This window comes from Coenobita brevimanus, chromosome 74 (genome assembly GCF_032717465.1).
Source record: "Coenobita brevimanus isolate Jiangsu-jjx chromosome 74, ASM3271746v2, whole genome shotgun sequence".
Taxonomy (NCBI): domain Eukaryota; kingdom Metazoa; phylum Arthropoda; class Malacostraca; order Decapoda; family Coenobitidae; genus Coenobita; species Coenobita brevimanus.
In genome coordinates this window covers 16,541,496-16,829,853 of record NC_137027.1, presented here as the reverse complement: position 1 = coordinate 16,829,853, position 288,358 = coordinate 16,541,496, and the positions used below count along the sequence as shown (strand labels likewise).

At 46.0% G+C, this 288,358-nt stretch overlaps 2 protein-coding genes, 1 long non-coding RNA gene and 3 other non-coding genes across 6 annotated transcripts; 3 read left to right on the top strand and 3 right to left on the bottom strand.

Moving 5' to 3' along the window:
• The first annotated feature begins 111,477 nt into the window (after nt 1-111,477).
• Nucleotides 111,478-235,271, top strand: LOC145407757 (uncharacterized). Its single transcript, XR_013898789.1, has 3 exons — nt 111,478-111,602; nt 233,480-233,585; nt 233,706-235,271. It is a non-coding gene; the product is annotated as an uncharacterized LOC145407757 (long non-coding RNA).
• On the bottom strand, nt 147,898-148,527 carry LOC145407649 (uncharacterized). The gene has a single exon (XM_080278521.1). It carries the CDS (start codon nt 148,525-148,527, stop codon nt 147,898-147,900), a length of 630 nt encoding a protein of 209 aa, XP_080134647.1.
• On the top strand, nt 155,797-155,915 carry LOC145407929 (5S ribosomal RNA). Its single transcript, XR_013898834.1, has one exon. It is a non-coding gene; the product is annotated as a 5S ribosomal RNA (ribosomal RNA).
• Nucleotides 157,850-157,968, top strand: LOC145407925 (5S ribosomal RNA). Its single transcript, XR_013898830.1, has one exon. It is a non-coding gene; the product is annotated as a 5S ribosomal RNA (ribosomal RNA).
• Nucleotides 161,118-161,236, bottom strand: LOC145407949 (5S ribosomal RNA). Its single transcript, XR_013898843.1, has one exon. It is a non-coding gene; the product is annotated as a 5S ribosomal RNA (ribosomal RNA).
• LOC145407648 (uncharacterized) lies at nt 203,694-205,951 on the bottom strand. Its single transcript, XM_080278520.1, has 2 exons — nt 205,363-205,951; nt 203,694-203,773 (listed from the first exon to the last, which is right to left on the bottom strand). Exons 1-2 carry the CDS (start codon nt 205,949-205,951, stop codon nt 203,694-203,696), a joined length of 669 nt encoding a protein of 222 aa, XP_080134646.1.
• Nucleotides 235,272-288,358: the final 53,087 nt, after the last annotated feature.

The following is a 288,358-nucleotide window of genomic DNA, read 5'->3' as shown; positions in this document are numbered from 1 at the left end:
CTCATAGTATTCATACATGCTAGAGTGAAACTTTCACTTTCATTACTCCTAGTATATATACTCGTATTCTTATAATACTACTCATTTACATTTCTTTTTCCGTTCTCTATTTTATTTACATTATTTACATTTCTATTTTACTTACACTGTGTTAGGCACTATCACTTGCAGTAACTTATAAAACTATTTTCCAATGTTCATTTATATTTACATTCAATGTTTTCAGTTGCTGTTTACACATTATTTACAATTCAACTTGCACTGTTTTACTCACCAGAAAGATCGTAGTCACCCTCTATCATTTGTCAGCCCTTTACCTCTTTCCACACGAGGTTTGGTAGGGGGTAGAGGTCACAGGGCCCTTTGCATGGGGCTAAAAAGCAGCGAAATTTAGCAGGCGCGAAACCGACGTACTTTCACCCTGAATGACGACTGTAAACTGATACTGGTGGGCAGGGGTGGCCTATCTAGGGAGAGTGCATTAATGCCAACGTCAGCCTCGTGACAGCTGCTAATATATAGCTATGAAATGATTGGCAGGAAATCTAGACAACACATTATAAATTAGGTAGTTCCAGGTGAATGTAAATATCACTTAGGCTTCTCCCTTCCCTCTTTATATGTATATTAATCACGAAAATAGATTATACGGCATATTTCAAGGGGAAATAAACAGTGAAAATTAGTGAATGAGTGCACGTGAGGTGTTGTCTGGTGATAATTAGCCAATTCCAGGTGTATGGCACTATCACTTATTTCTTTTTGGTATATATTATTTCGTATAAGAATAGGGCATAGGCCTTATTTCAATGGATGAAATCAGTGGAAAATTCCAGGGAAGATTTACTTAGCACAGAATACAGTGTGGTGGCCTACAATAATTAGGTAGTTCCAAGTGAATGTAAATATCACTTAGGCTTCTCCCTTCCTTTCTTATATATATCTTTATTACGAGAATAGATTATACAGCATATTTCAAGGGGAAATAAACAGCGAAAATTAGCGAACAAGTGCACGTGAGGTGTTGTCAGGAGATAATTAGCCAATTCCTGGTGTATGGCACTCTCACTTACCTTATTTCTTTTTTGTATATATTATTTGATATAAGAATAGGGCATAGGGCTTATTTCAATGGATGAAATCAGTGGAAAATTCCAGGGAAGATTTACTTAGCGTAGCACGGCCGGGCAGGTGAGAGGAGAGGGTAATGGAGGGGAGGTAGGGAGGGGAGTCAAGAACGGGGAGAAATGGCAAAATTGTCAACAATGGATGGGAGTACAGATGAGATTAGGAGTGCTGACTAGTGTTGGACATTGGCAGTACTGATAGATGATACAAGCCACCAGTTGAAAGCCCGGGCGAATTCAAAATAACACAGACTCACAAAAGTGACGCCCTGCGGTATGATCCCTTGCTCCCAAGCGTCACAAAAGTGATGCCCCGCGGTTAAGTGGTTAAATATACGAGTTTTAAAAGTTGTGGTGGTTTATTGTTTTTATAATAAATGTAGTGACATCTGTTGAGGCTCAGCCATATCTTTCCCCACGGTTTGCGTCCACTATGGCCGATCAGAATATCACGTTGGATATTGTCATTTGAGATGAATATATACTTGTACCTCTTCAGAGTCGTTTTAAAATATACCCAGGATGTTGTAGTACCAATGAAAATTAATGAAGACAGCTACGGGTGACGCTAGAATATAATTCAAAGTCGACTACAGCGAAGTAGAAACACGTTAATTATTGGCTAAAAGTGCAACTTATAAATGATATCCAATGCCTACGCTATTGAATGAACATAGACTTTGATAGATCCCCCTGAAAATTAGTTATTAAAGTATTAATTATTCAAAAATAAGTATATTTATAGAATGACAGGAAATCGTCCAGGGTGCGAATTGTCCTGACGGGGAATCGTCCATGTTTTGACGGCGAATTGTCCGACAACGAATTGACGATGACGAATTATCTCGGAACCTGAGAATGAGAGAGCCTGCCGCGAGAGATTCAAAACAATGCAGGGGTGGCGCGGGTGGCGCTGCAGGCGGTATGCAGCGTGTGGCGCGCAATTTGAATGTGTTTCCATTTTTCTCTGGACTTCCAAAAAAGTGATTTGGTTTCCCTGGTGACAAACCGCAAACAATCGAAACCGCAAACAGAGGAACTGCGAGGACAGAGGGTCGACTGTACCATCATGCAGTGACTTCTTAACTTCCATACTCACCTCCCTATTTCTCATCAATGCTTTAAGTGAACCAACAACCTTCCTTCCCTGGTGTACCCTTTCAAGCACTTCATCCCCCAAAGTTCCATCCTTACTCATCATACTACCCAAGTACTTGAATGCACTCACATTCTCCATATCCTCACCATCCAACCTCACTGTAGATTCTGTGACTTCATTCCTCTCAAACACCATAACTTTACTCCTGTTTACATTAACCCGCCCCATCCTGACCACTTTTCCACCACTGACTCCCCAAATCCCGACCATTTTTGGAAAAAAAAATTTTTGGCTCAAACCTCCGCTTTTGGTGAGAAACATTGAAAAATCATAGAGAAATCGCTTATCTGAGGTTTAAAATACTCGATACAGGTAGCAATACCTCCTCACCTTACTGTGTTTTCCATCAGGCTGGCTCCAAAGAAAACGAGTTCTACGGGAGTGTAACCATTCCACACCACTCATAAAAGGTATTTATTTATTCATTTGGTACGAATTTATATGCAGTATGAGTGAATATTGGTTTCCACACAGTAATATGGGCAATATAAGCATTGTTTCACTCATGAAACACATCAACATACCTGACCTTTTTTGGTGACATTACCTGATCATCATTTCTGACTGTTTCTTCCTCTAATGCTATGTAAAGTTGGACCTCCACATTGTCATCGATTAGGGAATCACTCTGGCCCTGAATTTCGTACTGTGGCATGACATGGCTTTACTGGCCAGGTCACTGGTAACAGGTGAATTGCTGTGACAATGGCGTGCAGGGGGGGGGGAGGTCATGCTGGGTAAGGCATTGTCCATGCCTGGCATTTTGTAGAGGAAGGTGTCCCGTGTATACGTACCAAAAATCCCTGGCGAAAATTGAATTGAAAATTGTGCAAAATAGGGACCTTGCAATTGATTCGCATTTATGTACGTCAACGGGATTGGCAGTGACAAAACGTGTGGATGTTAATTCACGTCGATGGGACGCCGCGGGTTAACTTTCAGGTTCCTCTTCCTACACACTGTCCCAAATTCATTCACCAAACCTTGCAACTCCCATTCATCATCACTCAACAATACTGTATCATCAGCAAACAGCAACACCGGCATCTTCCAAACCTCACCCTCATTCATCGCAGCCACCCCCATATCCACTGCCCTACCTTGCACCTCCTTTACAACCCCATCCATGTATATATCAAACAGCCATGGAGACATCACACAACAATGTTTCAGTCCCACACTGAGATAAAAGAACTCACTCAGCTCACTATCCACTCGCACCGTAGCCCTAGCTCCTTTGTATTTCTCTTCACAGCACTCGGCAATTTCCCCTCCACTCCATAATTCTTAATACCTTCCACATACCTTGCCTACCTATTCTGACGTAAGCTTTCTCCAAGTCCATGAAGGCAGCATACACTTTCTTTCCCTTCTTTAGATACTTCTCCACCAAACATCTTAAAACAAATATCTGATCTACACACCCTTTTCCCTTCCTAAATTCCCCTTGTTCTTCTCCAACTAGCTCCTCTGTCATATGCCTAACCCTATTAATGAGTATTCTACCATATATTTTTCCAGTCACACTAAGAAGGCAAATACCCCTATGGTTACCACATACTTCTCTCTCCTCTTTTCCTTTGTATAATGGAACAGTTATACACGATTTCCAGTCCTCTGGAACCCTTCCCTCCTCCCAAGCCAAGCTACACAGCTTCAATATCCACTCCACAACAATCTCATCCTCATACCTCAGCATTTCACCACACACTCCATCGATTCCTGGGGCCTTTCCCCTCTTGATTTTCTTCATTGCATCCACTACTTCTGCCCTACTGATCTCTTCCTCCCTCCTCTCATCTCTTCTTCTCCCAGCCATTCCCCAACCACTTATATTTGCACTGCTCTCACTCTCTACATTCAGCAAATCCTCAAAGTGCTCCTTCCATCTCCTCAATTTCTCTCTTTTCTCCACCAACAATCTATTATTCCTATCTTTCACTCCCCTACTATTTCCCCTTTCATACTGCCTTACTTTCTTTACTTCCTTCCAAAATTTCTTACTCTCCCTCCATTTCACACTCAGATTCCTCCCAAACTCTTCATCCACTTTCTTACTCTCCTTCACCAGTCTCTTCACCTCCCTTCTCCTGCTCACATACAACTCTCTCTTCTCTCTCTCATCTCCTCCCCTACCACTTCTAGCTAGCCATTCACTACATGCCTTCTTTTGTTTCACAGCTTGTTTCACCTCATCATTCCACCATACTGTCCATTCCACACCCCGGCATCTCCTCCTCACTCCACAAACCACCTCACACGCTGCACCTATCTCTTCTGTGAATATCTTACATGCGTCTTCCACCCCTTCCATCTGCTCTAACTCATACCTTCCCAATCTTTCTTCCACTATACTCTTATAGTCTGCCATTTTCTCACTATCTTGCAATTTCTCCAATCTTCTCACAGGAGGTGTTTCCTCCTGTCTTCCCCTCCATCTCTTCAACTATTTTCTTTGCAGCTTTACCTTGGCCATCACTAAGTGATAGTCTGAGATTCCATTCCCCCACCCTCTCACTCTTGCATCCAACACTTGTCTTCTCATTCACTCATCCACACATACGTAGTCTATTATTGTCTTTCGTTCAACAAGTTCACCATCCATCCTCCTCATTACTCTCCATGTATACCTGTGGATCATCTTATACCGAAAGTAGATGTTAGCTACTGGCAACACCTTATCAGCACAGATGTCCATCAAAGCACTACCATTTCCATCTACTTCAGCTGGCACACCCCAATGACCAACCACTCCATCCACTCATACATTCCCAACTTTGCCTTTCATGTCTCCAATCAAAAACACACTGTCGCTCCTCTCAAATTTGTCCACACATGCTTCTTCACTTGCCCAAAACTCATCTTTCACTCTTGCCACTCAGTCCTCTGTCGGCATATATGCACATACAATCGCCCACGCTTGTATACCTAGTTTCATCCTCACCCATACAATCCTTGCACCCACTGTTCCATACTCTCTTATATTCTCCTTCTACTGCTTGCTTATCATCAGACATACTCCCTCTCTTGCCCTCTCATTCTAATTAACTCCCCCACATATTCCTAAACTGTATTCCCATTCTCTCACCCCTTCACCTCCCATTTAGCTTCAGTCAATCAACATATATCCACTCTTGCATCCTCAAGCACCTGAACAATCTCTCTGTCTTTCACTGCATCATTCACTCCTCTCACATTCCATGTCCCCACCCTCAGAATGTCCTCTGTCCATTCCTTAGTCGTCAACATATGGTCCATCCTGGTCCGAGGCACTTTATTCGCTTGTTTAGTTAGTTCTTTTTACGGGGTGGGGCACCAACCCACCACCAACCCTTTTAGTTGCCTCATTCGACAAGCAGGGATTCTGGGGGAGTATTCTTGAAACCCCTCTACCCCCAGGGGGATCATCTAGTCACACTGGAGAATATATGGCATCAGAAATGAAAGCTGTAACTGAAGAAGTTTGACCACACAAAGTACTAGCTGTGTGCACTGCTAATGCTGCCAAAATGAAAAAAACTTGGGAAATGCTTCAGCTTGATTAAAAACACCTTTTCTTCTATGGGTGCATAGCACATGGCATGACCCTCATATTTTCTGATGTAAACAAAAGCATATCTGTACCAAATCTAGTGACTGAATGTGTTACTGTTGTCAAGCACATAAGTAACTCTCAAAAGTTGTCTGTCATATTTAAAAGCATGCAAAATGCATGTGAAGGCAATGCTAAGACCACTCTTGAACTCCCTGCTAAAACATGATGGGGTTAAACTGTACAATGCATTGGCAGTCTCCTTGTTAATAAGCATTCCCTACAGGCTATGGCATTTGATGAAATGGTCAAAGAGCATTTGAACAGCATTGTAAAGCAAACACTTCCGTCAGAAGTCTTCTGGGACAACGTGTCTGGATTTTTTTACTCTGCTAAGGCCCATGGCAAATGCCATATCTGAGGCAGAAAGTGACATTAGTAAAATATCAGCAGTAATGAATATATTTAAAGATCTAGAGAAAGGAATAGATGAATACATACCAAAAAGTCCTCTGTTGAAGAATGAAGAAAAGGAAGTGAATGCAATATTCATGGAAAGGAAAGAGTTCTGCATCAAAAAAATTCACTGTGCAGCAAACCTTCTTGATCCCAATTACAAAGGTATGCATCTCAATGAAAATGAAATCAAAGGCTAGATGTTTTTGAAATAAATCATGATGTAGCTGAATATATGCTAAATGTTGATGCGTCTGCAGTCTTGGGCGAATTGGCAGATTATTGATCGAACCATAAGATCTTCAGCAAATCCTACATTTGGAGTGCAGTAAATCACACATCCCTAACCACTTGGTGAAGTGGCCTGTGTGGTTCTAATCAACTATTAATAACAGCAAGAAGTGTCTTAAATCTCCCTCCAACAAGTGCTGCAGTAGAGAGAACTTTAGTCAGCATCCAAATACACATTCAATGAAGAGAAATAAACTTTCTACTGACAGAATTGCCAAGCTTATTGATATAGTTCATAACTTAAAGTTTACAAGAAATGTACCCCGATGTATCTAAGTCATACGCCTACAACTAGTGGTAGACAGGAAAGCATTCTTTCAGCGTGTGAGGAATCTGGCAAACGTTCGATTGCTGCTGTAAGTGAAAGCAGTTATAAGGGCAGCTGTGAAATTGACTGCAGTGATGGAGGAGAAAGTGACAATACCTCCATACCGGTAATGAAAAAGAGGAATGATTAGATAATATGGAAGAAATTTTGAACTATGACTAGGCCTAGCAGACCATACAGAATGAAAAAGGAGTAAAAACATTAGCTATAACTGTGGTTATACTTTTTTCTACTAAGAACACATTAATTACAGATTAAAGAAAGAAAGCTCACTGAGGTCAAATTTTTCTAGCCTTTAAATAAGTTAAAGCACCATGTCATTTATGACAGAGGTAGCTATTATCAACATAAATGTTTCCTTATGGATGAGTGAAACTAAAAAGAATGTTATTTTTTTTTCTACTTGGCAAAAGCTGTTCAGCAAAAAATAGAATACATCTAATTTTACATTTTCTTGTCAGTAAGCAGTGCATCACTGTATTTAAGTTCAATTATGTTTATTAGGTGCAAGCCAAAGTTAAAAGTAAGAAAACCCAAAGACAGTTACTTTCTTTTCAGTTTTTGCAGATAGTGTAGTTTTCTCTATTGGCTGCTACTTTCCTGATTTTTCCCAAGGAGGTCTACATGAAAATGTAAGGAGCTTTTACAAGACATCTGGCATCATAGTACTTAACAAGATGTGTATTTTCATTTTCCAAAGTAAATCCCGGAGCATTGGAAGTCAGGTATAATTATTCCCTTGTACAAAGGAAAAGGGGAAAAAGAAGTGTGTGGTCATCATAGGGGCATTTGTCTTCTTACTGTAATAGGAAAGTGTATGGTTGGATACTTATGGACAGAGTTAGAGAAAGAACAGAGGAATTAGTTGGAGAACAACAGGGAGGCTTTAGGAAGGGGAGAGGTTGTGTAGATCAGATATTCATTCTTCGATCTTTAGTGGAAAAGTTTCTAGAAAAGGGAAAGAAGTTGTATGCAGCTTTCATGGATTTGGAGAAAGCATATGACAGGGTGGATACACAAAGATTGTGGAAAGTATTAAGAATATATGGAGTAGATGGCAAGTTGCTGAATGCTGTGAAGAGTATGTATGATGGTGCTAAGGCTGCAGTGCATGTGGATGGTGAACTGAGTGAATTTTTCTCTTTGAAGGTTGGGTTGAAACACGGATGTGTCATGTCTCCATGGTTGTTCAATCTGTACATGGATGGGGTAATAAAAGAGGTACAAGCTGGGGCAGTGGATGTTGGAGTGGCCCTGGTGAGAGAGGATAGTGTTTGGAAACTCCCTGTACTGTTGTTTGCAGATGACGTTGTGTTCTTGAGTGAAGACAAAGGGGAGCGGCAAGGCTTGGTGGATGAGTTTGGGAGAGTGTGTGAGAAACAGAATCTAAAGGTGAATGCAAGGAAGAGTAAAGTGATGGTCTTTGAGAGAGGTGAAGTCATTGAATGTACAGTGAGGTTGGATGGTGAGGAAATGGAAAATGTGAGTACGTTTAAGTACATGGGTAGTGTGATGAGTAAGGATGGAAGTTTGGAGGGTGAAATGCTTGAAAGGGTACAACAAGGAAGAAAGGTTGCTGGTTCCTTGAAAGCAGTGATAAGAAACAAGGAAGATAGCATGGAAGTGAAAAAGTTACTACATGACAGTATTGTGATACCAACTCTAATGTATGGATGTGAAGCTTGCATGTTGTTGGAAGGACACAAGTCAAGAGTGAGAGCAGTGGAAATGAGTTATTTAAGAGGAGCCTGTGGAGTCACATGGAGAGACAGACTGACAAATGAGGATATAATGGAGTGTTGTGGTGTGGATGTGGATGTGATAGGAAGCATTAGGAGGAACACACTGAGGTGGTTTGGCCATGTGGACAGGATGGTGAGAGACTGACTAGGAGAGTGTATTTGAGTGAGGTGGAGGGGGGGGAGAGGGAGGGGGAGGCCAAGAATGAGATGGAAGGATGGGGTGAAGAGGTATATGAGAGAGGGGGTGTGGGGTTGGAGCAGGGCAGTGAAATGGCGGGGGACAGGGCGACGTGGAGGTGATTTGTTTGTGGCCACTCCGTATGGGATTGAGGCATCTGACAATAGACAGAGATAGAAAGAAATTGTCAGCTTGTTTCTTAAACTGCCCCATGCCAACAACATACATGTACGTTGGCCCCTATATGCACGGACAGTGCCATAGATATACACGTGCGTCAGCATCTGATATATTAGCCAAAATTCGAAAATTCAAATAAGGTCCCCAAAAATCAGCTGGGATATTCCTGCGCCTCTCTAGGCTTTCCTATATCATCTATATACCCAACAGGAGTGTTTTTGGCTCCAGTAGCATAGTTACCGATGAAGAAAACAAAGATCTCCTACCTCAACTCAATGGGTATCAGAGGCGACCGATAAAGTCTATGGGCGTTACTCCGAAGTTTTCAGCTGCCTGATTACGGAGAATTGACCTCAAAACGACCTAAACGGCTTCTGTGAGTACTTTTATGGTTGTTCACCATGTTTTCTCATCATTTCTAACCTATCTAGCAAAAAAAAGAATGGTCAAAAATTGGCTTGCACCATGGCCCTATGAGGGTCCAAAGTCTGCTGGCACTCGGCAGATTAATGCACTTTTTATGAATATTAAATATGTACTGTCTGTCTTGTTTTTTTGTTTGGTGAAAAGTGGCAGTACTGTACTGGATATCACTAACTACTACAGTATGCTGAAATGCAATAAATATAATACACTATAACAGTATTTTACTGTATTGACAATGTTACCGGTATATCTACTTAACCTGTAATTTGCAATGACTAGCCAAAGAACATAACATTAAAGCAAATAAAAAGGGAATATTAGACATCCCTTACTTGAATAAAAGCAATATAAAAAATAATAATAATAAATAAAACGTTTTCTTAAAAAAAAAAAAAAAAAAAAAAAAAGGTAATTTTTGCATCACTAAGCCTACCCCACTCCAAAATTAAACTAAACCAACCCAACCAAAACCTACGCAAACTTGCCCCCTTAAACTAACCCAATCATACATAAACAAACCTGACCTAATCTTAAACTAACCTAACCTATCGTGAGATATTAATATTTTAAATGTTTCATTCAAGAGGTTTTCTGTTCTCCTACTGGCCTCTTTGTCCTGACAATTTACATCACCGGAACAACACTATACTACTGAACAGCACTACACCTTACACTTTCTTACCAACATTGCACTAATGTGCAACACTAAGGCACATTATACAGCAATTCTGTAGACCATTAAAGCACAATTTAATACTGTAAATATGACTTGGCGCATACGGCGGAACTGGACGATGTGTGCAAGATATTCACAGAAGAAATCTGTGCAGCATGTGAGGTGGTACGCGGGGTGAAGAGATGACGAAAGGAACAGCGTGGTGGAATGAAAAGGTAACACAGGCTGTGGCACAGAAGCATTAGTCATATAGTGGGTGGATGAGAAACACGGGTGTGGAGGAACTTCTATCTAGGCCTATCTATCTCTCTATAGCCCGATGCCCTAATCCCACAAAGGGTGGCCGCAGACAAAACGCCTCCAAGTCACTCTGTCACCCACCATTTCAGTGCCCTCCCCCCAACTCACTCCCCCCTCCCTCATATACCTCTCAACTACATCCCTCTACCTCATCCTCGATCTTCTCCTTCCTCTCCCTCCCTCCACGTCACCCACATACACCCTTTTAGTCTTTCATTCTCCATTATCTCCACATGTCCAAACCACCTCAGTGTATTTCTCCTAATTTTTCAACCACATCAATCCACCCCACAACATTCCTTCACTTCTTCATTTGTCGACCTCTCCTTCCATATCACTCCACAAGCTCATCTCAAGTAACTCATTTCCACTGCTCTCAGTCTTGACTTGTTCCCCTCTAGCAAGGTCCATGCCTCGCTTCCATACATCAGGGTAGGGATCAAAATACTATCATGCAGTGACTTCTTAACCCCTAAAACGCGGCTGTGTACAGCCGACCCCCCCGCTGTGGCGGGGTTGTAGTGGGGTCTGAGTACCTGTGGGAAAATATTTGCCAAAAATCAGAGATTAACCCTAGAGCATTAAAATTTTTATGGCACATAGTACTTACATTCAGCTTTCTCCTGAGACACATGTTGAGCCTTCGTGGACTACCAAAGGACTTGTGAAGACTTGCAAAGTTGGGTAACAAAGTCTTCGCTTTCACACCTCCAGAAACCCGGTTTTCTTTCTACCACAGCCTCAATCTGTCACAGTACACTGTATACAACAACGTACAGGTTGTTTGGAATCCGTATTTGTACAATAAGCACTGAAAATAAGGCTAAAATGAACGGAGCGCACGGCCAACATGCAGCGCGGCGGCGATCTTCCCGTCACTATTGTCACATTTGCCTTTTCACGGCAAAAAACACGTATACTACATTATTTTCCATCATAGTACTTCGCAAACGTTCGCTTGTCACTATTACGGCCATAAAAATCACTGTCACTGCCAGTATTGTGGATCGGGACTGAGGAAGACCACCGTGGCGCGAGTTTATTCAGCCTTACGGCAGGCACTTTATTCTCGCTCCGGTCGGCCACTTGCACTTCATTTCTATCGCTCACTTTCACTGTAGCTGTCCGTTTTTTGCTTTATTCATCAGTGTCACTGTCCATTGTTATAAAAATAATCTTTTCTACACAACAAACTGTCACTGTCAGAACATAGAATAGGAACATATGCTTTCATCTTCTTACACTGGAGTGACTGTCACTCGCAATACTTATATTATTACTATGTACAATTATTTACACCAAAAAACACTGTCACTGTCAGTGCTTTTACAAGTACATACACTAATTTACACTCATCAAGCTGTCACTGTCAATACGTAAAAGAAAACTAAACACTCGTATCACTGTCACTCTCAGTATTATTTCAAAGAATCTTACCCTTATTTTCAAAATCTAGTCAGGCTGTGGTAGTCAAAGAAACACGGGTAAGCACAGAGGGGAACTTTGCACTCTTTGCACTGCAAGGAGGTGCGCCTAAAGGTTCTGTCCTGCCTGGTAGTGTGGCTGCACACATGACACCTCCTCAGTGCTTTTCCCCCCTTGGCAGTGGCAGGCAGTGGCTCCAGGCGGTGTCACTGAAGGTAGGCCTGACACTGTAGGCGGTCTGGAGGTGTCTGAGGGTGGCATTTGGGACCTGTGGAAAGTACCTGGCCATAACGCTGAAGCAGCTGGTAGACACAAGTCTTAGAAAATCTTCGGAGAGAGAAGTTTGCTGCCTTCCTGTTCTTGATTTTATACAGGATGAAGGCGTTCAGCATGCACATATCAATCAAGTGCAAGAACACCTTCCTGTACCAACGACGATTTTTCCTCAGGCAGTCAATCTCTCCGGTCATCATATCAGACTTGTCCACCAGCCGCATATTGACGTTGTAGTCAATGACAGCATCAGGCTTCATCACAGGCTCGCCAGTCCTTCTGTCGACCTTCCCTGTTGCCAGCATTTCCCCCTTGTGTACTGTGGTGAGCATATTCACGACTCTCTTATCATGCCACCTGATCGCAAGCATCTTGTCAGATTTCTTCAGGTGCACGTCTCCCTGCTTTGACTTTTCAGCCTCGGGGAAGGCAGGGTAGTGTGCCCTATTGCTTCTGACAGTGCCACAGGATCCGACGCCGTGTTCAGAAAGGTACTTGGTGAGTTTAGGAGCTGTATAGTAATTGTCCGTATACAGGACATGATTCTCGCCAAAGTACTTTTCCAAAAGCACTTTCACCACAGAACCAGAGAATCCAAGGGGGTCAGTCTTGTCCAAATCGACATTGCTGGCGGTGTAAATGACGAAGTCTAAGACGAACCCCGTCTTGCAGTCGCACAGCACGAAAAACTTGATTCCAAAGCGGTGCCGTTTGCTTGGAATGTACTGCACAAACCGAAGACGGCCCCTGAACAAAACCAAGGACTCGTCAATCACCACTTTCTTGAAAGGGCGCAGGAACCTCGTAAACTTATCCTTGATCAAGTTCAGGATTCCCCTCACTTTCCATAATGGGTCAGTTTGGGAAGGCTCATCATTGTTCGCGAAGTGAAGGTAAGTCATGAGCTGCCTAAAACGATCGCGGCTCATGTATTTATTGAAAATTGGTGTTGGGCAAAGATCGTCGGAACTCCAGTATTCCTCCAGCTTATGTTTCCAATTGTGGGGCATCAATAACATCAACCCAATAAATACAAAAAGTTCCCTGATCGTTAGAGGCATCCATGCTGCCATCCACGACGTGGATGGCGTGGCCGCCTCACCTTCTCCTTCGCGAACTGCAGCAGATTGCCCCTCGTACCTGTTTGTCTCGGTTCAAATCTGCTCCATTACCTCGTTGTCAAGGAAGGCCAACAGGTAGTCCAAGCATTCACCATCCTCGTCGATAGGGAAGTCAGCCTGAACTCCACACCCACTGTCATCAAAGGGCAGATCCTCCGGCACAAAATCTGAGCCCTCTGACCACACGAAGGCATCAAGAGTGCCCTGCCTAGGCTGGGAGGTGCTGGGGGCGGCGGGGGGTGAGGCAGGTCGTGTGGCAGTGGGTGAGGCAGGCGGTGAGACAGTACGTGAGGCAGAGGCTATCCTAGGTCGTGTTGGTGTAGTGGTGGTGGTGGTGGTGGGGACATTATCTGAGGGTTCAAGGTCACCCGCGGTGGCGTGACTGCCGCGTTGCCTAGTGCGAGTTTCCTTACGAACTAGCCTTACACTAGGGGACAATGTTCTAGCTCTACCAACACGAACACTTGGCCTACGAAAACCTCTAGAACGTAAAGTAGAACGTCTACTTCCCTTTCGAGGTGGTGAAGGCGACTCAGACGACTCAGGAGACAGGGCAGCAGAAGAGGAGGACGAGAGAATGGGGCTGGGAGTACGTGGCGGGCTGGCGGTGGCGTGACGTGGCGTAGGGGACAATGGCAGTGAGCTTGGGTCACCACTCCTTTTTCTCTTTGCCCCCTTCCCATATTCAAAGTCCCCTTTTCACAGGAGCCTTCCCTGTTGAGGTGCTAGGCACTGACACACTCACTTCTGGCACAGAAACAGTCACTTCTGGCACAGACTCTGCACTTGATTGCGTGTCAGACTCTGCCAGGCTTGACCACACACCGACGTCACTCCCATAGTCCATCGAGGCTTTCAATAGTTCACTGGCTATTGCAGAGTCACTCAGGCCCTTAGTAGTTCCTGGTAAGGTTTTGAAGGGGGTTGAGGTCACAAAACCCTTTTTCGGAGGGCTGGAAGGCACAGACTCGGCAGAGCTTGAATTGGACATGGTGTCACCGTGGAAGATTTGCGTGGACTGACGCTAATCAGGGGCAAACCGCGCGAAAAAATCATAGTGTGACAACTGGGGAAACAAGCGTTTCCCAATAGCAGAAAGTGCTTGCGAGATGACGGCGCAGATTGACACGTATGAGCCGTCCGCGCGTTGCCATATCGCACGACGAGGGAGGGCCGCGCATCGGTGCGTGGGTGGGTAAAAAAAATGATACTTGGCAACAACCGAGGTCAGTAGTACAAAGGTCAAGTGTGCTAAACGTAGCTCACGGGTGGCGGTACTGATAGACAATACCAGCTGGAGCCTGCTTGCCCGCGGTTATTCAAAATTAACTCAAATCGCAAACGCGACGATCCGCCGTTCTGTCCTTTGGGCCGACCGTCGCAAATGCGACGATCCGCATTTTAGGGGTTAACTTCCATACTCACCTCCCTATTTCTCATCACTGCTTTCAGTGAACCAACAACCTTCCTTCCCTGCTGTACCCTTTCAAGCACTTCATCTCCAAAAGTTCCATCCTTACTCAACACACTACCCAAGTACTTGAATGCACTCACATTCTTCATATGCTCACCATCCAACCTCACTGTGCATTCTGTGACTTCATTCCTCTCAAACACTATCGCCCGTAGTCTTGAAACTGAGGGCAGGGGTTCCCCTTCCCCCACCCCCCCGCTCGAGGTCGAAGCTCACACCTTCAACGTAAGTGGTAATCTTGAAAGTGGGAGAGCGCACCCCTTCGTGTGGGTTGGCGCGGCAATCAGTTGGTAACACTGATTAATTTTAACATTCAAAACCTTAAAAGAAAAACAATACACATGACAGTTTCTAAGATTCACACACAATATACTCTATTGATGTTTGCAATTCTTACCTCTTCTATTATTAACGACAGTAATCCCTTCACTATCCGACGTAACAGAGCCAAAGGCATGTCCGAAAAGTGGTCCTGTCCGGATAGTGGGCCCCAGTCTCCTGGACTAACTTAAGGACCCTAACCCAGCCTAACTTTGAAAGCCACCTAAATAACTCCCTCCCAGACACGCATAGCACCTATTTAAACCTATTTAAGACCGTATTCACACCAATAATGGACATAGCGAATGAAATAAATGAAAAGGAACCAGAGAATGAGGAATTAGAAGTGGTTATGGAAAACAGCAGTGTACAGGGTACTTACAGCACGTCTGTGGCCGCCTTCTCTAAGACTTTGGCAGTGGTGAAAATGCTCTTGAAGCACATACAGTAATCCAGTGTTGTGCTGCACTTGAGTTATAATTGTTTAACACTGCACATTCTGCTCTTAATTGCACCACGCCAGTTTCAACCGCCAGTTTGCGCTCCACAATTAATCCTTTGTACTCTAAAATCTAATTTTTTAACACCGCACAATACTGTAAATTCCCATGTGGTCTAGTGGTGAGATATTGCAGTTTATTCACTGTTTATTCACAAAAACGAGCATGTGCAGCATCCACTGAGATAAGCATCCACTCGTGGTGACAGGCGGTAACTGGTGGTGAGGGAGGAGCAGGGTTGCCAGATCGAAACTCGGCCACATTACCAAACTCCTCAATTTTCATTATCAAATTTAACTTTTCATTACCAAATTCATAAAGAAAGCATTTATTCTTCACTAATTATATATACAAGTGGAATATGAATCACTTTCCTTATAATTAACAGCATGTTGATTATTTTCACGCTATGTAGGCTTGCAGATTAATCAGAGAGAGCAGACAATCCACCACCTCCATCTTGTGTATCCTCATACATGTGAAAAATCTATCTGGTAATGCATTATTCTGATTCATTACCAAACGAATTTTTCATTACCAAATTGGCCCACATTTGGTAATGAAAACTACCAAATGGCAACCGTGGCAGGGGAGGGGGGAGGAAGGAAGAGGTGAAGGGACCGGGGTATAAACAGTTGTTCGGCGCCGTGCAGCAATTTCGAATTACGGGTGAGAAAAAATTCGGATTTGGGGGGGATTTTTTCTTTTTTTCGGCCATTTTGGGTTCCGAAGGTCCAGGCCCACAATGTTCGGTAAGTGGGGTGTCCGGAAAGTGGGCGTCCTGATCGTACAGGGATTACTGTGCTCTGTATAAGAGTTTGCATACAGGATTTGGAGAATCTGTACCACAGGAAAAATTCAGTGTCAGACATAACTTCAAAAGGGTTCATGTGGTCAGTAATAACTGTACGAATACGATTTGGCTGGTCATACCAATTTTGACTATACAGTACTTCTGCCCCAAATGCTTGTTTCTGCCATTTTTCCCACCCTGAACCCCAAAATTCCACCCCCCAGAGACAAGGGGGGCAGGTTAATTTGAAAACCAATCATGAACACCGAAAATAAAAGCTAAATTCATTCAAATCACACCAGAAAAATATACTGCCAAGCCAAAACAAATGAGTGTGGACTTGCAAAAGCTCACCGAACGCAAACATGAGACTTCGTAATTCAAACTAACCGGCTGTGCACCAATCATCTGTTTAGGTAGTATAGTCAATCAGGGTAAATAAAAACATAGGGCAAGTTGCAGTAAAAAGTAACACAGCCTCGCCAATCTTTATTTGTTGCCTAATTTTTCTAGTTTTTGATGTGGTGATAGACCTACCTATACTCCATATTAGGCTATGTGTATGCAGATTTGCCCAACAATGATTTGGTGCCAGGTTATGGTCGAACGAAGAATTTTTATTTTATTTTTTGCTCATTTAACTTTTTTGACATATTTTCTTTAAGTTATGCCAGTGCAGGTGCTTTGAATGCCCTGCATTCATTCTGCTGTCAGGTGGTCAGTGACAGTTCCCCTTAAGTGCCAAACCAAGAGACAGGACCTGCCGCTTTTGTAACTCCAGTATAGATATGTCATTTTTTACCCCGGGTACGGACAACCCTAAAGGGGTATGGTAATAAAAAAACCTATTTCTCATTCCATCTACAAAACAACAAAGCAAAAATACAACAAAACAGCAGTGTGAGGTGAAACAAAGCTTCACATTGAAGATAAACTTCATGGAAAGCAAAACCATTATTTTTCTGAAGACACAGACGTTCATGAATGCTTCAAAAATGTTGTTAAGTTTGGATTTCCTTCTCCTAAAATGGCAAAACATTAGAAGAATGTGAAGTTTGCATGGATCAGCCCAAACAGGTATGATACCAGTATATATAAAGGACAAGAAGGCGCTCAGAGAGAGCATACCTCTGTCAATGCAACTGCGGGAACCTGATCCTGATCCGGATCTGCCCCCAAATTTAATCAATTCTTTTTTGGCCCATGCCCTGCCCTTCCACAAAATTTTATTGAAATTCATTGAGAACTTTTGGAGACACTGTGTGGACAAACAAACAAGAAACACACAAACACAGGTGAATACATAACCTCCAACTTCATTGACAGAGGTAAAGCCTTGGTTCATAACTGAAATCATGTATCTACTGTATATTCAGAATGTATGCTGTAATTTTTTTTATCTAATAACAGGTTATGTGTAAATGTGTTGTACACATAAACAAGGAAAATTCATGAGTTTTTGGAAGCTGTATTTCCATTAGTTTCAGAGTTTTTTTTTATATTTTTTTTACTCTGAGAGCGGTTATCATTTTCCCCATTCATTGGGGAGAAAAAAAAAAATCCACCTATTCCTTAAAATCTCACACTGACTGATTATGGAATTTTCATTCATGTGTCATGTTTTAGGTTGTTATGTACCCATTACCATGTGATATCCAGTCTGCCCATTTGCTTTGAAACAGGATCAGTGAAGCAAAGTTAAGGCAAATTAGTTTTATTTACCCCGATTGACTACACCTGGCCATTCTTTACAGTAGGAATTATTTCACGTACTAATCAAACTACTTATACAAGCATCATGCATCACATCAGATAAATAGTTTGGTAGAAATAATGAAAAATAAAATGGAAGTGGATAGTACTTCAACTATGTTTTCGTCTCGTAAATTAACCATCTCCAGAGAAGCGGTGAAGTCTTTTAAAATGATAAAAATATTAAATGCTTATTTTTTTTTTCTTACACGATGTTTTCTCATCATATTAAAATTCCCATCACACACACCTTAAGGTCCTTCAAATTCTAGAGTTTTCCTTGCACATGGCTGCTATAATGTGACAAAGGGGCATGCGACGGGGTGCTATGAGACTCCCCGCAGATTCCAGTACTACGCTGTAGTAATACTCTCCTGTTCATCAGGGAACACTCTCCCTTTCGTGCACTATAACTAACAAAAGATATGGATAAGGCAAAGTGAAGACTACGGCCGTATAACTTTACTCCTGCTTACATTCACTTTCAGATTCCTCTTCCTACACAATGTCCCAAATTCATGCACCAAACTTTGCAACTCCCATTCATTTTCATTCAACAATACTGTATCATCACCAAACAGTAACACCGGAATCTTCCACATCTCACCCTCATTCATTAGAAGAACCCCCACATCGATTGCCCTACCTTGCACCTCCTTTACAACCCCCATGTATATATTAAACAGCCATGGAGAAATCACACATCCCTGTTTCAGTTCCACATTTAGATCAAAGAACTCACTCAGCTCACCATCCACTCGCATCATAGCCCTAGCTCCCTCGTACGTACTCTTCACAGCACTCAACAATTTCCCGCCCACTCCATATATTCTTAATACTTTCCACATACCTTGCCTATCTATTCTGTCATAAGCTTTCTCCAAGTCCATGAAGGCAGCATACACTTTCTTTCCCTTCTCTAGATACTTCTCCACTAAACATCTTAGAACAAATATCCGATCTACACACCCTTTTCCCTTCCTAAATCCCCCTTGTTCTTCTCCAACTAGCTCCTCTGTCATATGCCTAACCCTATCAATGAGTATTCTACCATATATTTTTCCAGTCACACTAAGAAGGCAAATACCCCTAGGGTTACCACATACTTCTCCCTCCCTTTTCCTTTGTATAAAGGAATAATTATACCTGATTTGACAGACAGAAAAGAGACTTACATGTAGAGAGGAAAAAAGAAGTGAAAAGATTAGTAACAGAGAGTAAGATGAGAGAGAATGAGGAATTTGGAAGGAATTTGAGTGTAAAGCAGAGGGAATATAAGAATGAGGTAGAGAGAGTTAGGCAGGGTGTTAAAGAAGTTAGTCAGGAAGTGAAAGATAAAAACGGTGGACTACTAGTGAAGAATGGAAAAAAAAGTAAGCAGATGGAAAGAACACTTTAAGTTGTTGAACATAACGCATGAAAGTAATGTGAGTATAAGTGGTTAGGGAATGGCTGGGAGGAGGAGGGATGTGAGAAGAGAGGAAGAAATCAATAGGATGGAAGTCGTGGAAGCAATGAAGAAAGTTATAATGGGGAAAGCCCAAGGAACTGATGGAGTGTGTCGCGAAATGCTGAAGCATGGAGGAGAGATTGTACTAGAACAGATGTGGAAGACATGCAGATTGGACTGGGAAGAAGGTAGAGTCCCAGAAGATTGGAAGTCAGGTATAATTATCCCCCTGTCCGAAGGAAAAGGGGAAAAAGAAGTGTGGTAATCATAGTGACATTTGTCTTCGTAATGTAATATGAAAAGTATTGGTAGGATACTTCCTGACAGAGCTTGGGAAATAACAGAGGAATTAGCTGGAGAATAACAGGGAGGTTTTAGGAAGGGAAGGGAAGGGGCTGTGTAGATCAGATATTTATTCTTAGGTCTTTGGTGGAAAAGTTTCTAGAGAAGAGAAAGAAGTTATATGCGGTCTTCAAGGATTTGGAGAGAGCATTTGACAGGGTGGATAGGCGAGGATTGTGGAAAATATTAAGAATACATGGAGTAAAAGGGAAGTTGTTCAAAGCTGTGAAGAGTATGTATGACGGTTCTAAGACTGCAGTGCATGTGGAGCGCGAACTGAGTGAATTTTTCTATCTGAAGGTTGGATTGAAACAGGGATGTGTCATGTCTCCATGGTTGTTCAATCTGTATATCGATGGGGTTATAAAAGAGATACAAAGTAGGGCAGTGGATGCTGGACCAGCCCTACTGAGAGATGGGAATGTGTGGAAACTCGCTGTACTGCTGTTTGCAGATGATACTGTGTTGTTAAGTGAAGACGAAGAGGAGCTGCAAGGCTTGGTGAATGAGTCTGGGAGAGTGTTTAAGTAACAGAATCTAAAGGTGAACTGAGGGAAGAGTAAAGTTATGGTCTTCAATAGAAATGAAGTCACTGAATGTCCAGTGAGGCTGGATGAGGAGGAAATGGAAAATGTGAGTGCATTTAAGTACTTGGTAGTGTGATGAGTAAGGATGGAAGTTTAGAGGGTGAAATGTTTCAGAGGGTACAACAAGGAACAAGGGTTGCTAGTTCCTTGACAGTGATATGACACAGGGAAGTGAGCATGGAAGTGAAAAACTTACTGCATGACAGTATCGTGATATGTATGGAAGAGAAGCTTGGACCTTGTTGGAGGGACAGAAGTCAAGAGTGAGAGCAGCGGAAATGAGTTATTTGAGAGGAGCATGTGGAGTCACATGGAGAGAGAGACTGACAAATGAGGAAGTGAAGGAGCATTGTGGTGTGGACATGGATGTGATAGGAAACATTAAGAGAAACACACTGAGGTGATTTGGCCACGCGGAGAGGATGGAGAGCAAGAGATAGATAAGGAGAGTGTATGTGAATGAGTTGGAGGGGTAGGCCAAGGATGAAATTGAGGGATGGAGTGGAAAGGTATATGAGAGAGGGAAGTGTGAGCTGGGAGCAGGGAAATGAAATGATGGGGGACAGTGAGACATGGAGGCGATTAGTTTGTGGCCACCCCTTACGGGATTCAGGCGTCTGGCAATAGACAATACAAATGTACACTATAGTGCTGTACAACACTAATACACACTGTAAAACACTAATCTACCCTTCTGTACAGTACACTGCTGTGTAGTGCCCCAATAAACTAACTCATATAATGAGACAATTCAGTTTACACAAGGGAGAATGCTTCATTCGGTAACTATACCTGTACTGTATTTCCAGATAGGCTAACTGAAAGATACAGGAGCCGCTAAGGTCGGTTGGGCCCTCCCTCAGCAGAAAAATGAAACTCCACCTCCTGTAGCTAAGGTCTCAAAGTTCAGGTCTGCTGATGCACAAGTCCACAGGGAGGTGGAGGAAGTCATGACATCACAATTGGCACTAGCCTGGCTGAGTGTATCCCAGAACCAGTACTGCAGTATCCAGGAACAGAACTAAGAGGCTACTCTGTTATTCTTTGTCTATGTGTCACATACTCATGCAAATCATAAAAATGCCAAGTACGGTAACTGTTTGGTAATGTATATGGTTGTTTTAGCAACAAGGCAAAAACATTCTATCTATCTAATGCCAGACGCCTTAACCCCGTATGGGGTAGCCACAAACAAATAGCCTCCACGTCGCCCTGTCCCCTGCCATTTCACTGCCCTGCTCCCAACTCACACACCCCTTTCTCATAGACCTCTCCACTCCATCCCTCCATTTCATCCTTGGCCTCCCCCTCCCTCTCCCCCCCTCCACCTCACTCACATACACTCTCCTTGTCAGTCTCTCATCCTCCATCCTCTCCACGTGGCTGTGTGTTCCTCCTAACACTTCCTAACGCATCCTCATCCACACTACAACGCTCCACAGCACAGAAATTCATTATAATAGCTTTTCAAGATAGAGAGCAAACGAAAGAGAAGCGGATAATTACGGTAATGTTTGTCATCATGCATATAAAGTGCACTCATCTATCTGCTCTAAGCTCATCACAGAAAATGACTTCATTGATTACTGTACAGTACTTGGTACTGATAGACTGAGAAAACAACAAGCATTCATAAAGATGGTAGCTGTTCCCCCTCCCTCACTCCTTTTTTGTTAAATGGTGAGATCCATTAACATACCAGTATGGCCAGATTACAGTACATAGTGACACTGCCTAAGTGTTCTGGTAGAAAACTCTGTGTACAGGTATATGAGTGTAGAGCAGTGCTGTGTGTAGTGGGAGTGTCAGGACACTAAAATTTCATAATACACACATAACAGCTAGTGACATAGGCCTATATGCTGTTAACATGTAATAATGTATAGAGGTTTGAAGAACGTCATGCCAAAGCTTGAGAGAGCAGGAGGAAACAGCAGTGCAGATTCTAGTTAGGAATTTCACACAGCATAGTATGACACCGGATGGAAAACTCCACAAGTGTGGAAAGTTCCTCACACATTCGTGTCCACACACGACCCAACCAGTCATATACAAGCACAGGGGAAACTGGGGAGCCAGGGCAGAAGGGGTTAGGACATGATAGGAGAGAGAAGAGGCACGGTGGAAAAGGCGGAAATAAAGGGTACGGAGGTACCTAGCTTAAACTGCTCTCGCCTTGGTACTGATCTTGTCAAGATAACGTCCTCTTGAAAATAAAACTTCAATCTTTCTCCTGCCATCCATGACAAGACTTACTTGAACATTCCCTCCTCTTAAAATCCCTACAATCTAACATTTTTGGAAATGCCTCGGTGATGGCTACGATAGAAGCAGAGTTGCGTGTGAGGGTGCAGCATTATTTATGAAGCTACAGCGTTTTGTAGCACGTATGACATTGATTGTGGGTACAGCATTATGTGTGTGGGTAAAATATTACTTGTGTTGGTACAGAATTATTTTTTGTGGACACAGCATTCATTTTTCATTAAGTGCAGCATTATTTGACTGTTAAGTTTATTATAGAGATCAACGAATTTTATGAAAAGGCTTAGTAAGTGGTGTAATATCACTGTTTCAGCTACCAGGGTACCAGAGGAGTGAATGGGAGACCTGAGAGTGAATTGGTCAATTTCTGGCAGTTCACTCGATTTTGAAATAAATATATTTTCTGGTCAATTTTAATGTGATTGAAAGCATGAAGCGAGAAGAGGCATGGTGGAAAAGGCAGGGATGATGGGCATGGAGTTAGCTCATATCTTAATACTGCTCATCAAGATAACTTCCTTGAGAATAAAACTCTTCAGGCCCACAGTGGGGGTGGAGGGACATTGTTTACAAGATTGTGACACTGTGAGATAACTCTGACCTTGTCATGGCGTAATGGTATGCTGCCTGGCTCTCACCTGAGAGTCCCAGATTTGATTCCCGACATAGTAGTATTATATTAGATGATTTAAAGGATTTTGAGCTTCATTTTTGCCGGAAATCACTTGTTTTGGAGATTAGGTCTACACAAGGTAAAATATACCTATTTTTGGGTGGTTCAGGAAGCAGCCAGGTCGCCCGCAGCAGCTTACCAACAGTCTCACTGACTGGCTGCATTGTTTACCAATCACTGCTTTGACTGAACATGCCAGTGTATCTCATGTCAAAACAATGGGAAACAATGATTTAAACAAACCTAACCTAATCCAGCCTTACCTAACTTGCATCTAACAGCCTGTTGTCAAATATAAAGAAAATGCTCATTACGAACATTAAATACGGCTAGCTACTAGCAGACGTTGGCGGAAATCCGAGGTAATTAAATATACAATTTTCACTTTGTATATATAAATCTCCAAAAACAAATAAATAGTGGAAGATTCAAAATAACGTGGTCTATAACATAGTTGTACCAGATTTCCTGGGTCGAGTGATGTGAACTACCTAATATTTACCAATAAAAATGTCAGTTTGGGTAAATTTTTAGAAGTAACCAAAGTTTTCTTTCATTATTATTTTTATGGTTTCCAATGCAAAATACTGTGCTTTAACCCGCCCCGTCCCGACGACGTATGGGTACGTTGCAACGAATTGCTTTTGCCAGTCCCGGCGACGTACCAGTACGTCGTGCAATTGCAATGTGCATAATTTCGACAATTTTCAAATTTCGCGCTTGATTTGCGGTACGTACCCTCGCCTGACCTTCCCCTACCTGCCACCAGGCGGGGACACTCGGCGACCCCCCACGACCCGCGCTAGCCCGCCACTCGTCCACTCACCTGGTAGCCACGGTCCTGCTCAGACATGGCTAAGAGAGGTCTCTCAGAGAGCGAAATTCAAGTCGCCCTGGACACCTTTACCAGCGACAGTGATTCCCCACTGGATGACGAGGAGATGGACAAGGATTATGTGCAGCCAGAGGAGGAAGAAACCACCAGCAGTGACGAGGAAGTTCCGTCACCCAGGAAGCGGCAGTACGTGACTTACCGTGCTGCTAGAGAGGGGCAGGAGGCAAAGAAGGCACGTGGTATATCATATCCCTATCCCCAGCGTGCCTTGGAAGCAGAATTCGAGGTCGAGGACGAGGACGGAGCCATGGGACGTGCTGCCACGTGGTATGGACGGGAGGTGATTACCCATCGTGGCCCAGAGCGCACACCACGTCATCTAAGCAGGCATGGGCCTAGGATTCTGTTTGGGGAGGTAGGAAGTGAAGTGGAGGGAGTGGGGAGTGAAATGGACATTCCTGGGATTAGGGAAAGTGAGAGTAAGGTGGGTGAGTCATTGCTCTCCCTACGCAGTGTGAGGCGGCAGAGTGGATCACATGGGCCAGTGCGGGTGCGTTCATTATCACGCGGGGTTGTGAGGGAGGGGGAAGGTGGGGAGGAACCACTCCAAAGCACGTCTTATGCTCCCCAATATCCCCTAACACGTGGTCGAGCAAGGTTGCGTGAAAGAGCACGTGGTGTGGTAATGGAGGGGAAGGTGGGGAGGAACCATTCCCCAGCACGTCTTCTGCTCCCCAATATTCAACCATTTCATCCCCACAGCCCCTAATGTTCCTCAAGGCCGTAAGGGTAAGGGGAAAGGGAAAGGGTAAAGGCAGAGGGAGAGGAGTGACAGTGGGGATGCCCTCCGTACTCCTTCTCCCCAACCTCCCCAACCAGGATCTCCTCCCCACCCAGACAAAGGCGGTGATGGGGACGAGGGATTTGTTTCGTGGGATTGGGAGGATGGGAGTGATTTTTCTCCCCTCATTCACCCCTTCACTGAGCAAGGGCGATCTGGCTGCATTGCACCAGGTATTCACTGTAGTTCAAGCAGGTTGGATTTTTTCCACCTGTTTTTCAGTGAGGCCTTCGTAGATCAGATCGTTTTCAAACAAACCTGTTTGCAAGCGCCCGGCGCCTAGAAAGTGAAAGATTGGGAACAAGGAGTAGGCATTCTATGATTTATGATTACCCTGTCTCCATTCCAGAAATGTTCTTATTTTTTGCCCTTGTCCTTTTGATGGGTATAATAAGAAAAAATAGAATTCCTGCTTACTGGACTAGGGACCCTGTTATGTTTACCCCCATATTTGGTCAAGTGATGAGCCGTAATCGGTTTCAACAAATTCTAAGTCGCCTCCATTTTATGATGCTAATGACCCTGCAAATGCAAACAACACTGACAAAATGAGGCGAATTAGGCTGGTCTTTGATCACCTCAGGCAAACCTTTCGATTCTCATTCTATCCCTATAGAGATCTCGTCATAGACGAGTCTCGTGTTGTGGAAGACAATATTTCATTCAGACAGTATATACCCAGCAAAAGGCACCGTTTTGGGTTCAAGATCTTTGTTATGTGTGACTGTAGGACTGGATACGTGCAAGACATAGTCTTGTACACCGGTGCACAGACAGACATAATAGAAGATCAAGTATAGGACTTTCGGGAGCAGTGGTAAAGACGATGATACAAGACTACCTTCATCGATGTCACGTTCTCTACCTCGACAACTGGTACACTAGCCCTCTTCTCGCTCGTTATCTTCACAGACATGAAACAGGAGTCTGTGGAACCGTAAAGGTGAACCGGCGTCACATGGTCAAGGTAGGGCGGAAACTTGCAAGGAGTGAGGTTGTCTTCTTCAAAGCAAACAACATCCTTGCAACAATGTGGAACCACAACAGAGAAGTAAGCCTCTTGTCCACGGTTCACCGCCCCTTGATGCACCGTACTGATTCTGTTGATTACCATAGCGAGAGCAGGCGTCGTGTTTGGAAACCTGAGTGTGTAATGGATTACAATATAAACATGCGCCTCGTGGACCAGTCTGACTCCATGATATCGACGGTAGAGTGTGCCAGGACAACGATGAAGTGGTATAAAAAACTGTTCTTTCACTTGCTAGATATCACTGCTCTGAATTGCCACCACCTTCACGCCATGACCACAGGAGTTCAGGAAACCTTTGAAGGGTTTGTGAGGGAGCTCACACGAGAAATCTTTGCTAAGTATGCTGTTGAAAGGCCCCAACAGCGCCCCCGCACTGCCCCTATTACCCAGACTCCCCAGAGAATATCCGGCCACCATTTCCCCACTCCTATCCCTCCCCAGCCCAACAGACCTAGGCCCCAGCGCAGGTGTCACGTGTGCAGTAATTCCCAGGTGAGACTCACGACACAGAGGAAGGACACCCGCTATGAGTGCGTGCAGTGTGACGTGGGTCTGTGTATTCACCCATGTTTTAGTGAATATCACACGTTGCTGCACTTTTAGCATGGTGTGAATGCGAAAGGACGCTGAAATTATGAGGTAAATGCGACAGACAGACGCTCTGTGAAAATATCAGTCATGTGGATCGCCAAATATTAGTATAAAGTGCCTACAGGTAGAACATAAGTGAAAACATTGGGTGTAAGTATATAAATCTGCCCTAAGTTGAAACTTACATAGAGAGGGTTGTTTGATGCGATATTCTGTCGCTCAGTGCAATAAATACGGCCGCTTATTATATATTTCTTATTATGTGACATTCTTACGGGTATAATATAAGTTCAAATTATTGTATATGATGATGTATATTCTAAGTCAAATATTCATAGCGTGTCTATAAAGATAAGATTTCCTGACGCTTAGTCGAATGAATAAGGCACGTATTAGTCAAAATAAAAGTCAGCAAGTGATAAAGTGAATAATTAGTATATAAGTGTGTGAGTATTATGTATGACGAAATATTCCTTGCGAGGGTATTTTCAGGCGATATTCTCACGCTCACTTGAATAAATAATGGCAGTAAGTATGTACAGTGCATTCTAGGGGTGTAAATGTGTGTAATGTAAGTGGGAAAATATAATTTGAGTGAATAAATAAAGTAGATGATGAAACACGATTGTTCGAGATCGTGGTTGCTACGTGAATAGGCGCTAGCATATCGCTAAATGCCCTCGTAATGAATGAAAATAATTGAAAACCTTCACAGTGGTGGAGGAAAGGTTCTATGTAAATGGGAAAATAATTGGAAAGTGATAAAACAATTTGGTATGTTGAAATACGAGTCATAGCGAGTGCGCTTACTAAGCTGATGTGCACTAAACTTATGCTGCATGTCATCATAATGAATGAAAACATCTGAAAACACTTACAAACAGTTGTAATTGGTAAATTGTCATTGAAACAGAAGTATACAAGTAGAAAAAATGATAGGTTGACTCATACCAGAAACTTAGCATATAGCATGTTACGGCTCGGACCTAACTCGCTATGCTTGCGCGATGGTACAATGCTTATTTTTCCTATATATGTGTCTGAAATCCATTTTATTGTTACTGTTATTGTTTATTAGTTCAAATTCAATAAATGTAGAGGTGTTGTGTGTTGTTTGCCCCATTATTCCTTACCATAGAAAACGTAAACGCATATCCAGCCCATTACAGAATACGATACCTGCGGGGGGAAACCGCACCTGTACAGACCACTTATAGACCGCAGAGACCACTTTCTTCATGATTTTCCATCGTTTCTCGACCTAAGCGGAAGTTTTAGAAGAAAAAAATTTTTTCCAAAAAGGCTCGGGACTGGGGTATGTCATAGGTGCGGAAAGGCTCGGGACGTGACGGGTTAATTAGATTTGACCCTCATTTTTGGGGGAAAATCCCCCTTATGGAATTTTGAATAAGATTTCCAAAAGTGGGTTTATCCCCCAAAATCAAGATCAAGATTAATTAAAAACACACTATTTTGTATTAAACTAACCTAAACTAACCAAACCTAACCTAGGCCTACAGTAATCTACAGCCTGACATAGACCAAATGCACATGCCTGCACCAGCCAATATGGCGCAACATTCATCCGTTACTCAGCGACAGCCTAACCTATGTCACTACATGACTACCCCTACAAAATTTGCTCCCCCAACTCAAACTAGGCTTAAAAGGTAAGTCTTAGAATAGTTCAGGGATGTGATATAATGAAAACTGGTAACGTTGGTTACTTCTAAAGTTATACCTGTTTGTAATGAAGTAAGTGATAGTACTTGTAAAACAAAGAGAAATGAACAGTTCCAATAAACCAGAAGTTGACAGAAGCTGCACTTACAGGGGAGACTGATGGGTTAGGAGCAGCATTTCACAATATACAGGAAGAACTAAAAAGTAATGAGACTTGGAATGTCATCATAGGGAAGAAAATCTTTCACTGGGTACTAATCATATCGACCTTAGAATATGTAACTAGGGAGTAAAAAACATATGCACAAACATTTGTGGAAATGTTGCGTGAGTTGCCGGCCCCCCTTGTCTAATGGCTAGTGGCGTCATGCGCGGTGGAGACTTATTTAAGCCGTTCATCTGACTGACCTGCTTTATTGGGCTGAGTACACCCGATGCCGCTCAAAACCCCGCCCGCAACGGCGGGTATAATTCGTCAGTAATGGTAAACGACAGGGATGTCAAACTAATCTTAATCAGTATATATGTTCCCATTCATTTCTTCCTGCCGCATCAGAAACAGAGGGCATGCTTCAAAAACATAGTTACATAACAGTGGTGAATACCCTTGATTAATAGTAAAGCAGCTAGACTCACCGCACGTTACGTTGCGCAGGTATTTGGTGATCGGTCACAGATCAGCTGACTGTGATACAATAACAAAGCACCATTGATGCTAGATTTCGCCATCTTTACGCACGAAACAACATTGCGCTTTAGCAATATGACTGACTTTAAAGTTTGATATTTTTCTCATTGTCTTACAATACTCCAGAGAAAGTATTTTTCGTATATGTAATATATTAATTTAGTGCTTTTTCTTTTTTTTTTTTTTCCCAAAGTTCGTGAATGTATATTGATGCAGAAAGATGGCGACTCTATGTCTCCAACTTATCTAGACTCGCCACAAAATCAATAATGCATGGCGCCAACCGCGAAGGTTGCAGACCGATCTGCATGAAAATAACAAGGAAAATAACGTCTCTAGCGATGACAGTGGTGATAGTCTGGTAGAGAAGAAGCAATTCTCATCGGAGTCGAAAATACAGTTGTTGCTTGTTTTACAGGAAGCTATCTTTCTATGCTTAAGCCTTGATACGAAGACATGTCATCTGACCTCGGGATAGGAAGACCTGTGCCACTTGGATACACTGAAGAAAAATGTTATGCAGTGTAATGTTAGGCGTTTTTAGGCCAGCTTCCCGCCTAGAGTGCAGCTGAGTTCCCTCTTCAGACCGCAGCTTAGACACAGTGTGAGAGGTACAGGGCATAAAAACACAGGGCCAGGGCAACAACCTTACACGCCTATTACCAAATTCTCCGCTACAGAACGGGACAGACACTTCACACGATGTGCTAAACAAAGTTAATACACAGGCTGGGGAATGGGTTTCGTGTATCACGCAGGATACAGGATAGGCAATTGGCTCAGTCTGGGTAAATAGGTAATACACAGTTTCACCGTCCTTGCACGTGAGGCTCGTTTCACAATGAGAGGGTAAAATATAGGTTTTACTGTGCACGGGATAGTTCAAGAGTCCTTATTCTGACGCCGTCTCTGTTTCCTGATTCACGATAGTTACATAATATTGTCGCTGGATTCCATTTCTTGGCTTACAAAGGATGGATATGCGCTGTCACAGAGTTATGATAACGACACCGAGTTTTGCCTCTCGTCTTGCACAGGATGGACATGCACTGTCTCTAGTGTCTTTCCTCACTTCACTGAATTTCACTATTCACTTGCACAGTACGGACTTTGCCTCTCACTCACAGTCAGTGGGAACCATGTATTACGGTCACTGTTATATATAATGTCACTGACCGGGCTAAGGGGAAGGGGGAAGGCCTGGGATAGGCGGAGGCCTTTCAGGAGTCCTTTTGTCCTGCGGCCACGGGACTAGCCTACTCGCAGGGGCGTCGTCTCTCGTCAAGGGCTTGGGCTGGGAACTAGGATCTGGCCTTCAGGGCTCGGGCCAAATAGGTTCTGGAGGCGCTCCCTCAGGCGCCTGGTGGTGGAAGGGCGTCGCCTTCGTCGGGGAGGGGAGAGGTCTTGCCCCAGAGTCCTGGCGGCGCCCTTGGGGGTCTGTCAGCTGCGGCCTCCTTCTTACAGTGTCGCCGTCAGGGTGGGGCTGTGACGTCGCTCCTGGCAGGAGCCCGTCAGGTGGGGGTCCTCCTCAGGGGCCGACTGGATGGAGAATAACCCTGGGGATAACACCAGGCTTCTCCAACAGTCCTCAGGGCAGAAGTCCTCCTCCTGGATGTTGCCTTGGTCTGGGTGGACAGAGGACTGGCCTGTGCTCCCGCCGGTAGGCAGGGCTGATCGCAGGTTGCCCTTATGCTGCGGAGTTGCAAGGGGCAAGGGACTTTGGTGTCCCTCCCCGGCATGGCTACCGGTCATTGCCGAGTTCCCTTGGGCAACAGACGGAGGGTGGCTACAGGCCGTCCCTTCGCTGTCAGTGCAGCTTCCAGCCGTCACCGAGGCCCGACTCCCTGACAGGAACGCAGATGAAGCGCGGCTGCAGGCTGTCGCCAAGGTCCCGAATGGAGGACGCTGTGTCGACGAGGAGTGGCTACAGGCCGTCTTCTGCCTACTGGCGCAGCTACAGGCTGTTGCTGGTGTGGTGCCCTCCAAGGCAACTGCAGAAGGAGAGGGGGCATACCTTTCTCTCCCCTCGTGTGGCTTCAGGCTGTCACGGGCTCTGCTGGGCATGTAAGCAGAACCTGACAGAGTGGCTACAGGCCGTCTCCTATTTTGGGGCCCGGCTACAGTCCGTGGCCTTTTTAGTGTGAGGCTACCAGCCATCACAAGGCCCCGACTACTGGCTGTGGCCCTTTGGTCGGAGTGGCTACAGGCCGTCTCCTTGTTTTCAGAGTGGCTACAGGCCGTCTCTTGTTTTGCGTGGCTTCTGGCCATTGCTGGGGTGCTGCTTGGAGGTGAAGGTTCAGCTCCACCCTGATCCCGGCGAGGGCTAGCTCGCCCGAAAGGTAGTACACTCAGACTAGGGTGGTCTCACCAGGTGCATTCCAGAGAATAGGGGCACGCAGACCAGGAGGATTATGTCTGTATTGACTGGACATGTCGCACGCACCATCTACCCCTCCGTAGTCTCCTTCCGGGGGTGTGGTGGCACCCTGAGTTGCCACGGCGGGAATTTCATGCAGTGTAGTCTGAGTCCCGACTTCTCGAGTTCAGGTACGGTGCAACCTTGGGTTCTTTGTTCTTGACCCGGTCTGTCACAGGCAAGGAAGGAAAGTCCAAACACGACTGGTTAAAGATGCACTTATACTGTATATTGACAATAACCAATTACACACCACAATCCAGGATCAAAACCTATGTGATACAAAGCAAGATGGCTCAGAAGACTATTCCTTATACTAAATATCTCGACCTAGTTCAGAGAGTTTGACCAACACACAGTACTCTACCTCTTCTTGTACAGGACAAGTCCCACACAGTGATACATATATCTCATACACCAGGTGTGCTCTGTTCTCGGGTATATAGCAGGTACAATCCCATCTATTTCAGTATATCCAAACTCATGACATAGACGGCAGTATATTCAAGTCCTCATACACGCTCGCGTGACATGAACATCATCCTATGCTAGTTATCCGCGTGACATAGACGATATCCTAGCTACCTTTATGCTACATGCGCATGACATGGAACGGAGGAATATAGCACTTATTGTTTATTCGCATTACAGGGCCAGAAAGGGGGGGTGGTATAGTACTCTCACACGGGCCGATTACAGGAAGCATACCTTACATACACACATTTGGCATCCATTGACATAAACTGGTCCGAAGGGGGGGAAGAGAGAGGGGGAACATACAGTACAACAACTATGGGAACAAGAGGGGGGGAAAGGCACGACACTGGTACTAGGGCGGAGAGTCCGTCGTGTATAGCACTGGGGAGGGGGAGGTCACACTTGGGGACATACTCCACATGTGAGTTTCTCTGTGGTGGTAAGTTCACTGTTTCCACATGGGGGGGAGATAAGGGGGGAGGCAAGGGAGAACACTGGGGGCACTGGCAGAGGGGGGGGGCTGGTTCATTGGGGATCGTGTCTTTTGGTCACTAAAGGACAAGCAACAACTCAGAGTCTTTTTACTCATGGGGCAGGCGGAGAGGGGCACTCGGGCACATCAGGCAGGAGGCCCTTACACCAGTAGCTGCAGGTGGTAGCCAGGTATCGGGGGCAGGCCGTCCAGGGTGTAGTCCGGGGGTAGGTCGTATGTGAGGTCACCATGGGTCCTATGGGAGCTGGTGGGTGGCATAGTAGGTGGCCCTCTTTCTGCAGGGGCCCTGGGTGAGGCGAGACCCTCTGGACTAGGGTTGAATAGGGCCAGGAGGTGCGCAGGACAGCACTGGCCCTTCGTCATAATCAGAGTCCTAGGGGCGGACCTGGTTAGGCCCGGGAGGAGGGTCGGCTGCAGAGAGTGCGGCGCCCTGGCTGGGCTGCGGTTTCATCTGGCAGGGGTGGCCGTCAGGGGAGGGCTGCGGCCACCTACGCCAGGGGAGGTCTTGCGGCTGCAGCAGGCATCGGAAGTGTCCCTTCGGCTCCGGGGGCTGTGGCCTTGCCCGTGGGAGGAGGCCATCAGGAGTGGACTGCAGCCTCTTGCTCTAGAGGAGTCCGGCAGCGCCCAGGGGTGGTGAAGGAAGGGCTGCAGCGACAGAACACCTGGCCTCGGGGACGTCTTGCCCTGGCTGGTCTCTGGTGGGGTACTGTGGAGGAGCAGATCCCACCCTCTGGAGGAGAGGGGCGGGGGAGGAGGGGCGCCTTACTTTGCCACAAGAAGGTAGGGCTAAGCAAGAGGTGCTGCCCTCGGTGGGAACTCTGGGAGTCACGGAGGGGGAGCTCCCCAGCTTGGTAGGCCTGATGGACACTGCCAAAACTCCAGCCCAGGGTGCAAGAGGGAGACCCGATGGGCACTTCTTCAGCCAGGCAGTCCCAGTGGGCACTGCCTGAGCTCCTACTCAGGACAGAGGCAGAGGGAGAGCCCAAGGCAACTCCTCCAGGTGCCACAGAACCTGGCAATGGCGGGAAGAGGAGGCCTGGTGGGCTCTCCTGGCATAAGCTGCAGCTCTGGTGGAGTCTGCTCTTCTGCTGTTGGGACTTGGGCACTTGTCCTGGGGATGACTGGAGGGAGGGGCCTGGAATGCTCTGCTGGCTTGGGCCGCAGCTCCGGTGGAGTCTGTCCTCCAGCCATCGTGGCTGGGGAAGCTTTAGGGGATGACCGGTGGCCTGTCCTGCATGGTAGCTCCGGTGGAGTCTACCCCTGACCCAGCCTCCCTCTCGGGAAGTCCCGGCATAGGTTGTCCGTAGGACGTGCCAATGTGCCGGCTCCCAAAGGTGAGTGGCAGAGAATGGAGAACCAGTGGTCACTCCACCCACAGTAGACCAAGTGAGCACTGCTGTGCCACTGCTCCCCTGGGGTGTCACAAGACTAAAGACTCCTGAGCCCTCCCCTTTTATGGAGGCCAATCCACTGGAAACAGCATCCGAGGGCTTGCTTGGGACTTTGTGTATACAAGTCCCATCCCGATTCTGGCAAGTGTTTCCTCCGCTGAAATGTAGTGTACTCACACTGCACACTGCCCAGTGGTCTGGCTGCAGGGAAGAGGGGCGTCAGGTCACAGGAGAGATACTGTTCCTACCTGGATGGCTCATTAGGAAAAACATTCTCTCCATCATCTCCTCGTGGGGTGGGGGTCACCCCCCTGTACTCTCCTCCTGGGGTGGTGGTGTCCAGCTCACCCTGCCACACAGGTATTTCACCGCCATCGCGGGGATGGAAGTCACGTCCCCGTGACTGGAGTTGGTAAAAGACAATGGTGGGGGTGTGGTGCAAGGGCGTGAGATGGTATAGGTCGTCCAGTGGAGTGTTTGCTGGTTGGGCTGCTGGTACGGAGAGTAGACAACGGTGAGGGTGGATGGTACGGGTGTGTGTCACAAACGATGGAGAAGCTGCGCGGTGCTCTTGATTCAGCGCTTGCACCCTAGGTTTGGGGTCCAGAGAATATGTTTGATTCTCGTCTCAGGTGGCAGGGGTAGAGGGGCGCAATGGATGGTGTCCAGTTGGAGATTGGAGAGGGATGAGGCTGCCATGCTTTTAAGAGGCATCTCCAGTTAATCAGCTTAGTGGGGCAGGCAACTGGGATATTCCATGGAGAATGGCATGGTTCGAGGATGAAGGGAGAGTTGTTAGGGGTAGGGGTTGATGGTGGGGAGGGGGTGTGGGTGTACTGGGTTGGGGGGGCAGGGTAATCGGCCTAATCTGGTGCAGGTGGTGGTGAGTACAGGTGTGGGTGGGGAAGAGGAGGTTGCGGGTGGTTGAGTGGGTGGGATGAGGTGGTGGGGGGTGTGATTGTGATGGAGGGGTGCTGCTGGGCTGGGGGTGGGCGCTGGGGGCTGGGACAGGTATGGGGGTGGATGCTGGTGGAGGGTGGATGGTGGTGGATGTAGAAGAGGGCGGTGGGGAGGCGGTGGAAGGGGTGTGTGGAGGCGGGGGAGTTGGGTGTCTACGGGGTGCAGGGCTCGAGGGTGGAGGTGGAGTGGGGGTTAAGCGTGGGGAGGGGGAGGATGTCGGCGGCTGAGGTGTGAGCGAGAAGGGGGTGGTGGATGTGGCAGGGGTGCTGGGGGAGGAGAAGGAAGGGGAAAGGTAGCAGGAGTAGGAATTGTCCGGCGGGTAGGTGGGGGACGAAGTCGGCAGGCGGTGCGGTGGGGGTGGTGGTGTGTTTGGTGCTGGGAAGCGACACACGTGGTGGTTTCGACAGGTGCAGGTGGTGTTGTGGTAATTGACCATGACTTGGTATGGGCTGGGGATGTTTATGGTCTCATAGGGGCCCGTGTAGCGGGGCTAGCTTGTGTGGAGTTGGTAGTGTGGCAATCATGATGAAGTCACCCGGTTTGTCGAGGTTGGTAGGTGCAGTGTTGGGGGCTAGGTGTTGTGGGTCTGCAGGTGGTGGAGCTTTTGTTTGAGGTGACAAAAGGGGTCAGATGAGGTGGGGTTGGCGGGGGCTTGTAAGTGGTGTTGGAGGGGTAGAAGCAGGGGCGCCTCACCAAATACCCTCTCATGGGGTGTGATTCCAGCCTCACGTAGGCAGGTGTTCATACCCCATTGTATTATTTTGATGTGCGTTGGCCAGTCGTCACTTTGCGTGGCTTGGATCCTGGTCCGCACTTGGTTGAGTAAGGTGCAGTGACTCCATTCACAGATGCCGTTTCCTCGGGGCCAGTATGGCGAGGAGTGGGAGATGTTGTACCCGAAGACAGAAAATAACTCCGCCCAGATTTTGCCTGTGAACTCCGGAGCTTTGTCTGAGTGGAGGGCCTGGGGGATACCAAAATACAGGAACACATGGCAGGTTAGGACGTCGGCGATGGCAATGGCATGATGTTCTTCTGCTGGGCACGTGATCAGGCATTTGGAGTACGTGTCCACGAATGTAATTATGTACCTGTAGCCTGATTTAGATGGGAGGAGGTCAGCAACATCTATGGATTGTAGTTGCCAGGGCTTGTTGGCTAAGAGGTGGCCAGATGGGCCTGGCGTTCTAGCGGTATCTTCTCCCAGGCACAAGCTCGACAGGCTTGCACGACTTGTTGCACGAGTTTGGAGGGGTTAGGTGACCAAAAGGTGTCACTGAAGACTTGGAGTAATTTCTTTGCGCTGAGGTGGATCCCGTTATTGCCGTGGAGGTGCGTAAGAGTGTTCAGGGCGACATTGGGGCCGAGGGCGATGTGGCCAGAGTGGGTGTACAGGAAATCACCATGTCATTGTAGTCTGGAGAAGATGTGGGCTGGCATCCAACTGGGGCAATCCCGGGCTTGCCAGCGTTGCATGAGAGTGAGTGTGGCCTGGATGGTGTTGACAGGGAGTTAGGAGAGAGCATCGGCATTAGTGTGGAGTTTGCCGGGTTGGTAGGCGATATCGAAATTAAATTCCTCCAGGGTCTCCCTCCAGCAGATCATCTATGCATTTTTTGTGTAGGATTAAGTTAACCACTGTAGGGATTGGTGATCCGTGACGATGGTAACGTGGGTCCCTGCCACATAAGGACAGAAATATTCAAGTGCCCATGTAATGCCCAGGCATTCTCGCTTTGTAGTCACATAGTTGTGCTCTGCCTGATTGAGGGTGCGGCTGGCACAGGCGATAATGTGTTCCTTGCCGTCTTGTACTTGGGCTAAAACGGCACCGATGGCCACTAGTGACACATTGGTGTACAAGCGGAAGGGGAAAGTATAGTTGGGAAACGCCACCATAGGGGCTGTGATTAATTTGTCCTTGAGAGCCCAGAAGGCCTGGAGATGATCTTCTGTCCATGTGAAAAGCTCCCCTTTTTTGGTGAGGTCGTGTAGTGGCTTGGTGATGGTCGTGAATCCTTTCACAAAGTGTCAGTAGTATGACGCGAGGCCTATGAACGAGCGGACCTCATGTTCATTTCTAGGCAGGGGGAGTTTGGCTATGGCCCTGAGTTTCTTGGGGTCGGGGGCTATGCGTTCCCTAGATATGACATGCCCCAGGAAAGAGATTGAGCATTGGGCCAAAACGCACTTGGATGGGCGGAGATTAAGCTCCGCCTGGCGTATCCTGGAAAATACTCGGTGTAGGCAGTGGAGGTGGTCAGCCCAGGTCTTGCTAAAGATGATAACGTCATCTAGGTAGGCAAGGCATATCTCCCAAGCGAGGCCACTGAGTATGGACTCCATCAATCGGGAGAATGTGGCGAGGGCATTACAGAGGCCGAAGGGGAGCACATTGAATTCATAGTACTTCCTGTTGCTGGTGGAGAAAGCCGTTTTTCCTTGGTCCTCAGGGTAGACGGGGACCTGCCAGTATCCTGACTGGAGATCTAGGGTAGAGAACCAAGACGCCCCATAGAGGGATTCTAAAGAGTCATTGATTCTAGGCAAGGGGATGGCGTCTTTGATTGTGACATCATTGAGGCAATGGTAATCTACGCGAAAGTGGAGCATCCCATCCTTTTTCTTTTACAAGGACGACGGGGGAGGACCATGGGATGGTTGAAGGTGATATCACACCAACATCTAACATGTCCTGGACCTGCTGGTCTTCCTCGGCCCATTGGGTTGGATTTTTCTTGCGTGAGGGTTGCTGGATAGGGGGTCCCGTTGTGTGTATCTCATGGGATAGGAAGGTGGTGTGGACAATGTATGTGGGCCCCGACAAGAAGATGTCCTGAAAGTCCAGGAGGAGGTGTCTAAGGTCGTCCGATTGTTGAGGCGAGAGGTGGTCGGGGAGGGAAGGTAAGGATGGGTGGTGGAGGGGGCTGCACAGGGCTCGGCCTCTTCCGTTTCCCCCACCACCAGTCCCTTGGGAGGGTGAGGGGTGAAGTGGAATGGTTAGCCGCATGGACTGCAGAGAAGTGGGGGGGGAAGAAGGTGGGGGACAGAAGGCAGGAGGCGGTGGCGCCCACCAGGGGAGTCAAGGAGCATACTACGTAGTTTCCAGCGAGTCAGTGCAAGGGGAGCCAGGCCTCGTGGTGTGGGGGGACGGTAACGGTGGAGGCGACGGTAGTGGGGAAGGTGGGGAATGAGATGGAAAGATAGAGGGTTGTGTCAAGTGGGGAAGGGGGGAAGAGGGGGAAGGGGAGGGATGGGTACGTGGTGTCTGGTGAGGGTGGTGGCGTCGTGGTTTTGCACATGCAGAGGGGTTTTTGGGGTGAATTTGGCAGTTTGTTGAAGTGCAGCCGCCGTCCATGGCAATCGATGTTGGCCCAGAGTTTCTGTAGCAAATCCAACCCCAGGTTACCATCATATGCACGGCAGGTAGAGTCGAATATAATTAACTGATGTTGGGAGGTTGCTTTTTGGTGTGTCTGGACATGGAGGGCCCGTGTCTCCCCACGGATAGGCAGGGGGGCCATCCCCTGCATCTACGTGGTGGGGAGGAGAGGGCTGAAGGCTTTGGAGTGATGGGAGTAGAAGTGGTGGTACAAGCTTGATCTGGCTGCTCCCGTATCAACTAGCAGTCGAGCTTTCACCCTATTCAGCCTGACCTTACTGTAGACTGGGTGACGATATTTGTGCAAGGTGACCCCTGCCACTGTGGGGAGGTGCAGAGGCGATCCTAAAAATCCAACTGGGGTGAGGCACCCTCCCCCTCGTTGCCTAGTTCTGCCTCTTCAGTGTCGGGGACATCGATGGGGGGAGTTGGTTCGTCTGGTTGGTTGTCCTCGATAGCCGACATTTTGCGGCGTCCCTGGTTTGTTGCCTTGTGTCTGGCAGCCTTCAGCTGCTCCCAGATGTCGTGTATGGGGCAGCAGTGGCTGCACGCGGCGAACTCCCATGGGTTAATGGAGATAATGTTGGACGTCTCCCTGGGACCGGGGTGTTTTTTGGTGGGAATGGCTCTTGGTAAAACGGGAGGCTCCAGGGGTGGCAGGTTTCCGGGGGGCGTCCATGGTTTGGTGGGGGGTGGTTTGCAGGTGGGGATTCTGCTTACCGCCCTTATTTGCTGAGGGGTGGTGCAGGCGGCGAGTAGGCGCCTCACCAGCTGGATGTCTCTATCGATATCCCCAGTTGGGTCATATATGGCGAAGTGTTCCCTAACGACGCTGGGGAGTATCCTCATAAGGGTGTTGAACACATGTTGTCCCGGGTTTGTATATCCGCCTCTGGGAAGGTGATTGCAACGAGATGTCAGGTTTGGATGAGGGTGTTGTCTAAATTCTCATTATACGTCAGTGCATCCGTTTGGGAGAGCGACTACTTTCCCTAGTGAGGGTGTGACAGCCTGTGTCAAAATTTTTTAAAATTGGTCCCACTTCAACTCCGGGACTATTTTCGTGGCTATACTTGAAACAATTTTTGCAAGGTGGGGAAGTGTAACGGCTATCTTCTCGCAGTCGTTTTCAAAGCTTATATCTAGTACAGCTTTGATCATGGACATGTACGTGTGTATGGCGTAGAGTTCGGAATCGAACTAGGGGAGTTGTACATGTGGCTTGGCAGCAATATTTGCGAGTTTCTCCCTCCTTGCTGTTCTACTGCCGGATCAAGAATCACCGCTAGCCACCAGTGTTATGCAGCATAGTCTGAGTCCCGACTTCTCGGGCTCAGGTACGGTGCAACCTTGGGTTCGTTATTCTCGACCGGGTCAGTTACAGGCAAGGAAGGAAAGTTCAAACACGACTAGTTAAAGACACACTTATATACAGTGTATATATATATATATATATATATATATATATATATATATATATATATATATATATATATATATATATATATATATATATATATATATATATATATATAATGTAGCTGTAGCCGTGTCTGTGTGTGTGTGTTCTTACCTAATTGTATTGTTATGCTGAGTGTTTTTAGGTCGACTTCTCGTCCTAAGAACACCAGCGACTGAGCGGGGTCCTCTTTTCGGACCGGAAGTAAAGCACCCACAAAGGAACAGGACATAAAAAAAACAGGCAGTATACCTTAACACATCTATTGCCTTAATTCTACACCGTTACAATATAACACAGAGTGATATTTGATATACAGGAGACAGGGACACAGAGTTAGCCTTTGACACCACAATGCACAGTTACACTTAACGCACAGTATAATGCATGTACACTTATGTTATTAATTATATGTAGCGATACCCGTATTTCATCTTTAGGCAGAATATATATTTAATTGGATGCAAGGGGAATGAACAAGATTAAGAGTCCTTGGGGTGAATACTATTATAATTGGACAGGGTGCGGATCGCGACACTTGATGTAGTCACTTAGTCGCGGCGGCACTCATACACAGACTTTTGATTCACCCGCGCACCCTAGTCTCCGTTCACAGTTAATGAGAGTTCTTTCATTTGGGACTCACACAATCACTATAAGTTCTCTTACTTAGGGTTTAAGTTATTTTCTGTTCTGCCGGGTATCAGGTTCTTATAGACTAATAGTAACTGTCACTGGCTTTACACTGGACATTACATGGTCACTGTTCACTGTTATTTCCCCTGGTTTGTTCTCGGTACAAGGGGCGTCACTATTTACCTGTGTATCCTGAGTAGAGATCACTCTAAAGTACGGGCTTGAGGAGAAGGCCCTAGGGGGAGCCTGCCTGCAAGGGGCAATACATTGCCCGCAGGGGAGTCACTGCCCGGGTCCTGGTCGTCGGTGAGGTGCAGGGAGGCCCTCCTGTCTGGGGGTCTCGACCTGAGAGGCGGCCCTCGTACTGGAGCCTCGTTGGTGGGGTGCAGGGAGGCCCTCCGATCTGGGGGCTTCGACCTGAGAGGCGTCCCTCGGGACTGGGGCCAAACAGCTGGAGGAGGCAGGCCTGTCGCCTCTGGCTCTGTGGGGTGAGTGTGCCTGGGTTGCCCTCGTCTGGAGGCTGCTGGTCGGGCCTGGGAGTCCTAGGACTGCGGTCGACTGTAGGGAAAGGCGCCGACAGGGTTGGGCTGCGGCACCGTCCCCGTCTGGTGTCCGAAAGTAACAGAGATTTCCCTGGGGTAGGAGGTAGGGCCGGTATTGGGCCTTGCCACCACTCTGGCGATACCTCAGGGGCAACCCTCCCGGATGGTGACAAAGGGCTCCCACAGAAGGAAAAGGCAGGAGAAAGGTACACGGAGTCCGTGTCCTCTCCGGTACGTACTAAAGCCCTAGCCTCGGGTCGCCTTACCCTGGTACATACTGCGGCTGTAGCCATTACCCTACCCGTCTTACGAGAAGCAACTGAAGGGCATACAGTGGCCGCTCCTTCCCCATCACGTACAGTGGCCGTAGATGGGGTGTTGCTCCCGTAGTAGAGAAAAGCAGGAGAGGGGTGCACAGAGGCCGAGCCCTCTCCGGTACGTACTGAGGCCGTAGCCAAGGACCTATCTACCCTGGTACGTACTTTGGCCGTAGCCAGGAGCTGATCTTCCCTTAGAGAAGCAACTGAAGGGCGTACAGTGGCCGCTCCTTCCCCGTCACGTACAGTGGCCGTAGACGCGGTGTTGCTCCCATAGGAGAGAACAGCAGGAGAAGGATGCACAGAGGCAGCGCCCTCCCCGGTGTACACTAAAGCCGTAGCCGAGGGTCCCCTTACCCTGGTGTACACTTCTGGCCGTAGCCTTGGGCCTCCTGCCCTTGAGGTGGTAACAATGGCCGTCTACACGGTGTTACCTGGGACTGAATCCTGTTCAGTCCCACCCTGATTCTGGTGACGGCTGTCCCGCCAGCAAGATCGTTGCCTTTTTCCGGTCACCTGGTGTTGGGGTAGTTGCGGGGAAAAAGGACTCAGGACAGTAGTGTCCTGGTGACCCTCTTGACCTGGGTCACTAGCCCCACTGTTGTGTCCTCCAGGGGTGGTGGTGTGGTAGCGGCTCGGTGGTGGGGTGGGGGGTGGCGGGGTGGGTGGTCTGGCGGCAGGTATTTTACCACCCTCCGTGGTAGAGAAGTCACGACCCCGTGACTGGAGGTGGTATGTTGTGGTGGTGGATGTCTGGTGGGCCAGGGTGAGGTGTTGTAGGAGGCTGGTCCAGTGCTAGGTGACGGAGTTCAGTTCTCGATGAGGGTTGAGAGTGAGCCGGAGGAAGGATGGGTGGCCGGTCCAGCGTAGGAGGCGGAGAAGGTGGTGCGTCTCCCGAATCCTGACATGTGGGCGGTCGTGGGGTAGCCAGTGCACTCCAGTGATCTTCATCTCGGGGAATGGTGCCTGGTGAGGAGATGGAAGCTGAATGCTGGAGAGTGACGGGAGATTGGTGCTTTTATGGGGGATGAGTCGGTGGGAGGAGCGTTGTACTTTGGGTAATTGGGATTTGGGAGGATTCCATCGTGCTTGATGGAGAGGGAGGGTTATGGGGGAGGTGTTTGGGGTATGGGTGATTTGTGGTGGTGGGTGGCGGTGTGTGTGTGAGGTGGGAGGTGGTGTTGGGGTGTATCTGGAGGGAGGGCGTGAAAGGCGTCCTGACCTGGTGATGGTGTAGTGAGTGTGGGTGTGGGTGGTGAGGGTGGTTGTGCACGTGGTGGTGGTGAGGGCTGGCGGCCGTTAGGGGGAAGGCGGGTGGGGACGCGGTGTGGCACGTATAATGAGAATGGTCATGGGGGAGGGGGGGTGAGGTTGGGCGGGTGATGTTTGTGCGTTGTGGGCTGGAGCGTGGTGTGGTGTGGGAGGTGGTGGGTGGACAGGTGGTACGGAGGTGAGTGGTAGGCTGTGAGGAGGTGGTGGCGTTGGGCGGTGGCGGTGATGTAGGCGGTGGAGGTGGTGTGGTGTGGGAGGTGGTGGGTGGACAGGTGGTAGGGAGGTGAGTGGTGGGCTATGAGAAGGTGGTGGCGTTGGGTGGTGGTGGTGATGTAGGCGGTGGAGGTGGTGTGTCGGGATCGGGCGTGTTGGGAGGCGGCGTGGTCGTCGGTGAGGTGGAGGGTGGGGGTGAGAAGGAGTAAGAGTAGGAGTCTGGGGGGTAATTCTCGGAAGGCTCGGTGTGAAAAGGTGTGCGGGAAGAGGTGCGGGGCGTGCGGGTGTGGGGGTGGTCATTGTTGGGTGGGTGAAAGGGTCGCACGTGGCAATTTCGATATGTGCGTTGCTGTACTTGGTCAATGATCACTTGGTAGGGGTTAGGGACTCGGACTATTCTGAAGAGACCATTGAACCGGGGGGAGGTCTTGGTGGGGGCGGGAAGGTGTGCCACGAGGATGAACTGGCCAGGTTTGTATGGGTTGGAGTGGTTGGTGTCGGGCGTCAGGTCCTGTTGGGTTTGTAGGTGGTGGAGGTGGCGTTTGAGGTGGTGGAGGGGGTCAGTAATGGAGGGCAGGGTGGGTGGGTGGAGATGGTGGCGGAGGGGTAGGAGGAGCGGGGTTTCCCCCGAAAACTCACTCGTGGGGGTTATACCGTCTTCTCATGGGCATGTGTTGAGGCCCCATTGAACAATCTTGACATGGACAGGCCAATCATCGTTTCCTGTTTGCCTGATGCGTGTCCAGACCTGGTTCATGAGAGAGCGATGGCTCCTCTCGCAGATGCTGTTACCTTGGGGCCAGTAGGGGGATGAGTGGGAGATGTGATACTCGAAGATATCCGCCAGTTCTTCCCAGACTTTGCCAGTGAATTCTGGGGCATTATCCGAGTGTAGTGCTTGGGTAATCCCAAAATACGGGAAGACGTGGCGAGTTAGGGCGTCGGCAACAGATACAGCGTTGTGATTTTTGGCGGGGCATGCGATGATGAACTTTGAATACACATCCACGAATGTGATAATGTATTTGTACCCTGCTTTGGGTGTGAGGGAGCCGACGACGTCCAGGGAAAGTAATTGCCAAGGTTTCTGTGCTGTTAGTTTTCCTGAAGGGCCGGGTGTGCAAGTGATGTCCTTCCCCAAAGCACAGGCGCGGCAGGATTGTATGATGTTTTTGGCAATGGTGGATGGGTTAGGTGTCCAGTACATATCACTGAAGACTTATAAGAGTTTCTTAGTTCCCAGGTGGATGCCACTGTTGGCGTCAAGGTGCAGCATAGTGTCGTGGGCGGTGGTAGGGCTTAGGACGATGTGGCCGTTGGGATTGAACAGGTGATCGCCGTGAAGGTGGAGCTTGGCGAATGTGCTCGGCGGGATCCAGGTAGGGCGTTGTTTATTGTGTCACATTTGAATAAGGTCTGGTTCCGTGGAAATGGCATTGATGGGTAGACGGGAAAGGGCGTCGGCGTTCGTGTGAAGCTTGCCTGATCGGTATATCTCAAAATCATACTCTTCGAGTGCTTCTCGCCATCGTATGAGTTGTGACTTGGTGGTATTGGACTGGCATAACCACTGTAGGGATTAGTGGTCAGTATTGACAATTACGTGGGTGCCTGAGATATATGAACGGAAGTAATCGAGGGACCAGATGATTCCAAGGCACTCGCGTTTGGTGGCCGCGTGATTTCTTTCAGCAGGATTTAGGGTGCAGCTGGCACAGTCGATTATATGCTCGCAGCCGTCTTGCACTTGGGCAAGGACAGCCCCTATGGCGATGAGTGAGACGTCGGTATATAGATGGAAAGGGAGGTTGAAATCTGGGAATGCGACGACGGGGACAGAGATCAACTTGGACTTGAGGCTGTTGAATGCGGTTTTTCTTGGTTCAGTCCATATGAATAGTTCGCCTTTTTTTTGTCAGGTCGTGGAGAGGTTTGGCGATGTCTGCAAATCTTTTTACAAAACGCCTGTAATATGAGGTTAGGCGTAGGAAGGCTCTGGTTTCGTGTACGTCACGAGGTAGGAAGATGTCGGCGATCGCACGTAGCTTGTCGGGGTCAGGGGAGATGCCCTCGGCATTGATCACGTGTCCAAGGAAGGAGACTGATCGTTCGGCCAAGACACACTTTGTGGGTTTGAGTTTGAGCAAAGCCTGGCATATCCATTGGAACACCTGTTTGAGTCTGTGTAGGTGGTCGGCCCAGGTGTGACTGAAGACGATGATGTCATCCAGGTAGGCCAAGCAGGTCTCCCAGGTCAGACTGCTCAGGACAGATTCCATGAGGCGGGAAAATGTGGTAGGGGTGTTGCAGAGTCCGAAGGGAAGGACGTTAAATTCATAATGCTTCCAGTTCGATGTTGACAAGGCGGTCTTGTGTTTGTCATCTGGGTGGACGGGGACCTGCCAATAACCTGATTGCAGGTCTAGGGTAGAGAACCATGTTGATCTGTGCAGGGAGTCAAGAGAGTCATCGTTCCTGGGGTAGGGGTGTATCGTCTTTGATGGTAACGTCATTCACTCTGTGGTAATCAACGCAGAAGCACATGGTTCCATCTTTTTTACGCACGAGTACGACAGGTGAGGACTACGGGCTAGTGGAGCTCGAGATGACACCGGCATCAAGCATATCCTGGACCTGCCGGTCTTCCTCTGCCCATTGCTTAGGATTTTTCCGGCGTGATGGTTGGCGAATGGGAGGTCCGGTCGTATGTATCTCGTGACTGAGATAAGAAGTGTGGCCAAGGTCTGTTGGGCCGGAGGAGAAAAGGTCCTGCAAGTCCAGGAGTAGTTGTCAGAGGCTGTTGGTTTGGGAAGGGGATGGATGTGATGGTAGGTCGGGGAGAGTGGGGTGGTGGTTAGGGGGTGGTGTTTGGCATGGTTCGGCTTCCTCCGTTTCGCCAATGATGAGTCCTCGCGGTAGAGTTAGTGGTGTTGTGGCGAGGTTTGCGATACGGATCTCCTGGGCATAGGGGGGAAGGAAGGTGGGGGACACTAAATAGGTTGAGAGGGGTCTGGTGGGTAAGGACAGTGAGAAAAGGATGGAGGTACCCGAGGGTCTGTTTAGTTTCACCCAAGCTTCGTGGTGGGGTGGAATGGTGACTGTGGAAACGATAGTGGCGGGAAAAGATGGAGAGGGGGCCAGTAGAAGTGGAGTGGGGGATGGGGATGGAGGGGGATGGAGTGAGGCGTTGAGTGAGGTCGGGGTGGGGTTACATGTACAGGTGGGTTGGGGCAGGTGAGTGTCGGGGGGGGTGTTGTTTTTCTTTTTTCTTCTAGGTTTTTTTTTTCCCCTTGGTGATTGATGCTTGGTTGGGGCAGGCTGGACTGAAGTGGAGGAGACGCTGACGACAATCAATGGTCGCGTGGAGTTTTTGGAGGAGGTCCAGCCCAAGGTATCCATCATATTGATTGCATGTGGAATCAAATATGATGAAGGGGTAGTTGGTGGACACTCGTTGGTGAGTGCTGGTTTGAAGGGCCCGGGTTTCCCCACGGATGGGTAGGGGGCCATCCCCCGCATCTACGAGGTTGGCTGAGGTGGGGAGAAGAAGGCCGAAAGCAGAGGTGTGGCGGGAGTAGAAGTGGGAGTAGAGGCATGACCTGGCTGCTCCCGTGTCTACCAGAAGTCTCTCTTTGACCCCGTTCACCCAAATCTTGTCACCGCGTGGAGAGGTTGTGGCATGGGACGGGCGGCGAGGAGACGTCAGACGAGTTGCAGATCCTGATACATATTCCCTGAGTGATCATAGATGGAGAAATGCTCCTTGACTGTGCTAGGGAGAATCCTCAACAGGGCATTGAATGTGTGTGTATCCCGAGTATTTGTGGCTGCCTCGGGATAAGCGGCGCTCAGCCTGGATGAAGGTGTCGTCTAGGTTACCGTCGTAGGTGAGGGCGTCGAGTTGAGAGAGAGCGATAACTTTGCCCATGGAAGGCATGAAAGCCTGTCTCACAATTTGTGAGAATTGGTCCCATGTCGGTTCTGAGACGATTTTTGGTGCGACAGTGGCTATTATTTTACCCAGGTTAGGTAATGTGACTGCTATCTTTTCTTTGTCCGAGTCGAACCCTATGTCTAAGATGGGTTTAACCATATCCAAATACACATCAATGTCACATTGGTCCAGGTTGAATTTCGGCAACTGAATGTGAGGTTTGGCTGCCATTGTGCAAGTTTTCCTTTATCGTTCCTCCGTGCTTTATTCGGATCCAGAACCACCGCTGGCCACCAGTGTTATGCTGAGTGTTTTTAGGTCGACTTCTTGTCCTAAGAACACCAGTGACTGAGCGGGGTCCTCTTTCCGGACCGGAAGTAAAGCACCCACAAAGGAACAGGACATAAAAAAAACAGGCAGTATACCTTAACACATCTATTGCCTTAATTCTACACCGTTACAATATAACACAGTTATATTTGATATACAGGAGACAGGGACACAGAGTTTGCCTTTGACACCACAATGCACAGTTACACTTAACACACAGTATAATGCATGTACACTTATGTTATTAGTTATATGTAGCGATACCCATATTTCATCTTTAGGCAGAATATATATTTAATTGGATGCAAGGGGAATGAACAAGATTAAGAGTCTGTGGGGTGAATACTACTATAATTGGACAGGGTGCGGATCGTGACACTTGATGTAGTCACTTAGTCGCGGCGGCACTCATACACAGACTTTTGATTCACCCGCGCACCCTAGTCTCCATTCACAGTTACTGAAAGTTCTTTCATTTGGGACTCACACAATCACTATAAGTTCTCTTACTTAGGGTTTAAGTTATTTTCTGTTCTGCCGGGTATTGTGTTCTTATAGACTAATAGTAACTCACTGGCTTTACGCTGGACTTTATTTGGTCACTGTTCACTGTTATTTCCCCTGGTTTGTTCTCGGTACAAGGGGCGTCACTATTTACCCGTGTATCCTGGGTAGAGATCACTCTAAAGTACGGGCTTGAGGAGAAGGCCCTAGGGGGAGCCTGCCGGCAAGGGACAATACATTGCCCGCAGGGGAGTCACTGCCCGGGTCCTGGTCGTCGGTGAGGTGCAGGGAGGCCCTCCTGTCCTGGGGCCTCGACCTGAGAGGAGGCCCTCGTACTGGAGCCTCGTTGGTGGGGTGCAGGGAGGCCCTCCGATCTGGGGGCCTCGACCTGAGAGGTGGCCCTCGGGACTGGGGCCAAACAGCTGGAGGAGGCGGGCCTGTCGCCTCTGGCTCTGTGGGGTGAGTGAGCCTGGGTTGCCCTCGTCTGGAGGCTGCTTGTCGGGCCTGAGAGTCCTGGGCCTGCGGTCGCCTGTAGGGAAAGGTGCCGACAGGGTTGGGCTGCGGCACCGTCTCCGTCTGGTGTCCGACAGAAACAGAGATTTCCCAGGAGTAGGAGGTAGGGCCGGTATCGGGCCTTGCCACCACTCTGGCGACATCTCCGGCGCAACACTCCAGGGCTCCCACAGGAGGAAAAGGCAGGAGAAAGGTACACGGAGTCCGTGTCCTCTCTGGTACGTACTAAAGCCGTAGCCTCAGGTCGCCTTACCCTGGTAAGTATTGCAGCCATTGCCGTAAGCCTACCCATCTTACGAGAAGCAACTGAAGGGCGTACAGTGGCCGCTCCTTCCCCGTCACGTACAGTGGCCGTCGATGCGGTGTTGCTCCCGTAGGAGAGAACAGCAAAAGAGGGATGCACAGAGCCAGCGCCCTCCCCGGTGCACACTAAAGCCGTAGCCGAGGGTCCCCTTACCCTGGTGTACACTTCTGGCCGTAGCCTTCGGCCTCCTGCCCTTGAGGTGGTAACAATGGGCGTCGACACGGTGTTACATGGGACTGAATCCTGTTCAGTCCCACCCCGATTCTGGTGACGGCTTTTCCGCCCGCAAGGTCGTTGCCTTTTTCCGGTCACCTGGTGTTGGGGTAGTTGCGGGGAAAAAGGACTCAGGACAGTAGTGTCCCGGTGACCCTCTTGACCTGGGTCACTAGCCCCTCCGTTGTGTCCTCCTGGGGTGGTGGTGTGGTAGCGGCTCGGTGGTGGGGTTGGGGGTGGCGGGGTGGGTGGTCCGGCGGCGGGTATTTTATGTATCTTTACAGGAATGAGTCAAGCTCGTACTGTCCCGTGTCTATTTATCGTACATATCCTTAAATTTGTGAATTGTTTTGGCACACACTATTTCATTCGGTAGTGCATTCCACTGATCAATTGCTCTATTTGGGAAACTAAATTTCCTTACGTCTTTATCACCTCTCTTTTTACGCAGTTTTTTGCAGTATCCTCTTGCTGATGGTTCCCCATACGTTAAGCAATCATTTATGTCAATTTTCTCCTTCCCTGATATGCATTTATATAGCATAATCATGTCACCTGTTTTCCTTCTCTCCTGTAGTGTTGGTAGATTCAGTTTATTTAGTCTTTCTTCGTAGCTAAGATCCCTTAAGCTTCGTACCCATCTTGTAGCAGCCCTTTGAACTTTTTCAATCATATCTATGTGTTTTTTGAGATGAGGACTCCAGACTACTGATGCATACTCCAGGGTTGGTCTGATGAATGATGTTCTTATCTTTCTTAGCATGTCTTCATTTATGTATGTTAACGCCATTCTCATATTGGCAAGCACTGTATACATGTTCCGTACCTTCTCACTGATGTGGTCAGCCGGAAATAGTCTGTTATTGACAGTCACATCTAGGTCCTTCTCTCTTTCTGATGTGTGTAGGGTTTTATTTCCTAATGTATAATCCCAACCAGGTCTTTTTCCTCTTTTACCAAACTTGATTACATGACACTTGTCCACATTGAATTCCATTTGCCATATATTACTCCATTCATGAAGTTTATTTAATTCTTCTTGTAGCTCTTTACAAGAGTCTGTGTTAGTAATTCTCCTTTGTATTTTTGCATCATCTGCAAACATATTTAGATAGCTTTCATTTCCAGTGTTACTGTCTATATCATTTATATACACTAAAAACATGATTGGTGCCAGCACTGAGCCCTGTGGTACTCCACTAGTCACTTCTTTCCATGATGAGTAATTTCCCCTTAGTACTGTTCTCATTTTCCTTTTCATGAGAAAATCTTGCATCCAACAATACAGATTGCCTCGAATTCCTCCATAATGGTACAGTTTCCATAAAAGTCTTTAGTGTGGTAATGTGTCAAAAGCTTTCTTGAAATGTAGATAAATACTGTCCACCCATCCTTCTCTTTCCTGTAATGTGTATGTTACTCTGTCATTGTAGCTCAACAGATTAGTAACATGATTTTCCTTTTCTGAAACCAAACTGTCTTTCTGTTATCGTACTGTGTTCTTCTAAGTGATTTACCCAAGCTTTTCTTATAAGCTTTTCTAATACCCTGTTTACAACACTTGTTAGTGATATTGGTCGGTAGTTATGTGGATTTTGTTTATTCGCTTTCTTGAATAAGGGAACAATGTTTGCTTTCTTCCAAATATCAGGTAGTTTACCTTGACTCAAGGATTTCTTGAGAATCAAAAATAATGGTTTACTTAACTCCTTTGCACATTCACGTAGCACCCAACATGAAATTTCATCAGGACCATTTGCTTTTCCTTTGTCTAATTTACTTAGCTCCTCCTTTATTTCCTTTTCTGATGTTTGTATACCTGGTAGTATGTGTGGACATGCATGTTCCACATAATCTCTCTCAAATTTTTTTCCTCTGTAAAAACTGATTGGAAATTCTTGTTTAGTGCTTCACAAAAATGCTTCTCTTGTGTATAGGTGATTCCATCGTCCGTAATGGATTGTATTTTATCTTTTACTTAATTGGTTTTGTTTTTGATGTAGTTGTAAAATAGCTTTGGTTGATCACTACTTTTATTCATGATATCCTCCTCAAACCGTTTTTGGGCTTCCCTCCTTTTTCTTGTATAATCGTTTCTTGTCTGTTTGTAATTATTATATGCCCTTTCACTATTGTGTCTTCTGTATATATTCCACAACAAATCTCTTTTTTCTTTTGATTTTTTACATTCTGTATTACTGTTGCAGCTTTACTACTTCCTGATAGTACAAGGGTTTTGGCGATTGACTATATTTCTTATTCAAGTTATTATATTCACTGGGGCGGTGATGTGGCAATGTGCTGTGAGATGTACTTCTGGACTCCTATTTCATACAGTTCACAGAATTTTTCATATATAGCATTTAAATCTTGTCCTCTAAGCTCCTTTTCCCAAGCAATTTCTAAGAAGTACTTCTTTAGGTCATGATTCCCTTTTTGTAGTTTAGGCTCTTTTTGTAACTTTCATTGCTGTTATCTGTAATGCTAGGTAAAAAAGGCCCGACTTCTCGGTCCTAAAACACCTAACGTGTAGCGCGGTTCCCTTTCAAGACCGGGGCGTGGTGCAATAAAGAGAGGTACGGTACAAAAACTCCAGGCAATAACCTTTACCCGTATATTACCACAATCAGACACAGGACAAATTCAGCAGATAATACAACACAGTATGTGACAGAATAATACCTTAAATAGGATATTAGTATCTCGCAGGATACTGGCTTAAAAATATCAATGCCAACACAATACGTAACGATCCTGATGTACAATGGAATACAGGACTGGGGCACGCGGAGGAGGTGAGTATTGCGGGGGAGAAAGCGGGGGGGGGGGGCAAGGAAGGACGTGCTAGGGCTAGAATGTATTTATGGTAATATCGAGAATGGGAGGGTATTACTGTTGCAGCTTTACTACTTCCTGATAGTACAAGGGTTTTGGCGATTGACTATATTTCTTATTCAAGTTATTATATTCACACAGGCTGTCGGGGAGGAGATTCCTGAAGGGAGGTCCGGACAAGGAAGGGGGGGGGGAATTTACACTCGTTATAGTAATATTTGTACAGGAGTATTCTAAACACTTCCTCTTCACTGTTCCCTCACAATAAATGATATTTACCAGTTTCTCAGTGGGACGATTTGTAGGGTAACACTCTGGCTGTTTTCTATAAGGGCGTCACTCGTGATTTTACTTAGTCTCTGTATCCGCCTGTAAGGATTTGCCCGTGATCTCACTCGTCCGACATCACTTACTCTCAATCACTATATCACTTGTTTGAGGGCACTGTCTACTTAACATAAATCATATCACTTATACAGAGGGCAACACATTATACAGTTCACTTATCTGTGGTGGGTGACAGGGTGGTACGCCGGCGTGAATTAGGCCAGGGAGAGGGCACCGTCAAGAGAGGGCGTGCCGAGAGGGCACGGAACTGTGAGCCGGGGTGTCCTCTCATATCTAGGGCTGCATGGGGCGGAAGAGCCGGCGGTCTCCGGACTGGGCCCAGGAGTATGGCCTTCAGGACTGGGGCCGAATAACTCCCAGAACCGCTGGTGTAGGTCCCGGCCTGAGGTGGAGGCCTTAGACCGTCTAGGGGGTGTGGAGAGGTCGCGCCCGGGCGTCCTGGGGAGGGCCTGGAGGGACAGCGGGCTGCGGTCCCTAGCGTCAAAGGGCGCCGTCAGGGGAGGGCTGCGGCACCGGTCCGGACTAGGGTCCGTCAAGTGCGTCTGCTCCAGGGCAAGGCGCAGGGAAAGGAGACCAGGGGAGGGTGTGGGGCCTGACGGGGGTTCTCGGGGGCTGGAGGGCCCAACTATCGCCTCACACTGGGGCGGTGATGTGGTTGACACCTCCTGCAGGTCGTGGGGCCCGGCAATCGGCTGTGGCTGCCCAAGGGCGCGACTAGTCTCCGTCAAGGCCCGGCAACTGACCGTGGCCTGCCCAAGGGGGTCAGGACGCCTCTGGTCACTTCCTGAGCAGCAGTGAAACGTCTTCTGCAGGAGGTAGGAGCGGCAGTAGGCCGTTTCAGGGGCAGCACCTCTAGAGCGGCAGTAGGCTGTCTCCTTTGGCAGGAGGGCAGAGCGGCAGTAGGCCGTCCCTGGGGCGGCGCCTCTAGATCGGCAGTAGGCTGTCTCCTTCGGCAGGAGGGAGGATCGGCAACCGGCCGTCTCGCGGCATTGCCTCTAGAGCTGCAGTAGGGTGTCTCCTTCAGCAGGAGGGGAGAGCGGCAGTAGGCTGTCTCTGGGGCAGCGCCTTCAGAGCGGCAGTAGGCCCTCTCCTTCAGCAGGAGGAGGGAGCGGCAGTACGCCGTCTCAGGGGCAGCGCCTTCAGAGTGGCAGTAGGTCATCTAAGGGGCAGCACCTTCAGAGCGGCAGTCGGCCGTCTCCTTCGGCAGGGGGGAGGAGTGGCAGTGGACCATCTCCTGCAGAAGAGTAGAGCGGCAGTAGGCCGTCTCAGAAGAAACACCTTCAGTACAACACTGGGCCGACTGACGAAGGCGGGAGCGTCAATCGGCCGTCTCCAGAGGGGCGCTGTCAGGAGCTGAAATCTCAGCTCAATCCCGGGCTGACTTGGCGACCCCACTCCTCGAAGGTCGTGTCTTTTTCCTGCTGGGATGGCGGTGGGGCGGCTGGGTGTTATAGGGGCACACGGCCTGGGCTGACTTGTGTTGTTGTTGCCTGGACGTTTGGTGTTCGGCTGCAGCTACTCCGTGGGGTCCGTGTGGGGGTGTCGGTGGTTTCTTGGGGGCACTAAACTCTAAGGGTGTTGGTGGTTTCTCGGGAGCACTAAACTCTAACTCACGCATTTCACCACCCTCGTCTTGGAAAAATTCACGTCCCCGTGGCTGGAGGTGGTATATGTGGGTGTCATGCGTGGCATATACCAGCTGGAGGTGTTTCAGTAGGGCCTGCCATGCAGTGGTGTATCGGTCCTCTTCTTGCTCTGCATCGCAGGTCAGGAAGAGCATGGAGGTGGCGGGGCAGGGCCGGAGGAGGGTTAGCAGGTGGTGTGGCCCTCGGAGTCGGCGGTTCTTGCCGAGGGTGGGCGTGAGTACAGCTCGTCGGACCTTCATGCTGGCTGGTGTTGTTGCTGGTGTGGTAGGGTGCTGTATGCTGGAGACTGAGGGTCGGGGTCGGGTTTTGTGCCGTGGTAATGTGGCGTTGAATCTCTGGGGAATGTGGGTGGAGGGGATTTCGGCCTGATGGAACCTGATAGTGTGAAGTTGCAGGGAGGCGGGTGGTGTAGGAGAATGGGTGTATCAGGTAGGTGGGCGTGAGAGGTGGCCTGAGCGGGTGGTGGTGGTTTTGAGGGTGGGGGTGGGTGGGGAAGTGGGTGGGTGGGGTCTGGCAGTGCGGGCTGTCGTGCGAGTGGGGTGTGTGGTTGGGGGCAAGGTTGTTGGAGTGGGCGTATGCAAGGTCGGTGGGCAGTGGAAGTGGGTCGGGGTGAGGGTGGGGCAGCGTGGGTGGGACATGTAGGGTTGGGTGGCGAGGGCAGGGTGGCAGAGGGAGTGGGGGAGGGTGAGTGGGGGGAGCTTGGTGTGGCGGGTGAGGATGGGGCAGCGTGGGTGGGACGTGGGGTTGGGTGGCGAGGGCGGGGTGGCAGAGGGGGTGGGGGAGGGTGAGCGGGGGGAGCTTGGTGTGGCGGGTGAGGTGTCAGGTGTGGTGTAGGGGGTGATGGCGGCCGGGGAGGTGGAGGCAGTAGGTGGGGTAGAAGGGGAGGGCGAGGAGGAAATGTAACACTCGTATGTGGAAGTGGAAGGCAGTGCTGGAGCAGAGGGGGTTTGGGGGTGGGATGGCCGGGGCGGGCACGCGGAAAGGGCGCTCGTGGCGGTTTCTGAGGGTGTGGGGGGTGCAGTGGTAATCCACAGTGACCTGGTTCGGATTGGAGATGTGGGTGATAGTGTGGGGCCCCGTGAAGCAGGAGGCTAGTTTGTGAGGTGTAGGGAGTTGGTGGCTGTGTCGGGGCCAAGGTCTAAGGTTTTTTGTAGGTGGTGTAATCGGCCTTTCAATAGGTGCAGCGGGTCCGTAGTGGGAGCCGGGGTGGGTGGCTGCAGGTGTTGGCATAGTGGCAGCAAAAGGGAGGTTTCACCGAATACCCTTTCGTGTGGAGAAACTCCGTCTTCTCGGGGGCAAGAATTCATGCCCCACTGGACGATCTTCACGTGAGCAGGCCAGTCATCATTTTTCGTAGCCTCGATGCGTGTATGTAGCTGGTTCATGAGAGTATGATGGCTACGTTCACACATTGCGTTTCCCTGTGGCCAGTACGGAGAGGAGTGGGAGATCTTAAACCCAAAAATTCTGGCTAGCTCCTCCCAGACTTTTCCAGAGAATTCTGGGGCATTATCAGAATGGATGGCTTGAGGGATGCCAAAGTACGGGAATACGCGATGGAGGAGGGCATCAGCGACGGCGACGGCATGATGCTCTTTAGCTGGCCAGGCTACTACAAATTTTGAATAGGTGTCTACAAAAGTGATCACATATTTGTATCCAGATCTGGGAGGGAGGGGGCCTACTACATCTATCACCAGGAGCTGCCAGGGCTTGTGGGCGGTGATGTGGCCAGAGGGTCCGGCGGTCCAGGTGACATCTTTCCCCAGGGCGCAGGCACGGCAAGCTTGAATGATTTCCTTGGCAAGGGTGGAGGGGTTGGGCGCCTAGTAGGTGTCATTAAGCACCTGTAATAATTTCTTGGTGCCCAGGTGGATGCCGTTATGGGCATGAAGGTGGTGCAGGGTGTCACACGCCGTGTCGGGGGTCAGGAGGATATGCCCAGACGGGGTTAGAAGGCGATCACCTTGCCGGCAGAGTTTAGGGAAGAGGTGGGCGGGAATCCAGGGGGGTCGTTCCTTCAGGTGCCAGAGTCATAGGAGGTCGGGGTCTGGCTGTACCGCATGGATGGGGAGGCGGGAGAGGGCATTGGCATTAGCGTGGAGTTTCCTGGGCCTGTAGGAGATTTCATATTGAAACTCTTCCAGGGTCTCGCGCCACCTGACGAGTTGTGCGTTGTGTGAGTCAGATTGGCGTAACCATTGAAGTGATTGATAATCAGTGATAATTGAGACCTGGGTCCCGGAAAGGTAAGCCCTATAATGCTGGAGGGCCCATATTATGCCGAGGCATTCTCGCTTAGTTGTGGCATAATTTTTCTCAGCTGGATTTAGAGTGCGACTGGAGCAGGCGATGTGTTCCTGACCGGCTTGTACCTGGGCTAGCACGGCGCCAATAGCAGTGAGGGAAACATCGGTGTAGAGGTGAAAGGGGAGGGCATAATCAGGAAATGCCACTATGGGAGCTGAAACGAGCTTGTCTTTCAGCTGTTGGGAGGCAGCTCGCCTTTCTTCAGTCCAGACAAACGGCTCCCCTTTCCGGGTCAGATCGTGAAGAGGCTTTGCAATTTGGGCGAACCCTTTTATGAAGCGACGATAGTAGGACGTGAGCCCTAGGAAAGCACGGATGCCGTGGACGTCCTGTGGTGGCGGTATGTCTGCTATGGTGCGGAGTTTGTCAGGATCCGGGGAGATCCCTGCTTGGGATATCACATGCCCCAGGAACACGACAGTCCTGACAGCCAGGACGCATTTAGAGGGATGGAGCTTGAGGTCTGCCTGGCGAATCCTAGTGAAGACTCAGCGGAGGCGCTGCAAGTGATCAGCCCAGGTCTGGCTGAAAACGATGACGTCATCCAGATAGGCCAAACATATTTCCCAAGTGAGGCTGCTCAGAACAGATTCCATTAGCCTGGAGAAAGTGGCAGGGGTGTTGCAGAGGCTGAATGGCAGAACATTAAATTCGTAATGCTTGCCATTACTGGTGGAAAAGGCTGTCTTCCCTCGGTGTTCTGGATGGACGGGGACCTGCCAGTATCCAGACTGGAGGTCGAGGGTAGAAAACCAAGACGCCCCGTGGAGGTAGTCTAAGGAATCGTCAATTCGTGGGAGGGGGGTGGCATCCTTGAGGGTGACGTCGTTCAGTCGGCGGTAGTCGATGCAAAATCGCATTGTACCGTCCTTCTTTTTTGCGAGAACGACGGGGGAGGACCAAGGGATGGTAGAAGGGGAAATAACGTCAGCCTCTATCATTTCGTGTACCTGGCGGTCCTCTTCCTCCCTTTGTCGGGGGTTCTTCCGTTGGGAAGGTTGTCTGATAGGTGGGCCTGTCGTATGAATTTCATGGGGCAGGTAGGTGGTATGCCCTATGTCTGCTGGTCCAGTGGCAAACAGGTCCTGGAAATCTAGAAGGCGACGTAGGGTGTATGACTGTTGGGCAGAGAGATGGTCGGGAATGGGAGATAGGGGGCAGGGAAGTGGGAGGAGGATGGGAAACAGGGCTCAGCTTCTTCCATCTCTTCAATAATGAGCCCTTTGTGGAGGGTCAGGGGGGAAGGGGCGAGGTTGGCTATGCGGACGGCAGTGTGGTGCGGAAGGAGGAAAGTGGGAGATAAGAGGCAGGCAGAAAGGAACCCAGGTGGGAGGAGGGGGGAGAACAAGACAGAGGGGCCGGAGGGCCGGTTAAGAGGCACCCAGGCCTCTTGGTAAGAGGGAATGGTAACAGCAGTGGAGACAGTAGCGGGGAAGGGGGAGGGGTGGCACAGGGGAGGGGCACTGGGAGGAAAAGGGGGAGACGGCGGAGGAGGGGGAGGAGGGGAATTAGGGTCGGGGGAAGGGGGCGAATCTTCCAGCCGTGGCCGTGGAGTGCAAGTGCAGACAGCCTGAGTGGGGCGAGATGGAGGGCGGAACTGGAGCTGCCGGTAGCAACAGACGATCGTAGCTCCGAGTTTTTGGAGCAAATCTAGTCCCAAGTACCCGTTGTAGCTCCGGCAGGAGGAGTCGAAAATAATAAATTTGTGTTGGGTTGACACTGGCTGGTGAGTGTCGACCCGTAGGGCCCGAGTTTCCCCACGGATGGGCAGGGGGCCATCCTCTGCGTCGACAAGGTGAGTGGCAGTGGGGTGTAGTGGGCCAAAGGTCGATTTGTGACGGGAGAAATAGTGGCTGTAAAGGCAGGATCTGGCGGCTCCCATATCGACTAGCAGTCTGGCCTTCACGCCATTTAATTTCATCTTGTGGTACACTGGGGGGCGATACTGAGGGGTAATATCCCCCGCCACCGTGGGTTGGTGCTGGGGCAGGCCTAAAAATCCAGCTGTCTAGGGCTTTCATTCTCCTTTTCCTGCTCCTGTTCTCCCGGTGGGGGCTCGTCCGGGGGTGCCAGTTCGTCCTCGGGGGCTTTGCCTTCTAAGGAGGATACCTTGCGTGAACTCGGGGCCATGGTTCTGCGGCGGGCAGCTTTAAGCTGATCCCATAAGTCATGTAGGGGACAGCGGGGGCTGCAGGCAGTGAATTCCCACGGATTCACCAAGATTAGGTTCGGGTTTTCTCGCGGGGCGGGGCGCCGGCGGGAGGGGTGTTCCCTGGGTGAGCTGGGTGCCGGAGTACGGCTGGTGTGAGACAGAGGCAGACGTGGTATGGTTGGGGGAGCCAGGGGGTTGAGTGGGAAATTTTCTTTACCACGTTTATTTATTGGGGAGTAGGGCAGGTGGTCAGGAGGCGCCGTATGAGCTGGACATCACTATCCATGTCCCCAGTTGGGTCATGGATAGTGAGGTGTTGTTTGACAACACTCGGAAGCACTCTGAGCAGACTGTTAAATGTATGCTGATCCCGGGTTTCTTCGTCTACCTCCGGGTATGCAGCAGTAACTAGGTGTCTAGCCTGTATCAGGGTATTATCCAAATCCCCGTCGAATGAGAAGCTATCCAATTGGGATAGAGCCACCATTCTCCCTAATGATGGGGTAATGGCTTGAATCACGAACTTTGTGAAGTTCAGCCAGGTGAGCTCCAGGGTGATTTTTGGTGCTATGCTCACCGCTGCTTTGCCCAATAGTGGAAGTGTGACGGCAATTCTTTGTTGGTCATTTTCAAAGCCAATATTCAGTAAGGGCTTGATTATTGCCAGATACGTGTGTATATCGTACTGGTCGGGGTCAAACTTGGGTAATTGTACGTGTGGTTTAGTTGTCATCTTGTCAAATATTTCCCTGCTACCTCTTCTACGCTCGGGTCAAGAACCACCGCTGGCCACCAGTGTAACGCTAGGTGAAAAAGGCCCGACTTCTCGGTCCTAAAACACCTAACGTGTAGCGGGGTTCCCTTTCAAGACCGGGGCGTGGTGCAATAAAGAGAGATAGGGCACAAAAATTCCAGGCAATAACCTTTACATGTATATTACCACAGTCAGACACAGGACAAATTCAGCAGATAGTACAACACAGTATGTGACAGAATAATACCTTAACTAGGATCTTAGTATCTCGCAGGATACTGGCTTAACAATATCAATGCCAACACAATACGTAATGATCCCGATGTACAGTACAAGGGAATACAGGACTGGGGCGCATGGAGGAGGTGAGTATTGCGGGGGAGAGAGAGAGCGGGGGGGGGGCAAGGAATGACGCACGTAGGGCTAAATGTATTTATGGTAATATCCAGAGGGGGAGGTTATTTCTGTTGCAGATACTACTTTCTGATAGTACAAGGGTTTTGGTGATTGACTATATTTCTTATTCAAGTTATTATATTCACACAGGCTGTCGGGAAGGAGATTCCTGAAGGGAGGCTTAGACATGGAAGGGGGGGAGACACAAAAGGAATTTACACTCGTTATAGTAATATTTGTACAAGAGTATTCTAAACACTTCCTCTTCACTGTTCCCTCACAGTAAACGATATTTCCCAGTTTCTCAATGGGACGATTTGTAGGGTAACACTCTGGCTGTTTTCTATAAGGGCTTCACTCATGATTTTACTTAGTCTCTGTATCCGCCCGTAAGGATTTGCCCATGATCTCACTCGTCCGACATCACTTATTCCCAATAATTATATCACTTGTCTGAGGGCACTGTCTGCTTAACCCAAGTCACTTCACTTATACAGAGGGCAACACATTACACAGTTCACTTATCTGTGGTGGGTGACAGGTCAGTACGCCGGTGTGAATTAGGCCAGGGAGAGGGCACTGTCAAGAAAGGGCGTGCCGAGAGGGCACGGGACTGTGCGCAGGGGTGTCCTCTCACATCCAGGGCTGCAGTGGGCGGAACAGCCGGCGGTCTCCAGACTGGGCCCAGGAGTATGGCCCTCAGGACTGGGGCCTAATAACTCCTGGAACCGCTGGTGTAGGTCTCGGCCTGAAGTGGAGGCCTTAGACCGTCTAGGGGGCATGGATAGGTCACGCCCAGGCGTCCTGGGGAGGGCCTGGAGGGACAGTGGGCTGCGGTCCCTAGCGTCAAAGGGCGCCGTCAGGGGAGGGCTGCAGCACCGGTCCGGACTAGGGTCCGTCAGGTGCGTCTGCTCCAGGGCCAGGCGGAGGGAAAGGAGACCAGGGGAGGCTGTGGGGCCTGACAGGGGTTCTCGGGGACTGGAGGGCCCAACCCTTACCTCACACTGGGGCGGTGATGTGGGTGACACCTCCTGAAGGTCGTGGGGCCCGGCAATCGGCCGTGGCTGCCCAAGGGCGCGACTGGTCTGCGTCAAGGCCCGGCAACTGGCCGTGGCCTGCACAAGGGGGTCAGGACGCCCCTGGTCACTTCCTGAGCGGCAGTGAACCGTCTTCTGCAGGAGGGAGGAGCGGCAGTAGGCCATTTCAGGGGCAGCACCTCTAGAGCAGCAATAAGCCGTCTCCTTCGGCAGGAGGGCAGAGCGGCAGTAGGCTGTCTCTGGGGCAGTGCCTCTAGAGCGGCAGTAGGCCATCTCCTTCGGCAGGAGGGAGGAGCAGCAATCGGCCGTCTCAGGGGCAGCGCTTTCAGAGCAGCAGTAGGCCATCTCCTTCGGCAGGAGGGAGGAGCGGCAGTAGGCCGTCTCAGAGGTAGCGCCTTCAGAGCGGCAGTAGGCCGTCTCCTTCAGTAGGAGGAGAGAGTGACAGTAGGCCATCTCAGGGGTAGTGCCTTCAGCCCGGCAGTAGGCCGTCTCCTGCAGAAGAGTAGAGTGGTAGTAGGCCGGCTCAGAAGAAACACCTTCAGTATGACGCTGGGCTGACTGACGAAGGCGGGAGCGGCAATCGGCCGTCTCCAGAGGGGCACTATCAGGAGCTGAGATCTCAGCTCAACCCCGGGCTGACTTGGCGACCCCACTGCTCGAAGGTCGTGTCTTTTTCCTGCTGGGATGGTGGTGGGGCATCTGGGTGTTATAGGGGCCCATGGCCCGGGCTGACTTGTGTCATTATTGCCTGGATGTTCTGTGTTCGGCTGCAGCTACTCCGTGGGGTCCGTGTGGGGGTGTCGGTGATTTCTCGGGGGCACTAAACTCTAAGGGTGTCGGTGGTTTCTCGGGGGCACTAAACTCTAACTCACGCATTTCATTATCTATGTCATATTCAATCCTGAAATTGCAATTTAGTACTGCATGGTCACTTTTGCCGAATGGAGGGTGATATATTAAATTGTCAATATCGTTTTCTTGCCAAGTAAATATGAGATCTAGCATTGAGGGCACATCGAGTCCTCTTTTTCTGGTGCTTTCCCTTACATGTTGCGTTAGGAAAAACTCTTGCACAAGATCCAGGAGCTTCTGGTCCCAGCAGCTTTCTGGGCTTATTATATCTAGAGTATGCTAATTTATATTTGTATTAAAATCTCCAGTTAATATAATTCTTTTCGATTTCTCTTCCATTTTAAGCAGTAATGCTCTTAAACTCTGAATTGTACTCTCCGCCAGTTCCTCATATTCGTCTCTTTCCCATGTGTTTGATCTGGATGGCATGTACAAATTGGCTACAATTACTTTCCCTTCAGATGTATTTATCTCTACTGCAATCAGTTCTACTTGTGATGATATATCTAATTCTATTTCTTTGACTTTTAGATTTTTCTTAGTTAATATTATAATTCCTCCTCCTTTTTTTAAGTTCCTATCTCTTCTCCATATATTATATTCCTCTAAGTTTAGGATGTCATTTGATATCCTTGGTAGTACCCATTGGGCGCCTATTCCCCACCATCAGGGTCTGTAGTATCCATAGGGTCGGCCCCCAGTCGTTCTCCCTCAGCCCATATCCAGGCTCCTTTAGCGGAAGGCGCCTCCTGCCCCGACTACCACTCTGGGGGTGAAGGGAGGTGCCCCTCTCCCAGCCCCTCAAAACGAGCGGGTGACTCCTGCTCCTTTTCAGGGACCCCACCAGAGACCAGAGCGGGTGTGACGTCCCTGAGGGCCGGTGTCCTGTCCTTGCAGCCCACGGCATTGCTGGACTCCCCCCAGGCGAGAGGCCACAGCTTGCCCCTGGCAGCCACCTCCTGATGGCGAGACCACAGCCTCTGGACCTGGAAGGCCTCTCCCAGTGCCTGTTGTAGCAGCCCAGCTTCGCCCCATGACGGCGGCCGCAGTCCCTCCCTGACAGCTAGCTCCCCAGGACGCAGCAGTGGCTCACCCAGGGCACCGCCCTCCTCACGCCCAACCCCAGCCCTGGGCCTCCCTCGATCCTCTTCTAGAACCCCGATGATGACTAAGGGCCAGTGTCACACAGTACGCCTCCTGGCCCTCTTCGGACCTAGCCCAGAAAGCCCGACCTCCTGCCGGGCCACAGCGGCTAGGGAGCCACCCAGTACACCACCTGCCCATTCCTCGAGGACACTGGTGACTTCACGGACCACCCTCCCCTGTACTACTTGCTGGGCGGCCCACCTCCCATGCCCGGCCGACATTTGAAACTCCCGGCATAGTCTCTGACATCCCATGGGCTCTGTCCTCTCCTCTCAGAGTCATGAGTAATAGACTTTCTGTTTATGTACTTCCCTAGTGCGACCAGACCCCTTCCCCAGTGTCACTCCCTCCCCCTTGAGTCAGTGTGGCCGTTTCCACAGTACTGACCAACCTCCCCCCCCCCAGTGTGATCCCCTCCCCCTTGTGTACCATAGTGAACTCTATTACTTCTAATACTACCTGGCGGAGTGCTCGACACCCCCTTGTATGGGCTAATTTCCCTACAGTGATGAACCCTCCCCAGTGTCACCCCTACAGAGCAACAGACGTCAGTGTTATCCTCACCTGTGTGTCCTCTCTTCCCTCCCTGGGCCCCCAACCCCGATCCCCATTTGAACATACTCTCCCTAGACTCATTGTCCCCCCCCCTTGTTGGTGATCCGAATAAGACACTATATACCTGTCCTGTGTAGAGTGTGTATGTCCTAAGGTTAGCTAGGGCTTCGTCCAAGTCACGCGGATATTATTAGCTAGGGCCTCGTACATGTCCTGTGCATACCTAAGCTAAAGGGTCAGGATATATATCTTCATACATGTCACGCACCCCTCCCCCTACCTCCATCCCCACGGGGCCTACCCTTCCTAGACTCATTAACCCCCCCCCCTGGTGACTGGCGTAGTATATCCTTGACCCGTATAACATGAATGTAGACTGAGGCTAGCTAGGGCATCATCCATGTCTCGTGGATATATTATATTAACTAGGACCTCGTACATGTCACGCAGATACCTAGAGTTAAGGAACTGGATATAAATATTGTCATACGTGGCACACTGGATATACTGAACTGTGTTGTCTGTGTATATTGCACATCACTGGCCTGACATAGCTGTGGAACACTACCTGTGACATTGTGTGAATATAACCTCATATCAGAAAGGTGTAACTGTAATGCTAGGTGTTTTAGGTTCGGCTTCCCTTTCCTTAAGCACCTAACGTGTAGTGTGGCTCTCTTTCAAGACCGGGGCTTAAACAAATAAAAGAGAGGCAGGACACAAAAACTCCAGGCAATAACCTTACACTTGTATTACTCAGACAGGAGAATCAGCAGATGTTACAGACACAATATTCTGAGTGATCATAAACTCTTATAGCTTGATAGGGTTAATAGTATTTTGCAGGATACTGTTTGGGAATGTAGTGAAAACAACACTCGAGGCGGAATATTCTAAATTAGTGCAGTCTGGGGTCTCTACACGAGTGGAGAGGCTAGAACTATTTCTCACAAAAAAGGGGGGGGGTGTAAGGCACTGGGATCTAATGATTATAATAGTATGAGCTAGAGTTCAATGGCAGCATGTTTACTTTAATATGTTCCACTCGTAAAATGCTTTTACTCAATTATTATTACTTCTCCACTGCTTTGGGGCTTATCTTATTACTTTGGGGTAGTTCAATGTATCTACTCATCTTTTCTAACACTTAGGTCTATCACTGTTAATTCACTGCTCCGCCTCGTCACTGCTCGGTCACTATCATTTCACAGTCACAGTCATTATGGTTCATCTGGTGCCCAGGGTGCGGCTGAGGGGCAGCACTGCGCCACTACTGATGGGGCACCACCAGGGGTCTCCGTGCTCAGGGGGCACAGAATCATGCGCAGAGGCGTCTGCTCTTGTCTGAGGCTGTGGGCAGCGAAAGGGCCCGTACTCTCAGGGCTGGGGACAGGAGTGCGGCCCTCTGGACTGGGGCCGAATAATTGCCTGAATCGGTAGTTCAGGCTTCTGATGTAGGGGGAGGTCCTCCGCCGTCATGGTGTAAGGAGTTCCCGCCTGGGCATTCTGGGGAGGGTCTGGGGTTCCTGAGGACTGCGGTCCCCAGGGCTGGGCGGCAAGGACAGGAGGGGGCTGCGGCACTGACCTGCATCAGGGTCCATCAGGTGAGTCTCCTCCAGAGCCAGTCGTAGGGAGCAGAGACTGGGGGAGACTACAGGGCCTCTCCTATACTCCTCTACACCATCTGTGCTGGGGGTCGGGGAACAGGCATCAAGCTTAGGTGGTGGGGTGGCTCTTGGCCACTTCCTGCTGTAGGGCCCGGCTACTGGCCGTGGCTTCCTAGGGGCGCGGCTACAAACCATCAAGGCCCAGCTACTGGCCATGGCCTGAGATGGTGAGTAACTGCCAGCAAACCCAGGGACACCTTCGGAGCGGCTACAGGCCATCTGACGAACGTGGGAGCGGCTACAGGCCGTCTCCTGCAGGAGGGGGGTAGAGTGGTTACAGGCTGACTCGGGGAACACCTTCGGAGCGACTACTGGTCATCTGACGAAGGCGGGAGCGGCTATGGGCCGCCTCCTCATTACCCTCAGGGTGGCTACAGACCCTCTCCTTAGTGAGGGACGAGCGGCTACAGGCCGTCTCTGGGGAAATGCCTTCAGAGCGGCTACAGGCCATCTGATGAAGGTGGGAGCGGCTACAGGTCGACTCCTTCAGGAGGAGTTTGGAGCGGCTACTGGCCATCTCAAGGGGAACAACTTTGGAGCGGCTACCAGCTGTCTCAAGGGGAACATCTTTGGAGCAGCTACAGGCCATCTGACGAAGGCGGGAGCGGCTACAGGCCATCTCCTCATTACCCTCAGAGCGGTTACCGGCCGTCTCCTTAGCGAGGGGCGAGCGGCTACAGGCCATCTCCTTAGCGAGGGGCGAGCGGCTACAGGCCGTCTCCTTAGCGAGGGGCGAGCGGCTACAGGCCGTCTCCTTAGCGAGGGGCGAGCGGCTACAGGCCGTCTCTGGGGGAATGCCTTCGGAGCAGCTACAGGCCATCTGACGAACATGGGAGCGGCTACAGGCCGTCTGACGAACGTGGGAGCGGCTACAGGCCAACTCCTGCAGGAGGGGGGTAGAGTGGTTACAGGCTGACTCTGGGAACACCTTTGGAGCGACTACTGGTCATCTGACGAAGGCGGGAGCGGCTATGGGCCATCTCCTCATTACCCTCAGAGTGGTTACAGACCCTCTCCTTAGTAAGGGGCGAGCGGCTACAGGCCGTCTCTGGGGAAATGCCTTCAGAGCGGCTACAGGCCATCTGATGAAGGTGGGAGCGGCTACAGGTCGACTCCTTCAGGAGGAGTTTGGAGCGGCTACTGGCCATCTCAAGGGGAACAACTTTGGAGCGGCTACCAGCCGTCTCAAGGGGAACACCTTTGGAGCAGCTACAGGCCGTCTGACGAAGGCGGGAGCGGCTACAGGCCGTCTGACGAAGGCGGGAGCGGCTACAGGCCGTCTGACGAAGGCGGGAGCGGCTACAGGCCATCTCCTCATTACCCTCAGAGCGGTTACCGGCCGTCTCCTTAGCGAGGGGCGAGCGGCTACAGGCCGTCTCTGGGGGAATGCCTTCGGAGCAGCTACAGGCCATCTGACGAACATGGGAGCGGCTACAGGCCGTCTGACGAACGTGGGAGCGGCTACAGGCCGACTCCTGCAGGAGGGGTTTGGAGCGGCTACCGGCCCTCTCCGGAAGAACACCCTCTTGGTGAAGGCGGGAGCGGCCACCGGCCATCTCCTGGTTACCCTCAGGTTGGCTACTGGCCGATTCCTTAGAGAGGGGTGAGCAGCTACTGGCCATCTCAAGAAAGAAGACACCTTCTTGGCAAAGGCGGGAGCGGCTACTGGCCGTCTCCTTGGGGGTGCTGGCAGGAGCTGGACAGACAGCTCCACCCCTTAGCTGGTTGGTGAAGGCTCGCCCGGAAGGTAGTGCAGTATTCCTGCTATGGCGACGGCGGACGGGCTCCGGGTCATAGGGGCGTGCGGTCTGGGCTGACTTAGGCTGTTGTCGCAACGAGTCCCAGCGCGCTGCTGCTAATCCTCCGTGGGCTCCTTGTTGGGGTGTCTGGGAGTTCATGGGGGCACTATGCTGAATTCCTTGTGGGGGTGGCTGGGTGTTCCAGGGGGCACTATGCTGCATTTTAGTAACTCCCTGGAAAGGTCAGACTTACTGAGCTAGGTAGAGAGCCATTGTTGTAAATGCTTTTTTCGGTCATTGTAACTCCTCTGTTTTGGTCATAGAATGGTGTGTGTATTTGTTTCTTGATAATACATAAGTGTGCCTTTGACCAATGGTGTTTGTATTTTCCTTCCTTGCTGATACTGACCCGGTCGGGAATAAAGAACCCAGAACCGCACCATGCCTGGAACCGAGAAGTCGGGACCCAGAACATGCTGCATAACACAACAAAAGGGGGATTGTTATATTTCATACAAAAAGGATTTTACTTACAGCATGATTGAAATGCAACCTCCCGCTGCCAGACTCCCCATCCCACTACGGAGCAACAGCCCCACCCCCACCCCGGGAAGACACCACAGTGGGCCAGGTGGACATGATGCCAGCCCAGAGCAAGACGGGCTCAGGTGAACCCCAACCTTGTGTCCCTCTTCCCTTCAACCTGCGCAACCATGACGTTGCAGTGATGGGAGACTACTTTTCGGCCAGACCAGCCTTCGCCGGGATCGGGGTGGGACTGCTCCAGATACAGTCCCAGGTAGCACCGTGATAGCCACTGTACGTACCGGGGAGGAAACGGCCACTGTACGTCCCTCAGCTGTTTCTCCCTGCAGCACCGCGGTAATGTCCACTGTATGTACCAGGGAAGGGACGGCCACTGTACGTCCTTCTGCTGCAGCCACATCTGGAGCCGGCCTCAGTGTGATGGCCACTGTATGCACACCGACAGGCAAAGGCAGGAGAGGTTGAACCGCGACAACAGCCACTGTACGTGTCAGGGAGGGAATGGCCACTGTACGTCCCTCAGCTACATCCCGTCGGGCAGGCAGACCCACGGTGATGGCCACTGTACATGCCGGGGAGGGAACGGCCACTGTACGTCCCTCATCTGGCTCTTCCTCCTTCAGGAGCAGCACCACAGTAACGGCCACTGTATATAATGGAGGAGGAACGGCCACTGTACGTCCTTCCGCTGCTATCCCAAGGGCCTGTGGAACCGTGGCAACGGCCACTGTACGTGTCAGGGAAGGGACGGCCACTGTACGCCCTACATCCACAGCCCAGAAGGTTCTCCCGGAGAAGGTCCCTTGCACAGCCCACTCTCCACCCAGCGGCCACGTGGGATGCCTTCCTGTTTCTCCCTTCAGGTGTGGTTCCCCGGAGGTGCTGCCATTCTAGGAATGGTGGCGAGGCCTGATAGCTGAAGGCAGAATCCATGCTCTCCAGCCTGCCCTTGGACGATGCCTGATCCTGATGGACTCCCCACAGACGAGGTGCTGCAGCCAACCCCTGACGGCGCCCCAGCCTAGAGGCGACCGCAGTCCCAGGCCTCCCAGGGACACCCCTCGGACCCCAGGGCAGGACTGCCCTAGCCCCACTAACTGTCTGCCCTCCGCAGAGAGTAAGAAGCAGCAGGTCTGACTCCTGATGCTGTTTGGCCCCAGCCCCAAGGGCCCCTCACCATGTCGAGGCCCTGACAAGAGAGGGCCTCCCTGCATCCTGGACCAGAAGCGCACCCAGGCTGTGACGCCCCCAGTAGCAGTCCCGTGCCTACTGCGGGAGAGCTTACCTGTAGGACTCCCTCCGACTCCCGGGCGCCACCTTGACTAAGCCCAGACATCAGCAGCCCAGTGACGACACAGTGAGATCTCAGTGTTGTACCAAAGACTTGAAAGTGACAGTGCCGTATATTCCAAAGACAGTGAGACAGGAACACCACCAGTGAAAGTGTCTCTAACTTAATGTAGGCTACCCAGTACACTGCGTCAGTGCCTAAGTTTCCTGGACTAGAATAATATACAAGTGTCATGGCGATACCTAAGTTCAGCAGACCAGTACACTATACAAAGACTGAGGAGATAGGACTGTATGAACTGTGTCTTCCTCTGTATTATTCTCCTGTACAATATCTCGGGTGTTAACACAGTGTATGTGTGACGTGATGTACTATTGTTAACTAGCCTGTCACTATACCCGTTCCACATCTTGTATATCATTGTATGTATATTGTAAGGAAAATTGGATTAAGGCAATATATGTGTCAAGGTGTCCTGCAGAATTTTTATGCCCTGTTCTTTTGTAAGTGTTCTAGTTCCGGTTTAGAGAGAGACCCCCTCTCAGTCGCTGGTGTCTTTAGGACGAGATGTCGCCCTAAAAACATCCAGCATAAAAATGAAGGTAACCATAACGTCTCCGAACATAGAAATATGCCTCTTCAGTGATGGAACTTTGCTTTTCCGTAAGAACTAAAGGGTACAATTAAAAAAAAAAAAAAACGCATTGTAAGTGCCGTCTCTATGCACCTTATAATATATATATATATATATATATATATATATATATATATATATATATATATATATATATATATATATATATATGTATGTATGTACGTACATTCGGCTAACGGCATTGGAAAATCCACAATGGTTATGGACACTGTAAATATAAATAGATTAATGAAGCACATCGGAAGAAGACTGATGCATGGTCGTGAAGGGACTGAATGTATGCTCGTTGGCTCTCTTCTCTAGCTTTCTAGGGCTACCTCACTGGCATTAGTTCTTTTTTTTTTTCACCCTTCTGGTGGCGACTAGGTTAGCTAGTTACTCATATTCCTCCCCTCCCTGTAGCTAGGTACAGTAGGTGTCTGTGCCATTACACTGAGTTTAACCACGGAGGGTCCCTCCCACTGATCGCTCTGGGGCGTGAATAGACACGGTCGGGCCTCCCTGGAGTGGTTTGAGAGGGCAACCTCAGACATAGTGGTCTACCTCAGGTTATTTGTCCTTTGGTTGCTTTCTCACCTCCTTCCCACTTCCCCCGTTAGGAGGGAGTGGATTCTATGGCGGACGCCACTACTGCCTGCCCCCCCGTCAGGAGGGAAGGTAGTCCTGACCGATCCCCAACTACTACATGGACTAACAGCCCCCAGACAGAATGGCCCCAGACGTGTTTGCCCCGTGACATCCCTATAAATAATGCCGAGTATGTAATCATCACTGCTCTAGGTTCCACTCGCTTGAGCAGTCTCAATCCCTTCATGATCAAGAAGGTCATTGATGGCTGTGCTGGGGAGGTGGAACAAGTAAAAAAACTTGGGAACGGAGACCTCCTCATTAAGACTTGTACCTCATCTCAAGTAAAATACTTGTTGAAGTTGTGCAAGTTTCACTGCTATGATGTCAAAGCCAAGATCCCAACTTCCATGAATTCCTGCAAGGTTTGTTATCACTTCCAGAGATCTCATGGTGATGAGTGAGGAAGAGATCATAAAGGAACTCGCTCAACAAGATGTCATTGATGCTAAATTCATAACAAGATTTTCGGAAGGTGTCAGGACAAAGACTGCGACTATCGTTTTGACTTTTGGTAAAGTGTCACTGCCTAGCCAAGTAAAAATCGGTTATGAAATTGTTCATGTGCGGCCATATATTCCCAACCCTTTCCGTTGCTTGAAATGCCAATTGTATGGGCATGGTTCCAAGACTTGTCGGGATTCCCAGCCAGTGTGTGGTAAGTGTGCAAGCCAAGGTCATGATGCGGAACATTGCACATCTGAGACTGTCTGTTGCTTTCGCTGCAAGGGTGCTCACTCCACTTCCTCTAGGGATTGTCCCAAGTGAAAGGAGGAGAAGGAGGTCTGCACAGTGAAGGGAACTGAGAGCATTTCCTACTATGAAGCTAGGAAAATGGTGAAGGAGTTGCATGCAACTCCCACGCCGAATAGGTCCTATGCTTCGGCGGTAATGTCCCGTCCTGTGATGTGCTCTGTCGAGACACAGACTGATCTTGTCCTTCTCCCTCCTGCCACTCACAGTACCTCTCCATCTCGGCCTCCCGTCCACTCCAACTCTCTCACTGATATCCCAAAGGTTTCAACCTATTCTCAGGCTGCTGCTGCCTCTCCATCAGTACGGCCTAAAGTGAAGTCTGACAAGTCTAGTAAAAGTAACATGACCACCGTCACAAAACAGTCTCGTCCTCATGTTCTTCCAGTTCCCACTCCAGCGAGGGAGAGGAAGGTTAGCTCTTCCTCGGGGGAGTCAGGGAACCTAGTAATTGATGAACATATGGAGGTTTCCGTAAACAAGCACCAGGATAGGTCCCCGGGTAGTCGGTCGCCTGCCGGTGGGCAACAAAAAAAGACAAAGCCCACTGGCCCCCAACGAAAATCTTAAACCGTCGCTTTCACTGCATTACGATGGAATTGCAGAGGTACTGGGAATAAGTTACACAATATAGCAATTTTGCTTTCAATACACAGGCCATTGTTTGTTTACAGGAGACGCGCCTGGAGGATCACCCTGATCCTCCACAGTTCAAACACTATCACTCGCATAGAAGATATGAAGGTCACGGAGTTGCCATTTACACCCACAAATGGAAGAGATTCTAAATTCTGCTCTGGAAGCTGTCGCGTGCAGAGTAAAATTTAATAACACATATCTGTCTATTTGCTCTCTGTACTGTCATCCACATGGCCTCATTCATAGTGATGCTTTAAATTCACTATTTGAACATCTCCCTGGAAATAAGTTAGTGATGTGCAATTTTAATGCCCATCACTATCAATGGGGTAGCTTGAGGATTGATGGTCGTGGGGAGCAAGTACCCGACCTAATACTACAGTCTATCCTCTGTCTTCTGAACGATGGTAGACCGACTCGTGTAGATGATCGTACTGGTAACTTTTTGGCCATTGACTTATCTTTGGCCTCCCTTGGTATACATCAAGATTTCTCATGGGACCCTTATGACGACTCCTTGGGAAGTGATCATTTACCCATCTGAGTTTCTTATACACGCGACATTGTTTCAGATCCTCCACCTCCAAAATTTAACTATAAGAAAGCAGATTGGGGATCCTTCTCAAGGATCGCCAATGTAGATATATCTGGGGAGACCATAGATGTTAAGGTCGAAAATATAACTACTTCCATATTACACGCAGCTGAGGCTGCTATTCCCAAGACTTCTACAGTTCATGCGAAACATAGAGCACATTAGTGAACGCCGGATTGCCGACAAGCATTAAGAAAACGCAATAGGAGATACAGGATTTTTTATTGTCAGCCCACTGAGGAAAATTTTATTGCATACAAACAGGCACGGGCTGAGGCAAGGAGAATAATAAGAAGGGCCAAACGTGACTCCTGGCGGTCCTTTGTTTCCACGGTGACTCGTACAACACCATTAAGTAAAGTCTGGTCCACCATAAGAATATTAAATAATAAAGGCCCATACTTCCCAATTACCACCCTGCAAACAAATAATAACATCTATGACGAGCCCGTGGACATTGCTAACATCCTCGCCAGGAGTTTTTCTCATGTAAGTAGCTCAGCCAATTATGATCCGCGTTTCCAACATCATAAACACACGGCTGAGCTACAGATTACTGACTTGCCACAGAAGACGTAGAGTCCCCGTACAACCAAGAGTTTACGCTAGATGATCTGCTCCTTGCCCTTAAATCCTGTAAAGACACCAGCCCTGGACCAGACACCATCACGTACGGTATGATCCAGCATCTTAATCAGGACAACCTGATGTTAGCATTGTACAATGAGATTTGGCCGTCTCGAACGTTCCCAAACTCATGGCACTTTGCGCACGTCATACCGATACCCAAAGAGGCTGGTCGTCTTATGAATCCCGCTTCATTTCGTCCTATTGTGTTGACTTCTTGTCTATGTAAGGTCATAGAACGAATGGTAAACAACAGGGTTCTTTTTGTTTTAGAGTCGAAGAATTTGTTAAATGATCAACAATGTGGCTTCCGTAAATACGAAAGTTCACTAGATCATTTTATGAATTTGGAGCATTGTATTACAGAGGCATTTGCCAATAAAGAATTCATGATAGGGGTGTTCTTGGACATCCATAAAGCCTATGACATGACATGACGACACGCTATACTAATGAAGCTCTATACTTATGGTTTAAGAGGAAATCAGACTATTTTTATTTCCAGTTTCTTAAGGGACAGGACTTTCTCTGTCAAATTGCCCCGTAACGTAACATCGGATATATTTATCCAGGAAAACGGAGTGCCGCAGGGAAGTGTGCTTAGTCCTACTTTATTTAGCATTATGATCAATGATATTCTGTCATCAGCTCCCATCCCAAGGAATCTTAAATACTCGCTCTACGCTGATGACTGTGCAATATGGCACTCTTCCCGTAATGCACAATTTTCGGCTGGGTGGATTCAAGCAGCCCTTGATTCCGTCCACCAATGGGCCTTGCAGTGGGGATATAAGTTTTCCGTCCGTAAGTGTGCCGCTGTAGTTTTTACGAATCGTAACGTACCTAATTTGTGCTTAACTTTGGATAATCAGGCGGTACCTTTTCAAAATTCTGTAAAGTTTTTGGGAATACATTTTGATCGTCGTTTGAACTTCAAAATTCATGTTAATAATTTGATTGCTCGTTGTGATAAACCAGTAAATGTTCTCAAGTACCTAGCGGGTACTACATGGGGTGCCGACAGAAAATCTGTATTAATGGTGTATAAGTCCCTTATTCGATCGAAGCTAAACTATGGCGCACAGGTGTATGGCTCGGCATCCGATGCCACACTGAAAGGATTGGATGTGTTGCAGAATAAATGTTTGCGAATGTGTCTTGGAGCCGTCCGTGTACTCGTGTAGCTCGTATGGAAGTGAAGGCGAATGTGCCTCCCCTCTGTATTCGCCGTGACCACCTGGCATTATCGTACGGGTTATGAACATTAAGGAAAAGTAATATCGGCAATGTGGCCTGTATCCCCCTGCATCAATACCACCACCTTCTGTGGGAGGTGCGTCGGCCACTTGCCGTTCGCCTCCACTTACTGACTCAGGAGCTTGGTGTAGACCCCAGTGACTGTGCACAAATTGGTGTTGAAAAATATAGCGCCTTGGGAGCCACCTGGGTTTACTGTTGATGTTACATGGCTCCCAGCACCTAAGACCAAGGCGCCGGAGGAGGAGGTCCACCACTTGTTTCGTAATATCATCATTCGTCACTTGGGGTCCCACCACTTGTACACCGATGGCTCCAAGTCGAGTGAATGTGTGGGTGCAAGTGTGTGGTCGACTGAATGTGCCCTCAGGTATCGGTTGCCGACTCATACATCTGTGTTTACCTCCGAACTTTTAGCTGTTGACAAAGCCATAGACTATGCTCTCATTTCTAGGCATGACTCATTTGTGATATTTTCAGTAAAATACACACTTCCACCACCGCCGGACCAACCACCCCACCACCTCCCACCCCACTCCCAACTCGCAGCCCCACCACCACCCCAGGAGGACACCACGGCAGGCCAGGTCAAGGAAAGCCTGAACCGGAGCAAGAAGGGCGCTGGGGCACGCCCACCTTGAGTCCCTCTTCCGCGGAACTGACCCAAAGGTGACCACGCAGGAAGAAGGAACGACCCTGCAAGTGGGGCAGCCTTCACCAGGTTCGGGGCGGGACTGCTCCAGAAGCAGTCCCAAGCAACATCGCGGATACGGCCATCGTAAGTACCGAGGACGGAGCAGCCATCGTGTGCCCCTCAGTTGTTTCCCCCTGTAATACCGCCAACACGGCCATCATACATGTGGCAAAGGAGCGGCCATCGTACGCCCTTCGGTTACAGACCTATCTGGAGATGGCCTTGGTGGAGTAGCTATTGAGTGCACACCGACAGGCAAAGGAAGGAGAAGTGGAACTGTGAACACAGCCATCGTACATGTCGGGGAGGGAGCGGCCATCGTACGCCCCTCATCCACTTTCTCCTCCTCCTACGGGAGTAACACTGCCAACACGGCCATCGTATGTGTGGGGGAAGGAGCAGCCATCATATGCCCTTCAGTTACTTCCCGTCAGGCAGGCAGAACCGCGGACATGGCCATCGTACATGCCGGGCAGGGAGCGGCCATCATACGCCCTTCATCTGCCCCTTACTCCTTCAGGAGCAGCACCGCCAACACGGCCATCGTACGTGTGGGGGAAGGAGCAGCCATCGTACGCCCTTCAACTGCTGCCCTCAGGAGCTGTGGAACCGCCAACACGGCCATCGTACGTGTGGGGGAAGGAGCGGCCATCGTACGCCCTTCATCTACAGTTCCTAGGGTTCTCCCGGAGGGGAAGGTCCCTTGCGCGGCTGGCCCCCTACCTCTCGGCTGCGTAGGATGCCCCTCTCTCTCTCCCTCCAGGTGTGGTTCCCCGGAGGTGCTGCCATTCCTCGAGTGGTGGAGCAGTCCTGTTCTAGTCCTGCAGCCAACCCCTGGAAAACCCCAGCCCCTGACAGACGCCCCAGGGAAGAGGTGCTGCAGTTCCCTCCTGACGGCGCCTTGCCCAATAGGCGACCGCAGCACCCGGACCTCCAGGGCCGGTCAGCGGGCCCCTGAGCAGGGCTGTCTGGGCCCCACTCCCTCACGGCCCTCCGCCAGGAGTAACAGGCAACAGGCCCGGCTCATGGAGTTGTTTGGCCCCAGCCCTGAGGGCCACCTACCAGGTCGAGGCCCACAGACTGGCGGGCCTCCCTGCACCCCACTGACGAGGCACCTACACGAGGGCCTCTCACTAGGTCGAGGCCCCCAGAGTGAAGGGCCTCCCTGCACCCCCTGGACGAAGGAAGTCGGGGAGACGATGCCCCTACGGGCGATCCCCTATCTCCTGCAGGAGAGTTCCCCTCCCACGCCCAGGAGCCACCTCTGCTAACCCAGGTACCGGGTATTCGTGGCGACCTCAATGCGTCTCGCCCATAAGGTATAAGTGTAACCCTCAGAGACAGTGACAGTGAAACAGTGCGGAAGTTAATGTGAAGTAATGCACTATAGTGACAAACTTCAAGGCAGTATATCAGGGTCAGAGAACATATATATAAAGTGACTAAATTTGGAGAAACTAACTCAGTGGTAAGAAGACCAGAAAACCAGTACAACAGTGTTGCTGCGGCAAAGTGACAATCCCTGATGACGTGCCATAATGCTAGAACAAATATATGCAAATATAAGCCAACCAGACCAGTGGTTCCAACTGTATACTGTGCATCTTGTCTAGAACATCAAATGACAATTATTCACTTTTCATAATACCGATGCCATGTTCTAATTATTGTCAACCTGTAAGATATGTATGAATTCTGCCTTTGATATTCTTGTGTGTATAGTGTGTGTAAGTAAACCCACTCTGTCTTCCTGTTCATACCATATCCAGTGTCTCTCTGTTTCTATATTGTAAGGTGTATTGAATTAGTGCAATAGATGTGTTAAGGTGTACTGTCGAGTTTTTATGCCCTGTTCCTTTGTTGGTGCTTTATTTCCGGTCCGGAAAGAGGACCCCGCTCAGTCGCGGGCGTTTTTAGGACGAGAGGTCGGACTAAAAACACCCCACATAACACTGGTGGCCAGCGGTGGTTCTGGATCTGATTAAAGCACGGAGGAACACAATAAGCGAAACTTGCACAATGGTAGCCAAACCTCACATGCAATTGCCAAGGTTCAACCCTGAACAATATGACATTGACGTCTACTTGGATATGGTAAAACCTCTCTTAGATATTGGGTTTGACACTGACAGAGAGAAAATAGCAGTCACACTACCTAACCTGGGCAAAATTATTGCTACTGATGCCTCAAAAATCGTCCCGGAATTGACATGGGACCAATTCTCACACATTGTGAAACAGGCTGTCACGCCTTCACTGAGCAGAGTTGTCGCCCTTTCACAACTCGACGCCCTGACCTACGACGGCAGCCTGGAAGACACTTTCGTCCAGGCTAGGCGGCTCGTCACCGCTGCATACCCGGATACAGACGCAGAAACCTGGGAACAACTTATATTCCACAAACTCCTCAGGATCCTCCCCGGTTTCATTAAAGAACATTTTATAATACATGAACTGACGGGAGACCTGGATAAACAAATCAATTTAACCCATCACGTCCCGAGCTATTTCGCACCTCTGACATCCCCCAATCCCGAGGTATTTTCGAAAATTTTTTTGGCTAAAACCTCTGCTTTTGTTGAGAAACATCGAAAATTCATAAAGAAATCGCTCACCTGAGGTTTAAAATACTCGATCCAGGTACCAGTACCTCCTTACCTGACTGGGTTTTCTAACAGGCTGGCCAAGGTAGGGGGGGTTTTCAAGAATACTCCCCGAGTATCCCTGCTTGTCGTAAAAGGCAACTAAAAGGGTTGGCGGAGGGTTAGTGCCCCTCCCCAGAAAACAACTAACTAAAAAAACAAACAATAAGCCTCAGACAAAGACTGACCAAACGATGACGACCCAGGACCGGACAAAGGACTTGGTAATGGCAACTTGGAATGTAAGAGGAGCGAATGATGAGGTGAAAGAGAGAGAGATTGTCCAGGTGCTTGAGGGTGTGAAAGTGGATGTATGTGGAATAACTGAAACAAAATGGAGAGGAGAAAGTGTGAGAGAATGGGAGTATGGATGGGGTATATGTGCAGGAGTAGGTGAGAATGAGAAGGCAAAGGAAGGAGTATGTATAGTTGTGAGTAAAAGATGGAAGAAGAGCATAAGACAGTATGGATCAGTTGGATCAAGGATTGTGTGGGTAAAGTTGAAAGTTGGAATACAAATGTGGGCGATTGTGTGTGTGTATGCGCCAACGCAAGATCGTGCTAGAAGAGTGAGAGAAGAGTTCTGGACAAATGTAGAAGTGTGCGTGGAAAAGTTTGGAAGGAATGAGAGAGTGTTTTTGATTGGTGATATGAATGGTAAAGTTGGGAATGTGAAGGTGGATGGAATAGTTGGTGAGTGGGGTGTGCCTGCTGAGATAGATGAGAATGGGAGTGCGTTAGTGGACATTTGTGCTGGGAGGGGGTTGGTAATAGCCAATACCCTCTTCAGGCATAAAATGATCCACAGGTATACATGGCGAGTGATGAGAAGGGTGGGTGGTAAACTGAATGAAAGGAAGGCAATGATTGATTATGTGTGTGTGGATGAAAGGATGCAAAGATGTATAATGGATGCAAGAGCTCATAGAGGTTGGGGGAGTGGACTTTCTGACCACTACTTGGTGGTGGCCAGAATTAGAATTCAAGTAAGATGGAGGAATAGAAGAAGGGAAAGATGAGAGGAAGGAGTAGTTGCAAGGAGAGTGGAAAGGTTACAAGAGGATGAGAAAAAGGCAAAGTATAAGAGAGAAGTGGAGGAACGATTGGGCAAATATGAATTGGAGCAGATGGGAGACGTGGAAGGTGTGTGTAGGATTTTTACAGAAGAAATATTCGCAGCATGTGATGTGGTGTGTGGAAGGAAGAGAAGGTGGAGGGGGGTGCAAGGAACACGTGGTGGACTTATGAGGCGAGACAGGCTGTGGCACAAAAGAAGAAACCATACAATGAATGGATGAGAAATAGGGGCGTGGAAGAAGTTGAGAGGCAGAAGAGAGAGTTATATGTAGAAAAAGAGAGGTGAAAAGATTAGTAAGAAGAGAGTGGATGAGGAATTTGGAAGGAATTTGAGTGTAAAGTGGAGGGATTGTAAGAAAATGTTCTGGAAAGAGGTGAAAAGAGTAAGACAGGGTGGAAGTGAAGTTAGCAGAGGAGTGAAAGATAAAAATGGTAGATTACTGGTGGAGAAGGGAGAAAAAGTGAGCAGATGGAGAGAGCACTTTAAGGAATTGTTGAACATAGAGGATGGAAGTAATGCGAGTATAAGTGGCTGGGGAATGGCTGGGAGAAGGAGGGAGGTGAGAAGACAGGAAGAAATCAGTAGGACAGAAGTTGTGGAAGCAATGAAGAAAGTTAAATCAGGGAAAGCCCCAGGAATTGATGGAGTGTGTGGTGAAATGCTGAAGCATGGGGGAGAGATAGTAGTAGAATGGATGTGGAAGATGTGCAGATTGGCCTGGGAGGAAGGTAGAGTCCCGGAGGATTGGAAGTCAGGTATAATTATTCCCTTGTACAAAGGAAAAGGGGAAAAAGAAGTGTGTGGTAATCATAGGGGCATTTGTCTTCTTAGTATAATAGGAAAGGTGTATGGTAGGATACTTATTGACAGAGTTAGAGAAAGAACAGAGAAATTAGTTGGAGAAGAACAGGGAGGCTTTAGGAAGGGAAGAGGTTGTGTAGATCAGATATTCATTCTTCGATCTTTAGTGGAAAAGTTTCTAGAAAAGGGAAAGAAGCTGTATGCAGCTTTCATGGATTTGGAGAAAGCATATGACAGGGTGGATAGACAAGGATTGTGGAAAGTGTTAAGAATATATGGAGTAGATGGGAAGTTGTTGAATGCTGTGAAGAGTATGTACGATGGTGCGAAGGCTGCAGTGCACGTGGATGGTGAACTAAGTGAATTTTTCTCTTTGATAATTGGGTTGAAGCAGGGATGTGTCATGTCTCCATGGTTGTACAATCTGTACATGGATGGAGTAATAAAAGAGGTACAAGGTAGGGTAGTGGATGTTGGAGTGGCCCTGGTGAGAGAGGATAGTGTTTGGAAACTCCCAGTACTGTTGTTTGCAAATGATACTGTGTTGTTGAGTGAAGACGAAGGGTAGCTGCAAGGCTTGGTGGATGAGTTTGGGAGAGTGTGTAAGAAACGGAATCTAAAGGTGAATGTAGGGAAGAGTAATGTGATGGTCTTTGAGAGAGGTGAAGTCAGTGAATTTACAGCGAGGTTGGATGGTGAAATATTGGAAAATGTGAGTACGTTTAAGTACTTGAGTAGTGTGATGAGTAAGGATGGAGGTTTGGAGGGTGAAGTGCTTGAAAGGGTACAGCAGGGAAGAAAGGTTGCTGGTTCTTTGAAAGCAGTGATAAGAAACAGGGAAGTGAGCATGGAAGTGAAAAAGTTACTACATGACAGTATTGTGATACGAACTCTAACGTACGGAAGTGAAGCTTGGACGTTGTTGGAAGGACACAAGTCAAGAGTGAGAGCAGTGGAAATGAGTTATTTAAGAGGAGCCTGTGGAGTCACATGGAGAGACAGGCTGACGAATTAGGATATAAAGGAGTGTTGTGGTGTGGATGTGGATGTGATAGGAAGCGTTATGAGGAACACACTGAGGTGGTTTGGCCATGTGGAGAGGATGGAGGGTGAAAGACTGATGAAGAGAGTGTATGTGAGTGAGGTGGTGGGGGGAAGAGGGAGGGGGAGGCCGAGGATGAGATGGAGGGATGGGGTGGAGAGGTATATGAGAGAGTGGGGTGTGAGTTGGGAGCAGGGCAGTGAGATGGCGGGGGACAGGGCGACTTGGAGGCGATTTGTTTGTAGCCACCCCAAACGGGATTGAGGCGTCTGGCAATAGATAGATAGATAGACCAAAGAAAACGAGTTCTATGGGAGGGTAACTATTTCACACCACTCATAAACGGTATTTATTTATTTACTTGGTACGAATTTACATGTAGTACAAGAGTATATTGGTTTTCAAACAGTAATATAGGCATTATAAGCATTGTTTCACTCACTAACTCATCACCATACCTGACCTTCTTTTGCCACATTACCTGATCATTATTTGTGACTGTTTCTTCCTATAATGCTATGTAAACTTTGTCCTCCACATTGTCATCGACTGGGGAATCACTCTGGCCCTGAATGTCTTTACTGGCTAGGTCACTGATAACAAGTGAATTGCCAAGACAATGGCATGAGGGGGGGAGGGGGGAGGTTATGCGGTGTAAAGCATTGTCCCTGCTTGGCATCTTGAAGAGGAATAGAGGAAGGTGTCCTGTGTATATATACGAAAAATCACGCGCGAAAATTGAAAATTGTGCAAATTAGGGACCTTGCAATTGCACGACATACCAGTACGTCGCTGGGACTGGCAAATGCAAAATGTTGCAACGTACCCATACGTTGATGGTATGGGGCGGGTTAATAAGGCCCCTTCTAGCCATCCACTCCACCCCTCAACGCATCGGCAAAATCATTCATTTCCCCACGGATCTCATCGCTGTAAACCTGTGGGAATTTTCTCCTTGCTGCAACGGATGTCCAATGCACGACATCCGTGAGCAGCTAAAAGCTGCCTGGCGCAGCACAACGACACAAGGGCGAGTAGAAGCCTCCCCACCATATGCCGATTGCCCCGAGCCTAAGGGAAGGAAAATGCCACGGAAAAGGCACAGAAGGCGCCCCCTCCACTTCCCCCCGCATCCCACCGTAATGACAGGGGCCACCACACATCTCCCCCAGTCTATGACAGGGTGAAACATCATGTTTCCTTGTCCTCTCCTCTCACTATCTCTTCTATTCTACCTTCCCCTATTCCTCACCTTCCCACCTCACACACCACTTTCTCCATTACTGTCGCCTCCCCCCTTCCTATTCCCCACCAACACAAAGCTTGCCTCCCCCTTAACAGGCCTCCTAAAACCCTTACCTCATCTTCCCCTAACCTACTTCCTAAAACCACCTCCTCCTGTCTACTGCCTTCCACCTACCACCACGCACCACCCACCACCATCACTTCCCCACCACTCATCTTCCCCGCCAACTCATTCGCCTTCTATATACTTTGATCACACCCTCATCACCCTCACCCACCTCTCCTCGCTCACTCCCCCCACCCCACCCTCAACCTCACCATACCCATGGACCCCCTACCCCACCTCACCCTCACCTGACCCACCACCACCTTCCTCCGATTCTGATCCTGGACCAACCTCACCTCCGCCTGCATCTCCTATGCCCACCCCACCTCCTCCAACCCACCACTCTCAATCAACGCCCGCTACGCCCACCACCAACACCGCACCACACCACCCAGCACCAACTCCCACCTTCACTGCCGCGGAAACAACCACCACCACCATCCCGCCACAACTCACCCCACATCCCACCTGCACCCCACCACACACCGCCCCACGCAACACATCACCCATGAACCCCCCACGTGCACCAACCTCACCCACCTATCACTCCACCCATTCATCCACTCCTGGCCACCCATTACCCACTGACCATGCCCATTACACACGACACCCCACACCACCACCAACGACCGTCCACAACCATGACAGGACGCCCACGCCACCAAGTGCCTCCCCACCTTCCCCACCAACACCAACTCTCACTACCACTACCACAAGATCAGGACGCCTCTCCTGCCCACCATCTAGATATACCCCCACACATACCGCCCATACCCCCAACACCAACCCCATCACCCTCCCCCTCCATCATGCAACATGGAAAATTCCCAAATCCCAATTCCCTACAGGATGACGCCCCTCCCACCAGGTCCTCCCCCATAAAGCCCAGGGCCTCATCCCTCGCCAATATACAACCTCTACTTCCACACCAAACACCACCTCCAGAGATGCGAATTGACTGCATACAATGGCGTCCACACGACTGCCCACCTGTCAGACTACGGGAGACCCAGCAACTCCTCCGTATCCTACGCCACACCATGCAGCCGTCATCGCTCAGGCTCACCCTCAACCCCCACCAGAAGCCAAACACCACAACTTACCACTGGACCACCCTCCTCCGGCACATCCAGCCGGCTCACCAGACGCCCACCACCACCACCTACCACCTCCAGTCACGGGGCCTTGACTTCTTGACTGCGGAAGGTGGTAAAATACACACCTCCGCTGCCACTGGACCAACCACCCCACCACCCCCCACCCCACTCCCGACTCGCAGCCCCACCACCACCACCTACCACCTCCAGTCACGGGGCCGTGACTTCTTGACCACGGAAGGTGGTAAAATACACACCTCTGTGCCGCCAGACCAACCACCCCACCACCCCCTACCCCACTCCCAACTCGCAGCCCCACCACCACCCCAGGAGGACACAACGGTAGGCCAGGGCAAGGAAAGCCTGAACCAGAGCAAGAAGGGCACTGGGGTACCCCCACCTTGAGTCCCTCTTCCGCGGAACCGACCCAACAGCGACCACGCAGGAAGAAGGAACGACCCTGCAAGTCGGGCAGCCTTCACCAGGTTCGGGGTGGGACTGCTCCAGAAACAGTCCCAAGCAACACCACGGATACAGCCATCATACATACCCGGGAGGGAGCGGCCATCGCTCGCCCATCTGTTGTTTCCCCCTGTAACACCGCCAACACAGCCATCGTATGTGTGGGGAGGGAGCGGCCATTGTACGCCCTTTGTTTACAGACCTATCTGGAGACGGCCTCGGTGGAGTAGCTAATGAGCGCACACCGACAGGCAAAGGAAGGATATGTGGAACCGTGAACACGGCCATCGTACGTGTCGGGGAGGGAGCAGCCATCGTACGCCCCTCATCCACTTCCTCCTCCTCCTACGGGAGTAACACCGCCAACACAGCCATCATACGTGTGGGGGAAGGAGCAGCCATTGTATGCCCTTCAGTTACTTCCTGTCGGGCAGGCAGAACCACGGACATGGCCATCGTAGGTGCTGGGGAGGGAGCAGCCATCGTACACCCCTCATCTGCCTCTTACTCCTTCAGGAGCAGCACCGCCAACACGGCCATCGTACGTGTGGGGGAAGGAATGGCCATCATACGCCCTTCATCTACAGTTCCTAGGGTTCTCCCGGAGGGGAGAGTCCCTTGCGTGGCCGGCCCCCTACCTCTCGGCTGCGTGGGACGTCCCTCTCTCTCTCCCTCCAGGTGTGGTTCCCCAGAGGTGCTGCCGTTCCTAGAGTGGTGGAGCGGTCCTGTTCCGGTCCTGCAGCCAACCCCTGGACGACCCCGGCCCCTGACGGACACCCCACGGAAGAGGTGACGTAATTCCTTCCTGACGGCGCCTTGCCCTATAGGCGACCGCAGCACCCGGACCTCCAGGGCCGGTCACCAGGCCCCTGAGCAGGGCTGTCTGGGCCCCACTTCCCCACGGCCCTCCGCCAGGAGTAATAGGCAACAGGCCCGGCTCCTGGAGTTCTTTGGCCCAGCCCTGGGGGCCACCTACCAGGTTGAAGCCCCCAGACCGGCGGGCCTCCCTGCACCCCACCGACGAGGCTCCTACACGAGGGCCTCTCACCAGGCTGAGGCCCCCAGAGTGAAGGGTCTCCCTGCACTCCCTGGATAAAGGAAGTCGGGGAGACGACGCCCCTATGGGCAATCCCCTGTCTCCTGTAGGAGGGTTCCCCTGGAGGGGCCCCCCTCCCACACCCGGGTGCCACCTCTGCTAACCCAGGTACCGGGTATTCGTGGCGACCTCAACGCGTCTTGCCCGTAAGATATAAGTGTAACCCTCAGAGACAGTGAGAGTGAAACAGTGCGGAAGTTAATGTGACATTATAGTGACAAACCTCAAGGCAGTAAATCAGGGTCAGAGAACATATATGTAAAGTGACTAAATGTGGAGAAACTAACTCAGAGGTAAGAAGACCAGAAACCCAGTACAACAGTGTCGTCACGGCAAAGTGACAATTCCTGATGACGTGCCATATGCTAGAACAAATATATGCAAGTATAAGCCAACCAGACCTGTCGTTCCAACTATATACTGTGCATCTTGTCTAGAACATCAAATGACAATTATTCACTATTCATAATACCGATGCCATGTTCTAATGATTGTCAACCTGTAAGATATGTATGAATTCTGCCTTTGACATTCTTGTGAGTATAGTGTGTGTAAGTAAGCCCGCTCTGTCTTCCTGTTCATACTATATCCAGTGTCTCTCTGTTTCTATATTGTAAGGTGTATTGAATTAGTGAAATAGATGTGTTAAGGTATACTGCTGAGTTTTTATGCCCTGTTCCTTTGTTGGTGCTTTATTTCCAGTCCGGAAAGAGGACCCCGCTCAGTTGCGGGCATTTTTAGGATGAGAGGTCGGACTAAAAACACCCCGCATAACATTCAGACTCAAAATCAGCCCTTCAGGCAATTGCTTCCTGTACTACGAACTCTAATGAGATCCAGGGCCGCATTATTAATAAATTGAATTCGTGCGACAATTCATTCATGCTGATCTGGGTACCTGGTCATTGTTGTATCTACGGCAACGAGCAGGCTGACTTACTTGCAAAGTAGGCTGCACAGTAGAGCTCGAGGAGACTTGGGACGGTCCTCGTGATTTACGGTCGAGTCTCTCTCTCGGAAAGAAATCAGTATATCTTCTGTGGCAAGGTCAGTGGACCAGACTAAATATTCCAACTTATAAGCCATACCCAGGCGACTGGGACACTGCCAACCGCCCCAATTGCCTTCAATAAAAAGTATTAGTGAGAATACGGCTCAATGCCACCATTTTAAGTCACATGAAACCATATAAGGAAAGACGCTTCCCACGGCACTGTGACATCTGTAATGCGGTGTTAGCTATCAGTCATATCATCCTGCGCTGTCGGCGATTTATTCGTGAACATGCTTCACTTATAAATTACTGCGGCGCAGTAGACGTCCCCTTCACCCATTCCACCATCCTGGGTGATGGGGACATAGTTATGACTGATAAATTGATGGCTTTCTTGAGAGAGACTGGGCTGATCAGAGTGATGTGACTTTTTTACAGTATGGTTATGGTTTTTAAAATACCCGCTGCTGGACCCCCCATCCCGCCACCCCCCACCCCACCACCGAGCCGCTACCACACCACCACCCCAGGAGGACACAACAGTGGGGCTAGTGACCCAGGTCAAGAGGGTCACCGGGACACTACTGTCCTGAGTCCTTTTTCCCCGCAACTACCCCAATACCAGGTGACCAGAAAAAGGCAACGACCTTGCGGTCGGGACAGCCGTCACCAGAATCGGAGTGGGACTGAACAGGATTCAGTCCCAGGTAACACCGTGTTGATGGCCATTGTTACCACCTCAAGGGCAGGAGGCCCAAGGCTACGGCCAGAAGTGTACACCAGGGTAAGGGGACCCTCGGCTATGGCTTTAGTGTGCACTGGGGAGGGCGCTGCCTCTGTGCATCCCTCTCCTGCTGTTCTCTCCTACGGGAGCAACACCACGTCGACGGCCACTGTATGTGACGGGGAAGGAGCAGCCACTGTACGCCCTTTAGTTGCTTCTCTAAGGGAAGATCAGCTCCTGGCTACGGCCAAAGTACATACCAGGGTAGACAGGCCCTTGGCTACAGCCTCAGTACGTACCAGAAAGGGCATGGCCTCTGTGCACCCCTCTCATGCTTTTCCCTACTACAGGAGCAACACCGCATCGACGGCCACTGTACGTGATGGGGAAGGAGCGGTCACTGTACACCCTTCTGTTGCTTCTCGTAAGACGGGTAGGCTTACGGCTACAGCTGCAGTACGTACCAGGGTAAGGTGACCCGAGGCTACGGCTTTAGCACGTACCGGAGAGGACACGGACTCCGTGTACCTTTCTCCTGCCTTTTCCTCCTGTGGGAGCCCTTTGTCACCGTCCGGGAGTGTTGCCTCAGAGGTGTCGCCAGAGTGGTGGCAAGGCCCGATATCGGGCCTACCCCCTACCCCTGGGAAATCTCTGTTCCTGTCAGACACCAGACGGAGATGGTGCTGCAGCCCAACCCTGTCAGCGCTTTTCCCTACAGGCGACCGCAGTCCCAAGACCCCCAGACCCGACCAGCAGCCTCCAGACGAGGGCAACCCAGGCTCACTCACCCCACGGAGCCAGAGGCGACTGGCCCGTCTCCTCCAGCTGTTTGGCCCCAGTCCCGAGGACCACCTCTCAGGTTGAGGCCCCCAGACCGGAGGGCCTCCCTGCACCCCACCAACGAGGCTCCAGTACGAGGGCCTCCTCCGAGGTCGAGGCCCCCAGACAGGAGGGCCTCCCTGCACCTCACCGACGACCAGGACCTGGGCAGTGACTCCCCTGCGGGCAGTGTATTGCCCCTTGCAGGCAGGCTACCCCTAGGGCCTTCTCTTCATGCCTGTACTTCAGAGTGATCTCTACCCAGGATACATGGGTAAATAGTGACGCCCCTTGTACCGAGAACAAACCAGGGGAAATAACAGTGAACAGTGACCAAGTAAAGTCCAGTGTGAAGCCAGTGACAGTTACTATTAATCTATAAGAACCCGATACCCAGCAGAACAGAAAATAACTTAAACCCTAAGTAAGAGAACTTATAGTGATTGTGTGAGTCCCAAATGAAAGAACTTTCAGTAACTGTGAACGGAGACTAGGATGCGCAGGCGAATCAAAAGTCTGTGTATAAGTGCCGCCGCGACTAAGTGACTACATCAAGTGTCGCTATCCGCACCCTGTCCAATAATAGTAGTATTCACCCCACGGACTCTTAATCTTGTTCATTCCCCTTGCATCTAATTAAATATATATTCTGCCTAAAGATGAAATACGGGTATCGCTACATATAACTAATAACATAAGTGTACATGCATTATACTGTGTGTTAAGTGTAACTGTGCATTGTGGTGTCAAAGGCTAACTCTGTGTCCCTGTCTCCTGTATATCAAATATCACTCTGTGTTATACTGTAACGGTGTAGAATTAAGGCAATAGATGTGTTAAGGTATACTGCCTGTTTTTTTTATGTCCTGTTCCTTTGTGGGTGCTTTACTTCCGGTCCGGAAAGAGGACCCCGCTCAGTCGCTGGTGTTCTTAGGACGAGAAGTCAACCTAAAAACACTCAGCATAACACTGGTGGCCAGCGGTGGTTCTGGATCCGAATAAAGCACGAAGGAACGATAAAGGAAAACTTGCATGATGGCAGCCAAACCTCACATTCAGTTACCGAAATTCAACCTGGACCAATGTGACATTGATGTGTATTTGGATATGGTTAAACCTATCTTATACATAGGGTTCGACTCGGACAAAGAAAAGATAGCAGTCACATTACCTAACCTGGGTAAAATAATCGCCGCTGTCGCACCAAAAATCGTCCTAGAACTGATGTGGGACCAATTCTCACAAATGGTGAGACAGGCTTTCATGCCTTCCATGGGCAAAGTTGTCGCCCTCTCTCAACGCGACTCCCTCACCTACGACGGTAACCTAGACGACACCTTCATCCAGGCTCGGCGCCTTGTCAGCGCCGGTTATCCTGAGGCAGCCACAAATACTCGGGATATACACACATTCAATGCCCTGCTGAGGATTCTCCCTAGCACAGTCAGGGAGCATTTCTCCATCTATGATCCCTCAGGGAACATGGATCAGGACCTGCAACTCGTCTGACGTCTCCTCGCCGCCCGTCCCATGCCACAACCTCTCCACGCGGTGACAAGATTTGGCTGAACGGGGTCAAGACGAGACTTCTGGTAGACACGGGAGCAGCCAGGTCATGCCTCTACTCCCACTTCTACTCCCGTCACACCTCTGCTTTCGGCCCTCTTCTCCCCACCTTAGCCAACCTCGTAGACGCGGGGGATGGCCCTCTACCCATCCGTGGGGAAACCCGGGCCCTTCAAACCAGCAGTCACCAACGAGTATCCACCAACCACCCCTTCATCATTTTTTATTCCACATGCAATCAATACGATGGATACCTTGGGCTGGACCTCCACCAAAAACTCCACGCAACCATCGATTGTCATCAGCGTCGCCACCACTTCAGTCCAGCCTTCCCCAACCAAGCATCAATCAACAAAGGAAGAAAAAAAACTAGAAGAAAAAAGAAAAACAACACCCCCCCCGACACTCACCTGCCCCAACTCACCTGTACATGTAACCCCACCCCGACCTCACTCAACGCCTCACTCCATCCCCCTCCATCCCCATCCCCCACTCCACTTCTACTGGCCCCCTCTCCATCTTTTCCCGCCACTATCGTTTTCACAGTCACCATTCCACCCCACCATGAAGCTTGGGTGAAACTAAACAGACCCTCGGGCACCTCCATCCTTTTCTCACCATCCTTACCCACCAGACCCCTCTCATCCTGTTTAGTGTTCCCCACCTTCCTTTCCCCCTATGCCCAAGAGATCCGTATCGCAAACCTCGCCACAACACTACTAACTCTACCACAAGGACTCATCATTGGCGACACGGAGGAAGCCGAACCATGCCAAACACCACCCCCTAACCACCACCCCACTCTCCCCGACCTACCATAACATCTATCCCCTTCCCAAACCAACAGCCTCCGACAACTACTGGACTTTCAGGACCTTTTCTCCTCCGGCCCAACAGACCTTGGCCACACTACTTATCTCAGTCACGAGATACATATGACCGGACCTCCCATTTGCCAACCATCACGCCAGAAAAATCCTAAGCAACGGGCAGAGGAAGACCTGCAGGTCCAGGATATGCTTGATGCCGGTGTCATCTCCAACTCCACTAGCCCGTGGTCCTCACCTGCTGTACTCGTGCGTAAAAAAGACGGAACTATGCGCTTTTGCGTTGATTACCTCAGTGTGAACGACGTTACCATCAAAGACGCTACGTCCCTACCCAGGATCGACGACTGTCTTGACTCCCTGCACGGATCAACATGGTTCTCTACCCTAGACCTGCAATCAGGTTATTGGCAGGTCCCGTCCACCCAGACGACAAACACAAGACCGCCTTCTCAACATCGAACGGGAAGCATTACGAATTTAACGTCCTTCCCTTCGGACTCTGCAACACCCCTGCCACATTTTCCCGCCTCATGGAATCTGTCCTGAGCGGTCTGACCTGAGAGACCTGCTTGGCCTACCTGGATGACATCATCATCTTCAGTCACACCTGGGCCGACCACCTACACCGCCTCAAACAGGTGTTCCAACGCATATGCCAGGCTGGGCTCAAACTCAAACCCACAAAGTGTGTCTTTGCCGAACGATCAGTCTCCTTCCTTGGACACGTGATCAATGCTGAGGACATCTCCCCTGACCCCGACAAGCTACGTGCGATCGCCGACATCCCCGTACCTCGTGACGTGTATGAAACCAGAGCCTTCCTAGGCCTAACCTCATATTACAGGCGTTTTGTAAAAGGATTTGCAGACATCCCCAAACCTCTCCACGACCTGACAAAAAAAGGTGAACCATTCATATGGACAGAACCAAGAAAAACCGCATTCAACACCCTCAAGTCCAAGTTGATCTCTGCCCCCATCATCGCATTCCCAGATTACAACCTCCCTTTCCATCTATATACCGACGTCTCACTCATCGCCATAGGGGCTGTCCTTGCCCAAGTGCAAGACGGCCGCGAGCATATAATCGCCTGTGCCAGCCGCACCCTAAATCCTGCTGAAAGAAATTACATGGCCACGAAATGCGAGTGCCTTGGAATCATCTGGTCCCTCGATTACTTCCGTTCATATATCTCAAGTACCCACGTAATTGTCATTACTGACCACCAATCCCTACAGTGGTTACGCCAGTCCAACACCACCAACGCACAACTCATACGATGGCGAGAAGCACTCGAAGCGTATGATTTTGAGATATCATACCGACCAGGCAAGCTCCACATGAACGCCGACGCCCTTTCCCATCTACCCATCAATGCCATTTCCACGGAACCAGACCTTATCCAAATGTGGCACAATAAGCAACGCCCTACCTGGATCCCGCCGAGCACATTCGCCAAGCTCCACCTTCACGGCGATCACCTGTTCGATCCCAATGGCCACATCGTCCTAAGCCCTACCACCGCCCACGACAATATGCTGCATCTTCACGCCAACAATGGCATCCACCTGGGGACTAAGAAACTCTTACAAGTCTTCAGTGATATGTGCTGGACACCTAACCCATCCACCATTGCCAAAAACATCATACAATCCTGCCGCACCTGTGCTTTGGGGAAGGACATCACTTGCACACCCGGCCCTTCAGGGAAACTAACAGCACAGAAACCTTGGCAATTACTTTCCCTGGACGTCGTCGGCCCCCTCACACCCAAAGCAGGGTACAAATACATTATCACATTCGTGGATGTGTATTCAAAGTTCATCATCGCATGCCCCGCCAAAGATCACAATGCTGTATCTGTTGCTGATGCCCTAACTCACCACGTCTTCCGGTATTGTGGCATTCCCCAAGCACTACACTCGGATAATGCCCCAGAATTCACTGGCAAAGTCTGGGAAGAACTGGCGGATATCTTCGGGTATCACATCTCCCACTCATCCCCCTACTGGCCCCAAGGTAACAGCATCTGCGAGAGGAGCCATCGCTCCCTCATGAACCAGGTCCGGACACGCATCATGCAAACAGGGAACGATGATTGGCCTGTCCATGTCAAGATTGTTCAATGGGGCCTCAACACATGCCCACGAGACGGTATAACCCCCTACGAGCGAGTTTTCAGGGAAACCCCGCTCCTCCTACCCCTCCACCACCACCTCCACCCACCCACCCCGCCCTCCACTACTGACCCCCTCCACCACCTACAAACCCAACAAGACCTGACGCCTGACACCAACCACTCCAACCCATACAAACCTGGCCAGTTCGTCGTCGTGGCACACTTTCCCGCCCCCACCAAGACCTCCCCCCGGTTCAATGGTCCCTTCAAAATAGTCCGAGTCCCTAACCCCTACCAAGTGATCATTGACCAACAAGGACAGCAACGCACATACCAAAATCGCTACTTGCGACCCTTTCACCCACCCAACAATGACCACCCCCACACCCGTACGCCCCGCACCTCTTTCCGCACACGTGTCCACACCGAGCCTTCCGAGAATTACCCCCCCGACTCCTACTCTTACTCCTTCTCACCCCCACCCTCCACCTGACTGACGACCACGCCACCTCCCAACACGCCCGATCCCGACACACCACCTCCACCGCCTACATCACTGCCACCGCCCAACACCACCACCTCCTCACAGCCCACCACTCACCTCCCTACCACCTGTCCACCCGCCACCTCCCACACCACACCACCTCCACCGCCTACATCACCGCCACCGCCCAACGCCACCACCTCCTCACAGCCCACCACTCACTTCCCTACCACCTGTCCACCCACCACCTACCACACCACACCACACTCCAGCCCACCACGCACAAACACCACCCGCCCAACCTCACCCCCCCTCCCTCATGACCATTCTCATTATACGCGCCACACCGCGTCCCCACGCGCCTTCTCCCCTAACGGCCACATGCCCTCACCACCACCACGTGCATAACCACCCACACCCACACTCACTGCCACCACCACAAGGTCAGGACGCCTTTCACGCCCACCCTCCAGATACACCCCAACACCACCTCCCACCACACACATACCCCGCCACCCACCACCACAAACCACCCATACCCCAAACACCTCCCTCATAACCCTCCCTCTCCACCAAGCAAGATGGAATCCTCCCAAATCCCAATTCCCCAAAGTACAACGCTCCTCCCACCGACCCATCCCCCATAAAAGCACCAATCTCCCGTCACTCTCCAGCATTCAGCTTCCATCTCCTCACCAGGCACCATTCCCCAAGATGAAGATCACCAGAGTGCACTGGCTACCCCACAGACCGCCCACATGTCAGGATTCGGGAGATGCACCACCTTCTCCGCCTCCTACACTGGACCAACCAACCGTCCTTCCTCTGGCTCACTCTCAACCCTCATCGAGAACTGAACTCCGTCACCTAGCACTGGACGAGCCTCCTACAACACCTCACCCCGGCCCACCAGACATCCACCACCACAACATACCACCTCCAGTCACGGGGTCGTGACTTCTCTACCATGGAGGGTGGTAAAATACCCACCGCAGGACCACCCACCCTGCCACCCCCCACCCCACCACCGAGCCGCTACCACACCACCACCCCAGGAGGACACAACAGTGGGGCTAGTGACCCAGGTCAAGAGGGTCACCGGGACACTACTGTCCTGAGTCCTTTTTCCCCGCAACTACCCCAACACCAGGTGACCGAAAAAAGGCAACGACCTTGTGGGCGGGACAGCCATCACCAGAATCGGGGTGGGACTGAATAGGATTCAGTCCCAGATAACACTGTGTCAACGGCCATTGTTACCTCCTCAAGGGCAGGAGGCCCAAAGGCAGAAGGCCCAAGGGCAGAAGGCCCAAGGCTACGGCCAGAAGTGTACACCAGGGTAAGGGGACCCTCGGCTATGGCTTTAGTGTGCACTGGGGAGGGCGCTGCCTCTGTGCATCCCTCACCTGCTGTTCTCTCCTACGGGAGCAACACCGCTTCGAAGGCCACTGTACGTGACGGGGAAGGAGTGGCCACTGTACGCCCTTCAGTTGCTTCTCTAAGGGAAGATCAGCTCCCGGTTACGGCTAAAGTACGTACCAGGGTAGACAGGCCCTTGGCTACAGCCTCAGTACATACCAGAGAGGGCGCGGCCTCTGTGCACCCCTCTCCTGCTTTTCCCTACTACAGGAGCAACAACGCATCGACGGCCACTGTACGTGACGGGGAAGGAGCGGCCACAGTACACCCTTCTGTTGCTTCTCGTAAGACGGGTAGGCTTACGGCTACAGCTGCAGTACGTACCAGGGTAAGGCGACCTGAGGCTACAGCTTTAGTACGTACCGGAGAGGACACGGACTCTGTGTACCTTTCTCCTGCCTTTTCCTCCTGTGGGAGCCCTTTGTCACCATCCAGGAGTGTTGCCTCGGAGGTGTCGCCAGAGTGGTGGCAAGGCCCGATCCTGGCCCTACCTCCTACCCCTGGGAAATCTCTGTTCCTGTCGGACACCAGACGGAGACGGTGCCGCAGCCCAACCTTGTTGGCGCTTTTCCCTACAGGTGACTACAGTCCCAGGACTCCCAGGCCTGACCAGCAGCCTCCAGACGAGGGCAACCCAGGCTCACTAACCCTACGGAGCCAGAGGTGACAGGACCGCCTAATCCAGCTGTTTGGCCCCAGTCCTGAGGGCCACCTCTCAGGTCGAGGCCCCAGACCGGAGGGCCTCCCTGCACCCCACCGAGGCTCCAGTACGAGGGCCTCCTCTCAGGTCGAGGCCCTCAGACAGGAGGGCCTCCCTGCACCTCACCAATGACCAGGACCCGGGCAGTGACTCCCCTGCGGGCAGTGTATTGTCCCTTGCAGGCAGGCTCCCCCTAGGGCCTTCTCCTCACGCCCGTACTTCGGAGTGATCTCTACCCAGGATACATGGGTAAATAGTGACGCCCCTTGTACCGAGAACAAACCAGGGGAAATAACAGTGAATAGTGACCAAGTAAAGTCCAGTGTAAAGCCAGTGACAGTTACGATTAGTCTATAAGAACTCGATACCCAGCAGAACAGAAAATAACTTAAACCCTAAGTAAGAGAACTTATAGTGATTGTGTGAATCCCAAATGAAAGAACTTTCAGTAACTGTGAATGGAGACTAGGGTGCGCGGGTGACTCAAAAGTCTGTGTATAAGTGCAGCCACGACTAAGTGACTACATCAAGTGTCGCGATCCGCACCCTGTACAATTATAGTAGTATTCACCCCACGGACTCTTAATCTTGTTCATTCCTCTTGCATCCAATTAAATATATATTCTGCCTAAAGATGAAATACGGGTATCGCTACATATAACTAATAACATAAGTGTACATGCATTATACTGTGTGTTAAGTGTAACTGTGCATTGTGGTGTCAAAGGTTAACTCTGTGTCCCTGTCTCCTGTATATCAAATATCACTCTGTGTTATATTGTAACGGTGTAGAATTAAGGCAATAGATGTGTTAAGGTATACTGCCTGTTTTTTTTTTATGTCCTTTTTCTTTGTGGGTGCTTTACTTCCGGTCAGGAAAGAGGACCCATCTCAGTCGCTGGTGTTCTTAGGACGGGAAGTCGACCTAAAAACACTCAGCATAACAGTTTTTATCAACTATAAATATGTATATATTATACTATTAATAAGGGTTGACAATTGACGTATTTGAAATAGTTCCTCTTCCCACTGACCTGTTTCTAATATTGATGTCCTCTACATTAAACCCCGTTCCTCGACTGACAATCACCAGCTGATGAGTGCAAGTGTGCAATGTAGAAAGGTATTGGGCACTTGCAGTCGATGGTGGTCTGTTGGGCGAGGTTCTTCACTTTTTGTACAATTATGTAAATACATTATGCCATGTTCCTGAAGTTACTAATTAGGGCCGACAGCTGACGTATATGGAAATGTTCCTGACTTGTCTGGTTCTCTTTCATATATTGATGTCCCCTACATTAGGTTGTGCCTCGACTGACAGTCACCAGGTGATGAGTGCAGGTATGTAATGTAGAAAGGCATTACATATCTGCAGTCGATGGTGTTCTGTTAGTCGAGGTATTTTTACCATTAGCGTAGGTCTAGCTATTTGTCTATCTATCTATTGCCAGACGCCATAATCCTGTACGGGGTGGCCATTTGACTCTGAGTTATTTGTTTTACAGGGAGGGACACTAACCCTCCACCAACCCACTTGACACGTAGGGAGCACGTATGGTTTGGTTATATGTAAAATGCCTGCCGCCGGACCATCCACCCCGCCACCCACCACCCCGCCACCCACCACCCCGCCACCGGGCCACCACCACCCCACCATCGGGCCACCACCACCCCACCACCCCAGGAAGGGACAACGGGGGGGCTAATGACCCAGGGCAAGAGGGTCACCCAACCACCACTGACCTGTGCCCCTTTTCCCCGCAACTGCCCCAACACCAGGTGAGCCAAGATCGGAGACAACCTGACAGGCGGGCTAACCATCGACAGCAGTGGGGTGGGACTGAGCAAGAATCGGTCCCTATTAACCTTTTGGCGACGGCCATAGTTACACCCCTCAAGGGCAGGAGGCCCTTCAGTGAGCCACGAGGTGTCCCCACCTCTGCCACGTCCAGGGTAAGAGGCCCTATAGTGAGCCACAAGGGAGCAATACCCTCTGCCACATACCCAGTGAGCCACGAGGGAGCAATACTCTCTGCCACATACAGGGCAGGAGGCCCTTTGGTGAGCCACGAGGGGCCAGTACCCTCTGCCACATCCACAGTGAGCCACGAGGGAACAACACCCTCTGCCACGTCCACAGTGAGCCACGAGGGAGAAATACCCTCTGCCACATATAGGGCAGGAGGCCCTTTGGTGAGCCACGAGGGGCCAGTACCCTCTGCCACATCCACAGTGAGCCACGAGGGAGAAATACCCTCTGCCACGTCCAGGGCAGGAGGCCCTATAGTGAGCCACGAGGGGCCAGTACCCTCTGCCACCCCAAGGGTAAGAGGCCCTATTAGAAAGTGAAAAGTGGGTCCCAGGGTAAAGCAACCTGGAGCCACGGCTGTGACAGAGACAGGAGAGAGAGTTGCCTCCGTGCTGCCCCCCCTGTATGTAGCAGAGGACACGGTCTCCGTGTGCACTCCACCTTCAGCGTTCCTCTGTGGGAATAGCTGGACACCACCCGGGAGAGTTGCCCCGAAGGTGTCACCGGAGTGGAGGCAAAGTCCGAGTCCGGACCTGCCTCCCACTCCTCGGAGATTCTTGTCTTCTCCAGGCACCAGCAGGAGACGAGGCCGCAGCCCAACCCTGACGGCGCGGCCCCTGGCAGACTACTGCAGCCCCAGGACCCCCAGGCGAGCCCAGCAGCCTACAGGTGAGAGTAACGCTGGCCCCCTCACCCCGCGGAGCCAGCGACGCCAGACCCGCCTCCTCCAACTGTTTGGCCCCAGCCCCGAGGGCCACCTCCCAGGTCGAGGCCCCCAGACAGGCGGGCCTCCTTGCACCCCACCGACGAGACCCTGAGATAAGGGTCTACCTTCAGGTCGAGGCCCCCAGATAGGAGGGCCTCCCTGCAACTCACCGACGGACCGGACCCGGGTAGTGTGTTGCCCGCCACGGGTAGAGTCCCCCTGAGGTCCTCCCCCTCGAACAGAGTGACAGAGTGAATTAACCCAGGAAAAACGGGTAGATCAGTGACGCCCCTTAGACCTAAGTAAACCCAAGAAAGAGGAACAGTGAACAGTGACAGAGTGACATAGTGTGATCCATAATAATTATGAAATCAACAGTTAGTGTTATTGATCCCAATAAACTCACATGTCCCTTAAAGGAAAGTAATTCAACAACAGTAAGTAAAGGATTATCGCTCTCCTAGAATAAAGGAGTTTCTCGTAACTGTGAAAGACAATCAAGTGTGCGGGAAACCCAAAACCGAGTCGAGTGTCATGATCCGCACCCTGCCTTTCGTATAGTAATATTCCTCCCCCAGACTCTTAACCTTGTGTATTCCTTTTGCTACTGTGAGTATAAATATTTTGGGTTTTAAAGAAAGACGATCACCCCCACTTATAGAACCACGAGCCATTGTTATATGTGATCATATTGTGTGTTGAGTACAGTGGTATCTCGTGTCATCCCAACCTAACTCTGTCTCTGTATCCTATATCCTAAATATCACTGTATCATATTGTAACGGTTTTAGAATTAAGGTAATAGATGTGTTAAGGTATACTGCCTAGTTTTTATGTCCTGTTCCTTTGTTGGTGCTTTACTTCCGGTCCGGAAAGAGGACCCCGCTCAGTCGCTAGTGTTTTTAGGGCGAGGAGTCGACCTAAAAACACTCAGCATAACAATATGGTTACCACCCAGCGTTGTAAATGGTTTCTTGGCTTACAGAAAACTATTTGGCTTGTTACTCAATGTAAAGCCACCTGTAACGGAAAGAAAAGCATTAAGTAGTGACAGGAAAGATGGGAGAAATAGGAAGAGAGGAGGGCAGGCACAGAAAAAGAATGATAAAAGCTAAGGAAGAAGTAGGTAGCACTACATCAAGTGAGTGGATGATGGTCGCCACCAGCTATTTGTCTCTGTAGGATTTAATATAGGATAGTGATTTGTCTGTTAGGTGATTAGTTTTAGTTTTAGGATCTTTAGATTAGGTTTTTATAATACAAGGTATAAAAAATATAAAACCAAGAAGAAATTTAAAGAAAAATACAAAAAAAAATTATATATATATATGTGTGTGTGTGTGTGTGTGTGTACGTGTGCATGAAAGTGTGTCTGTATATATGCATGTAAGCGTAAGTGTGTATATATATATATATATATATATATATATATATATATATATATATATATATATATATGTTTGTATATATATATATATATATATATACATATGTTTGTATATATATATATATATATATATATATATATATATATATATGACCTTAATGACCAGGGGCTTTGGCCCCAATGGTCGATAGGCCCCCCCCAAAAAAAAAAAAAAAAAAAAAATCGAATGATAAGGGAATTAATGAGACACAGGGATTACAGTTGAACTGCTTAAGTTTGAGTGTAAAGGTGGCGGTTGACAGCATCACTTGTGTGTTTCTGTGGCTTCAGGTTGTACAGGTATCTGGCCTTTTCTCGACTGGGATTGTGTGAGAAGAGGCGCTGTAAGATCATCATTCAACGATAGTTGCTACTAGTAAGTTACAGTATTACTAAAGCTATGTTTCCTTGCATTAATTACGAATAAGAAATGAAGAGGAACATCCATATTCAGAATATTTGCTAAATATTAAATAGCCATTTAAGTAAACCGTAAGTCTAGGTTACTCGAAACATTGATAATGAAAGCTCAGGTCGTTACAGGGAGTCAGTGAGCGGTAAGATGGGGAAATTGTTGCATCAGATACAAGCATTTGTGTTGTCAGCAGATGGGAGTTTTGTTGAGGCAGGCGTACAACACTGTTGGCTAATCAAAGAGGGTTTCATCGGTAAATTTTTGCAAGTTGCCAATACACCCCCCAGGCTGTGCAGTATGTTTTTCTGGTAGTTTTTTTTTATGAGATCTGAGTGATTTTGACCATCATCTTTGTCGGAAATGCTTCATTTTGCCTCTTTTCCAATCATGAACTTGACTGGATGAGGAGGTGAAATGAAGCATTTTCGACATAAAACGAGGTAAAAAATCACTGAAATCACATCAAAAACCACCAGAAAAATATACTGCACAACCAGTTAACCTAACCAAATAGACCTAACCTAACCTAACCTAACCTAACTGACAGAAAACAAAGTTAAAAATCACTCAAATTGCATCTAAAACCACCAGAAAAATATACTGCACAACCGGTTAACCTGATCTAACTGACATAAAACAAAGTCAATAATCACTCAAAAAGCATAAAAAACCACCAGAAAAGTATACTGCACAATTGGTTAACTAACCCAAACAGACCTAAACTAACCAAACTTAACCTAACCTAACCTAACTTGCTGCAGCGGAATGCTTACCTTAGAGAGATGATGGTCCAGGTTGTGCAGTATATTTTTCAGGTGTTTTTTTTATGCGAATTGAGTGATTTTTGCCTTTGTTTTCTATTGAAAATGCTTCATTTCACCTCCTCATCCAAAGTTCATGATTGGAAAAGGGGCAAAATGAAGCACTTCTGAAAAAAAGAAGGTCCAAATCACTGAAATCTCATCAAAAGCTAGTAGGAAAAAATACATTGTGTTGTCTCAGTAACCCAGCGGCTTCCTCTGGTTCCGAGTGGAAACACTTAACCTGTTGACTGCTCTATACAGCCTGGGCTGTTTCAAGTGCGACTGCTCAATACAGCCCTGGCTGTGCGGGTGTATTTCGAATATAGCGCTACGGTGACCAAGGCCGATGCATGCAAGCATGTTGGAGCCTTCAAAACCACAAACAAAAATGAAAACCATACATTCCGATAGGGTATCGGACACTTCGATGTTCTTCCACGGCTTTACCAAGGTAAATATTGAGCTAATATTTCGTTACTATATACTTTGGCATGTATTCTTTTAATTCCTAAGACAAAATTTGGCCTTTGGGAAATTTCAGTCTTACCCCTATGTCCGAGTACCACGGACACCTCCAAAAAACTGCCATGAGCAGTTAACGGGTTTTATCTATCTATTTATTGCCAGATGCCATAATCCCGTAAAGGGTGGCCATTTGACTTTGAGTTACAGCGGAACCTCGGTCCTCGAACGTCTCATGTCGAACAAATTGGACCTCGACCAAAAAATTCAAGAAATTTTTGCTCCAGAGGTTGACCAAAATATCGGACCTCGACCAACCTGAACGTAGCCAAACGAAGGGAAGCTGGCCGACCGACAGTCACGCGTTCACCTTTGTTGTTCATCAACGTGGTTGTCCTGCTGTGCTTCACATTTTTCTTGATTCAGTGCAGTATTAGCCCCTAATAATGGCTCCAAAGATAACAAGTTCATCCAGTACGGCTACCGGCAGTGAAAAGAGGAAAGTAGTGCGGAAAATAATTGAAGAAGTGGAAAAATTATTGCTTATCTTCATTAATGAGAAATAGTTAGCAGGAGACAGTGTTAGTGAGTATATAATTTGTGAAAAGGCAAGAGAAATATGCAGTCACCTCGTAAAGGAAAGCACTGGTACCAGTGCTGAAACTAAAATAGGTAAGCATCAGGGGTCTTGGAACGGATTAAAATGATTTACATTATTTCTTATGGGGAAAATTAGTTCAGTCCTCAACCAATTTGGTCCTGGAACAGCCTTCCAGAACGGATTGTGTTCGAGGACCGAGGTTCTACTGTATTTGTTTTACAGGGAGGGGCACTAACCCTCCACCTACCCACTTGCTGACACGTAGGGGGCATGTATGGTTTGGTTATATGGTTACCACCCAGCATTTTAAATGGTTCCTTGGCTTATAGGAAACCAATTGGCTTGTCTCTCAATGTAAAGCCACCTGTAAGGAAAGAAAAGCAATAAGAAGTGACAGGAAAGATGAGAGAAATAGGAAGAGAGGAGGGCAGGCACAGAAAAAGAATGATAAAGGCTAAGGAAGAAGTAGGCAGCACTACATCAAGTGAGTGGTTGATGGTCGCCACCGCCTTAACGGGTTAATAACGCATAAATAATCAATATTACACTCGGTGCTCAGATCACGTCCTTCTTCGTCGGAAGCCACAGCAGGAAGGATTTGAATTTTCCACCCAGAAGGAATCAAAGACTGCGCTTCAGATTGATCGATAAAATACCATCACATGACAAAAAGTATGCCTATGAGTGGGTGAAACAGACCTAGCAGACCCATGTGCAGTTAGCGGAAGGAGAAACACACATGAACGCACGCATTTTTTACACAGAGTGGCAGTCAAGATCTAAGGTATGGTTTTTAGGGGAATTTTAATTATATTCATTATCTGTGTACATATCTGTTTTCGAATGGGGTTATGGGAGTTCATTAGTATTCTTAGGTATTACACTGAGTTTATGGTGGTAATATCCCTGAACTACATATTGGTAACTTGTAACATAATACCATTTTATCATCACCTGTAAGTTGCCAATGCATAGCATCATACTGTTCTACCATGCCCTTGTTATGACAGCTAAAAGACGGATGTGTGGTGTACCTGAATGGGAGGCCTTGGGGGCATTAAGATTGTGATTGAAGAGTTGATAGGAAAAAATAGACTTGAATGTACAGGAATTGTGATGAGGGGGGGGTAGATTGTTATAGTTTTGGCTGTTAAGAGGGTGGAGGACAACAGTAGGGTGCAGAAGGTGAGAAGTGTGAACATCTGGGGTAGGGTCACAAGAGGCAGACCTGTGACCTGGTTAAGGGACTGAATAGGGAGGCCACCAGAGATCGAGCAGCATGGAGAGCTGCCATTAGACAGCCAAGGCTGACATACGGTATATAAACATTTTGGAGTCTTTATAAATGATATGATCATTACTTATTGCAATCCCCATTACCTTTACATCTGGGGTAAATTCTCCCTGTACTGTTGTTTGCAGATGATACTGTGTTGTTGAGTGAAGACGAAGGGGAGCTGCAAGGCTTGGTGGATGAGTTTGGGAGAGTGTGTAAGAAACGGAATCTAAAGGTGAATGTAGGGAAGAGTAAAGTAATGGTCTTTGAGAGAGTGAAGTCAGTGAATTTACAGCGAGGTTGGATGGTGAGGAATTGGAAAATGTGAGTACGTTTAAGTACTTGGGTAGTGTGATGAGTAAGGATGGAGGTTTGGAGGGTAAAGTGCTTGAAAGGGTACAGCAGGGAAGAAAGGTTGCTGGTTCTTTGAAAGCAGTGATAAGAAACAGGGAAGTGAGCATGGAAGTGAAAAAGTTACTACATGACAGTATTGTGATACCAACTCTAACGTATGGAAGTGAAGCTTGGACGTTGTTGGAAGGACACAAGTCAAGAGTGAGAGCAGTGGAAATGAGTTATTTAAGAGGAGCCTGTGGAGTCACATGGAGAGACAAGCTGACGAATGAGGATATAAAGGAGCGTTGTGGTGTTGATGTGGATGTGATAGGAAGCGTCATGAGGAACACACTGAGGTGGTTTGGCCATGTGGAGAGGATGGAGGGTGAAAGACTGACGAAGAGAGTGTATGTGAGTGAGGTGGAGGGGGGAAGAGGGAGGGGGAGGCCGAGGATGAGATGGAGGGATGGGGTGGAGAGGTATATGAGAGAGTGGGGTGTGAGTTGGGAGCAGGGCAGTGAAATGGCGGGGGACAGGGCGACTTGGAGGCGATTTGTTTGTGGCCACCCCAAACGGGATTGAGGCGTCTGGCAATAGATAGATAGATAGATAATATTTCTGAAGCCTTTTGTATTTTTGCAGGTAAATTTTCAGTTTCAGATAGTCAAGGTTATTTGGATGCTTTTCTTCTAACCTAATCTAATCAAGCCTTCCATAACTAGGCTGATAGGTAAATTTTTAGTTTTGGACGTCTCCGGATTTCGACATGCATAAAATGTTTTTCTGGTGTTTTTTTATGCGTTTTGAACAATTTTCACCCTCATTTCTATCACTGATTACTAGTTTTTGAGATTTTCCCTCATCTCCACCTGAGGGTTTTCCTTGGGGAAAATCACAAAAAGTAGCATTTATCAGTTGAAATGGTGGCCAAAATTGTTCAAAACATCAAAAACCATCAGAAAATATAGTTTGCATGTCTAGCCTAAATCCCTGACAACATAACCTAACCCAAATGAACCTAACCTTACCCAGCCAGACCTAACCTAACCTATCCTATCCTATCCTCGTCAAGGAAAGTACAGTACATCCCCCTAGTATGCGCCTATATGGGCGGCAGAGGATGTCGTGTACTCCGAACACATAAACTATCTATCTATCTATTGCCAGACGCCTCAATCCTGTACAGGGTGGCCACAAACAAATTGCCTCCATGTCGCTCTCTCCCCTGCCATTTCACTGCCCTGCTCTCAACTCACACCCCCCTCTCTCATATACCTCTCCATTCCAACCCTCCATCTCGTCCTCGGCCTCCCCCTCCCTCTTCCCCCCTCCACCTCACTCACATAAACTCTCCTTATCAGTCTCTCACTCTCCATCCTCTCCACATGGCCAAACCATCTCAGTGTGTTCCTCCTAAAGCTCCCTGTCACATTCACATCTACACCACAACGCTCCTTTATATCCTCATTTGTCAGCCTGTCTCTCCATGTGACTCCACAGGCTCCTCTTAAATAACTCATATCCATTGCTCTCACTCTTGACTTGTGTCCTTCCAACAACGTCCAAGTTTCACTTCCATATGTTAGAGTTGGTATCGCAATACTGTCATGTAATAACTCTTTCACTTCCATGCTCACTTCCCTGTTTCTTATCACTGATTTCAAGGAACCAGCAACCTTTCTTCCTTGTTGTACTCTTTCAAGGACTTCACTCTCCAAACTTCCATCCTTACTCATCACTTTCCCCAAGTACTTAAACGTACTCACATTTTCCACCTCCTCACCATCCAACCTCACTGTACATTCACTGACTTCGCCTCTTTCAAAGACCATAACTTTACTCTTCCCTAGTTAGTTAGTTTATTGACAAAAAATTCTTCACATGGTTACATTTCGTAAGCTGATAACTATCGATAAGAATACAATTTTTGCCCAAGCAAAGAACATATTTACATTATAAGTAGAGAGGTACCAACAAACATTTGTCTTGTACTCCATTCCTTTGAAAAACATAGTTTCCAATTAGTTCCTTAAACTACAGTAGTACAGTGTATACCAGTCATTTATGCATCTAGATTAACCTCCACTATGTACCCATTATCACAATATTACCCAGAACATTATTTAATCATATACCCTCAATACATCATCAATATACTTACATAGCTCTTTACAGTTTTCTGCTTCATTAAATAAATCATTAAGTGATGAGAAATTTAACATTGTAAACCTACGGCGAAAATCAGCAGACAAAGGACATTCTAACAAAACATGAGTTTCATCTTTGACCTTACCCTCTTCACATTCACACAACCTCGACTCACGAGGTGTTCTACTCCACCTTTTGGTCTCAATCCTCAAATTATGTGACATAAGTCATAACCTTGTAAATGACCTACGTGTATGGTCAGGTATATAGAGTTTACTTTTATATATAGGATGAACTGTTAGGCCAGGGCTCATTATTGATTTATATGTCACATAATTTGTTGCTGAATCTGCTTTATCACCAATTATCCCCAAAATATATTCCATTGGGTTAGAGGTAGTATCACAACTAAGAGACTTTATTATGAATCTATATCCTACTGTATTGTATTGTCTGCATAGGTCATATACCTAACAAAGTGGCGCATCTGTATCACTAGACATGATTCTTTCAGCATTAAACGTCTTCCTCTTCTTTGCAATAACAAACTTTATTGGAAAAATTCCCGACTCGGCCAGAGTTAGGTCTTTACTTGTATTAATTCTTACTTCCAATAGGCATTTTACGAGCTGATTGTACTGTCGGATTATTCCTTTTGGGTTATCTGTCAACCAAGTCTCTCCGCTATATACTGTATAAGTGCCGAAGTTACTGCTGCAACAAATACTTTACATTTGTATATAAATGGCATGTCAGTATTCATTCCGCAAAAAATGGAAAACTTATTAACAAGAGCTGAATTGCCTGATGCATGACATGAAAGTACAGCATTAGTCTTTCCATTGTCTGTGAACCAGGCTCCGAGGTACAAGTATTTTGAGCTATATTTTATTTTTTAAAGTATCGGCATAAAAAGAAGCCTTATCCCTTTTAATCATTATTAATCACAAAAAAATTAGATTTCTTTTCATTCTCTTAGATTTCTTTTCATTCTCTTTGAAAGTTGGGTTGAAACAGGGATGTGTCATGTCTCCATGGTTGTTCAATCTGTACATGGATGGGGTAATAAAAGAGGTACAAGGTAGGGTAGTGGATGTTGGAGTGGCCCTGGTGAGAGAGGATAGTGTTTGGAAACTCCCTGTACTGTTGTTTGCAGATGATGCTGTGTTGTTGAGTGAAGACGAAGGGGAGCTGCAAGGCTTGGTGGATGAGTTTGGGAGAGTGTGTAAGAAACGGAATCTAAAGGTGAATGTAGAGAAGAGTAAAGTGATGGTCTTTGAGAGAGGTGAAGTCAGTGAATGTACAGCGAGGTTGGATGGTGAGGAATTGGAAAATGTGAGTATGTTTAAGTACTTGGTTAGTGTGATGAGTAAGGATGGAGGTTTGGAGGGTGAAGTGCTTGAAAGGGTACAGCAGGGAAGAAAGGTTGCTGGTTCTTTGAAAGCAGTGATAAGAAACAGGGAAGTGAGCATGGAAGTGAAAAAGTTACTATATGACAGTATTGTGATACCAACTCTAACGTACGGAAGTGAAGCTTGGACGTTGTTGGAAGGACACAAGTCAAGAGTGAGAGCAGTGGAAATGAGTTATTGAAGAGGAGCCTGTGGAGTCACATGGAGAGACAGGCTGATGAATGAGGATATGAAGGAGCATTGTGGTGTTGATGTGGATGTGATAGGAAGCGTTATGAGGAACACACTGAGGTGGTTTGGCCATGTGGAGAGGATGGAGGGTGAAAGACTGACGAAGAGAGTGTATGTGAGTGAGGTGGAGGGGGGAAGAGGGAGGGGGAGGCTGAGGATGAGATGGAGGGATGGGGTGGAGAGGTATATGAGAGAGGGGGGTGTGAGCTGGGAGCAGGGCAGTGAAATGGAGGGGGACAGGGCGACTTGGAGGCGATTTGTTTGTGGCCACGCCAAACGGGATTGAGGCGTCTGGCAATATAGATAGATAGAATTTACTAGTATATCAAGTTTTCTCTGACACATCTCTCTAGAGGTGGCAAGAATGACGGTGTCGTCCATTAGCAGTAAACAATGTAAATTACCTAAATGTCCATCAGCTTGAATAGTTTCTTTTAGCATCTTCACCAACTTGTCTAAGTAAATTACAAACAACAAGCAACTGGTCGTGGCACCCTGTCGTACCCCTATAGTGGCAGAAATTATAGCTGATGTCAGAACATTCTGTGTACACTTATACATAGACTTTATTGCATCAAGCATCCTTCTCCCACAACCTAGCGATTTCAAGTGACTTACCAGTTTTCCTCTAGGTACCCTGTCATATGCTTTACTATAATCCACAAACATAATGTATAGTTTCTTTCTTGTACATATAGCAAAGTCAGTTAGCAATCTTAATGTCATTACTTGCTCTGTACATCCTCTACCCTTCTGCCCACCTGCCTGACATGTATCTATCGAACACCATAACCTTAGTCTGTTGAGTAATAAGGTACCATAAATTTTGGCCATTGCTTCCATAATACTAATTCCTCTATAATTTCCACAATCAAACTTATTGCCAGACTTGAATATTGTCACTAGCCTATTGTAACACCAAGTTATGGGGGTAACAGATACCCAAAAACACAACATTGAATAAATGCAAGAGAAACAACAGCTATGTGCCTGGTAGCCTAGATATCAATCCTGGACACACTCCACTAAAGCTCTTATTTTTACAAATACTCTTCATCACGTCGTCTATTTCAACAGGAGTAAATGGGTCGTCTAACACCGGAATATAGGGGGCATCTTCTAACACATTTTCTATCCCTGTTTCTGCTCTAGTATCAGGGTTCAATAACTTTTCAAAATGAACTTTAAACTGTGCATCATCAGGTTGGTCTGTATCTACTTTCGAAACTTCCCCTTTCCAGCTTATTGCCTTCCATATTGTTTTCGCGTCATCAGTCACTAACAGTCGTTTCCAGTGAGGGTGTGAAGCGTCCCAAACATTGCTATCATCATCCATTGGTCTCATGCATCTTTCTGCTACCCTATCTATCGTATTACATCCTTCCGACGCAACATCTGCTATACTTGTACGCTCTGTTTCCCCTATATTTCGGGGTGGGTATTCTTCCATTAAGGATATAAATCTGTCCGTATCCACCTGTCTGTGTGAAACACTCTTTTTGATCAAGTGACAGGCAGATGGCCTTGCATAAGACTGTCCTAAATTTGAAGCTCTTTCAAGTAATAAATGAGCTGATATCACATTATAACTAGAAAAATTAAGTTTCACACAGATTGGTGCATGATCTGAACCTTTTACACTCTGATTTATCTCCAACTCTTCTATTACATTAACAAATTCATCCAATACTAAACACAAATCTATCTCAGATATCCATCTATCCTTCTTCTTGTATGATAGGTTACCACCAAGTATCTTCTCTACGCAGACTAAGTGATTTGCTACTACCATTGACTCATTTCTGCATAAATTCATCAGTGTTTGGCCATGACTGATTACAGTAATGTCTTTTATCCCTCTGTAAATGCATGGTTTACCATACATGTCTAATGTGCTTGGCTCACTCACCCGGGCGGTAAAGTCTCCCATAACTATAACCCGTTTTCTGTTTATTAGTTTGGCACTTGATTTACCAAAGTGAGACACACCGAAATATATATACTATCCTCAGGGAGTACATAAACTCCTCCAAATAACACCTCTGGATAACAAGATAGTTCAAGCCAAACTTGGCCCTCACAACTTATATCAACCTGTGTTATGAGCTTCACTAATGAACATTTAAGCAGCATAATAATACCACCACGATTCTGATTATCTCTAGAAGGGTTAGAATACACATAAAATCCTGGAACATTAATATAAGAACTGGTTTTTGTTTCCAGTAACCATACAATGTGAAAATTTAACAAAAAATGAAGAATTTCAGGGTTTTGTAGCTTGTCTCTGACACCAGCCATGTTCCATGCACACATATTGAGTTCACTGAAGTTATTGCTGTTAATGTTGCCTAGAAAAAAGATGGAGCATACCTGTCTATAATCTCACCATCCTGGAGCAGAACACTGTTCCTGAAGTCATATTTGATATTTACTCCGGCATTTTCAGTCTTTTCTTGCTCCTCTTTTTCTCGTTCTCGTAACCGTGGTAGCTCCTTTCTCACAGCTGGATGTACATCCTTCTTAATACCGTATATGCAGATGTAAATGATGCATCCGTCTCCTTTAAGTTCTTAGCAACATCTAAAATTCTATCCTTCATTTTCTGGTCGTTCACTGTTATACGTACTGGTCTCTTCTGTCGCTGATCCAGCTGCCCCAGTCTCGTTATCTCCCAGGTTGATGGTTTGATGTTTTCCCGTAGCCCAGCCGCCTCCAGCACTGAGCGCACCTTTGTAGCGTCTCCCATCCCGATGTCATTATCTTCTTCTTCTAATCCCATTATAATTAAATTTTTCCGTCGTTCACGAACATCAATTACCTCTAAGAACTTCTGCTGCTGGTGAATGATTTTGTATGCTTCATTTAACTTTGTAGACAATCATTCCACATCATCCTTAATTTTCCTTATTTCAGCAGTCTCTTTCTTCAGGCTCCTGATTTCATCTAGAAGTAACGAATTTGATGGTTCTTTTGATGTGTCATTAATAAGGGTTGCCAGAGCTTCTTTCAACTGTGGATTTGTTAGCATACTGATTTGGGTCTGGGTAAGTGACTTCACTGTCTCAGCGCAGTCGAATCCCGGCATGACGTCAGGGCAGATATCCAAACAGATCTAGTATACTGGCGTCCTGGTTGTTCTGGTAATAGGATACACTTCTATGCATGCGCTGACTGAACTGGCAAGCTCAGTTCGACTTTTATGTCCATATATAAGCTAATACTGTACATGTAGGTTAAGCCACTGCTTCACTTGGATCCACTGTACCTTTATAGTTCCTTTGTAGTTGATCTACTGGTCCAAAGTTGTCTCTAAACTTCGAATTTTTGGTTATTTCTCTGGAGCCACTTCTGTTGTGTTTTGCTCAAAACGCCCTCTACCACATTCACCTTTAGATTCCATTTCTCACACATTCTCCCAAACTCATCCACCATGCTTTGCAGCTCCTCTTTGTCTTCACTTAACAACACAGTGTCATCTGCAAACAACAGTACAGGGAGTTTCCAAACACTACCTTCTCTCACCAGGGCCACTCCAACATCCATTGCCCTACCTGGTATCTCTTTTATTACCCCATCCATGAACAGTTTGAACAACCATGGAGACATGACACATCCCTGTTTCAACCCAACCTTCAAAGAGAAAAATTCACTCAGTTCACCACCCACACGCACTGCAGCCTTCGCACCATCATACATACTCTTCACAGCATTCGGTAACTTCCCATCTACTCCATATATTCTTCCCACAATCCTTGTCTATTCACCCTGTCATATGCTTACTCCAAATCCATGAAGGCCGCAAACAGCATCTTTCCCTTCTCTAGAAACTTTTCCACTAAAGATCTAGGAGTGAATATCTGATCTACACAACCTCTTCCCTTCCTAAAGCCTCCCTGTGCTTCTCCAACTAATTCCTCTGTTATTTCCCTAACTCTGTCACTGAGTATCCTACCATACACTTTTCCTATTACACTAAGAAGTCAAACGCCCCTATGATTACCACACACTTCTTTTTCCCCTTTTCCTTTGTACAAGGGAGGGAGGTGAGAAGACAGGAAGAAATCAGTAGGGTAGAAGTTGTGGAAGCAATGAAGAAAGTTAAATCGGGGAAAGCCTCAGGAATTGATGGAGTGTGTGGTGAAATGCTGAAGCATGGGGGAGAGATGGTAGTAGAATGGGTGTGGAAGATGTGCAGATTGGCCTGGGAGGAAGGTAGAGTCCCGGAGGATTGGAAGTCAGGTATGATTATTCCCTTGTACAAAGGGAAAGGGGAAAAAGAAGTGTGTGGTAATCATAGGGGCATTTGTCATCTTAGTATAATAGGAAAAGTGTATGGTAGGATACTTATTGACAGAGTTAGAGAAAGAACAGAGAAATTAGTTGGAGAACAACAGGAAGGCTTTAGGAAGGGAAGAGGTTGTGTAGATCAGATATTCATTCTTAGATCTTTAGTGGAAAAGTTTCTAGAGAAGGGAAAGAAGTTGTATGCAGCTTTCATGGATTTGGAGAAAGCATATGACAGGGTGGATAGACAAAGGATTGTGGAAAGTATTAAGAATATATGGAGTAGATGGGAAGTTGTTGAATGCTGTGAAGAGTATGTACGATGGTGCGAAGGCTTCAGTGCATGTGGATGGTGAACTAAGTGAATTTTTCTCTTTGAAAGTTGGGCTGAAACATGGATGTGTCATGTCTCCATGGTTGTTCAATCTGTACATGGATGGGGTAATAAAAGAGGTACAAGGTAGGGTAGTGGATGTTGGAGTAGCCCTGGTGAGAGAGGATAGTGTTTGGAAACTCCCTGTACTGTTGTTTGCAGATGATACTGTGTTGTTGAGTGAAGACAAAGGGGAGCTGCAAGGCTTGGTGGATGAGTTTGAGAGAGTGTGTAAAAAACGGAATCTAAAGGTGAATGTAGGGAAGAGTAAAGTGGTGGTCTTTGAGAGAGGTGAAGTCAGTGAATGTACAGCGAGGTTGGATCGTGAGGAATTGGAAAATGTGAGTACGTTTAAGTACTTGGGTAGTGTGATGAGTAAGGATGGAGGTTTGGAGGGTGAAGTGCTTGAAAGGGTACAGCAGGGAAGAAAGGTTGCCAGTTCTTTGAAAGCAGTGATAAGAAACAGGGAAGTGAGCATGGAAGTGAAAAAGTTACCGGTACTACATGACAGTATTGTGATACCAACTCTAACATATGGAAGTGAAGCTTGGACGTTGTTGGAAGGACACGAGTCAAGAGTGAGAGCAGTGGAAATGAGTTATTTAAGAGGAGCCTGTGGAGTCACATGGAGAGACAGGCTGACGAATGAGGATATAAAGGAGCGTTGTGGTGTTGATGTGGATGTGATAGGAAGCGTTATGAGGAACACACTGAGGTGGTTTGGCCATGTGCAGAGGATGGAGGGTGAAAGACTGATGAAGAGAGTGTATGTGAGTGAGGTGGAGGGGGGAAGAGGGAGGGGGATGCCGAGGATGAGATGGAGGGATGGGGTGGAGAGGTATATGAGAGAGGGGGGTGTGAGTTGGGGGCAGGGGAGTGAAATGGAGGGGGACAGGGCGACTTGGAGGGAATTTGTTTGTGGCCACCCCAAACGGGATTGAGGCGTCTGGCAATAGATAGATAGATAGACAAGGGAATAATTATACTTGACTTTCAATTCTCCGGGACTCTGCCTTCCTCCCAGGCCAATCTGCACATTTTCCACATCCACTCTACTACTACCTCTCCCCAATGCTTCAGCATTCCACCACACACACTATCAGTTCCTGGGGCTTTCCCCAATTTGACTTTCTTCATTGCTTCCACAACTTCTATCCTACTGATTTCTTCTTGTCTTCTTACCTCTCTTCTTCTCCCAGCCATTCCCCAGCCACTTATACTCACATTACTTCCACTCTCTGTGTTCAGCATTTCTTTAAAGGGTTCTCTCCATCTGCTCACTTTTTCTCCCTTCTTCTCTAGTAATCTACCATTTTTATCTTTCCTTCCCTACTAACTTCGCTACCACCCTGTCTTACTCTCTTCACCCCTTTCCAGAACATTTTCTTACAGTCCCTCCACTTTACACTCAAATTCCTTCCAAATTTCTCATCCACCCTCTTCGTACTCTCTCTTACTAATCTTTTCACCTCTCTCTTCCTTTCTACATATAACTCTCTCTTCCGCCTCTCAACTTCTTCCACGCCCCTTTTTCTCATCCATTCATTGTATGGTTTCTTCTTTTGTGCCACAGCCTGTCTCACCTCTGCATTCCACCATGCTTTTCCTTGCACCCCCTTCCGTCTTCTCTTCACCCCACACACCACATCACATGCTGCACATATTTCTTCTGTGAATATCTTGCTCATACCTTCCACGTCCCCCATCTGCTCCAAGTCATCTTTACCCAATTGTTCCTCCACTTCTGTCTTATATTCTGCCTTTTTCTCATCCTCTTATAACCTTTCCACTCTCCTTGCAACTACTTCCTTCCATCCTTCCCTTCATCTATTTCTCCATCTTGGATCTTGATTCTGACCACCACCAAGTAGTGGTCAGAAAGTCCACTCCCCCAACCTCTACAAGCTCTTGCCTCCATTACACATCTTCGCATCCTTTCATCGAAGACATATTACCTAAGATAAAGTAAACTAACAAAATTATGGCTTTACTGAGTCAAGACAGATGTGGGTTAACTAAAACCAACAAGAATATGGCTGCTCACCTTAACCCAAGAGGACAACAGGTGAACAGACATATTGCCGATTCTGGGTAAACATGGCCAGTGCACTCTGCCATGTACCTAAAAACTTACGGTATATGTATCTTTTAATTTAATTTATCATTTGCACTGAACAAGACTTGATAACTTTAATTCTTTGCAGATGGAGGGAAGCAGCCGCCATGTTGGCGATGACGTCAGCATTCATACTGCAGACGACGCTCCAATCCATCACACAATACTTTACCAGTAACAGAGATAAAAATTGTACCTACTGTACTTGGCCACTGTAGATACAAACTACCCCCTTCAGGTATGTTGTGAAGGAATTTCATGGTGTAAGTGGATGGTACCTGTTAGGTAAGTAAATTGTGGTGAAATCGACCTGAAGTAGCTTACAGCTACACCATTCCCAAGTGGTGCTCGTACCTCATGAGGTGGAAAGTGTTAAATGTATTCCGTACAGTATCAGTTGTTTGAGTTTATAATGGTATTATGCTCATCAATATTTAATAGTTGACCTCTTCGTTATTGGTTTTCCGAAAAAAAAAAAAAAAAACAGTTTCAGTGACTCTGAACTTGATTGTAAATACTGTACACCCACCAAAAAGATTATCGTTACCTCTGGGTGCGATGAACTCTGAAATGATTTGTAAAAGTGAAACTGTGTTCATCTGGTACTGGTAGTAGTTCAGAACCCTTGGTCCTTATATCATATCGTATCACACCACAAGGGTAACAAATATTTTTTTTGTGGATGTACCTTCAGGGGAGTGTGATGAAATACTAAATCGGCGGTCATTTACCGAATCAACACCGAAATGGGACTTTTTAATTGGTATGCGTTATAGATTTTATCACCATAGAGGTTCATACTCATCTACTTATCCGAAATCTGGTCAAATTTTTGTATTTAATTTTACCTTTAAAAAAAATCCGGATTCACAGCGAAAACGTGCTGAAATTAGCTGAAGTGTTTCTCCTTTAGCTTAACAGCTTGCCTTGGCAGACTTCTGCTTTGTATAAATATTAACTTAACATTTGTCTATCTATCTATCTATTGCCAGACGCCATAATCCCGTACGGGGTGGCCATGTGACTCTGAGTTATTTGTTTTACAGGGAGGGACACTAACCCTCCACCATCCCACTTGACACGTAGGGAGCTCGTATGGTTTGGTTATATGGTTACCACCCAGCGTTGTAAATGGTTTCTTGGCTTACAGGAAACCATTTGGCTTGGTACTCAATGTAAAGCCACCTGTAATGGAAAGAAAAGCAATAAGTAGTGACAGGAAGATGGGAGAAATAGGAAGAGGAGGGCAGGCACAGAAAAAGAATGATAAAGGCTAAGGAAGAAGCAGGCAGCTCTACATCAAGTGAGTGGATGATGGTCGCCACCAACATACAAATGCATTTATTTGCACTTTAAATCAGTATTTGTGCAAAATAGAAGTCTGTCAAGGCGTGTTGGCGATCTAAAGAAGAAATACCCGCTAACCTTAGCACGTTTCCGCTCTGACTTCTAATATTCTATTAATACTTAAATTAAGCATAGTTTTTTTTTTTTACCGAATTTCAGATAATTAGCTGTGTATGAACCTATATGGTGAAGAATATAATATTTTCACAACAGTAAAGACTGCATTCCAGCTCTGGGAACTTCTGACGAGCAGCCAGACACCGCTGCTTTTGTTACTATTATTGGCTGGTATACAGAGGAATAATTTCCCTACTGTGCTTTTGTCAGTGCACCTACACATTGGAACGAAACATTAGCAATTATTCCTCTTGTCACTGGACATTCTTAGTGGTCAGAAATAAGCACAATGTATCCTGGCTAAATGTAAACAAGGCAGACTATGCTGCCTCAGTGTGAGTAGTGACGTCATGACCAATCAGACGCCTTTTCAGTGTCATGTGATTTTTCGGCTACTTTATTAATTTTTCATGTTTCTGCACATTTTTTTTGGAAATAATGGTTGACATAGTTATTTTCTGCATATTTTTTACCCGTGCAAGTAACTAACTTAAAAAAAATTTTGACCGGAAACTCGTCTATTGTCTCCTGCACGACTCGGTTCGGCATCAAAGTCAATTCACTGTCACAACAAGACAGTTTGCCGTCATGAACGAAGACAGCTATGGGTGACGCAAGAATAATTCAAAGGTGACCACAACGATGAAGAAACAAGTTAATTAAACCACAAGTGATTGAGAGTGGAGAGCCATTTCCTGGGGAGGATCAAGAGGATGATGCAATGTCTGAGGTGTCAGAAATAGACTTTGAAGGGTTTATGAACAAAGTGAGTGCATTAGCTAGTGAAAATGTCAAAAGTGCTGATGACGAGATTGGTGAGGTAGGTTGTGTGTCGAGTGGTGCAGGAGAGAATTTGCTGTCAAGTCAATTCGCTGTCAGACAATTCTCCGTCAAAACACGGATGATTCCCCATCAAGACAATTCGCACCCTGGACAATTCCCGTCATTCTATAAATATATTATACTTATTATTAATTAATCAGTACTTTAATAACCATCAAAGTCTATGTTCAATAGCATAGGCTTTGGATATTATTTATTAGTTGCACCTTTAGTCAGTATTGACCAAAAAATAGGTCCTCGCGTACAGTGAGGAGTGCGTACTCTGAACTCGTGTTCTATGGGTCCCTACTGTTCCCTGAAAATCAGACGGTTGGTAATTGCATTTTTTTCTTCTTTTTGTGTTTGGAATGGGGTTGCTATGGCCACAAAACCAGATATGTTTATTGTCTCTGAAGGAAAAGATTTTTAAAGTTTTTACAGATCACCTGAGCTACCAGAACACCATGATGTCTTAAAAACTTAATACTGTTGCTTCAGACTTGTCTGCATCATCCCTGTGAAATTTCACAATTACTGAAATGTAATCACTCTCACAGCCGGAGCACAGAGACGTCATCCTGATACTGAAATTCAAAATCAGGCGCAAAGCGACTGCCAGTTATGCTGACCTGTGATTGATGGAAAGGAAAGCAAGAGCACCAATCAACTAAAAAAAAAAAAAAAAAAAAAAAAAAAAAAGTGGTTAGGCATTGCACATGTCAGGCACTTGCACATGCCTACTGGCAACTAGTGGTGGATATACGAATGCACAGGACTTGACACCACCTGTAAAATCTCCTGACAAAGACTAATTTCTGAAACGTGGAAAAAATTTGTAACATCATTTACAATGCTATTATTCATTTCTAGTGTAGGGCTAGAAGAGAGGTATAGAGAGTGAAGTCTGAGTCACAGAGACATTTACTTGATAACCTAAATCATGTGAAATGGAAGAATATGATATTTAAGGTGGCATATCGGGTGAAGAGAAATAATCGCGATATTATAGGTCAGCAGTGTGTGAAGAATGTTGAAAGAAGGGTAGTGGTGAACAGTGGGGATATTAATGATGCATGGAGAGAGCATTATACACAGTTGTTGAATGAAGAGTTTGATTGGGACAGGGAAGGTTTGGAGCCAGCAGATCCAGTGTTTGGCCCTTAGCCTTTGATTGATGCTGCTGTGTGAATGAGGCTATAGGCAGGATGCAGGTGGGGAAGGCAGCTGGTGTGTCTGGGTTGACTGCCAAAATGTTGAAGGCCTCAGGAGATATATGAGTGAGGTTAGTCACTGACCTGATAAATATGATTTATATGAGTGTGTTGTCCCAGATGATTGGCTGAAGAGTGTAAATATGTACAAAGGGAAGGGTGATGCTCTGGAAAGAGGAAACTATAGAGGTATAAAGCTTTTAGATCAGATAATGAAGGTAATGGAGAGAGTTCTAGAAGGTATGATTAGAGAGAGTGTGAATATTGATGAGGTGCAGTTTGGGTTTATGCCAGGCAGGGGGGCCACTGATGCCATAGTTATTGTTCAACAGCTTCAGGAAAAATATATACCTTAGGAAAGAAAAGGGAACTGTACTTTGTTTTTGTTGATTTGGAGAAGGCCTTTGACAGAGTCCCTAGAGAGTTGGTGAAGTTGGCAGTGAGAAAGCTTGGGATCAATGAGTGGTGGTTAGGGTGGTTATGGCCATGTATGTGGGTGCTCACACCCTGGTATAAGTGAATGGAGATTTGAGTGATGAGTTTCCTGTGAATGTGGGTGTGCATCAGGTTTCAGTTTTTAGTCTCTTGTTGTTTATTGTTGTCTTAAAGCCTCCTCACGTGACTTAAGAAATGGACTCCCATGGGTGATGTTTTATGTTACTGATTTGGTGTTGATTGCAGAAAATGAAAAGGAGGTGGAGGAAAGATTTAGGAAATGGAGGGATGGTATGGGATACAAGGGCTTAAGAATAAATGCAAATAAAACAAAAGTGGTAATATTTAGGGTTGGTGGCATTACTGTCAGAGAAGAGAGAGAGTGGCAATGTGCAATTTGCCACAAGGACGGGGGAAGTAACTCCATCTTGTGCAGCGTTTGTGATAAGTGGGTGCATAAGAAGTGTAGTGCTATTAGAGGTAGACTACGAGATAATGCTGTGTGTGGATGAGCGAATGAGAAGACAAGTGTTGGATGCAAGGGTGTGGAGAGGGTGGGGGAATGGAGTCTCGGACCATCACTTAGTGATGGCCAAGGTAGAGCTGCAAAGAAAGTGGTTGAGGAGGCGAAGGGGAAGACAGGAGGAAACAGCTCCTGTGAGAAGAGTGGAGAAATTGCAAGATAGTGAGAAGAGGACAGAGTATAAGAGCATAGTGGAAGAAAGATTGGGAAGGTATGAGCTAGAGCAGATGGAAGGGGTGGAAGACGTATGTAAGATATTCACGGAAGAGATAAGCGCAGCGTGTGAGGTGGTTTGTGGAGTGAGGAGGAGATGCAAGGGTGTGCAAGGGACAGCATGGTGGAATGATGAGGTGAAACGAGCTGTGGAACAAAAGAATAAGGCATATGGTGAATGGTTGGCGAAGTAGAGGTAGGGAGGAAGATGAGAGAGAGAGAGAAAAAGAGAGGTATATGTGAGCAGGAGAAGGGAGGTTAAGAGACTGGTGAAGGAGAGTAAGAAGAAAGTGGATGAAGAGTTTGGGAGGAATCTGAGTGTGAAATGGAGGGAGAGTAAGAAATTGTTTTGGAAGGAGGTAAAGAAAGTAAGGATGTGTGAAAGGGGAAATAGTAGGGAGTGAAAGATAGGAATAATAGATTGTTGGTAGAGAGAGAGAGAGAAATTGAGGAGATGGAAGGAGCACTTTGAGGATTTGTTGAATGTAGAGAGTGAGAGCAGTGTGAGTATAAGTGGTTGGGGAATGGCTGGGAGAAGAAGAGATGAGAGGAGGGAGGAAGAGATCAGTAGGTCGGAAGTAGTGGAAGCGATGAAGAAGATTAAGCTGGGAAAGGCCCCAGGAATTGATGGAGTATGTGGTGAAATGCTTAGGTATGGGGGTGAGATTGTTGTGGAGTGGATATGGAAGTTGTGTAGATTGGCTTGGGAAGAGGGAAGGGTTCCAGAGGACTGGAAATCAGGTATAATTGTTCCTCTGTACAAAGGAAAAGGGGAGAGAGAAGTATGTGGTAACCATAGGGGTATTTGCCTTCTTAGTGTGACTGGTAAAATATATGGTAGAATACTCATTGATAGGGTTAGGCATATGACAGAGGAGCTAGTTGGAGAAGAACAAGGGGGATTTAGGAAGGGAAAAGGGTGTGTAGATCAGATATTTGTTCTAAGATGTTTAGTGGAGAAGTATCTAGAGAAGGGAAGGAAAGTGTACGCTGCCTTCATGGACTTGGAGAAAGCTTATGACAGAATAGATAGGAAAGGTATGTGGAAGGTATTAAGAATATATGGAGTGGAGGGGAAATTGTTGAGTGCTGTGAAGAGTATGTACGAGGGAGCTAGGGCTACGGTGCGAGTGGATGGTGAGCTGAGTGAGTTCTTTGATCTCAATGTGGGACTGAAACAGGGGTGTGTAATGTCTCCATGGCTGTTTAATATATATATGGATGGGGTCGTAAAGGAGGTACAAGGTAGGGCAGTGGATGTGGGGGTGGCCCTAACGAATGAGGGTGAGATTTGGAAGCTTCCGGTGTTGCTGTTTGCTGATGATACAGTATTGTTGAGTGAAGATGAATGGGAGTTGCAAGGATTGGTGAATGAATTTGGGACAGTGTGTAGGAGGAGGAAGCTGAAAGTTAATGTAAACAAAAGTAAAGTTATGGTGTTTGAGAGGAATGAAGTCACAGAGTGTGCAGTGAGGTTGGATGGTGAGGATATGGAGAATGTGAGTGCATTCAAGTACTTGGGTAGTGTGATGAGTAAGGATGGAACTTTGGGGGATGAAGTGCGTGAAAGGGTACAGCAGGGAAGGAAGGTTGTAGGCATGCTGAAAGCAGTGATGAGAAATAGGGAAGTGAGTATGGAAGTTAAGAAGTCTCTGCATGATGGTATTGTGATCCCTACCCTGACGTATGGAAGCGAGGCGTGGACCTTGCAAGAGGGGAACAAGTCAAGAGTGAGAGCAGTGGAAATGAGTTACTTGAGAGGAGCATGTGGAGTGACATGGAGGGACAGGTTGACGAATGAAGAAGTGAAGGAACGTTGTGGGGTAGATGTGGATGTGGTTGAAAAGATTAGGAGAAATACACTGAGGTGGTTTGGACATGTGGAGAGGATGGAGAGTGAAAGACTGACTAAGAGGGTGTATGTGGGTGAGGTGGAGGGAGGGAGAGGGAGGGGTAGACCGAGGATGAGGTGGAGGGAGGGAGTTGAGAGGTATATGAGGGAGGGGGGGGTGAGTTGGGGGGAGGGGAGTCAAATGGTGGGTGACAGAGTGACTTGGAGGCGTTTTGTCTGCGGCCACCCTTTGCGGGATTAGGGCGTCGGGCTATAGATAGATAGATAGATAGTGTTGGGGAGAGCAGGTTGAGGTTGTCAGGTGTGAGGGGATTGAACTTGCTGGTGAGTCTGTTGAGTGTGAGGAAGAGTTTTGTTATTTGGGAGACATGTTATGTGCTGGAGGTGGGGCTGGAACTAGCTGTGTGGTTAGGGTGAGAAGTGGTTGGAAGAAGTTCAGGGAGCTGATGTCTCTCCTGACATTGAGAGGGCTTCCCCTACATGCTAAGGGATCTTTGTATGTAGCATGTGTTAGGAGTGCAATACTGTGTAGTAGTGAGATCTGGGCAGTAAAGGAAGAGGATATTTGCAGGCTCAGACATACAGAAATGACAATGATTAGGTGGATGTGCAGCGCATCCCTGAGTGCAAGGCCTGGGGGGCTAGGTTTACGATGGCAGAGTTGAGAGGTAAGATGGGACTTGAGTGTTTTGATGTTGTGATGAGGAGAGGTAGACTTAGGTGGTTTGGGCATGTGGAGAGGATGGGGGATGATAATTGGGTGCAGAATGTGCGATGCATTAATACTGAGGGTGGGGTTGCGAGGGGTAGACTAAAAAAGACATGGGACAAAGTCATTAACCCACCCAGTCCCGGAGACGTGAATTCACGTCCTCACATGATGTGCACTCATATCCCGGTGACGTAAATTAACGGGGCAACATTGCAAGGTCCCTAATTTGCACAATTTTCAATTTTTGCGAGTGATTTTTGGCACGTATACACGGGACATCTTCCTCTACAACAGGGGTGGCCAGACTTTTAGAATCCGAGATCTACTCTAAAGACTGAAACTCTTTTACGATCTACCATATTACATAATCACATAATATTATTACGTCAACTGGGGAAAAACATTTCAAATAGCATAGTACTAAAAAAAAATAATCAGTTCAAACTAAATTAAGAAAAAAAAAATCAGTTGATACTAAATTTTACCAAAGTTTTTACCTCATCCTACCTATGAAAGGACTCTTTCACCAACCTTATTGCGAAGTTGATGCATGACACTGCATATCTTGTGATAATTTACTGAAGGAGGGTTCATAACTACTGAGGCACAAGTGGAGGCAGTATTTCAAATGTTCATCGGTTAGGCGGCTTCGGTATCTTGATTTAATTATCTTCATTTGGGAGAAGGCTTCTTCGCAGAGATAAGTTGACCCAAAAAATGCAGTCAACCGAAGAGCTATAGATCTCAATCCTGGGTACTGTTCTTCATGGAGTAGATTCCAGAAGTTTTTCTCTGAAGCTCTTGATTTCAAGGGAATATCAGATTGAAGCTTCAATATTTCTTCCTCCAAATCTGATGCATTCATGTTGAACAAAGAGGAGATAATTGCAGAAATTCATTCAATATCAACTGCAGCAAATGGATGTGACATAAAAACCAGGATAGGTTCAAGCTGCTTAATATCCTGGAATCTTCTTTCTAGTTCTCCCCAAAGATTCTGTATTTCAGTACAAAATGTATCGTATGTGCAGTTGCTTTCATCATGGCTTTCTACAGCTTTTTGTAAATTAGGGAAGTTCTTCAAATTTCCTCTTCCTAGCTGAGATTTTAGAAATTTTAGCTTTGATTTGAAAGCATTTACGGAACTAACTAACTGAGTAATGGTTTTATCCTTGCCTTGAAGCTGAAGGTTGAATGCATTACAATGAGCTGTTAAATCTGTCAAGAAAGCTAATTTTAACAACCATAGTGCTTCATGCAGCGGATATGTACTTTCTCCAATTGATTCCAGGAACTGAATCACTTCAGGGAACAAGGACTGGAATCTTTCTAAGAACTGTCCCCGACTAAGCCACCTGACATCAGTGTACAATAGCAGGTCTTCATACTCAGCCTCATTTTCCTCCAGCTGAGTTCGGAAGAGTCGTCTCCTTAAGCTCCTTGCTCGAACGGAATTAACAATCTTGGTGGCAATGTTCATGACATCTGCCATGTTCAAAACTTTAGCACACAGTGCATTCTGATGTATGACACAATGGATTGTTGAAAAATCAGGAAAATCTTCATTTTTTTGGCAGAGTGCTAGAAACCCATTGTTCTTACCGACCATGGATGGGGCGCCGTCGGTTGCAATGGATACTAGTTTCTGTAGCGGGAGGCTTGTTTTCTTGGCAAAATGAAAAAAATGTTGGTAAATGTCCTCACCTCTAGTTGTCCCTTTCACAGGAATCACAGTTAAAAACTCCTCCTTGTGACTCATATCAGAGAAAACCATTCTTATGAACACAATTAGCTGAGAAGTATCCACTATATCAGTCGACTCATCGAATTGCAAGGAAAAAAAACAACAGTTGTCTATGTCCATTTTCAGTTTGTTTTCCAAGTCTTCACCCATTCCCTCCACTCGTCTTGTCACAGATTGTCGAGATAGAGGCATGTCCTTAATTGCTTGCATGATTTCACTTTTATTCTTTAATTTGTCAAATAAAACATTTCCAGCTTCAAGAAAAGCTTGCTTCACCATTTCCCCATCTTGAAAAGGTTTCTTGTGTTTCACTAACACATTTGCAATACGAAAGGATGCTTCAGTTCCTGCTTGGGACTGTAAAAGAGGTTTAGCAATCAAATGTTGTTGTGCTCCTAATTGAGCTTTCAATTCTCTCACTTTAATTTTCCTTATCTCAGTTTTAGGAGGAAAATCAACATCATATTTCTTGTGTAGGCTTGAAAAATGTCTCTCTAAATTTCCTTTCTTCGGCAGAGCAATGCTAGCACGGCATATCAAACAGATGCATTTGTCTTTATACATTGTAAAAAAGAAATCATGCTCCCACTCTTCATGAAAGTGGTAGGTTTTTGGTCTTTTTGCTCCACTCATGTTCAATTAATTCAGTTTATTATAATCACAGTAATTAATACACCACACTCGTGCAACTGTGTAACGTCCCGTTTGTATGTATGCTCCAACACTACTGACACCGCGCGTTTATGACTGATGCGAGGGAAGAGTCAAGAGACAGGAATGTGTCACATACAACTTGCGCACTGTTGCCATGTTGGCGAGCTGAGCAGCTGATGCCAAGTCTTATGGGGGAACGGCGATCGACCAAACAAGTGGCCGCGATCGACTGGTAGATCGCGATTGACTGTTTGGCCACCTCTGCTCTACAAGATGCTAGGCAGGGACAATGCCTTACCAGCATGACCTCCCCCCCCCCACATGCCCTTTTCTCAGCAATTCACCTGTTATCAGTGACCTGGCCAGTAAAGCCATGTCATATCACGGTACGAAATTCAGGGCCAGAGTGATTCCCCAATCGATGACAATGTGGAGGACAAACATTAGAGGAAGAAACAGTCAGAAATGATGATCAGGTAATGTGGCAAAAAAAGGTCAGGAATGGTGATGAGTTAGTGAGTGAAACAATGCTTATAATGCCTATATTACCGTTTGAAAACCAATATACTCTCGTACTACATATAAATTCGTACCAAATAAATAAATAAATACCGTTTATGAGTGGTGTGGAATAGTTATCCTCCCGTAGAACTCGTTTTCTTTGCAGCCAGCCTGATAGAAAACCCTGTAAGGTAAGGAGGTACTCCTACCTGGATCGAGTATTTTAAATCTCAGGTGAGCGATTTCTCTATGAATTTTCGATGTTTCTCACCAAAAGCGGATGTTTGAGCGAAAAAAAAAAAAAGGTCCAAAAATGTCGGGATTGGGGTGTACCACTGCCCAGAAAACGTCGGGATGGGGGGGGGTTAAGTGTGACCTCAGGGTTAAGGGACTGAGCAGGAAGGCTGCCATAGATCGAGCAGCATGGAGAGCCGCCCTTGGGTGACCAAGGCCGACGCATGCAAGCATGTTGGAGCCTTCAAATATGAAAACAAATGATAACATTCAGTGATTCAAAATACTCCAGATAAGGAGATCTAAAGATTGGGGAGGGTTAATATTTGAAATTCCCAAGATGTCCGAATCGAAAATAATTCCGGCTAAGGTATTGTAAGCTTAACTAGGCTAATACAGTGGAATCTCCTAAATCACACATTCCTAAACAGTGAATTCATAATGCATGGCAACATTGTGCAACAGTTTGGAAGATCAGTAATTTGCGGAATTTATACTTAATTTGTGATTACAATCATGAAAGTGAAGGTTTCTCAATGTGTTTTTGAACATCTGTTAGCTGTGCTATGTTTGCCAGAATAGTGTGTGTGTGAGTGTGTGTGTGTGTGTCTCTCTCTCTCTCTCTCTCTTTCTGTGGGAAGGTGAGGGTAAGAAGGAGTGGATTGTGAGCGAGGAATTCCTTAAGGGGGAATCAGTTTGGGAAGTGACATTTCCACCAGTGACCTCACCATAGGGTCTTGCATGCATATGCCTTCAATAAGGTTGAGATTCTCGTATGAGAATTTTTATCATGGCCGATCATAACCCTTCTAAGCCTACAGCTTCTTCGAGGAAGGTGAAGAAGAAGAAGAAAAGGCCAACTTTAACTTACATCCAGAAGTTAGATGTAATAAGGAGGAACCCATTCCCCCTCCCCTCTCCATTCCTGCAATGTTGTCATAGTCAGGTAAGAATCTTAAAATATTGCTTATTTCCATTAAATCTATCTATCTATTGCCAGACACCTCAATCCCATAAGAAGTGGCCACAAACAAATCGCCTCCTGTTGCCCTGTCCCCTGCCATTTCTTTGCCCTGCTCCCAGCTAACAACCCCCTCTCCCATATACCTCTCCACTCCATCCCTCCATCTCATCCTTGGCCTCCACCTCACTCACATACACTCTCTTCATCAGTCTCTCGCTCTCCTTCCTCTCCACATGTCCAAACCACCTCAGTGTGATTCTCCTAATGCTTCCTAATACATCCACATCCACACCACAATGCACCTTCACTTCCTCATTTGTCAGTCTCCATGTGACACCACATGTTCCTCACAAATAACTCATTTCCACTGCTTTCACTCCTGACTTCTGTCCCTCTAACAAGGTCTAAGCTTCACTTCCATACATTACGGTTGGTATCACAATACTGTCATGTAGTAGCTTTTTCACTTCCATGTCACTTCCCTGTTTCCTATCACTGCTTTCAAAGAACCAGCAACCTTTCTTCCCAGTTGCACCATTTCAAGCATTTCACCCTTTAAACTTCCATCCTTACTCATTTACCCAAGTACTTAAACACGCTCACATTTTCCATTTCCTCCTCATCCAGCCTCACTGTACAGTCACTGACTTCACTTCTCTCGAAGACCATAACTTTACTCTTCCCTGGCTTTACCGTTAGATTCCATTTCTTACACACATTCCCAAACTCATTCACCAAGCCTTGCAGCTCCCCTTCTTCTTCACTTAACAACACAGTATTATCTGCAAACAACAGTACAGGTAGTTTCCAAACACTGCCCTCTCTCACTAGGGCAGTTTGCTGGTTACCAGTTTGATGTGGTTTGTGGGTAAGGGAGGCAACTTTTCCAAAATGACAGATTCATAAATAATTTTTCCCGTAAGATTAGTTATTTATAAATCGCAAAATTCTCAAATTGCAGCATGTGCCCAGTCTCACAGGGCTGCGATTTAGGAGGTTCCACTGTATATCCTAAGCTAACCCAGCAAATAAACCTAACCAACTGGATTTTTTGTTTTTTACATTATAACTTTTTTTTTCTGTTTTTGGCTTTAATTAAAGATTTCCATGTGTTTCCAAATTTTTATGGTACAGTAATTTCTATTGGAACTGCCTGATTTTGCTGTTTTCCACCTCACACCCCTCGCACAGAAAATAAAAAAAGCTTTTCTGACAAAAATGATGATTAGAAAAAAGCTGATAGAAGCTTATGAAAATCTAATTTAAAAAAAATGTATATATAATATATATATATATATATATATATATATATATATATATATATATATATATATATAAATTTAAAAAGAACAGCCATACCAACACCAGGTACCTAACTGAGGGTGCAAAGCCCCACCAGACTCCCGCTTCCCCCTGGCATTAACCATCTTGACTGCCACTGAGCCTAACCTTGAAAGCCACTCAAACAAGGCCAGCCACCTACCTTAGAAATAATAAAGGAAGTATTCATATTGATGAATGAAGAAATGAAGGAACATTGTGCGGTGGATATGGATGTGGTTGAGAAGAGTAGGAGAAATACACTGAGGTGGTTTGGACATGCGGAGAGAATGGAGAATGAAAGACTGACTAAGAGGGTGTATGTAGGTGAGGTGGAGGGAGGGAGAGGGAGGGGTAGACTGAGGATGAGGTGGAGGGATGGAGTTGAGAGGTATATGAGGGAGGGGGGGTGAGCTGGGGGGAGGGTAGTCAAATGGTGGGTGACAGAGAGACTTGGAGGAGTTTTGTCTGCAGCCACCCTTTGCAAGATTAGGGCGTCAAGCTATAGATAGATTCATATTTTGCCCTCGCTTGCTGTTCCAGCTTAGATAAAAATGACCCAACCCTGTCCACTCCAGTAAAAGGTTTGGGATAAGTCTTATCAGTGACTTCCATTTCATTTTTCATTTCTTTGTTGGTGCATCAGTTTAGATTTTTTTTTTTCTTATTACGAATACAGTGAACCCCTCGATATACCGAAACCTCTTTTAACGAATTTTGGATTTAACTACCACCTTGAGCTGGCCAAATGTTATGTTCTTTTAGAAAATTATGTTTGGTAAAAGAATGGATGTGTGGGAAACGGCGATCAGTGTGGCATGCCTCCACACACACACACACACACACACACACACACACACACACACACACACACACACAGGGATTCAATCTAGGCGGACGTGTGACACCGGCGCTCCGTACCAAATCATCACGGCCAGTGGCATTACCTAAATAGTATCTTTGTATGAGTCAAGCTCAGTACCAGGTTAGACTAAATGATTGTTCATTATAAAAAGGAAAAAAATAATAAGTTTCAACAAGACTTGTAAAAACAGGAAATAGAACCAAGACGAAAGCATACGCTGAGTCATCTCTGAGGTTTGTTTTGACTACAACAAGACGGAGATTGTAAGTATATGCTTTGCACTTTAAGTATTTCAAAATGGATACATACTTCAGTAAAACAAATTTGGAAAAGAAAAGGAATAAAGGTGGGTCTGGTTAGTACTTGGATGGGTGACCACCTGGGAACAACAGATGCTGTTGGCATCCGTACGTGTCAAGTGGGGTTGGTGGAGGATTAGTGCCCCTCCCTGTAAAACAATTAACTCTAAGCCCTTGGCCACCCCGATTGGGATACATGGCGTCTGGCAATGATGATGATGATTTCTACCAAGAACTGGTTGAAGTAGAGACCCACAATAGACTGGTTGAACGTGTAAACAAACTAGAAATGGCTTTCAGAAATGAAATTGATGAAATAAAGAAGCAGATGCACTTGCAAAAGGAAGAAATAGAAAAACTAGGAAGGGAGGCCAATAAGAAAGACACAACCATCAGTGAACTAACCGTGGAATTGAGTACACTTAGGAAGAAAATGAGTGAAATGGCAAGTACAGTAGTCAATCACGAGAGTGTTATGGAAGAGTTCAAAAATGACACAGAGACAATTAGGCAAGTTAGCAGTCTTATTGACCAGAGCAGTGATATTGAGGAGAAGATAACACAAGTAAATGAAGCTGTGCAAAGCTACAAAAATGATGTAGAAACCACGTATGCTGAAGTGGTGAAAGTAAAGAAAGACTTAGAAACAAGGGTGGAGGAAAAAAGCATTAAAAAGGAGGTGAAAAGAATAATCCAAAACAATCCAAAGTTAGTCAGAGATTCAGTAGAGATAAACAAATCAATAGTAATCACTGGTATAGAAGAGGATGAAGTTAAAAACAAGATCACAAGAGACAAAAAGGAGATGGCAAATGTAATGAGCTTACTGAAAGAAGTATCAGAGGAAATCTGTAGTAAAGACATAGAGGAACACAAAAGGTTAGGGAAATACGAGAATAGCAAGACAAGACCTCTAAAGGTGACTTTCCAGAGTGTAAACACTGTGGAAGAGATACTAAAAAATGCAAAGAATCTTAAGGAAAAAGAGGAGTTCAAAAATGTATGGATAAAAAGATGCCTAACACAAGAGGAACTGGAATTACTGAAAGAGAAAAGGGAGGAAGCAAAAACAAAAAATGAGGGAAGATCAGAAGAGGAGAAGAAGAAATTTTTTTACAAAGTAATAGGATTGCAGGTACGAAAGTGTTACACAAACAAGATGGAAGAAAAAGGAGGAAGGTAGTAGAACCATGTCATGACAAGTATATAAACAAGATGATAAAGTTGATGTACTCAAATGTGGATGGAATGGTATCTAAATTACTAGAGATGAATGATTATGTCAGAGAAAATGAACCACAAATAATATGCTTAACTGAAACAAAATTAATACCAAGGATATCCAATGACATACTAAACTTAGAGGAATACAATATATGGAGAAGAGACAGATATTTAAAAAAAGGAGGAGGAATTATAATATTAACTAAGAAAAATCTATAAGTCAAGGAAATAAAACTAGATATACCATCACAAGTAGAACTGATTGCAGTAGAGATCGACACATCTGAAGGTAAAGTAATTGTAGCCAATTTGTACATGCCACCCAGATCAAACACATGGGAAAGAGACGAATATGAGGACCTGGCAGAGAGTACAATTCAGAGTGTAAGATCATTGCTACATAAAATGGAAGAGAAATCGGAAAGAATTATACTAACTGGGGACTTCAATACAAATATAAATTGGAATACTCTAGATATAAATAGCCAAGAAAGCTGTTGGGACCATAAGCTCCTGGATCTCGTACAAGCGTTTTTCTTAACGCAACATGTGAGGGAAACTACCAGAAAAAGAGGACTTGATGTACCTTCAGTGCTAGATCTAATATTTACAAGGCAAGAAAATGATATTGACAGTTTAATATATCACCCTCCACTCGGCAAAAGCGATCATGCAGTACTAAATTATAACTTCAGGATAGCATATGACATAGTAAACAGCAATGATAGTTACAAAAAGAGCCTAAACTATAAAAAGGGAAATTATCAAGACCTAAAGAAGTATTTCTTTGAAGTTGATTGGGAAAATGAGCTTAGAGGACAAGATTTAAATGCTGTATATAAAAAATTTTGTGAATTTTATGAAATAGGAGTCCAGAAGTACATCCCACAGCACAAAGAAGCAGATAAGAAAATACAGAAATGGTTCAATACAGAATGTAAAAAATCAAAAGAAAGAAGAGATTTGTTGTGGAATAGATACAGAAGACACAATAGTGAAAGGGCGTATAATAATTACAAACAGGCAAGAAACAACTATACAAGAATAAGGAGGGAAGCCCAAAAACAATTTGAGGAGGATATAATAAATAAAAGTAGTGATCAACCAAAGCTGTTTTACAGCTATATCAGAAGCAAAACCAAAGTAAAAGATATAATACAATCCATTACGGACGAGGGAATCACTTATACACAAGAGAAAGATATTTGTGAAGCACTAAATAAGAATTTCCAATTAGTTTTTACAGAAGAAAAATTTTGAGAGGGACTATGTGGAACACGCATGTCCACACATACTACCAGATATACAAATAGCAGAAAAAGTAATACAGGAGGAGTTAAGTAGATTAGACAGAGGAAAAGCAAGTGGTCCTGATGAAATTTCATGTTGGGTATTACGAGAATGTGCAAAGGAGTTATGTAAACCATTATTTTTAATTTTCAAGAAATCCTTGAGTCAAGGTAAACTACCTGATATTTGGAAAAAAGCAAATATTGTCCCCTTATTCAAGAAAGGAAATAGACAAAATCCACTCAACTACCGACCAATATCACTGACCAGTGTTGTAAGCAAGGTATTAGAAAAACTTATAAGAAAAGCTTGGGTAAATCATCTAGAAGGACACAGTATGATAACAGAAAGACAGTTTGGTTTCAGAAATGGAATATCATGTGTTACTAATCTGTTGAGCTACTATGACAGAGTAACAAACACAATACAGGAAAGGGAAGGATGGGTGGACAGTATCTATTTAGATTTCAAAAAGCTTTTGACACAGTACCACACCAAAGACTTTTATGGAAACTGTGCCATCAAGGAGGAATTCGAGGCAAACTGTTTTGTTGGATGCAAGACTTTCTCATAAAAAGAGAAATGAGGACAGTATTAAGAGGAAACTACTCATCATGGAAAGAAGTGACTAGTGGAGTACCACAGGGTTCAGTGCTGGCACCAATCATGTTTTTAGTGTATATAAATGATATAAACAGTAACACTGGAAATGAGAGCTATCTGAATATGTTTGCAGATGATGCAAAAATACAATGGAGAATTACTAACACAGACTCTTGTAAAGAGCTACAAGAAGAATTAAATATACTTCATGAATGGAGTAATACATGGCAAATGGAATTCAGTGTGGACAAGTGTCATGTAATCAAGTTTAATAAAAGTGGAAAAAGACCTGATTGGGATTATAAGTTAGGAAATAAAACCCTATACACATCAGAAAGAGAGAAAGACCTAGGTGTGATTATCAATAACAGACTATCTCCGGCTGACCACATCAGCAAGAAGGTACGGAACATGTATACACTGCTTGCAAATATGAGAATAGCATTCACATACATAAATGAAGACATGCTAAGAAGGATAATAACATCATTCATTAGACCAACCCTGGAATATGCATCAGTAGGCTGGAGTCCTCATCTCAAAAAGCACATAGACAAGATTGAAAAAGTTCAAAGGGCCGCCACAAGATGGATACCAAGCTTAAGGGACCTAAGCTACGAAGAAAGACTAAATAAACTGAATCTACCAACACTACAGGAGAGAAGGAAAAGAGGTGACATGATAATGCTATATAAATGCATATCAGGAAAGGAGAAAATAGACATAAATGATTACTTAACATATGGAGAAGCATCAGCAAGAGGATACTGCAAAAAACTGCATAGGAAGAGAGGTGATAAAGACGTAAGGAAATTCAGTTTCCCAAACAGAGCAATTGATCAATGGAATGCACTGCCGAATGAAATAGTGTGTGTCAAAACAATTCACAAATTTAAGGATATGTACGATAAATATGGTTTAAGACACGGGACAGTACGAGCTTGACTCATTCCTGTAAAGATACAATTAGGTAAGAACAATTAGGTAGGTAAGAACACACACACACACACACACACACACACACACACACACACACACACACACACACACACACACACACACACACACACACACCTGCATTCCTTCACATCTCACAGAACGCTGAGTCAGTCTCTGGGTGACCAGCATCGTGAGAGGAGCCATAAATAAAGCATTTCATGAGAAAAAGAGCCATTTAGACCTAGCTTTATGTTATTGTGTATGACTGTATGGCTGACTGATGCTCTGTATTTAACCCTATCAGGTTTCTTGGCCAGGCAGATTATGTCTGTGCTAAAGTCAGGTGCTCTGGCGCTGACCCACATCTTTTTGCTGTGATATTTTTCTTTGATTATTCTGTGTAAATACACTTCATGATAGAATGTTGGTTTTGGTGTCATTTTAAAGCTGAATAGTTGTACTTTATAGCAGTACCGGTATATTCAAATAAAAGAATGACAAGTTGAAGTTAGGTGAAAACCAAAAATTTCATACCATATCATTGAAAAATATTCAGAAAAAAAAAAATTAACCCCTAAAGCACAGTACAATCCCAGTTAACCGGGTGGCTTGGGGAATTTACCTTCCCGGTTACAGTTTTTTCCCGTATTTCTGATTTTCAAGTCAAATCTATACAAAGGCTATCACAGCAGTAAATACAGTTCAGGTACTCACCAGTCACATTAGGGGTTACACTAAGAGATTCCGCCTGAAAAACTGCCTTGTAAACACACACCATGGTCATAACGGACGTGTGCAATGTCTAGCAATTCACAGTACTGCAAATTACACCAGTCCATTGTTTACCGAATTACAGTATTCATTATATGTACTGCACTCATAAAAATTGAAAAATGAAATATAGAAATAAAAGCTTGAACATTTATTAGTGAACTGATGATGTATTAAGACTGCACTGTAGAATTATCACGACACCTGTGCCCCCACGTGAATTTGTTTACGTTTCTGACTTCTTCTTCTTCCCCACTTGACCTCCATCACTCCACCCCTCACTCGCCACTCTGCTGTTTTGCAGAAAATAAAATAAATGATGTATGTATGAAATGCAAGCATATTATTTATTTATTTTTCTTCCAATAAAGTAAACTTTCATTCTTATTAACATTTATATTCAGCCATTAGTGTTTTATAATGTTCGCCTTTTTCAAGTCTGTTGCATATGTCCAGCTTCTGTTTCAAGGTAAGCACGATACGCTTATGTTTAGTTTGCACTTTAGGCATTTTGGAGTGTACAAATTACCGTCTATCAGTGGAACACAGTAGCAAGAGAGCTTGTTTACTGTCTGGTGGCAAAACGCAGACTGGTGATTTTTGGAGGGTGTGGAGGATGACTGAATTCAAGTAGGGGAAAGAGGGGGAGAGGAGGGGTGGTTAAGAGGATTTGCTAGGGATTTACATTAGCCGGAAATGCTTTCACCTCGCTTTGTCTGACTTCACCCAGCCTCGCGTGACACGATCAAACGGCGGTTTGGCGGTCCATTCAAATTGGCACACAGTTATAACTTACTGACATTTTTACCAGCCCTTGAATTTTCCCGTTGTTCTGAGTATCCCGTTTGTCTGGATACCGGATAGCTGGGATTGTACTGTACAATGACTAATAATCGTCAGTTTGCGAGTTTGCCATGTCTAGTCCTGTGACTGATGATCACAGAAGGTCTGTCAGACACTGCCAAGCACTAAGCCAGCCCCTTTTATGACATAAACGGTTCAGATCCAATCAGAACTAAGGGATGAGATGGTGGGAAGGAAGATCCCGGCCTCTCACCATGTCTATTGGGAGACTCCACCATAGCCACTTCTCCACCTCCCTCTGGCTGATTGGATACTGCCAGCTCTGTCCCTTCCCACCCAAACTACTCACCAATACCACATCTACATCATATGGGTGGAAGTGTGTGTCTCATGCCTGCTCATCCCTCCAGGCTCCCCCACCTCCCTCCACTCCCCTCGCCATATCGAATGAGTGGCAATTTCACTGCTATGATCTCATTGTGTTTGTTTCCTTGCACTATAATACCCCCCACACCACCTCCCCCACATTAAGGGGGGTGTCTCATCCCCCCTCACCCCCAGCAGAGACTGCCCACCCCTCCTCCACCTTCTTTCGTCCCCCATTATATCGAATGATGTGACAATTTCCTTGACATAATCGATTTTGTGTGTTTCCTCCCACCATACTAACCCCGACACCACCTCCCACACATTGGGGGTGTATCTCATCCCCCCTCATCCCCACCAGAGACCCCCCACCCCACCACCTTCCTCTCTCCCTATCCTTTGTCCTGAATGTGACGTGGTACTTTCCCTGCCATGGTCAGCCTGTGTCTGCGTACGCTCACCAATAATTTTTTTTTTCTTTTCTTTTCTTTCTTTTTTTTTTTTTTTTTTTATTTTATTTTTTTTTTTAGTCATACTTCTGCATCTGGTTTCGTCAATGGAAACATATTTTACATTGATATTTCATTAATTTTGGTAAGTTTCGTTATCGAAAATTAGTTTTTTGCCAATTTTTTTGAGTTTGCAAAAATTTGTCTTTTTTTTTTTTTTTTTTTTTTTAAATCATGCTGACTCCTAGTTTCATCAGTAGAAATGTATTTTACAGTGATATCTTTGATTTTGGTAAGATTCTCAGGCAAAAATTATGTTTCCGTCAATGTTTTCCTGTTTTCTCTCTTACTGTGAAGGGGGACTTTTATCTTTGATGGGCATTTTTATAGTAACCATTAGGCCTAGGATACTGAAATTGACTTTATGAGGTGTGTAAATTCAAGCATTTTGAATCTGTAAGAAAAAAATTTCACCTTGGTAAAAGTTGAAAAATCGACCTCAAATTTCAGCTGGCGGAGAAGATACAGTAATACCCCGATATATGATACCCCTAGATGCGATACCCTGGCCTAGCGATAGGGGTACAAATACCACCATGCCCCGATACCCAATGGGCGAACCCCGGTTTAACAATGGGCCCTCCGATGTCGTGCCCACAGATGATGTGCCGAAATTTTGAATCACGCGTTCCCATGGCCAGCTGAGCCCGCCCGCCTCCTAGGATGTGCAGAAACACTCGTGCAGGCCCCATAGACATCCCTCACCCCACACTCGCCCATATCGCTCTTCTCACACCGGGCATCTCAGAGTGAGGATCTCCCTTATGCTCGCCCTCCACGCAACATGGTGCACCACCAGCGTTACGCAACCTGCTATTGTAGTGCATCGTAACTGTGTTCGAGCAGTGCCGTAAATAGAGCAGTGATACTAATCATGTGTGGAGTGCAGTATTGTGGGATTTTTGGCCCAGATAAGTGTGATTATGTCTGGTAAGGGTGCTGCACGTGGTGGGGCTAGTAGTGGTGCTAGCGGGGACCCTAGTCGTGGTGGTAAGTGGCCTGCTAGTGGTGGTGCTGGAGATGTTCCTGCGAAGCGTGTGCATAAGACTGTGTCACTAGAGATGAAATTGGAAATTCTTAAGCACTATGACAAGGGCAAAGGTGCATGTGCTATTGCCTCGGCTCTCCACCTGGCCCAGTTGACTGTCTCCACCATCATGAAGAAGAAGGAGGCCATTAAGGCTGCTGCTGGGGAGGTTGCAACCTTATCTGCCTCCCGTATCACCCGCCAGTGAGAGTCTGCGATGGAGGAGCTGGAGTGGATGCTCCGCATGTGGGTGGAAGATTAGAACTGGCGCAAGGCACCCGTGAGCCAGGCAATAACATGCACTAAGGCTCTCTCGCTCTGGGACGAATTAAAGGTCAATCAGGATCTGGATGAAAGCGAGACCATTAAGGTGAGCCATGGGTGGTTTGACTGGTTCAAGAGATGGGCAAACTTCCACCATGTGAAGATTTACGATGAGGCAGCGAGTGCATATATAGTGGCGGCGGCAGGGTTTCCTGACGAGCTGAAACACGTCATCGTGGAGGGTGGCTATAGTGTGAAGCAGCTCTTAAATTTTGACGAGACTGGGCTCTTTTGGAAGAGAATGTCCTCCAAGACATGTATTGCAACGGAGGAAAGGTCTACATCAGGATTCAAGGCCTCGAAGGCCTGACTGACACTGCTGCTGGAGGGCAACGCTGAGGGCGACCTGAAGTTGAAGCCGCTCCTGGTCTGCCACTCAGAGAACCCCAGGTCTCTGGTGGGGTATGTTAAGTAGAACCTTGGGGTTATGTGGAAGTTGAACAAGAAGGCCTGGTTGACTTCGGATATCTGTTTATCCTATTTCCACTCGTACCTCTCTTGTGTGCTGAAGTGGTAGGCTATGCTTCACATGGAAATTTGGCGAATGGATTTCTCTTGGTGGTGGACAGTGCGCCTAGCTACCCTCCCGCGATGAAGGAATGGGTCAGCAATATTGAGGTGGTGTTCCTACCCACAACACCACGTCCTTGTTGCAGCCGATGGACCAAGGGGTGATCACAGCCGTTAAGGTTTACTACCTTTGTGGCTTGATGAAGCAGTTGGTAAGGGCCTGCGACAGTGATGACAGGACATTAGTGCAGCAGTTTTGGAAGGGGTACACCATACACCACACCCTTGAGAATGTAACTGCTGCATGGGACTTGATTAACCAGGTGACAATGAACGGTGTGTGGTGGAAGCTGTGACCAGAGTGCTCTTCACTGGCTTCCCCGAGGGCATGCAAGCTCCGCCTATCCAGTGTGTGCAGCAGGACATAGTCGAATTGTCACACGAGGCGGGCTTCGGGGAGGTCGATGAGGATGACGTGGAGGAGGTTCTCGAGAGCCACAGGGAGGAGCTTAGCAACGAGGAGCTCCTCAATATGGAGATCCAGCTGGTGCACTTTGAGGCAGAGGAGGAGGTGGTTGTGCCTGAGGTCTGTGCTCTGAACATCAAAATCCTGAAGGAGATGCTAATGAAGGAGGAGAAGATATTTGACCTATTGCGAACACACGACCCCCTCCCAGGATGAAGCAGGGACACAGCTAATCAGCATGAGGAGGGGATGAAAGTCTATAGGACGATGCTGGAAGAGAAGAAGAGGGCGGCCAGGTAGACTATGATCACAGCCTTCTTCAAGCAGGCCCCCACCACGCCAGCGACCTAGAAAGGATCTCCTCACCCCTCGACAAGCAAAGCATCTCCCCAGCCTTCAACCAACAGAGCATCTCCCCAGCTTTCAGCCAGCAGAGCATCTTCCCAACCTTCAACCAGCAGAGAAACACCGAGGGACACCTCCCACCAAGGACGTGCATGGCCCGTTGTGCTGGACCTAACCTCTAGCCGATCCCCATCTCCCGTGTCACCTGTGTCTCCACAGAGGCACTCTGCCACTCCATCTCTGCCTTCCTCATCCCTGCATCCATCTCCATCTCACACGACCACTGTCTGTGTGTCCCTTGCCACAACGTGAGCCATCGCAACTGACTCCATTGCTACCTCATCAGTCATCGCAGCAGTCTCCCTCACTACCTCACTGGTCATCGCAGCTGTCTCCCCCACCATCTCCTCTGTCATCGCATCGCACCTCATCACCACCACCTGAGCTAGCGCATCACACCTCATCGCCTCCGCCTGAGTCATTGCATCGCACTCCATCGCCCCTGCCTGAGTCATTGCATTGCACTCCATCACCACCCCCCCTCTGACCTTCTCCTGAAGGTCAGGTTTGAGGGCTTTAAGGAGGAGGATTGAGTGTTGGGGTACACCACATGTCCCCTAGCCTTTGGGGGGGGGGGGATACCAAGGATGATGACCAGGATCGGACATTGACTTAGAAGAAGTAAGTGATGAGAGGTGTTTGATTTTTTCTAACCTATTCATTATGATTTTCAGGCTTTCTTTGTTGCTTTTAGTGAGTTATTAACTGGTGTTAAGCATAGGTTAGCTTCCTTGACAGCTGTTAGGCCATTTAGATTGCCTTTAAACCTGTTTTTTGGCTCATCTGGGTGGGTTTTGGACTTGGTTTGGGGGGAAACCCAAGGCTGGTAAACGGTCCACATAGAAATACATGTTAAAAGTACCCCCAATATACGATACCCTGCCTAACGATGGGGTTTTACCTAATCAGTTATATCGTTAAACTGGGGTATGCCTTTAGCATCAGATAAATACGGTCTTTAGGGGTTAAAGATATATAAATCTGGTTTAAACCAAGCAAAACTACATGAAGTTACCTTTACAGTGATAAATAGATTATGATTATTTCTGGATTTTATTGTGCAGTAAAGCGAAAGGAAAAAGCTGCACAATTTTTTATGATTCTCTGCCTCATACTTGCTTAGCGATCTTTTTCTTTGATCGGTCAGTGTAAATACACTTTTTATGACAAGATGCTGGTTGTGGTGTTATTTTGAAACTGAATAGTTGTGGCACTACAGTTGGAGCTGCTTAGTAGGAGGCCCTCAGGCAGTACTTCCTTGACTATTCCTGGAATGATTTTTGCTTCCATGGCTGAGAGTCATATGAATTACAGAGGTTATTCTCTCACGCATGGAAGCATATATTCTTTTCTCATATCCTTGGATTAATGCAAAGAAACCTTGGTGTAATCATGCTTGTTTTAATGCTGTCCACAACAAGAAGGCCTACAAAAAGTACTGGAGCCAGCCCACCTCTGAATCCCATCCCTTTTATGTTTCTGCCTGGAATCGTGCTAAGTCTGTTCTTCGCTATGCTAAAAATATGCATTCTAAATGGTATGAACTCTCCTACACAAATTCTTCCCTCTCCTTCTAGCACCTCGCTAAAAACCCTTCTGCCAACTTTACCTCATCATCCTTCCCTTCTCTTTTCCACACTGATGGCTCTGTAGTTATTTCTTCTACTGATAAAGCAGAACTCTTTGCTCAGTCTTTCTCCTCCAATTCCACCTTGGACAATTCCAGGGCTGCTTCTCCATCACTTCCCCCCCTCAGACTTCCTCATGACTGACATTAAAATTTCTTCAACTGATGTATTTTCTGCTATCAGTGACCTCAATACTAACAAGGCATAAGGGCCTGATGGGGTCCCTCCTGTTGTTCTCAAGAACTGTGCTTCTGTGCTTACACCCTGCCTAGGTAAACTCTTTTGCCTTTGTCTGTCAACTTGTACCTTTCCTTTTTGCTGGAAGTTTGCTCTCATTCAGCCAGTCCCAAAGAAGAGTGATCGTTCCTAACTGTCTGATTATTGCCCAGTTTCTTTAATATCCTGTATATCAAAAGTTTTCAAGTCTATTCTTAACAAAAATATTTTGAAACATCTTTCCTATCACAACCTTCTTTCTGATTGTCAGTATGGGTCCAGTCAAGGATGCACCACTGGCAATCTTCTCACCTACCTTTCAGACCCCTGGTCATCCTCCTTTTGAGACTTTGGCAAAAGCTTTGCCATTGCACTTGACATCTCAAGGGCTTTTGATCAAGTTTGGTATAACTCTTTATTTTCCAGACTGCCCTCTTATGGTGTGTAACCTTCTATCTTTGTCTTCATCTCTAGCTTCTTATCTGGTCATTCTATAGCTGCTGTTGTAGATGGCCACCATTCTTCTCCTAGATCTATCAATACTGATGTTCCTCAGGGCTCTGTCCTATCACCAACTCTCTTCCTTTTATTCATCAATGACCTTCTAAGCCATACATCTAACTCTATCCACACATACGCTGATGATTTCACCCTTCACCTTTCCATTCGCCTCGCACAGCGTCCATCTCAGCAGTTGCCTCAGCAAACAAGGGATGAGGCTATGGCACACCTTATGTCTGACATGGCTCGTATCTCTTACTGGGATAAAAGTAATCTTATTGTTATTAATGCGTCAAAAACTTTGTTCTTACACCTATCAACCCGTCAAAATCTTCCATAGGAGTACCCACTAATGTTTAATAATATCCAGCTCAATCCTGCACCATTATTCTCTCAGGATTCATCTTGGAAAGATTACATTACTGTACATCTCTTGTAATATCTGCTTCCAAGAGATTATCGTAGGTGTGCTAAGCTGACTCCATACGTTCTTTACTCCTGCACAGTTGTTGACTTTTCGCCCCTGTGTGGAGTACAACTCTCATTCCTGGGGAGGCTCCCCATGTACAGCTCTTCTCAACAAAGCAGGAGTCAAAAGCTTTTTGTCTCATTAACCCTCCTTCTGTTACTGGCTCCCTTCAACCACTGCCTCTTTGCCACACAATTGCATCTTGATCTCTTTTTCTATCACTGTTTCAGTGGCCACTGCATCACTGAACTGTCTTGCTTCCATCCCTCCACCACTGTGGTGGGCGCATAGCACCCGTCTAGCAACAAACTCTCGTCCCTTTTCAGTCCAACTCTCTAATGCAAGAGTTAACTGCTACTCCCAGTCCTTCATGTATGCCACTGGTCAGCTATGGAACTGTCTCCCTATGTCTGTATTTCCTACTTCCTATGATGTCCAGTCTTTCAAATGCAGTGTGTCCAGGCATCTTGAAATGAATGAATCTTGAATTTGGCTCTCTGTTGTATTGTTTTTGTTTGTTTCTTGGAAGGAACAGTTTGCAGGCTTCTGGCCTTTGGTTCCCTCGTCCATGCATTAAAAAAAAAAAAATCCTTATAGTTGTACATTCAAGAAAGGAAAACAAAGAAAACAGTGGCAAAATGACGAGCTGAAGTTGGCAAAAAAAAAATTTATACCTTGCCGTAGAAAAATATTTGTCAAAAAAAAAAAATAATAATCTAATGAAGATATATAAAACTGGTTTAAAGCATGCAAACTACACAGAACATGCATTCTGTGACATCATGCCCGGGTCTTATTATGACGCATAATTGCGATTTATGGTGAATATTTTACAAAAGTATCGCAACACTTTGGCCGGCCTCGCACAGTACCTCACTACATCCCAAGGTTGGCCAGGGGTTGGCAGGCATTGATTAGTTACTTGCAAATGTTTATACTCTTTTCTTATTTCTGACCTGTAGCGCTACATTATGTATTCATTTTATTGTTGGATTGTTTGCAATTTATTTTTCTATGAAGATACAGTATAGGCATATAAGGTTGAATAGAATACCAGCATTATAAGTGCTATAACAGAGTGTACAATGACGTGAAAAAAAACGTAGGCAGTTTGCGTAAATGTTTATACTCTTTCTTTATTTTCGACATATTTTGTACTGTTTTATTAACTTTAGTCTCGCTTAGTGCACAAATGTTTGTTCTACTGTAGTACTAGTATATGTATAAAATAATGAGCAAACAACCAACATCATTATTACTAACATCATAAAAACAACATGAAAAAACATAGGCAATTTGCATAGTTGTTTATACAGTACTGTACAGTAATCCCGCATTTTTTGCGGATTTTTTGTCTACGGTTTTGCCCTCTCGCGGATTTTCTTGGCAATAATAAGTTCAACTAAAATATCCTTGAATATACAGAAAACAAAAAATTTGAAATTCCCGCAGCTTCCAATTGTAGCGCGGTAAACTCACGCCACCCTCTGTCCCTTTCCCGCGGCCCCTCTGCCAGTGTTACCATATCTAGCATAATTTTATTCTTTTAGCATAATTTTGATCAAATTTTCGAGTCTGGAATATTTTTTAGCATATTAGAAGTTTTAGCATCATTCTAGCATAATTTAGAATGGAATGGAATATTTTTGGAATAATTTTATAAGTCAGTGAATGTACAGCGAGGTTGGATGGTGAGGAATTGGAAAATGTGAGTACGTTTAAGTATTTGGGTAGTGTGATAAGTAAGGATGGAGGTTTGGAGGATGAAGTGCTTGAAAGGGTACAGCAGGGAAGAAAGGTTGCTGGTTCCTTGAAAGCAGTGATAAGAAACAGGGAAGTGAGCATGGAAGTAAAAAAGTTACTACATGACAGTATTGTGATACCAACTCTAACGTACGGAAGTGAAGCTTGGACATTGTTGGAAGGACACAAGTCAAGAGTGAGAGCAGTGGAAATGAGTTATTTAAGAGGAGCCTGTGGAGTCACGTGGAGAGACAGGCTGACGAATGAGGATATAAAGGAGCGTTGTGGTGTGGATGTGGATGTGATAGGAAGCGTTGTGAGGAACACACTGAGGTGGTTTGGCCATGTGGAGAGGATGGAGGGTGAAAGACTGACGAAGAGAGTGTATGTGAGTGAGGTGGAGGGGGGAAGAGGGAGGGGGAGACCGAGGATGAGATGGAGAGATGGGGTGGAGAGGTATATGAGAGAGGGGGGTGTGAGTTGGGAGCAGGGCAGTGAAATGGCGGGGGACAGGGCGACTTGGAGGCGATTTGTTTGTGGCCACCCCAAACGGGATTGAGGCGTCTGGCAATAGATAGATAGATAGATTTTATAAAAGCTACAAATCAGAGAGAGAGAGAGAGAGAGAGACGAATAAGGTAAGATGATGTTTGAATAGTTGATTACTTTCAGTTTGGGCTTGGTTGGGTTGGATTAGGTTAGGTTAGGTTTTAGGTTCGGTTCGGTTTGGTTTGGTTCGGTTAGGTTAGGATAAGTTTGAGCTTTGTATTTTACCCATGAAACCAAGGTTTTTCCGATGGATTTTGGTATGATTCATTCGATTTTCAGCTTCATTTCAGTCGGAAATGACCATTTTCTGTGTTTCCTCCCCCTCCCTATAACCCCCGATTCCCCAAAGATCCCCCATTATTGCAGGGGGATGGGGGGTCATATCTCAAAATCTGGTTATTTCCGACGGAAATGAGGCTCAAAATCGAATGAATCACATCAAAATCCATCAGAAAAACGTAAGTTTCGTGGGAAAAAGCAGTATGGGCAGAAAACCGATATTTATCCTCTTACTGTATGTAGGTTCATTTTAATATTTTCATAGTAAACAATACATAATTAATATGTAGCACGAATATGTATAGAATTTTATCATTTTGCTTCAAGTTAGCATAATTCATTTTTTACTTGGAACAAATTTGCTCAATCTAGCACAATTTTTTCATTGTCCTAGCATAATTTCGTTGTTTGGATATGGCAACACTGCTCTCTGCCCCTCATTCCTCAGTCCACGCCTGACTGCCTTACATGTGTGTTGTACTTGTAACCGCACTATGATACGAGCCTCTTGCCTCCCACTTGCTTTCCACATGGCCCCAGGACGTAAGCCAGCCTCACCAAAGGCTAATAATACAATTAGTAAGAACTCCAAAGTGACAAAACGATCAAGAAAAGTTATGACCTTAGCAGAGAAAATTGTATTACTGGACAAGCTAAGAAACGACCGTGCGAGTGTTTGCTATCACCAGTTAATGCATCTTTTTATTTTGTACTGTTTTATGAATAAATGTGTAGATAATTGTGTATTACAGTACGGTGTTTACGTTTTTCCTTCATAATGGAGTATGTGCTTTCAATCTTGTAAGAAGGTATTTCGGGATGAGTATGGAGGTTTCGGGGACAGTTCACAGTCACAACAAACACAAGACAATTCGCCTTCATTAATGAAGATAGCTATGGGTGACGCTAGAATATAATTCAAAGGCGACTACAGCGAGGAAGAAACAAGTTAATTATTGACTAAAGGTGCAACTAATAAATAATATCCAGAACCTACGCTACTGAACATAGACTTTGCAGGATCCCCCTGAAATAGTTATTAAAGTATTGATTAATTAATAATAAGTATATTTATAAAATTATTGATTAGTATATTTATAGAATGGCGGGGAATTGTCCAGGGTGCGAATTGTTCTGAAGGGGAATCGTCCATGTTTTGACGGGGAATTGTCAGACGGCGAATTGTCTCGCAATCAGTATGGACATGGACTGTGTGATGGGCAGCATGGTGGACACAAGTGCAAGATTGAATTGACTTTTCGCGGGGGTTACAAGAACGTAACTACTGCGAAATATGCGGGATTACTGTACTTTCTTTATTTTGGATGTTATTTTTTGTGCAATTTTATTAATTTCAGTCTCTCTTTGTTCGCAAATGTTTGTTCTACAATAATACAGTATATCTATAAGATAATGAGCAAGCAACCAGCGTCACTATTAGTAGCACCTACGAACGACGTGTAAAAATGTTGGCTGTTTGTGTAATTGTTTATACTCTTTCTTTATTATTGACATTATTTTTTGTGCTATTATATTCATTTTAGTCTCTCTCTGTAAGTGTTTGTTCCACAATAATATATGTATATAATAACAAGCAAACAACCAACATCACTATTACTAACACTGTAAGGAAAACCAGGCGTGCTTCATCGGCGTGCAGTCTCATAAATATTTATCTGTCTATCTGTTTATCTATTGCCAGACGCCTTCATCCTGTAAGGGGTGGCCACATACAAATCGCATCCATGTCACCCTGTCCCCTGCCGTTTCATTGCCATGCTCCCAGCTCACACCCCCTCTCTCATATACCTCACCACTCCATCCCTCCATCTCATCCTTGGCCTCCCCCTCCCTCTCTCCCCTTCCACCTCATTGATATACACTCTCCTCATCAGTCTTTCACTCTCCATCCTCTCCACATGGCCAAGCCACCTCAGTGTGTTTCTCCTAACCCATACTATCACATCCACATCCACACCACAACGCTCCTTCACTTCCTTATTAGTCAGTCTGTTTTCCCATGTGACTCCACATGGTCCTGTCAAATAACTCATTTCCACTGCTCTCACTCTTGACTTCTGTCCCTCCAACATAGTCCAAGCTTCTCTTCCATACATTACAGTTGGTATCACAATATTGTCATAAACAGTAGTAGCTTTTTCACTTCTGTGCTTACTTTCCTGTTTCTTATCACTGCTTTCAAGGAACCAGCAACCTTTCTCCCCTGTTGTACCCTTTCAAGCACTTCACCCTCTAAACTTCCATCCTTACTCATCACACTACCCAGGTACTTAAATGCACTTACATTTTCCATTTCCTCCTCATCCAGCCCACTGTACATTCACTGACTTCACTTCTCTCGAAAACCATAACTTTACTCTTCCCTACATTCACCTTTAGATTCCGTTTCTTACACATTCTCTGAAACTCAGCCACCAAGCCTTGCAGCTCCCCTTTGTCTTCACTTAACAGCACAGTATCATCTGCTAACAACAGTACAAGGAGTTTCCAAACATTACCTTCTCTCACTAAGGCTGCTCCAACATCCACCGTCCTACTTTGTATCTCTTTTATAACCTCATAGATAGATAGATAGATAGATAGATAGATAGTTTATTGACCACAGCTTACAATATATTCTCATATACACAATCACAAAAACATATGTGTATATAATTTGTACAAAAGATTATAACAAATTCACAATACTAAACAGCCATAGTCCACAAACTAATTCATCAAAATACAGCCAAAAGACTTACCGGTATCTAAGCAATTACAATAACAAAACAAATGATGAATCAGCTGACAAACGTTAATGATACACCATTAAGATATCATGAATTACTTTGCATGTTTTTTCAAGAGTAAAAGCTTCTCCGAAAAGATCCGCCATTCTCCTAAAATTATGTTGTTCTCTGATATCCTCTGTTAAAGGGCACACCTCTACCATATGTCTCTCTGTTTGAATAAGACCACAGATACATAATCTCTCCTCAATGGGAAGACTACCACGCCCCCTCCTGTTCCACCTTCCAGTCTCCACCGCCAAGCTATGGCCACACACACGGAATCTTGTGAATGACATACGATGTGACTCGCTGACCAAGTGTTTTGTTTTATATATGTCATGTAATACAAAGTCAGGATTAATTTATCTATAAACACGACACCTAGATGCAACTGAGTCTGTAATCATATTGTGAACATTAACAATTAAGGAAGATTTGCCGGACACTTCGTTCTGAATGAACTCCTTAACAATTTTCCCTGTGTGCGTCCTTGCGTCAGTGGTAATTCTGATGGCAAGTGACAGCGGATCGTCATGCATAACAGATCTCTCTAACCACATTCTATGAAAAAACTTGTGTTGAGACCACTTAATAAAGTCCTGAGGTGTCGGATAGCCCGCCTCAGCATAGCATACAAGGTTGGATGTCGACCTTCTCACTCCCAACAATTGTTTCAATGCCCAGTTGTAAAGTTTAATGACAGGTTTAACGTCACCACCAACCCATGACTCACAACCGTACATTAGGGATGAGATCAAGGCTGCATCAAACACTCTCCTTTTTACAATAAACGAGACATCATTATTCTTATTTACAAAAGACACATATTTCAAAACATGACATAGCTTGTTTTTTGCATGCAGCTGAATGGCTGAGGACGCGGAGCCATCACTCGTGAAGGGTGAGCCTAAGTACACGTAACTAGAACATTGCTCAGTAACCATGTCCCCAACGTAGATCGGCTCCGCGTCCCCATCCTCGCCATTTATCACAAAAAATTTAGTCTTACTACTGTTTATCATCATCCCATAATCTTGACAGTATTGGTATGTTATCTCTAGTTTCCATATCATGCCATCTCTGCTTGTTGAAAGCAACACAGTATCGTCCATCATGACCAGGATGTGTAACCATTGTAGAAATCCTTCTGGGTGACATTTCTCCTTCATTACCTTTATCAATTCATTGACAAAGAGTACAAATAAGAGGCATGAGGTCGGAGATCCTTGCCTAACACCTACTGTAGCAGTCATGACGGCAGCGCCCACAATACTCTCCGTTACCCGGTACATCGCTGCTATTGCTACTAGCATCACCACGCCACAACCTAACCTCTTTAGAACTGAAAACAACTTTCATCTCGGAACTAAATCATACGCCTTAGAAAAATCTATAAATGTTACAAAAAATTTTAGTTTCTTTCTCTTAGCAGTATCAATAAGGAGGCGCAAAGTAACTATATGTTCCGTACAACTGCGGTTCTTTTGCGCTCCTGCCTGTTCCCTGAAAGGACTAAACCATCTTCCTAACCGCTCACATAACACCATGTCATATAGTTTAGCTATGCAATTTATGACACTGATTCCCCTATAATTATTAGGGTCTCCTCTGTTTCCCTTCTTAAAAATAGTGAACATTTTTGTCCTCTTCCATGAGCTAGGATACAAACCAGAGAAAAACACATTGTTAAATAACGTTGTAATAGCAAGTATCCACTGTGCTGGGAGTAGAGTCAACACACCCGGGAGGAGCCCGTCTGGCCCACACGCTTTATCAGGCTTTATTTTCTTTACTTGTTGGTGCACCTGTGCGGGCGAGATGGGCTCATCCAGTACGGGGATAGTGACATCAGTTGTCACCTCATCTACAACCTCATTGTTCACATCCTCTCTGTTCAGCACAGACTCAAAATGGAATTTAAAATCCTCATCACTGGGGCACAAGATTTCATCAGGTCTGTCCATGTTAAAGTCTCCTTTCCAATCAATTGCTCTCCACACTCTTGCATCATCAGCGTCATCCAGCAGCCTCTCCCACCTACCAAGATTGTCACAACCTATCTCTACTGCTCTGTCTACCCTGCCTAAATTGTCCTCCGCACACGAGTATAAAGTGCCAGTGATGAGGAAGGAGTAGTTGCAAGGAGAGTGGAAAGGTTACAAGAGGATGAGAAAAAGGCAGAGTATAAGAGAGAAGTGGAGGAACGATTGGGCAAATATGAGTTGGAGCAGATGGGGGACGTGGAAGGTGTGTGTAGAATATTTACAGAAGAAATATGTGCAGCATGTGATGTGGTGTGTGGAAGGAAGAGAAGACGGAGGGGGGTGCAAGGAACAGCGTGGTGGACTGAAGAGGTGAAACGTGCTGTGGCACAAAAGAAGGAAGCATACAATGAATGGATGAGAAATAGGGGCGTGGAAGAAGGTGAGAGGCGGAAGAGAGAGTTATATGTAGAAAGAAAGAGGGAGGTGAAAAGATTAGTAAGAGAGAGTAAGAAGAGAGTGGATGAGGAATTTGGAAGGAATTTGAGTGTGAAGTGGAGGGACTGTAAGAAAATGTTCTGGAAAGAGGTGAAAAGAGTAAGACAGGGTGGAAGTGAAGTTAGCAGGGGAGTGAAAGATAAAAATGGTAGATTACTAGTGGAGAAAGGAGAAAAAGTGAGCAGATGGAGATAACACTTTAAGGAATTGTTGAACGTGGAGGATGGAAGTAATGCGAGTATAAGTGGCTGGGGAATGGCTGGAAGAAGGAGGGAGGTGAGAAGACAGGAAGAAATCAGTAGGATAGAAATTGTGGAAGCAATGAAGAAAGTTAAATCAGGGAAAGCCCCAGGAATCGATGAAGTGTGTGGTGAAATGCTGAAGCATGGGGGAGAGATAGTAGTAGAATGGATGTGGAAGATGTACAGATTGGCCTGGGAGGAGGGTAGAGTCCCGGAGGATTGGAAGTCAGGTATAATTATTCCCTTGTGCAAAGGAAAAGGGAAAAAAGAAGTGTGTGATAAACATAGGGGCATTTGTCTTCTTAGTATAATAGGAAAAGTGTATGGTAGGATACTTATTGACAGAGTTAGAGAAAGAACAGAGAAATTAGTTGGAGAAGAACAGGGAGGCTTTAGGAAGGGAAGAGGTTGTGTAGATCAGATATTCATTCTCAGATCTTTAGTGGAAAAGTTCCTAGAGAAGGGAAAGAAGTTGTATGCGGCTTTCATGGATTTGGAGAAAGCATATGACAGGGTGGATAGACTAGGATTGTGGAAAGTGTTAAGAATATATGGAATAGATGGGAAGTTGTTGAATGCTGTGAAGAGTATGTACGATGGTGCGAAGGCTGCAGTGCGTGTGGATGGTGAACTAAGTGAATTTTTCTCTTTGAAAGTTGGGTTGAAACAGGGATGTGTCATGTCTCCATGGTTGTTCAATCTGTACATGGATGGGGTAATAAAAGAGGTACAAGGTAGGGTAGTGGATGTTGGAGTGGCCCTGGTGAGAGGGGATAGTGTTTGGAAACTCCCTGTACTGTTGTTTGCAGATGATACCGTGTTGTTGAGTGAAGACGAAGGGGAGCTGCAAGGCTTGGTGGATGAGTTTGAGAGAGTGTGTAAGAAACGGAATCTAAAGGTGAATGTAGGGAAGAGTAAAGTGATGGTCTTTGAGAGAGGTGAAGTCAGTGAATGTACAGCGAGGTTGGATGGTGAGGAATTGGAAAATGTGAGTACGTTTAAGTATTTGGGTAGTGTGATGAGTAAGGATGGAGGTTTGGAGGGTGAAGTGCTTGAAAGGGTACAGCAGGGAAGAAAGGTTGCTGGTTCTTTGAAAGCAGTGATAAGAAACAGGGAAGTGAGCATGGAAGTGAAAAAGTTACTACATGACAGTATTGTGATACCAACTCTAACGTACGGAAGTGAAGCTTGGACGTTGTTGGAAGGACACAAGTCAAGAGTGAGAGCCGTGGAAATGAGTTATTTAAGAGGAGCCTGTGGAGTCACATGGAGAGACAGGCTGACGAATGAGGATATAAAGGAGCGTTGTGGTGTGGATGTGGATGTGATAGGAAGCGTTATGAGGAACACACTGAGGTGGTTTGGCCACGTGGAGAGGATGGAGGGTCAAAGACTGACGAAGAGAGTGTATGTGAATGAGGTGGAGGGGGAAAGAGGGAGGGGGAGGCCGAGGATGAGATGGAGAGATGGGGTGGAGAGGTATATGAGAGGGGGGTGTGAGTTGGGAGCAGGGGAGTGAAATGGCGAGGGACAGGGCGACTTGGAGGCGATTTGTTTGTGGCCACCCCAAACGGGATTGAGGCGTCTGGCAATAGAATAGATAGATAGAATAGATGTGCTTCTCAAAAGCATCAACATTTACATAATCTTTTTTAGGTACTCTTTGCATAATATTATTCACAAATGCTTCTTTGTTGATTCTATTAAATCTGAGTGACTTTCTCATTAAACAAGTCTTGCCAGCATTTCCATGAAGGGCTGCATGATCCCCTAGCGACCCCGCCCTCGTCATGAGACTGTCCAAATCTACACCTGAACATGTAACTGTTACTGTAATGGGGGCATGATCGGAAGGGAGGTCACCCCGCCTTAACACAGAAAAATCACTCATATAGTCTATCAGAGACGGTGACGCCACACATGTATCCACCTCCGAAACCCAGGTGCCGCGTCTCCGATATGTTTTATCACCAGGAAAATGTTCGTCAGCATACATGAGGTTATTAATGACAACCAATCTGTTATCAATACATATAGTAAACAACAATTCAGCGTTTTCATTAGCCCTGTTTACATCATCGTGAATCACTGGGTATGACATATCATTTACATTAGGTATCTCCGCTATCGACAATAATTGCCTCACACTTTTCCCAAATCTAGCATTCATCTCACCAATTATGATGTATCCTTTATACATGTACCTAGAATTTACTTTTACTTGGATTGAGGCAAATAAATCGTGGGAGTAATACGGGGAGTCACATTGAGGAATGTAACAGAAACCAAACAACACACCCTCAGTGTTATGAAACTGCATCCAAACTTGATCTCCAGTGCTTGTGTCGACATCAAATACCAACGTAGATAACCAGTTCTTAATACAGACAACCGTTCCACCCCGTTCCGCTGAACCAACTACCTTACTCCTATAAGTCACATATCCGGGGAATGACACTGACATAGACGTCTTAACCTCATTAATACTAATCACATCATAATTATGTAGCATCTGCTGCACATTTGTTTTTTCTAACTTTGTGCGCACTCCATCTATATTCCACGACAGTACGCTTATTTTCCTTACTTGCTGTGGTGATCCAAAAAAAACTGAGGGTTCCAGCTATCAATTACATCTGCATCCCTATACAGCTTCCGTTCTCGAGTATCAAGACGAATCGTGCATCCTGCATTCTCCAGTCGAGCCTTCTCTGTCATCTCTGCTTCACGTAGTCGCTTCCACTCCCGCCTGACACTCGGGTGGACATCCCTCTTGATGTAAATCCTGTTGAAATCACTCCCAGAGGTTTTAAGGCAGCTGGCATTGTCCAAGATGAGACTGCGTTGATTCTTATCAGCCAAAGTGAACAAAATAGGGCGGCGCCTGGTGCCAGATGAAGTGTTGTTTCCCAGCCGACGATGTGTTCCACCCACACCTGCTACACCAATTTGGGACCAAATCTTGCCGATTTTGTCCTTATCTGTCATGGCACCGTCCAATGCTTCGTTTTCTTCAGGCACGCCGAGAATAACGATGTTTGACTCTCTCTCTTTTCGGTCCAGTGCTTCTAAGAACTGCTGTTGCTTCACCATTATCTCAGCCTGCCTGTCGACCCGAGCCTTGAGTTCAGTGTAGTTTTTGTTCAGTATGCTATCAGGGGAGGTAATCATGTCTCTCAGTACAGATTGAACAACCATGGAGACATGACACATCCTTGTTTCAGTCCAACCTTCAAATAGAAAACTTCACTCAGTTCACTATCCACATGCACTGCAGCCTTAGTACCCTCATACATACTCTTCGTGGCCTTCAGCAACTTCCCATCTACTCCATATATTGTTAATACTTTCCACAGTCCTTGTCTATCCACCCTGTCATATGCTTTCTCCAAATCCATGAAAGCCACATACAACTTCTTTCCCTTCTCTAGAAACTTTTCCACTAAAGATCTAAGAATGAATATCTAATATACACAACCTCTTCCCTTCCTGAAACCCCCCTGCTCTTCTCCAACTAATTCCTCTGTTCTTTCCCTAACTCTGTCAGTAAGTATCATACGATATACTTTTCCTATTACACTAAGAAGACGAATGCCCCTATGATTACCACATACTTCTTTTTCCCCTTTTCCTTTGTGCAGGGGAATAATTATACCTGACTTCCAGTTGTCTGATACTCTACCTTCCTCCCAGGCCAATCTGCACATCTTCCATATCCATTCTAGTACAATCTCTCCTCCATGCTTCAGCATTTCACCACACACTCCATGAATTCCTGGGGCTTTCCCCATTTTTACTTTCTTCATTGCATCCACAACTTCCATCCTACTGATTTCTTCCTCTCTTCTCATATCCCTCCTTCTCCCAGCTATTCCCCAGCCACTTACACTTGCATTACTTTCATTCTCTATGTTCAGCAATTCCTTAAAGTGTTATCCATCTGCTCACTTTTTCTCCCTTCTCGACTAGTAATCTACCATTTTTATCTTTCACTCCCCAACTAACGTCTTTGGCACCTTGTCTAACTGTCTTTACCTCCTTCCAGGACATTTTCTTACATTCCCCCCGCTTTACACTCAACTTCTTTCCAAATTCCTCATTCACTCTCTTCTTACTCTCTCTTACTAATCTTTTCACCTCTTTTCTCCTCTCAACATATAACTCTCTCTTCTGTCTCTCAACTTCTTCCACGCCCATGTTTCAGATCCACTCACTATATGCTTTCTTCTTTTGTGCCATATCCTCTCTCACCTCTTCATTCCACCATGCTGTTCCCTGTAAATATTTATTTTATTTCTGACGATATTTTGCTATCTATTTATCTATTGCCAGATGCCTTAATCCCGTACGGGGTGGCCACAAACAAATCGCCTCTACGTTGCCCTGTCCCCTGCCATTTCACTGCCCCGCTCCCAGCTCACACCCCCCTCTCTCATATACCTTTCCACTCCATCCCTCCATCTCATCCTCAGCCTCCCCCTCCATCTCCCCCCCTCCACCTCACTCACATACACTCTCCTCGTCAGTCTCTCACCCTCCATCCTCTCCATATGGCCAAACCACCTCAGTGTGTTCCTCCTAACGCTTTCTATCACATCCACATCCACACCACAACGCTCCTTTATATCCTCATTTGTCAGCCTGTTACTCCATGTGACTCCACAGGCTCCTGTTAAATAACTCATTTCCACTGCTCTCACTCTTGACTTGTGTCCTTCCAACAACATCCAAGCTTCATTTCCATATTTTGCTTGCTACTGAATTAATTTTAGTCTCTGATTGTTCATACGAGTTTGTTCTGCTGTTACATATGCATTCAAGAATGAACAGAACACAAACTCACTATTACTAACACATTACATTCAGCAAATAGATAAATATACTGTACAGTATATGCTTGCATTTGAAAAATAAAGATTCTGTATACAGTAAGTACACTTACCGCCCAGTGATGTTTGTAGAGCACAGGAAGTATGGGAAGACATTGGCGTATTTTAAACTTAATCCCATGGACATTGAACCGAAAATGGATTTTTGGTGAATATTTTACTTCGATGATGTAAATAATGTCATTGAGTAGCTTACGGAAGTTTTTTGGATGACGTAAATAATGTCAGCGGCCAGCTAAAGTGTTAAAAAAATGCATAATGAGCCTTTGGAATCTCTTAAGTTGGATTTGAAATGTCACGAAAATGCATCATCAGAATTTCATTGGGTTCGGTAAAAGCCATGATGCCCGGTATATCACCGAATAGTATGTTGTTTGGCTTCAGTGTCAAGGGTATGATACCACTTAGTTCTTTATATCAAGGGTGTATTGCGTCTCTTTTTGTACATCTTGCGTAGCTATGTTAATGGGTAGTTATCTTTCAGTAAATAGCAGAATTTTTGTGCGGCCATCATCCACTCAATTGATGTAGTGCTGCCTACTTTTTCCTTCACCTTTATCATTCTTTTTCTGTGTCTGCTCTCCTTTTCCTATTCTTTCTATCTTGCCTGTCATTTTTTATTGTTCTTTTCTTTTCACATTGCTTTACATTGAGTGACAAGCCTACAGTAATTGTTTCCTGTAAGCTAGGAAAACATTGACAACACTGGGTGGTAATCATATAAACAATCCATATGTGTTCTCCACGTGTCAACAGGTGGGTTGGCGGAGGGTTAGTGTCCCTCCCCATAAAACAACAAACTCTGACAAACTGCCACCCCTTACTGGATTTTGGTGTCAGGGTAAAGAGAGATGGATGTTACGGATATGGCTGGCTTAGCAAACTTACCTTACTTATGGTACTGTATGGAGCACATTACAACAACAATATGAAGTGGACAGGTGTCCTGTTTTCACTCTCACAGCATTGACAGTTTTTCTGTGCATTGACAATTCAATTTCTCTAGCCTAACTAAGTACAGAAATCCCCCCCCCCCCAACCACAGGGTTCACCAACTGCAGAATTTACTTATTAGCGGTAATACAGTACAGTAAAACCTCCCTAAGTTGGGATTATACACAAGTCAAGACGGCTCCAAAATATTCATTCAAAAAATCATTTTCGAAAATAGACCATGTGGCAAAAAAATAGTTGACAAAATTGATCCTAAGTCAGCAAAATGCCGACTAATAACAACCCAAACTTGGCATCACGTGAGACATGATGCATCAGTGTACCCCGTTCAAACATGTAGAAGTCAAAATTAAGTTGGCATGTTGGTTGTTAGCCGGCAATATACCGACTTAGGTGGTATAAACGTACCAAGCTGCTGCGCCACGCATCACGTGGAGCTCAGTCTTGCCCCAGCCATCACTGCCAAAAGGTGTCTCCCGCGTACTCATGACCGTGACAAAGTGTTGTGCACTTTGTTACCAGGTTGCAAGACGAGGACCCAGCTATTATATGCACCCCCCTGGGGTTATCAGACGCGTCATGGATGAACTTCGAATGGACCCAGAACAGATCACATCAGACAGGCTTTCTCTCTCTCTCTCTCTCTCTCTCTCTCTCTCTCACACACACACACACACACACACACACACACACACACACACACACACACACACACACACACAAGAGGAACTGGAATTACTGAAAGAGAAGAGGGAGGAAGCAAAAACAAAAAATGAGAGAAGATCAGAAGAGGAGAAGAACACATTTTTTTTTACAAAGTAATAGGATTGCAGGTACGAAAGTGGTATATAAACAGGAGGGAATAAAAAGGAGGAAGGAAGTAGAACCAAGTCATGACAAGTATATAAACCAGATGATAAAGTTGATGTACTCAAATGTGAATGGAATGGTATCTAAATTATTAGAGATGAATGATTATGTCAGAGAAAATGAACTACAGTAATCACTCCAATATCCGGATCAATAGAGCCATCGGTAGGTTCGGATATTGGTTTTGTCCGGATATTGGGCCCCAGCTTATGGACTTGTACTTACGGACCCTAACACAGAGAAACACCTATACAACTCCCTCCGGACATGCATAGCACCTATTTAACACCCAAATCACACCAATAAGGCACATAAATGACTGAAATAAATGCAATAGACACATAAAATGTGGGTTTAGAAGTATGTTCATACATTAATAAACATTCTGGTACTTATGGACTCTAACCGAACCTAACCTAACCGAACCTAACCGAACTCTGAAAAACACATTCCTACTGCACATGCATGAGGTAAGTTTAGTATGGAAAGAAGTACAGTATGACACTTTCTGGTAAGTATAGTATGGGAAAAAATACAATATGAAACATTCTGGTAAATATAGTATGGAAAATAGTACAACATGAAACATTTTGGCTACTTACAGCAAGTCCCTGGCCACCTCGATGAATAACCGCCTCCTCTCGGACTCTGACAGTAAGAACGATTTCTTGAAGCACTTGCACTACACTCTTCCTGAAGTCTTGCACTGAACTTAGTCACTAACACACAGAAGTCTGTTCTTTTCACAGTGTTCACTTTAGTCCAAATAATGTTCCATTAAATTTAAGTGTTGCACATTAACTTTTCCCAAGTTTTTTTAAGTTTCCAAAGCCAAAACAAAGAAGGTTAGTTACGTTAAATTTCTTTTCTACTTAGTCTTTTCTCCCAACTTGAAAACCTTAACACAACACACCGTTTTTTTCACTGCACAACACTCAAAATTCCCGTGTGGTCTAGTGGAGAAGTTCTTGCTGTTTATTCACTGTCAGAGCCCGAGAGTATCACTGGCAGGCGTCCAAGGGGTGCATCGGTGGGTAGTGGTGATGGCGTACCGACTACAGAAGACTCTGAAGACAGCCGCAAACTCACGTCGAGCGATGACTCCACTGTAGCTGATGTGCTGGGCTGTGGCTCGGAGCATGAGGGCCTGTCTTGGGGAGGCAACGGAGTGGAACCAGGGCTTGGCACAGTGGGGGTCACGGGCCTGAAAAAACTGTCAATCGTTGACTGACGCAAGGACCGACGATTCTGGCGATTGATGATGCGCTGCCGGAAAGCACGCACTTCCTCCACGAGTCCCAAGGGCCCCATCTCCCTGTCGCAGTCCGGGTGTTCCAGGTAGTCTAGGACGAACTCTAGATGTTCCCGGAGTGCGCTCAGCTTGGGGATGGCTGGAGTAGTGTCCTGCTGGGCGGAGTCTGCATCATCATCGCCTTCGTCGTCGGAATCTTCAAGTTCGGGACTGACACCAGCAACCGAAGACGCGATCTCGATATCAGACAACGTCTGATACCCAGGATCGCCCTCGTCGTCGTCCAACCACTCACGAACATCGTCCACATCAACATCGTCGCCGTGCGTACGTAGCCGTGCATGGAAGTCATCCACGTCAAACCCTAGGAAATTGTACTCCACATCTGTTCCGAGAAGCAGACGAGACCAACCATTTTCAAGAGTTTTCACAGGGACTTCCTTCCATGCACTAGCCCAGTTGTACAGCGCAGACTTGATGTTGTAGCGGCGAAGGTTTTCCAAAGTCCGCTTGCCTCGAGTGTCACGTCCTTCCCTGCGCTCGTCCTCGTCCTCGAGAACCACCATCACCTCGTCCAGGAACTTCCGACGGTACAGGCGCTTTGTTGCCACGATCACTCCTTGGTCCATTGGTTGAATGAGAGCAGTCGTATTAGGTGGCAGAAACATGCACCTAATACGGCCATTCTCAGCAACCAAGTCCTTGTCGCACGGGTGGGCAGGTGCATTGTCGAGGAGAAGGAGAGCCTTTACCTGGTCGCGAGGAATTCCCAGTGTCTTCGTCTGGTAATGTATGACCTCCTTGACGAAGTGATGGTGAAACCAGTCTTTGAAAATCACAGCTGTGAACCATGCTTTCAAAGAATGGTACCATACGACAGGAAGGACATCCATCACCCCACGAAGGCACCGAGGCTGCTTTGCACGGCCAACAATAACGGGCTTAAGCCGGTGCATGCCGTTAGCATTGGCACAACACAAAGCAGATATCCGTTCCTTAGAAAGCTTGCGGCCAGGTACACGCTTCTCCGTCTCATCGGCGAGAGTGTTCGTTGGCACCGAGCGATAGAATAGGCCAGTTTCGTCAGCGTTATAGACTTGACCGAGAGTGAGGCCCTCCCTGTCGATCAAGCCTTTCACCTTGTGCCGAAACTCGTCCACTCCATCCTCGTTAGCGTCCAATGCTTCGCCATGTGCTTTACGGTTAGTAAGGCCATGTCGCAACTTGAACGCGAAGAGCCAACCCTCGGATGCCTTGAAGTCTAGGGCGTCGTGAAGCCTTGCAAACTTCTCAGCAGCAGCCTTCAGCTCCGTTCCACGTACCATCACACCAGCTGCACGTTGCTGTCGATACCAAATCAACGTGGAGCGGTCGATCTCTGCATACTTGGGAGTAAACATAACCTTCCTCTCCACGTTGCGTTTGCTTCTCGACGAGAAGTCAGCCGTGTACTGCATGAGCTTGTCTCTGGAACGCTTGATATCAAACAAAGTCGACCGGGCCAGGTTGAACTCGCGGAGAATGCGAGAGGAAGACCAACCCGCATCAACCTTCTCCAATATCTCCCGTTTCTTCTCCAGAGCCAACACCACTCTCTTCCTTTTCTCAGGAGGCGGGGCCATCATCACACACACTAAGAGTAGGGCAGAGAGCAGCAGGAGGCCTTGCAGCAAGTACGGCACCACCACAAAAGCGAGCACGTGGGCAGCCATGACGAAGAGCGTAGGTCTTGTCGCGGTGAGAGACAGGCGGGAAGTGGGGAGGATGCAGCGGCGCTCTATCGGACGTCGGAGGAATGACGAACCAAAACAATGCTCTCACGCGGCGCGCGCGGCAAGTTCAAATTACGGACGGCAAAAAATCGATTTTTTTTCCAATTTTTTTGGATTTTCGGACCATTTTGGGAATGTTTGATCCCAGGACGATAAGGTTCGGTTAGTGGGGATGTTCGGTTATTGGGCGTCCGGATATTAGAGGGATTACTGTACATATAATATGCCTAACTGAGACAAATTTAACACCAAGGATATCAAATGACATACTAAACTTAGAGGAATATAATATATGGAGAAGAGATAGAAACTTAAAAAAAAGGAGGAGGAATAATAATATTAACTAAGAAAAATCTAAAAGTCAATGAAATAAAACTAGATTCAGTAGAGCTGATTGCAGTAGAGATCAACACATCTGAAGGGAAAGTAATTGTAGCCAATTTGTACATGCCACCCAGATCAAACACATGGGAAAGAGACGAATATGAGGACCTGGCAGAGAGTACAATTCAGAGTTTAAGAGCATTACTACATAAAATGGAAGAGAAATCGGAAAGAATTATACTAGCTGGAGATTTTAATAGAAATATAAATTGGAATACTCTAGATATAATTAGCCAAGAAAGTTGTTGGGACCAAAAGCTCCTGGATCTCGTTCAAGAGTTTTTCCTAACGCAACATGTGAGGGAAACCACCAGAAAAAGAGGACTCGATGTACCTTCAGTGCTAGATCTCATATTTACTAGGCAACGGCCATGCCACGTTGAGTACACCGCTTCCCGTCCGATAAGCGAAGTTAAGCAACGTTGGGTCTGGTTAGTACTTGGATGGGTGACCGCCTGGGAACACCAGATGCTGTTGGCATAACTCCCTACGTGTCAAGTGGGGTTGGTGGAGGATTAGTGCCCCTCCCTGTAAAACAATTAACTCTAAGCCCTTGACCACCCCGTTTGGGATACATGGCGTCTGGCAATGGATGGATGGATGGATGGAAGAAAATGATATTGACAGTTTAATATATCACCCTCCACTTGGCAAAAGCGACCATGCAGTACTAAATTGCAACTTCAGGATAGCATATGACATAGTTAACAGCAATGAAAGTTACAAAAAGAGCCTAAACTATAGAAAGGGAAATTATCAAGACCTAAAGAAGTATTTCTTAGGAGTTGATTGGGAAAATGAGCTTAGAGTACAAGATTTAAATGCTGTATATAAAAAATTCTTTGAATTTTATGAAATAGGAGTCCAGATGTACATCCCACAGCACAAAGAAGCAGATAAGAAAATACAGAAATGGTTCAATACAGAATGTAAAAACTCTAAAGAAAGAAGAGATTTGTTGTGGAATAGATACAGAAGACACAATAGTGAAAGGGCATATAATACTTACAAACAGGCAAGAAACGATTATACAAGAATAAGAAGGGATGCCCAAAAACAGTTTGAGGAGGATATAATAAATAAAAGTAGTGATCAACCAAAGCTATTTTAAAGCTACATCAGAAGCAGAACCAAAGTAAAAGATATAATACAATCCATTACGGACGAGGGAATCACCTATACACAAGAGAAAGATATTTGTGAAGCACTAAATAAGAATTTCCAATAAGTTTTTACAGAAGAAAAAAATTTTGAGAGGGACTATGTGGAACATGCATGTCCACACATACTACCAGATATACAAATATCAGAAAAAGTAATACAGGAGGAGTTAAGTAAATTAGACAGAGGAAAAGCAAATGGTCCTGATGAAATTTCACGTTGGGTGCTACGAGAATGTGCAAAGGAGTTAAGTGAACCATTATTTTTAATTTTCAAGAAATCCTTGAGTCAAGGTAAACTACCTGATATTTGGAAGAAAGCAAATATTGTCTCCTTATTCAAGAAAGGGAATAGACCAAATCCACTCAACTACCGACCAGTATCACTGACCAGTGTTGTAAGCAAGGTATTAGAAAAGCTTATAAGAAAAGCTTGGGTAAATCATCTAGAAGAACACAATATGATAACAGAAAGACAGTTTGGTTTCAGAAGAGGAAAATCATGTGTTACTAATCTGTTGAGCTACTATGACAGAGTAACAGACACAATACAGGAAAGAGAAGGATGGGTGGACAGTATCTGTTTAGATTTCAAGAAAACATTTAACAGTTTTTTTTGTTTTTGTTTTTTGTTTTTTTAGTTAGTTGTTTTCCGGGGAGGGGCACTAACCCTCCGCCAACCCTTTTAGTCGCCTTTTACGACAAGCAGGGATACTGGGGGAGTATTCTTGAAAAAAAAACCCTACCCCCAAACGGGATTCAGGCGTCTGGCAATAGATAGATAGATAGATTTAACACAGTACCACACCAAAGACTTTTATGGAAACTGTACCATCAAGGAGGAATTCAAGGCAAACTGTTTTGTTGGATGCAAGATTTTCATATAAAAAGAGAAATGAGAACAGTACTAAGGGGAAACTACTCTGCATGGAAAGAAGTGACTAGTGGAGTACCACAGGGCTCAGTGCTGGCACCAATCATGTTTTTAGTGTATATAAATGATATAGACAGTAACACTGGAAATGAAAGCTATCTAAATATGTTTGCAGATGATGCAAAAATACAAAGGAGAATTACTAACACAGACTCTTGTAAAGAGCTACAAGAAGAATGAAAAAACTTCATGAATGGAGTAATACATGGCAAATGGAACTCAATGTGGACAAGTGTCATGTAATCAAGTTTGGTAAAAGTGGAAAAAAACCTGATTGGGATTATACGTTAGGAAATAAAACCCTACACACATCAGAAAGAGCCAACGGCCATACCACGTTGAGTACACCGCTTCCCGTTCGATCAGCGAAGTTAAGCAACGTTGGGTCTGGTTAGTACTTGGATGGGTGACCGCCTGGGAACACCAGATGCTGTTGGCATCCCTACGTCAAGTGGGGTTGGTGGAGGATTAGTGCCCCTCCCTGTAAAACAATTAACTCTAAGCCCTTGGCCACCCCGTCTGGGATACATGGCGTCTGGCAATGAATGAATGAAACATCAGAAAGAGAGAAGGACCTAGGTGTGATTATCAATAACAGACTATCTCCGTCTGACCACATCAGTGAGAAGGTACAGAACATGTATACACTGCTTGGAAATATGAGAATAGCATTCACATACATAAATGAAGATGTGCTAAGAAGGATAATAACATCATTCATCAGACCAACCCTGGAGTATGCATGAATAGTCTGGAGTCCTCATCTCAAAAAACACATAGACAAGATTGAAAAAGTTCAAAGGGCTGCTACAAGATGGATACCAAGCTTAAGGCATCTTAGCTACGAAGAAAGACTAAATAAACTGAATCTATCAACACTACAGGAGAGAAGGAAAAGAGGTGACATGATAATGCTATATAAATGCATATCAGGGAAGGAGAAAATAGACATAAATGATTACTTAACATATGGGGAAGCATCAGCAAGAGGACACTGCAAAAAACTGCATAAGAAGAGAGGTGATAAAGATGTGAGGAAATTCAGTTTCCCAAACAGAGCAATTGATCAGTGGAATGCACTACCGAATGAAATAGTGTGTGCCAAAATAATTCACAAATTTAAGGATATGTATGATAAGTATGGTTTAAGACACGGTACAGTACGAGCTTGACTCATTCCTATAAAGATACAATTAGGTAAGAACAATTAGGTAACAACACACACACACACACACACACAAAAAGAAAGATATGGGCAGGATTGGGAGAGTGCAGGGAGCAGCAACCAAGATGGTCCCCAGTCTGACAGACCTGTCATACAGAGAGAGGCTGGAAAGGCTGGATTTGCCTTCGTTAGGGGAAGGGAGAGGGAGGGGAGACATGATTGCGGTGTTCAGGACCATGGTGGGAGTGGATGGAGTTGACAAGGAAGATCTGTTTGTGTGGGATGGGAAAGCGGCAAGAGGACGTGGAGTGAAATTGAAGAAGTCGGGCTGCTTGAGGGATGTCAAGAAATATAGCTTTCCTTACAGAAGTATTGACTTGTGGAATAGCCTGGACAAAGAGATCGTCCAGTCTGGGAACTTAAACGAGTTTAAAGCTAAATTAGACTTATTGAGAAACAGCGACGGAAACCCACGAGCATAGTACATTCCGTGTATATCACAATTAGGTATATTAGGTAAATACTTAAATATTTGGAACGACTTAGACAGAGAGGTGGTGCATGAGAAAAACATTCATGTGTGTAAAGGTAGACTTGATAAATGTGGATATGGAGACAGGACAACACGAGCTTTGCTCAATTCCTGTATACTACAAATAGGTAAATACAAATAGGTAAATACACACACACACACAGGTCGCCGACAAAGACGAAGTTCTCCTGGATCGTGGGGAAATAATCGCTGAATCAGCGATGAAAAGAAGACCAGCCTATTTGTGATTATGTTAATGAGTGCGTGAGTGGTGGTCCCATTGGACAGTAGTTAAATAAAAAGAACAAGATAGTGAAAAAAGAAAGTCTCTATATGGTTGATTCATGGCGGAAATGGACGGTGCATTGTTTACAATCGACAAGAGAGAGTTTGAGGACTTTTCTGAAGAGGATGTGGCAAATGGAAGTATTAAGTTGAACCAAACAAGAATAGTAGGTGTAGAGAAAACAGTGGAGAGGAATGTCCAGGAGATAAAAAAGGTATGGGCAGTAATTAAAGAGTTACAGGAATTGACTATAGAGCAGGAAAATGAGATCAAAAGTCTGCGAAATAAACTGGAAAAAATTTGTACACGTAGTGACGAACAAGAAAGAGAAGTTACTGAATTAAAAGTGAGCAATGAATCAGCCTCAAATGAAATAAAACAGCATAAGAGGGAGAATAAGAAGTTGGAAGAAGAAAGAGACAGGATGAAAAGCAAACTAGATGAGTATGAATCCAAATCAAGATTACAGGACAAGCACATTAAAGAAATCAAGGAGCAACATAAGGGGTGGGAGAAACTCAGGAAGAGGGAGATGTAAATTTGATAGAGATTATAGAACATCAAAGCAAGGAAAAGGTGGAGAGGGAAGTGGTTATGGTGCTGAGAAGTAGAGACTCTTTAGTTAGGGATGTAGCAGATAAGATGAAATGTGTAATAAGTTCAGGAGTTAAAGAAAAACATATGACAATAAGATCAGAAAGGGAACTGAGTAAAGTTAAAGAAAAAATATCAGTAGTCGTGGAGGAAAACAACGAAGCTCAAGAAGAGATTGAAGAGATGTTTAGGTTAGGAAAGTACGAGGAAGGAGGGGCAAGACCATTGAAGGAAACGTTTAAGTGTCAGGCAACAGTAAATGAAATTATCAGTAGAACATGGAAATTGTCAGACAAGGAAGGCTTAAAAAATGTTTGGATAAGGAGAGATGCAAATAAGGAAGAAAGAGCTAAAATAAAGGAGTTAGTCTATCTATCTATATACCTAGGCTGCTTCCCCCAAGGAAAGGGAGGTAGCCGAGACAGGACGACACACTCCCCATTTACTCATCCATTCAAACACATTCATTCGCATCTTAGCCCCAAAGGAGTTAGTAAAGGAAGCAAAGGTAAAAAACGAACAGAGAATGGAGGAAGAGAAGACAGTGTTTTATTGGAGAGTCATGGGTCAGAAATTAAGGAAGTGGTACCGGTGGAGAGAAGAAGGAAAGAGGGTATAAAAAACATCAAAAATAATTGGAAGGTGGCATATACTGATGTTGATGGTGAAATATTGGCAAGGCTAGAAATCAATGATTTTTTGAAGGTACATGAACCTGATGTTATGTGATTTGTAGAGACCAAATTAAGAGAAGACATTTGTGTTCATATGGGAGATGGTAAATACAACCTGTGGAGAAGAGACATGAAAGAAAAAACAGGAGTAGGAGTGATGATACCAGTGAAGGATGACATAAATGTAGATACTGTGGAAATGGGAGATGGCAGGGCCAAAGTGATCCTTCCATTGCCAGACGCCATGTATCCCAAACGGGGTGGTCAAGGGCTTAGAGTTAATTGTTTTACAGGGAGGGGCACTAATCCTCCACCAACCCCACTTGACATGTAGGGATGCCAACAGCATCTGGTGTTCCCAGGCGGTCACCCATCCAAGTACTAACCAGACCCAACGTTGCTTAACTTCGCTGATCGGACGGGAAGCGGTGTACTCAACGTGGCATGGCCGTTGGCATAAATATGAAATTAGAAACTGGAGAGAATAACAAGAGAGATTTGGCAGTAGTGTATGTTCCCACTAAGACTAGAGCATGGAGTAATGATGAATACCAGGAAATGTTGTCAGACATGGCTAGTTATTTACAGAAAATGATTGAGAAAAGCAACAATATAATTTTAATGGGTGACTTCAATTGTAAAGAGGTGAACTGGGAGGAATGGGACTCAGGAGGCAGCGAAGCTTCATGGGGCACTATATTATTACATAAAACAATGAACAATGTGATGACGCAGTGGGTCAAAGAAGACATGGTTCCGAGGTGAGGACACACCAGCAAGACTAGACTTACTGTTTACCAAAGCACCCGATGTAACAGAATCCTTGAAATGTCTGTGTCCTATTGGAAAAAGTGATCATGTGGTCACTGAGTTCCAGATTATAACAGGGAACGTGGAGCCAAGAGACGAGCTTTATAGGCAGGGAAGATACAACTTTGGGAAAGCAAACTTTACAGGATTGAGAAAATTTTTCGAAAATGCAGATTGGAAAATATTCAGAGAAACAGGAGAGATACAGAGGAAGTGGGATATTTTTCTAGGTCTCTCTAGTTCGGGAGTGGAAAAATTTGTGCCAAGAGTAAGGGGGAAAGAAAACAGGAAAAAGGAGTGGTTTAATAGAAGGTGTATGATAGCAAAAAAAGAGAGAGACATGGCATGGAACAATTGGAGAAAGAGAGGTAACAACAGAACAAAGGAAGAATATAAAAGAACTAGAAATTAATACACAAGAATACGTAGAGAGGAAGAAAGGAATTTTGAAAAAGGTATAATAGATAAATGTAAGGATGAACCCAAACTGTTTTATAGATTTGTCAATGGCAAATTGAAACAAAAGGAAGGAATCACCAAACTGAAAGTAGAAGGACAGGTCTATAAAGATGCAGCAAGGCAAGCAGAAATAATGAACAAATGTTTCCAATCAGTTTTCACTAATGAAAAGGAGTTTGTGGAAGGGGAGGGAGTGTCTAGAAGTGTAGTGATAAAAGATATAAAAGTGGAAGTACAGGAAGTGTATAAATTACTGGAAACTCAAGATGTAAGGAAAGCCCCAGGACCAGATGGAATCTCTAATTGGGTACTGAAGGAATGTAGAGAACAACTGGCGGATAAGATTCACGGTTTAATTGTGTGTTCTCTGGAAGAGGGGAAAGTGCCTCAAGAATGGAAAAGGGCAAATGTGGTACCAATTTATGAGGGAGGAAACAAGGAAGAACCCCTGAATTATAATTCAGGGGTCCCTTTCCGGCATGGTCGCAAAATTGTGCAAGAGAATCCTGAAAGATAGATGGATGAAATATCTGGAAGAGATGAATATCTTGACTAATAGTCAGTTTGGATTCAGAAGTGGAAGGTCATATGTTTCCAATCTTTTGAGCTTTTACTCAGGAGCAATTGACGTGCTACAGGAGAGAGATGGTTGGGTGGATTGTGTGTATTTAGATTTGGAAAAGGCCTTCGACAAGGTACACCATAGGAGACTAATGTGGAAACTAGAGCATATAGGAGGACTGAAGGGAAACCTCCTGGAATGGATGAGAGACTTTCTTAGAGACACAAATGAGAACAGTAATAAAGGACAGGATGTCCGGATGGAGAAAAGTAACAAGTGGAGTCTCCCAGGGGTCTGTGTTGGCGCCAGTAATGTTCCTGATTTACGTTAATGATATGGTAAAGGGAGTGAACAGTTATGCAAGTCTGTTTGCTGATGATGTAAAGATCCTGAGGAAGGTAGAGGCAGAGGAGGACTGTAAAATGCTGCAGGAGGATCTGGATAGGATACATGATTCGAGCCAGAAGTGGGAAATGAAATTCAATGCAAAGAAGTATAAAATATTGGAAATGGGTAAAAGTACCAAGATGCCATCACTGAATTATATGATGGGTAATGAACCTATCACAAAAATGAGAGAAGAGAAAGACTTGGGAGTGCTGGTCATGGATAGTTTGTCTCCTTAAAAACATATTAACTTGTTAGTTAGAGAGACGTATAAATTTCTGACCAACAATAGAGTAGCATTTCATTACGTGGATGAGGAGATGATGAAATAATTAATAGTGGCCATGATCCACCCCAGGTTAGAATATGCAGCAGTACTGTGGTCCCCACACAAAAAGAAAGATAAAAATAAGATTGAAAGAATTCAAAGAACACCAACTAAGATGGTCCCCAGTCTGGCAGATCCGTCTTACAGAGAGGCTGGAAAAGCTGGATTTGCCTTCCCTAGAGGAAAGGAGAGAGAGGGGCGACATGATTGCAGTGTTCAAGACCATGATGGGAGTAGTTAAATTTGACAGAGAAGATCTGTTTTTATGGGATAAGAGAGTAACAAGAGGACACGAAATGAAACTGATGAAGTCAAGCTGCTTGAAGGAGATCAGGAAATATAGTTTTCCTTATAGATGTCTAGACCTGTGGAATAACCTGGAGAAAGAGATCGTCCAGTCTAAAAACTTAGAGTTTAAAGCTAAATTTGACTTACTGAGAAACAGAGACGGGACCCCACGAGCGTAGCTCATTTCCTGTTTGTCATAGCTAGGTAAATACAGCTAGGTACACACACACACACACATATACACATACAATTTCTTGCGATTCTGAGTACTTTTTGTAGATATGAGCGAAAATATGGACATTACTCACTTTTTAATGAGAAATTTTGAAAATCTGTCATTACGAAAAAAAACCTGGAGAAAACCAGACTTTTCTGGGAATCTGACAACACTGCGTGATGCAGCAAGCAGCCCTAGCTAGCTTGGCACAGTTGCTTAGTTGAGAACACTAGCCTAGAACACTTGTTCAACTCATGCTTTTACATTGTTTGATTTTCTGTAAACTTTATAAAAATACATTATTAATATTCGCAAAATATTTGCATGACAACATACAAATGTGAATATCGAAAAAATATGCAAATATATGCAAATGCGAAGGCAAATATTCGGACTATCACTACTCCTTACCCTAGCCACAAAGCTAGCTCCTGACCCACCTCCAGCACTTGATATACCCTACTGTAACTAGACTAATCTATTCTTAGCCAACCAAGCAGATAAAACCTAACTTTTTTTTTTCTTTTTCTTTTTTTATTTTTTTAATCTCACCCTAGTTTTTTCTTTTATTATTGCTTTCAGTGAAAAATTTCCATGTGTTTCAAGTTTTTAATGGGAATATTATCAGAGCTGCTTTATTTTGCTGTTTTGCTCCCCCCCCCCTTCCACAGTGGAAATTATAAAGAATTTCCAACAGAAATGACTGAAAAAAATTGAGTGAAGCACACATAGACCCACTAAAAAAAAAAAAAAAAAAAAAAAAAAAAAGAATATAAAAAGAACGACAATACCAAAAGTGGGTACCTAGTTGGGGCTTTTGTCCCTTTCAGCCCCCCCCCCCACATGACCTTAACCATCCTGACTCCCACTAAACCAAACCTTTAAGCTACTCAAAACCAGGCTAGCCACCTATCTTAGAATGCCACAGCTGCATCAGCATGTTCATCCTGTTTGTCTGCATTAAATTTAATGGGGATAGAGACACCAACAGCCTGGCGTGCATGTGTCGTTAGGGATAATTGCACCGACAGTATCTCTTTTTAGTGTTATACCAGCTTGCTGTATCACACTTTGAATCTTCAGTAATTATGACTTTGTGCTTGTGAAAAATCTTGAGGCTTGCAGTGTTATTATGATAACACCACAGGACTATGTCCCACTGTGCCTGAGCACAACCTCCACACAACGGCAACTTGTGATAAGATTTATTTTTTTTATGCAAGAAAGAAGAAACCAAAGGCCGGAGCCCACAAACTGCTCCTTCCAAGAAAAAAGAAAAACAATACAAAAGAGAGCCAAATTCATGATCCATTCATTTCGAGATGCCTGGACACACTGCGTTTGAAAGACTGGAGATCATAGGAAGTAGGAAATACAGACAGAGGGAGACAGTTCCAGAGTTGACCTGTTGCATAAATGAAAGACTGGGAGTAATGGTTAACTCTTGCATTAGAGAGTTGGACAGAAAAGGGATGAGAGTTTGTTGTGCTGCACACCCGTCGTAGAGGTGGAGGGATGCAAGAAGACAGTTCAGAGGAGCAGTGACCATTGAAGCAGCGATAGAAAAGAGATAAAGATGCAACAGTGCGACAAAGAGACAGAGGTTGAAGGGAGCCAGTAAGAGGAGGAGAGTTGATGAGATGAAAAGCCTTTGACTCCATCCTGTTGAGAAGAGCTGTATATGGGGAGCCTCCCCACACGAGAGTTGTTCTCTAAACAGGGGCGAATAAAACCTGTGTATGAAGTCAACAATTGTGCTGGGGTAAAGAAGGTATGGAGTCGGCTTAGCACATGTAATCTCTTGGAAGCAGATCTTACGAGAGATGCAATATGATTGTAGCTGCCTGCATTCTTGGAGGGGGAAACAGGGTAATGAAACCCGCCCAGCTGGGCTCGACTATTTATTTGGTCATACCTGGAATTGCAATTTTACTCTCTCAGTATGCTATAATGGCATCACTCGTCATAGTTACAACACTTGGTCATACACATAATTACAATTTACCAAAGTTTACTTCATATGCACATATTGCTTTAATTCTTGTCCTTATTTTTCTACATTTATTATCGGGTTACGTCATGACATCAACCACGTGCAGATCAATAAGCATTCTTAAAAGTAAGCAAGGGCAACTCACTTCTGGCGGGTCCAATTTTCATCTTACAGTATCAGTGTGTGGGTAGGGGTGTGAAGTACACAACACTAGTCCCTCACAGGCATAATATTCTCACAGCATAAACACCTTCACAGGATGGTCGTGGAGTCTCACATCGCGCTTGAACTCCACCTTTTTGGAGTCTCCATCTAGTAAATCCAAGGTATGGACGTCACCTTGTCCCTCACTCGTCCCTGACTACCCACACACTGCCCCCACACTCGCCCATAGCATCTATTCTAAGGCCTGGTGTTCTTTGTTGACAGACTAATTGATGTTATGCTTACGCGACTGGATATGCATATAAACACTGTGTAAGCATCCTGGTGCCTCTCTCTCTCTCTCTCCTACACTCTCTCTCTCTCTCTCTCTCTCTCTCTACTGCGTTAGATGTGGTAAGACTCCCCCTGTTGGTCGGTTACAACCAATACCATATACACTTTCACTTGCCACACCCTTTCAGCAGACACAGCTTGTTCGCAGGGTGGGTTAGGGTTTTGCGTGCGGACGTCCTGACCTTGACATGCCTCACCACACCATCATCACCGGGATTCGCCACTACCAGTCTTCCCAGAACCCAGTGATTATGGGGTACAGTCCAATCTATCACCAATACCAGTCCCCCACTTGGAAATTATACAACTGCTTGAACTGCTTCTGGCATTGTCGTAAGGATGGTAAGTACACCTTCAAACATCGCTTCTAGAACTGGTCCGGTAGGAACTGTGCTTGCTTCCAACTCTTCCGGTAGATGTCCCCTACAGGCTCTTCGGCCTTACCTCCTAACGGGCAGTGGGGTACTGTCTTAGGGCGCAGAATATGCAGTGGAGTAAGTGCTTTGAGGTCGCTGACGTCATTGGAGGTCAGGGTGATGGGCCTTCCATTGACTATCTCCTCCACTTCACAGAAGAATGTGTGGAGTCGCTCATCGTCTACTTGCGTGCCTACTATCGCTTGCAAGATCCTCCTGACTGTCCGGATCTGTCTCTCCCAGACACGCCCATGTGTGATGCATGTGGTGGGTTGAACTCCTACTAAATTCCCTTCCTCAACAGTGCATTGTGGACCTTGTCATTCTTCTCCCAGCTGAGAGCTGCAGCCCGGAGCTCCTTATTTGCTCTAATCATGTTTGTTCCATTGTCAGAACGAATGCATTCTGGTACACCCCTCCGTGCCGAGAAGCATGTTATTGCATTGAGGAAAGAATCAGTGTCTAGTCCGTCAAGAATCTTCAGGTGTATGGCTCTTGAGTTCAGACAAGTGAACAGACAACCCCACTGCTTCACCCATTTCCTATCCTGCTTTGCGATGAATGGTCCAAAGCAGTCCACTCCAGTGTGTGTGAACAGTGCCTTCACCATACATACCCTGTCGGCAGGGAGGTTAGCTTGTCTTTGCAGTGACTCCTTCTAATTGACTTGGTGACAAACAAGACACCCCTTTAACACCCAGTCAATCAGCCTTCATCCCTTGGGCACCCAGAACTCCTGGCGCATTACTGCTAGTGTATGTTCTCTTCCTGAGTGCCCAGTCTTGTTCTCGTGGATTTCTCTTACTATTAGCTTCATGACGTGGTGGACCCACGGCTACAGCACGGGGTATTTGCTGTCCGTCGTCAAGGGAGCTCTCTCCAACCGTCCACCAGCATGGAGGAGTCCGTCCTCCCCCAGGTATGGCTCCAGCAGGAACAGTGGGCTTGTTTTCCTAAGCACACCCCGTTCCTTCAGGTCCTTTATGTCGGATTCATAATATTCCTGTTGTACACAACCCAACACTGCCGCTCAAGACGCTTAGAGCTCACCCACCATCAGTCTTGATTTGTCAGCTTGCTTTGGTCCTCCCATTTGCCTCCAATACAAAAACCTTCTAATCCATGAAACTCCCCGCAGCAGTCTGTGCCAGAATGAGTATCTGGACCACAATCTCGCCAGCGAGTCTTCTCCTTGCTTAGCCCCCATTGCCATAGTTGTAGCGTCGCCCTTTACCTCTGGGTCCGTTCTCAGGTCGAGTATAAGTTGGGGCTCTTGCGGTCAGTGATTGTTCTCTTGCTGGAGAAAGTCTGGCCCTTCAATCCATCTACTCCCTCCGTTCGGTTCATAGCAACTCAGTCCTTGGCTCGCGTCATCTGCTGGGGTCAGTATTGAACCCACGTACCTCCACTGGGTCACTTCTGATTGTTCGTATATGGCTGCCACTCAATTGCCCACGAACGTGTGAAACCACCTCTCTGTGTCACATGTATACTTTAGTACTATCACACTCTGTCCAGAAGACGGACCCTACCACGTCGACCGACAGCTCGTGCCATAACCCCTTAACCACAGGGCATCACTTTCGTGACTTTTGGGCGCAATGGATCATACCACGGGACGTCACTTTTGTGATTCTGTGTTATTTTGAATTCTTCCGGGCTTACAAGTGGTGGGTTGTATCAGTACTGCCAATGTCCAACACTAGTCAGCACTCCTAATCTCATCTGTACTCCCATCCACTGTTGACAGTTTAGCCAATTTCCCCCGTTCGTGACTGTCTCCCTACCTCCCCTCCATTACCCTCTCCTCTTGCCTGCCCGGTCGCGCTGCACTAAGCAAATCTTCCCCGGAATTTTCCACTGATTTCATCCATTGAAATAAGCCCTATGCCCTATTCTTATACAAAATAATATATACAAAAAAGAAATAAGGTAAGTGATAATGCCATACACCTGGAATTGGCTAATTATCACCTGACAACACCTCACATGCACTCGTTCGCTAATTTTCGCTGTTAATTTCCCCTTGAAATATGCCGTATAATCTATTCTCGTAATAAAAATATATACAAGAAAGGAAGGGAGAAGCCTAAGTAATATTTACATTCACCTGGAACTACCTATTTTTTTATGTATTGTCGAGAGTTCATACCAATCATTTCATAGCATGTAAATTAGCAACTGTCATCCTATTGAAATTGTCAACCCTTGCCTGCCCATATACGCCATGTCATTCAGTTCCTTGTCGTCCTCTGAGGTGAAACCATGTCGCACTCGCGCCCCGCCATTTCTGCTACTTCTGCGCCCATTGCAAAGGGCCCTGTGACCTCTACCCCTAGAAAAACTCATGTGGGAAGCAGTAAAGTACTAAGTGACTCAGCAGTGGAACGTGAACTGGCAGAATTATCAATGATAATGATGGATAGCGACTTTGATCCTTTGGGTGAATTGTGTGATGAGCCTGGGGAGGAAATCGTGACCGAAACTCCTAGTACGAGTGCTTCAGTGTCCCAAGTTATCCCTAGCTCCAAGGGAAAGGAGCCATTAGTGCAGCAAGGGAAGGAATTTGGGAAGGGAGTGAAAAGGCGGCGAGTTAGCCCTGGAACAATGGCCCTGCGTGACCCAGCCCTCCATGAGTCCCGAGGTAAATCACCTCCCTGCTCCCCCAGCCCCACTTCACTAAGTTCTTCCTCATCTTCAGCGGAATTTTCTTCTGAGTCTTCGTCGTCGGAGTCTCCACCAGCACCTACAGTGAAGGCAGGCCGTAGGGGAAGGGGTAAATCCCTGACACGTAAAAGTAGAGTAGCAAGTAGAGTAAGGGCTGCTAGTGTTACACGGCAACCTAGGGTCAGTGAGAGTGACCTTGAAACAGCCCAGTCTGCCTCACAGCCACCCTCCACCCTCACCCACCCTACACCGCCACGACAGGGAATCCTGGACGCCTTCATGTGGACGGAAGGATCCGATTTCGTCCCTGAACATCTTCATTTCGACGAGAGTTCCTCAGGGATACAGCCTGCCTTCACTCTTGACAAGGATGCTAAGTGTGTGGACTTCCTTTTGGCCTTCCTCGATGACGAAGTCATGCAGCATATATGTGGTGAGACAAACAGGTACGAATCACAACGTGCTGCAAGTGGTGCAGGTGCAGCGAAGATGCAACAGTGGACCGTGCTGGGAGTGCAGGAGCTGTATGTGTACTTCGCTCTTATGCTTCTCATGCCACATTCAAAGAATCATGAGTTGGAAGAATACTGGTCCATGGACCCCTTTCTACCCTCACCCACCTTCAATAAGTACATGGCCAGAGATCGCTTCCAAAACATCATGGGAAATTTGCACTTCGCCAACGACGATGTACCTTCCCAGACCGACCCACTCTAGAAGATCCGGGAGATTCTGAGCAGAATGAAAGATAAGTTTATGTCATTCTTCCACCCCTTTCAGAAGGTTGTCTTAGACGAATCCTCGGTTTTGTTCAGAGGATTTCTTAGGTTTGTACAGTACATTCCAAGCAAGTCCCATCGCTTTGGAATCAAGTTCTTTGTACTGTGTGACTGTAAGACGGGGTACATCCTTGACTTCATCATCTATTCAGCCAGCACTGTCGATCTGGACAAAACACACCCCCTTGGCTTCTCAGGCTGTGCAGTAAAAGTGCTGCTTGAAAGGTATTTTGGTGGGAATCATGTGCTGTATACTGACAACTATTATACAGCACCCAAACTTGCTAAATACCTTTCAGAGCACGGCATCAGCTCCTGCAGCACTGTGAAGAGCAATTGTGCCAACTTCCCCAAATTCCCAGAGGCAGGAAACTCGCAGCGAGGAGACATGCACCTACGCAAGTCTGAGAAGATGCTGGCGATATGGTGGCATGACAAGAGGGTTGTGTACATGCTCACCACCATACACAAGGGGGAACTGAAAGACAGTGGGAAGGTCGACCGTAGGACAGGCGACCCTGTGAGGAAACCTGATGCTGTCATAGACTATTAAATCAACATGCGGCTGGTGGACAAGTCCGACATGACGATTGGAGAGATCGACTGCCTCAGGAAGAATACTAGGTGGTACAGGAAAGTTTTTCTGCATCTCATTGACATGATGATGCTGAATGCCTTCATCCTGTACAAGATGAAGGTAAAGCCACCCACGTCCTTCTCCCTGAGGTTGTTCGCCAGGACTTGTGTTCAGCAGCTGCTTGAGAGATATGGTAGGGTGACGGCAGCAGCTCCAAGGCACCATGCTGTAATACTTCCAGACAGACTTGAGCAGAGGGCGTACATGGATCGGCACAGACTGGTGCAAATGCCTGCCACAACCAAGAGGAAGGCTGCGATCCGCAGGTGCCAGGTGTGTGCACATACCACCCGACGCATACCTGAGCACAAACGCACCTCTTGGCAGTGCGCTGAGTGCCAGGTTCCTCTCTGCATTACCTGCTTTTTTTATTACTACAGCCTGAAGCAGTTCTAAAAGTCTATCTATCTATCTATCTATAGCCCGACGCCCTAATCCCGCAAAGGGTGGCCGCAGAGAAAACTTATAAAACTATATTACACTGTTCCATCATATTTACATCCATTGCTTTCACTTGTTATTTGCACATTATTTACATTTTCCACTTGCACTTTTAGAACTTTGTCTGCGGAGTTCTAAAAGTGCAAGTGGAAAATGTAAATAATGTGCAAATAGCAAGTGAAAGCAATGGATGTAAATATGATGGAACAGTGTAATATAGTTTTATAAGTTACTGCAAGTGACAGTGCATAACATAGTGTAAGTAAAATAGAAGTGTAAATATTGAAAATACAATAGAAAATGTAAACAGAAATGTAAATAATTAGTAATATAAGAATATGAGTACAAATACTTGAAGTTATGACAGTGAAAGTGAAACCTTGGCTCTCTACATATTTTACTGAAAGGGAAATTGAATGCCTACAGCGACAATAAACTACTATTGCTGAAGGAAACTTATGGATAAAGACTGCAGATATATATATGTGTTATATAGTAAAAGGAATATAAAGTGTGAGTGTTTTTATGAATAATAAATGACAGAATACCAGCAGGGAACTAGCGCAAGTGGGAAGCTCGTACGTGCTCGTAATTTTCATTGCTTTCACAGTGTTTTTTTTTGGAGTATGGATTCCAAATTATTTGAAAATCATAGAATAGTGTTTCTAGTGATAATATCAGGCTGTGGTAATCATATTACGGGGTGTCGGGAAATGTAAAGTGGAGACTTTGTTACCCAACTTGAGAAGTCTCCACAAGTCCTATGGTACTTGAGGAAGGCTCAACAAACATCCCAGGAGAAAGCTGAAGGTATATGCCATATGCATATGTAATTATAATATTCTAGGACTAATAACTGAGTTTTGGCAAATATTTTTACAAAGTCTGTTGGAGCACGAATATCCTTGCGGGACACGCAAGGAGCGCCAAAACAACCCTGCGGTGTAGGGGTTAATGTCTCATCAACCTTGACAGCCAGTGTGGCAGCACATAACTCCAAATGGGGTATAGTCAGCTGTTTTAGCGGGGTCAGCTTGGCCTTTCCATAGACAAAGGCACAGCGAACATCTCCAGTCCCATCTGAGATCCTCAGGTATAATACTACTCCATACACCACTTGTGAAGCATCACAGAAGTAATGTAATTGAAATGACATTCCCCTTGCTCCTCTTGGGTCATAGCACCGTGGTATCCTGAAATCTGTGAGGTGAGTTAATTCTGCCAGCCACCATTGCCACCTTACGTCATTGCTGTCAGATATAGCCTCATCCCACCCTTTCTTCCTCCTGCATTCCTCTTAGAAGATGACCTTGGCGCGAATGAGGAATGACGGAAGGAATCCAAGTGGATCACATCCTGAGCTGATTACACGCAAGAGGTCCCTCTTTGTAACTGACCCCCGTGCTCAAAGCGTTTGATGACCACTGCCATTTGTTCCTTCTCTAGGTCCCACCTTACTCCAAATGCTTGTTCCACAGGAAGAGGCTTGCGTTCTATGTCAATCTCCTTTACTCCCTTATGCCTCTCTGATTCTGGAATGGATTCGAGTACTTCCTTACTGTTGCTTGCTTACGTGGTGAGTCTGAAGCCTCCCAGCGAGGTGACGTGTCGCAGTTATTCTGTCAACCTTATTTCTTCGTCGGCAGACTGCATTGAGATAAGCTGGTAGTCCACTTTAAAATTCTGCTGGGCATCCACCACGTCGTCAGGACATACATCTCTGTGATCTAGGAGGGTTTGTTTTAAAGCATACGAGGCACATGACAGACTCCAGACCCCACTGAAAAGGTGTACCGTCATCAGGTATACAGTATCAGGGGGGTCCACTGTACATCCCCTTCCGGCCACCAAAGAAATTGTAGGGCATCCCTGTGTTCCGGAGCTACCTTGACCTGGTGAAACATGTAGCCTCTATGTCCGCCATGAGGGCCACTGGTCCTTGGCGATACCGGAGGAGTAACCCCAGCAGTTTGTTATTTAGGTCAGGCCCTTGTAGCACCTGGCTGTTTAAAGACACCGACCCACATACTGCTGCACAGTTGAATACAATACACACCTTTCCGGGCTTGTTTGGGTTTAACACCAGATGGTGTGGCAGATACCAGGTCACACAAGGCCTTGTGTGAAGTTCATTATGGGGCATCGATTCAGCGTAGCCTTTATCTAACAGCAGCTGCATTTCTTCTGCATAGCGCTGGCATAAGGGCGGGTCTCTGAGCAGCCTCTTCTTCAGGCCGTCTAACTTCCTCAATGCCATTAACTTGTTATCTGGGAGCTTGGGTGGATTTCTTCTGAATGGTATAGGAAGTTGGTAGTGCCCCATCACCTTTGTCGCCGTGCCTGACCACAATTTCATCACCCTATTGTCTTTAACGGATAGGCCATCTCCCTTCTTCAAGTAACTTGCATCCAGTTCCCAAAACTGTCGCACTTGCTCCTTCAATCGTGTTTGCTGGGAATTATAGTCGACTACAGCCACACATCCTACCTCATCTGGTCTGTCTTCCACCTCAGCACGAGGCCGTACAGGTCTGCTGACAGTCCATCCCAGTGGCGTCCTTATTGCAAAGGGTTCTCCACTGCTGCCTGCCCTGATGTCCAAGGGCATCAATGTTGCGGAGCATCAAAACCAGTCAGTAGTTGCACCTCACCTTTGTACTTGTTCAGTGGCTCTATTCCCACCAAATGACTCCATCGTGCCGTGTGCTGTTCAGAGGCTACTGAATCCTTCAGTGTTGCAGGGAGTCGCTGAGTGACAATCACTCCATACAGCGATATCTTCCAGTTCAGTTTACGGGAACGCCCACTGCTAACTACTAAGTCTATCTCCTAAGTTCGCTGCACCGTCACATGAGTTATAGTGTCTAGTGTTACCCATACGGTTCTCCGTGGCGCCCCCAGCCTGCTTGCCAACTGGGTCGTACAGAAGGTTCGATTGCTGCCAGAGTCCAAAAGTGCCCTTGTCTGGATTACGGCACCCAAGCCTTTGATAGCCGCCTTTACCTCAATGATGGGTAGCGCCACCTTGCGAAGCTGCCCATGTATCCGCGTTGTCCTTGCCTTAACGGTGAGTCATTTGTTCCTGCCCTTGCCCCTGTCGAGGTTGGGCCTCTTAAGTGTTCCCTCCATGCTTGCCTCATCATGTTTGTCGGTCTGTCCACAGGAAGCACTTCTCTTCTCCGGCTGTGCTCGGTGTACTCCCTGCTTGCTTCCATGTGCCTGTTCCTGCTGAATATATCGACGACGATCATCTCTTGGCTTCCTCTCATCCTCCATCTGTGTTTTTGCTCCATCTCCCTTCCTGGGTTCCCAGTGGTACCGGGACTCCTGTCTTTGCCTTACGGGGGCAGTCGGGTGTATCCATCGTGAATGCTTCCCAGTGCAACCCTCTATGTCACACCATACAGAGGCCTGGCACTCAGCTGCCAAGTGGGTATTGTTCAAGCAAACATAACAGTATTTGAGCCGTCTGACCATGTCCCTCCTTTCTTCCACTCTTATGGCACGGAATTGCTTGCATCCCACCAGGGTGTGCAGCCCCTCGCACAGCTGACATATGTCTCTCTCATTTGCAGGTTCTTCATCACCAATGGTGGCCAAGCCGATCACACGCCCATCTGGATTCCGTCTAGCACCAACCTCGATGGCTCGCTTGGTGGTCGCTCCCCTTTCCTTGGTTCTCCTCCTCACACACACTCTGTCCGCCTCCTCCAAGATAAAGGTTTTCAACCATTTAACGCCAGGATAATACCCGTATCGTTTGTTGTGGGCAAAAGTTTCGTCCTCATACCGCATAAGTGCCCTCTCAGGTAACTGACGTGACAGCACTTGCATTGAGCGAATGATGTCCAACTCCTGCAATCACCCGATGGTCTCCAGACTCAAAATAAATGACCCCAACTCATCGGCGAATTTCTAAGGCCACCATCATCCTCACCTTTGATCATGAGCCCTTCAAGTATTCCTTCCACAAAATCTCGGATGTACTGATGTCTGTCTCCGTATCTATCCTGCAATATGGCCATCGCCTTCTCATAACCCTCTCTTGGGTTCAAATAGTTGCATGTTTGTAGCATGTTCCTGACAGGCACTGCACATACTTGCATGAGCATCTGCAGCTTATATTCCTCTGGGACTGCAGCCCTCCCTATGTGTTGTTCGAATGAACTACCAATACTCCCTCCAGTTATTCCCTTCGAAGGTTGGTAGTTGGGTCTGTGGCAACCTCATGGTGGCAGTCAATTTCTTCAAGCTGGAAGCTATCACATCCATGCCCATAGGGGTAGCGCATGTCAGCTCCTCTGTTCCTGATCTAGTCAGTTTCGGATTCCCTGACATCTGCCACCCTGGCTTTTGTCCACTAACTGTTGACTCTTCTTGATGTAGAGTCGTGGCCTCTTGCATCTGTTCCTGCTCCCCCCGCTGGGTTCCCCTAGTCTCCAACATTTGTTTGTCTCCCGTGCCATCCCTATATCTTGGCCTCTTTGCCGGTCCTTTGTGTACCACTGCAGTCTCTGACTGCATCTGTGACCTCAAGCTCATCTTGTTCCTCCTATCCATTCCCATCAAGTTCTCCAACTGTATCAAGCGATCATGGATTGCCCTGTTCTGTTCTTGCAGGGTTTGCAGAGTTGGTATGAGGACTCTCATGCATACGTTCTCATGTACCTCAGCCAGTCTGCCTTCAACTGCAGGCCACTTTTCTAAGCATTCTTGCAGCCCAGATTCAGCCCTCTCCTCCTCTCTTTGTTCCATTATCGTCCCTGCAGCCTCTGTCTTATACTCCTCTCCCCCCGTTGCTTCCCTGGCCTCCTCGACTATCCTTTGAGCTTTCCTATCACAACCTTCTTTCCGATCGTCAGTATGGGTTCCGTCAGGGACGCTCCACTGGCGATCTTCTCACCTACCTTTCAGACTCCTGGTCATCCTCCTTTCGGGACTTTGGCGAAAGCTTTGCCATTGCACTTGACATCTCAAAGGCTTTCGATCGAGTCTGGCATAAATCTTTAATTTCCAAACTGCCCTCCTACGGTTTCTATCCTTCTATCTGTGCCTTCATCGCTAGCTTCCTTTCTGGTTGTTCTATAGCCGCTGTTATAGACGGCCATCGTTCTTCTCCTAGATCTATCAACAGTGGTGTTCCTCAGGGCTCTGTCCTATCACCAACTCTCTTCCTTTTATTCATCAATGATCTTCTAAGCTGTACATCTAACCCTATCCACTCATACGCTGATGACTCCACCCTTCACCTTTCCATTTGGTTCCCGCAACGCCCATCTCAACAGTTACTTCAACAAACAAGGGATGAGGCTATGGCACACCTGATGTCTGACTTGGCTCGTATCTCTGACTGGGGTAAAAATAATATGGTTGTCTTTAATGCATCTAAGACTCAGTTCTTACACCTTTCAACCCGACAAAATCTTCCGCAGGTATACCCACTAATGTTTAATAATATTCAGCTTAATCCTACATCATCCTTGAACATGCTTGGGGTTTCATTTACTCGGGACTTATCTTGGAAAGATCATATTACATCTCTTGTAAAATCTGCTTCCAAGAGATTGGGTGTGCTAAGCCAACTCCGCTCTTTCTTTACCCCTGCGCAATTGTTGACTCTATACAGGGGTTTTATCCGCCCCTGTGTGGAGTACAACTCTCATGTGTGGGGAGGCTCCCCTCATACAGCTCTTCTCAATAGGGTGGAGTCAAAGGCTTTTCGTCTCATTAACTCTCCTCCTCTTACTGACTCCCTTCAACCTCTGTCTCTTCGCCGCACTGTTGCATCTTTATCTCTTTTCTATCACTACTTTAATGGTCACTGCTCCTCTGAACTGTCTGCTTGCATTCCTCCACCTCTACGACGGGCGCGTAGCACCCGTCTGGCAGCAGACTCTCATCCTTTTTCTGTCCAACTCTCTAATGCAAGAATTAACCGTTACTCCCAGTCTTTCATTTATGCAACAGGTCAACTCTGGAACTGTCTCCCTCTGTCTGTATTTCCTGCTGCCTATGATCTCCAGTCTTTCAAACGCAGTGTGTCCAGGCATCTCAAAATGATCGGATCTTGAATTTGGCTCTATGTTGTATTTTGTTTTTCTCTTGGAGGGAACTGTTACTGCGGGCTCATGGCCTTTGGTTCCTTCTTCCTCGCATTAAAAAAAAAAAAAAAAAAAAAAAAAAAAAAAAACAGCCCGCCATGTTCTGCACATTCCTTTCCTTCTGGGTTGTCCATGCCGATATGTTTCGCCTGGTATGTTCTGTTTAGGTTCGGTCTGGTATGTTAGGTTTCTCCTGGTATGTTTAGGTTGGGTTCCGCCTGGTATGTTCAGGTTGGGTTCCGCCTGGTATGTTAGGTTGGGTTCCACCTGGTATGTTAGGTTGGGTTCCACCTGGTATGTTAGGTTGGATTCCTCCCGGTATGTTAGGTTGGGTTCCTCCTGGTATGTTAGGTTGGGTTCCTCCTGGTATGTTAGGTTGGGTTCCTCCCAGTATGTTAGGTTGGGTTCCTCTCGGTATGTTAGGTTGGGTGCCACCTGTTATGTTCAGGTTCCACTCCCCTCTCCCCCCATCTTTTTTTTTTTTTTTTTTTTTTTTTTTTTTTAGTCACTCGTTCATGCAGCATTTATCCCATCACACCCCAAACAGCCAGACAGTGAGCACTGAGCTTAGCCTTTAAAGTACAGTGGCACACCAGAACATTTGCTATGACAGCCCAGTATCAATCACAAGTCATAATATCCAAGGTGCACTAATTAGTTTTAATTCACAACCTTATAGCATATAAGCGACGTCACAATATCAGTACCGGCCTCCTGAATATTCCACTCACATTTCTCACATTTAATGTGTCATAATTATTTAACATTGTCTGGCACGGGCGATAAACTCTTACCCCAGCACGAAAACTAACCTATTTTCTTCACAATGCACCAGACGCACAGGCGATATACTCCTACCCCAGTATGTAAACTAACATATTTTCTTCACAAATGCACCAGACGTAACGTATCAGCTCCCGGCTTTCAGTCGCCTGAGCAAAGTTGTTTATCAACACTCACAGTCCTGTGGAGTCTACCCACTCACAACCCAAGATGTCCTGAGTGGTGGTGTCGCCGATCGTAGGTAGGCCGCCTCCGTAGACTTTAACACCGTCAGCGCTGTCATAGGTCGTGGTTGGGCCCGTTCCCCCCACCAATGGACCCCAAGTATGACTATAGCCGTCTGCACTCTTGGAGGGGAAAACGGAGTAATGAAACCCTCCCAGCTGGACTCATCTTAAAATTAAGCAAGGGCAACTCACTTGTGGCAGGTCTAATTTTTGTCTTACAGTGTCAGTGTGTGGGTAGGGGTGTGGAGTACACAACACTGGTCCCTCATGGGCATAATATTCTCACAGCAATAACACCTTCACAGGATGATCGTGGAGTCGCACATCGTACTTGAACTCCACCCTTTTGGAGTCTCCATCTCGTAAATCCACAGGATCGACGTCACCTCGTCCCTCACTCATCCCTGACTACCCACACACTGCCCCCACATTCGCCCATAGCATCTGTTCTAAGGCCTGGTTTCATTTTTGCCAGGCTAATGGATGTATATACGTATAAACGCCGTGTAAGCATCCTTGTGCCTCTCTCTCTCTCCTACACACTCTCTCTCTCTCTCTCTCTCTTTATGGCGATAGATGCAGTAAGAATGATCTTTCCAAGATAAGTACCAAGTGAATGAAACCCCAAGCATGTTCAGGGATGATGTAGGATTGAGCTGGATATTATTAAACATTAGTGGGTACTCCTATGGAAGATTGTGTCAGGTTGATAGGTGTAAAAACTGAGTTTTTGATTCATTAAAAACAACAAGATTATTTTTACCCTAGTCAGAGATACGAGCCAAGTCAGACATTAGGTATCCTGTAGCCTCATCCCTTGTTTGTTGATGTAACTGCTGAGATGGACGTTGCGGGAACCGAATGGAAAGGTGAAGGGTGGAATCATCAGCGTACTGTGGTAAAGACTACATATTATATAGATAGATAGATAAATAGATAGATAGAGAGACAGATAGAAGCAGGAAGTCAGATGATGAGAAGGTACTGTGTCTGCGAGAATCGAGCAGTGCTGAACATGCTTACACCCTCTTAACACTGAGGAAAGCTGACGACGGCGGCCAGTAAGGAGATGATGCAGTTAGCTGTCAGCAGTCCTCTCGTGAACAAAGATCCACGAGGAACACACGTGACACACCCCTGCTACACCAGATTTTAGGAAAGAGAGGGTAGAAGGAGACAAGCGACCCTAGAGAGAGGTCGAGACGGAGATTAGCCACCGAACAGGCTAGACGGAAGGAGACAAGCGACCCTAGAGAGAGGTCGAGACGGAGATTAGCCTTAGAACAGAGAGAGAGAGAGATAGCAAGACAGGGAGGTAGCTACCCGGGACTTATACTCGTTCCGTGTGTTTAATATTTCCAAGACAAATAAAAATAGTCCCATACTATTCTTTACCTCTCCTGTCACTACATGACATTTGGTGGGGAAGCTGCTACAAGATATAAAAGCCGCTCGACCACAAGTCTAAAATATACTTCTCTACAAGTAAGGAGATGATGCAGCTGACGACGGCGGCCAGTAAGGAGATGATCCACGAGTGGATAGGGTTAGATGTACAGCTTAGAAGGTCATTGATGAATAAAAAGAGAGTTGGTGATAGGACAGAGCCCTGAGGAACACCACTGTTGATAGATCTAGGAGAAGAACGATGGCCGTCTACAACAGCGGTAATAGAATGACCAGAAAGGAAGCTATACATGAAGGCACAGGTAGAAGGATAGAAACCGTAAGAGGGCAGTTTGGAAATTAAAGATTTATGCCTGAGTCGATCGAAAGCCTTTGAGATGTCAAGTGCAATGGCAAAGCTTTCGCCAAAGTCCCGAAAGGAGGATGACCAGGAGTCTGAAAGGTAGGTGATAAGATCGCCAGTGGATCGTCCCCTACAGAACCCATACTGACGACCAGAAAGAAGGTTGTGATAGGAAAGATGCTTTAAAATTTTTCTATTAAGAACTGACTCGAAAACTTTTGAGACACAGGATGTTAAAGCAATTGGATGGTAGTTAGAGGGTTGGAAATGGTCACCCTTCTTTAGGACTGGCTGAATGAGAGCATACTTCCAGCAAGAAGGAAAGTTACAAGTTGACAGACAATGGCAAAAGAGTTTACCTAGGCAGGGTGTATGCACTGAAGCACAGTTCTTGAGGATAACAGGAGGGACTCCATCAGGCCCATATGCCTTGTTGGTATTGAGGCCAGTGATGGCAGAAATACATCAGCTGAAGAAATTTTAATGTCAGCCATGAGGAAGTCAGAGGGGGGAAGTGATGGAGAAACAGCACCAGAATTGTCTAAGGTGGAATTGGAGGAGAGAGTCTGAGCGAAGAGATCTGCTTTATCAGTAGAAGAAATAGCTACAGAGCCATCAGTGTGGAAAAGAGGAGGGAAGGATGATGAGGTAAAGTTGTTAGAAATTTTTTTGGCAAGGTGCCAGAAGTAGCTGGAAGAATTCGAGTTGGAGAGTTGAGAGCATTTAGTATGGATGAAATTACTTTTAGCAGAGCGAAGAATAGACTTAGCATGATTCCAGGCAGAAACATTAACAAGATGTGATTCAGGGGTGGGTTGGCTCTGGTACCTTTTGTAGGCCCTCTCCTTGTTGCCGACAACATTAGAACAATCGTGATTAAACTAAAGCTTTCTTGCATTAGTCAAAGGATACGAGAAGGGAATGTATGCTTCCATGCCCAAGAGAATAACCTCTGTAATGCGCAAGGCACACACAGATGGCTACCGGCCATGGAAGCAATAATCATTCCATGGAAATTAAAGAAGTACTCCCTGAGGGCCTCCCAGTCTGCAGCTCCAAAGTGCCACAGACGACAATTCTATGGAGGGTCCACAGGCCGTACCGGAGCGATTGGGCAGGTTGAGGTAATAAGGTTGTGATTGGAGAGCCCAACGGAGAGAAAAGATTAACAGTGTAAGCAGAAGGATTAGTTGTGAGGAAGAGGTCAAGTATGTTGGAGCTCTCTCCAAGGCAGACAGGGATATGGGTAGGCATGGAGCTGTACAAGCTGCTCTAGGTCATAAAGGATAGAAAAGATGTAGGCTTGTTCACCAGATGGATCAGCGAAAGGAGAGGAGAACCAAAGGTGGTGGTGAACACTAAAATCTCCTAGAATGGAGATTTGGGAAAGGAGAAATGGATAGAATGTGTTCCATCGTAGAAGTAAGATAGTCGAATAATTTTTCATAGCCAGTAGAATTAGGAGATGAGTATACAGTGCAGATATTTTTAGTCAAAGAATGGCAAGAAAGCCAAAGCCAGAGAGTAGAGAATTCAGAAGAAGCAAGTTCAGGGACACGAGAGCAAGATAAATCATTGCGTACATGTATACAACAGCCACCTTTGGCTTTGAAATGAGTATAGAGAAAGTAGGAGGAAACAGAAAAGGGTTTGCTGTCAGTTGCCTCAGACAGCTGAGTCTCTGTCAAGAAGAGAAGGTGAGGTTTAGAGGAGGAGAGGTGGTGTTCAACAGAGAGAAAGTTAGAGGAAAGGCCATGAATGTTGCAGAAATGAAGAAGAAGTGAGTCAGACTGTGGTTCCAGGCATCTCTCTGAGTTGTCACCGGGAGAGGGTCGAATGGTGGGGGGAATTTATGGTCCCCCCCCTCCCCCCCCAGGGACTCTGAGGCCTGATCTACTGATGCCATTTTTTTTTTCTTTTTTTAATTTTGAAAAGGAAGGGTAGTGTGTACTGTGCTTGCTGTCACAGACAGATGGGATCTCACGCAGCACACCCAGGGTGTCAGGTCATCACAGACTGGGTAAAGGATAAGTCATGCTTCTCATTGGATCATTCAGGAAAGGTTGATAAGGGGTAACATGGTAGGTAATAACGACCAAGAAGGTTGGTGGAGGGCATCACAGATGCAAATCCTGTTAAAATAGCCCTTGCATGATTTAGATTTCCATGACATATTCATGGTGAGTAGTTTTTATGATAATGAAACACCATAAATATGCATTTTGCAAAGGAAATGCCATGGAGAAATCTCCATATTTTTTGGAGAAAATGTCCTAAGATGCACTAGAAAAAATGTTGGGCAGTTGTGAGCCAAAGGGAAAAAAATAAAGAAAAACATCCAACCAGCTAACCCTTACTCGTCTAAGCTACCGGTATCCATTGAGATAGCACTTAATTACCACCTGTCAGTCACCATCATCCACTCACTTTATGTAGTGCTGCCTACTTCTTCCTTCACTTTTATCATTCTTTTTCTGTCTGCCCTCCTCTCTTCCTATATCTCACCATCATCCACTCACTTGATGTAGTGCTGCCTATTTCTTCCTTCCTCTTTATCATTAATTTTCTGTGTCTGTCCTCTCTCTTCCTATTCCTCCCATTTTTTCTGTCACTTTCTGTTACTCTTCTGTCCTTTTCAGTTGGTGATTCACTCTGTAACAAGCCTACAGGAAAACCATTTACAGCACTGGGTGGTAACCATATAACCAACCCATACATGTTCCTTATGTGTCAACAAGTGGGTTGGCAGAGAGTTAGTTCCCCTTCCCATAAAACAGCTAACTGAAAGACAGTTACCCTCCCCTTATGGTATTATAGCATCTGGCTATAGCAGATAGATAGATAGCTTCTTTTCCATTACTACAATCTGCCCTCCTCTCTTCCTATTTCTCCCATCTTTCCTGTCACTGCTTATTGCTTTTCTTTCCGTTACCAGTGGCTTTACATTGAGTGACAAGCCAAATGGTTTCCTGTAAGCCAAGAAACCATTTACAACGCTGGGTGGTAACCATGTAACTGAACCATACGTGCTTCCTATGTGTCAAGTGGGTTGGTGGAGGGTTAGTGCCCCTCCCTGTAAAACAAATAACTCAAGAGTCAAATGGCCACCCTGTACGGGATTATGGCGTCTGGCAATAGATAGATAGATAGACAATTTACAGCTCACCAGTAGGAAAAACTGTACAAACTGCAGGAGAGCTTCTGTGAAATTTTTATGAGTAATTATCTTTCATAATTTGAGCTGGGAGCAGGGCAGTGACATAGCGGGTGACAGGGCGACATGGAGGCAATTTGTGTGTGTCCACTCCTTACAGGATTAAGATGTTTGGCGATAAATAGATAAATGATTCATGTATGACACTTGTTCTGTGAAAATAACATGATGTTACTAAGAACACCAAGTAAGGTTTGTTGATATTGGTGGTGGCATCTTACAGAGGGCAATAAGTCAATTTGGTCCTGAAACTTATTTGTCTCCACGTCATTCCATTTAGTTAGGTTAGGTTTTTAAGTTGAATTAGGTTAAGTTAGGTTTGTAGGAACATTTGATCAGTGATGGATTGACCATGGAGCTGAAAGTCTGACGTGTTGGGTGACCAGTTGCCAGGATATGTGCGTAAAACTGGTGATGATGTATTTTTAGTATTTTCAAAGTTATACATTTTCACAACATTTTAAGTATACCACAATGATAATTACATTATTGAGTGACAAGCCAAATGGTTTCCTGTACCCAGGAAAAAATTTACTACGCTCGGTGGCTGAAAGTCTGACGTGTTGGGTGACCAGTTGCCAGGATATGTGCATAAAACTGGTGATGATGTATTTTTAGTATTTTTAAAGTTATACATTTTCACAACATTTTGAATATAATACAATGATAATTACATTATTGAGTGACAAGCCAAATGGTTTCCTGTACCCAGGAAAACATTTACTACGCTCGGTGGCAACCATATAACTGGGGTTTCTGGCAGGGTTGTGTCCCCCAGATTCCCCTTTCCAAAAGCACTTGATCATGGCAGTTGTTTCAGAGAGCCTTGGAGGGCCCAATACCTACCTAGGGCCCCAACCCAATGGGGCAGATTCTCATGGCCATGTGAATTGTGGGAGGTGTGAATGAGGAGAGCAAGAGGGTGGAAGTGGTGAATGTGTTCAAGAGTGCGAGATATGCCGTGATGGCATTGTGTGAAATGAAGATGAAAGGATGTGAAGTGGAGTGGGAGAGTGTGAAATGTGTAAGATCGGGAATGAATGGGCGAGGAAGATGCAAGGATGGAGTTGCTTTGTTGGTGAGTGAGGTGTGGCAGAGTTGAATGAGAGACTACAAATTTGTCAGCTCGTGTATGTACTGTATGTCAAGTTCAAGTTTCAGAAGGTGAAAGTGGCGGTGATTGTACTGGATGTACCGTGTGAGGACAGGAGTGAGAGAGAGGAAGACAGGTTTCGGGATGAACTGGATGAAGTAGTGGGAGAAATGCCCAGGAGCTATAAAGTGATCGTAATTGGGGATATAAATGGAAGAGTAGGCTCTGGTCCTGAAGATGACATAATGGGTTGTAATGGAGTACTAGGAGAAAATAATGGGAAGCGACTAAAGGATATGTGTAAGGAGAGGAGGTTGTGCATTCGTAACTCGTATTTCAAACACAAAGATGCACATAAATATACATGGGAGAGAGGGAACGGGGATCATGTTGAAAGAAGCCTGATTGACTACATGTTTGTAGAAAGGTCGATGATGGGAGTGGTTGCTGATATGAGAGCCATGAGAGGACGATGTGGAGGTCTGTCAGATCATATGATTGTGGTATGCAAGATCAAGCTGAGAGGAGTGAGGTGGATCAGGAGAGAGAGGAGCAGTCAGGAAGAAAGACAAAGTTGAGAAGCTGAGGATCAAAGAAATGGCAGATGATTGCAGGACCAAAGTAGAGGAGGAGTTAGAATCAGTGAATTGGAATGAAGAGGATCTGGACAACCTGTTGAATATGTATAGGGATTGCTTAGTTAGGCATGTTAAAGCAGTGTTTGGTGTTGCAAGAGTAACAACAAAGAAGAAAGGTACGGCATGGTGGGATGATGAGGTTAAGAAAGCAGTGGAGGAAAAGAGGAAGAAGTGACTAAAGTGGTTACAGGACAGGGGTTCAGTTGAATAAGAGCTGAATATATTGAGAGCAAGAAGCACGTAAAGAGACTAGTGAAGAGGAAAAAGGAGGAGGTAAATGATGATCTAGGAAGAAAAATGAATGCAAACTACCCTGAAAATAGGAAGTTATTCTGGAAAGAGGTGTGGAAATGTAGAAGTGAAAGCGGAAAGAAATGTGATGGTGTGACGTACGGTATGTAGGTGGTAGATTATTAACCCATGGGGATGAATTAAGGACCAGATGGAAAGAATATTTTGAAAGCCTGATGAATGGGAACAGAGAGAGCAGAATGGCTTTAAACATGATTGGCTTTGGGGGTGTGCAGAGAAGGAATGCAGTGCCAGGAGATGTGACTCTTGCACAGGTAAAGAGTGCTGAAAAACAGGAAAGCAGCTGGGGTTGATGAAGTGTATGCAGAGATGGTTAAGTGTAGTGGAGAGAATGGAATGAAGTGGATATTGGAGATATGTAAGTAGGCATGGATGAGTGAAACTGCCAGCTGAGTGGAAGAAGGCTGTGATTGTACCCTTGTACAGAAATAAAGGTGAGTGAAGTGAGTCAAGAGTTATCCTGGCATAAGTTTATTGGGTGTGGTAGGGAAGGTATATGGAAGAATTATTATAAGGAAAGTAAGAGAGATATCAGAAGTCCTAGTGAGTGATGAACAGGGTGGCTTTAGGAGTGGCAGAGGATGTGTGGATCAATTATTTGCAGTGAGACAGATAGCACAGAAGGCTTGTGAGAAGGACCATAAGGTGTTATGGCATTTATGGATCTGGAAAAAACATACAACAAAGTGGACAGAGATGGATTGTGGAAAGTTTTGTGCATGTATGGTGTAGATGGTAATGTGCTAGGTGCCGTCAAGAGTTTTTATGATGGTAGTGAAGCACATGCAAGGGTTATTGGGCATCTAAGTGAATGGTTCACGGTTGGTGTGGGTGTGCGACAAGGTTGTGTGATGTCCCCATGGTTGTTCAATATGTACTGTATTTTCGGGCATAAAAGGCACGCTTTTTTTCCAAAAATAAATCCCAGAAAATTTACCCTGTGCCTTATATGCTCAAGGTCAGGCTTTGGGTAGGCATGGGCTACTGGCAAGTGGTAGTTTCAGTGCTTCGGTAGGCCTACCGGTACTGTGAAAGAACTCCAAACACCTTCCTTACAAAAGTGTTTCCCTAATTTCTTTAAAATGATTAGCAATTAAGTGTTATAAATTACATATATAGTTATACATGTGTAATTATAGTAATAAATTACAAATATAGTTATTCAGTACATAATAAGCAAACTTGTGTCCACAGCAGCTGTACACTGTTATTTGTTTACATCAGAGGACAGCTATCAGTATTGCTGAAACAAAAAAATACCGGTAAGTTTTGGCGCAATATACGAATGCTGTGGGTATCTGTTATAGTCATAAAATAAATAATAATAAAATAAAATATCTATTAGTACTATAAATATGATCTTTATTGTTTTGTGTTGATTGTGTTTACTGGCAGTTCATTATAATAAAAGATGTATCATAATTCTCACAAGTTTGAGGAAAAATAACAATAAAAAATATAGATATTTAAACAAACTTATTTCAGTCACTATGACGGTTTAATAAACTATATACAGTAATCCCTCTACTTTCCGAATGCCCACTTTCCGGACATCCTCACTTACTGGACATTATTGTCCTAGGATCCAATATTCCCAAAATGGTCCAAAAACTGCAAAAAAATTGAAAAAAATCCAACTTTTTCCCGCCTGTAATTTGAACTTGGCGCGTGCGGCGCGGGACAGCTTTGTTGTGGTGCGTCATTCCTCCGACGTCCACTAGAATGCCCCTGCATCCTCCCCACTTTCCGCCCGTCTCTTGTCGTGAGTGAACGCTCGTCGTCATGGCTGCCCACGTTCTCGCTTTTGTGGTGGTGCCTTACCTGTTGCTTTCGTGCCTCTCCTTCGTGTGTGTGATGATGACCCCGTCGCCTGAGAAGAGGAAGAGAGTGGCTTTGACTCTGGAGAAGAAGAGGGAGATATTGGAGAAAGTAGATGCGGGATGGTCTTCGTCACGCATCCTCTGTGAGTTCAACCTGGCCCGATCTACTTTGTTTGATATTAAGATATCCTGAGACAAACTCATGCAGTACATGGCTGACTTCTCGTCGAAAAGCAAATGCAACGTGGAGAGGAAGATAATGTTTACTCCCAAGTTTGCTGAAGTCGACCGCTCCACGTTGAATTGTTATCGACAGCAACGTGCTGTTGGTGTGATGGTACATGGTACGGAGCTGAAGGCTGCTGCTGAGAAGTTCACAAGGCTTCACGAGGCCCTAGACTTCAAGGCATCCGAGGGTTGGCTTTTCGCGTTCAAGTTATGACATGGCCTTACCAACCGTAAATCTCACGGCGAAGCTTTGGACAATAACGAGGATGGAATAGAGGAGTTTCGGCACAAGGTGAAGGGCTTGATCGACAGGGAGGGCCTCAATCTTGGTCAAGTCTACAACGCTGACGAAACTGGTTTATTCTATCGCTCTTTGCCTATGAACACTCTACCTGAGGAGATGGAGAAACGTGTACCTGGCCGCAAACTCTCCAAGCAAAGGCTGTCTGCTTTGTGTTGTGTCAATGCTAATGGCATGCACCGGCTTAAGCCCGTTATTGACGGCCATGCAAAGCAGCCTCGGTGTCTTCGTGGGGTGATGGATGTCCTTCCTGTCGTCTGGTACCATTCCTTGAAGGCATGGTTCACAGCCCATGTCTTCAAAGACTGGTTCCACGGCCATGTCGTCAAGGAGGTCATACATTACCAGATGGAGAAACTGGAAATCCCACATGACCAGGTAAAGGCCCTTCTTCTCGTCGACAATGCACCTGTCCACCTGTGCGACAAGGACTTGGTGGCTGAGAATGGCCACATTAGGTGCATGTTTCTGCCACCTAATACTACTGCTGTCATCCAACCAATGGACCAAGGAGTGATCATGGCAACGAAGTGGCTATACCGGCGGAAGTTCCTGGACGAGGTGATGGTTGTTCTCGAGGACGAGGACGAGTGCAGGGAGGGATGGGACACGCGAGGCCAGCGGACTTTGGAAAACTTTCGCCGCTACAACATCATCTGCCATTTACAATTGGGCCAGTGCATGGAAGGAAATCCCTGTCAAGACTCTAAAAAGTGGTTGGTCTCGTCTGCTTCTCGGAACGGATGTGGAGCACGATTTCCTAGGTTTCGACGTAGATGACTTACATGCACGTCTACGAGCGCATGGGGACGATGTTGATGTGGATGAAGTGCGTGAGTGGTTGGATGACGACGAGGGCGATCCTGGGTATCAGACCCTGTCTGATATCGAGATCGCATCTTCAGTTGCAGATGTCAGTACCCAGCTTGAAGATTCCGACGAGGACAGCGACGATGATGCAGACTCCTCTCAGCATGACACACCTCCAGCCATCCCCAAGCTGAGCACACTCCGGGAACACCTAGAGTTCGTTCTGGACTACCTGGAACACCCAGACTGCGACAGGGAGATGGGGCCCTTGGGACTTGTGGAGGAAGTGTGTACTTTCAGGTAGCACATCATAAATCGTCAGAATTGTCATTCCTTGCATCAATCAACGATTGACATCTCTTTCAGGCCTGTGACCCCCGCTGTGCCCAGCCCTGGCTCCATTCCGTTGCCTCCCGAAGACAGGCCCTCATGCTTTGAGCCACAGCCCAGCACATCAGCCACGGTGGAGTCCCCGCTCGACGTGAGTTTGCGTCTATCTTCTGAGTCGTCTGCAGTGGGTAAGCCATCACCACGACCCAGTGATGCACACCTAGGTCACCTCCCAGCGATACTCTCAGACTCTGACAGTGATTAAACGGAAAGAACTTCTCCACTAGACCACACGGGAATTTAGTGTTGTGCAGTGAAAGAAAAACAGTGCATACAGTATTGTTAAGAAATTAGAAATTTGAGTGAAAAGACAAAATTTTTGGACTAAATTTAACGTAAATTAACTTGTGTGTCTTGTTTTGAAATTGGTTTTATAAGTGGAAAGACTTAAAGTGCAGAGTGCAACACTTATTAAGTTACAGTGGAGCATAAGTAAGACAAGAGTGCGCAGTGTGAAGATAATGGACTTCTGAGTGCGAATGACTAAGTTAAGTGCAAGACTTCATGAACAGTCTACTGCAAATGCTTCAGGAAATCCTTCTTACTGTCAGAGTCTGAGAGGAGGCGGTTATTCATCGAGATGGCCATGGACTTGCTGTAAGTACGCAGAATGTTTCATACTGTACTGTACTGTATTTTCCATACTTACCTCTAACACCTCATTTCACTCTTTTATGTCCCTTATTGGTGTGAATATGTAGTGTCTTAGGTGCTATGCATGTGCAGTAGGGACGTGTTTTTCTGAGTTAGGCTAGGTTATGGTCCATAGCTACCAGTCCAGGAGCCAGGGACTTGCAAGTACCCAGAATGTTTAATATTGTATAAACCTACCTCAAAAACCTCATTTTATGGTTCTTTTGCATTTATTTCAGTCTTTTATGTCCCTTATTGGTGTGATTTGGGTCTTAAATAGGTGCTATGCATGTCCAGAGGGAGTTGTATAGGTGTTTTTCTGAGTTAGGGTCCATAAGTACAAGTCCAGGGGGCTGGTGCCCACTATCCGGACAGGACCACTTTCCGGACATGCCTTTGGCTTTATTACATCGGATAGTGGAGGGATTACTTACTGAATTCAGTAGCATTTTTTCGTTACCATAAGTTCTGATGATGCTACAAATTGCATCGCCATGTTTGTTTACAGGTGATCATGGGGTGGTAGTTGGTAGTGTCAGCAGTGGAGATTGATAATATTAATGGTGATGATTGATAATTTTAGTGTTGTTGGTTGATAGTGGTTAGAGTTATTAACGATGGCCAATACTGGTGATGGTGGAGGTCATTGGTGATATTTGGTAGTGTTAAGGTAAGTACTGTACCTTAGCCCACCATGATAGCTTACCAAAGGGCGTCAGTCTAAATTTTCACGATCCCTGTACATGAAAATTTTATAACCAGCACATGAATGGTTATGTAGTGATATGTAAATGGGCTGAGCGCCGAAAGCGTGAGACATTCAACTAGAGGGTCTGGGGTTAGCTGCATTTTTTTGTTGTTCTCAGATTAGGCCTGCCAAAATTGGGGTTTGCCTTATATGCTCATGCGCCTTATGTGCCCCAAAATACGGTATATGGATGGGGTGATGAGAGAAGTAAAAACACGAGTAATGGAGAGAGGGATGGCATTGGTAATGAATGGTGATGGATTGAATATCTCAAATTTGTTGTATGCTGATGATGCAGTACTGCTTGCAAATACCGGACAAGAACTTGGTAGGTTAGTGCAGAGTTTTACTGATGTCTGTGAGTGTTGTGCCTTGAGAGTAAATGTAGAAAAGAGTAAAGGGATGGTTATTGAGAGAGAAGGTGACTCCCAGTGCAATGTTACAGTGAATGGAGACAGAGACTGGAATTGGTGAGAGAGTTCAAATACCTGGGCGTAGTGATAGAAAATAGAGGAAAATGTGCAAAAGAAGTTGAAAGTAGAGTGACGCAAAGAAGAAAAGTAGCTGGTGCAATAAATGCCTTGATAAGAAACAGAGGCTTGAGTGTTACAGCCGCACGAGGCTTACATGAAGGAGTGGTAGTGCCAATTTTAACTTATGGATGTGAGACTATGGTGTGGCATGAAAATGAAAGGTCAAGAGTAAGAGCAGAGGAGATGGGACTGCTGAGGAATGTATGTGGAGTACAGAGGGTAGATAGGATACGAAATAATGCAATTCATGCAAGATGTGGAGTGAGGAAGTTGGTGGACACCAGAATCGAAGAGAGTATACTGAGATGGTATGGTCATGTGGAGAGAATGGATAACAATAGAGTGGTGTAAAAGGTATACCTGAGTGAATATGAAGGAGGGAGGAGGTGAGGTAGGCCAAGGAGAAGGTGGAGAGATATGGTGGATGAGTGTATGAGGAAGAGAGGTTTGGAAGTCGATGAGGCTAGCGAACTGACAAGAGATCGAGCTGGCTGGATGAATGTTGTGAGAAGAAGTGCATGGTCAGGGATTTGGCACCCCTTTTGAACATGGCAGCATCTGGATTGACTCTATCGGATACGTTTATGTGAAGCTACAAAACATGGTGAATATTTTTGGCGTACGTAATAGAGCCACGATTCCGGGGGCTTGAATGGTGAGTGGATGGAAGAATGGCCCATTGGTTGGGCAAATTTGGGCTGTCTGGACATTGCTACTCCTCACCCTGCCCTAGAATGGGAAAGGAGGTCCGGATGATGATGATGAGAAAAAAATAGTTATTAAATCTATGCATGGGAACCCCTTCAGTTTCATCAAAATTGTTCCTAGTCATGCAGTGATTCCTCAGTTATCCGGACGCTTATTATCCGGACATGTTCAGTATCCGGACACTGGACCTTGGCTCTATTAAGCCATTACTGTATCCGAATTTACTTACTATTATCCGGATGTAAAAGTGCCTGAGAACTTCGGCCGACCAGCCGGCACATCCAAACATTCGGTATCGTGGCCGCTGGGCTCGAGCTGTGAGCAGGATATAGTCCGTAACCCACAGCCAGAGCTAAAATGTCCATCTGCTCCTGATCTGAATGGTCAAAGTTGCACGCTTGTCCAATTACTCCTATTGAACCTCCAGCCCCTGAGCAATATGACTGTAACCTGCAAGCAGTGTCAAAATGTCTGTACGCCTCCCCACCCAAAGTCTAGTATCGCGCGGCCACCTGGCTGGCTCTTTCCTTACTGTCACCGTGCGTGTAATGCAGACTACAAGCCACGAGTACATGTTTGGCGACAGCGCATGTCCGCCTCTCCACTGAATGTCGAAAGTCGCATGGCCACTGGGCTAAGTCTTGCCCAGCCGCCACCACCATTGAACAGAGACCACAAGCCATAAGTACATGTTCAATGACAGTGCCTGTCTGCCCTCTACCGAAGGTCAAAAAACGTGCGTCCACCGGGCGACCAACACCACACAAAGAGAGAGAGAGAGAGAGATCCCTTCCCACACTGATTACAATATCAGTACAGTAATTTCTGTACCAGTGCATACAATAGTACTGTACTGTACAAAGCACAGTACTGTATGTGTTATGTGCAGTACAGTACTGTATAATACACTTCCATTCTGTATGGGTATTTTTCAGTGCCACAGTCAACCACCTTTACCAAGCAGCCCTATTGGGATAGGTTAGGTTTGGTAAGGTCAGGCAAAGCTAACCTGTGTAATTTTGCCTGGGAAACACATTGAACATATCTTCGAGAAAATCCTATGTTTTTTTTAGAAAGGATGAGGCGAGTGTGGTTCCTGGCTGAGGGGTACAGGTGGCCACTACGCGTGTAACACAGACCACAAGCCATGAGTACATGTTCGGTGATAGTGCCCGTCTGCCTCTATATCGAAGGTTGAGAATCATGTGGTCACCGGAAGAGACACACACATCACACACACAAAGAAAGAGATTTCTTCGCACGCTGTGATTGCAGTAAGAGTATCAGTACAGTAATTTCTGTACCGGTTCCAATTCATATGATAGTACAGCACTGTACTGTACACAGTACAGTACTGTACATGTTTATATACAGTTCAGTACTGTAGTGTACAATACACTTCCATTCGGTATGGGTTCAGTTGTGATTTAAGACAGAAAGAAGCAGTGATCTTGCAATAACACGGTCATTTAATTTCTCCCATAATTACTTAGTAGCACGATAATACCACTCCATTGCACGAGAGAAACTGTGGGAAGTGGGTGAGTTTAGGTATTGGATTTCCAGATACACCTCTTGTGTTATGCTTTTGTCGGTCGCTGATTGGTTCCTCGACCTGACCCGACCCACATGACCAATGTCCGATACCACCTGCTGTAGCCCGCCTCAGTGTTGCATGGATGGTTGCTATGATGAAAAGCTTATTTGCTTATTTCCTTGCTTCTCATATTATTTGTCCTCTCAGAACTCTGAACACATGGTTCCAAACAAACTTTAGGTATGCCTAAGCACCCTAAAAGTGCTATGAACACAAGAAAAGCATTTATTCTAAATGAAAATGTAAAATTGTTGGATGAATTGACGTGTGGTGTGGGAGCTTAACTGTTATGAGTCCATATTATATATAGATAGATAGATAAATAGACAGATAGACAGCTCTATGCGAGCCTGGGAAAGGGAAATGATCTTGCAATTTAACTGAGGAAAAGCTGACAACAGATTAGGAAGTAGCAATGTCAGGAGATGATAACAGATTAGGAAGTAGCAATGTCAGGAGATGATGCAGGCAGTTTGTCAGCGAAATAGCAGGGGAACAAAGCCTAGTGACATACACACATACTCACACACAGGTTTCTGGAACTTTCCAACCACAGTGTAACACACGTGACACGACCCCTGTTTCACCAGAATTTCGGAAAGAGAGCTCAGAAGGAGACAGGCCATAGAACAGGCAGGTAGTAGGGAGAAAGGGCTTAGCAACATGGGCGAGAGAGAGAGAGAGCGAGACAGGGAGGTAGCTCGCGGGACTCTGCTCTAACTTCACTCTTGTGTAAGAGACTTTGTTAATTTTCCAAGACAAATAAAAATAGTCCCATACTATTCTTTACTTCTCCTGTCATTGCATGACAAATGGGAACGAAGATGATCTACTTACAAACCTACTCACGTATAACAACCGCTCGTCCACAAGTTCAATATATATATATATAAAACTTCTCTACAAGTAACTACAAAGCCCTTTTTGTGGCATTTGGTGGCAGCGGTGGGATGTCAGACAAATGATCAGTCATAAAATCAGTCGGGTGTGTTTACGATGTTGATAGTTTTCTTTGTTGGAAGAAAAAGTTAATGATGAAGGAGATGTAAAATTCATGTTTTCGTCTTTAGTACAAGAAGAAAAAAGGGGGGGGGGGGCTTTGTGCCTGATCTTTGTTATGATCTACCGGTTTTTGATCGAGAAAATTCAGATCTTGCGATCTGTGAAGACACTAAGTGTTGACATAAATAATTAGTTAAGATAATTATGTGAGTTCAGTTCTTGTGAATTGTACTGTCATACAAATTATACGGCTTGGCTGACTTGTTTATTATTCACAATTATGTTATTCGTATGTGTCTGAGAAGTGAGAAATACGTAATCAGTCCATGCTGACGACTTCTTAATAGTTTTTCTTTTTTTTCCCTTCATTTATTGTTGATGACTAATGACTCAAAACTAGTTTCATACTGCTTTTTTTTTTTTTTTTTTTTTTTTGAGCGCTGAAAGTGAGTCTTGGTGAAATATGCATGATGCCGGGCAGCCATTATTCATGTGTTGCTTAGATCAAAATTTTTCGCCGATTGGTAATGAGGATTTTCAGGAGGCTTAGTGGCAGTCCCTGGTGATTAAGATTTTTATGGGGAGTGTTAGGGGGCAAAACTAATCGATTAGGTTAGGTTAGAATGCAGTATGCAGTGATGTGTCCAGTTGGTGAGATCTTACGTAAACACACTGTCTTGGGTGTCTTAAAGCACACACAGCCTGTTTGTAATAATCTATCTTCAAATATATTTCTAATGAAAAATATTATGCTCTCTCTATTTTACATGTAAATGTAGTGCGAAATTGATTTTGCAGGTTCTGCATAACCTTTCTTGTGTTGCATGAAGACTCTACTGTACTTGTTTCATTACCACAGTCAGCCACCTTAGCCAAGCAGCCCTGCTGGGATAGGTTAGGTTTGGCAAGGTTAGGTAAAGATAACCTATGTAATTTTGCCTGGGAAACACATTGAGCATATCTTAGAAAATTCTGTTATTATTTTTGAACGGAGGAGGTGAGTGTTGTTCATGGCTGAGGGATTCCAGTAGCCACCACGTGTGTAACACAGACCACAAGCCACAAGCAAATGTATGGTAAAACCGCCTGTCCGCCTCCACACCGAATGGCAGGAGTCCCCTGTCCTCTTGGATTAGTGCAGAAATCCCCCACCACGCGCGCCTGTCCATTTCCCTACCGAATGGTAGGCTGCATTAGTCACACTGCCTGAAGTGGTGATTTATTGGTCATCCTCTGTCGCCGTCACGTACTAACTCCTGCCTGGGCAAACGTAAGTGAACCATACGGATGTCAGTTGACTGCGTGTTGCTTCCTCTGTGCTCGAAAGCAACTGTTGGGTGCATTATGGCATCGCTGTACTGCTTGCCAGTGAGCAGAAGCTCGCACCTCAGTTCCCGCCTTTCTGCCCCTCGTGAGTGGTAGCACTTGCAAGCATGGCTTTGAGTGCGGTTGTGTTTGTTGTGGTTCCCTACCTTCCTCAGGTTGCGGCCCTGCTCTGCTGTACTCTTTTGTGTGTGGGGATGGCCCCACCACCACCTGAGAAGCAGAAGAGGAAGGTTCTGAGTCTGGAGAAGAAGCGTGAGATATTGGGCAAGGTTGACGCAAGCTGGACCAGAGGACACCATCTTCACAAACATGATCTAGTCTGTTCAACATTGTTCGATATCAAGAAGTCACACGACAAGCTTACGCAGTACAGACAGGACTTTGCCGAAAGCACACATCACGTCGACAGGAAGGTAATGGCCCAGGCCTGGCACTCCATTATCGACTGGTCGACATTGATATGCTTTCATCAGAATGTGGTGCATGGGTGCTAGTCCCTGGGATTGAGGTGAAGGCAGCTACTGAGAAGTTTGCATTCCTGCACAATGTGCAGGACTTCAAGGCATCTGAGGGATGGCTTTTTCACATCAAGCTCCGCCATGGACTTACTGGCCGTAAGGCACACGTCGAGGCCTTGGATGCGTAAGCGAAGGAAGTAGATCCATTTCGCCAGGAAGTGCAGCCCCTTATCAAGGACAAGGGCCTTGCCCTTGGCCAAGTCTATAACGTTGACAAAACTGGTCTGTTCTACTGCTCCTTGCCCACCAACACCCTGGCTGAGTAAAAGAAGTCCATGCGTGGTTGGAAGTTGTCCAAACAACATGTCTCTGTTTTGTGCTGTACCAGTGCTAACGGAATGCACTGCCTCGAACCTGTTGTTGTCGGTTGTGCAAAACAACTACGTTGTCTCTGTGGATTGATGGATAGCCTGCCTTTTGTGTGGTATCATTCTGTGAAGGCCTGGTTTACTGCTAAGATCTTCAGAGATTGGTTCCACAGACATTTCGTCAAGGAGGTTATCTGTTATCAAACGGAGGTCTTTGGAACCACTCATGACCAGGTGAAGGCACTCCTGCTCCTGGACAATACTCCCGCGCATCCGTCTGAGAAGCGTTTGGTTGCTTATGACGGGAAAATTAGATGCATGTTTCTGCCACCTAATACGACTGCTCCAATTCAACCAATGGACCAAGGTGTTATCGTGGCTGCCAAGAGACTGTAGGTTCCTGAACGAGGTGTTGGTGGTGCTGGAGGACGAGGATGCAGTCGAGGAACACGGTGAGAGCGGACCTTGCAGAATCTTTGGTGTTATGACCTGAAGTCTGCAGTGTTCAACTGGGCGAACGCGTGGAAGAAAGTTTCTGTCAAAACCCTCAAAAGCGGCTGGTCTCTTCTCCCGCAGGGAATCGATGGCGAGCACGACTTCGAGGGATTTGACGTGGAGGATTTTTACAGTCGCCTTAGAACAGCAGGAGAGCAGGTGGATGTCGATGATGTGTGGGAGTGGCTGGATGACGATGGCAGCGATCATGGTTACCAAAACATGCCTAATGAGGAGATCGCTGTTGCTGCCTCTGTGGGTACGGAAGAGGACAGCGGGACCAATGAGGACGCTGACTCGCTGTCCTCCGCAACTCCTTCAGTTCCTCATCTCTGTGTCCTCCGTGGGTACCTGGAGGGGGTGCTGGAGTATGCTGAGCACCCACACTGTGACAGGGAGTTGTTGCTGCTCCGTCTGGCGATGGAGCTGCGGGCAGTTTGAGATGCTATCATCCTCCAGTAGATCGTCAATCCTATTGTCAAACCAGGATTGACTCATTCTTTAAGCCTGCGACCCACATGAGTGCCAGCCCATTCTTACCACCACGACAACCACCAGTTCGTTTCCCGCCTTCACCTTCGAACTCACAACTGAGCATGTCGACAACCGTTGAGTTCCCATTAAATGTAAGTTTGTGGCTGTCTTCGGAGTCTCTTAAGGTGGTTAGGCCACCATCACCACACCACACGTCACCAATCATCACCCAGGTCCAGCTGGTTGAGGATGACAAGGAGTTTATTGACCACTGTTAGGCACTACTGTTTGCCAGTAGACCACATGGGACAACTCTACAACTACTGGAGGTGGTGGGTTACGAAGCCTGGCGGCAGTGCACTGGGTGGCAAGTACCCCAACCGAATGTTTTTCAGCAGGTAACTTTAGGTTTCTTTCATAGTTTCCTTGGTGCCAAATTTTTTTTTTAGGGTATTCCTGTGTTTTGAGGTCATGATATGGCAGAATGATCCGAAAACAGTGCCAAAAAAAGGAGGGGTACTGTGCATACAGCAGTGTTTAGGTAGGGTGGTTTTTGGTTTTCAGTGTGTGTGTGTGTTTTTTTTCATGGTTTTCTTGGTGTTGAAAATTATTTTGGATAATCCTATGTGTGTTTTGAGGTCACAATATGGCAGAATGACCCCAAAGCAGTGCCAAAAATAGGAGGGGGTACTGTACATACAGTAGTGATAAGGTTGGGTGTTTTTTGGTTTTCAGTGTTTTTTTTTTACATGTTTTTCTTGGTGTTGAAAATTGTGAAGGATATTCTTATGTATGTTTTGATGTCAAAATATGCCAGAATGACCTGAAAATACTACCAAGATCAGGATAGGTACTGCATATATAGTTGTTTGTGTATAGGTAGGGTGTTTTTTGGTTTTCATTGGTTTTCCTGCACGGATTTCTTGATGTTTACCGTTACTTATGATAAGCCTATATGTGTTTTGATGTCTAAATATACCTGAATGACTGAAAAACACTTCCATATTAAGTGTGGGTTCTGTACAAATACATTAGGTATAGGTTGGAGGTGGGTATAGGTAGGGTCTGGGTATGGTAGAAAAATAATGTTCATTATCCAGATGTTGCCAGGACCTGCCTTTGGCTTAGTTATGTCTGGATAAATGAGGGACTACTGTTGTTGGAAATTAATCATAGCAGTGGCTGAACCCTTGGAAATTTCTTAATATCCTGCTTGCACTTGCAGTATCCATGCTTCCATGGGACCAAGACACATCTAGTGACAGTCATTTGGGTTAACCACAGTCCCAGATTTTGTTGTGTGAACTAAATCAGCCAATCAAATTATAGTGGCTTCCCCCCCCCCTCCCCCACTGTTCTGCATGAAGTTCAGAATCAGAGGAGTTGTGTCAGTTTAGGGCAACAGGCATCCTACAAATCCTCAGTGAGTATTAACCTAGTGCTTTGATATTAGCAAAGAAGGCTTGATATTTTGCACTTGCACAGTGTTCCAACTCATTTAAAGATGACCCAACCCAGTCCAGTCCAGTAAAGGATTTGGGATAAGTCTTTCAGTGGCTTCCGCTTGATTTCCTTATCCTTATTGATGTATCAGTTTAGAATTTATTGTTTATGTTCTTATTAGGAGTACAGTACACCTTCAGTATAACGAACTACAGTACAGTACCCTATATAGTTTCGCGCCTAATTGGTACCGCAGTTGTGTTGCGAAACTCATGAGTATACAGTACATGTAATAAGTGGTAATTAGTTCCTGGTTTAGCAACCTCATTCCCCCATAGCTACCCATTAATGACACAATACCCCTAGTATAAATTACATAGAGTTAATTAGACATGTAATATATTACTGAACAAAGAATTTTCTAACACTGACACTTAGGCTGAACTGTTTGATGGGGCTTGAAGATGAGTTCCAAGGCTGGAAGCGGTGGTTAGTTACCACCTGCCCCCTCATTGCTCCCTGTCACCACTGTTGAGTCCCCCACACCACCACTTCCCAATGCTTCAACATCAAAGCTCTCAAAATCCAGTGGGAGCTCATCAAGCTTCCCAGTGTTGTCAATATCCTCATCCACAGCACCGTCATCCTCCCCGGGCTGTATGTTCTCCAAAGCCTGGGCTTGTTGAATAAGAGAAGACAGGAATGATGTTATCAGAATCTGATGACGTGCATGAACTCTGGCATTGAAAAGGTCCTTGTAATTAGCCAGAAGTCTGTCCACCATTGGGAGGAAGGTGTCCCTGATCTCTGGCCTCCCATTACATGCCTCAGTTTTCCCTTTCAGACCAGCAGTGTTTGCCAGCAAGTCTGTGATTTGGCGAGATGTTGGCTCACTCATTATGTAACCGTGAAACACATTACACAGTATGCAAAATAGAGACTCAAAAGAGATTATCCTGTGAGTGTGAGATCACAACAACACAAAGTGCTGCAGGATGTGACGTCATAAACATGGCGGCGGTGGCTCAAAACAAGTGATTGAGGAGATGCAGGGACTTGCAAAAATCATAGAAAAATCGCGAGACTCCTGGAAAAAAAACATTCCCTTGCATCGCGAAATGAAATTTCGTGAGAGTCTACAGTAATCCCTCCAATATTCGATGTAATAGAACCAAAGGCATGTCCGGATAGTGATCCTGTCCGGATATTGGGCCCCAGCCTCCTGGACTTGTACTTATGGACCCTAACTCAGAAAAACACCTATACAACTCCCTCTGGACATGCATTGAACCTATTTAGGACCCATATCACACCAATAAGGGACATAAAAGACTGAAACAAATTCAAAAGAACCATAGAATGAGGTTTTAGAGGTGAGTTTATACAATATTAAACATTCTGGGTACTTACAAGTCCCTGGCTCCTGGACTGGTTTGAGCTGCCAGTTTGCAGTCCACAGTTAATCCTCTGCACTCTAAATTCTAATTTCTTAACACTGCACAACACTGTAAATTCCCTTGTGTTCTAGTGGCGAGGTATTGCAGTTTATTCACTGTTTATTCACAAAAAACAAGCACCTGTGGCCTTCACTGCTATAAGCATCTGCTCTCGATGGGAGTTAGGCTGTGACTGTTGATGGTGGCGGGGTAACAGAGTTGCCAGATTGCAACGGCCGCATTACCAAACTCTTCAATTTTCATTACCATTTTTAATTTTCATTACCAAATTAGTAAAGCTAGCATCTATTCTTCACTAATTATATACACAAGTGGAAATACATGTAATCACTCTTCTTATAATTAACAGCATGTTGATTATTATCACACTAGGCTACCAAATTAATCAGAGAGAGCAAACAATCCACCATCTCCATCCTGTGTATCCTCATACATGTGAAAAATCCATTTGGTAATGCATTATTCTGATTCATTACCAAACAAATTTTTCATTACCAAATTGGCCCACACTTGGTAATGAAAAATACCAAATGGCAACCCTGACAGGGGAGGGGGGAGGGGGGAGGAAGGAAGGGGTGAAGCGACCATGGTGTAACAGCTGTTCGGCGCCATGCCACAATTTCAAATTACGGGTGGGAAAAAAGTCAGATTTTTTTCGAATTTTTTGCGGTTTTTGGCCCATTTTGGGAATATTGGATCCCGGGACGATTATGTCCGGTTAGTGGGGATGTTCGGATATTGGGCGTTCGGATATTAGAGTGATTATATATCGCGAAAGTAGTGAGGGTACTGTAATTGGTACCAGACCCTTGATGTTGAAGCTGATAGGGTAGTTCGTTAAACTGAACACTATGCTGTTCGGTAATTTTGCAGGCATCATTGCTTTAACCAAATTAAATGATGTACAGGTAGATCTAACTAGCTGTCTTAATAAATGCTTTATTTATGGCTGCTCACGATACTGGCCACCCAGAAATTGATGTGGCGTTCTGTGGGATGTGGAGGAGCACAGGTATTTACCTAATTGTATTTACCTAATTGTGATATACAGGAAATGAGCTATGCTCGTGGGGTCCCGTCTCTATTGCTCGATAAGTCAGATTTTGCTTTAAACTCGTTTTAAGTTTTTAGAGTGGATGATCTCTTTGTCCAAGCTATTCTACAGGTCTATGCATCAATAAGGAAAACTGTACTTCCTGATATCCTTCAAGCAGCTTGGCTTCTTCAATTTCATTCTGTGTCCCTTTGATACTCTCATATCCCATACAAACAGATCTCTGTCAGTGTTATCAACTCCCATCATGGTCCTAAACACTGCAATCATGTTGCTCCTCTCTCTCCTTTCCTCTAAGGAAGGCAAATCCAGCTTTTCAAGCCTCTCTCTGTATGACAGATCTGCCAGGCTGGGGACCATCTTGGTTGCTGTTCTTTGTACAGTATTCTCTCAATCATGTTTATATCTTTCTTTTTGTGTGGGGACCACACTGCTGCTGCATATTCTAACCTGGGGCAGATCATGGCCGTTATCAATTTTTTCATCATCTCCTCATCCATGTAATGAAATGCTACTCTTATGTTAGTCAAGAGTTTATACGTCTCTCTAACTATCTTGTTAATATGTTTTTCTGGTGAAAAACTATCCTGGACCAGCACTTCCAAATCTTTCTCTTCTATCGCTTATGTGATTGGTTCATTACCCATCTAATAATTCATTGATGGCATCTTGGTACTTTTACCCATTTCCAATATTTTACATTTCTATCTATCTATCTATTGCCAGACGCCTCAATCCCGTTTGGGGTGGCCACAAACAAATCGCCTCCAAGTCGCCCTGTCCCCCGCCATTTCACTCCCCTGCTCCCAACTCACACCCCCCTCTCTCATATACCTCTCCACCCCATCTCTCCATCTCATCCTTGGCCTCCCCCTCCCTCTTTCATTGTGTTGAATTTCATTTTCCACATTCGGCTCCAATCATGTATCCTCTCCAGATTCTCCTGTAGCATTTTACAGTGCTCCTCAATCTCTACCTTCCTCAAGGTCTTTCCATCATCAGCAGACAGACTTGCATAACTGTTCACTCCATCTACCATATCATTTATTTAAATCAGGAACATTACTGGCACCAACATTGAGCCCTGTGGGACTCCCCTTGTTACTTCCCTCCATCCAGACATCGTATCCTTTATTACTGTCCTCATTTATCTGTCTCTTGAAAAGTCTTTCATCCATTCCAGGAAGTTTCCCTTCAGTCCTATATGCTCTAGTTTCCACATTAGTCTCTTATAGGGTACCTTGTCGAAGGCCTTCTTCAAATCTAAATAGGCCTACACACAAGCCACCCAACCGTCTCTTTCCTGTAGCATGTCAGTTGCTCGAGTAAAAGCTCAGCAAGTTGGAAACACATGACCTTTCACTTCTGAATCCAAACTGACTTTCTGCCAAAATATTAATCTCTTCCAGATATTTTATCCATCTATCTTTAAGGATTCTCTCGCACAATTTTGTGACCATTCTGGTTAGGGACACAGGTCTATAATTCAGGGGTTCTTCCCTGTTTCCTCCCTTATAAATTGGTACCACATTTACCGTCTACCATTCTTGAGGCACTTGCCCCTCTTCCAAAGAACACAATTAAACTGTGAGTCTTATCCACCAGTTGTTCTCTGGATTCCTTCAGTACCCAATTAGAGATTCCATCTGGTCCTGGGGCTTTCCTTACATCTTGAGTTTCTAGTAATTTATACACTTCCTGTATTTCCACTATTATATCTCTTATCACTACATTTCTAGCCACTCCTTCCCTTTCCACAAACTTCTTTTCGTTAGTGAAAACTGATTGGAAACATTTGTTCATTATTTCAGCTTGCATTGCCGCATCTTTATAGACCTCTCCAGCTACTTTCAGTTTGGTGATTCCTTCCTTTTGTTTCAATTTGCCATTCACAAATCTATAAAACAGTTTGGGTTCATCCTTACATTCGTCTATTATACCTTTTTCAAAGTTCCTTTCTTCCTCTTTGAGTATTCGGGGTAAGGGGGCGCGGTAGCACAGTGGTAGCGCGCTGGACTTGTAATCGGGGGATTGCAATTTCGAGCCTCGCCCGGGCTGCCGTGCCTGGAGGGGTAGCTCCCTCCTGTAACCCTAGCGGGGCTATATAGTCCAATACAGGGCTTAGCTCGGGGGAGCTCCATTTCTCCCATTTTTCTTTGAGTATTCTTGTATATTCATTTCTAGTTCTTTTATATTCTTCCTTTGTTCTGTTGTTTCCTCTCTTTCTCCAGTTGTTCCACTCTGTATCTCTCTCTTTTTTTGTTATCATACACCTTCTTTTAAACCACACCTTTTCCCTGTTTTCTTTCCCTGTTATTCTTGGCACATTTTTCCACTCCCAAATTATAGATGTTTAGAAAGATATCCCACGTCCTCTGTATCTCTCTTGTTTCTCTGAATTTTCTCCAGTCCGCATTTTCAAAAAATTTCCTTAGTCCTGTAAAGTTTGGCTTCCCAAAGTTGTATCTTCATTGCTTATAAAGCTTGTTTCTTGGCACCATGTTCCCTATGATCATCTGGAACTCAGTGACCACATGATCACATTTTCCTAGAGAGCACATATATTTCAAAGATTTTATTACATCGGGTTCTTTGGTAAACAGTAAATCCAATCTTGCTGGTGTGTCCTCACCTTGGACTCATGTCATTTCTTTGACCCACTGTCATCACATTATTTGTTGTTATATATAATAATATAGTGCCCCATGAATCTTCGCTGCCTTCTGAGTCCCATTCCTCTCAGTTCACCTCTTTACAATTTATGTCGGCCATTAAAATTACTGTATATTGTTGCTTTTCTTAAATCATTTTCTACAGATAACTGGCCATATCTGACATCTCCTGGTATTCATCATCATTCCATGCTCTAGTCTTAGGGGGTACATACACTACTGCCATATCTCTCTTGCCATTCTCTCCAGTTTTTAATTTCATATTTATCACTTCAGCTTTGCCCTCTCCCATTTCCACTGTATCTACATTTATGTTGTTCTTCACCGCCATCTTTACTCCTCCTCCCATTTTTTCTTCTCTGTCTCTTCTCTACAGTTTGTATTTACAATCTCCGATATGGGCATCAATATCTTCTCTTAACTTGGTCTCAACAAAGCACATAACATCAGGTTCATGTACCATCAAGAAATTGTTGATTTCTAACCTTGCCAATATTAAACCATCAACATTATACTCCTTTCGCAGCAAGAAGTCCGTTCAGGGTGTGGCAGAAGTTGGAATTTCCCCGAGTGCGACGTTGCCGATTTGACCACCAATTATTGGATTATCACTCTGTCTCCCTACCTACCCCCATCCCACCTGTTTCTCTCTCTCTCCCTCTCTCTCTCTCTCTCTCTCTCTCTCTATATATATATATATATATATATATATACAGTGGAACCTTGGTCCTCGAACGTCTCACATGTTGAACAAATCGGACCTTGACCAAAAAATTCAAGAAATTTTTGCTCCAGAGGTCGACCGAAATATCGGACCTCGACCAACCTGAACGTAGCCAAACGAAGGGAAGCTGGCCGACCGACAGTCACACGTTCACCTTTGTTGTTCATCAACGTGGTTGTCCTGCTGTGCTTCACATTTTTTCTTGATTCAGTGCAGTATTAGCCCCTAATAATGGCTCCAAAGAAAGCAAGTTCATCCAGTACGGCTACTGGCAGTGAAAAGAGGAAAGTAGTGCGGAAAATAATTGAAGAAGTGGAAAAATTATTGCTTATCTTCATTAATGAGAAACATTTAGCAGGAGACAGTGTTAGTGAGTATATAATTTGTGAAAAGGCAAGAGAAATATACAGGCACCTCGTAAAGGAAAGCACTGGTACCAGTGCTGAAATGTAAATAGGTAAGCATCTGGGGTCTTGGAACGGACTAAAATGATTTACATTATTTCTTATGGGGAAAATTAGTTCGGTCCTCGACCAATTCAGTCCTGGAACAGCCTTCCAGAACGGATTGTGTTCGAGGACCGAGGTTCTACTGTATGTATATATATATATATATATATATATATATATATATATATATATATTGTATAAATTTATTATTTATTTTCAACTTTTTTTTCCACACCACCTATGAGGTAAAAGTCTAGGTGCGTTTTATTTTTAAGAGGTTTCCCCTGTAGGCCTAATCCTCTCTCTGATCTTTCATCATAATCTTCTTCGTCATCAGAACTTTCTGTTATATTGACAACGAATGACTCTATGAAATGTTCAGCTGCTATGTCTTGTTGTGCATCTTCATCTTGTACTTGTTCGGCATGTCGCACTACTTCCATCCAACTTTGTGGTGTGATAAGACTCAGAGCCTCTTTGACAAGAACTTTAAGGTTAGCCATTTTAAAGGTGTTCTTCTTGGCTATATGAGTCTTCACCTGAGCCCAAATGAGCTCAATCGGTTTATATTGACAGCGGTATGGTGGTAATCTCAAAACCCGATACCCTGCTTCTTCCGCAATCTTGTCGATTACGTAGGTTGTGGTGATATCCAACTTCTTGGCAAGCTCATGCAGCTCTGCTTTAGATAAGTTATCTTGGGGCTGCACTCCCTTCTTTATCAGCCAGTCCCGCAGGTCCGATTTTCTCCATGGTGAAGTAGGAATTTTTTCAAGCTTGACAGAATGATAGGAAGCATTTTCCGTCATGATTACCGAGTTTGGTGAAATGTTTGGAAGCAACTGATTCCTGACCCATTCCTCAAAAAGTGTTGAGTTCATCTTGTTATGATAATCCCTGTCGTTTTTGGCTTGGAACACTAACTTGGCGTTGTCTACAAAGCCATTTTTCATTCCAGCATGAAGAATGATCAGACGACTTCCTTTTCCTGTTGTCTGTCGTACTCCAGTGGCTTGTGGTGATGTGGTGTCTGTCCAACATTTTCCAACCGTGTAATTTTGGTTCACCCAAGTCTCGTCCAGATACACGATATTATGGGAGGACTGTCTTACTTGCTTTATTTCTCGCTAAAACTTTGTGCGAGCAGCCACAACATCATTCCTCTCCATAAGGAATTTGCGGCCATTAACCTTAGCGTTTTTGAAGCCAATCACCTGCAGAATCTTGTGAAGGGAGGTTATGCCACCACTGAAGGATATTTTTGCATTAAGGTCTTCTTGAATTCTTTGCAGAGTTGGGATTTCATGCCTTTCATAAAATCCCAAGACTATTCTTCTTATTGCATATTTATCAAAATCGTCAAGACTTGTAACAGGTGCAGCACATTTCCTCTTCCGTGGTGATAAAAACATAGGCCGTTCTGGTGACGTCAGTGTCCGTTTCGAGCAAATTCGTTGAACTGTTTTCTCGGAAACGTTGGTGGCTTTCGCAGTGCGAGCAGATGCTTTTGAAGGCGGGATTGTAAATCCATTACAAGCCTTTTCTTCTGAGAAATACATATTAACGTTGTATATCAACTCTTTTTCCCTGCTATGCAGCACTCTCGAGCGGGAGCGGTTGGGAGTTGTGGGACCTTCCATCCTGGGTGGTGGCTAGACAGTGAGTGACCCTGGGTCCCTCGCCAACCTCGACGTAGTAACATGGGAAAAAAGCGCTGCCTCGTGTCATAGAATTCATTCAAATCGTTGTTATAATTCTAAAAAGTGATACTCAGTGTACTATATAGCTTCCTTTACTATATACAGAATATAAAAAACAATTTCAAATAGCACATAGATGGGAAATAAGCGAGAGAGAGGCATGTACTACGGTTGATTTGGCAGCATCGCTAGAGGTGATTCACCAGTTGGGCCCCACCCTGAACGGACTTCTTGCGGTGAAAGGACTATAGTATATGCCACGTTCAAGTTATTTTTGTTGTTTTTTATACCCTCTTCTCTCCTTCTGTCGGTCGGTACCACTTCCTCAATTTCTGATCCATAACTCTCCAATAAAACACTGTCTTCTGTTCCTCTATTCTCTGTTGGTTTTTTGCCTTTGCTTCCTTTACTAACTCCTGTATTTTAGCTTTTTCTTCCTCATTTGGATCTCTCCTTATCCAGAATTTTTAAACCCTTCTGTATCTGATAATTGCCCTGTTCTGTTAATGATTTCGTTTACCATTACCTGGGACTTAAACTTTACCTTCAATGGCCTCGCTCCTCCTTCTTGTACTTTCCTAACCTAAACACTTCTTCAGTCTCTTCTTGAGCTTCGTTGTTGCCCTCTGTATTATTTCTTTAACACTACTCAGTTCTTCTCTTTCTCTTTCTGATCTTACTGTCATATGTTTTTTACTCCTGAAACTATTACACATTTTTCCTTATCTGCTACATCCCTGACTAAAGATTCTTAACTTCTCAGTACCCTGATCACTTCCTTCTCCACCTTTTCCCCTCCATTTTAAGTTCTTTCATGAAAGGTGGGGGTGCCCATCATCCACCCACTTATTGTGGCAGTACTCTGTCTTTAGGGTAGTTCTACATTGAGTGGTGAGCCAAATGAGTTCTTGTAAACCAGGAAAGCATTTACAACATTGGGTGGTAACCTTATAAACAACCAGTACGTGTTCCCTTCGTTACAAGAAGTGAGTTGGCCGAGGGTTATTGCCCCTCTCCAGAAAACGGCTAACTAAAAATATGAACAAGAAGCCTCGGACCAGGACAGACTAAAAGTTGATGATTAAGGACTGAACAAAGGACATGGTACGGATGGCTGCATGGAATGTACGGGGTGCAAATGATGAGGTGAAAGAGAGAGAGATTGTCCAGGTCCTTAAGGGTGCAAAAGTGGATGTATGTGGATTAACTGATACTAAATGTTGAGATGAGAGTGTGAGAGAATGGGAGTATGGATGGGGTATATGCGCAGGAGTGGGAGAGAATGAGGGCAAGAGAAGGAGTGTGTATTGTTGTGAGTAACATAAGAGGAGAATATAAGAGAGTATGATTCAGTTGGCTCGAGGATTGTGTGGGTAAGATTGAAAGTTGGACTACAAATGTGGGCAATTGTGTGCATGCATGCGCCAACACAAGATCGTTCAAGTAGAGTGAGAGAAGAGTTCTGGACAAATGTGGAAGTGTGCATGGAAAAGTTTGAATGGAATGAGAGAGTTTTTGATTGGAGATATGAATGGAAATGTAGGGCATGTGTAGGTGGTTGGAGTAGTTGGTGAGTGGGGTGTGCCTGCGGAGATGGATGAGAATGGCAGTGCTTTGGTGGACATTTGTGCCAGGAGGGGGTTGGTGATAGCCAATACCCTTTTCAGGCACAAAATGATCCATAGGTATACGTGGCCACTGATGAGTTGGGTTGGTGGTGACCTAAATAAACAGAAGGCAATGATTGATTATATGTGTGTGGATGACAGGATGAGAGGGAGTATATTGGATGCAAGAGTATATAGAGGTTCAGGCAGTAGACTTTCTGACAACCACTTGGTGGTGGTCAGAATCAAGGTCCTAGAAATAGAAGAAGAGAATGACAGGAGGAAGTAGTGCATACAAGGAGGGTGGAAAGGTTACAAACGGATGGAAAAAAGGCAGAATATAAGAGGGAAGTGGAGGAGCGATTGGGTAAATATGGATTGGAGCAGTTGGGGGATGTGGAAGATGTGTGCAATATATTCACAGAAGAAATGTGAGCAGCATGTGAGGTGGTCTGTGGGGCGAGGAGAAGATGAAAGGGGGTGCAGGGAACAGCATGGTGGAATGAAGAGATGAGAGAGGCTGTTGCATAAAAGAAGAAAGCATGTAGTGAGTAGATCAGAAACAGGAGCGTGGAAGAAGTTGAGAGAAAGAAGAGAGAGTTATATGTAGAGAGGAAGAGAGAGATGAAAAGATTAGTAAGAGAGAGTAAGAAGAGAGTGAATGTGGAATTTGGAATGAATTTGAGTGTAAAGTGGAGTGAATGAAAGAAAATGTTCTGGAAAGAGGTAAAGAGAGTTAGACAGGGTGCCAAAGAAGTTAGTTGGGGAGTGAAAGATAAAAATGGTAGATTACAAGTGGAGAAGGGAGAAAAAGTGAACAGATGGAGAGAACACTTTAAGGAATTGTTGAACATAGAGAAAGAAAGTAATGCAAGTATAGCCAAAGTGGCTGGGGAATGGCTGGGAGAAGGAGAGATGTGAGAAGAGAGGAAGAAATCAGTAGGAAGGAAGTTGTGGAAACAATGAAGAAAGTTAAAATGGGGAAAGCCCCAAGAATTGATGAAGTGTGTGGTGAATGCTGAAGCATGGGGGAGAGATAGTAGTAGAATGGATGTGGTGGATGTGCAGATTGGCCTGGGAGGAAGGTAGAGTCCCAGAGGATTGGAAGTCAGGTATAACTATTCCCCTGTACAAAGGAAAAGGGGAAAAAGAAGAATATGGTAATCACAGGGGCATTTGTCTTCTTAGTGTAATAGGGAAAGTATATGGTAGGATACTTAGTGACAGGGAAATAACGGAGGAATTAGTTAGAGAAGAACAGGAAGGTTTTATGAAGGGAAGAGGTTGTATAGATCAGATATTCATTCTTAGATCTTCAGTGGAAAAGTTTCTAGAGAAGGGAAGGAAGTTGTATGTGGCCTTCTTGGATTTGAAGAAAGCATATGACAGGGTTGATAGACAAGGATTGTGGAAGGTATTAAGAATATATGGAGTAGATGGGAAGTTGTTGAATGCCGTGACGAGTTTGTATGGTGCTAAGGCTGCAGTGCATTAGTTGGTGAACTGAGTGAATTTTTCCCTTTGAAGGTTGGGTTGAAACAGGGATGTGTCATTTCTCCATGGTTGTTCAATCTGTATATGGATGGGGTTATAAAAGAGATAAAGGTAGGGCAGTGGATGTTGGAGCGGTCCTAGTGAGAGAGGGTAGTATTTGGAAACTCCCTGTACTGTTGTTTGCAGATGATATTGTGCTGTTAAGTGAAGATGAAGGGGAGCTGCAAGGCTTGGTGGATGAGTTTGGGAGAGTGTGTAAGAAACGGGATCTAAACATGATTGTAGGGAAGAGTAAAGTTATGGTCTTCAATAGAAGTGAAGTCAGTGAATACAGTGAGGCTGGATGAGGAGGAAATGGAAAATGTGAGTGCGTTTAAGTACTTGGGTAGTGTGATGAGTAAGGATGGAAGTTCAGAGGGTGAGGTGCTTGAAAGGGTACCACAAGGAAGAAAGGTTGCTGGTTCCTTGAAAGCAGTGATAAGAAACAGGGGGGTGAGCATGGAAGTGAAAAAGTTACTACATGACAATGCGGTGATACCAACTCTAACGTATGGAAGTGAAGCTTGGACCTTGTTAGAGGACATAAGAGTGAGAGCAGTGGAAATGAGTTATTTGAGAGGAGCATGTGGAGTCAAATGGAGAGACAGACTGACAAATGAGGAAGTGAAAGAGCATTGTGGTGTGGATGTGGATGTGATAGGAAGTGTCAGAAGAACCACACTGAGGTGATTTGGCCATGTGGAGAGGTTGGAGAGTGAAAGACTGACGAGGAGAGTGTATGTGAGTGAGGTGGAGGGGGGGAGAGGGAGGGACAGGCCGATGAAGGGATGGAGTGGAGAGGTATATGAGGGGGATGTGAGCTGGGAGCAGGGCAGTGAAATGGTAAGGGACAGGGCAACATGGAGGCAGTTTGTTTGTGGCCACCCCTTATGGGATTAAGTCGTCTGGCAGTAGAGAGATAGATAGACAAACAGTACAGGCAAATAAAACCTCATTGCTAAGCAGGGTATCGTAAATCAGGGACAGTTTAACATGTAAAGTATAGGGATGCATTTTTGAGCCTTATGTTTCCCCCTCAATGAAGTCCTAAGTCCTAAACTCACCCATATGAGTCCCCCCAAAAATTTTAAAGCCAATATAAATGGCCTAGCTGTAAAAGAAGCTAACCTAAGCCTAATACCTGTAAATGACTCACTAAAACCAACAAATAAATCTGAAAATCATAAATAATAGGTCTTAAAATATCAAACACCTCTCATCACTTCTTGTAAAACCATGTCCAGTCCTGGTTGTTGTCCTTGCTATCCCCCACAAGGCTAGGGGAAATGCAGTGCTCCCTAGCACTCACTCTTTCTCCTCAAAGCCCACAAACCCCATCTCTGGGGAAGGGTCAGAGGGAGGGGAAGCCTAGCGAGGTGAAGGTAGTGGGAGACTGATGCGCTGGCTCTAGAGGTGGCGATGGGATGTGATGTGATGACTCATGAGGTGGCAATGGGGTGCGATGCGATGACGGACAAGGTGGTGAGCAAGACCGCTGCAATGACTGATGAGGCAGCGAGGGAGACGGATGCGGTGGCCACTGTCCTGGCGAGGGAGACAGAGGTGGTGGCCAGGGTGGTATCAGAGATTGAGGCTGGGATGAGGTAGGTAGCGACTGCATGGCGAAGTGCTGCAGTGGAGACTCAGGTGACGTGGGAGACGGGGATCAGCTCGAGGTGAGGTCCAGTACCGGGGTCTGAGCACATCCTTAGCGGGAGATGGACCTCAATGTTTCTCTGCTGGTCGATGGCTAGGGAGATGCACTGCTGGTTGAGGGCTGGGAAGATCCTCTGTGGGTCGCTGACATGGTGGGAGCCTGTTTGAAGAAGATAGCGATGGTAGTCTGCCTGGCCGTCCTCTTCTTTTCCTCTAGCAACACCCTGTACACCTTCATCCCTTCCTCCACTTGATCAGATGCATCCCTGCTTCGTCCTGGAAGAGGGTACTGAGTACACATAAGTGCGATGACCTTGTCAACATTGGTCAACGCCTCCTTCAGAATCTTCATACTGAGGGCTCACACCTCAGGCATGACCTCCTCCTCCTCCTGTGCTTCCTGGTGCACCCGCTGAATATCCATATTGAGGAGCTCCTCATTGCTGAGCTTCTCCCTGTAGCTTTCCAGGACCTTCTTCATGTTCTGCTCGTCAGCCTCCCCAAAGCCCGCCTCAGGCGACAGTTGCACATGTCCTGCCACACCCACCCATTCTACCACAGTGCTCGCATGCCCTTGGGGAAGCCGGTGAAGGAGTGAATGCACTCTGGCTACAGCTTGTGCCACACACAGTTCATGGTGGCCTGGTGTACTTCCCTTCATGCAGCCGTGATGTTCTCGATGGTGTGCTTTATATTACATCCTTTCCAGAATGGCTGCACTGTCGTCCTGTCATTGGTGCCACATGCCCTCACCAACTGCTGCCTAGTGTGGTGGAGGTAGTATGCCTTGATTGTAGCGATCCCTGGTCTATGGGTTGCAACAACGACATGGTGTTGGGGGCCAGGAACACCACATCTATGTTGTCTGCCTAGTCCTTCATTGCAGAAGGGTGGCTAGACATGTTGTCCACCACCACAAGAAATCTGGTAGCCAAGTTCTCCCTCAAGGCATGCTTCTTGAGTGGGGTGAGCGATAGGTGCGGGGGCTGCGCAAGCTTTTCTGCTCATCCTGGCAGGTGGGCGGGCTCAGCTGGCTGTGGAAACGCACGTGATTCAAACATTTGTCCCATCACTCCTGGATGAAACATCAGAGGACCCTTTGTTAAACCAGGGCTCGGGCATTGTTAGTCAGGGTATGGTGGTATTTCTACCCTCATCACTAGTCTGGGGAATCGAGGTTTGCCTGTTACAGAGGATCTTTATAGGATATGCACATACTGCCTATCACACGGCTGGCAGCATAAATGCTTTGTTTTGGAAAGCTGTCTGGCTGTCACACAGCAACATTGCTTTGCGTCTGCATACACTCGCTGAGTCCCATTTTTTGGATGTTTTTTTTTTTTATTTCTACTACATTCCTATGGATCCCCAGACGTTAAAGTGAATGGACTTTGTGTGGAAGGACATTAAGCAGCACATGACTGTATACAGAAAATATAAAAACTTCATAAGAAAAGAGCACTGAACTGAAAACACTGGAAAGTATGCTGATGACAACAGTCAGAAGCAACACTTTCAAAGTTAGGATGGAGAAATGATTTATCAAAGGAGAGGAAAACTATCAATGTTGTGAAAGTGAAAACAGGGCATTTGACCACTCCATACCACACTGTGCTACATACAGTGACATAAAAAGCAAAGTTAGCTTGCTAAGCCAGCAGTATCAGTAACACCTAACTGGAAAAATTCTACTTTTTATAGAGAGGTGGACAAGGCATTAAGATGTAAGATGTAATGAAAACAAGATAGCTACAGTAAACCCTCAAAATACAGAACCCTTTTACAACATATTTTGGTTTTAACGACCACCTTGAGCTGGCTGAACATTATGTTCATTTAATGAATTTTCATTTTGTTGAAAAATGGAGAACTGGGAAACACTTAACACCATGGCATCCCTACACACACACACACACACACACACACACACACACAAGGGTGGAGGAAAAAAGCATTAAAAAGGAAGTGAAAAGAATAATCCAAAACAATCCAAAGTTAGTCAGAGATTCATTAGAGATAAACAAATCTATAGTAATCACTGGTATAGAAGAGGAAGAAGTAAAAAACAAGATCACAAGAGACAAAAAGGAGATGGCAAATGTAATGAGCTTACTGAAAAAAGTGTCAGAGGAAATCTGTAGTAAAGACATAGAGGAACACAAAAGGTTAGGGAAATACGAGAAAAGCAAGACAAGATCTCTAAAGGTGACTTTCCAGAGTGTAAACACTGTGGAAGAGATACTAAAAAATGCAAAGAATCTTATGGAAATAGAGGAGTTCAAAAATGTATGGATAAAAAGATGCCTAACACAAGAGGAACTGGAATTACTGAAAGAGAAAAGGGAGGAAGCAAAAACAAAAAATGAGGGAAGATCAGAAGAGGAGAAGAAATTTTTTTACAAAGTAATAGGATTGCAGGTACGAAAGTGGTACAGAAACATGATGGAAGAAACAGGAGGAAGGTAGTAGAACCATGTCATGACGAATATATAAACAAGAAGATAAAGTTGATGTACTCAAATGTGGATGGAATGGTATCTAAATTACTAGAGATGAATGATTATGTCAGAGAAAATGAACCACAAATAATATGCCTAACTGAAACAAAATTAACACCAAGGATATCCAATGACATACTAAACTTAGAGGAATACAATATATGGAGAAGAGACAGAAATTTAAAAAAAGGTGGAGGAATTATAATATTAACTAAGAAAAATCTAAAAGTCAAGGAAATAAAACTAGATACACCATCACAAGTAGAACTGATTGCAGTAGAGATCGACATATCTGAAGGTAAAGTAATTGTAGCCAATGTGTACATGCCACCCAGATCAAACACATGGGAAAGAGACAATTATGAGGACCTGGCAGAGAGTACAATTCAGAGTATAAGATCATTACTACATAAAATGGAAGAGAATTCGGAAAGAATTATACTAACTGGGGACTTCAATACAAATATAAATTGGAATACTCTAGTTATAAATAGCCAATAAAGCTGTTGGGACCAAAAGCTCCTGGATCTCGTATAAAAGTTTTTCTTAACGCAACATGTGAGAGAAACCACCAGAAAAAGAGGACTTGATGTACCTTCAGTGCTAGATCTAATATTTACTAGGCAAGAAAATGATATTGACAGTTTAATATATCACCCTCCACTCGGCAAAAGCGATCATGCAGTACTAAATTATAACTTCAGGATAGCATATGACATAGTATTCTTAGAAGTTGATTGGGAAAATGAGCTTAGAGGACAAGATTTAAATGCTGTATATAAAAATTTTTGTGAATTTTATGAAATAGGAGTCCAGAAGTACATCCCACAGCACAAAGAAGCAGATAAGAAAATACAGAAATGGTTCAATACAGAATGTAAAAAATCAAAAGAAAGAAGAGATTTGTTGTGGAATAGATACAGAAGACACAATAGTGATAAGGCGTATAATAATTACAAACAGGCAAGAAACGACTATACAAGAATAAGGAGGGAAGCCCAAAAACAGTTTGAGGAGGATATAATAAATAAAAGTAGTGATCAACCAAAGCTGTTTTACAGCTATATCAGAAGCAAAACCAAAGTAAAAGATATAATACAATCCATTACGGACGAGGGAATCACTTATACGCAAGAGAAAGATATTTGTGAAGCACTAAATAAGAATTTCCAATTAGTTTTTACAGAAGAAAAAAATTTTGAGAGGGACAATGTGGAACATGCATGTCCACACATACTACCAGATATACAAATAGCAAAAAAAGTAATACAGGAGGAGTTAAGTAGATTAGACAGAGGAAAAGCAAGTGGTCCTGATGAAATTTCATGTTGAGTATTACGAGAATGTGCAAAGGAGTTAAGTAAACCATTATTTTTAATTTTCAAGAAATCCTTGAGTCAAGGTAAACTACCTGATATTTGGAAAAAAGCAAATATTGTCCCCTTATTCAAGAAAGGAAATAGACAAAATCCTCTCAACTACTGACCAGTATCACTGACCTGTGTTGTAAGCAAGGTATTGGAAAAACTTATAAGAAAAGCTTTGGTAAATCATCTAGAAGAACACAGTATGATAACAGAAAGACAGTTTGGTTTCAGAAAAGGAAAATCATGTGTTACTAATCTGTTGAGCTACTATGACAGAGTAACAAACACAATACAGGAAAGGGAAGGATGGGTGGACAGTATCTATTTAGATTTTAAGAAAGCATTTGACACAGTACCACACCAAAGATTTTTTGGAAACTGTACCATCAAGGAGGAATTCGAGGCAAACTGTTTTGCTGGATGCAAGACTTTTTCATAAAAAGAGAAATGAGGACAGTACTAAGAGGAAACTACTCTGCATGGAAAGAAGTGACTAGTGGAGTACCACAGGGTTCAGTGCTGGCACCAATCATGTTTTTAGTGTATATAAATGATATAAACAGTAACACTGGAAATGAGAGCTATCTGAATGTGTTTGTAGATGATGCAAAAATACAAAGGAGAATTACTAACACAGACTCTTGTAAAGAGCTACAAGAAGAATTAAATAAACTTCATGAATGGAGTAGTACATGGCAAATGGAATTCAATGTGGACAAGTGTCATGTGATCAAGTTTGGTAAAAGTGGAAAAAGACCTGATTGGGATTATAAGTTAGGAAATAAAACCCTATACACATCAGAAAGAGAGAAAGACCTAGGTGTGATTATCAATAACAGACTATCTCTGGCTGACCACATCAGCGAGAAGGTACGGAACATGTATACACTGCTTTCAAATATGAGAATAGCATTCACATACATAAATGAAGACATGCTAAGAAGGATAATAACATCATTCATTAGACCAACCCTGGAATATGCATCAGTAGTCTGGAGTCCTCATCTCAAAAAGCATATAGACAAGATTGAAAAAGTTCAAAGGTCCGCTACAAGATGGATACCAAGCTTAATGGACATAAGCTACGAAGAAAGACTAAATAAACTGAATCTACCAACACTACAGGAGAGAAGGAAAAGAGGTGACATGATAATGCTATATAAATGCATATCAGGAAAGGAGAAAATAGACATAAATGATTACTTAACATATGGAGAAGCATCAGCAAGAGGACACTGCAAAAAACTGCATAAGAAGAGAGGTGATACAGACGTAAGGAAATTCAGTTTCCCAAACAGAGCAATTGATCAATGGAATGCACTACCGAATGAAATAGTGTGTGCCAAAACAATTCACAAATTTAAGGATATGTACGATAAATATGGTTTAAAACACGGGACAGTACGAGCTTGACTCATTCCTGTAAAGATACAATTAGGTAAGAACACACACACACACACACACACACACAGAGGGATTCAATCTAGGCGGACGTGCGTCACCAGCGCTCCATACCAAATCATCACGGCCAGTGGCATTACCTAAATTTGTATCTTTGTATGAGTCAAGCTCAGTACCAGGTTAGACTAAATGATTGTTCATTATTAAAAGGAAAAAAGAAAAAGTTTAAACAAGACTTGTTCAAACAGGAAATAGAACCAAGACGAAAGAATACGCTGAGTCATCTCTGAGGTTTGTTTAGAGTACAACAACACGGAGATTGTAAGTACGTGCTTTGCACTTTAAGTATTGCAAAATGGATACATACTTTAGTAAAGCAAATTTGGAAAAGAAAAGGGATAAAGGTAAAAAGCAAAATGATGATTTCTACCAAGAACTGGTTGAAGTGGCGACTCACAATAGACTGGTTGAACGTGTAAACAAACTAGAAATGGTTTTCAAAAATGAAATTGATGAAATAAAGAAGGAGATGCACTTGCAAAAGGAAGAAATAGAAAAACTAGGAAGGGAGACCAATAAGAAGGACACAACCATCAGTGAACTAACAGTGGAATTGAGTACACTTAGGAAGAAAATGAGTGAAATGGCAAGTACAGTAGTCAGTCACGAGAGTGTTATGGAAGAGTTCAAAAATGACACAGTGACAATTAGGCAAGTTAGCAGTCTTATTGACCAGAAGAGGAGTTCAAAAATGTATGGATAAAAAGATGCCTAACACAAGAGGAACTGGAATTACTGAAAGAGAAAAGGGAGGAAGCAGAAACAAAAAATGAGGGAAGATCAGAAGAGGAGAAGAAGAAATTTTTTTTACAAAGTAATAGGATTGCAGGTACGAAACTGGTACACAAACATGATGGAAGAAAAAGGAGGAAGGTAGTAGAACCATGTCATGACAAGTATATAAACAAGATGATAAAATTGATGTACTCAAAAGTGGATGGAATGGTATCTAAATTACTAGAGATGAATGATTATGTCAGAGAAAATGAACCACAAATAATATGCCTAACTGAAACAAAATTAACACCAAGGATATCCAATGACATATTAAACTTAGAGGAATACAATATATGGAGAAGAGACAGAAATTTAAAAAAATGAGGAGGAATTATTAACTAAGAAAAATCTAAAAGTCAAGGAAATAAAACTAGATATACCATCACAAGTAGAACTGATTGCAGTAGAGATTAACACATCTGAAGGTAAAGTAATTGTAGACAATTTGTACATGCCACCCAGATCAAACACATGGGAAAGAGATGCATATGAGGACCTGGCAGAGAGTACGATTCAGAGTATAAGATCATTGCTACATAAAATGGAAGAGAAATCAGAAAGAATTATACTAACTGGGGACTTCAATCTATCTATCTATCTATTGCCAGACACCTCAATCCCATTTAGGGTGGCCACAAACAAATCGCCTCCAAGTCGCCCTGTCCCCCGCCGTTTCACTGCCCTGCTCCCAACTCACACCCCCCTCTCTCATATACCTCTCCACCCCATCCCTCCATCACATTCTCGGCCTCCCCCTCCCTCCTCCTCCCTCCACCTCACACACATACACTCTCTTCGTCAGTCTTTCACCCTCCATCCTCTCCACATGGCCAAACCACCTCAGTGTGTTCCTCATAACGCTTCCTATCACATCCACATCCACACCACAACGCTCCTTTATATCTTCATTCGTCAGCCTGTCTCTCCACGTGACTCCACAGGCTCCTCTTAAATAACTCATTTCCACTGCTCTCACTCTTAACTTGTGTCCTTCCAACAATGTCCAAGCTTCACTTCCGTACGTTAGAGTTGGTATCACAATAATGTCATGTAATAACTTTTTCACTTCCATGCTCACTTCTTATCACTGCTTTCAAGGAACCAGCAACCTTTCTTCCCTGCTGTACCCTTTCAAGCACTTCACCCTCCAAACCTCCATCCTTACTCATCACACTACCCAAATACTTAAACGTACTCACATTTTCCAATTCCTCACCATCTAACCTCGCTGTACATTCACTAACTTCACCTCTCTCAAAGACCATCACTTTGCTCTTCCCTGCATTCACCTTTAGGTTCCGTTTCTTACACGCTCTCTCAAACTCATCCACCAAGCCTTACAGCTCCCCTTCGTCTTCACTCAACAACATAGTATCATCTGCAAACAACAGTACAGGGAGTTTCCAAACACTATCCTCTTTCACCAGGGCCACTCCAACATCCACTACCCTACCTTGTACTTCAATACAAATATAAATTGGAATACTCTAGATATAAATAGCCAAGAAAGCTGTTGGGACCAAAAGCTCCTGGATCTCGTACAAGAGTTTTTCTTAACACAACATGTGAGGGAAACCACCAGAAAAAGAGGACTTGATATACCTTCAGTGCTAGATCTAATATTTACTAGGCAAGAAAATGATATTGACAGTTTCATATATCACCCTCCACTCGGCAAAAGCGATCATGCAGTACTAAATTATAACTTCAGGATAGCATATGCCATAGTAAACAGCAATGACAGTTACAAAAAGAGCCTAAACTATAAAAAGGGAAATTATCAAGACCTAAAGAAGTATTTCTTAGAAGTTGATTGGGAAAATGAGCTTAGAGGACAAGATTTAAATGCTGTATATGAAAAATTTTGTGAATTTTATGAAACAGGAGTCCAGAAGTACATTCCACAGCACAAAGAAGCAGATAAGAAAATACAGAAATGGTTCAATACGGAATGTAAAAAATCAAAAGAAAGAAGAGATTTGTTGTGGAATTGATACAGAAGACAATAGTGAAAGGGCGTATAATAATTACAAACAGGCAAGAAACGACTATACAAGAATAAGGAGGGAAGCCCAAAAACAGTTTGAGGAGGATATAATAAATAAAAGTAGTGATCAACCAAAGTTGTTTTACAGCTATATCAGAAGCAAAACCAAAGTAAAAGATATAAAACAATCCATTACGGACGAGGGAATCACTTATACACAAGAGAAAGATATTTGTGAAGCACTAAATAAGAATTTCCAATTAGTTTTTACAGAAGAAAAAATGTTTGAAAGGGACTATGTGGAACACGCATGTCCACACATACTACCAAATATACAAATAGCAGAAAAAGTAATATAGGAGGAGTTAAGTAGATTAGACAGAGGAAAAGCAAGTGGTCCTGATGAAATTTCATGTTGGGTATTACGAGAATGTGCAAAGGAGTTAAGTAAACCATTATTTTTAATTTTCAAGAAATCCTTGAGTCAAGGTAAACTACCTGATATTTGGAAAAAAGCAAATATTGTCCCCTTATTCAAGAAAGGAAATAGACAGAATCCACTCAACTACCGACCAGTATCACTGACCAGTGTTGTAAGCAAGGTATTAGAAAAACTTGTAAGAAAAGCTTTGGTAAATCATCTAGAAGAACACGGTATGATAACAGAAAGACAGTTTGGTTTCAGAAAAGGAAAATCATGAGTTACTAATCTGTTGAGCTACTATGACAGAGTAACAAACACAATACAGGAAAGGGAAGGATGGGTGGACAGTATCTATTTAGATTTCAAGAAAGCTTTTGACACAGTACCACACCAAAGACTTTTATGGAAACTGTACCATCAAGGAGGAATTCGAGGCAAACTGTTTTGTTGGATGCAAGACTTTCTCATAAAAAGAGAAATGAGGACAGTACTAAGAGGAAACTACTCATCATGGAAAGAAGTGACTAGTGGAGTACCACAGGGTTCAGTGCTGGCACCAATCATGATTTTAGTGTATATAAATAATATAAACAGTAACACTGGAAATGAGAGCTATCTGAATATGTTTGCAGATGATGCAAAAATACAAAGGAGAATTACTAACACAGACTCTTCCAAAGAGCTACAAGAAGAATTAAATAAAATTCATGAATGGAGTAGTACATGGCAAATGGAATTCAATGTGGACAAGTGTCATGTGATCACGTTTGGTAAAAGTGGAAAAAGACCTGATTGGGATTATAAGTTAGGAAATAAAACCCTATACACATCAGAAAGAGAGAAAGACCTAGGTGTGATTATCAATAACAGACTATCTCCGGCTGGCCACATCAGCGAGAAGGTACGGAACATGTATACACTGCTTGCAAATATGAGAATAGCATTCACATACATAAATGAAGACATGCTAAGAAGGATAATAACATCATTCATTAGACCAACCCTGGAATATGCATCAGTAGTCTGGAGTCCTCATCTCAAAAAGCATATAGACAAGATTGAAAAAGTTCAAAGGGCCGCTACAAGACGGATACCAAGCTTAAGGGACCTAAGCTACGAAGAAAGACTAAATAAACTGAATCTACCAACTTTACACACACACACACACACACACACCTGTGCTTCTCCACATCCCACAGAACACCACATCATTCTCTGCATGGTCAGCATTGTGAGAAGCCATAAATAGAGCATTTATTGAGTAAGACAGCCACTTAGATCTACCTATATGTCATTCAGTTTGGTTAAAGCCATGATGCCTGCGAAATTACCGAACAGCATATTGTTCAGTTTAACGAACTAGCCTATCGGCTTTAACATCAAGGGTCTGGTACCAATTACAGTACCCTCACTACTTTCGTGATATATACTCTCACGAAATTTTGTTTCGCGATGGCAAGGGAATGTTTTTTTTCTAGGAGTGTCACGATTTTTCCACGACTTTTGCGAGCCACCGCATCTCAATCGCTTGTTTTTTAGCCACCGCCGCCATGTTTATGATGTCATATCCCGCAGCACTTTGTGTTGTTATGATCGCACATTCACAGGATAATCTCTCTTGAGTCTCTATTTCCCGTGTTGTGTACTGTGTTTCACGATTACATAATGAGTGAATCAACATCTTGCCGAATCACAGACTTGCTATCAAATGCTGCTTGTTTGAAAGAGCAAATTGAGGCTTGTAATGGGAGGCCAGAGATCAGGGACACCTTCCTCCTAATGGTGGATAGACTTCTGGCTAATTACATGAACCTTTACAATGCCAGAGTTCATGCACGTCATCAGATTCTGAAAACATCATTCCTGTCTTCTTGTATTCAACAAGCCCAGGCTTTGGAGAACATACAGCCTGGGGAGGACGACGGTGCTATGGACGAGGACATTGATGACACTGGGGAGCTTGATGAGCTCCCACTGGATTTTGAGGGCTTTGATGTCGAAGCATCGGGAAGTAGTGGTGTGGAGGACTCAACAGTGGTGGCTGGGAGCAATGAGGGGGCTGGTGATAACTAATCACTGCTCCCAGCCGTGGAACTCATCTTCAAGCCCCATTAAGCACTTCAGCCTAAGTGTCAATGATAGTAAATTCTTTTTTCAGTAATATATCATATGTCTGATTAAATGTATGTAATTTATAGTAGGGGTATTGTGGTATTGTGTCATTAATGGGTGGCTACGAGGGAATGAGGTTGCTAAAGCCGGAACCAATTGCTACTTATTACATGTAAAGTATATTCATGAGTTTTGCGATGTGTACCAATTAGGCGCGAAACTATATAGGGTACTGTACTGTAGTTCTTTATGTTGCAGGTGTACCGTACTACTAAAAAGAAAATAAACAATAAATTCTAAACTGATGCATCAATAAAGATAAGGAATTCAAGCGGAAGTCACTGAAAGACTTATCCCAAACCCTTTACCGGAGTGGATTGGATTGGGTCATCTTTAACTGAGTTGGAACACTGTACAAGGGCAAAATATCAAGCCTTCTTTGCTAATATCAAAGCACTATACTCATTTTTTTTTTTATTGAGGCGAAGATGCACTTGATAGGTTGGTGACGATTGGTTGAATGCAACATGTCCGAATAACATTTACTAACCCAAATTTCTTCATCAGATATATGTTGTCAATTAATAATGAAGAGATTATGAAGTAATGTTGCATTAAGCCAATCATCACCAATATGTCAAGTGCATCTTCACCTCAGTCAAAAAAACTGAGTATAGGTTAATACTCACTGAGGATTTGTAGGATGCCTGTTGCCCTAAACTGACACAACTGCTCTGATTCTGAACTTCATGTAGAACAGTGGGGGAGGGGTGGGTGGGAAGGCACTATAATTTGATTGGCTGACATAGTTCACACAACAAAATCTGGGACTGTGATTAGCCCAAATGACTGTTGCTAGATGTGCCTTGGTCCCATGGAAGCATGGATATTGCAAGTGCAAGCAGGATATTATGAAATTTCCAAGGGTTCAGCCACAGCTATGATTATTTCCAATAACAGTAATCCCTCATTTATCTGGACATAGTACAGTAGAGCCAAAGGCATGTTCTGGATATTAACACTATTCCTATACCATACCCAGACCCAACCTATACCCACCTTGAACCTACAACTAATGTACAGTATCCATGCTTAATTTGGCAGTGTGTTCCAGTCGTTCAGGTATATTTAGACATCAAATCACATAGGCATATAACTAATGGTAAACACCAAGAAAACCATGCAGGAAAACCAATGAAAACCAAAAAACACCCTACCTATACATATACTACTGTATATACAGTACCTCTCCTTGTTTTGGTAGTATTTTCAGGTCATTCTGGCATATCTTGACATCAAAACATACATAAGAATATCCTAAATAATTTTCAACACCAAGAAAAACATGTAAGAAAAACACTGAAAACCAAAAAACACCCAACCTTATCACTACTGTATGTACAGTACCCCCTCCTATTTTTGGCACTGCTTTGGGGTCATTCTGCCATATTGTGACCTCAAAACACACACAGGATTATCCAAAATAATTTTCAACACCAAGAAACCAAAAAAAAAAAAAAAAACACACTGAAAACCAAAAAACACCCTACCTAAACACTGCTGTATGCACAGTACCCCTCCTTTTTTTGGCACTGTTTTCGGGTCATTCTGCCATATCATGACCTCAAAACATACATAGGATTATCCAAAATAATTTTCAACACCAAGAAACCAAGAAAAAAAAAAAAAAAAAATGAAAACCAAAAAACCACCCTACCTAAACACTGCTGTATGTACAATACCCCCCATATTTTTGGCACTGTTTTTAGGTCATTCTGCCATATTGTGACCTCAAAACACACATAGGAATATCCTAAAAAAAATTTAGCACCAAGGAAACTATGAAAGAAATCTAAAGTTACCTGCTGAAAAACATTCGGTCGGGGTACTTGCCGCCCAGTGCACTGCCGCCAGGCTTCATAACCCACCACCTCCAGTAGTTGTAGAGTTGTCCCATGTGGTCTAGTGGCATACAGTAGCACCTAACAGTGGTCAATAAATCCTCATCATCCTCGATGATTGGTGATGTGCGGTGTGGTGATGGTGGCCTAACTACCTTAGGAGACTCCGAAGACAGCCACAAACTTACGTCCAAAGGGGACTCAACAGCTGTCGACGTGCTCAGTTGTGGGTCCGAAGGTGAAGGCGGGAAACAAGCTGGTGGTGGTTGTGGTGGTGGTGAGAATGGGCTGGCAGTCGTGGGGTTGTAGGCTTGAAGAATGAGTTGATCCTGGTCTGACAATAGGATCGACGATTCTGCTGGAGAATGACAGCGTCCCGGACTGCCCACAGCTCCATCGCCAAACGGAGTGGCAACAACTCCCTGTCATAGTGTGGGTGCTCGGCATACTTCAGCACTCCCTCCAGGTAACCACAGAGGACACTGAGACGGGAAACTGAAGGAGTTGTGGAGGACAGCGAGTCAGGGTCCTCATCCTCGTCCTCATCGGTCCCGCTGTCCTCCTCTGTTCCCGCAGAGGCAGCAGCGGTGATCTCCTCATCAGGCATGTTCTGGTAACCAGGATCGCTGCCATCGCCGTCCAGCCACTCCCACACATCATCGAAGTCCACCTGCTCTCCTGCTGTTCTAAGGCAACTGTAGAAATTATTCACGTGAAACCCCTCGAAGTAGTGCTCGGCATTGATTCCCTACAGGAGACGAGACCAGCCGCTTTTGAGGGTTTTGATGGAAACTTCCTTCCACGCGTTCCACCAGTTGAACACTGCAAACTTCAGGTCGTAACGCCGAAGATTCTCCACGTGTGTCCTCAACTGCGTCCTCGTCCTCCAGCATCACCAACACCTTGTTCAGGAACCTACAGTCTCTTGGCAGCCATGATAACACCTTGGTCCATTGGTTGAATTGTAGCAGTCGTATTAGGTGGCAGAAACATGCACCTAATTTTGCCGTCATAAGCAACCAAACACTTCTCAGACGGATGCGCGGGAGCATTGTCCAGGAGCAGGAGTGCCTTCACCTGGTCACGAGCAATTCCAAGGATCTGTGTTTGATAATGGATAACCTCCTTGACGAAATGTCTGTGGAACCAATCTCTGGAGATCTTAGCAGTAAACCAGGCCTTCACAGAATGATACCACACACAAGGCAGGCTATCCATCAACCCACGAAGACAATGTGGTTGTTTTGCACACCCGACAACAATAGGTTCAAGGCGGTGCATTCCATTGGCACAGCACAAAACAGAGACATGTTGTTTGGACAACTTCCGACCGGGTACAGACTTCTCCCTGTCCTCAGCCAGGGTGTTGGTGGGCAAGGAGCAGTAGAACAGACCAGCTTTGTCAGCATTATAGACTTGGCCAAGGGCAAGGCCCTCGTCCTTGATCAGGCGCTGCACTTTTAGGCGAAACGGATCTACTTCCTTCGCTGACGCATCCAAGACCTCACCGTGTGCCTTAGGGCCAGTAAGTCCATGGTGGGGCTTGAAGTCTTGCAGGTTGTGCAGGCATGCAAACCCCTCAGCAGCTGACTTCACCTCGGTCCCACGCACTAGCACCCCGGCACCACATCCTGATGAAACCACATCAATGTCGACTGGTCGATAATGGTGTGACAGGCCTGGGCCATTACCTTCCTGTTGCCGCCACAACATGTGCTTTCGGCAAAGTCCTGTCCGTACCGCATAAGCTTGTTGCGTGACTTCTTGATATCGAACAGTGCTGAACGGGCTAGCTCACGTTCACAAAGAAAGTGTCTTGAGGTCCAGCCTGTCAACCTTGCCAAATATCTCACGCTTCTTCTCCAGACTCAGAACCTTCTTTTCTGCTTCTCAGGTGGTGGTGGGGCCATCACCACACACAAAATACAGCAAAGCAGGGCCACAACCTGAGGAAGTTAGGGAACCACCACAAACACAGCCGCAGTCACAGCCATGCTTGCAAGTGTTACCACTCATGAGGGGCAGAAAGGCGGGAACTGAGGTGCGGGCTTTTGTTTTGCCGGCAAGCAGTACAGCGTTGTCACATCGCACCCAACGGTTGCTTTCGGGCACAGAGGAAGCAACACGCAGTAAACTGACATCTGTATGGTTCACTTACGTTTGCCCAGGCAGGAGTTAGTGCGTAACGGCGACAGGGGATGACCAGTCGATCACCGCTTCAGGCAGTGTAACTAATGCAGCCTGCCGGGTGAATCTGACCATTCAGTAGGGAAGCGGACAGGCACGCATGGTGGGAGATTTCCGCACTAATCCCGGAGGACAGGGGACTCCTGCCATTCGGTGTGGAGGCGGACGAACAGTTTTACCATACATTTACTTGTGGCTTGTGGTCTGTGTTACATATGTGGTGGGCACTAGTACCCCTCAGCCAGGAATAACACTAGCCTCCTCCGTTAAAAAAAAAACATAGAATTTTCTCGAAGATATGCTCAATGTGTTTCCCAAGCAAAATTGCACAGGTTATCTTTACCTAACCTTGCCAAACCTAACCTGTCCCAATTGGGCTGCATGGCTAAGGTGGCTGACTGTGGTATTGAAACAAGTATGGTAGAGTCTTCATGCAACACGAGATAGGTTATGCAGAACCTCGTGCAAAATCAATTTCTCACTAAAATGTGACATACATGTACATGTAAAATAGGGGGAGCATCATATTTTGCATTAACAATATATTTGAAGATAGATTATTACAAATATGTGTGCCTTAATACACCCAAGTCAGTGTGTTTACATAAGATCTCACCAACTGGACACATCAGTGCATACTGCATTCTAACCTAACCTAACCGATTAGTTTTGCCCCCTAATACACCCCATAAAAATTTTAATCACCAAGGATTGCCACTAAGCCTTATGAAAATCCTCATTACTAATCAAGCGAAAACTTTTGATCTAAACAACACATGAATAATGGCCACCCAGCATCATGCACATTTCGCCAAGAATCACTTTCAGTGCTCAAAAAAAAAAAAAAAAAAAAAAATGCAGTGTGAAACTAGTTTTGAGGTATTAGTCATCAACAATAAATGAAAAAAAAAAAAATGCTATTAAGAAGTCGACAGCATGGAGTGATTGAGTATTTGTCACTTCTTGGATACACACGAATGCAGTAATCATGAATAATAATCAAGTCAGCCAAGACGTATAATTTGTATGACAGTATAATTCACAAGAACTGAACTCACATGATTATCTTACCTAACTATTTGTGTCAACACATAGTGTCTTCACATATCGCAAGATCTGAATTTTCTCGATCATAGACCGTCAGTTCATAACAAAGGTGGGGCAGAAAGCCTTTTTTTTTTTTTTTTTTTTTTTTTTTTAACTAAAGGTAAAAACATGACTTTTACTGCTCCTTCATCAATAACTTTTTTTCCAACAAAGGAAACTATCAACATTGTAAACACACTTGACTCATCAAATTTATGTCTGATCATTTGGAGTTAAGCTCCCACACCATATGCCAATTCGTCCAACAATTTTACATATTCATTTAGAAAAAATGCTTTCTTGTGTTTATAGCACTTTCAGGGTGCTTAGGCATAACTAAAGTTTGTTTGGAGCCATATGCTCAGAGTTCTGAAAGAAAAATTGAGGCATTTAGTAACATGGGGTGTAAGCAACACATCGGGCAAAATTAAGTTAAGTATACCGTGTTATTTCCCTCGTCGTCTAGTAGCCGGGGAGCACCAAAGTATTTGAATTTGGCACATGCAATAGGGTCGAATTGCCTACCTTGTAACAGGGTACAATTGACCGCATCAGCGCGCCGGAGCCCATTTAGAGAAAATTTTGTAACATATTGTATCAAGAACCCCAGCTGGGAGCGCATGGTGTGAGCCAATGATGCACCACCTTCCGTGCCTCGTGGATGGATGTAAACAAAAGCTCAGCCAATCAGCGTGCCAGTACCAGGCCCGTAGCCAACATGGCCACCAGTCTTCCTCTTCCTTCCGCCGTGCATTCATACTTGTATTAACCTATGATATTTCAATGAGTGAGGAGGAGATGCCAGGGTGTGCAAGGGACAGCATGGTGGAATGATAAGGTGCAACGAGCTGTGGAACAAAAGAAGAAGGCATATAGTGAATGGTTAACGAGTAGAGGTAGGGGAGAAGATGAGAGAGAGAAGAGAGAGGTATATGTGAACAGAAGGAAGGTGAAGAGACTGGTGAAGGAGAGTAAGAAGAAAGTGGATGAAGAGTTTGGGAGGAATCTGAGTGTGAAATGGAGGGAGAGTAAGAAATTGTTTTGGAAGGAGGTAAAGAAAGTAAGGCAGTGTGAAAGGGGAAATAGTAGGGGAGTGAAAGATAGGAATAATAGATTGTTGATGGAGAAGAGAGAGAAATTGAGGAGATGGAAGGAGCACTTTGAGGATTTGTTGAATGTAGAGAGTGAGAGCAATGCGAGTATAAGTGGTTGGGGAATGGCTGGGAGAAGAAGAGATGAGAGGAGGGAGGAAGAGATCAGTAGGGTGAAAGTAGTGGAAGTGATGAAGAAGATTAAGCTGGGAAAGGCCTCAGGAATTGATGGAGTGTTTGGTGAAATGCTTAGGTATGGGGGTGAGATTGTTATGGAGTGGATATGGAAGTTGTGTAGATTGGCTTGGGAAGAGGGAAGGGTTCCAGAGGACTGGGAATCAGGTATAATTGTTCCTTTATACAAAGGAAAAGGGGAGAGAGAAGTATGTGGTAACCATAGGGGTATTTGCCTTCTTAGTGTGACTGGTAAAATATATGGTAGAATATTCATTGATAGGGTTAGGCATATGACAGAGGAGCTAGTTGGAGAAGAACAAGGGGGATTTAGGAAGGGAAAAGGGTGTGTAGATCAGATATTTGTTCTAAGATGTTTAGTGGAGAAGTACCTAGAAAAGGGAAAGAAGGTGTATGCTGTCTTAATGGACTTTGAGAAAGCTTATGACAGAATAGATAGGCAAGGTATGTGGAGGGTATTAAGAATATATGGGGTGGAGGGGAAATTGTTGAATGCTGTGAAGAGCATGTATGAAGGAGCTAGGGCTACGGTGCGAGTGAATGGTGAGCTGAGTGAGTTCTTTGATCTCAATGTGGGACTGAAACAGGGTTGTGTGATGTCTTCATGGCTGTTTAATATATACATGGATGTGGTTGTGAAGGAGGTGCAAGGTAGGGCAGTGGATGTGGGGGTGGCTCTAATGAATGAGGGTGAGATTTGGAAAATTCCGGTGTTGCTGTTTGCTGATGATACAGTATTGTTGAGTGAAGATGAATGGGAGTTGCAAGGTTTGGTGAATGAATTTGGAACAGTGTGTAGGAGGAGGAAGCTGAAAGTTAATGTAAACAAAAGTAAAGTTATGGTGTTTGAGAGGAATGAAGTCACAGAATGTACAGTGAGGTTGGATGGTGAGGATATGGAGAATGTGAGTGCATTCAAGTACTTGGGTAGTGTGATGAGTAAGGATGGAACTCTGGGGGATGAAGTGCGTGAAAGGGTACAGCAGGGAAGGAAGGTTGTTGGTTCACTGAAAGCAGTGATGAGAAATAGGGAGGTGCGTATGGAAGTTAAGAAGTCACTGCATGATAGTATTGTGATCCCTATCCTGACGTATGGAAGCAAGGCGTGGACCTTGCAAGAGGGGAATAAGTCAAGAGTGAGAGCAATGGAAATGAATTACTTGAGAGGAGCATGTGGAGTGACATGGAGGGACAGGTTGATGAATGAAGAAGTGAAGGAACGTTGTGGGGTGGATGTGGATGTGGTTGAGAAGATCAGGAGAAATACACTGAGGTGGTTTGGACATGTGGAGAAAATGGAGAATGAACGACTGACTAAGAGGGTGTATGTAGGTGAGGTGGAGGGAGGGAGAGGGAGGGGTAGACCGAGGATGAGGTGGAGGGATGGAGTTGAGAGGTATATGAGGGAGGGGGGGGGGTTAGTTGGGGGGAGGGTAGTCAAATGGTGGGCGACAGAGCGATTTGGAGGTGTTTTGTCTGCGGCCACCCTTTGCGGGATTAGGGTGTCGGACTATAGATAGATAGAAAGATAGTGTCCCTTATTCAACCTGTCTGGCCTCATGTCTGACACTAGTGATGTGCCCTAGGACCTGGGACCCTCAAGAGGTCACAAGTGAGTCTGTAACCTTGCTGAATGGAGCCAAAACAAGACCAAAACAAAGAGGAACCAGGGTTCTGCGTACACCAGTAGAGCGACCGGGCGGTCGGTTCAACTTGAAATATTGGCCCTGCCTGCAATGACGGATGCTACGATCGCATAACTGTGCCTATAGTGAGGACCACACATAAAAGCTTCTGGGATATTGGTAACTGCACTGCAAAATGTATTCATACAGAAGCACGTACGTAAGCAACCTGTCAAGTGGCGCCACCAAGTCATGGACCCACAGGGAGAACGCTGCCTTTCCTGCACTATACCCTCACGTATAATGACTCTATCAATGTGTGTAAGAAAGCTTCTCTCAATTTTCTGGCCATTTCTCAGACGAGGGTCAAGACAACACTCTCCTCGGTGACGGACACAGGTAGCCCCATGGGTGGAACGCGAGGCCGCCACCCCCAGTCCCAGAAGATCATCAGCCAACAGCTGCAACAGGTGGTAGACCACACAGGCAGTTTCCCAACACTACACAAGGGCCAAATCTCCTAATTTTCGCTACCAGGAGGGGAGTCTTAACATACAGAAAATGTACCATTTGTACATAAATTGGATGAAGGATGAAGACCCCGACGACCCATTTGTCAAGGAGGGTTACTACTGAGCGCAGTAACGCACCAAGTTTCGTCTAGGGTTCAAGCCTCCACAGACAGACATGTGCTCCAAGTGTGATCTACTGAAGATGGTGATCGGAAAGGCAACTGAAACTGAAAAAGCAGGACTCCAAGACGATCTTCAGCAGCACCTTGACCTCGCCAAGACAGGGCAGAATATCATGAAGGAGTTGGCCAGTGACGATAACCCTGAAGTTCGAGCCATATGTCTTGACTTACAGCAGACCCTACCCATACCCTGCATGTCTACAAGTATTGCCTACTACAAGCGCATGATGTGGATGTACAACTTGTGCATGCACAACCTGAAGAATAATAAATCCAAGTTTTACATTTCGGACAATCTGAGTGGGGGATGTGGCAGCATTGAAATAGCCTCCTGCATTAGAAACTAGATAGACGAGGAACTAGATAGACGAGGAATATGCAAAGGAAGACTTTGAAACTCTCAAGATTGTTACCGATAACTGTGGGGGACAAAATAAAAACATCATAATCCATTTCTACCTCAGTGAACTTCACAGACGCCGCCTCACTCGTGTTGAATACATCTACTTGGTGCCCGGACGCAGCTATGTGGCCTGCGACCATGTATCCGGAAACATAGAAAAAATTATTAGAGAGACTGACACCATCTACGACTTTGTAGGGTACTTTCGTGCCATTCGTAGTGCCGTTATCGAGAAAACTGAGGTTATTGTGATGTGGCGTGAGGAGTTTCTGAACCTTGACCTCCTCCAGAAGTTGGTGGCAATACAGCGACCACTCCCCCCTTATGGCTTTCAGGATGCCTGACACTTTGTGCTGGAACTTAATTTTCGTGAGGGGTACCTCATGGGCATGAACTATATGGGTCCCTTGGGTAGTGTCCGGTTGATTAACGGCATAACCAACTACAAGCCGTCTCTCTTAATCCTCTCTTCACTTACTGTGCCACTGAAGTAAGAGACTGCATGGCATTTAAAGCCTGGCAAACTTAGTCATCTTGAGGAGCTTATGACCTGCGTTTCAGTGCACCACACCCCCTACTTCATGCATATTTTTTGTGAACAAGAAGCTTTTGGAGCCAATGGGGACTTGTAGGACAGTTCCGATGAGGAGGATGTCGACAGCGACCACTTTGACCACAATTATTGCCTATCACTGGAAGTATGGGAGCTGCGGGGACTACAAACACTGTGGAGACAATGGGAAGGTAAATGGCGCTAACTAATGGTTTTTTATTACCTTTTTATCTTGTCATGGTATCTTACTCTTCATTCTGCTAAATAAAACTTACCTAAGAGCTAGTATGCAAATTTTTTTTTCCAGGTGAGACAGCTTTGTGCAGCTTCAGAAGACTCTTCATTGTAATACCATTCTATCGTACAATCTTATCCCAGGGAACGACTAGTGTTATCTTAATAATACACTCTTACCTTAGTACTAAAATGTAATTTTTCCTAGGTGAGATGTCTTTGTGCAGCTTCAGAAGGACCTGTTGATTTTATGACCAATGGTCTGTTATCTTACTGCCTTATACTTCTTACTTAACTTTACTTACCTTTGGAAGTTACTTACCTTCCGATTTGGATTGTTTCAACCTTTTCCTTCATTTGGTTTTCTCTGTTCACCTTCGCACTTACCTGCAGGGCCCTAATTAGGTACATAAAATCGTCCATTGGTAGCTGTGAATGTCTAGATACAGTAGTCAGGGAATTTGATGAAGATATCAACAAACTAACAAAACTCAGTCTCTGGGGAGAGTCTTTATTGTTTAGGGGGTGTTTATGCCATTTTTATGCAGTGCGTTAAACGGTATTTAAAATTTCAGTTGGAGAAAAATGCAGTCATCGTTTCATCTTTCAGAATGCATTAAAATCTCATGCTTCTTACAGCATGCAAGTAGGCTTTCTAACGATCATTTTAAGACCAACCCCAGCACTGTAGCTCAATATTTGGCTGAGCTATTGCATTCTGAAAGTTGAAAATCTTTGACCATGTTTTTCTCCTATTTACTTTTCGGCGCTTACACCAGTATGTTACTAAACGCCTCAATAATGAGGAGCAAGGAAATAAGTAAATAAACTTCTCATCACAGTGACCATCCACACAACACTGAGGCAGGCTGTGGCAGGTGGTATCGGACATTGGTCACGTGGGTTGGGTCGGGCTGAGGAACCAATCAGCAACTGACAAAAGCATAATACATGAGTTGTATCTGGAAATCCAATACCTAAACTCACCCATTTCCCACAGTTTCTCTCGTGCAATGGAGTCCTCCTTTGGATTCTGCTCAAAAAGTTGCTCAGATCTGGCATCTTTTGCACCGTCTACTGGGGTGGGGAAGGGGGGTCGTTCAATATGCGAGATGGCGGTTATGACCTACTCTTTCCACCGATTTTGTTCACTCGGGGTTCAACTCGTTCATTATGGTTTTGTGGACCTGATTACCCCCTGCTCGTTCGGTAGGCGAATCGTTTACTCTGAATACGTTTACTGTGCGAGGGCACTGTAATCATGAATCAGTACCATAGCCATCTCCCTTGGTTACAGTTGAGTAAAATTTGTTTTCAGGTGAGTGGTGAGAGTGCAGTTGGAGAGTGGATGGCTAATGTACAAGACAGCCAGCAATCAGTGAAGCTGGCAAGCTGGTGTGGACTGTTCTGACCCAAGCTGTAAGGTAATGGTTGTGACAAGACTTTCATCTTCAGGTTGTCCCTCTTGACCATGTGTGCATAAAGTGCTGTATAGTGCTATTAGGTTAATAGTGATGCTGATTTAATGGCAGGTCTTGTTCCAGGTCCATAGCTGATGTCTGATCAGTGAAGCAGAATAATCAGCACTGTGGTCATCAAGGAGTTGCCTGAATAATAAATGCAGAGTGTTGACAGGATTGAGGACATACCTTGTGTTGCAGCCCAGTAGCATGTTTGATTTCATTGTGTGAGCACATTGTACAACAAGCACCTCGGCTAATGAATACAAGAAACCTAAGTAATTTGATGCCTTTTAAAGAGTGAGTGCAGCCTGGATCATATATTCATTCTGTTACCAAATGTGACTGTGATTGTTCTACATCTGTGTATAGGACTTGTGGAATGTGAGGAGTGCATTGGTCATATTAGATCTGTATGTTGACATTATTGATTCAATAGTAATGGTTTCTGTATTGACAGTTATGACTTAGTAGTAATGATTTGTGCATTGATATATGTTCATCAGTATTAATGGGAATATTTTTCATATGTCACTGATGGTGGCTAGTTATCATATTGGTGGCAGAGAGAAAGGCTGGCAGTGGGATGGAGTTGAGTGGAGAGCAGACAGAAATTCGGCAAGTATTAAGAAAGTCAAGAAGGATGATGTAATGGAGGTAGTTAAGGAAGAATCAGATGTGAAGTTTGAGTATGAAGTGAGTGAGGAAATAATTGTGGAACCAGATGTGAAGTTAGTGTGTGGGATGAGTGAGAATGAGACAGCTCAAGATGCTGTCTCAATCTCATTTGAAATTGAGAAGTTCAGATGTGTAGACTGTGGTAAACAGTTTATGAATAAGTTCTCTCTTAACCGACACAAAGTAATTCATTCGGGAATTAAGGAGTTCGAGTGTACTGAATGTGGTAAACTGTTCAGTCAGAAAATTCATCTCACCCGACACCAGCTGAGTCATTCAGGAGTGAAGAAATTCAAGTGTGATGAATGTGGTAATCTGTTTGCTCAGAAAAGCACCCTTAACCAACACTTACTAATTCATGCTGGAGTGAAGAAATTCAGGTGTGATGAATGCGGCAAACTGTTTGGTCAGAAAAGTCATCTGAACACCCACTTAGTGATTCATACAGGAGCAAAAAAGTTCACTTGCAATGAATGTAATAAACAGTTTAGTCATAAAAGCAACCTAACCAAGCACAAGCTAGTTCATACAGGAGTAAAGAAGTTCCGATGTGATGAATGTGGTAAACCCTTCAGTCAGAAAACCCACCTCAACCAGCACTTACTGAGTCATGCTGGAATAAAGAGGTTAAAGTGAGATGCTTAAGGCAAACTGCTCAGATCTAAGCAGGATAGAGCCAAGCATGTTGTCATTTACTGAGAAGTCAAGGAGCATTATTGTTTTAAGTATCATACATTGATGTGTTATGGTGATGCAAGAAAAGCCTTTTGTTTGGGTTGAATAGACAGCATTTTATCTTGCTGATACTGTATAACTTTAATCATTGTATAAGAGAGTACCTCACTAACAATGGCAAGCATGTTCTTCAGAGTGAACCCATGTTTGATTTATATTCAAGTTAATGCCAGATGACTGTGTGAAATTTGGAGAGCCCTATTAGGCTGAGGGGTTGATAAATTCTAATAATTTATAGGTATGTGTTCTTGCCAGTACAGTATTGTATAAAAAAAAAAAGCATAAAACGTACAACTGAGGATATATTCCTACATATTTAGTGTAATGGCTTATGTACCAGTTGAATTATTGCTTAAGAAACTGTATGCATTATGAAAAAGTGTCTCATTCCTGTAACATGCAGTTGTCCCCTAGTGTATCAGTAGACTCTTAGTTTACAAGGGTCTGATTTGCACTAAACATGTTTTGAATGGAGAGTTTAACACTGATTCGGCCGTGTAAACATTGGGGGAGGGGAAAAAGTTTGCTCAGGAAAATCCCAGGAGTTGAACCTCCTCCACAGCCATAACCAGAGTTCCACTGTCAGGCTATGCACAGGCACATCTATCCTACTTAGAATAAACAAAGCAATGTAATTTTAAAGGGTTTCTATCAAATAAATGGTCATAAGTAAAACAGCTAAAATTATGGGTCATAAAGTGGTCTGTTTACACTCGATCAGCTGGGGACACACACACACACACACAAGTTTAAAGCTAAATTTGACTTACTGAGAAACAGCGATGGGAACCCACGAGCATAGCATATTTCGTGTGTATCTCAATTAGGTATATTGGGTAAATACATAAGTATATGGAACGACTTAGACAAAAAGGTGGTGCAGGAGAAAAATATTCATGTGTGTAAAAGTAAACTAGATAAATGTGGATATGGAGACAGGACAACATGAGCATCGCTCAATTCCTGTATACTACAAACAGGTAAATACAAATAGGTAAATACACACACACACACACACACACACACACACACACACACACACACACACACACACACACACACACACACACACACACTCTCTCTCTCTCTCTCTCTCAAGGTTATAAACTGGGGGAAGATTAAAATAAAAGGGCATGAGAAATTGGTATACCTATAGGAAAGCTGATTTTAGCACTCAGAGAATATTGCAGGAAATATGGCTGGTGGGAGTTTAATGAAGCAAAGGATGTCGAAAATAAAAACTTTCATTTTTAGGAAGCATACACTGAGGGTGTTAGTAAATATGTTCCCAAATATGGAGATAAATTAACCCTCCGTGGCTGAAGGCCCGGAATTTTCCTTGCATGCCAGGCTGACGGTGGGGTCATTTTTTAAATTTTCAAAAATTGATTTTTTTTTTTCTGCCATTTTGAAGAGAAAGTTCAGATGTGCCTGACAGTGCAAATCCCAGCTTCCTAGACGCATTCTGTGGCTTGCAATGGAGCGCAGAAGTTGCAGAAATATCGGCAACCGATATCCGCCTCCCAAGGGCGCAGCCGCAATGCAACTAGCCAGGTGTTGTTATTTTTTTTTTTTTACCTCCCAAAACAATGCAAATGGTGCTGAAATGTTGCACATATATGAGATATGGTGATATCAAATGATTTCAGTACATAATATGGTAGGAATGGCTGGAAAAAAATATATATATAAATACTTTTTCACCTTTTTGATATAAAATATGTTTATGGTAGTTTTGAGTTATTTTTTATGTTATCGTTGTGCCCATGCTTGGAAAAGGGAGCGAAAGGGTTGAACTTTCAGTCCTAAATGAGAAAATTGCATGTCCTCCGGGGCTAGTCTCTGCCACGGGAGAACAAAGTGGAGGGTCGGATCCGATTAGCAATATGGAGTTGAGTTGCAACTTCGAGCTCCCACACCATGAGCATGCTAAAAATGGAATCGTAATGCAGTTTCAGAACTAAGAATGAGTCTAATTATTGCGAATAGAGAGACAAAGCAGAAATAAATACGTTTACAGACGGGGGAAAACGTATTTTTTCCGTAATTACATGTTCGTCTTTATCATTTTACCTTGTTATTTTTGCAATATATATTGCTGTCTTGTAAACAGGATGGTTGTGTGTGTTTTGCTAGGGAGGAGAAAGATTGTATTTTCTGTCTGGTTCGAGATAATGGGTGTAACTATGTGTTTTTAGGCATGGCACCAAGCGAAAAAACCGTACATCCACTTGTCACGACAGCAGGTGGTGAACTAACAGATGATATGTGAGAGGGTGAAGTCAAGGTCAGTCTCATGACCCAGATTTTCATTCACATCCCAAAAGTTTTCACAGTTTTCTACAAGTTGCACTGCATCTAATGATCCAAACCATTACAGCAAACCTGAGCAAATAGGTAAAGATACCAGGACAAAAATGTATTTTTCACTTATTATCATGTCTTTTTTTTGTGCCTGTACTACTTCATAATCGTAAACAGGTGACTGTGTGTGTTTTGCAAGAGAGGACAAAGATGAAATATTCTGCCTGGGTTGAGATAATGGGTGTAATTGTGCTTGTTTAGGCATGGCCAGGAGCAAAAAAATTGAAAATCCACTCATTACAGCAGCAGGCTCTGAACTGTTTGATGGGGTGTATGGGAGTGTAGTGTAGGTCAGTGTAAAGACATTCAGAATGTTCGTTCACTTCCCAAAATTTTTGCAGTTTTTTATAGGCTGCGCTCAAACGACGTCTGTGGCCATTTATTGGCTAAACGTCATTCGACGCCGGCGGCCATGAAGGGGTTAAAGAAGGAGAAGAAATGGTTTAATAATAGGTGCAGAGTAGCAACAGAAAAGAGAAACAAAGTTTAGAATATTGAAAAGAAATGTAAGTAAATCAGCATGGGAGAGATGTAAATATTTTAGAAATGATTATGTGAGGATTAGAAGAGAATCTATCTATCTGTCTATTGCCAGACACCACAATCCCGTAAAGGGTGGCCATTTGACACTGAGTTAGTTGTTTTACAGGGAGGGGCACCAACCCTCCACCAACCCACTTGTTGACACGTAGGGAGCATGTATGGTTTGGTTATATGATTACCACCCAGCGTTGTAAATGGTTTCTTGGCTTATAGGAAACCATTTGGCTTGTCACTCAATGTAAAGCCACCTGTAAAGGAAAGAAAAGGAATAAGAAGTGACAGGAAAGATAGGAGAAATAGGAAGAGGAGGGCAGGCACAGAAAAAGAATGATAAAAGCTAAGGAAGTAGGCAGCACTACATCAAGTGAGTGGATGATGGTCGCCATCACCCACCACAAATAAGCTGCAACCAGATATGAAAAGTATGTGGTGAACAAGTCCTAGTTTGACTATAAACTGTCAAAGTGTCACTAAAAGATAGGATTGTAAGATTAAATGTGATAATATGTAAAAGAAAACAACTTGTGAGATTATGAATGAAAAATTCCAGATTGTATTTAAATGAGTATTTTTAGGGGGGACTGATATTAAGATATGTGGTAGTTGATGATGACCATCATCCACTCACTTGATATATTGCTGCTTAATTCCTCGTTCATCCTAATCTTTCATTTTCTGTGTCTGCCCTCCTCTCTTCCTGTTTTTTCTTATTTTTCCTTTCACTTTATATTACAGCAAGCACTCACATGACGCGGGACTGTTGTACCCTGGAGCTCCCGCTTTATGAGAATCCCACATTATAGGACCATATGCATACATGTTAAAAGGTTTCACGATACCTAAGCCAGCCCCAAGTTCACCTTTTGGGGCCGTAGGTTTGAAATGACCGTGTCGGAACACAGACATGGTGGTGTACACCACTCTCCCAGTCCTCCATCCATCTCCTCTCTGCTCCCCCCCCCCCACTCCTGTTCCTCCTCCATCCCCTTGTGGCTGTTTCAGCCTGGGCACATTTTCGTTTTTGTTTTTGAAGGCTCCAACATGCTTGCATGCATCGGACATGGTCACCTAATGGCAGCTGTCCATGCTGCACAATCTATGGCAGCCTCCCTGTTCAGTCCCTTAACCTTGAGGTCACAGTTAATGACCTTGTCCCTTGTCTTTCTTGGTCTACCCCTCATAACCCCACCCCCAATATTAACACCTCTCACCTTCTGCACCCAATTATCATCCCCCATTCTCTCCACATGCCCAAACCTTCTCAATCTACCTCTCCTCATCACAACACCAATACACTCCAGTCCCATCCTGCCTCTCAACTCTTCCATTATAAACCCAGCCTCCCCCGACCTTGCACACAGGGACGCACTGCACATCCACCTGATCATTGTCATTTCTGTATGTCTGAGCCTGCAAATATCCTCCTCCTTTAGTATCCCAGTCTCACTACCATACAGCATTGCACTCCTAACACATGCTGCATACAAAGACCCCTTAGCACGTAGGGAGAGTCCTCTCAATGTCAGGAGAGGCAACAGCTCCCTGAACTTTTTCCAACCACTTCTCACCCTAGCCAGCACGACCTCCAGCACACAACATGTCTCCCAAATAGCAAAACTCTTCTACACGGTCAGTTTCAGTCCTTTCGCGCCTGACAGTCTCCATCTGCTCTCCCTGACACGCCATACACATAAAATCAGCATTATCTCGCAGTCTACCTCTGATACCACTGCATCTCTTGTGCACCCATTTATCACAAACACTGCACAAGATAGAATTACTTCCCACACCCATGTGTCAAACTGCACATGGCCACTCTCCCTCGTCTTTGACAGTACCGCCACCAACCCTAAATATCATTGCTTTTGTTTTATCTGCATTTACCCTTAAGCCCTTGCGCCCCATACCATCTCTCCACATTCTAAATCTTTCCTTGGCCTCCCTTTCATTCTCTGCAATCAACACCAAATCATCAGCATACAACATCTCCCACGGGAGTCCGTTTCTGAAGTCACATGAGAGGGCCTCAGGTACCATGATAAACAACATGGGACTCAAAACTGACCTCTGATGCACACCAACGTTCACGAAAAACTCATCACTTGTATCTCCATTCACCCTTAGCTGGGTGCAAGCACCCACATACATGGCCATAACCACCCTAACCAGCCACTCCTCCAAGCCAAGCTTTCTCATTGCACATTTCACCACCTCTCCAGAGACTCTGTCAAAGGCCTTTTCCAAATCAACAAAATCAAAATACAGATCCCTTTTCTTCCCAAAATATTTTTCCTGAAGCTGTCGAACAATGAATATAGCATCAGTGGTCCCCCTGCCTGGCATAAACCCAAACTGCATCTCATCAATATTCACTCTTTCTGTAAACATACCTTCTAGAACTCTCTCCATTACCTTCATTATCTGATCTGAAAGCTTTATACCTCTATAATTTCCTCTTTCCGGGGCATCACCCTTCCCTTTATACACCCTTACAGTTTCACTCTTCAACCAATCATATGGGACAACACACTCATATATCTATCTATCTATCTATTGCCAGACACCTCAATCCCGTTTGGGGTGGCCACAAACAAATCGCCTCCAAGTCGCCCTGTCCCCTGCCATTTCACTCCCCTGCTCCCAACTCACACCCCCCTCTCTCATATACCTCTCCACCCCATCCCTCCATCTCATCCTCGGCCTCCCCCTCCCTCTTTTCCCCTCCACCTCACTCACATACACTCTCTTCGTCAGTCTTTCACCCTCCATCCTCTCCACATGGCCAAACCACCTCAGTGTGTTCCTCATAACGCTTCCTATCACATCCACATCAACACCACAACGCTCCTTTATATCCTCATTCGTCAGCCTGTCTCTCCATGTGACTCCACAGGCTCCTCTTAAATAACTCATTTCCACGGCTCTCACTCTTTACTTGTGTCCTTCCAACAACGTCCAAGCTTCACTTCCGTACGTTAGAGTTGGTATCACAATACTGTCATGTAGTAACTTTTTCACTTCATGCTCACTTCCCTGTTTCTTATCACTGCTTTCAAAGAACCAGCATCCTTTCTTCCCTGCTGTACCCTTTCAGGCACTTCACCCTCCAAACCTCCATCTTTACTCATCACACTACCCAAGTACTTAAACGTACTCACATTTTCCAATTCCTTACCATCCAACCTCGCTGTACATTCACTGACTTCACCTCTCTCAAAGACCATCACTTTACTCTTCCCTACATTCACTCATATATAATCATATTTTTCAGGTCAGTGACTAACCTTACCCCTATATCTCCTGAGGCTTTCAACATTTCGGCAGTCAACCCAGACACACCTGCTGCCTTCCCCACCTGCATCCTGCCTATTGTCTCACTCACAGTAGCAGCGTCAATCAAAGGCCAATGGCCAAACACTGGATCTGTTGGCTCCAAACCTTCCCTGTCTCGGTCAAACTCCTCATTCAACGACCAGCTATAATACTTTCTCCACGCATCTTTGATATCCCCACTGTTCACCACTACCCTACCTTCATCATTCTTCACACACTGCTCACCTATAATATCCCAATTATCCCTCTTCATCTGATTTGCCACCTTAAATATCATATTTTTCCTTTCCCCATGATTTAGGTTATCAAGTAAAAGTCTCTGTGACTCAGACTTTGCCCTGTATACCTCTCTTCTAGCCCTATGCTTGGCAGCCAAGTATTCCTCCTTGTTACCACCCTTCTTCCATTCCCGGAAAAAGCTTCTTTTCTTCTTAACTGCAACTTCTACACCCTCATCCCACTACCAAGTTACTTTTTGTCTTGGTGGGACCAGGGGCGCACCCAGGAATTTTCTAAGGGGGGGGGCCCGTAGTGAGGTGAGGTCAGATAATCCGATTATTACTGGGAGGTCACATGTAGGTTTAGGGTCAGGGAGCTGCAGGCTCATGTGTTACTCTTTGATTGTACTGCCAATTTTTCATGGTTTGCTGTTATCGAAATAAATATATATACATATTTAAAGGACCCAGAGAGCTAAAGGGGGGGGGCTCTGGCCCGGGTGCCCCCCCCCCTCCCCGGGTGCACCCCTGGGTTGGCCTCTTGTCCAACTGCATATAACATAAGTAATTCTCAAGAGATTGTAGTAGTAGTAGTAGTAGTAGTTGTTCCCTAGGCAGTCTGGCCGAACAACCCCGAGTCCCTTAGGAAGGCCATGGCCGAGACCGGGCTTTCCCACAGAGCTCTCAAAGAGTGTATGTTGTGTTGCTGGCATAGGTGATTGTGTGCAATGCAGTCTTCTATAATGTGCTTAATAAATGGGGTGCTGTGTTGCATCCTGGACAGGCATCAGCGACTGAGTCATCCAGCCTCGTCTGGTAGCTTAAGAGGGCTGGATGGTGCCCACATCTCAGCCTGGCCAGGTGGACCCTGTCCTCATGAGGAAGATAGGATTCAGAAGGGTGGATGTCAGGAGGCCGTGCATGCAGCTGTGTGTTGTCTTTAAGTGACTGAATGGAGCGGCTAGTGATCTGAGTGTGGATATGCTTCTGGAAGCTGGTCTGAGGGGGGTGAGATGATAGTATTTGTGTATGGTATCGTGTGCTGGGTGTTGTTTTGATGTTCCTTGGTGTGGGTGGATGTACTGCCATGTACTGTAGTGGATGTTGTGGGTTTGTGGAGGCTGCAGCAAGAAACTGGGTGCCTCTCATGTCTAGGTGATCCTTGACTTTGAGGACTTTGGTTTCTTGATGTAGGTGGTTTGTGGGTGTAGTAGCTGTGCAGCCTGTGATTATTTTTAGGGCCTTGTTCTGTATGGTCTGTAGAGTGTTGTAGTGTGTTTTGGTCAGGTTAGAAGCCCAGGCAGGGCTTGCATAATTCATCACTGAACGTATGTATTGTTTGTATACTGTGGTGGTGGTTTCTTTGTTGTGTCCAAATGTTGTATGGGCAAGTGACCTCAAAGCATTGAGTCTTGGTGTTATTTTATTTTTTAATGTTTGTGATGTGTTGTTTAAATGACATTGATGTATTGTATGTTACATCAAGGATTTTGTGTGTGTGTATGTGTGTGTGGTAGGGGAGTGTTGTCTATGGTGAGGTGTGGGATGTGACTGTGTTCTGCCTCCAGTTTGTGAGAAGAGTCACTGTAGATTTGACTGGGGCTATTTTGAGCCTGTTTGTGGTGAACCATTCGTTTAGTGTGTTGAGGTAAGGTTGAATGATGTATGCAGCTGTGTTTGCATTTTGGTGTGTACATGTAAGTGTTATATCATCTGCATAGGAAGCTATGTGTATCTGTGGTGTGTGGGGTGTGGGTACGTCGTGCATATATAGATTAAAGAGTATAGGGGACAAAACAGATCCTTGGGGGACGCCGTTTGTGAAGTTTCTGATGTTAGAAGACTGACCGGCAAATGTTACGTGTGCACATCTGCCTGCTAAGTAGTTTGCCAGCCATCTTTTTGTGTTATTGTACATGTTTGTGTTGAGTAATTTGTTTGTGAGGTTGTGGCAGGGGATGGCATCAAAAGCTTTGCTAATGTCTAGTGTGACTAGGACTGTTCTGTGTGGTGGCCTAGCTGAATTCATGCCATTGAAAACTCTCTGTGTAAGGTCTGTAAGAAGGGTGTTTGTGGAGTGTAGTGGCTTAAAGCCATATTGTGACTGGGCCAGGGGAATGTGAGGTGTGACTAGTTGTAGTATCAGTCGTTCAGTGACTTTAGAGGGGGTGCAGAGGAGTGTGATGGGGCGATGTGAGGAGGGTAACGTGGAGTCTTTGTTGGGTTTAGGGATAGTGATGATATTGCCATGCTTCCAGATGTTGGGTATTATGTTGTGTGAGTAGCTGTAGTTTGATATGTTGGTGAGTGCTTGTATGCCTTGTGGTCCTAGGTGTTTAAGGTGAATGTTGCTTATGTTGTCTGGTCCACAGGCAGAGGAGTGCTTGAGGTTGTTAATGATGTGCTTCGTCTGGTTGTAAGTGAAAGGTGCGTAGTCTGGGTCTGTGGGGAACTGTCTCTTTCATCTTATGATACGTCGGTCTTCCAGATGGGGGGTTAGATGGCTGACTTGTGAAAAGTGATTGATGAGAGTTTGCTTGTTGTTTGTTTGAGGGTATGGTGTCTGTTGTTGTGATGGCAGCATGCGATTGTGTGTTGCTGTTGGAAAATGTGATGCTGTTTAGTATTTTGTAGAGTTTGCTGATGTTTGTTTTGTGGTCAAGTGTTTGTAGGTAATTTTACCAGTTTAGTGTTTGCTGTTCTGAAATTTTACTGTTTATCTGAGTGTTGAGTTCTTGTATGGTGTCTTGTGTATGGGGTGTTGGGGAGTGTCGCAGTGTGTCCCGTTGTCTGATGAGGCCTTGAATTTCTGGTGTGAAGCTGGAGTTGTGTCTCTTTCTGTTGCCTCTAGGGTTGTGTCTTTTGTCTGCATTTTGTATGATTGTATTGAAAGTGTGCACAGCGGTGTTGATGTTTGTGATGGGTGTACTGTTTAGTGTTTCGAAATGTTGTTCTGTTTCAGTTACAAAGGCCTCCCAGTTAGCTCTCTTATAATTAGTGTATGTGCGTTTGTGGCCAGCTGGGGTGATTCTGGTTTTGGTAGTGATGATGATTGAGAGGTGATCAGAACCTAGGGTTTTGACCACTCTCCATGATGTAGTGGGAGCGAGATTGTTCTTGAGGGCTCTGTATTGGTCATTAATGCCTCTGTCTACGGCTCCTTGTTCAGCCACCATTCTCCTCATCTCACTAAAGAAGGCATCCCTTACTACTTGGTTTTCCAGTTTCCATATTTTCCTCCTAGGGACATAAGTCCCCTTCTTCATCACTCGTTCTTTAAGCACCATATCACAAATCAATAGTTTGTGCTGCTGCACACACTCCTCACCTCCTATAACTTTAACATCCCTAACTAACCTCCTATCAGCCCCCGTAACCAGAAAATAATCTATCTGACTATTTCCTCCAAACTCATACGTAATTAACCTACTCTCTCTTTTCCTAAAATTTGTGTTGCACACAATCATGCCCGTTGTCTCCCCAAACTTGAGTATCATTTCCCCTTCCGCATTCCTTATACTATACGCACATCCCCCATGTACTCCTTCATAACCTTGATCTGCTTCACCTGCATGACCATTTAAGTCCCCTCCCAAAACCACTATCTCATCCCACATACCACCTACTACACATATTAAATCATCCCCAAATCTATCTTTCTCTACCTCATCCAATCCTGCCTGTGAAGCATATGCCTATATAAATGCAGTTATCTTTCCTGCAAGCAAAATTTTCATTACCAATATCCTATCGCATACTCTCATAACATTCATAGCATATTCCACCCATTTCTCTGGAACCATCACACCAACACCCCCATATCCGTCTGTCCCCCCTGCCAAAACAACTTATAGTAACAATCCTTCCCAACAATCTTTCTGATTGATCCACCCCTGTACTGGACTTCCTGCAAACATGCCACATCCACCCACCTCCTACTGAATGCCTCAATGACTTCCCCTGCTCTTCCCCTCAGACTTCCCACATTCCATGAACCCACCCTCATACCCCTGGGTGATTTACTGTCCTCAGGCTTGCTTTGAAACTGATTCTTGTATCTGGTCATAGTCAGTATTAATAAAGGGGGTTAGACATACCACAGGCCCCACTCGCTGCACAGTCCCAGGTCCAGCCAATGGATGTGGGACCTCTAGCCCACCAGCTTACCAGTGGCTGTGGTAGTGGCCTCGGGGCACCCTGCCAGGACAGCTGCAGGGACACCCTCCAAGCGCACCTTGGCACTGCAACTGTCTCGCCATTATACACCCACTGATAGGGCAGCCTCCTGGGGTGCTATTCCCAGGTTCGGGCCCCTCTCTATTGGGCGGAAGCAGCAGCCTGGGAACTGCAATGCCCTGTACCGTCTAGCACAGGTTTGAGCCTCATCTTGCCCTGGACCCATAATCTATGCCGGCGGAACCCCTGTCACGCCTCCCCCCAAAAGTCTGCCACTAGGCAGCGGGAGCAAAGTTTTCTGGCCGCATGCCCTTGCTGGTGCCAACCCCTGTGACGTAGTGGGATACTCGGTGTGAAATGTAAAGTGCATGTGGTGTAGTGCATAAGATAGTTAGAGGAAATGTTTGGGAGAGTATGCTGGTTTACTCTCCATGTTACTGTCACACTGAAAAGGTTAGCAAAGGGGGATGGTTAGATAGATAGTGAAACAGGAGCTCCAGCTCTCCCTGTCACCGGCATTCCCATTCCCCTCGGGAGTACCACTCTGTTCGGCCCGTGCTACAGCCTCCTCTGCCTCCATTGCCAAATTTGCCCATGGAAATTGGAATCCAATGTTTTAACCCGTCCGTGGCCGAAAGCCCGGAATTTTATGTGCACCCCAGACCGATGCCGGGGTCATTTTTTGAAGTTTCAAAAAATAATTTTTGTTTCTTTGCCATATTGAAGAGAAAGTTCAGATGCACCTTACAGTGCAAATCCCAGCTTCCTAGACTCATTTTGTGGCTTGCAATGAAGCGCGGAAGTTGCAGAAATATCAGTAACCGATATTGCCGCCCAGGGACACTGCCACAAAGCAACTGGGCAGGTTTTTCTTTTTACCTCCCAAAACAATGCGAATGGTGCTGAAATGTTGTGCATATATGAGATATGATGATATCGAATGATTTCAGTACATAATCTCTTAGGAATATTTGGAAAAAAAATGTTATGAATACATTTTCACCTTTTTGATATAAAATATATTTATGATAGTTTCGAGTGATTTTTTACGTTATCGTTCTGCCCATGCTTGGAAAAGGGAGCGAAATAGTTGAATTTTCAGTCCAAAATGAGAAAACTGCACTTTCTCCAAGGCTAGACTCTGCCACGAGAGAATAAAGTGGAGGGTCAGATCCGATTAGCAATACGAAAGTTGAGTCACAACTTCTAGCTCCCACACCAAGAGCATGGCTAAAAATAGAATCGTAATGCAGTTTCAAAACCAAGAATAAGTCTAATCATGACTAATATAGATACAAAGCAGAAATAAATGCGTTTACAGACGGGGAAAACGTATTTTTTCCTTCAGAACATGTTCATCTTTATCATTTTACGTTCATCATTATCATTTTACCTTGTTATTTTCGAAATATATATTGCTGTCTCGTAATCAGCGTGGTTGTGTATGTTTTGCATGGGAGGAAAAAGATTGTATTTTCTGTCTGGGTGGAGGTGATGGGTGTAACTGTGTTTTTAGGCATGGCCATGAGCGAAAAATCGTACATCCACACGTCACGACAGCAGGTGGTGAACTGACAGATGATGTGTGAGAGGGTGAAGTCAAGGTCAGTCTCATGTCCCAGATTTCTTTTCACCTCCCGAAAGTTTTCACAGTTTTCTACAAGTTGCACTGCATCAAATGATCCAAATCATTACAGCAAACCTGAGCAAATAGGTAAAGATACCAAGACAAAAATGTATTTTTCACTTATTTTCATGTCATTTTTGTATGTGCCTGTAATCCTTCATATTCGTGAACAGGTGGTTGTGTGTGTTTTGCGAGAGAGGACAAAGTTGATATGTTCTGCCTGGGTCGAGATAATGGGTGAAGTTGTGCGTGTTTAGGCATGGCCAGGAGCGAAAAAATCGAAAATCCACTCATCACAGCAGCAGGTTCTGAACTGCTTGATGGGGTGTATGGGAATGTAGTGTAGGTCAGTGTGAAGAAGTTCAGAACATTCACTCACTTCCCAAAAATTTTTGCAGTTTTTTACAGGCCGCGCTCAAACGAAGGCGGCGGCCATTTATCGGATAAACGTCATTCGACTCTAGTGGCCACTGAGGGGTTAATGACTGGCAAACCTACCAGTCTCTTTAATGACTGGCAAACCTATCAGTCTCTCTAACCATTGAAGCACAGTGTCCAGAGTAATAGACAGAACTGGGATTTTTCAAGTACTTATAAAGCAGTGAACCACCGGGTAGGGACCTATGAGTTTCGCAACTATGAGCCGATTGGGGGAGCGCGGTACGCTTAGTACCCTCCCAGTGCCTTGCCTCCCCCAGCACCCCTGGGATCCAATGGATTAATGACTAGCAAATCTACCAGTCTCTTTAATAACTGGCAAATCTAACAGTCTCTCTAACCCACTGGAGCCGAGAGTCTGCAGTATTGGACAGAACTGAGATATTTCAAATCCTTATAAATCTGGGAACTCCCAGGTAGGGACCTATGAACTTCGCGACTATGAACCGATAGGCAGAGGGCAGTACGTTTCCCCACTGTAGGGGGCCACCTTGACGTGATGGTGGGGCTTGAAGCGTGGTTGGCAGTGCCACCTACTTGGGAGGCATGCCTACCTTTGTAGGGTTCGGCATTTGTCGGCCTCGTGGACCAAGCACTCCCTACATCACTTGTAGAGGAGGCCTACTGGTGATGTCAGTCCTGCCCATTTGCCATCTAGGGCGGGACTGTTGCCTCCCCACGTGTTTGCCATGCGTGGCGTCCCGTAATGCTGGGAGACGGGAGTCCTGGAGGTTGAGCGATGCTGCATGGTGCGCCCTGCAGCTAGCAATACATCTCTTTGGTCCCTTATTCTGGCTAGACGGGTGGCCTGGTTGGGCCCGACCAGGTCAATCGGCTGGTCACTGGCTAGCCATCCAGGCTAGTCACCTAGTGGCTTTAGGGTCAAGCGGGCACTGGGGGACCTGGTGGCTCCTATCGTCCTGGAGTCACCCTTGTCAGGGTCCCTTGGTGGTTACCTGCGTATACTTTCCCACTACCTCTGGGGTCGCCGGTGGTGTTTTCCCTGGCATATGGCCTCCCCTTGTTGGGCTCCATGGTGGGTGGAGGGGTGGGGGAATGAAGGTGGTTTTTATTATATATGGCTTCCCACACCATTCTTGTGGCTGACGACCCTGGTTCCGTCCCTGACTATCCCTCACAGTCTCCCTCCTGTGTGCCTCGTGTGCCTCTGGCTGGTGAGGCCCACATTGCCACCTTGGAACCATACCTGCCTGGTTCTACTGGTTTGCGGTCAGTGGCCACTACAAAGAAGAAGAGCCGGCAACAGACAACAACATCTTGTGGACATGCCCGTGAGGTCCTGCCAGGTGTCTATGAGAGGGTTGATTTCCCAAGGTACTACACCATTCGTACTTTGGATGGTCAGCCTATTGGGAATCTGGACATTTTTACTGTTCATCGGTGCATTGTGTCAATCTGTGGGAGAGAGCCGAAGATTTCACCTCAGGGGGATGGTGGCCTCCTAGTGGAGGTTACATCCCCTGAAGAGGGTTCCCGGCTGGCTGCCCAGTGTAAGGACCCGGATGCACTGTTCCATTGTGTTCCTCATGCCTTTTTTAATCAAAGTCAAGGTGTTGTTTTCTCCAAAGACTTATTGCGTTACAGTGAAGAGAAGCTGCTTGAAGAACTCCAGGTCCACAGGGTCGTTAAAGTGGAGAGGTTTCAGAAGGTTGATGGTGTTCTTACCCCAACTCCATCCTTGTTGCTGACGTTCGATTGTACTGTTCTCCCTTCATCCATCAAGGTGGCTTGGTTGTCCCTTAGGGTCAAACCCTTTGTACCAAATCCACGACGCTGCTACCACTGTCAGATGTACGGCCACGTTGGGCGAGTCTGTCATCGTTTGCAACAGGCCCTCCCAGTGGTGTGTGTCAGTTGTGGAGCATCCACTCATGCAGGACAGGACTGTCCTGGACCTGTTTGTTGTTTGCACTGTGGCGAGGCACATTCTGCTTCATCTAAAGACTGTGCCCGGTTTTGCTTGGAGAAGGAGATCCTCCTCATCCGTAATCGGGATAAAATAAGCTTTCCTGAGGCCAGGAGTAGAGCCATGTCATCTGTTTTCCGTAACGGAGTGTCTTATGCATCAGTTTTGTCCGGTCATAGCCGTCCTCGTCGTCCTATCCAGCAGCAGACCCGAGTTCCTCCTGTTGTGTCAGCTCCTATGCCTTCATCTGCTGATTCCATGTCAGTGCAACAATCTCCCGCACTTGAGATGGTTGCCGCTACAGTTCAAGACTCGACCTCTACATCTATGGTATCCCCTGGTAGTCATGGTGCACATTCTTCATTTGCTAAACGTCATCGTGGTTCCTCAGAGTCTTTGAGTCTTGAAGATCCTCCAAGCAAGGTGTCGGTCGTGGAGTCCACATCCTCTGTAGTTAGTCCATCTGTGCAACAGCCCTCGGACCCTGCTTCTGGGTCTTCGGGGGCTTCTGGGGTGTCAGGTCAGTCTGGCACCTCTTCCTCTGGGGTATCGGATGTTCCTCCTCCGGTTACCTCGGAGGATCCTGTCCTGCCCCCTCCACGTTTGGAGGCCAGGACCCCAATCCCTCCTGCTCGACCTCTTGGTTCACTGGGGGCCCCGGGCAGGGTTCGGAGTAGCTCTTCCTCTCCTGCTGGGCAGCGACGACTGTCTGTGAAGTCTCCCAACACTTGGCAGACCCCAGGCCCTCGTTCTAGCCATGCTGCTGCCCGTGACAAGCCCCTTAGTGGGCGTATCCGCATTCCCAAGGAGATTGTCTCCCAGGGTCGCTCAGTGGTTTCCACTAAGTGACCCTTTCTTTTGTGTATATAGTTCCTCCATTTTAATATTTTTAGTATTTTTTTATGGTTTTCTGTTTGTCCCTCTCCCCTTCCCCTTTTTATTTCAATAGTTTTAATGGCTAATATTATTCAATGGAACTGCCGTGGTTTACGAGCCAACTGGGAGGAACTCCGTTGGCTTCTGGCTGAGTATTCACCTGTGTGTGTTTGCCTACAAGAGACAATGGTTGGTGATGCTGCGCCCCCCAGTCCACCTGGTTACCAGGTTTTTTATTCAGATCCTCTTCCTGAACAGGGTCATGGTAGGGGTGTGGCTATTCTAGTACGCAGTGACATACCTTTCACTGCTGTGAGTCTTAGCACTCCACTGCAGGCCATTGCTCTCCAGATTTTCCTTCCCCGTCGTTATACTGTGTGCTCTTTGTACCTCCCTCCTAGTGCCACTATTGAGAGGGTTGATCTTGAAAATCTTATTCGTGCACTTCCCTCACCCTATTTCTTGCTGGCCAACATGAACAGTCATCATCCCCTGTGGGGTGGCTCCACAGCTGATGCTAGAGGTACTATGTTAGCCTCCATTGTGGAGGATGTGGACCTGTACATTTTAAATTCTGGTGAAGTTACTTACTTCCATAGTCAAACGGGTATTTTTACTTCTATTGATTTGTCTCTGTGCTTTGCAGGGGTAGCCCTGAATTTTACATGGGCTGTGTTACCGGACTTACATGGCAGTGACCACTTCCCTATTTTATTAAGATCGACACAGAGTGCGCCTCGGCATCGTCTTCCCCGCTGGTGCTTGGATAGGACGGTCTGGCCGGTTTTTGAGGAGACCGATGTGTGGAGGATTTTGTCAGCACTGATGCTGCTGTTGAGTATTTCACAGACTTACTACACTCGGCGGCACTGCAGAGTATTCCGAGAACAGCTGGTCACTTTCCTTGCCGTCCAGTTCCCTGGTGGACTGATGAGTGTGCTTCTGCTGTTCGGGCTAAACGTGCTGCTTTCTCCCGACTTCGTCGTCACCGAGGTGACCCTGGTTACTTAGCGGCATATAGGAGGGCCCGAGCTCATGCCCGGCGGGTTATGAAGGAGGCTAGGAGGAAGTCTTGGGCATCATTTGTTTCTTCAATTTCTTCACAGACTCCTCTCACAAAAGTGTGGAAACTGATGAGGAAGATTTCAGGGAAATTTCCCGTTCCCTCTCCTCCTGTTTTATCTCATGCAGGTGTGGTGGTGGCTCATTCTTTGTCTGTTGCCGAGATATTTGCAGCTCATTTTGCTAATGTCTCTAGGAAGGACACATCCCCGTCGGCACGCCGCCGACGGCACCTGGAATCTTTGGGCATTAGTTTTCCATCTACTGCGGAGGAGCCGTATAATGTTGCTTTTTCTGCTTCTGAACTTCAGACGGCATTGTCGCAGTGTCGCGACTCGTCTCCAGGCTTGGATGATGTCCCATATTCCTTCTTACACCACTTGCCTGATGCAGCCCTTCATTTTCTGTTGTCACTGTATAACAGAATTTGGTGCAATGGTGGGTTTCCGACCTCATGGGGTGTTGCTGTGGTTCTCCCCATCCCTAAGCAGGGTAAGGATCACTTGCAGGCCACTAATTATCGCCCTATCTCGCTGACATCTTGCCTTTGTAAGGTCCTCGAAAAGATGGTGAATAATCGGCTCGTGTAGTACTTAGAGAAGAGTGGTTACTTGTTTCCAGTCCAGTGTGGGTTTCGGAAGATGCGGTCGACCACAGATGCTCTCCTTTCTTTAGAATCTTCCATCTGCCAGGCTTTTGCAACTAACCAGCATCATATCACAGTGTTCTTTGATTTGGAGAAGGTGTACGACACTTCCTGGCATCATGGTATATTGCAATCTCTTTATGAGTTTGGTCTCCGTGGGCAACTCCCCACTTTTATCCGGGAGTTTTTATCTAATCGTTTTATTCGGGTCCGAGTCGGGAGTGAGCTGTCTACTGCACGTCCTCTTGAGGATGGTGTGCCACAAGGGAGCATACTAAGTGTTACCCTTTTCGCAGTGGCAATTAACAGCGTTATTTCTGTGCTCCCTGATGGTGTTCGTGGCTCTCTCTATGTTGACGATTTATCAATCTCTGTCACTGCATCACGGATGTCAATGGCAGAAAGGAGGATGCAGATGGCTCTCAACCGTGTCTAGATGGGCTGATGAACGAGGTTTTCGATTTTCCTTCAAGAAGACTGTTGCCATGCATTTTTGCTGCGTTCGTGGAGTCCACCCTGACCCAAACCTTTTTTTAGATGGGCGTCGTATTTCGTGTTTAAAGGAAACCCGGTTTTTAGGGCTGATTTTTGACAGCCGGTTGACTTGGGTCCCTCACTTGAGGTACGTAAAAGCTGAGTGTCTCAGAGCATTGGGTCTCTTGAAAGTTTTAGTGCACACATACTGGGGAGCTGATCGCAAGACCCTCCTCCTCTTGCATCAGTCTCCGATTTTATCCAAACTTCATTATGGATGTGAAGTTTATTCCTCTGCCTCAGAAGCCCGGCTTCGTATTTTAGATTCCATACATCATGCTGGTGTTCATCTCGCCACTGGGGCATTCTGATCTTCCCCGATTTCGAGTTTGTTGGCTGATGCTGGTGTCCTTCCTCTAGACTTGCTCCGCACTTCCCTTTTCATGAGATGTTGGTATCGCTTATCTCGTCTCCCAGACTCTGTGCCCTTTGTCAAGGTCTCTCAAGATTCTCGGTCACCTATTTTTGTCACTCGGCCATCCTTTCCAAAGCCCTTTGGTTTCAGGGTGCAGTCAATTATGTCTAGCTTCTCTGTTCCTTCTGTGCCGATCACTCCCCACCGTGTCCCGAGGGTGGGCTACTGGCTTCTCCCCAGGGTGACATTTTGTCGTTTCTTCTCATCCAGTAAGACCTCCCTTCCTTCTCAGGTTTTATTTTCTCTGTTTTTAGAGCATGCCTCTTCTCATGGGGACTCCATACCAGTTTATACTGATGGATCTAAGTCTGATGTGGGTGTGGGCTTTGGTGTGGTGTTTCCCACCTTCTGTCGAGGTGGGAGCCTCCCTGTGACTGCTTCTGTTTTTACGGCTGAGCTGACTGCTATTTTATTTGCCCTTCAGATTCTCTTCACTCTCCCCCACACTGCTTTTACTGTTTTTAGTGACTCACGAAGTGCTCTTTCTGCAATGGAGTCTTTTAATCCCTCTCATCCTTTGGTTTTATCCATTTTAGAGTGGCTTTTCCTTTAAGGGCGTCGTGGACGTTGTGTCAATTTCTGTTGGGTTCCAGCTCATGTAGCAGTGGCAGGGAATGAATGAGCTGATCAGCTGGCCAAGGCGGCAGCGGCTCGTCCCCCTCTTGCACAGTCCCCTCTGTATCGTCTGCCTGCTGCAGATATGCGCTCCTTTATTGCCTTCAGGGTTTGGTGCTGTTGGCAGGAGCATTGGGATGCTGTGGGTGTCAATAAGTTGCGCTCGATTTGCCAGAAGGTGGGCTCATTCAGTTACCAGGGCTTCCCTCATCAATGGGAGACTGCTTTGTGCCGCCTCCGCATTGGCCACACCCGTTTCTCTCACGGTTTTTTAATGGAGAGGGCTCCTCCTCCATTCTGTGATGACTGTCTGGTTCCCTTGACTGTTCGGCACCTGTTGGTGGAGTGTCCTAGTCTTGAGGATTTGCGGTGTCGGTTCCTCTCTGACCACCAAACGGATGGTGGTGTGTATCATCTTTCCTCCGTGCTTGGGGAGGATGCCTGTGTCTTGGGAGGGGCAACCCTCTCCTTTGTGAAGGAGGCAGGACTTCTTAAGGATATTTAGAATTTCTCTTTTTTTGATTGTGTGGCTTATCCTCTGTTTTTTGTTTTTTGCTTTTTACTTCCTTGTTATACGGCGGCATATGACCCTGGCAGTTGCACCGCCATGATTATTATTTAAAAAAAAAAAAAAAAAGGGCAGTACGTTTAGTACCCTCCCAGTGCCGTACCTCGCCCAGCAACCCTTGGATCAGTTGGGTTAATGACTGGCAAGCCTACCTGTCTCTTTAATGACTGGCAAGCCTATCAGTCTCTCTTACCCACTGGAACCCAGAGTCCGGTGTATTGGACAGATCTTGGATTTTGAAGTCCTTATAAAGCAGGGAACCCTCAAGTAGGGACCTATGAGCTTCGGAACTATGTGCCAATAGGCAGAGAGCGGTATGCTTCGTACCATCCCAGTGCCTTGCCTCACCCAGCACCCCTGGGATCCAATTGGTTAATGGCTGGCAAACTTACCAGTCTCTTTAATGACTGGCAAACCTATTAGTCTCTCTAACCCACTGGAGCCCTGTGTCCGGAATAATGGACAGAAGTGCGATTTTTTAAGTCCTTATGAAACAGTGAACCCCCAGGTAGTGACCTACGAGCTTCACAACTATGAGCCGATAGGAGGAGGGTAGTACACTTAGTACCCTCCCAGTGCCTCCCACGCCCAGCACCCCTGGGATCCAATGGGTCAATGACTGTCAAACCTACAAGTCTCTTTAATGATTGGCAAAGTTATCAGTCTCTCTAACCCACTGCAGCCCAGTGTCCGGAGTATTGGACAGAACTGGGATTTTTCAAGTCCTTATAAAGCATGGAACCCCCAGATAGGGACCTATGAGCTTCGAGAGTATGAGCAGATAAACGGAGGGGGGTACGCTTAGTAACCTCCCAGTGCCATGACTCGCCCAGCACCCCTGGGACCAGATGGGTTAATGACTGGCAAACCTTCCAGTCTCTTTAATGACTAGCAAACCTTTCAGTCTCTCTAACCCTCTGGAGCCCAGTGTCCAGCGTATTGGACAGAACTGGGATTTTAGAAGTCCTTATAATGTAGGGAACTCCAAGGTAGGGACCTATGAGCTTCGCGACTATGAGCCAATAGGCGGAGGGCGGTACACTTAGTACCCTCCCAGTGCTGTGCCTTGCCCAGCACCCCTGGGATCCAATGGGTTAATGACTGGCAAACCTATCAGTCTCTTTAATGAACTGGAGCCCAGTGTCCGGAGTATTGGACAGAACTGGGATTATTCAAGTCCTTATAAAGCAGGGAACCCCCAGGTATGGAAATATGAGCTTCGCAACAATGAGCCCATAGGTTGAGGGCTGTACGCTAAGTACCCTCCCAGTGCCTGCCTCGCCGAGCATCCATGGGATCAGTGGGTTAATAACTGGCAAACCAACCAGTCTCTTTAACCTACTTGGGCCCAATGTCCGAAGTATGGGACAGAAATGGGATTTTTCAAGTCCTTATAAAGTAGGGAAGCCCCAGGTAGAGACCTATGAGCTTCACAACTATGAGCCGATAGGCAGAGGGCGGTATGCTTAGTACCCTCCAAGTGTCATGCCTCGCCCAACATCCCTGGGATCCAATGGGTTAATGACTAGCAAACCCACAAGTATCTTAAACCCACTGGATCCCAGTGTCCGAAGTATTGGACAGAACTTGGATTTTCAAGGTCCTTATAAAGCAGGGAACCGCCAGGTAGGGACCTATGAGCTTCGCTACTATTAGCTGATAGGCAGAGAGCGGTACGCTTAGTGTCCTACCAGTGCCGTGCCTAGCCCAACACCTCTGGGATCCAATGGGTTAATGACTGGCAAACGTATCAATCTCTTTAATGACTGGCAAACTTATCGGTCTCTCTAACTCACTGGAGACCAGTGTCTGGAGTATTGGACAGAACTGGGATTTTTCAAGTCCTCATAAACCAGAGAACCCACAGATAGGAACCTATGAGCTTCGCAACTATTAGCTGACAGGCGGAGGCCGGTACGCATAGTACCCTCCCAGTGCAATGCCTAGCGCCAGCACCCCTGGGACTAAATGTGTTAATGACTGGCAAATCTACTAGTCTCTTTAACCCACTGGCACCCAGTGTCCGGAGTATGGGACAGAACTGGGATTTTTCAAGTCCTTATAAAGCAGGGAACCCCCAGGTAGGCACCTATGAGGATCGCGACTGTGAGCTGATAGACAGTGGGCAGTACGCTTTGTACCCTCTAAATGCCGTTCCCCGCCCAGCACCCCTGGGATCCAGTGGGTTAATGACTGGCTAACCTACCAGTCTCTTTAACCCACAGGAGCCCAGTGTCCGGAGTATTGGACAGAACTCCGATTTTTCAAGTCCTTATAAAGCAGGGAACCGCCAGGTTGGGACCTACAAGCTTCGCAACCATGAGCCGATAGGCGGAGGGCGGTGCACTGAGTACCCTCCCAGTGCCGTGCCTTGCCCAGCATCCCTCGGATGCAATGGGTTAATGACTGGAAAACCCACCAGTCTCTTTAACTCACTGGAGCCCAGTGTCTGGATAATTGGACAAAACTTGGATTTTTCAAGTTCTTATAAAGCAGGGAACCCCCAGGTAGGGAATTATGAGCTTTGTGACAATGGGCCGATAGGTGAGGGCGGTACGCTTTGTACCATCTCTCACCCTGCACCCCTAGTATCTAATAGGATAATGACTAGCAAACCTATCAGCCCCTTTAACCCACTGGAGCCCAGTCTCTGGAGTATTTTACAGAACAGGGATTTTTAAATTCCTTTTAAAGCAGGGAACTCCCAGTTAGGGACCTAGGAGCTTCACAACTATGAGCCGATCGGTGGATGGCAGTATTCTTAGTACCCTCCCAGTGCCGTGCCTCGTCCAGCACCCCTGGGATCCAATGGGTTAACCTCTTAACCGCGGGGCATCACTTTTGTGACACTCGGGCACAATGGATCATACTGCGGGGTGTCACTTTTGTGATTTTGTGTTATTTTGAATTATCCCGGGCTTTCAAGTGTTGAATTGTATCATCTATCAGTACTGCCAATGTCCAACACTAGTCAGCACTCCAAATCTCATCTGTACTCCCATCCATTGTTGACATTTTAGCCATTTTCCCCCGTTCTTGACTCCCCTCCCAACCTCCCCTCCATTACCCTGTCCTCTCACCTCTTCGGCCGTGCTGCGCTAAGCAAATCTCCCCCGGATTTTTCTACAGATTTCATCCATTGTAATAAGCCCTATGCCCTATACTTATACAAAATAATATATACCAAAAAAAATACGGTAAGTGATAGTGGTATACACCAGGAATTGGCTAATTATCAACTGACAACACCTCACATGCATTCATTCGCTACATTACCACGGTAATTTCCCCTTTGAATTATCCCTTGTAATCTATTTCTGTAATAAAAATATATATCAGAAAGGAATGGAGAAGCCTAAATGACATTTACATTCACCTGGAACTACCTATTTCTTTATGTATTGCCGAGATTTTCTACCAATAATTTATTAGCATGTAAGTTAGCAGCTGTCAGCTCCATTGTCACTGTCAACCTTTGCCTTCTCAGATAAGCCACGCCATTTAGTTCCTTGTCCTCCTCTGTGGTCAAAGCATGTCGCACTCGCGCATCGCCATTTCTGCTGCTTCTGCGCCCATTGCAAAGGGTCCCGTGACCTCTACACCCAGAAAAACTCGTGGGGGAAGCAGGAAAGGACTAAGTGACTCTGCAGTGGAACGTGAACTAGCCGAATTATCAATGGTGATGATGGATAGTGATTTTGACCCTTCGGGGGATTTGTGTGATGAGCAGGGTGAGGAAATCGTGCCAGAAACTACTAGTACGAGTGCTTCAGTGTCCCAAGTTATCCCTAGCTCCAAGGGAAAGGAGCCGTTAGTGCAGCAAGGGAAGGAATTTGGGATGGGAGTGAAAAGGCGGCGGATTAGCCCCGGAACAATGGCCCTGCGTGACCCAGCCCACCATGAGTCCTGAGTTGATTCACCTCCCCGTTCCCCAAGCCCCACTTCACTCATTTCTTCCTCTTCTTCTGCTGAATTTTCTCCGGAGTCTTCGTCGTCTGAGTCACCACCAGCATCAACAGTGAAGGCACACCGTAGAGGAAGAGGTAAATCCCTGACCCTTAAAAGTAGAGTTGCTAATAGAGTAAGGGCTGCTAGTGCTGCACGGCAACCCAGGGTCAGTGCGAGTGACCTTGAACCTGATAAATCTGCCTCACAGCCACCCTCCACCCTCACCCACCTTACACTGCCACAACAGGGAATCCTGGACGCCATCGTCCCTGAACATCTCCATTTTGATGAGAGTTCCTCAGGAGTACAGCCTGCCTTCACTCTTGACTAGGATGCTGAGTGTGGACTTCCTTTTGGCCTTCCTTGATGACGAAGTCATGCAGCACATATGTGATGAGACCAACAGGTATGAATCACAATGTGCTGCAAGTGGTACAGGTGCAGCCAAGATGCAACAGTGGTCCATGCTGGGAGTGCAGGAGCTGTATGTGTTCTTCGCCCACATGGTTCTCATGCCACACTCAAAGAAGCATGAGTTGGGAGAATACTGGTCCATGGACCCCTTACTACCCTCACCCACCTTCAATAAGTACATGGCCAGAGATCGCTTCCAGAACATCATGTGAAACCTGCACTTTGCCGACAATGATGTACCTTCCCAAACCGACCCACTCTGGAAGATCCGGGAGATTCTGAGCAGAATGAAGGATAAGTTTATGACATTCTTCCACCCCTTTCAGAAGGTTGTCATTGAAGAATCCTTGGTTTTGTTCAGAAGACGTCTTATGTTTGTGCAGTACATTCCAAGCAAACGCCATCGCTTTGGAATCAAGTTCTTTGTACTGTGCGACTGTAAGACGGGGTACATCCTTGACTTCGTCATTTATTCAGCCGGCACTGTCGATCTTGATAAAACACACCCCTTTGGCTTCTCAGGCTGTGTAGTGAAAGTGCTCCTTGAAAGGTATTTTGGTAGGAATCATGTGCTGTATACAGACAACTATTATACAGCACCGAAACTTGCCAAATACCTTTCAGAGCACGGCATCGGCTCCTGCGGCACTGTGAAGAGTAATCGTGCTCACTTCCCTAAATTCACAGAGGCAGGAACCTCGCAGCAAGGAGACGTGCACCTACGCAAGTCTGAGAAGATGCTGGCAATATGGTGGCATGACAAGAGGGTCGTGCACATGCTCACCACCGTACTTTAGGGGGAAATGACAGACAGTGGGAAGGTCGACCATAGGACAGGCGAACCTGTGAGGAAACCTGATGCTGTGTTAGACTACAATATCAACATGCGGCTGGTGGACAAGTCCGACATGATGATTGGAGCGATTGACTGCCTCAGGAAGAATACTAGGTGGTACAGAAAAGTTTTTCTGCATCTCATTGACATGACGATGCTGAACGCCTTCATCCTGTACAAGATGAAGGTCAAGCCACCCAAGTCCTTCTCCCTGAGGTTGTTCACCAGGACTTGTGTTCAGCAGCTGTTTGAAAGATATGGTAGGGTGACAGCAGCAACTCGAAGGTGCCATCCAGTAACATTTCCCGACAGACTTGAGCAGAGGGCGTACATGGATCGGCACAGACTAGTGCAAATGCCTGCAACAGGCAAGAGGAAGGTTGTGATCCGCAGGTGCCAGGTGTGTGCACATACCACCCGATGCACACCTGAGCACAAACGCACCTCTTGGCAGTGCGCTGAGTGCCAGGTTCCCCTCTGTGTTAACTGCTTCTTTGATTACCACAGCCAGAAGCAGTTCTAAAACTGCAAGTGGGAAAGGAAAACAATTTGAAAATAATGTGTAAATAATGTGTAAATAGCAAGTGAAAGCAATGGATGTACAGTACATAAGATTGAACAGTGTAATATAGTTCTGTTTTACTGAAAGTGATAGTGAATAACATAGTGTAAGTAAAATAGAAGTGTAAATATTGAAAATACAATAGAAAATGTAAATAGAAATGTAAGTAATTAGTAATATAAGAATATGAGTACAAATACTTGATGGTATAACAGTGAAAGTGAATCCGTGGCTCTCTATATATTTTCCTGAATGAAAAATTGAATGACCAGCGACAATAAACCAATACTACCGAAGGAAACTTATGGATAAAGACTCCAGATATATATAAGTGTTATATAGTAATAGAAATATAAAGTGTGAGGGGTTTTATGAATAATAAATGACAGAATACAAACAGCGAACTAGCTCAAGTGGGAAGGTCATACGCGCTCGTAATTTTCATTGCTTTCACAGTGATTTTTTTTTTTGGGGGGGTATGGATCCCAAACTACTTGATAATCATAGAGTAGTGTTTATAGTGTTAATATCTGGCTGTGGTAATCATATTACGGGTTGTCGGGAAGTGTAAAGCGGAGACTTCGATACCCAACTTCAGAGGTCTCCACAAGTCCTATGGTAATCAACGAAAACTCAACAAACATCCCAGGAGAAAGCTGAAGTTATGTGCCATAAGCATATTTAGTTTTAATATTCTAGGACTAATAACTAATTTTTGGCAAATAGTTTTTGAGAGTCTGTTGGAGCCCGAATAACCCCTCGGGACACGCAAAACATTGGGAAACATGCCCGCGGTGTAAGGGTTAATGACTGGCAAACCTATCAGTCTCTCTAACCCACTGGAGCCCAGAGTCCGGAGTATTGGACAGAATTAGGATTTTTCAAGTCCTAATATAGCAGAGATCCCCCAGGTAGAGACCTATGAGCTTCGCGAATTTGAGCCGAAAGGCAGAGAGCGGTACACTTAGTACCCTCCCAGTGCGGTGCCTCGCCCAGCACCCCTGGGATCCAATGGGTTTATGACTACCAAACCTACCAGTCTCTTTAATGACTGGCAATCCTATCAGTCTCTCTAACCCTCTGGAACCCAGTGTCCAGAGAAGTGGACAGAACTGGGATTTTTCAAGTCCTTATAAAGCAGGGAACCCTTAGGTAGGCCCTATGAGCTTCGCGATTATGAGCCAATACGCGGAGGGCAGTACGCTTAGTACCCTCTGAGTGCCGTACCTTGCCCAGCACCCCTGGGATCCAGTGTGTTAATGACTGGCAAACCTACCAATCTCTTTAATGACTGCCAAACTTATTAGTCTCTCTAAACCACTGGAGCCAAGTGTTTGGAGCATTGGACAGAAATGGAATTTGTCAAGTCCTTATAAAGTACGGAACCCCTAGGTAAGGACCAATGATCTTTGCGAATATGAGCCGTTAGGCGGAGGGCGGTATGCTTAGTACCCTCCCAGTGCCGTGCCTCACCCAGCATCCCTGGGATCCAAAGGGTTAATGACTAGCAAACCTACCAGTCTCTTTAATGACTGCCAAATGTGTAAGTCTCTTTAACCAACTAAAGCCCAGTATCCAGAGTATTGGACAGAACTGGGATTTCTAAGGTCTTTATAAAGCAGGGAACCCCCAGGTACGGAAATATAAGCTTCGCGACTATGAGCCGATAGGCGGAGAGCGGTACACTTAGTACCCTCCCAATTCAGTCCTTTGCCCAGCACCCCTGGGATCCAATGGGTTAATGACTGGAAAACCTACCAGTCTCTTTAATGACTGGCAAACTTATCAGTCTCCCTAACCCACTGGATCCCAGTGTCCGGTGTATTGAACAGAATGGGATTTTTCAAGTCCTTATAAAGCAGGGAACCCCCATGTAGAGACCTATGACCTTCGGGACTATGTGCTGATAGGAGGAGGGCAGTACGTTTAGTACCCTTCCAGTGCCATGCCTCCCCCCAGCACCTCTGGGACTGGCAAACATACCAGTCTCTTTAACTCACTGGAGCCCAGTGTTCCAAGTACTGGACAGAACTGGGATTTTTCAAGTCCTTATAAAGCAAGGAATCCCCAGCTACAAACCTATGACCTTCACGACTATGAGCCGACAGGCGGAGGGCAGTACGCTTAGTACCCTCTAAGTGCCATTCCTCGCCCAGCACCCCTGGGATCAAATGGGTTAATGACTGGCTAACCTAACAGTCTCTTTAACGCACTGGAACCCAGTGTCCGGAGTATTGGATAGAACCCCGATTTTTCAAGCCCTTATAAAGCAGAGAACCGCCAGGTAGGGATCTATGAGCTTCACGACTATGAGCGATAGCCAGGGGGTGGTACGCTTAGTACACTCACAGTGCCATGCCTCGCCCAGCAATCCTAGGATCCAATGGGTTAATGACTGGAAAACTAACAAGTCTCTTTAACCCACTGGAGCCCAGTGTCCGGAATATTGGAGAGAATTTGGATTTTTCAAGTCCTTATAAAGCAGGGAACCCCCAGGTACGGATCTATGAGCTTCGTGACTATAAGCCGATAGGTAGAGGGTAGTACGCTTAGTATCATCCCAGAGCCATGCCTCGCTCAGCACCCACGGGATCCAATGGGTCAGTGACTAGCAAACCTACCAGTCTCTTTAATGACTGGCAAACATATCAGTCTCTCTAACCGACTGGAGCCCAGTGTCCAAAGTATTGGACAGAACTGGGATCTTTCAAGTCCTTATACAGCAGGGAACCCTCAGGGAGGGAACTACGAGCTTCACGACACTCAGATAACAGGCGGAGAGCAGTATGCTTAGTATCCTCCTAAATGCCTCCTTAGTGCCTTGCCCAGCACCCCTGGGATCCAATGGGTTAACCCATTGGATCCCAGTGGTGCTGGACTAGTCAAGGCACTGGGAGGGTACTAAGCACACCGTCCTCCGCCTATCGGCTCGTAGTCGCGAAGCTCATGGGTCCCTACCTGTGGGTTCCCTGCTTTATAAGGACTTGAAAAATCCCAGTTCTGTCCAATACTCCGTACACAGGTCTACAGTGAGTTACAGAAACTGATAAGTTTGCCAGTCATTAAAGAGACTGGTAGGTTTGCCAGTCATTAACTCATTGGATCCCGGGGGTGCTGGGCAAATCAAGGCACTGGGAGGGTACTAAGCATACAGCCCTTCGCCTATCGGCTCATCGTCGCGAAGGTCATAGGTCCCTACATGTGGGTTCTCTCCTTTATAAAGACTTGAAAAAACCGAGTTCTGTCTAATACTCCGGACACTGGTCTCCAGTGAGTTAGAGAGACTGAAAAAGTTTGCCAGTCATTAAAGAGACTGGTAGGTTTGCCAGTCATTAACGCATTGGATCCCAGGGGTGCTGGGCGAGGCATGGCACTGGTAGGGTACTAAGCATACCGTTCTCTGCCTATCGGCTCATAGTCGCGAAGCTCATAGGTCTCTACCTGTTGATTCCCTGCTTTATAAGGACCTTGAAAATCCAAGTTCTCTCCAATACCTCGGACACTGGGATCCAATGGGTTTAAGATACTAATGGGTTTGCCAGTCATTAACCCATTGGATCCCAGGGGTTTTTGGCGAGGCACGGCACTTGCAGGGTACTAAGCATACCGCCCTCCGCCTATCGGCTCATAGTCGTGAAGCTTATAGGCCTCTACCTGCAGCTTCCCTGCTTCATAAGGACTTGAAAAATCCCATTTCTCTCCAGTACTCTGGACATTGGGCTCAAGTAGGTTAAGGAGACTGGTTGGTTTGCCAGTTATTAACCCATGGATCCCATGGGTGCTCGGCGAGCCATGGCACTGGGAGGGTACTAAGCATACCGCCCTCAGCCTATGGGCTCATAGTTGCAAAGCTCATATTTCCATACATAGGGGTTCCCTGCTTTATAAGGACTTAAATAATCCCTGTTCTGTCCAATACTCCAGACACTGGGCTCCAGTGGGTTAAAGAGACTGATAGGTTTGCCAGTCATTAACCCATTGGATCCCAGGGGTGCTGGGCAAGGCACAGTACTAGGAGGATACTTAGTGTGCTGCCCTCTGCCTATCGGCTCATAGTCACGAAGCTCATAGGTCCGTACCTTTTAGTTCCTTACATTATAAGGACTTCTAAAGTCTCAGTTCTGTCCAATACGCTGGACACTTGGCTCCAGAGGGTTAGAGAGACTGCTTGCTTTGCCAATCATTAAAGAGACTGGTAGGTTTGACAGTCAATAACCCATTGGATCCCAGGGGTGCTGGGCGTTGGAGGCACTGGGAGGGTACTAAGTGTACTACCCTCCGCCTATTGGCTCATAGTCGTGAAGCTTGTAGGTCCCTACCTGACGGTTCCCTGCTTTATAATGACTTGAGAAATCCCAGTTCTGTCCAATACTCCAGACACTGGGTTCCAGTGGGTTAGAGAGACTAATAGGTTTGCCAGTCATTAAAGAGACTGGTAGGTTTGCCAGTCATTAACTCATTGGATCCCAGGGATGCTGGGCGAGGCAAGGCACTGGAAGGGTACGAAGCATACTGCCCTCTGCCTATTGGCACATAGTTGCGAAGGTCATAGGTCCCTACTTGGGGGTTCCCTGATTTATAAGGACTTCAAAAATCCCAGTTCTGTCCAATACTCCGGACACTGGGCTGCAGTGGGTTAGAGAGACTAATAGGTTTGCCAGTCATTAAAGAGATAGGTAGGTTTGCCAGTCATTAACCCATCAGATCCAAGGGGTGCTGGGCGAGGCACAGCACTGGAGGGTACTAAGTGTACTGCCCTCCGCCTATCGGCTCATAGTCGTGAAGCTCATAGGTCCCTACCTGGGGGTTCCCAGATTCATAAGGACTTCAGTTATCTCAGTTCTGTCCAATACTCCGGACTCTCGGCTCTAGTGGGTTAGAGAAACTGATAGGTTTGCCATTCATTAAAGAGACTGGTGATTTGCCAGTCATTAACCCACTGGATCCCAGGAGTGCTGGGGGAGGCAAGGCACTGGGAGGATACTAAGCGTACCGCGCTCCCCCAATCGGCTCATAGTTGCGAAACTCATAGGTCCCTGCCCGGTGGTTCACTGCTTTATAAGGACTTGATAAATCCCAGTTCTGTCTATTACTCCGGAGACTGGGCTTCAGTGGGTTAGAGAGACTGATAGGTTTGCCAGTCATTAATGAGACTGGTAGGTTTGCCAGTCATTAACCCCTCAGTGGTCGCTGGCATCGAATGACGTTTATCCGATAAATGGCCGCCGCCGTCGTTTGAGCGCGGCCTGTAAAAAACTGCAAAAATTTTTTAGAAGTGAGTGAACGTTCTGAACTTCTTCAAACTGACCTACACTACATTCCCATACACCCCATCAAGCAGTTCAGTGCCTGCTGCTGTGATGAGTGGATTTTCGATTTTTTCGCTCCTGGCCATGCCTAAACACGCACAACTTCACCCATTATCTCGACCCAGGTAGAACATATCATCTTTGTCCTCTCTCGCAAAACACACACAACCACCTGTTTCCGATTATGAAGTAATACGAACACACACAAAAATGACATGATAATAAGTGAAAAACACATTTTTGTCTTGCTATCTTTACCTATTTGCTCAGGTTTGCTGTAATGATTTGAATCATTTGATGCAGTGCAACTTGTAGAAAACTGTGAAAACTTTCGGGAGGTGAAAGAAATCTGGGACATTAGACTGCCCTTGACTTCACCCTCTCACACATCATCTGTCAGTTCACCACCTGCTGTCGTGACGTGTGGATGTACGATTTTTTCGCTCGTGGCCATGCCTAAAAACACATAGTTACACCCATCATCTCCACCCAGACAGAAAATACAATCTTTTTCCTCCCATGCAAAACATACACAACCACCCTGATTACGAGACAGCAATATATATTTCGAAAATAACAAGGTAAAATGATAAAGATGAACGTAAAATGATAGAGAAAGATGAACATGTTCTGACTGAAAAAATACGTTTTCCCCGTCTGTAAACGTATTTATTTCTGCTTTGTATCTGTATTAGTAATAATTAGACTTATTTTTGGTTTTGAAACTGCATTACGATTCTATTTTTAGCCATGCTCTTGGTGTGGGAACTAGAAGTTGTGACTCAACTTCCGTATTGCTAATCGGATCTGACCCTCCACTTTATTCTCTCGTGGCAGAGTCTAGCCTTGGAGAAAGTGCAATTTTCTCATTTTGGACTGAAAATTCAACTCTTTCGCTCCCTCTTCCAAGCATGGGCAGAACGATAACGTAAAAAATAACTCGAAACTACCATAAATATATTTTATATCAAAAAGGTGAAAATGTATTCATAACATTTTTTTTTCCAGTCATTCCTAACAGATTATGTACTGAAATCATTCGATATCATCATATCTCATATATGCACAACATTTCAAGACCACTCTCATTGTTTTGGGAGGTGAAAAGAAAAAAAAAACACCTGCCCAGTTGCTTTGTGGCAGTGTCCCTGGGCGGCAATATCGGTTGCTGATATTTCTGCAACTTCCGTGCTTCACTGCAAGCCATAAAATGCGTCTAGGAAGCTAGGATTTGCACTGTTAGATGCATCTGAAATTTATCTTCAATATGGCAAGGAAAAAAAATTATTTTTCGAAACTTCAAAAAATGACCTCGGCGTCGGCCTGGGATGCACGGAAAATTCAGGGTTTTCGGCCACGGACGGGTTAAAACATTGGATCACAGGGGTCTTGGGCGAGGCAAGGCACTGGGAGGGTACTAATCGTACCGTCCTCTGCCTCTCGGCTCATAGTCGCGAAGCTCATAGGTCCCTACCTGGGGGTTCCCTGCTTTATAACAACTTGAAAAATCCCAGTTCTGTCCAATTCTCCGGACACTGGGCTCCAGTGGGTTAGAGAAACTGACAGTTTGCCAATCATTAACCCATTGGATTCTAGGGGTGCTGGGCGAGGCATGGCACTGGGACGGTAAGAAGTGTACCGCCCTCCGCTTATCGGCTCATAGTTGCGAAGTTCATATGTCCCTACCTGGGGGTTGTTCCCTACTTTATAAGGACTTGAAAAATCCCCGATCTGTTCAATAATCCGGACACTGGGCTCCAGTGGGTTAGAGACACTGATAAGTTTGCCAGTGATTAAAGAGACTGGTAGGTTTGCTTGTCATTAACACCATTGGATCCCAGGGGTGTTGGGCGAGGCACGGCACTGGAAGGGTACTAAGAGTACCGCCCTCCACCTATCGGCTCATAGTCGCGAAGTTCATAAGTCCCTACCTGGGGGTTCCCTGCTTTATAAGGACTTGAAAAATCCCATTTCGGTCCAATACTCCGCACACCGGGCTCCAGTGGGTTAAAGAAACTGGTAGGTTTGCCAGTCATTAACCCATTGGATCCAATGGGTGCTGCGGCGAGACACGGCACTGGGTGGGTACTAAGCCGACCACCCTCAGCTTATCAGATCATAGTCGTGAAGGTCATAGGTCCCTACCTTGGTGTTCACTGCTTTATAAGGACTTGAAAAATCCCTGTTCTGTCCAATACTCCGGACATTGGGCTCCAGTGCGTTAATGAAACTGGTAGGTTTACCAGTCATTAACCCATTTGGTCCCAGGGGTGATGGCGCGAGGTACGGCACTGGGAGGGTACTATGCGTACCGCCCTCCGCGTATAGGCTCATAGTCGCAAAGCTCACAGGTTCTGACTTGGGGGTTAACTGTTTTATAAAGACTTGAAAAATCTCAGTTCTGTCCAATACTCAGAACACTGGGCTCCAGTGGGTTATAGAGACTAGTAGGTTTGCCAGTCATTAATCCATTGGATCCAAGGGGTGCTGGGGGGAGGCGCTGTACTGGGAGGGTACTGAGCGTACCGCCATCAGTCTATCAGCTCATTGTCGTGAAGCTCATAGGTCCCTGTCTGGGGGTTCCCTGCTTTATGAGGGCTTCCAAAATGCCAGTTATGTCCAACACTCCGGACACTAAGCTCCAGTTAGTTAAGGTGACTGGTAGGTTTGTCAGTCATTAATTCATTGGATCCCAGGGGTGCTGGTGGGAGGCACGGCACCAGGAGGGTACGAAGCGTACCTCCCTCCGCCTATGGCCTCATAGTCGTGAAGCTCATAGGTCCCAGTCTGGGGGTTCTCTGCTTTATAAGGACTTGAAAAATCCCAGATCTGTCCAATATTCTGGACACTGGAATCTAGTGGGTTAAAAAGACTGGGAGGTTTGTCAGTCATTAACGCACTGAGTCCCAGGAGTGCCGGGACGAGGCACGGAACTAGGAGGGTACTAAGTGTACTGCCCTGCACCTATCGGCTCATAGTCGCGAAGCTCATTCGTCCCTACCTGGGGGTTCCCTTCTTTATAAGGACTTGAAAAATTCCAGTTCTGTCCAATACTCCGGACACTGGGCTCCAGTGGGTTAAAGAGACTGGTAGATTTCCCAGTCATTAGCCCATTGGATCCCAGGGGAGCTGGGGCGTGGCACGGCAATGTGAGGGTACTAAGCGTACCGCCATCCGCCTATGGGATCATAGTTCCAAAGCTCATAGGTCTCTACCTGGGGTTCCCTGCTTTATGAGGACTTTAAAAATCCCAATTCTGTCCAATACTCCAGACACTGGGCTCCAGTGGGTTAATGACCTGATAGGTTTTCCAGTCATTATAGAGACTCGGGGAAGCACGGCACTGCGAGGGTACTAAGCATACCACCCTACACATATAAGTTCATAGTCGCGAAACTCATAGGCCCCTACCTGGAGGTTACCTGCTTCATAAGGACTTGAAAAATCCCAGTTCTGTCGAATACTCTGGACACTGGGCTCCACTGGGTTAGAGAGACTGAAAGGTTTGCCAGTCATTAAAGAGACTGGTAGGATTGCCAGTCATTAACCTATTGGATCCCTGGGGTGCTGGGTGAGGCACAGCACTGGGAGGGTACTAAGCGTACCGCCTCCGCATATCGGCTGAAAGTCGCGAAGCTAATAGGTGCCTACCTGGCGGTTACCTACTTTATAAGTACTTGAAAAATCCCCGTTATGTCCAATACTCTGGACACTGGGCTCCAGTGGGTTAAAGGAACTTGTAGGTTTACCAGTCATTAACCCATTGGATCCCAGGGGTAACGGGGGGAGGCTCTCCACTGGGTGGATACTAAGCGTATTGTCCTCTGCCTATCAGCTCATAGTCGCGAAGCTGATAGGTCCCTACCTGGGGGTTCCCTGCTTTATAAGGACTTCCAAAGTCACAGTTATGACCAATACTCCGGACATTAGGCTCCAGTGGGATAAAGAGATTGGTAGGTTTGCCAGACATTAACCCATTGGGTCCCAGGGGTGCTGGAGCGAGGCACGGCACTGGGAGGGTACTAAGCGTACCGTACTCCACCTATTGGCTCATACTAGCAAAGTTCATATGTCCCTACCATGGGGTTCCCTGCTTTATAAGGACTTTAAAAATCCGAGTTCTGTCCAATACTCCGGACACTGGGCTCCAATGGGTTAAAGAGACTGGTAGGTTTTCCAGTCATTAACCCATTGGATCACAGGGGTGCTGGGGCAAGACATGGCAATATGAGGGTACTAAGCGTACTGCCATCCACCTATTGCCTCATAGTCACAAAGTTCCTAGGTCTCTACCAGGGGGTTCCCTACTTTATAAGGACTTTAAAAAGCCCAATTCTGTTCGATACTCCGGACACTGGGCTCCAGTGGGTTAATGACCTGATAGGGTTTCCAGTCATTATAAAGACTCAGAGGTTTGCCAGTCATTAACCCATTGGATTTAAGGGGTGCTGGGAGAGGCACGGAACAGGAAAGGTATTAACCGTTTGTCCCTCCACCTATCGGCTTATAGTCACGAAGCTCATGGGTCCTTACCTGGGTGTTCTCTGCTTAATAAGGAATTGAAAAATCCCAGTTCTGTCAAATACTCCGGACACTGTGCTCCAGTGGATTAGAGTGACTGATAGGTTTCCCAGTCTTTAAAGAGACTGGTAGGATTGACAGTCATTAACCCATTGGATCCCAGGGGTGCTGAGCTAGGCAAGGCACTGGGAGGGTACTAAGCATACCGCCCTCTGCATATCGGTTCATAGTAGCGAAGCTCATAGATCCCTACCTGGGGGTTACCTGCTTTATAAGGACTTGAAGAATCCCAGTTCTGTCGAATACTGTGGACACTGGGCTCCACTGGGTTAGAAAGACTGATAGGTTTGCCAGTTATTAAAGAGCCTGGTAGGATTGCCAGTCATTAACCTATTGGATCCCAGGGGTGCTGGGCGAGGCACGGCACCAGGAGGGTACGAAGCGTACCTCCCTCCGCCTATGGCCTCATAGTCGTGAAGCTCATAGGTCCCAGTCTGGGGGTTCTCTGCTTTATAAGGACTTGAAAAATCCCAGATCTGTCCAATATTCTGGACACTGGAATCTAGTGGGTTAGAAAGACTGGGAGGTTTGTCAGTCATTAACGCACTGAGTCCCAGGAGTGCCGGGACGAGGCACGGAACTAGGAGGGTACTAAGTGTACTGCCCTGCACCTATCGGCTCATAGTCGCGAAGCTCATTCGTCCCTACCTGGGGGTTCCCTTCTTTATAAGGACTTGAAAAATTCCAGTTCTGTCCAATACTCCGGACACTGGGCTCCAGTGGGTTAAAGAGACTGGTAGATTTCCCAGTCATTAGCCCATTGGATCCCAGGGGAGCTGGGGCGTGGCACGGCAATGTGAGGGTACTAAGCGTACCGCCATCCGCCTATGGGATCATAGTTCCAAAGCTCATAGGTCTCTACCTGGGGTTCCCTGCTTTATGAGGACTTTAAAAATCCCAATTCTGTCCAATACTCCAGACACTGGGCTCCAGTGGGTTAATGACCTGATAGGTTTTCCAGTCATTATAGAGACTCGGAGAAGCACGGCACTGCGAGGGTACTAAGCATACCGCCCTACACATATAAGTTCATAGTCGCGAAACTCATAGGCCCCTACCTGGAGGTTACCTGCTTCATAAGGACTTGAAAAATCCCAGTTCTGTCAAATACTCTGGACACTGGGCTCCACTGGGTTAGAGAGACTGAAAGGTTTGCCAGTCATTAAAGAGACTGGTAGGATTGCCAGTCATTAACCTATTGGATCCCTGGGGTGCTGGGCGAGGCACAGCACTAGGAGGGTACTAAGCGTACCGCCTCCACATATCGGCTGAAAGTCGCGAAGCTAATAGGTGCCTACCTGGCGGTTACCTACTTTATAAGTACTTGAAAAATCCCCGTTATGTCCAATACTCTGGACACTGGGCTCCAGTGGGTTAAAGGAACTTGTAGGTTTACCAGTCATTAACCCATTGGATCCCAGGGGTAATGGGGGGAGGCTCTCCACTGGGTGGATACTAAGCGTATTGTCCTCTGCCTATCGGCTCATAGTCGCGAAGCTGATAGGTCCCTACCTGGGGGTTCCCTGCTTTATAAGGACTTCCAAAGTCACAGTTATGACCAATACTCCGGACATTAGGCTCCAGTGGGATAAAGAGACTGGTAGGTTTGCCAGACATTAACCCATTGGATCCCAGGGGTGCTGGAGCGAGGCACGGCACTGGGAGGGTACTAAGCGTACCGTACTCCACCTATTGGCTCATACTAGCAAAGTTCATATGTCCCTACCATGGGGTTCCCTGCTTTATAAGGACTTTAAAAATCCGAGTTCTGTCCAATACTCCGGACACTGGGCTCCAATGGGTTAAAGAGACTGGTAGGTTTTCCAGTCATTAACCCATTGGATCACAGGGGTGCTGGGGCAAGACATGGCAATATGAGGGTACTAAGCGTACTGCCATCCACCTATCGCCTCATAGTCACAAAGTTCCTAGGTCTCTACCAGGGGGTTCCCTACTTTATAAGGACTTTAAAAAGCCCAATTCTGTTCGATACTCCGGACACTGGGCTCCAGTGGGTTAATGACCTGATAGGGTTTCCAGTCATTATAAAGACTCAGAGGTTTGCCAGTCATTAACCCATTGGATTTAAGGGGTGCTGGGAGAGGCACGGAACAGGAAAGGTATTAACCGTTCGTCCCTCCACCTATCGGCTTATAGTCACGAAGCTCATGGGTCCTTACCTGGGTGTTCTCTGCTTAATAAGGAATTGAAAAATCCCAGTTCTGTCAAATACTCCAGACACTGTGCTCCAGTGGATTAGAGTGACTGATAGGTTTCCCAGTCTTTAAAGAGACTGGTAGGATTGACAGTCATTAACCCATTGGATCCCAGGGGTGCTGAGCTAGGCAAGGCACTGGGAGGGTACTAAGCATACCGCCCTCTGCATATCGGTTCATAGTAGCGAAGCTCATAGATCCCTACCTGGGGGTTACCTGCTTTATAAGGACTTGAAGAATCCCAGTTCTGTCGAATACTGTGGACACTGGGCTCCACTGGGTTAGAAAGACTGATAGGTTTGCCAGTTATTAAAGAGCCTGGTAGGATTGCCAGTCATTAACCTATTGGATCCCAGGGGTGCTGGGCGAGGCACGGCACCAGGAGGGTACTAAGCGTACCGCGCTCCGCCTATTCCCTCACAGTCGCGAAGCACATAGGTCCCTACCTGAGGGTTTCCTGCTTTATAAGAACGTGAAAAATCCCAGATCTGTTCAATACTCCAGACACTGGGGTCCGGTGGGTTAAAGAGAAAGGTAGGCTTGAGAACCATTAACTCATTGGATCCCAGGGGTGCTGGGCGAGGGACGGCACTTGGAGGGTACTAACCGTAATGATCTCTGCCTATGGAAACATAGTCGCGAAGCTCATAGGTCTATACCTGGGGGTTCCCTACTTTCTAAGAACTTGTAAAATCCCAGTTCTGTCCAATACTCCGGACACTGGGCTCTAGTGGGGTAAAGAGACTGGTAGGTTTTGCAGTCATTAATGCCTGGCAAACCTACCAGTCTCTTTAATGACTGGCAAACTTATCAGTCTCTCTAACTCACTGGAGACCAGTGTCCACAGTATTGGACAGAACTGGGATTTTTCAAGTCCTTATAAAGCACATAACCTCCAGATAGGGACCTATGGGCTTCGCGACTATGAGCCAATAGGCAGAGGCCGGTACGCATAGTACCCTCCCAGTGCAGTGCCTAGCGTCAGCACCCCTGGGACCAAATGTTGTAATGACTGGGAAACCTACCAGTTTCTTTAACCCAATAGAGCCCAGTGTCCGGAGTATGGGACAGAACTGGGATTTTTCAAGTCCATATAAAGCAGGGAAACCCCCCGGTAGGCACCTATGAGGTTCGCGAATATGAGCCGATAGATGGAGGGTGCTAAGCTTAGTACCCTCTAAGTGCCGTTCCCCGCCCAGCACCCTTTGGATCCAATTTTTTAATGACTGGCTAACCTAACAGTCACTTTAACCCACCGGAGCTCAGTGTTCAGAGTAATGGACTGAATTATTTTTCAAGTCTTTATAAAGCAGGTAGCCCCCAGGCAGGGACATATGAGCTTCGCGACTATGGGCCAATAGGCTCAGGGTGGTATGCTTAGTATCATCCCAGTGTCGTCCATCGCCCAGCACCCCTAGTATCTAATAGGATAATGACTAGCTAACCTACCAGTCTCTTTAACCCACTGAAGCCCAGTCTCCGGAATAATTTACAGACCTAGGATTTTTAAAGTTCTTTTAAAGCAGGGAACTCCCAGTTAGGGACCAATGAGCTTTGCGACTATGAGCCGATAGGCGGATGACGGTACGCTTAGTACCCTCCCAGAGACGTGCCTCACCCAGCACCCCTGGGATCCAATGGGTTAATGATTGGCAAACCTACCAGCCTCTTTAAGGACTTGAAAATCTATAAGTCTCTCTAACCCACTGGAGCCCAGAGTCCGGAGTATTTAACTGAACAGGGATTTTTCATGTCCTTATAAAGCAGAGATCCCCCAGGTAGAGACCTATGAGCTTCACGACTTTGAGCCAATAGGCTGAGAGCGGTGCACCTAGTACCCTCCCAGTGCCGTGCCTCGCCCAACACCCCTTGGATCCAATGGGTTAATGACTAGCAAACCTACCAGTCTCTTTAATGACTGCAATCCTATCAGTCTCTCTAACCTTCTGGAGCCCAGAAGGAGAATTGGACAGAACTGGGATTATTCAAGTCCTTATAAAGCAGGGAACTCTTAGGTAGGGACCTATGAGCTTCACGACTATGTGCCAATAGGCGGAGGGCAGTACACTAAGTACCCTCCGAGTGCTGGACCTTGTCCATCACCCCTGGGATCCAATGGGTTAATGACTGGCAAACCTACCAATCTCTTTAATTAATGACTGGCAAACTTATCAGTCTCTCTGAACCACTGGAGCCAAGTGTCAGGAGTATTGGACAGATCTAGAATTTGTCAAGTCCTTATAAAGTAGGGAATCCCTAGGTAGGGACCTATGAGCTTCCCGAGTAAGAGCCGTTAGGCGGAGGGTGGTATACTTATTACAATCCCAGTTCTGTGCATCGCCAGAACCCCTGGAATCCAAAGGGTTAATCACTAGCAAACCTACCAGTCTCTTTAATGACTGGCAAATGTGTAAGTCTCCCTAACCAACTGAAGCCCAGTATCCGGAGTATTGGACAGAACTGGGATTTCTAAGGTCCTTAAAAAAGAGGGAACCCTCAGATAGGGAAATATGAGGTTCGTGACTATGAGCTGATAGGTGGAGAGTGGTACACATAGTACCCTCCCAGTCCAGTGCCTTGCCCAGCACCCCTGGGATCCAATGGGTTCATGACTGGAAAACCTACCAGACTCTTTACTGACTGGCAAACTTATCAGTCTCACTAACCCACTGGATCTCAGTGTCTGGAGTTTTGGACAGAACTGGGATTTTTCAAGTCCTTATAAACCAGAGAACCCCAAGGTAGAGATCTATGAGCTTCGCGACTATGAGCCTATAGGCAGACGGCGATACGCTTAGTACCCTCACAGTGCCGTGCCTCGCCCAGCAATCCTAGGATCCAATTGGTTAATGACTGGGAAACCTACAACTCTCTTTAACCCACTGGAATCCAGTGTCCGGAATATTGGACTTTTTCAAGTCCTTATAAAGCAGGGAACCCCCAGGTAGCGACCTATGAGCTTCGTGACTATAGGCCAATAGGTAGAGGGTGGTACACTTTGTACCATCTCAGTGCCGTACCTCGCTCAGCACCCCTGGGATCCAATGGGTTAATGACTAGCAAACCTACGAGTCTCTTTAATGACAGGCAAACATATCAGTCTCTCTAACCCACTGGAGCCCAGTGTCCGAAGTATTGGACAGAACTGGGATTTTTCAAGTCCTTATACAGCAGGGAACCCTCACGTAGTGGACCTACGAGCTTTGCGACTCTCAGATGGCAGGCGTAGAGCGGTATGATTAGTATCCTCCCAGTGCCTTGTCTCGCCCAGCACCCCTGGGATCCAAAGGGTTAATGACTGGCAAACCTACCAGTCTCTTTAATGATTGGCAAACTTATCAGTCTCTCTAAACCATTGGAGCCAAGTGTCTGGAGTATCGGACAGAACTGGGATTTTTAACGTCCTTGTAAATCAGGGAACCCCCAGGTAGAGACTCATGAGCTTACGACTATGTGCCGATAGGTGGACGGTGCACTTAGTACCCTCCCAGTGCCATGCCTTGACCAGCACCCCTGGGATACAATGGGTTAATGATTGGCAAACCTACCAGTCTCATTAACCCACTAGAGCAGAGTGTCCAGACTATTGTACAGAACTGGGATTTTTCAAGTCCTTAAAAAGTAGGGAACCTCCAGGTAGAGACCTATGAGCTTCGCAACTATGTGCCGATAGGCGGAGAGGGTTACGATTAGTACCCTCCAAGTGCCATCCCTCGCCCAGCACCCCTAGGATCCAATGAGTTAATGATTCTCAAACCTACCGGTCTCTTTAACCCACTCGAGCCCAGTGTCCGGAGTATTGGACAGAACTGAGGTTTTTCAAGTGCTTATAAAGCCCAGAACCCCCAGACAGGGACCTATGACCTTCAATACTATGAGCCGATAGACAGAGGGCGGTATGCTTTTACCCTCCCAGTGCAGTGCCACCCCCCCAGCACCCATATGATCCAATGGGTTAACGACTGGCAAACCTACATGTCCCTTTAACCCTTTGGTGACCAGTGTCCAGAGTTTTGGAGAGAACTGGGATTTTTCAAGCCCTTATAAAGCAGCAAATCCCCAGATAGGGACCTATTATCTTCGCGAGTATGAGCCGATAGGCGGAGAGCAGTAGGCTAAGTACCCTCACAATGCCGTGCCTCGCCCCAGCACCTCTGGGAACCAATGGGTTAATGACTGGCAAACTTACCAGTTTTGTTAACTCACTGGAGCCCAGTGTCCAGAGTATTGGACAGAACTGGGATTTTTCAAGTCCTTACCAAACAAGGAACCCCCAGGTACGCACCTATGTCCTTCGCGACTATAAGCCGACAGGCGGAGGGCGGTACGTTTAGTACCATTTCTCACCCAGCACCCCTGGAATCAAATGGGTTAATGACCGGCTAACCTAACAGTCTCTTTAATGCACTGGAGCCCAATCTCAGGAGTATTCGATAGAACTCCGATTTTTCAAGTCCTTATAAAGCAGAGACCCGCCAAGTAAGGACCTATGAGCTTTGCGACTATGAGCCGATAGGCAGAGGGCGGTATGCTTAGTACATTCACGGTGCCGTGCCTCGCCCAGCAATCCTAGGATCCAATAGGTTAATGACTAGAAAATCAACCAGTCTCTTTAACCCACTGGAGCCCAGTGTCCAGAGTATTGGACAGAACTCGGATATTTAAAGTCCTTATAAAGCAGGGAACCCCCAGGTAGGAACCTATGAGCTTCGCTACTATGAGCCGATAGGTGGAGCGCAGAACGCTTAGTACCCTCCCAGTGCATTTCCTCGCTCCAGCACCCCTGGGATCCAATGGGTTAATGACTGGCAAACCTACCAGTCTCTTTATCTCACTGGAGCCTAGTGTCCGGAGTATTAGTCATAACTGGGATTTTGGAAGTCCTTATAAAGCAGGGAAATCTCAGGTAGGGACCTATCAGCTTCATGACTATGAGCCGATAGGCGGAGGGCAATATGCATAGTACCCTCCCAGTGAGGTACCTCCACCTAGCACCCCTCAGATCCAATGGGTTAATGACTAAGAAACCCACCAGTCTCTGTAAAGAGACTGGTAGGTTTGCCAGTCATTAACCCATCGGATCCCAGGGGTGCTGGCGAGGCAAGGCACTGGGAAGATCCTAAGCGTACCGCCCTCCACCTATTGGGTCATAGTCGCCAAGCTCATAGGTCCCTACCTCGGGGTTCCCTGCTTTATAAGCACTTGAAAAATCCAAGTTCTGTCCAATACTCCGGACTCTGGGCTCCAGTGGGTTAGAGAGACTGATAGGTTTGGCAGTCATTAAAGAGACTGGTAGGTTTGCCAGTCATTAATCCATTGGATCCCAGGGGTGCTGGATGAGGCATGGCACTGGGAGGGTACGAAGTGTACCGCCCTCCGCTTATCGGCTCATACTCACGAAGCTCATATGTCCCTACCCGGGGGTTCCCTACTTTATAAGGACTTGAAAAATCCAGGATCTTTCCAATAATCCGGACCCTGGGCTCCAATGGGTTAGAGACACTGATAAGTTTGCCAGTGATTAAAGAGACTGGTAGGTTTACCAGTCATTATCCCATTGGATCCAGGGGGTGCTGGGGAGGGCACGGCACTGCGAGGCTACTAAGCGTACTGCCCTTCACCTATTGGGTCATTGTCACGAAGCTCATAGGTCCCTATCGGGGAGTTCCCTGCTTTATAAGGACTTCAAAAATCCCAGTTCTGTCCAATACTCCGGACACTGGGTTTCAGTGGGTTAAAGAGACTGGTAGGTTTGCCAGTAATTAACGCATTGGATCCCAGACGTCCTAGGGCGAGGAACGGCACTGGGAGGGTACCAAGCGTACCGCCCTCCACCTATTGGCTGATAGTCACAAACCCCATAGGTCCCTATCTCTGGGTTCCCTACTTTATAAAGACTTGAAAAATCCCAGTTCTGTTCAATACTCCACACACTGGGCTCCAATAGAGACTGGTAGGTTTCCCAGTCATTAACCCATTAGAACCCAGGGGTGCTGGGGTGAAGCATGGCACTGGGAGGGTACTAAGCTTACCGCCAACTGCCAATCGGCTCATAGTCGCGAAGCTCATAGGTCACAACCTGGAGGTTCCCTGCTTTATAAGGACTTGATATATACCCAGTACTGTCAAACACTCCGGACATTGGGCTCCAGTGGGCTAAAGAGACTGGTAGGTATGCCAGTCATTAACCCATTGGATCCCAGGGGTGCTGGGCGAGGCAAGGCACTGGGAGGGTACCAAGCCAACCTCCCTCCATTGTCACCAAGCTCATAGGTCCCTACCTGGGGGTTCCCTACTTCATAAGGACTTGAAAAAATTCCAGTTCTGTCCAATACTCCGGCATCTGGGCTCCAGTGGGTTTGAGAAACGGCTAGGTTTGCCAGTCATTAAAGAGACTGGTAGGTTTGTCAGTCATTAACCCATTGGATCCCAGGGGTGCTGGGCGAGGCACGCAAATGGGAGGGTACTAAGTGTACCGCCCTCTGCCTATTCCCTCACAGTCGCGAAGTACATAGGTGCATATCTTAGGGTTTCCTGCTTTATAAGGACGTGAAAAATTCCATTTCTGTTTAATACTCCAGACACTGGGGTCCAGTGGATTAAAGAGACTGGTAGGTTTGAGGATCATTAACTCATTGGATCCCAGGGGTGCTGGGTGAGGGACGGCACTTGCAGGGTACTAACCGTAACGCTCTTCGCCTATGGGCACATAGTCGCGAAGCTCATTGGTCTATACCTGAGGGTTCCCTACTTTTTAAGGACTTGAAAAATCCCAGTTCTGTCCAATACTCCGGACACTGGGCTCTAGTGGGTTAAAGAGACTGGTAGGTTTTCCAGTCATTAATGACTGGCAAACCTACCAGTCTCTTTAATGACTGGCAAACTTATCAGTCTCTCTAACTCACTGGAGACCAGTGTCCGGAGTATTGGACAGAACTGGGATTTTTCAAGTCCTTATAAAGCACGTAACCTCCAGATAGGGACCTATGGGCTTCGCGACTATGAGCCAATAGGCAGAGGCCGGTACGCATAGTACCCTCCCAGTGCAGTGCCTAGCGTCAGCACCCCTAGGACCAAATGTTTTAATGACTGGGAAACCTACCAGTTTCTTTAACCCAATGGAGCCCAGTGTCCAGAGTATGGGACAGAACTGGGATTTTTCAAGTCCATATAAAGCAGGGAACCCTCCGGTAGGCACCTATGAGGTTCGCGAATATGAGCCGATAGACGGAGGGTGGTAAGCTTAGTACCCTCTAAGTGCCGTTCTTCGCCCAGCACCCTTTGGATCCAATTTTTTAATGACTGGCTAACCTAACAGTCGCTTTAACCCACCGGAGCTCAGTGTTCAGAGTAATGGACTGAATTATTTTTCAAGTCTTTATAAAGCAGGGAACCCCCAGGCAGGGACATATGAGCTTCGCGACTATGGGCCAATAGGCTGAGGGTGGTATGCTTAGTATCATCCCAGTGTCGTCCATCGCCCAGCACCCCTAGTATCTAATAGGATAATGACTAGCTAACCTACCAGTCTCTTTAACCCACTGAAGCCAAGTCTCTGGAATAATTTACAGAACTGGGATTTTTAAAGTTCTTTTAAAGCAGGGAACTCCCAGTTAGGGACCAATGAGCTTTGCGACTATGAGCCGATAGGCGGATGACGGTACGCCTAGTACCCTCCCAGAGACATGCCTCACCCAGCACCCCTGGGATCCAATGGGTTAATGATTGGCAAACCTACCAGCCTCTTTAAGGACTTGAAAATCTTTAAGTCTCTCTAACCCACTGGAGCCCAGAGTCCAGAGTATTTAACTGAACAGGGATTTTTCATGTCCTTATAAAGCAGAGATCCCCCAGGTAAAGACCTATGAGCTTCACGACATTGAGCCAATAGGCTGAGAGCGGTGCACCTAGTACCCTCCCAGTGCCGTTCCTCGCCCAACACCCCTTGGATCCAATGGGTTAATGACTAGCAAACCTACCAGTCTCTTTAATGACTGCAGTCCTATCAGTCTCTCTAACCTTCTGGAGCCCAGTGTCCGGAGAATTGGACAGAACTGGGATTATTCAAGTCCTTATAAAGCAGGGAACCCTTAGGTAGGGACCTATGAGCTTCACGACTATGCGCCAATAGGCGGATGGCAGTACACTAAGTACCCTCCGAGTGCTGGACCTTGTCCATCACCCCTGGGATCCAATGGGTTAATGACTGGCAAACCTACCAATCTCTTTAATTAATGACTGGCAAACTTATCAGTCTCTCTGAACCACTGGAGCCAAGTGTCAGGAGTATTGGACAGATCTAGAATTTGTCAAGTCCTTATAAAGTAGGGAATCCCTAGGTAGGGACCTGTGAGCTTCGCGACCATGAGCCGTTTGGCGGAGGGCGGTATACTTATTACAATCAGAGTGCTGTGCATCGCCAGAACCCCTGGAATCCAAAGGGTTAATGACTAGCAAACCTACCAGTCTCTTTAATGACTGGCAAACGTGTTAGTCTCTCTAACCAACTGAAGCCCAGTATCCGGAGTATTGGACAGAACTGGGATTTCTAAGATCCTTAAAAAACAGGGAACCCCCAGATAGGGAAGTATGAGCTTCATGACTATGAGCCGTTAGCCAGAGAGCGGTACACTTAGTACCCACCCAGTACAGTGCCTTGCCCAGCACCCCTGAGATCCAATGGGTTAATGACTGGAAAACCTACCAGACTCTTTACTGACTGGCAAACTTATCAGTCTCCCTAACCCACTGGATTCAGTGTCTGGAATTTTGGACAGAACTGGGATTTTTCAAGTCCTTATAAACCAGGGAACCCTCAGGTAGAGACCTATGAGCTTCGCGACTATGAGCCTATAGGCAGACTGCGGTACACTTAGTACCCTCACAGTGCCGTGCCTCGCCCAGCAATCCTAGGATCCAATTGGTTAATGACTGGAAAACCTACAACTCTCTTTAACCCACTGGAGCCCAGTGTCCGGAATATTGGACAGAATTTGGATTTTTCAAGTCCTTATAAAGCAGGGAATCCCCAGCTGGCGACCTATGAGCTTTGTGACTATAGGCCAATAGGTAGAGGGTGGTACGCTTAGTACCATCCCAGTGCCGTGCCTCGCTCAGCACCCCTGGGATCCAATGGGTTAATGACTAGCAAACCTACGAGTCTTTTTAATGACTGGCAAACATATCAGTCTCTCTAACCCACTGGAGCCCAGTGTCCGAAGTATTGGACAGAACTGTGATTTTTCAAGTCCTTATACAGCAGGGAACCCTAACGTAGGGACCTACGAGCTTTGCGATTCTCAGATGGCAGGTGTAGAGCGGTATGCTTAGTATCCTCCCAGTGCCTTGTCTCGCCCAGCACCCCTGGGATCCAAAGGGTTAATGACTGGCAAACCTACCAGTCTCTTTAATGATTGGCAAACCTATCAGTCTCTCTAACCCATTGGAGCCAAGTGTCCAGAGTATTGGATAGAATTGGGATTTTTAATCTCCTTCTAAATCAGGGAACCCCCAGGTAGAGACTCATGAGCTTCGCGACTATGTGCCGATAGGTGAAGGACGGTGCAATTAGTACCCTCCCAGTGCCATGCCTTGACCAGAACCCCTGGGATCCAATGGGTTAATGATTGGCAAACCTACAAGTCTCTTTAACCCACTACAGCCGAGTGTCCGGAGTATTGGACAGAACTGGGATTTTTCAAGTCCTTATAAAGAAGGGAACCTCCAGGTAGAGATGTATGAGCTTCGTGACTATGTCCCGATAGGCAGAGAGGGTTACGATTAGTACCCTCCAAGTGCCGTCCCTCGCCCAGGACCCCTAGGATCCAATGAGTTAATGATTCTCAAACCTACCAGTCTCTTTAACCCACTGGAGCCTAATGTCTGGAGTATTGGACAGAACTGGGATTTTTCACGTCCTTATAAAGCAGGGAATCCCCAGGTAGGAACTTATGTGCTTCACGACTATGAGGCATTAGGCGGAGGGTGGTACGCGTAGAACCCTCCCAGTGCCGTGCCTAACCCAGCACACCCAGGATCCAATAGGTTAATGACTGGCAATCCTACCAGTCTCTTTGATGACTGGCAAACCTACCAGTCTCTTTAAACCACTGAAGCCAAGTGTCTGCAGTATTGGACAGAACTGGGATTTTTCAAGTCCTTATAAAGCAGGGAACCCCTGGGTAGGGACCTATAAACATCACAACTATGAGCCAATAGGTGGAGGGCAGTACGCTTAGTACCCTCCGCGTGTAGTACCTTGCCCAACACCCCTGGGATCCAATGGGTTAATGACTGGCAAACCTACCAATCTCTTTAATGACTGGGAAACTTATCAGTCTCTCTAAACCACTGGAACAGAAGTGTCCGGAGTATTAAACAGAACTGGGATTTGTCAAGTCCATATAAAGTTTGGAACCCCTAGGTAGAGACCTATGACCTTCGCGACTATGAGACGTTAGGCGGATGGCGGTATGCTTAGTACCCTCCCAGTGCCGTGCCTCGCCCAGCATCCCTGGAATCCAAAGGGTTAATGACCTCAAAACATACCAGTTTCTTTAACCCACTCGAGCCCAGTGTCCGGCGTATTGGACAGAACTGGGATTTTTCAAGTTCTTATAAAGCCTGGAACCCCCAGACAGGGACCCATGACCTTCAATACTATGAGCTGATAGACAGAGGGCGGTATGCTTTTACCCTCCCAGTGCAGTGCCTCCCCCCAGCACCCATGTGTTCCAACGGATTAATCACTGGCAAAACTACATGTCTCTTTAACCCTTTGGTGACGAGTGTCCGGAGTTTTGGACAGAACTGGGATTTTTCAAGCCCTTATAAAGCAGCGAATCCCCAGGTAGGGACCTATTAGCTTCGCGAGTATGAGCCGATAAGCGAAGAGCAGTACGCTAAGTACCCTCACAGTGCCGTGCCTCGCCCCAGCACCTCTGGGAACCAATGGGTTAATGACTGGCAAACTTACCAGTTTCGTGAACTCACTGGAGCCCAGTGTCCCGAGTATTGGACAGAACTGGCAAACTTACCAGTTTCGTGAACTCACTGGAGCCCAGTGTCCCGAGTATTGGACAGAACTTGGATTTTTCAAGTCCTTACCAAACAAGGAACCCCCTGGTACGCACCTATGTCCTTCGTGACTATAAGCTGACAGGCGGAGGGTGGTACGTTTAGTACCCTCTAAGTACCGTTTCTCACCCAGCACCCCTGGGATCAAATGGGTTAATGACCGGCTAACCTAACAGTCTCTTTAATGCACTGGAGCCCAATCTCCGGAGTATTCGATAGAACTTCGATTTTTCAAGTCCTTATAAAGCAGAGATCCGCCAACTAAGGACCTATGAGCTTTGTGACTATGAGCCGATAGGCAGAGGGCGGTATGCTTAGTACATTCACGGTGCCGTGCCTCGCCAAGCAATCCTAGGATCCAATAGGTTAATGACTAGAAAATCAACCAGTCTCTTTAACCCACTGGAGCCCAGTGTCCAGAGTATTGGACAGAACTCGGATATTTAAAGTCCTTATAAAGCAGGGAACCCCCAGGTAGGAACCTATGAGCTTCGCTACTATGAGCCGATAGGTGGAGCGCAGAACGCTTAGTACCCTCCCAGTGCAGTTCCTAGCTCCAGCACCCCTGGGATCCAATGGGTTAATGACTGGCAAACCTACCAGTCTCTATCTCACTGGAGCCTAGTGTCCGGAGTATTAGTCATAACTGGGATTTTGGAAGTCCTTATAAAGCAGGGAAATCTCAGGTAGGGACCTATCAGCTTCATGACTATGAGCCGATAGGCGGAGGGCAATATGCATAGTACCCTCCCAGTGAGGTACCTCCACCTACCACCCCTCAGATCCAATGGGTTAATGACTGAGAAACCCACCAGTCTCTTTAAAGAGACTGGTAGGTTTGCCAGTCATTAACCCATTGGATCCCAGGGGTGCTGGGCGAGGCAAGGCACTGGGAAGGTCCTAAGCGTACCGCCCTCCACCTATTGGGTCATAGTCGCCAAGCTCATAGGTCCCTACCTCGGGGTTCCCTGCTTTATAAGCACTTGAAAAATCCATGTTCTGTCCAATACTCTGGACTCTTGGCTCCAGTGGGTTACAGAGACTGATAGGTTTGGCAGTCATTAAAGAGACTGGTAGGTTTACCAGTCATTAATCCATTGGATCCCAGGGGTGCTGGATGAGGCATGGCACTAGGAGGGTACGAAGTGTACCGCCCTCCGCTTATCGGCTCATACTCGCGAAGCTCATATGTCTCTACCCGGGGGTTCCCTACTTTATAAGGACTTGAAAAATCCAGGATCTTTCCAATAATCCGGACCCTGGGCTCCAGTGGGTTAGAGACACTGATAAGTTTACTAGTGATTAAAGAGACTGGTAGGTTTACCAGTCATTAACCCATTAGATCCCAGGGATGTTGGGCGAAGCATGGCACTGGGAGGGTACTGATAGTACCGCCCTCCTCCTATCGACTCTTAGTTGCGAAGTTTATAGGTCCCTACCGGGGGTTCCCTGCTTTATAAGGTTTTGAAAAATCCCAGTTCGGTCCAATACTCTGGACACTGGGCTCTAGTGGGTAAAAGAGACTGGTAGGTTTGGAAGTCATTAACCCATTGGCTCTCAGGGGTGCTGGATGAGGCACAGCACTGGAAGGGTACTAAGCATACCGCCCTCTTCCTATAGGCTCATAGTCGCGAAGCTCATAGGTTCCTACCTGGGGGTTCCCTAGTTTTAAAGGACTTGATAAATAACAGATTTGTCCAATACTCCGGACACTGGGTTAAAATAGAGACTGGTAGCTTTGCCAGTCATTAACCCATTGGATCCAGGGGGTGCTGGGGGGGGCACGGCACTGGGAGGCTACTAAGCGTACTGCCCTTCACCTATTGGGTCATTGTCACGAAGCTCATAGGTCCCTATCGGGGAGTTCCCTGCTTTATAAGGACTTCAAAAATCCCAGTTCTGTCCAATACTTTGGACACTGGGTTTCAGTGGGTTAAAGAGACTGGTAGGTTTGCCAGTAATTAACGCATTGGATCCCAGACGTCCTAGGGCGAGGAATGGCACTGGGAGGGTACCAAGCGTACTCCCCTCCACCTATTGGCTGATAGTCACAAACCCCATAGGTCCCTATCTCTGGGTTCCCTACTTTATAAAGACTTGAAAAATCCCAGTTCTGTTCAATACTCCACACACTGGGCTCCAATAGAGACTGGTAGGTTTCCCAGTCATTAATCCATTGGAACCCAGGGGTGCTGGGGTGAAGCATGGCACTGGGAGGGTACTAAGCTTACCGCCAACTGCCAATCGGCTCATAGTCGCGAAGCTCATAGGTCACAACCTGGGGGTTCCCTGCTTTATAACGACTTGATATATACCCAGTACTGTCAAACACTCCGGACATTGGGCTCCAGTGGGTTAAAGAGACTGGTAGGTATGCCAGTCATTAACCCATTGGATCCCAGGGGTGCTTGGCGAGGCAAGGCACTGGGAGGGTACCAAGCCAATCTCCCTCCACCTTTCGGCTCATTGTCACCAAGCTCATAGGTCCCTACCTGGGGGTTCCCTACTTCATAAGGACTTGAAAAATTCCAGTTCTGTCCAATACTCCGGCATCTGGGCTCCAGTGAGTTTGAGAAACGGCTAGGTTTGCCAGTCATTAAAGAGACTAGTAGGTTTGCCAGTCATTAACCCGTTGGATCCCAGGGGTGCTGGGCGAGGCACGCAAATGGGAGGGTACTAAGTGTACCGCCCTCCGCCTATCGGCTCATAATCGTGAAGCTAATAGGTCACTTCGTGGTGGTTCCCAGCTTTATAAGGACTTGAAAAATCCAAATTCTGTCAAATACTCTGGACACTGGGCTCTAGTGGGTTAGAGAGACTGATAGGCTTACCAGTTATTAAAGAGACTGGTAGGATTGCCAGTCAGTAACCCATTGGATCCCAGGGGTGCTGGGCAAGGCACGGCACTGGGAGGGTACTAAGTGTATCACCCTCTGCATATTGGTTCATAGTAGCGAAGCTCATGGATCTCAACCTGGGGGTTACCTGCTTTATAAGGACTTGAAAAATCCCAGTTCTGTCGAATACTGCGGACACTGGGCTTCACTGGGTTAGAGAGACTGATAGGTTTGCCAGTTATTAAACAGACTGGTAGGATTGCCAGTCATTAACCTATTGGATCCCAGGGGTGCTGTTCGAGGCACAGCACCGGGAGAGTACTAAGCGTACCACGCTCCGCCTATTCCCTCACAGTCGCGAAGTACATAGGTCCCTATCTTAGGGTTTCCTGCTTTATAAGGACATGAAAAATTCCATTTCTGTTTAGTACTCCAGACACTGGGGTCCAGTGGGTTAAAGAGACTGGTAGGTTTGAGGATCATTAACTCATTGGATCCCAGGGGTGCTGGGTGAGGGATGGCACTTGCAGGGTACTAACCGTAACGCTCTTCACCTATGGAAACATAGTCGCGAAGCTCATAGGTCTATACCTGAGGGTTCCCTACTTTTTAAGGACTTGAAAAATCCCAGTTCTGTCCAATACTCCGGACACTGGGTTCTAGTGGGTTAAAGAGACTGGTAGGTTTTCCAGTCATTAATGACTGGCAAACCTACCAGTCTCTTTAATGACTGGCAAACTTATCAGTCTCTCTAACTCACTGGAGACCAGTGTCCGGAGTATTGGACAGAACTGGGATTTTTCAAGTCCTTATAAAGCACGTAACCTCCAGATAGGGACCTATGGGCTTCACGACTATGAGCCGATAGGCAGAGGCCGGTACGCATAGTACCCTCCCAGTGCAGTGCCTAGCGTCAGCACCCCTAGGACCAAATGTTTTAATGACTGGGAAACCTACCAGTTTCTTTAACCCAATGGAGCCCAGTGTCCGGAGTATGGGACAGAACTGGGATTTTTCAAGTCCATATAAAGCAGGGAACCCCCCAGTAGGCACCTATGAGGTTCACGAATATGAGCCGATAGACGGAGGGTGGTAAGCTTAGTACCCTCTAAGTGCCGTTCCCCGCCCAGCACCCTTTGGATCCAATTTTTTAATGACTGGCTAACCTAACAGTCGCTTTAACCCACCTGAGCTCAGTGTTCAGAGTAATGGACTGAATTATTTTTCAAGTCTTTATAAAGCAGGGAACCCCCAGGCAGGGACATATGAGCTTCGCGACTATGGGCCAATAGGCTGAGGGTGGTATGCTTAGTATCATCCCAGTGTCGTCCATCGCCCAGCACCCCTAGTATCTAATAGGATAATGACTAGCTAACCTACCAGTCTCTTTAACCCACTGAAGCCCAGTCTCTGGAATAATTTACAGAACTGGGATTTTTAAAGTTCTTTTAAAACAGGGAACTCCCAGTTAGGGACCAATGAGCTTTGCGACTATGAGCCGATAGGCGGATGACGGTACGCTTAGTACCGTCCCAGAGACGTGCCTCACCCAGCACCCCTAGGATCCAATGGGTTAATGATTGGCAAACCTACCAGCCTCTTTAAGGACTTGAAAATCTATAAGTCTCTCTAACCCACTGGAGCCCAGAGTCCGGAGTATTTAACTGAACAGGGATTTTTCATGTCCTTATAAAGCAGAGATCCCCCAGGTAGAGACCTATGAGCTTCACGACTTTGAGCCAATAGGCTGAGAGCGGTGCACCTAGTACCCTCCCAGTGCCGTTCCTCGCCCAACACCCCTTGGATCCAATGGGTTAATGACTAGCAAACCTACCAGTCTCTTTAATGACTGCTATCCTATCAGTCTCTCTAACCTTCTGGAGCCCAGTGTCCGGAGAATTGGACAGAACTGGGATTATTCAAGTCCTTATAAAGCAGGGAACCCTTAGGTAGGGACCTATGAGCTTCACGACTATGCGCCAATAGGCGGAGGGTAGTACACTAAGTACCCTCCGAGTGCTGGACCTTGTCCATCACCCCTGGGATTCAATGAGTTAATGACTGGCAAACCTACCAATCTCTTTAATTAATGACTGGCAAACTTATCAGTCTCTCTGAACCACTGGAGCCACGTGTCAGGAGTATTGGACAGATCTAGAATTTGTCAAGTCCTTATAAAGTAGGAAATCCCTAGGTAGGAACCT

What these genes read in the sequence shown, in the direction of transcription:
- LOC145407649 (XM_080278521.1), bottom strand. Translation starts at nt 148,527, where the DNA reads ATGTGTCATGTCTCCATGGTTGTTCAATCTGTACTGAGAGACATGATT.
- LOC145407648 (XM_080278520.1), bottom strand. Translation starts at nt 205,951, where the DNA reads ATGAACTCAACACTTTTTGAGGAATGGGTCAGGAATCAGTTGCTTCCA. An exon ending in AAGATCAGAGAGAGGATTAG is followed by an intron (nt 203,774 to 205,362) that starts GCCTACAGGGGA and finishes TGTGCTCTCTAG; the next exon opens with GAAAATGTGATCATGTGGTC.